The sequence below is a fragment of the Biomphalaria glabrata genome, chromosome 10, assembly GCF_947242115.1.
Source record: "Biomphalaria glabrata chromosome 10, xgBioGlab47.1, whole genome shotgun sequence".
Classification (NCBI taxonomy): Eukaryota; Metazoa; Mollusca; class Gastropoda; family Planorbidae; genus Biomphalaria; species Biomphalaria glabrata.
Genome location: NC_074720.1, coordinates 32,169,383 through 32,406,160, shown reverse-complemented (window position 1 = coordinate 32,406,160; position 236,778 = coordinate 32,169,383). Strand labels below are relative to the sequence as shown.

Here is a 236,778-nt window from a genome sequence, read left to right as displayed (position 1 = left end):
CTAGCCCTCTGAGTGCTGGGGGGGGGCGGTCCTATTTTTGTGGAGAATCATAGTTTGTGAATAAAATTAGTTGAATATCTATATAATATAAACTACGTATTGATATGTGACCCATTGTAAATATGTCGTACCACACTCTAATCTCAAATTGTATCATTAGAAATTTTAAATGAAAAAAGGGTTGTACCAGGTGGGAGGGGCGATACATGCTATCGCATTTCCCCCATCGGACAAATCAATACTTTTTCTTTTTTGTATTATAGTTAAGAAATTACAAAATTAAAAAAATTTGTCACTAATATAATTTATATATACTATAAATGAAATTCTTATATCGAGTCGCCCCATACCTATTCTTTAATGCCAAATGCAATCTTTAGCAGAAATTAGTAAAGGAGCGAGGATTAATCGTTTTCACTCTACCGCCATTCCCATTTCCAGACAGAGTTTTTGTAATTTCACATGAAGTTATCATAAGTATTTTAAGAAAGACTTTGCATTGGAAAAGTTAGAATTCAAACGAAATTTTTCAGTATAAGAGTCATGATTGAGATGAGTTCTAAACTCAAATAACGTTTTCATAGTCGCCTTTTCCCAACCTTTACTCAATCTGATATTTTTCTAGCTAAATAAATTTGGGACTATAACTCACAATTTATGCTAGAGTTTTCTTGAATACTATTTATCGAATAAGGTTTTTTTCGGCGGCGATCCTCAAAGCAAAAATCTAAATACGTGGGGTATCCTATCTTTTCAAGGAACAAATCGGTTTTATTTGCAATGTATTATGGGTCTATAAATTCAAATTAGAATATTTTTCAAGTACAACATTATTCGAAAAATCGTTTTTTTAAAGTATGACTAATGAGCTTCAGGTCAGGAGAATGCGTTTCTACAGTGAAGAATGCAAGAAAACGCTTTTGGCGTCGGGGCTTCGCCCCGAACTCAATTTATGAGTAATGAGTTGTAGATGTTAGGAGAATACGTTTCCTCAGAGAAGAATGCAAGAAAACGCTTTTGGCGTCGGGGCTTCGCACCGAACTTCATTTATGGGTAATGAGTTGTAGATGTCAGGAGAATGCGTTTCTGCAATGAAGAATGCAAGAAAAGCTTTTGGCGTCGGGGCTTCGCCCCGAACTCCATTGATGAATAATGAGCTGTACTTATCAGGAGAATGCGTTTCTGCAGTGAAAAAAGCAAGAAAACGCTTTTGGCGTCGGGGCTTCGCCCCGAACTACATTGTGAAGAATGAGCTGTACTTGTCAGGAGAATGCGTATCTGCAGTCAAAAAATCAAGAAAACGCTTATGGCGTCGGGGCTTCGCCCCGAACTCCATTGATGAATAATGAGCTGTACTTGTCAGGAGAATGCGTTTCTGCAGTGAAAAAAGCAAGAAAACGCTTATGGCGTCGGGGCTTCGCCCCGAACTACATTGTGAAGAATGAGCTGTACTTGTCAGGAGAATGCGTATCTGCAGTCAAAAAATCAAGAAAACGCTTATGGCGTCGGGGCTTCGCCCCGAACTCCATTGATGAATAATGAGCTGTACTTATCAGGAGAATGCGTTTCTGCAGTGAAAAAAGCAAGAAAACGCTTTTAGCGTCGGGGCTTCGCCCCGAACTACATTGTGAAGAATGAGCTGTACTTGTCAGGAGAATGCGTATCTGCAGTCAAAAAATCAAGAAAACGCTTATGGCGTCGGGGCTTCGCCCCGAACTCCATTGATGAATAATGAGCTGTACTTGTCAGGAGAATGCGTTTCTGCAGTGAAAAAAGCAAGAAAACGCTTATGGTGTCGGGGCTTCGCCCCGAACTTCACCAGAGAACCTTATAGCGCTGCCCCAGTTGTTTTGTTTTTCGCCGAAGGTTGAGAAATGCTGCTTTTTTTATTCTCATATTTATATATATACATATATATATACATATAATATGTGTGTGCGTGTGTGTGTGTGTTCGCGCGCGCGCGCTGTATGCACGTTTGTGCGTAGGGTTAGGGTTTACTGGGCGTTAGGGTTAGGGTTTGGAAAAAAAACGCCCCCCCCACTCCAAAGTTCTGGATCCGCTAGTGCTAGTCGCTGGGCTCCATTTATAAAGAGCAGGCAATAGCATGTAAGTAATATTCCAAAATTGTAAAAAGACTTAATGTCGCCAAACAAAGATGGCTCAGACGGATTTCCAAAGTCAGTTATAAATAACTGATAGAGCGTCGCATAAGTTTTGCCCAGCAAAGGAATTTAAGTGAATCTATTGTTTGAAGTGGACAGCATATGTTTACTTAAGGTCAGCTGACACGTTTTTATTTAGGCTGGACAAGAATGACCGCAGTAGGAGTGGCCGAGCCGATAGCGCTTTGACGCGCTGCAACTAATGAAGCTATTGTTCGGCTACTCTGGACACCGCGATAGTCTACGCCGTGTCTCTATCATGTTGATTTCTTTGTTGTTCAAGCGAATTATTTGTTTGTGTTTACAGAGTATCAAAGTAAACTAGGACTAAACAATTTGTGAGTGTGTGTGTTTGCGGGAATTTGGCTGGGAGTTTATATAAGACAGTTTATATCAGAGAAAATACTATATACATGTTAGTATTTTATACATGTTGGAATTTCTATGGCTGAGTAATAAAGCACCTGGTTTCTGCATTGGAGTTTTGGATTCGAATCCTGGGGAAGATTTTGATTTTTAATTCCGGATCATTAGTGCTCCTCTGAGAACTCTAAACTCCAGTAGATGCCTGGCATTAGTTGGGGGATAGTATAGGCTTTAATACAAAGCTTTACATAAATCAATTTCTCTGTCTGTCTGTCTATCTGTATGTTTGTCTGGTAAAACGTTTAATCATGTCATTTTCACACAAACGTTCTCAAATCAACGTTAACAATTATTCATTGTCGTAGACCAGTGTTTCCCAAACCTTTTCTCTAATGGAATACTTTGCACATTCGGAACATTGAGCTCAACACTTTGAATATTTTTAGATTAGATTAGTTCCTATTGTTAAAATTAACAAGAATAATAATCAAACCAGATTCTAAATGATATGTTGTTACTTAATTTATAGTGTATTGCGGAACTCTTAATACATACTTGACCAGAAATCATTTAATGGTTGATCTTTGCATGTTTGTTTCAAATTAGAGTTAAATCTAGAGCAGTCTAATTTACATATTAATGTCATTTTAGAATATTTCCTATTCCGAAAAAAGCTAATAAAATCATTTTTTAGCGCCCTCAAAATGGGAATAGATGCTATTAGTTTTGTGTAAAATGTCCGACCCTTTTAGATCTCGTAAACTAGAGTAGATATGAAAAATCCGGCATCTGTTTAACGTAAGGAAAAGAGAATAACCCTTTACAAGGCCGGCCCTAGCAGTTGCGGGGCCTTACGCGAAGCGGATTTCACGGGGCCTAGTCTAGGTATGGATAAGCATAATTTCAAACTTTCAAATTTCAAACCTCATGCGACGCTCTGTCACAACCTTACTAAGGGGTTGACTCCCTGTTCGGCATTTGCTTTCTTTGATTTAGACCCGATCTCTATGACTGACTCCTAAAATCTGTCTTAGCCATCTTTGTTGAGACACATTTAGTGTTTTTCAATTTCCGCAGAAGACTATTCACACTTTATTAATGGAGCCCATCCACTGGTAGAAATGTGTAACCTCTCTTGATTACGCTCTTTGAATTACATGCATGTGTTTCGCTTTAGATTTTATATCGAAAATGGAAGTTTTATCGTCAAAATCATCTGTTGAGGGGTTTTAAACTAAAAAATCTCTGGAGTTTTTTTTGTGTTTTTTAAATTCAAAACCCCATTTAGCTACGGTAATCATCATCATCATCATCAAACTCCATTATATTGAGGGCTTGAGAGGCTCGAATCCTCTCTTGCAAAATCCCTGGACAGAAACCCTGCTGTCTTGCGTAGTGCATGAATGTCGCCACACAGGTCGAGAATTTTGGGTTTCCCAGACCTGTCGAGACGGAGATCAGCAAGTCTGGGGCAGTCAAACAGGATATGAGGCACGGTTTCCTCTTCTTCCCCGCAGCGGGGGCACCGTGAATAAAAATTTGGCCACAGCCGCGAGAAATATGAGCCAACAGGACAGTGGGCTGTCCTGCACTGTACTATAATAGCTTGCTCAGGCCTGGACAGCCTCCACCACTGGTGAAGTGCGGTCAGGGCTCCCAGACTCCACGGGCTTTTTGGGACTTGTCCCAGCACTCAAAACACTTTTACATTTCTGTTTTTTTGTATTATAGCCAGGGCTTGATGAAAGCTTACAGCCTCATTAGTGGGTGGAATTTGCCCTCCCTGGTGGGCCAAAGAGTCTGCAATTGTGTTGCCATTCACACCTATGTGAATCGGTACCCACTACATAATTACAGGGGTGCCATAACGTTGTTTAATGTTATGTGAAGCCATGATGACAGTGTTGATATTGGGGGGCCATGGTCCGGGGCTTTGCAAAGCCTGTAGTACAGATTTTGAGTCAGTGACCACAACAATCTGTGTTGCCCTCAAATGTCCCTCGCCGAGTTGAGAGTCAATGACTTTTAAGGCTTTACAGACTGCCATGGTCTCCGCATCAAAACTGCAAACACTACCACATGGTCCAAAGATTTGGACTGTATAAGAGCCAAGAAAGTCGATGTAGGCTCCATAGCCTGCTCTTCCAGAATCTATTGATGCCGACCCATCAGTGTATGCAAAAATAGCACTGGGCTTGAAGGCATTAATGGTCTCCAGAGCTAGGATTTGAAGGTCGTTAGATGAACGGCTTTGCTTAGTGGCATTAGGATCTAATAATTTCAAGTCGTTGGGGTCGTTGGGCGACACCAAGGGGGAAGGGGGATGAAAGCGTTGAATGTTTTGTCGGTTGGTGGAGAAGCTACGGTAATAGAATATGGTGACTCTAGTTTGCTTTAAAAAAATATTGAAGAGAGAGGTTCTCAACTCAAAACTCTCTGTAGGGGAATTTTAAACTCAAAACCACCTGAAGGGGTTTTAAATTTTTGAAAAGCCATATGGAGGAGGGGATTTAAACTCAAAACCCATCATTCGCTTAGCTACGCTCAAAGAATTTTAGTGTAATTTACTTTTTTTTGTATTGAAGAGGTATTTTTTAGCATCAAAACCACCTGAAGGGGGAGTTAAACTCAAAACCCCCTTTGCCTACGCTCATAGCATTTTTCAGTGCGTAATTTGCTTTTTTTTTTAATATTGAAGAGGTATTTTTCAGCTTCAAATCCCACTGGCAGTGGGTTTTAAACTCAAAACTCCTTTGGCTGGCTACGCTCATAGATTTTATAGTGTTGGTAAGTGATGATTTAATATTAAAATCTCACCTATAATAAACAAAATGAAAGCAAAAAAAAAATCAGTCAATGAATTCCGTCCCACCCCCCCCCCTGTGGGGGGGATTTTTTTTCGGGGGGGGGGAGGAGTTGAACTCCAAAACACCCCCCTGGCTACGCCCATGCAGCCATATAGACCGCAAGGTCTAAAAAGGGAACTTAAATTTACCTAACAAAATATGAATCAATTTTAAACATGTAAACAGTTAGATGAATTATTATTTGTAATTCATTATTTTGTTTTCTATCGAAAAGGGAAATAACTTCGACATTCTTTGAAAATATAGGTGTAAGTATGGAGTTCTTCTCCTTAGATAACCCTATTATTTACTTTATCTTTCAACGTCGACTTATATAGTTTGTCACATAAATCTCTTGATGCTCTGGACAATACTATCATTTATTTGGCTAATGTCCAGCAAAAGAATCCAAGTTACAGTTCCAAGTGTACTGGTAGACATTCAAAGCACACAGTCGACATAGCTTATCTTATTTTTGTTTAGGCTGTGTAGGAATGTTGACTTAAGGATTGGCCACGTAATACATTTAATGAAGTTATTGTTCAATGGTACAGGACACCATGAATGTCAACGCCAGGTCTCTAACACGTAGATGTTTTTGTCGGTATAGTTCACTGTCTGTTTAAGTCACGGAGCGTCAAAAAGAACCTAAATAAAACAAGTGTGTGTGTATGAGTCTGTTTTTGTACGAGGGTGAGGGTTGAGAGTTATGACTGAGGAAGACTGCCCAGTTTCTAGAGTTATAACTTTTTAAAAAATACATATGATTTGAAATTAATACTTTATTCATTTAATGTTTTGGTACTTCCAATTTTTTTTACAAGATTTGAATCTTTTTTTTTTTTTCTGCTTTAATGTTAAATTTATAAATAAAAGATTAATGTACTAAGATTTGTGTGAGTGGGGAAGGGGATTAATGTGAACATATTCTACTACGCCAAAGTATTTTTGGAATTAAACGCTTACAAACTATGGATTAAAAAAAGTTAGACGACTGATTGAATAACCGTACCCAACTATTCCTCCAAAACTATAAAATTGATAATATAATATTATTTCTTTTATAATTGAGAATTATTATTATTGATATTAATCTGGGTAGATGATTGACAGATTATCTTTTTCTATGACATATAAAGCTATCTACGATGTCATGTAACCAGTACAACATCCAAGTATCTTTTCATTTCACCAACTAATGTCTGCTACCCAATAACAATACTAGAATGGAGAGTATAAATATATAACATGTAGTTTAAACTGGAGTACGAGTTTTACTTTTTAAATGTGTGAGCTGGGAGGGGGGGTGTTGACAGTCAAATCACTTTTCAATTTGTTCTAATTTTTCTTTAGATAATAATTGACATCAATTTTTATTTAATGAATTTTTAAAGTGATTAATTAATCAAAGTTCTACTAGCGATCAAACAAAGCTATGTTAAGCATAAACATTTTCTATTTACTTGCACCACGCGTACATTATACTACTGATACAACTCCACAATGAACAACAATCTATCAGAATTTCATTATTTTAAAAATCATTACACGTTACTAAAGCCTCATATTGAAAACTTTATTTTGTTTTTTCATTTGATCTTTACTGATTTAACCTTTAACTTAATGCAGTATTAATAATAACTTCAAAAGAAAATGTTATTATATATATGTGAAAGTATGTATCTTTACTATATGGATAAAATCAGGCTCACTTTTTAAACTTTGGGGAAGTTTATCGTGTTATTGATTCACTCTAAAGAAAGACAATGATTTGTAATTAAATGTGGTCATTAGATGTTTAGACAATAAGCTTTTATTTAGGAGCAAAATTTATTTTTGTTGCTTGCGTGTCTAGCAATGCATTCTCTATAAATCCTATGACTTAATACAGAGTGACGTACATTTGTGTTGTACTTAGAAGTATCATCAAATACTATTGTTAAATGTTTTTTCTAAAATTTTTTTTGTTATTAATAGATGTTTGCACAATTTTTTTCCATTGAACATTTAAACTAAACAAAATTATTTTAAAAAAACAATAACAACCATAAAAAAATGAAACAAAACAAAGATTTTTTTAAAGATTTAAAAGACAAAAACTTTATTAGAATAATTGATGATCTATGGCATGGAGATTACATTATATACAAATTTACAATTAAGTTTCAAGTCCTGGCTATGACGTCACATATGGCTTGAAGCAAAGAGAACAGTCTTTCGTTTGGGCAAAAGGAACTGACCTTGACATTTAAATAAAGCGTTGTTCTGCACAAGACAAAGAAAAATACTTTGCGTTTAAACTTAGAATGGAAATAAAATAAAAAAATCAATTTGTTGATATTACTAACAGGTGTCCAAAAAGAATTTCAAGGTTTGAAAAATAATTTGTTAGGTTGATAAAAGATTTAAAAGTTGCTTTATTTTGGTTTAAAAAATAAGTAAAAAGCCTAGAAAGACACTGGACAGACTAAAACATTGATGACAGACTAATAGAACATTTTTCCGTTACCTCTAAGACTGGCTATTCTCTCTGAAAAACGATATTCAGGCTGCTCCAGTACGCAGAGGAGATTGTAACAGGTTAACCTGTCGACAGGGCTCGGGTCCAAAAGATTGGTCAAAACCAGCCTGAAAAAAATAATAATTGTCAAATTTCTAGGAAAATCGTTACAGCCGTTTTTGAGAACCGTGTACATCCACTTTGTGCACACTCATTCAGAAAGTTTGACTTGAATAGAAGTATTGTAAAAAACTGTACAACATATTATTCAAGGCAAAACAAGATTGACAGTTTTTAACATTTGAATTTCAACTGACACATGAACAACTTTAAAGATGATTTTTATGTTTACTTATTAATAAAAGTCATAACCAAATATTGAACATGAATGTTTGACTTACCAGTCTATACTAGTATCACACAAAGTATTGACTGATTCCTTCATTTGCTCGCTGCTCTTTAAATCAAAGACATCCACTTTGAAAACCATACACCAGTAGACTACTCCTAGTGCGTACATGTCACACTGTAAAGAATACAATACTGAAAGTATGACATCATTGCCTTATCTTTTTGATGGTATATCAAAGCAACATATTTATAAGGTGAACTAGATTTTGATCAAGATATTATACAGGTCAAACAATTTGAAATCAAGATACAACATGTACAATTTGTTATTATATGCATTTTGTTTTTTAATAATAACCTTTTATGTATAGCCGAAATGTGATTCTTAATATTAACAAGCATAAACTAGCTTAGTTCAAAATAATTACAGTCCAAAAAGAAGACATACTTGATCAAATTAAATAAAAAATAAATATACTATATTAAACATTATTAATAACTAAAAGAATAAATAAAATTAATAAAAAAGTAATGATATATATATATATACATATATATATATAGATAGATAGATAGATAGATAGATAGATAGATAGATAGATAGATAGATAGATTGATAGATAGCAATATCTGAAGTTTTAAAGCTCTGATGAAAACCACCAATTTTACTTATTACAGCTCATAGATTTAAAGTAATTAACTTGTGTTTTAAGTATTTTCGTTTGAAACCGAATGTTTAATTGATTCAAGCACTTAAGTCTTAAGGAAGTTTAAGAAAATATAAAATTTCACTTACTTTAAAAGCGTTAAATTCTTTCTGGATAAACTGTTCTGGGGAAATGTACATATGGGTTCCTTTTATGGTGCTCACTGGCGTATCAATAGTGGTCAAGATTTCAGACAAACCGAAATCAGCAATGACCACCCTCTTTTCTTTTGCTGTGATCAAAACGTTGTCCGTTTTCACGTCTCTGTGAGCGATTTTATGTCTATGGAGAAATTTAAGTCCTGCACACAGCTGCACAAGGTATTCATCACTCTTTTCCTGATTCATGGTCGGCAGTGCCTCGGTCAGAGTTCCTGTTTCGTACAATGGCATAACGTATGCGAAGTAACCAGGAAAGATACCCATGGTATCCATTCCCATAACATAAGGATGGTGGATCTTGGTGAGTACTGAAATTTCTGCCATGAATTGCCTTGTGGTTATTTGGTCAACATCAGTATTGTCTTTGAAATAAGTTTTAATGACTTTCTTGACGTTGTGGTCTTGTTTGGATCTGACTTGAAAAACTTTGATCGGGTGATTGTCTTGAAGTAATTTTTCCACCTCGAAGCCATATACATGGCATGCATCGTCTTGGTAGCTTAGAAGTCCGTCTTTCTTTTTCTTTGAGTGATACATTGTAGAATAGATCAGAATTGAGCTATCAGACAATAAATGATGATGTAGATCCCAACAGTACAAAAATAAATCCAAGAAATAGAACACAAACAATGTAGAACCACAACACTTAAAGTTCGCAAAGAGAGATCACTATTTTTATTAAGAGAATGTACTGTAACTTGAACTGTGAAAGTTGATATAGTAAGCCGATGGCTTTAAGCCCCTCCTACATACCTGTGGGTGTTTTAGTAAAATGTTTTGTGATTGGTCGAATTTCTGAAAGCTACAGGTGAGCCACTCCTTCCTAATTGTCTATGAAGTTTTTGACCAGTGTATGACACTCGGAGACGCCATTGTTCGGAGGTACATACGTCAGCAGACGACCAAGGTTTGGACAGCTGAAAGAATTTGTTGCTACGCAAGGATGACCATAATGGCGATTGAAGTGCTGAGTGTCTCTGATAAGAATGTCAACAATCTTTTGTTTTCTCTGTACGCGTTAGTCAACCGCCGCCTTGGACAATGTCACTGTCAGCTGAAGAAAGAGCAGGGGATTGTGGGGAACAAAGCTGAACGGAGTAGATGTTTGTGTAGGCATTATGAGAGTGTGTCAATAGTGTATCACTTCCCTCCCCTCTCTATTTAAAATAACTATTTCAAAGAGTAGATAAATGGAAATAGATCGTTACAATGTAGATTTCACGTTTTATTCCTACATTTTAAAAGAATATATAATTTATAAAATTGGCTATTCGATATTGAACTAGGATTTGTCCCGATAAGCGTATTTTGTTAGTTTTTGATCACTTACAACTAGTTATATTATCCAAATGACAGACTCTGACAAGTTATTTAAATATTCACTTATAATAAATAAAAAGTGGGAACGGACATTCTAAAGATTAAAAGTTACATTAGTTGAACTAATATTCTAAAAATATATGTCTATACAATTCATGTGTAAATATATAACGATGCAGAAGTATTTGATGTATTTAAATAAATAGAAGTTTGATTAAAATTTTAAAATAATACTCTACATTTTTTAAACATATATACCTTAAAGTTTAATATAGCTATGATATATTGCTACCGCAGTCACCCCATTGCCCTTTAGACTTTTTTTTAACTATAAAATCTGGCAGCCGCCATTGTCAGCCGAAGTCTAGGAGTTAGTCAAAGTAAAGGAGGCATGGACTTGAGACATAATTTTTTTTAAGAAATATTCGAGACTTGTGAAACAAACAGTACTGGCTCCAACACTATTTGTCATCTTCTTTTCAGTCGTACTAACCAGCGCTTTTATATCCAGGGAAGATGGAATATATATCCACAGTAGATCCGTTTGAAGGCTTTATAACCTGTCACGTCTTGAAGCCAAAACGAAAAGACGTTGTATCTTGATTAGGGAGCTGCTGTTCGCCAATGACGCGGCCCTCATATCTCATTCACAAGAAATCTACTGAAGCTAGTGAATGCCTTGACAGCTGCTTGTCAAGAGTTTAGCCTTACAATAAGTCTCTCCAAGACCAAAATCCTGGCACAAGACGTCGTTTAAATACCTATTATACATATTGGGAACCACACCAGTACGGTGGTGCAGGAATTTACCTACTATGGATCAACACTTGCCAGTAACCTAGATTTAGTCATTGAGCTGAAAAAAAGAATAGGAAAAGCTACTACAGCATTAGCAAAACTCTCCAAATTGACCAAAGCAATCAAAATCCTAGTCTACAATGCATGTGTTGTGAGCACATAATGCGCATCTCTTGGAGGGATCATGTCACCAACTAGGAAGTTTTAAGATTGGCCAATATGAACAGCATGTATGCTCTCTTGACACAAAGAAGACTACGTTGGCTGGGACTTGTCACCCGCATGCCATATGGTAGAATCCCAAAAGATATCTTATATGCTGAGCTTGTGGAGGGAGTCAGACCCAAGGGCCGCCCAAGACTAACATATAGAGATGTCTGCAAGCGAGACATGAGAGCCACAGGCATCAAAGAAAGTTTGTAGCTAAAGACTGGAGTGCATGGAGATAGACTGTGCGTGCTAGGAGGATCCTCGCTGATAGCAAAAGAAACGAAGTGGTTTAAATTATAAGGAAAAAAAAGAAAGCTGCTCTGTCCAGTAGCCCTGAATCAGATGCATACACATACAATAATTGTGGCAAAGTCTGCCTCTCTAGAATTGGGTTGATTAGCCACACCCGATTCTGCCCTGTCTCAAGACGAAACCAAAACCAGTGTTTCATCTGGGCGCATCCATTGTCTTTCTAGACAAAAAGAGCCATATAGTAGGTACCCTGCCAACCGCTATTGTCAGTCGAAGTCTAGGAGTTAGTCAAAGTTAAGGAGGCATGGTTTGAGACTAAGATTTTTTGAAGAAATATTCGAGACTTGTAAAACAAACAATAGTAATTATCAAACGCAATCTGCATTGGTTGGTAATTATCATTTAGAAATGAAGAATTACGATTAAAGTGTTTATTAATAACAATTCATTAGAAATGACCAAGCTGATAGTGCACATAGATACAGCACACTAAAGAATATAGCTGTTGTTTAACTGCACTGGACACTGTAATTGTTACAACCGGGTTTCTATTACTTAGCACCATCTCTTTTATCAATCAAATTATATGTTAGGCTATTGGAGCATTAAAAGGAAACAGTTTTTGTGAATGTTGAGCAGGGGTGAGGCATTGAGTGTTAAGGGAAGTAATTCAAGAAATTAACTTTTTAGCAAATGGGATAAGTAGACAATCTGGTGTAATTAAAACCCTTTTTGTTTTTACATAGTTTTTTTTTATAGCTAGAAATGTGCTGCAGATTACTAATCGATTTTTTAAAACATCTTTTGTATTGTAATTACAAGATTTTCATAAAACCAAACATCTAAATTAGGGTGTAAATAATTTTGAAATATTTGTTTTCAAAATATAGTTGTTGTTTTTTTAAATTAGAATTAAATAAATATACACAAGAAAATAGTTTTGTATATTCAGAAATAATGGAGAGGACAACATTAAAAGCAAAGTTCACACGTTTGGATTCCGTAAGATTATAAGAGACATAACCGTGTTTATTTTTGTATTGTCACCATCAGTAAATTATTTCCCTTAAACTCAATCCTGACTTGATTCTAAGAGCTATCCATTTGAGATTCTTATCGATTATTGAGGATGACAAAGTGGCATGAAAATAAACTAACAACCTAAACTGTCTCAGACTAATGTACCCATAGAGTTGAATGGACTCATCGTAACGTTACTTTCGCTACTAGTAAAAGCAATCTACAAAAATGTTTTGATATGATGGGAAGCGGAATCACCGCATCACTGCACAGGAGCTGACACCAAGTTGAAAATATTGCTTAGTGCAAACAAAGTTTATATTCACTCACTTCGTCTGTCTATCTGTCTGTCACGATTATTAACAAAACTAAAAAAAAATAAAAATTACATAATTATTTCTTGTTAATAACAACATATAAATCAATAATAAAAAAAAACTAATTAGTTAAATTATTATTTGTAATTGAACTTTTCATATAGAAAATAGTAAACAAATCTTGAAGTATTGAGTGCAATAAAAGAGTTTTAGCAGTTAATTAATAGATAAGAATTCTTTAATCTATATTTAAAAAAAAATGTTTTTTTTTTAAAGTATTAACAGCATCAAAGTAGTTTCTGCGATACTATTGACATTTGAAAACGTTACGCGATCGTTTTATTAACTGCGAAATGTTTAAAAGTACATTCAGCTTCAGTAAGAAGTCCGACTGTTAACTATTGAAACAACGAATGGTCTTGATTACATTCTAGCTAAGTTAAAAAGCGCAATGTCTCAATAACGAACTGACACTTTTTTTTTTATTAATGCAGCGTACATAGCTTGCAGAACTAAGAGAGTCAAGTTTTAGAGTGAACGACATATCCTTCCTTCCATGCTTAGAAATTATGTCACATAACAGAAAACTCACAATAAAAACTGCACATTTTTACAAAAGGTGAAAATTGTTTAAAATAATTTTCATCATAATATTTTTTTTTCTATTTAATCGATTCACAAAAACAACAACGATAGTTCCCAAAGATCCCAAAAATAATATAACCCTGTCTGTTTCAGTTTATGAACCCTGATCCCACGATTCGAAATCTAGCGCTTTATCTCTTAGCCATCAATTACATTAAAAATAGTTATGAATAGAAACAGAGTCGAAGTAAATAGAAACATAGAATGAACTAGATCTGTTTTAATTAAACACAAGTTGTAAATATTGAGGGAAGAAATGATTTGAAAACAAGCTGATCACAGGATGAGATTTTCAGATGTAACACAAGTGTCTCAAGAAGCTGAGTATTTCAAGTAATGAATATATCCTTCTGATTTATTTGTCAATAAAGCTCATTCCTTTGAATAATTTGGCGCCTTTTCTTTGTCATGTGATTTGTGACAGAAAGTTGTCGATGCCGCGGAACATGTTATCGTCTCTTTAACGTTTTGCACTGTAAGGAATTTCAGTGAATCTCTTGTTTGAAGTGGACAGTATATGTTTACTTAAGGTCCGCTGACACGTTTTTATTTAGGTTGGACAAGAATGACCGCAATAGGAGTGGCCGAGCCGATAGCGCTTTGACGCGCTGTACCTAATTAAGCTATTGTTCGGCTCCTCTGAACACCGCGATAGTCTACGCCGGGTCTCTGTCATGTTGATTTCTTTGTTGTTCAAGCGAATTATTTGTTTGTGTTTACGGAGTATCAAAGGAAACTAGGAGTAAACAATTTGTGAGTGTGTGTGTTTGCGGGAAAGAGTAGAATTTGGCTGGGACGTGGAGGGGTGGTCTAAGTGACGTATCAATGAAATTCCATATTAGTCTAAAAAAAAAATTCTTTGTTGGACGGTGGTAGACATTGATCTCATAAACTGATAAAGGTTTCCTAGAAATTGGACAATTTATGTATATTTAAAAAAAAAAAATCGACCATACATAGAAAACACTAGTTATACTACTACAGTTTTTTTTTAATTGAATCATCTTGAAAGTAGAAATCTTACCAAAGTATTTTAATAAATACAACGGTATTTGTATTTGATAGAATTTCATTCTGATATTCTTTCTGAAAATATTGAAACTTTCCCTTTTACCTGCCTGGGTGGACCACTTCGGGGACCGATTCGATTCTGAGTTTGTGTTTCCAAACAAACTTTCTTGGTAACCTTGTTTGAAATTGTCTTACATTTAATTTTCAACGTTTTATTGCTTATAAAATATATTGGACTTTAAATATTGTATGTCATGAAGTTATCATGTCATCTTGATGAAAGAAAAAAAAAGTTTTTTTTTAACTATTAAAGAAATGTAACAAAGAAACACGTAACTTGAGCTGGGTCAAAATAAAACTGTTAACCCATTTTTATTAAGTGAAAGTTGTTTTAATATCACAATTCCATAGGTAAAGTACAATGATTGACAATTTTAGTCGTTATACACCGACAGAGAGAACTATTGTCAGATGAAGATTTTAGTTATAAATGTAAACCCATTGGCGAACAATATATCACAAACACACAGTAGATAGTTGTTGTTTTTTGTCCATAACATTTGCCAGTGAGGATAGCACCATGTGGAACTTTAAAAAGAGCTCTCAACGTACACACGAATGGGGCACACACCTTTACTTAATTAACAGTTGAACTATGATTGAAGGGAAACAATTACTGCAAAAGAGACCGTACATCATTCAATTCTTCTATTTATATTACAGTATTTATGATCTTATAGCTTTACTTCGAAATGACTATATTAATTTTGCATTTATTTTAGGCGAATTTGTATGTGATTTAAAAAAAAACAACATTTGGCTAGACAATAGAAATGATTTTTTAAAATAATATAAACAAAAAAATAATTTACTACTTCAATAGATAAAAATTGTAGGAAACTTGGTAGTTATAATACTTTAAATATACTATGGAACATTTGCATTTCTCTTTTTAAAACGAACATTGTAACATATTTTTTAAATTCTTTAACCTTGTCCTTCCATGCTCACTACGCATGAAATGTATTTGGGTAAGGAGCGGGTGACATATTCGATACGCTTTCTCAATGCTTACATAAACATCTGATACTGTCCTTTTGTTCCCCGCAATCCCCTGCTCTTTCTCCGACTTACCTAGACGGTGTCCACTGCAACTTGTCACTAAGTCGTCTCGAGAAAACAAAAGATTGTTGACAATGTCGGTCCTTCAATCACTAATGTGTTCATCCTTGCTAAGCAACAAATTATGACAGCAGCCAAAACCTTGGTCGTCTGCTGACGTATGTACCTCCGAACAATGGAGTCTCCAAGTGTCATCCACTGGTCAAAAACTTCAAAGACAACGAGGATAGTTTGGCGCACCTCCAGCTTTCAGCCAATCACATGACGTAAAATTAAACATTTATATCTCAAGGATTGTGGGAGGAGCTCACTTGGCTATAAAAATCAATTTAAAAAATTAACTCAATCATTTATCACTGAGCCTCCTCTTACATTAAGTTTGAGATCTCTCTGTGAGAAATACAAGTGTTGGACTTATTATATTTGTGTTTCATTTTTTGGACTTAGTGTTTTCGTATTGTAGGAATTTAATTCATCCTCTATTTTCGGATATAATTTTGCCATAAAAATATAATTGAATTAAAATTACAGTTTAGCAGTAATTAAAATTATATCTATTTGTTTCTTTACAGTGTGACATGTTCGCTCTTGGAGTAGTCTACTGGTGTATGGTTTTCAAAGTAAATGTTTTGAATCAAGATACCATGGAACCAATGATGGAAACAGTCAGAACTAAGTTGTCGCCTACTAGTATAGACAGGTAAGTCAAACAAATATAAAACCTACATACATAAATATATTTAGCAATTTTTCATCTAACCTCATAAAAATTATGCACTATTGCGACATTAATTCTGAAATTTAAAAGAAGCTATTTAATTAAATACATGCAAGTGCATTATTTAAAAATGTGAAATTATAGCTTTTATATAGCGCTACTTTCATGCTTATAGCATGCTCAGAGCGCTATGATCTAATCTTATTTGTGGACCATTGAGAGGAGGGGAGTATCTAGGAGAAGATTTGTTCATACTGCCTTTAGGCGCTCAGTAAACACAATTCTGCTCGAATCAGGTTTCGAACCTCGAGCCACCTTCATAGGTAGCCAAGCCAATTTCAAGCTAACTTAACCTCTCGACCACGCTTCCCAAATTCAAAACGTGTCCATTTTAATATCTGGTATTGTTTAATAAAATGTTTAGTATAGCCTTATAATGTCGTTTTTTGTTTTAACGTGTTTCAGACTCATTTTGACCAACCTCTTAGAATATCAACCTGAAGAAAGATTGTCTATCTTTGAACTCATCTTCTTGATGGAGGAATCTTGTTTCTCACACAGGATAGCCAAACTTAAAGGTAATGTACAAGTATTCTTTTAGTATGTCATCTTTCTTTTAGTTTCAGTTTTAAAATTGTCGGCCTTGTTCTCAGGCAATGTGCGAAGGGAAATAGATATATACATCAGGAACAATAACTCAGTAAAAAGAATACTTAAGTCATCCATGACGCTATCAGTCTATAATATCAAGCGATTAAATTTTTTTTTTTTGTATGTTTAAAAGTACTTTTGTCCAAACGTGATGTTTCAATTTCTTCTTTTTGTTTTGTCGTCTGCAGAGCAACGCTTTATTTAAATGTCAAAGGTCAAGTTCTTTGTTTCCATACAAGAGATTTCTTTGGTGAAAGTCCTGTGTGACATAACGTGACATAAAACTACATGTGCATTGTATATAATGAAATATCAAATAACTTGAGATACAATATCCCAATAAAGTATTTTTCTTTAAATTAATTTTTTTTTTATTTTTATTTTTTTTTTCTTCTCTAGATATTTATGTGTCACGTAAAATTAAAATGAAAAAAATTATAAAAAAATAAGTAGGGAAAAAAGTGACGTAATGCCATTTATTAAAAAAATGAATATAATTTTCAAGAGAACAGAATGTACTTTCTCATTGATATTTGATAATACACAATTTTTTTCTATTTTAAACCTAATAAAAAAAATAGTAACTAGTTATAATCATACTGCATAGCTTTTACAATTCACAAAGATGATAAATTTGTATCTTCATAGTGTTAATGGAAATGATGCATTTGGTTTCTATAATCAAAATACTTTAATAATAACAAAGACCATCAGAAATATATATAATTATTTTAAAATACTATCAAGTACACCAACACAGCTACTTATAATATTGAACAGAAAAAAAAAGTTTTCTTAGCATTTAATTCCTTTTGAACCTAAAATAAATAATAGGGCCTCATAAGAATATAAAGAATGAGTTAAGTAAAGATGTAACTTTCCTTTCAGACATTGTCGTCTATAATTAGGTCATATGTTTCTTTGGCCCACCGTTAACGACCAACCGCCTTTACTTTCATTAATTAAAGCCAAGTACTCATTAATGTTGGGTAGACTCAGCAGCAACCTAAAAATGCAGACATTCAAAATCCCAGACTTCACCAAGATTCGAACCCAGGTCCCTGGTTCGGGAAGGCAGGTACTCAGCCACAGCCCCTTCCTAACGAAGAGTATGCTTTTCCAAAATTTATGGATTTTCTTATCTTCTTTTTTTTTTTAAATATCATGAGTATAAGGTAAAGATATTTTTTATCGACATTCAGAGTCCTCGGTTCAGGTTACAGTACAAAGGAAAGATGGCTGCCTGGTCGTGCGGTTTGCGCGCTGGAATGTCGTTCAGATTTATCGATGGTCCAGGGTTCAAACCCTGCCCGCTCCCATCCCCCGTCGTCCTGCGGGAGGTTTGGACTAGGAAGTAATTATCTTCAACTCTGAAGGAACATCCGAAACATGTAAAACATTTTACAAGATCTAACAAGCAAGATTTAAAAAAAAGATAATACCAAAAGAAATCTTTATCGAGATTCGAACCTTTACTACTCAGACATCTCGCCTCACTAAATAAAAGTCAACTAATCAATTTATTAACAGACGTCAGCACGATGATAAGGAACTAGTATTTGAAAGGTCTGGGTATTAAACACCTACTTTTTAAGCCATCAAAGTTACTGTAAAAAAAAATAATATTTCTTTGTTTCAAAAACAAATTATTAGAGTAATAAGATGAATTAATAATAAATCTTCCATACTCGCAGTAACCACCTGAATGATTTGAACCTGATAAGATCCATATCTAGGCCATATTGAGCGTCCAAAATGAAGTAAGTATACCTCGTCTGGTTGTCTCGTCTAACTCTTCTCAAGTTCAGAGTGCACTGAGCAGGATCAAGTACATAACTTGGACCACACGATAACCTGCTAACTATTGTAAATGTACGCAAACTAAAACTTTATGGCCATATTACAAGGTCTTCGGTGCTCACAAAGACCTTCCTTGTATGTTTAATATTTTTTTTAGATCAATACATTTTTGTAATTTCTAATGTTTATTTTATACCCTTGAAGGTCTAAGAGAATCTTTATTACATCATACATTTTCCCGCTATGTACATAAATCAAAATTTTGCGGTATACCAAAAATCACGGGCTAACATAGGTCTCACCAGCCAAACGAGGAGGCACAAAACCCCAGTGCAAGGCCATCTGCCACCTTGAAGACAAGGTGGTCATCATCGAACCACGATGGACGAATTAAATATAATATAAAACTCTTCGAAGCATTTCGTATCTAATGCTTTGTTATACTAAATATTTAAATACAAATTATTGACCTATTAACTTGTGTTTTCTAAGAGTAACTAAATCCATTTTATTTTGCGTAGTATATGTGGTTGTTTGATTTTACATACTGCGCGTTGTATTTCTTTTGCAAGTCAACTTACTCGGAAAGTACCTATTTAATCCATAAATACAAAACTAGATCTAGAAATCTTGATATGAATTCTCACCACTTCTTTTCAATATTTTTCTTAAAAGGATAATGGAAGATGCTCACAACGGCTATGAAGGATTGGAGGAAGAAGAATTACTATATTGCGTTTCGCGGCTGACATGGCTGGCCTTGCAGGAAATGATAACGAACTAGCTGACTAGCTGAATTTGTAACATATGGTATGTCATAAAATGCTGACAAAATTCAATTGATAAACAATAGCAAACAGGTCTTTAAAATAAGCATTAGCATTGGAGTTGACAAGGTGACAAGTTTTAGATACCTCGGAGCTATCGTATCAGATGAGGAAACCAAACCCGAGCTATTGGCACGACTTGCATAGTCCACAGCAACACTTGCAAAACTACTTTTCTGTGAGCCAAACTACTTATCAGTGAGCCATAATTTCTCTTTAACGAAACTCGACCCTGGCTGCGTCTGAGAATGAATACTCGTTCTTTTCTAACATAATAATATTAATGATAATAATAATAATAATAATAATATGCAGAAACCGAGCAAAAATTACACACCTTAATCAAAACGGTAAAATGCTTTAGTGACGATATCTGTATGTCTTTTGGCCTGGATAAGTGTGGCATCATAAGCACTAAAAAGGGCAAGGCAACGAACACCAACATTGAATTTGAAGGCATCGAGGAATCGAACTCCGCCTCTATTTATAAATATCTTTGAATAAACCAGAATGCCAAGATAAACCATAAGAAATTAAAAGAGGACTTTCTTGGTAAATATAGGCAAAGAGTTAATAAAATCCTCAACACCAAACTGTCTGGCAGTAATCTCATCACTGCAATAAAAAGCTAGGCTGTCCCAGTGCTCTTTTACACGTTCGGTGTGATCAAATGGACTGACACCGACCTACATGACATTGACAGACTCACTAGAAAATTACTAACCAAGTTTCGCTGCCTACACCCCAAGTCCTCCACCATAAGGTTAGACATGCCCAGGAAGGATGGGGGTCGTGGATTGCAGAACATCTTCAAATTGTGTAACATGCAAGTTTAAAAAATACGATCAAAACTGCTCGCCTCCAGCAACAAATTAGTTTCCTTCCTACGGAAATACGACTTCGATGCAACCCCTCTGAACCTACACAATGCTTATGTCAATGTCGGTTTGGACGACGTAGGGCATGAGATTCGCCAATGGGAAGAAAAAACACTCCTCGAAAAATTTCTGGCTTCATTACATGGGAACAACATCGACAAGGCTGCTTCCTTAGCATGGCTCAAAGCAAGTCATCTCTACCCTGAAACAGAAGGCTTTGTTACAGCAATACAGGACAGAATAATCAGGACAAAAAATTACGAGAAGCATATCCTGAAACTCAATGCCGAAAATGTGGAAATGTGGGCGAGTCGATTGAACACATTATGGCAGGATGTCCAGCCCTATCAGAATCATCCTACCTAGGTCGCCATAACCAACTTGCAAAGTTAATACACCAACACCTGGCTTTGACGTACAAATTGATCGGTAAAGACATTCCCCCTTATTATAAATACTCTCCTCAAGAGGTTCTCGAGTCTATTGAACATCTGCTGTACTGGGATAGGCCTATTCTGACCGACAAAACGGTAGATTTCAATCGCCCGGATCTGCTGTCCATCGATAAAAAAGAAAAAACCGCTACCATTATCGATATCGCCGTACCTCTGTCTCATAATTTAAGAAAAACTGAAATAGAAAAACAAAGAAAATATGGGAACCTTGGCTTGGAAATTAAGCGTCTATGGAAATTGTCCAAAATAACAATATACCCCATTGTTATATCAACCGAGGGGATAATAACAACTGACCTCACAGACACCTTCAAGGCCCTTAACATCTTCGTTGCCTGTCAGAGGGCGGTTTTGCTGCAGACCTGCCACATCACCTCAGTGGAAACTGTTAAAGGGACTACGATGAATTTTGTTTCTCTTTAGCGAAACTCGACCCTGGCAGCCCCAGAGAATGACTACTCGTTCAATTCTAACATAATAATAATAATAATATTAACAATAATAATAATAATGATAATAATAATAATGATAATAATACTTGTCTTCGAGTCCGAAGATTAATGAGGAATGCAATATTTTCCGCGGCTATGCTCAGCGCAGGCATAACAATCGTCCGCCGGTAGTCAATTTAGAGTTTCTATTCGCAACTTACGTCTGTCCTCGGCAGCGGATTTTCTACTGAGCTCAAATGTGAGATGTTGTAAAACCATTGAGCAGTTGGTCGTGTTACTGGAAAGTTTTAAGTTATTTTGTTTTTGTTTTTTGTGAAATGTATCTCATTTTAATTATTATCAATGTCACTCTATTGTTTTTAATTGTTATTTACTTGTTGTTACATTTCTTTATTTAATTCTTTTCTTTTTCTTTTTATTTTGTTGTTTTGTGCGTCTATTAGCACTCAAACCTTTTCGTCTCTGCCTTTGAGATTGTTTGTGTAATTGTTTTGTAAGACACTAAATAAAATAATTTGTAAAATACTTTGTTTAACTAATTTTAATTGATTAATTATAAATGTACAATCGAATAGAAAGTACTTTATATAGGTCTTGTCAATGGTAGACAACTACTACATTGCTTTGAAAGGAATTAAGATCAGTAAAGAAATATAGAAATGTGTGCATATTTTCCAATGTGTTTGTCTGAGTGATGGCAGATATATTTAATTTCGCCTCTAATGTTTTTTTTTTCTTTTTCTATTGACAGTAACGAAGCAGGACGTTTTGGCGCCGCCGTTTTAAAGAAGATCGCCAGAAGCATAACGCCAACGACCAGTGCTCGGTGCTGGTCTTGTCTTCATTTGTTTAACTCTACCTGCGTCAATGCGAGATGTGTCACCCAAATCACCCCAACCCAATTTCTCAAAAAATATCTTTTCAAAGTATCTTAGTGTCGTGAATTTGTTTCTATCTATTGTCGCCCATAGTGTTTGTTTATATTTGTGGATTCACGTTAGAGTTTGTACTGACCACATTCCGTGTCTTGATCTTTACTATGTTAGAGTTATTGTCGTCATTCAGCGTAATAGAGCTTTAGATGTTAACATGGGTTTTGTTATATTAAAGTGTGACACTTAGCTAGTTCGTATATTACACTAATGTCAAATAAAAAAAAATCTTTTGGAAAGAAATCCAAAAATGTCATCCAGTGCGATTATCAGAACTCACATATAGCATGTAATTACCATTCAGGAATTTGACTTATTATAGGCCTATATTCATGAAGCAAAACCTTTATAATTAAAAAAAAAAAAAACAATTCGCTGAACGGTGTTAGAATTCATACTATACATACAATATTATGTTGTCGATGTGTCTATGTGTCTGTGTTTACATGACAGCATGTATGAGAGACTGTGTAGGTGTCTAATTGAGTATGGGTATTAAGTGTGTTTATGCCAAAATTTTGAATAAATGAGTGTTGTGAAATAAACATTGTTATAAAAGCTACGTGCTTATTAAATTATCGTCAAATGATATCTCGCGCCAAAACGTCCCGTCGCCAAAACGGCGGGGCCAAAACGGCGTCGCCAAACGGCGGCGCCAAAACGTCACGTACCGTGACAGTAATACCCATCATTACAACAGTAACACCAACAGTACATTGTAGCAGTACATAGACATGAATACACATTTTCTTATAAAAATAACAAACCTCAAACAGATTATAATTTCAAAAAAATAATTTTATTCATTTAATATCATTTCTGAAACAAAACCACATGTAGTAGATAATTCAATCACCAACACAAACATTAATAAAGTAAAATATTAACATAGCAGCTTTAATGCATGTAAAAGAGACAATATGACATTATGGTCTTTTTTTTTTCAATTAAAAAATTACAAAAACATAGAACGACGAAAGAGTGACACAATCAAAAGATAAAGATCATGTGATGAATTTAGACCCGAAATGAAAAAAAAATGTGTCTTTTTTCTTTAAATTAACTTGTGAAAGATGGCCCCAAAATGTAGAAGTCATTTAAAACAATATGCAGATTTTGCACATTTAAGAGTGTGTGTGTGTATGTGAAAGAAAAGTGTGTAGTCTACGTGTGTAAAACTAGAATTTAAATTGTATTGTTATAAACTTGGTGGTGGCACAGAGAGGGGTAGTGGTGTGTGTGTAGTCAGCCGACGCAAATCGCCCCAGGCCAGCGCTAGACGAGCGGTCAACCGTGACGAGTTACGACTGTCAGCCGAGACGAGTGTCAACACGGCGGTTCGAGAAGGATCGACGGCGGTCCGGGAAGGATCGACGTCGTGAACAGAGCTCAGGAGCGTCACGAGAGTTGTAGTCATCTGACCACCTAGAAAAGTCGAGCGGCGTTCTGTCCGGTTCGAGAAGGCCAGTAGGGACCCTATATAAGAGCGAAGGTGTCGCAGTCAAGACGGTTCAGAAAGCGGGTTTACGACAGGAGTTCAGAACACGGTCGACTACAGCACAGTTCAACGGTGTGGTCCTGTACGGAGCATTACGACGGTTCAGTGCGGAGTACTGTCAAGTACAGTTGAGACGAACGGCGTCTTGATCTTGGTCTGTGATCGAGTCCGACACAACGAGCCCAAGTGTGTGAAGTCAGTCCCGAACTGTGTCTCTAACACGTAGATGTTTTTGTCGGTATAGTTCACTGTCTGTTTAAGTCACGGAGCGTCAAAAAGAACCTAAATAAAACAAGTGTGTGTGTATGAGTCTGTTTTTATACGAGGGTGAGGGTTGAGAGTTATGACTGTAGAAAACTGCCCAGTTTCTAGAGTTATAACTTTTTTTTAAATACATATGATTTGAAATTAATACTTTATTCATTAAATGTTTTGGTACTTCCAATTTTTTTACAAGATTTGAATCTTTTTTTTTCTGCTTTAATGTTAAATTTAAAAATAAAAGATTAATGTACTAAGATTTGTGTGAGTGGGGGGGGGGGGCGTTAATGTGGGGGGGGGGATTAATGTGGACATATTCTACTACACCAAAGTATTTTTGTAATTAAATGCTTACAAACTATGCATTAAAAAAATAAGTTAGACGACTGATTAAATAACCGTACCCAACTATTTATCGGAAACTATAAAATCAATAATATAATATTATTTCTTTTACAATAGAGAATTATTATTATTGATATTAACCTGTTTAGATGATTGACAGATTATCTTTTTCTATGACATATAGCTAACTACGATGTCATGTAACCAGTACAACATCCAAGTATCTTTTCATTTCACCAACTAATGTCTGCTACCCAATAACAATACTAGAATGGAGAGTATAAATATATAACATGTAGTTTAAACTGGAGTACAAGCTTTACTTTTTTAAATATGTGAGCTGGGGGGGAGGGGTTGACAGTCAAATCACTTTTTAATTTGTTCTATTTTGTTTCTTTAAGTAATAATTGACATAAATTTTTATTTAATGATTTTTTTAAGGGATTATTTAATCAAAGTTCAACTAGCGATCAAACAAAGCTATGTTAAGCTTAAAATAAACATTTACTATTTCCTTGCACCACGCGTATATTTTACTACTGATACAACACCACAATGAACAACCATCTATCAGAATTTCATTATTTTAAAAATCATTACAAGTTATTAAAGTCTGATATTGACAATTTTATTTTGTTTTTTTTTTCATTTGATCTTTACTGATTTAACCCTTAACTTAATGCAGTATTAATAATAACTGCAAAAGAGAATGTTATTATATATATGTATAAGTATGTGTCTTTACTATATGGATAAAATCAGGCTCACTTTTTAAACTTTGGGTAAGTTTATCGTGTTATTGATTCACTCTAAAGAAAGACAATGATTTGTAATTAAATGTGTTCATTAGATGTTTAGACAATAAACTTTTATTTAGGAGCAAAGAATTATTTTTTGTAAGCGTTTCTAGCAACGCATTCTCAATAAATCCTCTGATTTAATACAGAGTGACGTACATTTGTGTTGTACTTAGAAGCATGATGAAATACTATTGTTAAATGTTTTTTCTAAAATTTATTTTGTTATTAATAGATGTTTCCAATGAACATTCAAACTAAAAAAAAAATTATTTAAAAAAACAATAACAACAATAACAAAATGAAACAAAACAAAGATTTTTTTTAAAGATTTAAAAGACAAAAACTTTATTAGAATAATTGATGATCTGTGGTACAGAGATTATATTATATACAAATTTACAATTAAGTTTCAAGTCCTGGCTATGACGTCACATATGGCTTGAAGCAAAGAGAACAGTCTTTCGTTTTGTCAAAAGGAATCCACCTTGACATTTATATAAAGCGTTGTTCTGCGGAAGACAAAGAAAAAAACTTTGCGTTTAAACTTAGAATGGAAATAAAATAAAAAGAAGCAATTTGTTGATATTATAAACAGGTGTCCAAAAAGAATTTAAAGGTTTGAAAAATAATTTGTTAGGTTGATAAAAGATTTAAAAACTTTAAAATAAGTAAACAGCCTAGACAGACACTGGACAGACTAAAACATTGATGACAGACTGATAGAACATTTTTCCATTACCTCTAAGACTGGCTTTTCTGTCTCTAAAACGATATTCAGGCTGCTCCAGTACGCAGAGGAGATTGTAACAGGTTAACCTATCGACAGGGCTCGGGTCCAAAAGATTAGTCAAAACCAGCCTGAAAAAAAAAATAATTGTCAAATTTTAAGGAAAATCGTTACAGCCGTTTTTGAGAACCGTGTCCATCCAGATTGAGCACACCCATTCAGAATGTTCGACTTGAATAGAAGTATTGTAAAAAGCTGTACAACATATTATTCAAAGCAAAACAAGATTGACAGTTTTTAACATTTGAATTTCAACTGACACATGAGATGATTTTTATTTTTACTTATTAATAAAAGTCATAACAATATATTGAATATGAATGCTTGACTTACCAGTCTATAGTAGTATCACACAAAGTATTGATTGATTCCTTCATTTGCTCGGTGCTCTTTAAATCAAAGACATCGACTTTGAAAACCATACACCAGTAGACTACTCCTAGTGCGTACATATCACACTGTAAAGAAAACAATACAGAGAGTATGAGATCATTGCCTTGTCGTTTTGATGGTATATCAAAGCAACATATGTATAAGGTGAATCAGATCTTGATCAAGATATTATACAGGTCAAGAAATTTCAAATCAAGATAAAACATGTACAATTTGTTATTATATGCATAGTTTTTTTTAATAATTACATTTTATGTACAGCCGATATGTGGTGCTTAATATTAACAAGCATAAACTAGCTTAGTTCAAAATAATTACAGTCCAAAAAGAAGACATACTTGATCAAATTAAATAAAAAATAAATATACTATATTAAACATTATTAATAGATAAAAGAATAAATAAAATTAATAAAAAAGTAATGATATATATATATATATATATATATAGATAGATAGATAGATAGATAGATAGATAGATATATAGATATATATATATATAGATAGATAGATAGATAGATAGATAGATAGATAGATAGATAGATAGATAGATAGATAGATAGATAGATAGATAGATAGATAGATAGATAGATAGATAGATAGATAGATAGATAGATAGATAGATAGATAGATAGATAGATAGATAGATAGATAGATAGATAGCAATTTCTGAAGTTCAAAAGCTCCGATGAAAACCAATTTTACTTATTACAGCTCATAGATTTAAAGTAATTAACTTGTGTTTTAAATAGTTTCGTTTGAAACCGAATGTTTAATTGATTCAAGCACTTAAGTCTTAAGGAACATTAAGAAAATATAACATTTCACTTACTTTAAAAGCGTTAAATTCTTTCTGGATAAACTGTTCTGGGGAAATGTACATATGGGTTCCTTTTATTGTGCTCACTGGCGTATCAATAGTGGTCAAGATTTCAGACAAACCGAAATCAGCAATGACCACTCTCTTTTCTTTTGCTGTGATCAAAACGTTGTCCGTTTTCACGTCTCTGTGAGCGATTTTATGTCTATGGAGAAATTTAAGTCCTGCACACAGCTGCACAAGGTATTCATCACTCTTTTCCTGATTCATGGTCGGCAGTGCCTCGGTCAGAGTTCCTGTTTCGTACAATGGCATCACGTATGCGAAGTAACCAGGAAAGATACCCATGGTATCCATGCCCATAACATAAGGATGGTGGATCTTGGTGAGTACTGAAATTTCTGCCATGAATTTCCTTGTGGTTATTTGGTAAACATCAGTATTGTCTTTGAAATAAGCTTTAATGACTTTCTTGACGTTGTGGTCTTGTTTGGATCTGACTTGAAAAACTTTGATCGGGTGATTGTCTTGAAGTAGTTTGTCCACCTCAAAGCCATACACATGGCAGGCATCGTCTTGGTAGCTTAGAAGTCCGTCTTTCTTTTTCTTCGAGTGATACATTGTAGAATAGATCAGAATTGAGCTATCAGACAATAAATGATGATGTAGATCCCAACAGTGCGAAACTAAATCCAAGAAATAGAACACAAACAATGTAGAACCACAACACTTAAAGTTCGCAAAGAGAGATCACTATTTTGATTAAGACAATGTACTGTAACTTGAACTGTAAAAGTTGATATAGTTAGCCGATGGCTGTAAGCCCCTCCTATATACCTGTGGGTGTTTTAGTAAAATGTTTTGTGATTGGTCGAATTTATGAAAGCTACAGGTTAGCCACTCCTTCCTAATTTTCTTTGAAGTTTTTGACCAGTGTATGACACTCGGAGACGCCATTGTTCGGGGGTACATACGTCAGCAGACGACCAAGGTTTGGGCAGCTGTAAGAATTTTTTGCTACGCAAGGATGACCATAATGGCGATTGAAGTGCTGAGTGTCTCTGATAAGAATGTCAACAATCTTTTGTTTTCTCTGTACGCGTTAGTCAACCGCCACCGCAGTGGACAACGTCACGGTCAGCTGAAGAAAGAGCAGGGGATTGTGGGGAACAAAGCTGAATGAAGTAGATGTTTGTGTAGGCATTATGAGAGTGTGTCAATAGTGTATCACTGCCCTTCCCTCTCTATTTAAAATAACTATTTCAAAGAATAGATAAATGGAAATAGATAGTTACAATGGAGATTTCACGTTTTATTCCAACATTTTAAAAGAATATATAACTTATAAAATTGGATATTTGCTATTGAGCTAGGATTTGTCCCGATATGCGAATTTTGTTAGTTTTTGATCACTTACAACTAGTTATATTTTCCAAATGACAGACTCTGACAAATTATTTAAATATTTACTAATAATAAATAAAAAGTGGGAACGGACATTCTAAAGATTAAATTAGTTGAACTAATATTCTAAAAAAATATGTCTATCTATACAATTCATGTGTAAATGTATAACGATGCAGAAGTATTTGATGTATTTAAATAAATAGAAGTTTGATTAAAATTTGTTCCTAATATAATTTTAAAATAATACTCTACATTTTTTAAACAGATATACTTTAAAGTTTAATATAGCTATGATATATTGCTACCACAGTCATCCACTTGTCCTTTAGACCTTTTTTAAACTATAAAATCTGGCAGCTGCCATTGTCAGCCGAAGTCTAGGAGTTAGTCAAAGTAAAGGAGGCATGGACTTGAGACATAATTTTTTTTAAAGAAATATTCGAGACTTGTGAAACAAACAGTACACGCTCCAACACTATTTGTCATCTTCTTTTCAGTCTTACTAACCAGTGCTTTTATATCTAGGGAAGATGGAATATATATCCACAGTAGATCCGATTGAAGGCTTTATAACCTGTCACGTCTTGAAGCCAAAACGAAAAGACGTCGTATCTTGATTAGGGAGCTGCTGTTCGCCAATGACGCGGCCCTCATATCTCATTCATAAGAAATCTACTGAAGCTAGTGAATGCTTTGACAGTTGCTTGTCAAGAGTTTAGCCTTACAATAAGTCTCTCCAAGACCAAAATCCTGGCACAAGACGTCGTTTAAATACCTGTTATACATATTGGTGGTGCAGGAATTTACCTACTATGGATCAACACTTGCCAGTAACCTAGATTTAGACATTGAGCTGACAAAAAGAATAGGAAAAGCTACTACAGCATTGGCAAAACTCTCCAAGCGCGTCTTGGAAAATGCCAAATTGACCACAGCAACCAAAATCCTTGTCTACAATGCCTGTGTTATGAGCACTCTTCTTTATGGAAGTGAAAGCAAGTCAAAATACATGTACCAAGATTGAATAGCATGAGACGTATAATGCGCATCTCTTGGAGGGATCATGTCACCAACCAGGATATTTTAAGATTGGCCAATATGAAGAGCATGTATGCTCTCTTGACACAAAGAAGACTACGTTGGCTGGAACTTGTCACCCGCATGCCAGATGGTAGAATCCCGAAAGATATTTTTTATGCTGATCTTGTGGAGGGAGTCAGACCCAAGGGCCGCCCAAGACTTACCTATAGAGATGTCTGCAAGCGAGACATGAGAGCCACAGGCATCAAAGAAAGTTTGTGGGAAGAAAAAGCTAAAGACCGGAGTGCATGGAGACTGTTTGTGCTAGAAAGATCCTCGCTGATAACGAAAAAAAGAAAGAGGCCTTAATCAAGAGGGAAAAAAAAAGCTGCCCTGTCGTATAGCCCTGAAACAGATGCATACACATGCAATAATTGTGGCAAAGTCTGCCTCTCTAGAATTGGCTTGATTAGCCACACCAGATTCTGCCCTGTCTCAACACGAAATCAAAACCAGTGTTTCATCTGGGCGCATCCATTGCCTTTCTAGACAAAAAGAGCCATAAATATTAGTATGAACCCTGCCAACCGCTATTGTCAGTCGAAGTCTAGGAGTTAGTCAGAGTTAAGGAGGCATGGACTTGAGACTAAGATGTTTTGAAGAAATATTCGAGACTTGTAAAACAAACAATAGTAATTATCAACCGCAATCTGCATTGGTTGGTAATTATCATTTAGAGATGAAGAATTACGATTAAAGTGTTTAATATTAACAATTCATTGGAAATGACCGAGTTGTTAGTGCACATAGATACAGCACACTAAAGAATATAGCTATTGTTTAACTGCACTGGACACTATAATTGTTACCACCGGGTTTCTATTACTTAGCACCATCGCTTTGATAAATCCAATTATCCATATAGGCTAGTGGAGCATCAAAGGGAAACAGTCTTTATGATTGTTGAGCAGAGGTGAGGATTGGAGTGTTAAGGGAAGCAATCCAAGTAATTAACCTTTTAGCAAATGGGAAAAGTAGATTAACTGATGTGATTAAAACCCTTTTTTTTTCTATATAGTTAGTTTAAGAGCTAGAAATGTGCAACAGATTACTCATTGATTTTTTAAAACATCTTTTGTATTGTCATTACAAGATTTTCATAAAACCAAACATCCAAATTAGGCTGTAAATAATTTTGAAATAATTAGTTTTTCAAAATATTTCAAGAAAATAGTTTTGTATATTCAGATATAATGTAGAGGACAACATTAAAAGCAAAGTTTACACGTTGGGATTGCAAAAGATTATAAGAGACATAACCGTGTTTATTTTTTTGTATTTTCTCCTTCAGTAAATTCTTTCCCTTAAACTCAATTCTTACTTGATTCTAAGATTGATTTGAGATTCTTATCGACTATCGAGGATGACAAAGTGGCATGCTAATAAACTAACAACCTAAACTCTGTTAGACTAATGTACCCATATAGTTTTATGGACTCATCGTAACGTTACTTTCGCTACTAGTAAAAGCAATCTGCAAAAATGTTTTGATATGATGGGAAGCGGAATCACTGCATCACTGAACAGAAGCTGACACCAAGTTGAAAATATTGCTTAGTGCAAACAAAGTTTATATTCACTCACTTCGTCTGTCTATCTGTCTGTCACGATTATTAACAAAACTAAAAAGAAATTGAATCTAATAATAAAAGTTACATAATTACTTCTTGTTAATAACAACACATAAAACAATAAAAAAATAAATAATTAATTAAATTATTATTTGTAATTGAACTGTTCATATAGAAAATAGTAAACAAATCTTAAAGTATTGAGAGCAATAGAAGAATTTTAGCAGTTAATTAATAGATAAGAACTCTTTTATCTATATTATTGTTTTTTTTTAAAGTATTAACAGCATCAAAGTAGTTTCTGTGATACTATTGACATTTGAAAACGTAACGCGATCGTTTTATTAACTGCGAAATGTTTAAAAGTACATTCAGCTTCAGTGAGAAGCCCGAATTTTAACTATTGAAACAACGAATGGTCTTGATTACATTCTAGCTAAGTTAAAAAGTCAATGTTTCAATAACGAACTCACTCTTTTTTTTAATGCAGCGTACATAGCTTGCAGAACTAAGAGAGTCAAGTTTTAGACTGAACGACATATCCTTCCTTCCATGCTTAGAAATTATGTCACATAACAGAAAACACACAATAAAAACTGCACATTTTTAATAAGGTGAAAAATTGTTTAAAATAATTTTCATATTATTTTTTTTTCTATTTAATCGATTCACAAAAACAACAACGATAGTGCCCAAAGATCCCAAAATTAAAATAACCCAGTCAGTTTCAGTCTATGAACCCTGATCCCCCGATTCGAAATCTAGAGCTTTACCTCATAGCCATCAATTACATTAAAAATAATTGTGAATAGAAGCACAGTTGAAGTATATAGAAATATACAATGAACTAGATATGTTTCAATTAAACACAAGTTGTAAATATTAAGAGAAGAAATGATTTAAACTCAAGCTGATCACAGGATGAGATTTTCAGATGTAACACAAGTGTCTCAGGAAGCTGAGTATTTCAAGTAATGAAATATATCCTTCTGATTTAATTGCAAATGAAGCTCATTCCTTTGAATAATTTGGCGCCTTTTCTTTGTCATGTGATTTGTGACAGAGCGTTGTGGATGCCGCGGAACACGTTATCATCTCGTAAACTTTTTGCGCAGTAAGGAACTTCAGTGAATCTCTTGTTTGAAGTGGACAGTATATGTTTACTTAAGGTCAGCTGACACGTTTTTATTTAGGCTGGACAAGAATGACCGCAATAGGAGTGGCCGAGCCGATAGCGCTTTGACGCGCTGTACCTAATTAAGCTTTTGTTCGGCTCCTCTGGACACCGCGATAGTCTACGCCGGGTCTCTATTATGTTGATTTCTTTGTTGTTTAAGCGAATGATTTGTTTGTTTACGGAGTATTGAAGTAAACTAAAAGTAAACAATTTGTGAGTTTGTGTGTCTGCGGGAAAGAGTAAAATTTGACTGGGAGGTGGAGGGGTGGTCTAAGTGACGTATCAAAGAAAACATTTTTTAAATATTTTTGGAATTCCATATATTAGTATAAAAAATGATTTTCTTTGTTGGAGGGTGGTAGACAATGATCTCATAAACTGCTAAAGGTTTCCTAGAAATTATTTTGAGGAAAAAAAAATCGACCATACATAGAAAACACTAGTTATACTACTACAATTTTTTAAAAAATTGAATCATCTTGTAAGTAGAAATCTTACAAAAGTATTGTTACAAATGAACAGTGATAGGTAGAGGTCAACGTATGACCCCGGCGAGATGACACAGCAGCGAGTGTTCTCTGGAATCTACATGTACAAACAAAGACAGGATGTGACGTGTCCTCACGTATTGTTCCAGGGGACGAACAGATCTAAGTAGGGGGACAGTTACTAATGAACAGTGACAGATAGAGGTCACTACGTGTGACCCCGACTTGATGACACTGCAGCAAGTGTTCTCTGGAATCTACATGTATAAACAAAGACAGTATGTGACTTTTCCTCGCGTGTTATTCCAGAAGATACAAGCAGTGTTTGTGCAACTTTGGAGAAGCGATTAGGGACTCTATATAAGCCAGAAAGTTAATGTGAAAGTCAGTCGTATAGAGTCGTGAGTGAGTCGTCGGTACTGTTGTCTACTGTGCGAGACAGTAGAAGATAGATGTGTACGACTCGATGCAAGTTAACTAGGGTAGAGTTAACTGGAGTGGACTACTGTCGTTAAAGTCTATACAGCGAACTACAGTGGACTTGAGCCGTTACAGTCGATACAGTCGATGTAAGACGTGTGCGGCTCTGATTCGGTAGACTTTAAGTACGACTTGGTTCAGCTTTGGGAGACCTGGAGCGACACTGGGAAGCGTGTCGTTGGTCTGTTCAGTGGAATACGACTCGATGCAAGTTGAGAAGAGATGAATTGCAACGAAGTGAAGAGATGAATTGCAACGAAGTATAGCTAACTGTAAACTGACAGATATTGTACAGTCTTCTATGCTACATGTTACAGTAACAAATTGTTAGAGTTAATAGTCAATAAAGTTATATGAAGCTGAGAGTTTAGTCGTCAAGTTCTTTGCAGTGTTTTTATTTGTGTGCCTACTAGTACATTTAGCCAGAAGATTCAGAAATACGTAACAGTATTTTAATAAATACAACGGTATTTCTATTTGATATAATTTCATTCTGGTGTTCTTTCTGAAAATATTGAAACTTTCCCTTTTACCTGCCTGGGTAGACCACTTCGGGGACCGATTCGATTCTGACTTTGTGTTTCCACACAAAATTTCTTTGTAACCTTGTTTGAAATTGTCTTACATTTAATTTTCAACGTTTTATTGCTTATAAAATATATTGGACTTTAAATATTGTATGTCATGAAGTTATGGTGCCATCTTGATGAAAGAAAAAAAGAAAGTGTTTTTTTTAACTATTAAAGAGATGTAACAAAGAAACACGTAACTTGAGCTTGGTCAAAATAAAACTGTTAACCCATTAAGTGAAAGTTTTTTTAAATATCACAATTCCATAGGTAAAGTACAATGATTGACAATTTTAGTCGTTATTCCCATTTATAGAGAGCTATTTTTAGATGAAGATTTTAGTTATAAATGTACACCCATTGGCAAACAATATATTAGAAAAAAGCAGTAAATAGTTGTTTTTTTGGTCCATAACATTTGCCGGTGAAGATAGCATCACGTGAAGCTTAATAAAGAGCTCTCAACGTACACACGACAGGGGCACACATCTTTACTTAATTAACAGTTGAACATTTTACTTCAAAATGACTATATTAATTTTGATTTATTTTAGGCGAATTTATATGTGATTTAAAAAAAATACATTTGGCAAGACAATAGAAATGATTTTTTTAAATAATATAAACAAAAAAATAATTTACTACTTCAATAGATACAAAAATGTTAGTACATTAGTAGTTATAATACTTTAAATATACTATGCAACATTGGCATTTCTTTTTTTAAAACGAACATTGTAACATATTTTTAAAATTCTTTAACCTTGTCATTCCATGCTTACCACACACGAAATGTATTTGGGTAAGGAGCGGGTGACATTTTCGATACGCTTTCTCAATGCTTACATAAACATCTGAAACTGTCCTTTTGTTCCCCGCAATCCCCTGCTCTTTCTCCGACTGACCGAGACGGTGTCCACTGCAACTGGTCACTAAGTCGTCTCGAGAAAACAAAAGATTGTTGACATTGTTGGTCCTTCAATCACTAATGTGTTCATCCTTGCAAAGCAACAAATTATGACAGCAGCCCAAACCTTGGTCGTCTGCTGACGTATGTACCTCTGAACAATGGAGTCTCCAAGTGTCATCCACTGGTCAAAAACTTCAAAGACAACGAGGATAGTTTGGCGCACCTTAAGCTTTCAGCCAATCACATGACGTAAAATTAAACATTTGTAGCTCAAGGATTGTGGGAGGAGCTCACTTGGCTATAAAAATCAATTTAAAAAATTAACTCTATCATTTATCACTGTACCTCCTCTTACATTAACTTTGAGCTCTCTTTGAGAAATACTAGTGTTGGACTTATTATATTTGTGTTCTTATTTCTTTGGGACTTAGTGTTTTCGTATTGTAGGAATTTAATTCATCCTCTATTTTCGGATAGCTGTGTTCTCCAATTCTATTTTAAAATGTATCATCTGGAAAGAAAAACACTGGAACTTCAAAACTACCAGAAAGAAATATGCCAAGTACATCACTTCGAGGTGGGCACACTGCTTCACTACAATTACCCAATCAAAGTTTTTCAAGTCACATCCAAACTAGACCACAACGTCAAGAAAGTCATCAAAGCTTATTACAAAGACAGCACTTATGATGATAAAAAAATCGTAAAGCATTTCTTATCTGAAGTTGCAGTACTCGCCACGATCCACCATCCTTTTATCATGAGCATGGATTTCATGGGATCCTTTCCTCGGTACTTCGCTTATGTGATGCCATTCTACGAAGATGGCACTCTGACCAAGGTACTGCCTTCCATTCATCAGGAGATGAGTGATGAATACTTTGTGCAGCTGTGTGCAGCAGTTAACTATCTCCATAACAAAAAAGTTGCTCACAGAGACTTGAAAACGGACAACATTTTGATCACAGAAAAGAAAATTCTCATTGCTGATTTCGGTTTATCGGATATCTTGCCCACTGAGGATACAATGGCGACCAAAAGAAAAGGAACTGTCGTGTACATGTCCCCAGAACAGTTTTTAAAGAGGCCATTTGACCCTTTTAAAGTAAGTCATTTTTTACCATATTTTTAAAGCTCCTTTAGATTTAATTATAATTGTCATATAAATATTCGCAAACTTTCTTAAACTAACGAACGATAACTTAGCTAAATAAATATTTTTTGTCATATTCTTACTTATATCTCTTTCCTTTTAAATGGATAGCTTAGAGTCTAATATTTAATTAGGTAGAATAGTATATATATATATATATATAGAGAGAGAGAGAGATAGAAGATTCTGATGTGTGCACGAAAACTTGTTTATATTACACATGTGAAGTAAAATAGAATCGCCAATTAATTTATTGTTAATATAGCATGTCCAGTCTGGTAACCCTTGGAGACTTGAACATGTCCGTGTTTGTTACATTTGGTAATAAATTAGTGAAGATCATTTTGTATACTGCCAGTTATCTTTAAATAAGATGACCATCATTATATATATATGTATAATATAATTTCAAACAGTAGTTTAAAACTCTTAAGCCCCATTATGAGTATCACGATAAAAAACTTTTGTCAATTAGTATAAGACACTTCAACAATAAATAGATAATTAACTCTCCCCCCCCCAACAACCCCCTAATCAAGGAAACACACCTAAAATCGAATTAAAAAATTTAATTGTAGCGATTGTAGATTTTTAAATTAGATTTTAGGTGTTTCCTTGATAAGGGAGCTGTTGGGGTGGGGGAGAGAGTTAATTAATTATTAACTATAAAATATATTACATGTATAATTTACTCATGTAAAAACCTAATCCCCATAGTTTATAACTTTATATTATGCTGAAATGTGTTTACAAACCTGGACACTGAGACGACAAATTATATAATTTTCCCTTAAAAATATAATTGAATTAAATTTACAGTTTAGCAATAATTAAAATTATATCTATTTGTTTCTTAACAGTGTGACATGTTCGCTCTTGGGGTAGTGTACTGGTGTATGGTTTTCAAAGTGAATGTTTTGAATCAAGACACCATGGAACCAATGATGGAAACAGTCAGAACTAAGTTGTCGCCTACTAGTATAGACAGGTAAGTCAAACAAATATAAGACCTACATACATAAATATATTTAGCATTTTTCATCTAACCTCATAAAAATTATGCATTATTGCGACATTAATTCTGAAATTTAAAAGAAGCTATTTAATTAAATACATGCAAGTGCATTATTTAAAAATGTGAAGTTATAGCTTTTATATAGCGCTACTTTCATGCTTATAGCATGCTCAGAGCGCTATGATCTAATCTTATTTGTGGACCAGTGGGAGGAGGGGAGTATCTAGGAGAAGGTTTTTCCATACTGCCTTTAGGCGCTCAGTAAACACAATTCTGCTTGAATCAGGTGTCGAACCTCGAGCCACCTTCATAGTTAGCCAAGCCAATTTCAAGCGTACTTAGCCTCTCGACCACGCTTCCCAAATTCACAACGTGTCCATTTTAATATCTGGTATTGTTTAATAAAATGTTTAGTATAGCCTTATAATGTCGTTTTTTGTTTTAACGTGTTTCAGACTCATTTTGACCAATCTTTTAGAATATCAACCTGAAGAAAGATTGTCCATCTTTGAACTCATCTTCTTGATGGAGGAATCTTGTTTCTCACACAGGATAGCCAAACTTAAAGGTAATATACAAGTATTCTATTCGTATGTCATCTTTCTTTTAGTTTCAGTTTTAAAATTGTCGGCCTTGTTCTCAGGCAATGTGCTAAGGGAAATAATTATATTCATTAGGAACAATAACTCAGTAAAAAGAATACTTAAGTCATCCATGACGCTATCAGTCTATAATATCTAGAGATTAAATATTTTTTTTTGTATGTTTAAAAATACTTTTTGTCCAAACGTGATGTTTCAATTTCTTCTTTTTGTTTTGTCGTCTGCAGAGCAACGCTTTATTTAAATGTCAAAGGTCAAGTTCTTTGTTTCCACACAAGAGATTTCTTTGGTGAAAGCCCTGTGTGATATAACATGACATAAAACTACATGTGCATTGTATATAATAAAATATCAAATAACTTGAGATACAATATTCCAATAAAGTATTTTTCTTTAAATTAATTTTTTTTTTATTTTTACTTTTTGTTTTTATTTTTTTTTTCTGTAGATATTTATGTGTCACGTAAAATTAAAATGAAAAAAATTATAAAACTATAAGTAGGGAAAAAAGTGACGTAATGCCATTTATTAAAAAAATGAATATAATTTTCAAGAGAACAGAAAGTACTTTCTCATTGATATTTGATAATACACCATTTTTTTCTATTTTAAACCTAATAAAAAAAATAGTAACTAGTTATAACCATACTGCATAGCTTTTAAAATTCACAAAGATGATACATTTTTATCTTCATAGTGTTAATGATGCATTTGGTTTCTATAATCAAAATAGTTTAATAATAACAAAGACCATCAGAAATATATATAATTATTTTAAAATACTATCAAGTACACCAACACACAGACGAACAAAGGGAGACATGATCCAGATACTTATAATATTGAACAGAAAAAAAAAAAAGTTTTCTTAGCATTTAATTCCTTTTGAACCTAAAACTAAATAATAGGGCCTCATAAGAATATAATATATAATAATAATAAGAATATAAGGAATGAGTAAAGTAAAGATGTAACTTTCTCTTTCAGACATTAGCGTCTATAATTAGGTCATCTGTTTCTTTGGCCCACGGTTAACGACCAACCGCCTTTACTTTCATTAATTAAAGCTAAGTACCCATTAGTGTTGGGTAGACTCAGGAGCATCCTAAAAATGCAGAAATTCAAAAACCCAGACTTCCCCAAGATTCGAACCCAGTTCCCTGGTTCTGGAAGGCAGGCACTCAGCCACAGCCCCTTCCCAATGAAGAATATGCATTTCCAAAATTTAGGGATTTTTCTTCTCTTCTTTTTTTTTTTTTCTTTGTTAACATCATAAGTATAAAGTAAAGTTAATGATTAACGACATTCAGAGTCCTCGGTACAAAGTAAAGATCTAACAAGCAAGATTTAAAAAAAAGATAATACCTTTGGCCCACGGTTAACGGCCTACCGCCTTTACTTTCATTAGTGTTGGGTAGACTCAGGAGCACCCTACAAATGCAGAAATTCAAAATCCCAGACTCCACCAAGATTCGAACCCAGGTCACTAATTAACCTTGAAGCAAAATTTACAGAATCGAGTATAACTAAAAGTTTTTCTTAACAATGCTAAAATTGTCCATTATTCGGGTTTGGCGTCTATAATTTCAGAATTAAACTTCACACTCGAGTTATTACCCCTTTATTCATCTTTCCTCAATCCAATGGAAACTCTCTCTTTTTATTTACATCTAATCCCTTTGCTTTCGCACAAAACATAAACAAAAAATAATGACGTAATATCATATAATATTAATACATCCTTCCTATTGAAGTTATTATCACACCCTTCCTTTTAAAGTTCTTAATAGTGATATCTACTAGCAGGGCCGGCCCTAGCATTTGCGGGGCCCAATGCGAAACGGATCTCGCGGGGCCTAGTCTGGGTAGGGATAAGCATAATGTCAAAATTATTTTTTGTTATTAGAAAATAGGCCTACTTTTGCCTTTGCAATAAATTTTTATCAAATGAAAGCTCGCAATGCCACTTTTTATTTATTGGCACCCCAAAATGTCAATTTCGTCTATTCTTCAGGAGATTTGAATAAATTCAAAAAAAGTTCAGGACTTTATCGTATATTTTGCCTTTTCATGAGATTTCCTGGAGGCCCTGGAAAATCAGGAGGTCGCGAAAACCCTGTTTTTTATATACGTTATAATTGTTTAATTTAATAATGTACACTTGGAATTAGCGCGGGGCCTATGAAAGCGCGGCGCCCACTGCGACCGGCATTGTCTACTAGGAACTATAACAATTCGTCCACTTCTGGTTGTCTTGACTGAACAAGTTCTCTAGACGTTGGTCTATAACTGTCTGTTTCGTTTGTTGCAACAGTTTGCAGTTCATTGTCTTCATCGGTATCATAGTACCCAGAGATGTCTTCATCGAAACTCTTATTTAAAAAGCGTTGATTTCTTCTGTATGTTTTTCCATTGTTTGTCTTTATGATGTAAGTGGGTGCTGAATTTTTTTATGACAACTGCTTTCTGCCATGTTTGACCTAGACGAACTCTCCGACAGAAAAATCTTTAGGTAGTCTTGCTTTTGCATCGTATTTCACTTAGCTTTTCATCTGTCGTTCGTTAAGTAATGTCTCTGCATTTTCAGCTACCAATGGTTTCAATAGTTTGTGATCAGCTGGAATGATTCCCTGAGTCTTCTACTCGTCAGCAGTTGTGATGGTGAATACGGCAGTCCACTTATCGGAGTAATTCTAAAATCGAGCATAACTTTTGTATACTCTGAATCCTTTTGCTTTCGCACAAAACATAAACAACCAACAATGACGTAATGCCATATAATATTAGCACAGAATCTTCTTCATGCAGTGGAAAATTAAGAATTTTTTTGCCTATCTGGAATTCTGGTCAAAGCTCCTGTACCCAATTAATATAGTTAGGAAGGAACTACAAAGGTCTGGTCGGGAATCTGCTAAAGAAATTAGTACCCTTTCATACTTTCTGCAAAATGATGACATAAATCTCTTGATGCTCTGGACAATACTATCATTTATTTGGCTAATGTCCAGCAAAAGAATCCAAGTTACAGTTCCAAGTGTACTGGTAGACATTCAAAGCACACAGTCGACATAGCTTATCTTATTTTTGCTTAGGCTGTGTAGGAATGTTGACCTAAGGATTGGCCACGTAATACATTTAATGAAGTTATTGTTCAATGGTACAGGACACCATGAATGTCAACGCCAGGTCTCTAACACGTAAATGTTTTTGTCGGTATAGTTCACTGTCTGTTTAAGTCACGGAGCGTCAAAAAGAACCTAAATAAAACAAGTGTGTGTGTATGAGTCTGTTTTTGTACGAGGGTGAGGGTTGAGAGTTATGACTGGAGAAAACTGCCCAGTTTCTAGAGTTATAACTTTTTTTTTTAAATACATATGATTTGAAATTAATACTTTATTCATTAAATGTTTTGGTACTTCCAATTTTTTTACAAGATTTGAATCTTTTTTTTTCTGCTTTAATGTTAAATTTAATAATAAAAGATTAATGTACTAAGATTTGTGTGAGTGGGGGGGGGCGTTAATGTGGGGGGGGGATTAATGTGGACATATTCTACTACACCAAAGTATTTTTGTAATTAAATGCTTACAAACTATGCATTAAAAAAAATAAGTTAGACGACTGATTAAATAACCGTACCCAACTATTTATCGGAAACTATAAAATCAATAATATAATATTATTTCTTTTACAATAGAGAATTATTATTATTGATATTAACCTGTTTAGATGATTGACAGATTATCTTTTTCTATGACATATAGCTAACTACGATGTCATGTAACCAGTACAACATCCAAGTATCTTTTCATTTCACCAACTAATGTCTGCTACCCAATAACAATACTAGAATGGAGAGTATAAATATATAACATGTAGTTTAAACTGGAGTACAAGCTTTACTTTTCTAAATATGTGAGCTGGGGGGGGAGGGGTTGACAGTCAAATCACTTTTTAATTTGTTCTATTTTGTTTCTTTAAGTAATAATTGACATAAATTTTTATTTAATGATTTTTTTAAGGGATTATTTAATCAAAGTTCAACTAGCGATCAAACAAAGCTATGTTAAGCTTAAAATAAACATTTACTATTTCCTTGCACTACGCGTATATTTTACTACTGATACAACACCACAATGAACAACCATCTATCAGAATTTCATTATTTTAAAAATCATTACAAGTTATTAAAGTCTGATATTGACAATTTTATTTTGTTTTTTTTTTCATTTGATCTTTACTGATTTAACCCTTAACTTAATGCAGTATTATTAATAACTGCAAAAGAGAATGGTATTATATATATGTATAAGTATGTGTCTTTACTATATTGATAAAATCAGGCTCACTTTTTAAACTTTGGGGAAGTTTATCGTGTTATTGATTCACTCTAAAGAAAGACAATGATTTGTAATTAAATGTGTTTATTAGATGTTTAGACAATAAACTTTTATTTAGGAGCAAAGAATTATTTTTTGTAAGCGTTTCTAGCAACGCATTCTCAATAAATCCTCTGATTTAATACAGAGTGACGTACATTTGTGTTGTACTTAGAAGTATGATGAAATACTATTGTTAAATGTTTTTTCTAAAATTTATTTTGTTATTAATAGATGTTTCCAATGAACATTCAAACTAAAAAAAAAATATTTAAAAAAACAATAACAACAATAACAAAATGAAACAAAACAAAGATATTTTAAAGATTTAAAAGACAAAAACTTTATTAGAATAATTGATGATCTGTGGTACAGAGATTATATTATATACAAATTTACAATTAAGTTTCAAGTCCTGGCTATGACGTCACATATGGCTTGAAGCAAAGAGAACAGTCTTTCGTTTGGTCAAAAGGAATCCACCTTGACATTTATATAAAGCGTTGTTCTGCGGAAGACAAAGAAAAAAACTTTGCGTTTAAACTTAGAATGGAAATAAAATAAAAAGAAGCAATTTGTTGATATTATAAACAGGTGTCCAAAAAGAATTTAAAGGTTTGAAAAATAATTTGTTAGAATGATAAAAGATTTAAAAACTTTAAAATAAGTAAACAGCCTAGACAGACACTGGACAGACTAAAACATTGATGACAGACTGATAGAACATTTTTCCATTACCTCTAAGACTGGCTATTCTGTCTCTAAAACGATATTCAGGCTGCTCCAGTACGCAGAGGAGATTGTAACAGGTTAACCTATCGACAGGGCTCGGGTCCAAAAGATTAGTCAAAACCAGCCTGAAAAAAAAATAATTGTCAAATTTTAAGGAAAATCGTTACAGCCGTTTTTGAGAACCGTGTCCATCCAGATTGAGCACACCCATTCAGAATGTTCGACTTGAATAGAAGTATTGTAAAAAGCTGTAAAACATATTATTCAAAGCAAAACAAGATTGACAGTTTTTAACATTTGAATTTCAACTGAGACATGAGATGATTTTTATTTTTACTTATTAATAAAAGTCATAACAATATATTGAATATGAATGCTTGACTTACCAGTCTATACTAGTATCACACAAAGTATTGATTGATTCCTTCATTTGCTCGGTGCTCTTTAAATCAAAGACATCGACTTTGAAAACCATACACCAGTAGACTACTCCTAGTGCGTACATATCACACTGTAAAGAAAACAATACAGAGAGTATGAGATCATTGCCTTGTCGTTTTGATGGTATATCAAAGCAACATATGTATAAGGTGAATCAGATCTTGATCAAGATATTATACAGGTCAAGAAATTTCAAATCAAGATAAAACATGTACAATTTGTTATTATATGCATAGTTTTTTTTAATAATTACATTTTATGTACAGCCGATATGTGGTGCTTAATATTAACAAGGTAAAACTAGCTTAGTTCAAAAACAATTACAGTCCAAAACGAGACATACTTGATCAAATTAAATAAAAAAATAAATATACTATATTAAACATTATTAATAGATAAAAGAATAAATAAAATTAATAAAAAAGTAATGATATATATATATATAGATAGATATATAGATATATAGATATATAGATATATAGATAGATAGATAGATAGATAGATAGATAGATAGATAGATAGATAGATAGATAGATAGATAGATAGATAGATAGATAGATAGATAGATAGCAATATCTGAAGTTCAAAAGCTCTGATGAAAACCAATTTTACTTATTACAGCTCATAGATTTAAAGTAATTAGCTTGTGTTTTAAATAGTTTCGTTTGAAACCGAATGTTTAATTGATTCAAGCACTTAAGTCTTAAGGAACATTAAGAAAATATAACATTTCACTTACTTTAAAAGCGTTAAATTCTTTCTGGATAAACTGTTCTGGGGAAATGTACATATGGGTTCCTTTTATTGTGCTCACTGGCGTATCAATAGTGGTCAAGATTTCAGACAAACCGAAATCAGCAATGACCACTCTCTTTTCTTTTGCTGTGATCAAAACGTTGTCCGTTTTAACGTCTCTGTGAGCGATTTTATGTCTATGGAGAAATTTAAGTCCTGCACACAGCTGCACAAGGTATTCATCACTCTTTTCCTGATTCATGGTCGGCAGTGCCTCTTTCAGAGTTCCTGTTTCGTACAATGGCATCACGTATGCGAAGTAACCAGGAAAGATACCCATGGTATCCATGCCCATAACATAAGGATGGTGGATCTTGGTGAGTACTGAAATTTCTGCCATGAATTTCCTTGTGGTTATTTGGTCAACATCAGTATTGTCTTTGAAATAAGCTTTAATGACTTTCTTGACGTTGTGGTCTTGTTTGGATCTGACTTGAAAAACTTTGATCGGGTGATTGTCTTGAAGTAGTTTGTCCACCTCGAAGCCATACACATGGCAGGCATCGTCTTGGTAGCTTAGAAGTCCGTCTTTCTTTTTCTTCGAGTGATACATTGTAGAATAGATCAGAATTGAGCTATCAGACAATAAATGATGATGTAGATCCCAACAGTACGAAACTAAATCCAAGAAATAGAACACAAACAATGTAGAACCACAACACTTAAAGTTCGCAAAGAGAGATCACTATTTTGATTAAGACAATGTACTGTAACTTGAACTGTAAAAGTTGATATAGTCAGCCGATGGCTGTAAGCCCCTCCTACATACCTGTGGGTGTTTTAGTAAAATGTTTTGTGATTGGTCGAATTTATGAAAGCTACAGGTTAGCCACTCCTTCCTAATTGTCTTTGAAGTTTTTGACCAGTGTATGAGAGACGCCATTGTTCGGGGGTACATACGTCAGCAGACGACCAAAGTTTGGGCAGCTGTAAGAATTTTTTGCTACGCAAGGATGACCATAATGGCGATTGAAGTGCTGAGTGTCTCTGATAAGAATGTCAACAATCTTTTGTTTTCTCTGTACGCGTTAGTCAACCGCCGCCGTAGTGGACAACGTCACGGTCAGCTGAAGAAAGAGCAGGGGATTGTGGGGAACAAAGCTGAATGAAGTAGATGTTTGTGTAGGCATTATGAGAGTGTGTCAATAGTGTATCACTGCCCTTCCCTCTCTATTTAAAATAACTATTTCAAAGAATAGATAAATGGAAATAGATAGTTACAAGGAGATTTCACGTTTTATTCCAACATTTTAAAAGAATATATAACTTATAAAATTGGATATTTGCTATTGAGCTAGGATTTGTCCCGATATGCGAATTTTGTTAGTTTTTGATCACTTACAACTAGTTATATTTTCCAAATGACAGACTCTGACAAATTATTTAAATATTTACTAATAATAAATAAAAAGTGGGAACGGACATTCTAAAGATTAAATTAGTTGAACTAATATTCTAAAAAAATATGTCTATACAATTCATGTGTAAATGTATAACGATGCAGAAGTATTTGATGTATTTAAATAAATAGAAGTTTGATTAAAATTTGTTCCTAATATAATTTTTAAATAATACTCTACATTTTTTAAACAGATATACTTTAAAGTTTAATATAGCTATGATATATTGCTACCACAGTCATCCACTTGTCCTTTAGACCTTTTTTAAACTATAAAATCTGGCAGCTGCCATTGTCAGCCGAAGTCTAGGAGTTAGTCAAAGTAAAGGAGGCATGGACTTGAGACATAATTTTTTTTAAAGAAATATTCGAGACTTGTGAAACAAACAGTACACGCTCCAACACTATTTGTCATCTTCTTTTCAGTCTTACTAACCAGTGCTTTTATATCTAGGGAAGATGGAATATATATCCACAGTAGATCCGATTGAAGGCTTTATAACCTGTCACGTCTTGAAGCCAAAACGAAAAGACGTCGTATCTTGATTAGGGAGCTGCTGTTCGCCAATGACGCGGCCCTCATATCTCATTCATAAGAAATATACTGAAGCTAGTGAATGATTTGACAGTTGCTTGTCAAGAGTTTAGCCTTACAATAAGTCTCTCCATGACCAAAATCCTGGCACAAGACGTCGTTTAAATACCTGTTATACATATTGGTGGTGCAGGAATTTACCTACTATGGATCAACACTTGCCAGTAACCTAGATTTAGACATTGAGCTGACAAAAAGAATAGGAAAAGCTACTACAGCATTGGCAAAACTCTCCAAGCGCGTCTTGGAAAATGCCAAATTGACCACAGCAACCAAAATCCTAGTCTACAATGCCTGTGTTATGAGCACTCTTCTTTATGGAAGTGAAAGCAAGTCAACATACATGTACCAAGATTGAATAGCATGAGACGTATAATGCGCATCTCTTGGAGGGATCATGTCACCAACCAGGATATTTTAAGATTGGCCAATATGAACAGCATGTATGCTCTCTTGACACAAATAAGACTACGTTGGCTGGAACTTGTCACCCGCATGCCAGATGGTAGAATCCCGAAAGATATTTTTTATGCTGATTTTGTGGAGGGAGTCAGACCCAAGGGCCGCCCAAGACTTACCTATAGAGATGTCTGCAAGCGAGACATGAGAGCCACAGGCATCAAAGAAAGTTTGTGGGAAGAAAAAGCTAAAGACCGGAGTGCATGGAGACTGTTTGTGCTAGAAGGATCCTCGCTGATAACGAAAAAAAGAAAGAGGCCTTAATCAAGAGGGAAAAAAAAAAGCTGCCCTGTCGTATAGCCCTGAAACAGATGCATACACATGCAATAATTGTGGCAAAGTCTGCCTCTCTAGAATTGGCTTGATTTGCCACACCAGATTCTGCCCTGTCTCAACACGAAATCAAAACCAGTGTTTCATCTGGGCGCATCCATTGCCTTTCTAGACAAAAAGAGCCATAAATATTAGTATGAACCCTGCCAACCGCTATTGTCAGTCGAAGTCTAGGAGTTAGTCAGAGTTAAGGAGGCATGGACTTGAGACTAAGATGTTTTGAAGAAATATTCGAGACTTGTAAAACAAACAATAGTAATTATCAACCGCAATCTGCATTGGTTGGTAATTATCATTTAGAGATGAAGAATTACGATTAAAGTGTTTAATATTAACAATTCATTGGAAATGACCGAGTTGTTAGTGCACATAGATACAGCACACTAAAGAATATAGCTATTGTTTAACTGCACTGGACACTATAATTGTTACCACCGGGTTTCTATTACTTAGCACCATCGCTTTGATAAATCCAATTATCCATATAGGCTAGTGGAGCATCAAAGGGAAACAGTCTTTATGATTGTTGAGCAGAGGTGAGGATTGGAGTGTTAAGGGAAGCAATCCAAGTAATTAACTTTTTAGCAAATGGGAAAAGTAGATTAACTGATGTGATTAAAACCCTTTTTTGTTTTTATATAGTTAGTTTAAGAGCTAGAAATGTGCAACAGATTACTCATTGATTTTTTAAAACATCTTTTGTATTGTCATTACAAGATTTTCATAAAACCAAACATCCAAATTAGGCTGTAAAAAATTTTGAAATAATTAATTTTTCAAAATATTTCAAGAAAATAGTTTTGTATATTTAGATATAATATAAAGGACAACATTAAAAGCAAAGTTTACACGTTGGGATTGGAAAAGATTATAAGAGACATAACCGTGTTTATTTTTTTGTATTTTCTCCTTCAGTAAATTCTTTCCCTTAAACTCAATTCTTACTTGATTCTAAGATTGATTTGAGATTCTTATCGACTATCGAGGATGACAAAGTGGCATGCAAATAAACTAACAACCTAAACTCTGCCAGACTAATGTACCCATAGAGTTGGATGAACTCATCGTAACCTTACTTTCGCTACTAGTAAAAGCAATCTGCAAAAATGTTTTAATAGGATGGGAAGCGGATTCACCGCATCACTGAACAGAAGCTGACACCAAGTTGAAAATATTGCTTAGTGCAAACAAAGTTTATATTCACTCACTTCGTCTGTCTATCTGTCTGTCACGATTATTAACAAAACTAAAAAGAAATTGAATCTAATAATAAAAGTTACATAATTATTTCTTGTTAATAACAACACATAAAACAATAAAAAAATAAATAATTAATTAAATTATTATTTGTAATTGAACTGTTCATATAGAAAATAGTAAACAAATCTTGAAGTATTGAGAGCAATAGAAGAATTTTAGCAGTTAATTAATAGATAAGAACTCTTTTATCTATATTAAAAAAATAGTTTTTTTTGTTTTTTTTTAAAGTATTAACAGCATCAAAGTCGTTTCTGTGATACTATTGACAGCTTGTATTCGAGTCCGAAGATTATTTAGGAATGCAATATTTTCCGCGGTTACGCTCAGCGCAGGCATAACAATTGTCCGCCGGTGGTCGATTTAGAGTTTCTTTTTGCCGCCTACGTCTGTTATCGGCAGCGGATTTTCTTTTGAACTCAAACGTGAGATGTTGTAAAACCATTGAGCAGTTGGTCGTGTTACTGGAAAGTTTTAAGTCATTTTGTTTTTGTCTTTTGCGAAATGTATCTCATTTTAATTGATATCAATGTCACTCATGTTTTGTAAGACACTAAATAATACAACTACTGTGTTTAATTAATTTTATTTGATTAATTTTAAATGTACAATCAAATAGAAAGTACTTTATATGGGTCTTGTCAATGGTAGACAACTACTACATTGCTTTAAATGGAATAAAGATCAATAAAAAATATAGAAATGTGTGCATATTGGTGCAATGTGTTTGTTTGAGTGACGGCAGATATATTTAATTTTACCTCTGATGTTGTTGTTTTTTTTTGTCTATTGACAGTAATACCTATTATTACAACAGTAACACCAACAGTACAGTGTAACAGTACATAGACATGCAATTATACTACAAAACATGAATACACATTTTCTTACAAAACAACAAACCTTACACAGATTATAATTTCAAAAAATATTTAATTTCTAAAACAAAACCACATGTAGTAGATAATTCAATCACCAACACAAACATTAATAAAGTAAAATATTAACATAGCAGCTTTAATGCATGTAAAAGGGTCAAAATGACATTAAGATCTCTTTAAAAAAAAATCACAAAAACAAAGAACGAAGAAAGAGTGACACAATCAAAAGATAAAGATCATGTGATGAATTTAGACCCGAAATTTAAAAATAAATTGTTTGTCTTTTCTCTTTAAATTAACTTGTGAAACATGGCCCCAAAATGTAGTAGCCTTTTAAAACAATATGCTGATGTTTTTACATTTGAGAAATTAATTTTTATTAATATGACAATGACTTAACACTATATGTGTAGGAGCCACAAAGAGTTAGAGTTGATGTGTTTATGTGTGTGTGTGTTTACATAACAGCATGTATGAGAGACTATATAGGTGTCTCTTAGTGCATGTGTATGTGTGTTTATGCCAGTTATAGAAAAATTTCAAATAAATGAGTTTTATGTCTAAAAATCTATCTTCTGTAATGACATTGGTTTCTATTTAGTTCAGATGGTTAAATATTTATAATATGCATGTTCCATGCTATAGGAACATTTATCATCACAAGACTTTTTCTTGAAACTCTGAGACTTTAACAAACAAAGACAAAGACATTTATCTCGACAATTACAGCAAATCAATGTCTGTAGAGAAAAGACACACTCAATTTGTACTTTCTGACAAAAACAAAGTTTAGAAAAGATGAAAGACAGAAAGACAGACAGAAAAAACGGAGACAAATAATGAGAGTTTGTTTGAAAAAAAAAACATGAAACAAATATACACTTTGAATGTTTTAGTGTCTAGAAAACAGACGAAGAAACAAATGTAGGCACACATACACAGACATACACAGACTCACACACACGCACAATGACTTATTACCTCTAAGTAGTTTGATTCTATGTCAAAACGTTTCGAGTAGCTCAGTAAATTGATCAGACTCAGGACTGAAAATCTTTTCGTAAGATCAGCTTCCAAAAGACATACAAAATGTCACTGAAAAAATGGTGATAAATTTACACTTTAGAGTTGTACACATGGTAAAAAATTCAAACATTTTTTTTTCTATTTGTAATTTTAATTATTTCCGAGTACTGATTTCTTTTACTATCCATCCTTTCTGGTTCAAATATAAAAATGTTTGTTATAGTGATATTTGTCAAAAAAAGAATTGTTCTCCACTAGGTTTCCAAAATTACTGTTTAAGTTTTGACTCACCAGTCGATATCTGGAACGTGGAATGTTTGTGAAACTATCGTGAGTAGTGGCTCCTTGGGCTTCAAGTCTATTACATCTACCCTGTATAGCATGCACCAGTAGACTACTCCGAGTGAGTACATATCACACTACAGTAACAACAAAGAAACATAAAAAAGATATTAATGTCGATATTTAATACTAATCAAAATGTTTATAAGTAAAGTTTTAACTTTGTTGAATAGATTTATCAATTGTTTCACACCTACACATACTAATAGACAGACTATATTTGTTTTGATTTACTTAAACAGCAAGTAAAAGCATAATAGTTTCATAGAATAGTTTTCATTTTCATATCTTTTTATTAACTGTTCCATTTATAAATTATCTTTTTTTTAAGGCCCGAAATCTGCTTTGAAGCTTTAAAATTAAATAAAAACATTTTTAAACAATATAGTAAAAAAATGTATAAAGATATCTGGATTTCGGCAATGTCATTTGGTACAGTTTCTCTGTGTCTGCTTTTTAAATAGTAACTATTGAACATCGCTATAGGCTTCTATTCTTAATCCTTCATATTGGACACTTAATAAGCTATAGGCTGGTGAAATCTTTATCATTCTTTACCTATTATAGTTTGCTGGTTTTATTCGTCTAGAATAAATGTATTCATTAATCATGATCGGTTAATATATTTCTTGACAAAATGCTATTATGTATAAAGCAGTATCAGAATTCTTTGGATTTATCAAGTTCTTTATTGATTTCATTATGTGTGTATAAATTAGGCATCATAGTTTAAGTAGCATGATGGCTAAATATGTCGGAGTTTAACCATAGAAAAATGAAATTAGTAGTAATCAGGTAGCTAGAGATTTAAACACCATACGTAAAGAAAGTACAGTAGGATTAGACTTGACTGCTGACTCTTTAATCATTTAAATTATCTTTAAAAAAATTTCAATTAGACTTACCATAAAACAGTTACATGGCTCTTCGCCCTGCTCAGGAGATATATGCACACTAGCGGATCCAGAACTTTGGAGTGGGGAAGGGGCGATTTTTTTCCAAACCCTAACCCTAACGCCCAGTAAACCCTAACCCTACGCATAAACGTGCATACAGACATAAGCGTTTTCTTGCTTTTTTGACTACAGATACGCATTCTCCTGACAAGTACAGCTCATTCTTCACAATGTAGTTCGGGGCGAAGCCCCGATGCCAAAAGCGTTTTCTTGCTTTTTTGACTGCAGAAACGCATTCTCCTGACAAGTACAGCTCATTATTCATAAATGGAGTTCGGGGCGAAGCCCCGACGCCAAAAGCGTTTTCTTGCATTCTTCATTGCAGAAACGCATTCTCCTGACATCTACAACTCATTACCCATAAATGAAGTTCGGGGCGAAGCCCCGACGCCAAAAGCGTTTTCTTGCATTCTTCTCTGCAGAAACGTATTCTCCTGACATCTACAACTCATTACTCATAAATGAAGTTCGGGGCGAAGCCCCGTCGCCAAAAGCGTTTTCTTGTATTCTTCACTGCAGAAACGCATTCTCCTGACCTGAAGCTCATTATTCATACTATTAAAAAACGACCTTTCGAATAATGTTGTACTTGAAAAATATTCTAATTTGAATTTTATAGACCCATAATACATTGCAAATAAAACCGATTTGTTCCTTGAAAAGATAGGATACCCCACGTATTTAGATTTTTGCTTTGAGGATCGCCGCCGAAAAAAAACTTATTCGATAAATAGTATTCAAGAAAACTCTAGCATAAATTGTGAGTTATAGTCCCAAATTTATTTAGCTAGAAAAAAAAATCAGATTGAGTAAAGGTTGGGAAAAGGCGACTATGAAAACGTTATTTGAGTCTAGAACTCATCTCAATCATGACTCTTATACTGAAACATTTCGTTTGAATTCTAACTTTTCAAATGCAAAGTCTTTCTTAAAATACTTATGATAACTTCATGTGAAATTACAAAAACTCTGTCTGGAAATGGGAATGGCGGTAGAGTGAAAACGATTAATCCTCGCTCTTTTACTAATTTCTGCTAAAGATTGCATTTGGCATTAAAGAATAGGTATGAGGTGACTCGATATAAGAATTTAATTTATAGTATATATAAATTATATTAGTGACAGATTTTTTAAATTTTGTTCTTAACTATAATACAAAAAGAAAAAGTATTGATTTGTCCGATGGGGGAAATGCGATTGCATGTATCGCCCCTCCCACCTGGTACAACCCTTTTTCATTTAAATTTTCTAATGATACAATTTGAGATTAGAGTGTGGTACGACATATTTACAATGGGTCACATATCAATACGTAGTTTATATTATATAGATATTTAACTAATTTTATTCACAAACTATGATTCTCCACAAAAATAGGACCGCCCCCCCCAGCACTCAGAGGGCTAGAGTGGGGAGGGCAGTACTTGCAATCGCCCCCCCCCCTTTACCCCACCGAATCGGCCAAAATATCAGAAATAGAGCGACATAATATAAAATTTATATATTAATTCAACTAATTTTGTTCACAAACTATGATTTCTCAATAAAAACGGACCGCCCCCCCCCCACTCAAAGGGTTTAGGTGGGAAGGGCAGAAGAGATATTCGTCCCCTCCCCCCACCAATCGGCAAACAGGGAACGACATAATATAAAGATCGGTTAAAATATCAATAACAAGTTACAAGGATATAGATATTTAATTGATTTTGTTAGCAGGCTGTGATTTCTACCAATAAATTGGACCGCCCCCCCCAAATCGAAAGTTAAGGGGGGGGGGCTGGATTGATACCATCGCCCCCTCCCGACCCCACCAAATCGGCCAACATACTAGAGGGGGGGGGCGAAATAATCTAAAAATAGGTTGAAATATAAATAATTAGTATATATTTTTAACATAAGTAATAAATTCGTATACAAATTGTGTGAATCCTATACTAAAGTTCGTCCTCGATCGCCCCTACCGCCCCCCCCCTGGATCCGCCAGTGTATATGCATGTATGTTCCTTTCTTCCCAGTAACTAAAGGCTCACGTCGCCAGACGTAATCAGCTAATCCAAAATCAGCAATGACCACATTCTTTTGCTTAGTGAGTAAAATGTTGTCAGATTTCAGGTCCCTGTGAGCGACTCCTCTGTCGTGAAGAAACTTGATTCCACAGCAAAGCTGCACCAGATATTCATCTCTCAACTCATGGGTCATCGTTGGCGGCGCCTTGGTCAGCGTGCCCTGCTCGTAGAATGGCATCACGAAGCAGAAGTAATTAGGAAATGATGCGACGTTGTCTAGGCCCATGATGAACGGATGTTTAAGTCCTCTGAGTATAATAACTTCAGTCAAGAAGTGACGTTCCGCCGAAATACCTTTCTGTGTATTGTCTTTGTAACACATTTTTACAGCCCACTTTCTGTTGGGATCGAGTGTTTTTTGGTAGGATAACGATCCTTTATGATATTCTCGATCTGAAAATTATACACTTCACAGACATCTTTTTGATACTCTTCCATTTTGAATACATTTTCTATGCTGGTCGACATAGTGAATAGAAGCAGAATCAAAATAAATAAAAACAATAGAATAAACTAGTGGTTTTAACCAAACACAAGTTGTAAATATCGAGACTACAAAGGATTTGAATACAAATTGATCGTTGAGATTTTCAGAATATTTCAAGTAATGTTTTTCAGTAGTAACACATGTGTCTCTAGAGGCTGAATACTTTAGGTAATAAATATTTCCTTCTGATTTATTTGCTAATGAAGCTCCTCCCCCTCAATAATTTTGCGCTTTTTATTTGTCATGTGATTTTTTACAGAAAGTTGTCGAAGCAGTGGAACAGGCTTTCATCTCTTAACTTTTTTTGCGCAGCAAAGGAGTGTGATTGAATCTATTGTTTGAAGTGGACAGTTTATGTTTACTTAAGGTCAGCTGACACGTTTTTACTTAAGCTGGACAAGAATGACCGCAATAGGAGTGGCCGAGCCGATAGCGTCGCCTTGACGCGCTGCAACTAATGAAGCTATTGTTCGGCTTCTCTGGACATTGCGATAGTCTACGCCGGGTCTCTATTATGTTGATTTCTTTGTTGTTTAAGCGAATGATTTGTTTGTTTAAGAAGTATCAAAGTAAAGTCAACGATCTGTGTGTGTGTGTATGTGGGAAAGAGAGTACAAGTTGACAGGGTGTCCGGGAGTCTCAGTCATGCATCAATAAAAAAATAAAATAGATTATCTTTACATTTCATTATAATTATATTAGCTTGCAAAGTCTGCTGGAGGGTGGTATAGACATTGATTTTTTAAACAACAATTTTTTCTAGAAATTAAATAGTTATGTATATAAAAAAAAAACGTATTGGCCATATTGAGAAAACTACTACTATAATGTTTCAAAAGTTAATCTTCTGAAATTAGAAATGACGTCACAAAGTCTTTAAATAAATTCTCGCATAACTTTAGCAGACCCTATTCTTAACATGTATATAGCCGCCTTTTTAAAGCGAGAATTGAACTCCTTAGCCAACTTCGAACGCATAGAAAATGAGAGATGTGCACAACTTCATAGACATCTTTTTGATACTCTTCCATTTTGAAGACATTCTCTACGCTTGTCGACATTGTGAATAGAAACAGAATCAACATAAAAAGTTATTGGATGACTGAAATTGTATGTCATAAAGTTATCAAGACGTTTTGATAAATGAACAAAAAAAGTTTTACGAATATTTTTTTTGCAATTGAAGAGATGTAACAAAAAACTGAAACTGGCTCAAAATAAAACTGAAAACCAATTCTTACCAAGTTAAAACTTTTTTAAATATTACAAACACTCCAAGCGTTAATTAGATAAACTACAATGATTGACAAAATTAGTCGTAATGATTTTAGTTATAAATGAAAAATGTTATAAAATAATTGTACTGTATCTTTAGTGTATCTATTATCTCTTTCTGCCTCAATGACCGCAATAGTAGTGGCAGAGCCGATAGCGCTTTGACGCATTGTAACTTATGAAGCTATTGTTCGCTTCTCTGGACACCGCGCCGGGTCTCTCTTATGTTGATGTCTTTGTTGTTCAAGCCAATGATTTGTTTGTTTACGGAGTATCAAAGTAAACTAAGAGTAAACAATTTGTGAGTTTGTGTGTTTGCAGGAAAGAGTAAAATTTGACTGGGAGGTGGAGGGGTGGTCTAAGTGACTTTTTAATGAAACTTTTTGTTAAATTAAATATTGGAATTCTACATATTAGTTTTATAACTTGTCTTTGCTGGAGGGTGGTAGACATTGATCTCCTAAATTTGATAATTTATGTATATTTATTGAGAAAAAAAATCTTATTGGCCATACAGAGAAAACATAAGTTTTACTTCTACAATTTATCAAAATTAAATTATCTTGAAAGTAGAAATGATCTTACAAAAGTGTTTTAACAAATATACGTGTTACTGTAGCAGACGATATTCATGTTATTAATGAGGGCGGCATTTTAAAGCGAGGGTTGAACTCTCTAGCCATAGTCAAGTTCATAGGAAATGAGAAATGTGCTCGTCTTCGTCTACGAAGGAGGATATATATATATCTATTATATCATTACTTTTATTGTAAGGGCGTAACCAGATTTTTAAAAAAATTTTCACTGGTTATTGAGGCTACAGTAATTGCTTTTTATAAAAAGTCATAAGCTACATAAAGAAGGAATCTTTTTTTTTTTAAATTGTCTTCTTTTTAATTTTCAATGTTTTATTGCTTATAAAATATATTGGACTTTAAAAAAAATGTATGTCAATAAGTTATGAGGGGTTTGAGTTTTTGGCACATCGGCACACTTTAGGCCATGTCGTGCCCGTAATCCTTCAAGGGTTACTCTCTCTTCATTCCATAAAGCTAAATTTTATATAGTTAAGTCATTAAAAGAAGGTCTATTCACAGTTAGTAATGGGTAATAAAAATGTAATAATTTAATAAAAATCTTTTGTAAAAATTATATGTTCGGTCATAATAAAACTGATAATCAATATATACTAAGTCAAAGTTTTTTTCAATATCACAAACACAATAATTGACAATTTTAGTCGCTATGACTGGTTAACAGAGACCTCTTTTTAGATGAACATTTTAGTTATAAATGTCAAACATTATAAACCAATTATCCAGGGAACCGGAACTATAAATCTGTAGCAGGTTGTTGTTTTTTTTTCATAACATTTGCCAGTGAGGATAAGTATCACGTAAAAACCTCATTAAACTGCTATTCTTACTGACCTAGATCCTCCCGCGTGGTACAGCGCATTGGGAGGAAAGCTTACTGGCAATCTCTTAAGCCTCCTTCCACCTGCTCTGAGGACCTCCATGAAAGTGCGGCGTCAAGTTGTACTAGGACGTCCCAGCTTGCGCTTTCCTCGTAATGGCCTCCATGTCAGCACAACTCTTATTATGCGTAATTCATTTTGTCGGAGAACATGTCCCGCAAACCTTATTCGACGCTCTATCACAACCTCACAAGTGGTCGACTTCCAGTTCCTTGTTTTAGACCTGATCTATATAACTGACTCCTGAAACCCCTCTTAGCCATCCTTGCTTGGCGACATTTAGTCTTTTTTTCAATTTTGGAATATTATTTACTTACATGCTATTCACTGCTCTTTATAAATGGAACCCAGCGACTAGTAGAAATTGTAACCTTCCTTTGCAACGTTCTTGGATTTTGGTAATTGTTGTTTGCTTTAATTTTTTTTCAAAAGGGGAAGTTTTATAGTCAAGACCATCTGTTGGGGGTTTTAAACTAATAAATCCCTGAAGTTTTTTTTTAGAAAAATATTGAAGATGGGGTTTTCAACCTCAGAACCATGTGTAGGGGTATTTTAAACTAAAACCATAGGTGGGGGGGGGGGGGTAAACTTAAAGCCCTCATAGAATTTTGATTGAGTAATTTGCTTTTTTTATATTGAAGATGAGTTTTTTAGCTTCAAACCCCACTGGAGGGGGGTATTAAACTCAAAACCATCTGGATGGAGTTTTAACTTAAAGCCCTCTAGAGGAGGCTTTTGAATACAAAACCCCTCTAGGCTACGCTCATAGAATCTGGTAACTGATGTATGTTTTATTCTTATATTAAATAGGGGGTTTTATCATACCAAAAAATTCAGAGGGGGTTTTAAAATCATATTCCCTTGCCTATCCTCTAGCGAATTTTTTTTTCTTTTATATAAGAGGTGGGTTTAATCGCAAAACCCCATGGAAATGGATTTTAAACTCAAAACCCCCTTGGCTGCGTGATGGTTTAATATTAAAGTCTCACCTAAAATAAATAAAAATCAAAACAAATAATTAGTCACAAAATTCCTTTCATTTCGTTGGAAGTTTGAACCCCAAAAACCCCTTCTGCCTACGCCCATGCTGCCCAATACTATCTTGGTTTTCTTTTAAATGACATAATTGTAAAATTCTTTAATCTTTCCATCCATGTTCATCAACCTAGAAATGTATTTGGATAAGGGGCGGTGGACATTTTTGATAAGCTTTCTCAGTTCTTACATAAACATCTGATTTTGTTTTGTTTTGTTCCCCGCAATACCCTGCTCTTTCTCCGACTGACTTAGACGGTGTCCACTGCAGCTGGTCACAAAGTCGTCTCGAGAAAACAAAAGATTGTTGACATTCTCGGTCCTTCATTCACTAATGTGGTCATCCTTGCATAGTAACAAATTATGACAGCAGTCCAAACCTTGGTCATCTGCTGACGTATGTACCTCCGAACAATGGCGTCACCGAGTGTCATTCACTGGTCAAAAACTTTAAAGACAACGAGGCTGGTCCGGCGCACTTCAGCTTTCGGCCAATCACAGGTCATTAAATTAAACAACCACAGCTTAAGGATTGTGGGAGGAGCTTACTAAGCTATAAAAATCAATGAAATAAATTAACTTTATCAACTTTTAACTCTACATTCTCTTACTTCAACTTTGAGATCTCTCTTTGTGAAATACAAGTGTTGGACATATTATATTTGTGTATTTTTTGGTGACTTTGTGTTTTCGTATTGCAAGGTTTAATTCATCATTATTTGTCATCTAGCTGTGTTCTCCAATTCTATCAATTCTATTTTAAAATGTATCCTATGAAAAGAAACACACTGGAACTTCGTAAATACCAAGAAGATGCATGCCATGTATATAACTTCGAGGTGGACAAATTGCTTCACAATCATTTCCCGGTCAAAGTTTTCCAAGTCAGATCCAAACAAGATCGCAACGTCAAGAAAGTCATCAAGGCTTTTTTCAAAGACAACACTGATGTTGAGAACAAAGTGGCAAAACATTTCTTATCGGAAGTTGCAGTACTCGCCACGGTCCGTCATCCCTATATCATGGGTATGGATAGCATGGGGTCCTTTCCTCGGTACTTCGCTTATGTGATGCCATTCTACGAAGATGGCACTCTGACCAAGGTACTGCCTTCCATGCATCAGGAGATGAGTGATGAATACTTTGTGCAGCTGTGTGCAGCAGTTAACTATCTCCATAACAAAAAAGTTGCTCACAGAGACTTGAAAACGGACAACATTTTGATCACAAAAAAGAAAGTTCTCATTGCTGATTTTGGCTTATCGGATATCTTGCCCACTGAGGATACAATGGCGACCCAAAGAAAAGGAACTGTCGTGTACAAGTCCCCAGAGCAGTTTTTAAAGAAACAATTTGACCCTTTTAAAGTAAGTAACAAAGTTATTATATTTTGACATGTATTCTCCTTAAATTTGTATTTATATTTGATCAAGTTGACCTTATCCTTTTTAAACTAACGATAACTTTGCTTCTTGGATATATATTACGACATTATGAATGAAATTAGTCTTTATTTGCAGACGCTTGTATCACTGTGTAGGTTAATGATAAATGTCATAAACTTGATTAGGTGGAAAAATCTTTAAATATAGAAACAATATTCAGTGTGTGAATAAAATCAGCAAAAAAAAACTTTGTATATTATATTCACAAAGCAACAAAAAAAATCATTAATTGATTTCATATTACGCTTTAACATTGCCAATTTGATTAGTGGGGAATCATACACAATTTCTACTGTGATAATAAATCCTTGTAGGCAAGTTTTCATGTTATAATTAAAACAAAGATTTCGCATGGGATTAAAGCTTTACACTCTTATCAACAAACATGTCCTCTATTAGGAAGGGATACAATTGCAGGTCTTGAGCCTGCTTAAATTTAATTTGGGGGGGGGGAGGAATAATTTAACGTATATTCCCTTGTCGGTATTTAGATAAAAAAATTGAGAATAGAACTTATGTTGCCTAATAGCTATAAATTAGAAGTGACATTTTTTCTCGATTTAGTATAATACGGCTTTATCATGAACTGTTTCTCCTCTCTAACAGATTTGTCTAAACATTTGTATACACACATTTCTTTTGATTCTTTAATTCATGGGTAATTATGGGTATAAACTTCCTCAATGTTTAAAAAACAACCTTCAATAAAGATTTTGACTGTGGTATTGCTCGTGTGTATTAGCATACTAAATCCCCAAACTCCATCTTGAACTGAGACACTTTTCTTGTTGCCTTTAAACATATTTATTTATTCAATAAATCAGTATTATAAAACACATACATATAATTCTTTACAGTGTGACATGTTCGCTCTAGGAGTAGTCTACTGGTGTATGGTTTTCAAAGTCAATGTTTTAAGTCATGAGATCGAGGAACCAATGATGGAAACAGTCAGGAATAGGTTGTCGCCTTCTAGTATAGACAGGTAAGAAAAACATTTATATATAAATAAAGAAGGGTTTCCCTATATGAAGTTTGCGATCTATGGGGAAGATGATGTTAAGGTCATCTGTTTCTTTGGCAAATGGATAACGAGCAGGATGTTATGTGGCAAGCACAACAACCAACCCCCTTTACTTTCCCCAAATAAATTCAGATATCCAATAGAGTTTGATGGACTCAGAACGCCCTAAATATCTAGAAATTTAATAACCCAATCTTCAACCATATTCGAACCAAGGACCTCAGGTTTGTAAAGCCGAGCACTTAACCAGTCAGCCGCCGTGCCCCTATATATATATATATATATATTATTTATTAGTATTACACCAAGAATGCATTAGACTGCTAATATATTAATGTAGGCATTTCCAACCCCCACCCCACTGAAATGATATTCATTATTTGTAGATGTAGTCAACATATACATCTACAACTCCTTCAATAAATACATCTTGTTGTGTCTTTCAAAATGATAACTGTAATAGTGAAAATATCATATTGTTTAATAGATACAATATTTCATAAACGACTTTACTTTTGTTTCAGACTCATTTTGACCAACCTCTTAGAATATCAACCTGAAGAAAGATTGTCTATCTTTGAACTCATCTTCTTGATGGAGGAATCTTGTTTCTCACACAGGATAGCCAAACTTAAAGGTAATATACAAGTATTCTATTCGTATGTCATCTTTCTTTTAGTTTTAGTTTTAAAATTGTCGGCCTTGTTCTCAGGCAATGTGCGAAGGGAAATAAATATAGATATCAGGAACAATAACTCTGTAAAAAAATGTAACTAAGTCATCCATGAGTATATCAGTCTATAATACCTAGAGATAAAAAAAATATATATTTTTTGTATGTTTAAAAAATATTTTTGTCCAAACACGATGTTTAAATTTCTTCTTTTTGTTTTGTCGTCTGCAGAGCAACGCATTATTTAAATGTCAAGGTCGTATTCTTTGTGTCCATACAAGAGATTTCTTTGGTGAAAGTTGTATGTGATATAACATGCTATAAAACTACATGTGCATTGTATATAATGAAATATGAAATTGAATTGAGATACAATATTCCAATAAAGTATTTTTTTTTGGATTATAAAAAATATTTTTTTTTGTTTTTATTTCTGTTTTTTTTTTATTCTCTAGATTATTAGGTGTCACAATTATAAAAAAAAAAAAAAATTAGCGTAGGAGGTGATTTATTAAAAAGAAATGTATATAATTATCAAGAGAACATTATGTGCTTTCTCTTCGATAATAAGCCATTTTTCTTTCTATTTTAAACTTAATCAAAAAAATATATTGCATGTCATGATCATACTGCACAGCTTCAAGTTCACAAAGATGATAAACTTAAAAATGATGCGTTTGGTTTATACAATCAAAATACATTAATGACAACAAAGACTATCAAAAATATACATAATTTATTGAAAAAAAAAATGATATCAAGGGAGACATGATCCAGCTACTTATAATGTTGAACGGAAAATAAAATTCTCTCAATGTTCTCTTAGCATTTAATTCCTTTTCAACCTAAAATAAATAACAGGGCCTAATCAGTATATAAAGAATGAGTAAAGAATAAAAGGAAAGTTCCCCTTTCAGACATTGCGATCTATTGATTTAGTTGATGTTAATGTCATCTGTTTCTTTGGCCACACAGTTAACCAGCACAACGACCAACCGCCTTTACTTTTATTAATAATAGTCAAGTATCCATTAGTGTTGGGTGGACTCAGGAGTACCATAAAAGTACAGGAAAAAAAAAATCCAAACCTCAGTCTTCACCGAGATTCGAACTCATGTCCCTGGTTCAGGAAGCCAAGCACTCAGCCATCGCAACTTCCCCATGAAGAATGAGCATCTCCATAATGTAGAGATTTTCTTTTTTTTTTCTTTGTTAACATCATGAATATAAGATAAAGTTAATGTTTAACGAAGTAAAGATTTGACAAGCAAGATAAAAAAAAAATACCAAAAGAAATTTTATGTAAGGGAAAGAACCACATAATAACTGTCGTATCTCTCAGTATAGCGATATTTACCTCCCCATTTTATATAAAACAAAATTAATTAAATTAATGAATAGGTTATGTTTTATTGATTTGTTTTCTTCCACAATGAATATAAGTTCCAAGTTTCAGCTTGATCCCCAGAAAGGAAAGTTGGGAAATAACGTGTACAAGATTTGTACCAGACAGAATGAGTTTATCTAATCTTTCTTACGAAATAAAAATAATTATATATTACCATGAAGGAAAAGAAAAGTAAGAAAAGTTCCCCTTTTCAGACCTTGTGATCTATAGGGCAGATGATGCAAAGGTTTTATATTTTTGTGTCGACAATTAACAAGTGTGTCATGTGGCCAGCACAACGATCAACCGCCTTTATTTTTCCCAAACTAATTTCAGGTACCCATTAGAGCTGGGTGGACTCAAATGTGTACTATAGATCCTAAAAGATACTAAAGATCCCAAAATTCAAAATCCCAGTTTTCACCAAGATTCGAACCCTTACTACCACGATATGGCCTCACTAAACAAAAGTCATCTAATCAATTTATCACCAGATGATATTTCATATTACTACATGTCAGCACGATGATAAGGAATTAGTACTTGAATGGTCATGGTATTGAGCAAAAAACTTTTATAGTCATCAAAGTCACTGTAAAAAAATATTTCTGTGTTTCAAAAACAAATTATTAGAGTAATAAAATGAATAAATAATAAATCTTTCGAGTCTCAGAGTAACCACCTGGATGATTTGAACCTGATAAGATCTATATCTAGGCCATATTGAGCGTCCAAAATGAAGTAAGTAGGCCCCTATACCTGGTCTGGTTGTCTCGTCTAACTCTTCTCAGACAAGTTCAGAGTGCACTGAGCAGGATCAAGTAGAATACAAACGCGATGTACAGACAGATATTAAATCGGCTTTTCTTTAAATTCAAAGTGATATTTCCAGTGCAGGTAGCCTGACAATGTCATTGTGGGGTCAACTATTTGTGAGAAAAAGAGATGTTCGATGTTCGAGCGGTGACCGGTCATTTCATCCCCAGTCACTTCATCCTCGGATGAAATGACGGGGGATGAAATGACCGGGGGATGAAATGACCGGGGGATGAAATGACCAGGGGGTGAAATGACCAGGGGATGACATGACCAGAGGATGAAATGACTGGGGATGAAGTGACCAGGGATGAAGTGACCGGGGATGAAATGACCAGGGGATGAAATGACCGGGGATGAATGACCAGGGGATGAAATGACAGGGAATGAAATGACCTCGGATGAAGTGACCAGGGATGAAATGACCAGGGGATGAAATGACCGGGGATGAAGTGACCGGGGATGAAATGACCAGGGGATGAAATGACAGGGAATGAAGTGACCGGGAATAAAATGACCGGGAATCGCTCGTGCGAGCTACTATTTTTTTTTTCTTTTTTTTTTTAAACTGGACGGTGGACACACTTGAAAGCTAGAAGTTAGAACAAGCAACACACACATTTAAAAAGAATGACTTTCTGCTAATAAAAATATTCAAATTTCATTAAGCCATGAAGAAAATGTAAAAATTTATTTTAAGGTGCCACTTCGAATAGGATAGTAAATAATCCACCACCAGACACTATATGGCGAATGTCAATCGGTCGATCTTCAGGCTAATCATTTGTATTCTCTTTACCTAGCGCTTAGTTGTGAACAATACAATGGTTGAGAAGTATGTCGTGATATTTTTTGTTTTTTTTCGTCAAAATAGTGATAAACAGTTTCTTGCACCTGTCATACTTTTTACTTCGTCTGTTGAAATCGATACAATTTTCGACTGCAATCATACATTATTTGGACTCCACTATGTCCTGCTAAATATTGTAAATGTACGCAAACTAAAAATCTATAGCCATATTACAAGGTCTTCAGGGCTCACAAAGACCTAACTTGTATGTTTTGTATGTTTTTTAGATCAATACATTTTTTGATATTTTTATACCCTTAAAGGTCGAAGAGAATCTTTATTACATCGAACATTTTTCCACGATGTATGTAAATCAAAATTTTGCGGTATACTAAGAATTACATAGGTCTCACCAGCCACACTAGGATGCACAAAACCCCACTGCAAGGCCCTCAGCCCCCGGGACGACAAAGTGGTTATCATCGAACCACAATGGACGAATTAAATATAAATTTTGTCGAAGCATTTGATATCTAATGTTTTGTTATACTAAATTTTAAATATCTGCGCTTGTCCTATTAAATTTTAGTTAATTAAGAGTAACTAAATCCATTTTTTTGCGTAGTATATGTGGTTGTATGATTTTATATACTGCGCGGTGTATTTCTTTTGCAAGTCTTTTTGCAAGATGGCTTGTGTTTGATCAATTAATACAAAACTAGATCTAGAATTCTTGATATGAATTCTCACCACTTCTTTTCAATATTTCCTTTAAAGGATAATGAAAGATGCTCACAACGGCTATGAAGGTACCGTAAGGATTGGAGGAATAAAAATTACTAAATTGCGCGTCGCGGCTGGCATGACTGGCCTTGCAGGGAAAGAATAGGAACTAGCTGAGTATGGTGCGCATAGACAAGACTTCTGCAGCATATAATATGACAATAAATGCTGAAAAAATTCTATTTATAAACGATAGCAAACAGGTCTTTAAAATAGGCATCAGCGATGGAGGTAAAAATATGACAAGTTTCAAATATCTCAGAGCTTTCGTATCAGAAGATGAAACTAAACCCCAGCTAGTGGCACGAATTGCACAGTCCACAGCAGCACTTGCAAAACTGAAAACAATATGGAAATATTTATCTGTGAGCCAAACTAATTATCTGTGAGCCAAACTACTTATCTGTGAGCCAAACTACTTATTTGTGAGCCAAACTACTTATCTGTGAGCCAAACTACTTATATGTGAGCCAAACTACTAATCTGTGAGCCAAACTACCTATCTGTGAGCCAAACTACTTATCTGTGAGCCAAACTACTTATCTCTGAGCCTAACTACTTATCTGTGAGCCAAACTACTTATCTGTGAGCCAAACTACTTATCTGTGAACCAAACTACTTATCTGTGAGCCAAACTACTTATCTGTGAGCCAAACTACTTATCTCTGAGCCAAACTTCTAATCTGTGAGCCAAACTACTTATCTGTGGGCCAAACTACTTATCTGTGAGCCAAACTACTTATCTGTGAGCCAAACTACTTATCTGTGAGCCAAACTACTTATCTGTGAGCCAAACTACTTATCTGTGAGCCAAACTACTTATCTGTGAGCCAAACTACTTAACATTTTCCTTTGCAGTTATCATTAATACTGCATTAAATTAAAGGTTAAATTAGTAAAGATCAAATGAAATTACAAAATAAAATTTTCAATATCAGGCTTTAATAGCGTGTAATGATTTTTAAAATAATGAAATTCTGATAGACGGTTGTTCACTGTTGAGTTCTATTAGCACGAATTATAATACTTGGTGCAAGGAAATATAAATATTTATTTTAAGCTAGACATAGCTTTGTTTGATCGCTAGTAGAACTTTGATTGATTAATCAGTTTAAAAATTCATTAAATAAAAATTTATGTCAATTATTACCTAAAGAAAAAATAGAACAAATTGAAAAGTTAATTGACTGTCAACCCCTCCCCCCCAGCTCACATATTTAAAAGAGTAAAACTTGTACTCCAGTTTAAACTACATGTTATATATTTATACTCTCCATTCTAGTATTGTTATTGGGTAGCAGACATTAGTTGGTGAAATGAAAAGATACTTGTATGTTGTACTGGTTTCATGACATCGTAGTTAACTATATGTCATAGAAAAAGATAAGCTGTCAATCATCTACCCAGGATAATATATATAATAATAATTAATATAATTATAGAAATGAACCAGAGTTTCTAAGAAATATTCTATTGTGAGTTCTCTATTGTAATATTTGTATTATCACAATTTATAGTTTGGGAGGAATAGTTAGGTACCGTTATTTAATCAGTCGTCTAATTGTTTTTCTTTTACTCCTAATTTATAAGTATTTAAATAAGAAAATACTTTGGTGTAGTAGAATATGTCCTCATTAACCCCCTCACACACACACAAATCTTAGTACATTAATCTTTTTTTTTTATTAACGTTAAAGCAGAAAAAAAAAAGATTGGAATCTAGTAGAAAATTTGAAGTACCGAAACATTTAAGGTATTAGTTTCAAATCAAATGTATTTTTAAAAATGTTATGACACTAGAAACTGGGCAGTCTTCCTCAGTCATAACTCTCAACCCTCACCCTTCGTACATTCGGAACATTGAATTTAGATTGAATAATAATTAAAACATATTCTAAGTGCTGTGGTGCCATTTGATTTATAGAGTATTATGGTACTCTTCATTCAAACTCGACCAGAAATCATTTAGGGGTTGATCTTTGCATTTTTGTTTCAAATGAGAGTCAAATCTAGAACAGTTCAAAGTTCATATTATTGTCTTTATAGAATTTTTTGTACTCCGAGGAAGGCTAATAAAATCAATTTTTAACGAAAATGGAATAAACGCTATTAGTTTTGTGTGGTCTGTCTGTTTGTCCATTCGTCCGTTGGTCCATCCAGTTTAGATCTCGTAAACTAGAGAACGGTATGGAAAGTTCGACATCATGAAATTCTAGACCATTCAAAGTTCTGATGAAACGGTTATTTTTTATTTTTTTTTTATTTTCTGAAAGCGAAAAAAAAAGTATATTTTTTAAACTATGCAAAAATACACCGTTTTTACAACTATTAACTATTAAGATTAACAAACACGGGAGAATATTAAGTAAGATGCATTGTTATCTAACGCATTGTAATCACATTTACGCAAACGGTTTTAGATTTTTTGTGAATTTTTTTTTTAATTATATTAATAAGTTACGTAATATCAGTACTAAAAACTACCTATATGTCAAAAATATTGTTCAAAATGTATCTTTACCGTCTTTACCTACGTTAGGGCCCTCACTTTTTTTTTCTAATGGATTACTACCAAGGCATTAAACTTTTGTGCCTTTAAGAAATAGGACTATAGAATCTACTAGGAAAAGCGAACACATCTTTACTTTTTGTAGAACATGATACCATTGCTAGCCAACACGTTTGTTTTTATAAAGATAGTCTGAGGCTGTTTTAAAAAAACAACAATAATTACAAAATATAAACAGAACTCACTCCATTTTTTAAAGTGTAAAGACAAAATTTAACTCTCCCAATAATTCAATGTAAGTACTAGATCCTCGGGGTTGAAATAAAATAGTTTCAGGTCAATTTCATTAAGTATTTGTATTTTTTTCATCATAGTGACCCGCGACACTAGTGTTGGAACTTAAAATGGCCCGCAGATTGAATTAAGTTGGGCATCACTGGTACAGAGGGACTTTTAATGGTTCGACAGTTACGCTAGGTAGGGCACGTGTCCCGTTTGGTTTCCTTATTAGAGAGATGTTAATATGTTTGTACTATTTGGGCTGCTTTTGTACTAAGGAGTTCGGATCTCTAAAAAATTAAATACAAATAAACTCGAAATAGGTGCAAGGGTACTTTTGGTGTTCTGAAAACATTATTTTGTAACTTACATCAAGTATTCTTTGAAAAAAGATATTTTAAACAGTTAACTTCCGGTCTTTAATTGTTTTCAGTGTGTTTTACAATTCAATTTTACAAATATCGTAATTATTCTCAAAAGTAGATGCTGAGACTACTTTTTGGTTTACTGAATATTTAATTTTTGTATGTAAAATGAAGTCGATATTTTACCCTTCAATCAAAATAAGACTGACCTAAAGAGGCCGCCCACAAGGTTTGTGTAACAGAAACTCCTTATGTCTTTTAGTTATATTATTTTATATTTGAGCTGAAACTAAATTCATTTTTGTCCCTTTTTAAAGTCGTTTTCAGAAGACTTTGTTAAAGTAGAGGCTCATCTGCAGCAGAACCATTCCGAGACTCGTAAAACTATCAATGTTATCAAAGACTTTTGTTATGATAACATGTCAATGTGTGTTAATAGCAGGGGCGTAACTAGGGATTTGGGGGCTCGGGGGGATTGACCTCTTTGGGGGCCCTTGCATTTTGACATTGGACATATGGGATAATGTACGCAAAAATATATAAGCCCCTAATCAAATTGGTTCAGTATATCAGTAAACTTAACAAAAAGTAATCAAGACTCTTTTAATGAATAATACCTTTGTTTATTAGTTAAATAATGCACAAGTGACAAATCTAAATTGATATCGCTTCACGTCGTGAATTCTGTGCAGCAAAGACACCTATAACATCAACTACATCGATCATGGGCGTAGCCAGGATTTTTTTTCGGGTGGGGGGGGGGTTGGGTGATTCCTCCCCGCCCCCCCCCCCACCCCCGGCAGAAAAAAAATATATATGTGTGTGTGTTTGTGTGTACATAATTAATCTTTATTACATTCTGACCCTTTCGGAAGACGTTTATTGTTTATTGTAGACTCCCCGCCCTTGCTAGCAAGGGGAACTGGGGGAGCTCGCAGCGCTCCCCCAGCGCGGGGCGAAGCCCCACCGCCGAGCACTATTTCTGGTATTGAAAGCCAACAAAATGCATATTCTGAGGTATCTACAGTGCATTATCTTGCTAATTTCTTTAGCAGCTTCCCGTATATGCAGTCCAGACTTTTGTAGTTTCTTCTGAACTATAGTAATTGGGCGCAAGAGCTTTGACCAGAATTCAAGATAGGCAAAAAAAATCTTAATTTTCCACTGCATGAAGAAGATTCTGTGCTAATATTATATGGTATTATGTCATTGTTGGTTGTTTATGTTTTCTACGCAAGCAAAAGGATTCAGAGCATACAAAAGTGGGAAAGATCCATATCTCGTTATGCTCGAGTATAGAAATACTCCGATAAGCGGACTGCCGTATTCACCATCACAACTGCTGACGAGTAGAAGACTCAGGGAATCATTCCAACTGATCACAAACTATTGAAACCATCGGTAGCTGAAAATGCAGAGACATTACTCAACGAACGACAGATGAAAAGCAAAGTGAAATACAATGCAAAAGCAAGACTACCTAAAGATTATTCTGTCGGAGAGTTCGTCTAGGTCAAACATGTCAGAAAGCAGTTGTCATAAAAAAACATTAAGCACCCAGATCTTACATCATAAAGACAAACGGAAAAACATACAGAAGAAATCAACGCTTTTTAAATAAGAGTTTCGATGAAGACATCTCTGGGTACTATTATACCGATAGAGACAATGAACTGCAAACTGTTGGAACAAACGAAACTGACAGTTATAGACCAACGTCTAGAGAACTTGTTGTGCCAGTCAAGACAACCAGAAGTGGACGAATTGTTAAAGTTCCTAGTAGACAGTGCCGGTCGTAGTGGGCGCCGCGCTTTCATAGGACACGCGCTAATTCTAAGTGTACATTATTACATTAAACCATTATAACGTATATAAAATAACAGGGTTTTCGCGACATCCTGATTTTTCAGGCCCTCCAAGAAATCTCACGAAAAGGCGAAATATACGATAAAGTCCTGAATTTTTTTTTTATTTATTCAAATCTCCTGAACAATAGACGAAATTGACATTTTGGGGTGCCTATAAATAAAAAGTGGCATTGCGAGATTTTATTTGATAAAAATTTATTGCAAAGACGAAAGTATGCCTATTTTCTAATTAAACAAAAATAATATTGACATCCGTTTCGCATAGGGCCCCGCAAATGCTAGGGCCGGCCTTGCTAGTAGATATCACTCTTAAGAACTTTAAATAGAAGGGTGTGATAATAACTTCAAAAGGAAGGATGTGCTAATATTATATGATATTACGTTATTGTTGGTAGTTTATGTTTTGTGCGAAAGCAAAAGGATTAGATGGAAATAAAAAGAGAGTTTCCATTGGATTGAAGTTAAATTCTGAAATTATAGACGCCAAACCCGAATAATGGACTATTCTAGCATTATTAAGAATAACTTTTGGATCTGTTATACTCGATTCTGTAAATTTTGCTTAAAGGTTGATTAGTGTAGCCATAAAATACTCGCCATTTAGATCTATTATTAGTAAAGGTAACAAGATACCTGGAATTCGCTGTATATCATGCAGTTTTATTCCTGGCAACAAAGTTAAAAATGTAAAACCAACTTTAAAAAAAACTTTGATTTCTGTGGGAAAAAATGTTTTTAAAATGTCAACAAAGTCAACGTACTAATAGACCTAAATCTAGGTTTAGTCCTTGTGATAAATTTAATCCATAAATGTTGAAAAAAAAAAGACACCCGTTGACACTATTTGTCAATCAAATATATTAAATTTATGTATTTACAAATAAATTTCGGACACCCATTTTGGGGCCCCCCCTAGGTGGGGGCCCGGGGGGATTTTAAAATTCCCCCCCTCCCCCCCCCTTAGTTACGCCACTGGTTAATAGCAACTCATTAAATTTAAAAACATGGCTACAGCAGTGCTAGTTTTTAACAAAAGCTTTAAATATTTAATTTTTAAAATTTGTATTGGAGAAATATAGCTGAAATACTATTGATAAAAAATTAAAAAAAGAATAAAGATAGAGTTAATAAGTTATGCTTTTTTTAAAAAAAAAAGGTATATATTAAAAGCACATATTTAATGCATTCACTTGATTTTCTTGATTTAGCCCTTTAGACTTTCTGATAGGGAGAGAACAAACTGTAATAATAAATGGTTCTAAATCAACACCGATAACAGTAAACTCAGGTGTACCTCAAGGAACAGTCTTGGGTCCACTACTATTTTTAATTTACATAAATGATTTACCAAATTGCATTACTTCAGGAACAAAAGTCAGATTATTTGCAGACGATTGCATAATATATAGAACAATAAAAACAACACAAGACACAGATATTTTACAAAGAGAATTAGATGAATTACAGAAATGGGAATCAAATTGGAGCATGTCTTTCCACCCAGAAAAATGTCAGTTGTTAAGAGTAACAAAAAAACTAAAACAAATTAATTCCACTTATCTTATTCATGGCAAACCAGTAACACAGACTAAAAACGCAAAATACCTAGGTGTTATAATAAATGAAAAACTGTCATGGAATCCACATATTGATGAAACTACAAAAAAATCAAACAAAGCATTAGGATTTATTAAAAGAAATTTTTATAAATCAAATAAGAAGATAAAACTAAAATGTTATTTAACCTTGGTTAGGCCAATAATAGAATATGCATCCTCTGTTTGGGACCCCTCAACTCAAGAAAACATTAAGAAACTAGAACAGACACAAAATAGAGCAGTGCGATTCATAACAAACGAATATTCACATTTGACTAGAGTAACACCTTTAGTAAAATCACTAAATTTAGAAAGCCTTCAGGACAGAAAAGTAAAGTAGCAATAATACATAAAACACTGAACCATAATCTTCAAATACAAAAACAAAATTTAATAAAATACTCTGAAAGACACAAAGATAAAGGCACATTCCTCGTCCCATATGCTAGGACAAATTTGTACAAATACTCCTTCTTCCCTAGTGCTATTAGAGCATGGAATGGGTTGCCTGAGCTAGCCAGGAAAACCAGTGACTTGGCAGAATTTAAGTCATTGGTTAATATGCATGACTAAATGCATGACGCGTAGGACGTAATCATCTTCTTTTTTGAAGTAACGTCTGTATTATATAAGATAAGATAAGAGTGCAAGTGAAGCATAGGGCGGAAGCAGTACTACGTCATCGTACACTGTTCACTGGCAATGTCTCTCGGGTCCTTGTCCACATTGTTTTCATTTCTTGTATTTATGTTGCTCTTTACCATGTTTACTTTGTTCTCACAGCCTTTATCTTCCTTCCTATGTGATTTCAAGTTCGGCATCCATTATACTTTGTAAGCATTTGTTACTGTTACGTGCGCATGTTAGTGTAAATGTGGAATGGTGCGATATGTGTTGAAAGGAGAAGAGAACTAAAAATGGAGAGATAGAAACCAAATAGTGTTCTAGTGTTCATGGACATTAAATGAGTTCTAAATGATGACGTTGTTGTTTTAGTGTTCATGTACTGTTCAAAGTGTCTCATTTTAGAAAGGATCGTAACAGTTATCTTTGTTACGCCTATCAACCTTTAACTTGCCAAAGTATTTACCTTTGCGTAAGGTCGTTCCTAATGCAGGGTATATGCTCTGACTTGTGGAACTGTGAACTCTAAGCATCTTCTTCTATAAGTCTATCTAAAAAAGGATTTTAACTTGGATGAAGCTAATCGTTGACAAGTGTACATAACTCCATTTCTCATTAACCAAAAATGTTACAATACATATGGAGAGGACAATAACTAGGAATAGCCTTTCAAATTATTTTACTTTTAAATATACCTTTGTATAGCTTTTATAGTTTGTTTTGTTACCAAATATGTTTTCCCTGTCCACGTGAACTAAAGGAATTTTTTTTACGAATTGTCGGACTACATTATTTTAGGTGTGTACACTGCTTTACAATAGAGCAACGTTTTATTTACTAACTTTATATTGTTTGAATAAATAGAATCACTTTTACAAATATGAATAAAAGTCAGGAATCTCAATTTCTTTATTATGTATAAGCTTTTTTTTGCAGACTAAATCTTATGTGTACATTTAACAGACATTGTGTAGACGTTTACTGTTTACTTTTTGATATTTCCTTCTAAACCAAACGTTTTCAATGTTTCAAGAAAATATAAATATCGCCTGATGTCTCTCTATACCTTCGTCTTCGTCACCCACATTTTCTAGAACATTATTTTGTATTTAATTCTAAACTAATGGCTCTAAATGTTTCCAAACATCATCTTTACGTTATGCGGAAATAATCTTTAAAAAAAATGTCTAATTTGTATCAGCCAGATTGTGTGTGTGTGTGTGTATGGTTGTTTAAAGTGTATGTAATATAGTAGTAAAATGTTGTTTATTAAATAAGATTGAATTATACTATTGCTTCTATAATAGGTTTAAAAGAATTTTATTTTTTTATAAACATTTTTAATACGTTCTATAATACTTTTTATTAGTTAATTATTTAAAGTAATTTAATCTTGTACCTACTTCAGTTCAGTGGTGTGCATACGACAAACATAATGTAATGATTAACATCTTTTATTTTACCAGGTGATCTGATAAATATAATGACTTAAACCTTGTGCGCTAATCAACCATTTGGATGAAACTATGGTTCTATCCTTTGTGACATTTTGGTTGTGCAATTAGTATTTGATTATCACCAATTTTTATTAACTTTCAAATAGCAAAAATGTTTCAACCAGTTTTTATGTGTCAAAAAGAGATTTTGTACCGGTCTCATGTTTTTAGTTTTTAATGTTCATTTTTTTTCTTTTAATGTATTTTATCCCTTCAGTCCTTTTCCATTCCCAGACTTTGAGTTAAAAAGTGCAACTCAATACAATACAGAACAATAACGAAACAGAAATAACAACATGTATTTCAAATTTTTTTAATAAAATATTCTTTATTGAAAAAATCTCTGTTCTTTGACATAGCGATTTCATTATCTACAATTTATATGTAAGTTTAAGTCCAGACAACTTGTTGCTTCCCTCAAAGAAATCAGCCTCTCGTCTCAATACAACGAACATGACTTTGATCTTTAAATAAAGCTTTGTTCTGTAGACGACAAAACCATTGAGGTGAAATTTAAACATCGCGTTTGAACAAAATATTATTGAAACATATTGGGAAATAAGAATTTTGGATATAATGAAAAAATATACTTAGAAATGATTATGTACAAAAAACATTTGTATGTTAGTGTTAGTGAGATAATGTTCCTTTTATATTGGTGTACATTGTGTACTTAGTTAACCTCATAGTCAGGGAAAAAGTCAGACAGTGGAAACTAAAAATCATAACAGACTTAGTACTTGACAATTACCTTTAAGTTTGGCTATTCTGTGTGAGAAACAGGATTCCTCCATCAAGAATATGAGTTCAAAGATGGTCAGTCTTTCTTCAGGTTGATATTCTAAGAGATTGGTCAAAATATGTCTGAAACACAAGTCACAAAAAAAAACATTTTTAATTTTCATTAAAGAATACAATATATTTTAATGTAAAAGTTTTGAATTTCAAATATTGCACTAAAATGTAGGCCATATTTGTTTAAATATCAAATTACTTCTTTTAAACTTCAGAAATAATGTCGCAATAACACACAATTTTCATGAGGGTAGAAGGGAAATTACTATGTAATATATTTGTTTAACTTACCTGTCTATACTAGTAGGCGACAACTTAGTTCTGACTGCTTCCATCATTGGTTCCATGGTGTCTTGATTCAAAACATTCATTTTGAAAACCATACACCAGTAGACTACTCCAAGAGCAAACATGTCACACTGTAAAGAATTAAAAACATAATTTTCATTACTGCTAAACGGGAATTATAACTCTATAATATTTTTCAAAGCAAGAATATATCTGTAGCTAGTGGCATTTGGGTCCAGATTTATATACAGGTCAAGAAATATAAAGTTTGTCCACTGGCAAAAGTAAAGGAGAAATATAATACTCTACGCAACATCCGGCATTCATAAAAATGCCTTAGCATTGTGTAGAATGACTGAAGATCTCAAACAAATTAGGAAATATTTTTTCAGTGCTTAACAGTGTCGAATTATATTAAAGTGGACAAAGAAAAACTTATCATTAACACCAATATAGGGACAATCCTGAAATTATTTCTTTGCAAACCACAGTGGAAAATACTATTAATTATTTCTGTCTCTCCCACAGAATCTTCTGCATGTTTAAAAACCCGCCAATTGATCACAACTTTATAATTGACATATCTTATTTATAGATAGTCGGCAGTAGACAAAATTTTCCATACAAATTAACGTAACCAACACGGCCATGTTCTAATCTCCAGTGGTGACAAGACTGGACATGCTATATATTAACAATAATCTGTCTTACTTTACATGTGTAATATAGACAAGTTTTCATGCTTATCAGAATCTGTTTTCTATATATAGTTATAGTTATATATATATTTGTTTAATATATATATTGTTTATATATATATATTATTCTGCCTAATTAAATCTAAGACTCAAAGCTATCAATTATCAATTTAACGTAAAGGGCTATAAATAAGAATATGGTCACAAATATTTATTTAGCTAAGTTATCGTTCGTTAGTTTAAGAAAGTTAGCGTATATTAAAAAAAAATTACAATTCTATCTTAAGGAGCATCAAAAATGTAGAAAAAAATGACTTACTTTAAAAGGGTCAAACGGCCTCTTTAAAAACTGTTCTGGGGACATGTACACCACAGTTCCTTTTCTTTTGGTCGCCATTGTATCCTCAGTGGGCAAGATATCCGATAAGCCGAAATCAGCAATGAGAACTTTCTTTTCTGTGATCAAAATGTTGTCCGTTTTGAAGTCTCTGTGAGCAACTTTTTTGTAATGAAGATAATTAACTGCTGCACACAGTTGCACAAAGTATTCATCACTCATCTCCTGATGCATGGAAGGCAGTACCTTGGTCAGAGTGCCATCTTCGTAGAATGGCATCACGTATGCGAAGTACCGAGGAAAGGATCCCATGAAATCCATGCTCATGATAAAAGGATGGTGGATCGTAGCGAGTACTGCAACTTCCGATAAGAAATGCTTTACGATTTTTTTCTCATCATAAGTGCTGTCTTTGTAATAAGCTTTGATGACTTTCTTGACGTTGTGGTCTAGTTTGGATCTGACTTGAAAAACTTTGATCGGGTAATTGTAGTGAAGCAGTGTGCCCACCTCGAAGTGATGTACTTGGCATATTTCTTCCTTGTAGTTTTGAAGTTCCAGTGTTTTTCTTTCCAGATGATACATTTTAAAATAGAATTGGAGAACACAGCTATCCGAAAATAGAGGATGAATTAAATTCCTACAATACGAAAACACAAAGTCCCAAAGAAATAAGAACACAAATATAATAAGTCCAACACTTGTATTTCTCAAAGAGAGATCTCAAAGTGGCTGTAAGAGGAGGCTCAGTGATAAATGATAGAGTTAATTTTTTACATTGATTTTTATTGCCAAGTAAGCTTCTCCCACAATCCTTGAGCTGTACATGTTTAATTTTAAGTCATGTGATTGGCCGAAAGCTGAAGGTGCGCCGAACTATCCTCGTTGTCTTTGAAGTTTTGACCAGTGGATGACACTCGGAGACTCCATTGTTCGGAGGTACATACGTCAGCAGACGACCAAGGTTTGGGCTGCGTTCAAAATTTGTAGCCTTGCAAGGATGAACACATTAGTCATTGAAGGACCGACAATGTCAACAATCTTTTGTTTTCTCGAGACGACTTAGTGACCAGTTGCAGTGGACACCGCCTTGGTCAGTCGGAGAAAGAGCAGGGGATTGCGGGGAACAAAAAGGACAAAATCAGATGTTTATGTAAGACCTAAGAAAGTTTATCACCCTCCCCCCTTTTTACCCAAATAAAAAAAAAACATATTCACTTTCCATTCTGGGTTAACAAAGACGGATAGACAACATTAAATAACTGTATAAAAAATTAAGTTGCTGACATGTACATTTAAAAACAAACTAGGATAGTGTAGTACAATATATAATATATCAATAATAACTACGAATATATACTAACATTTTATTCATACAAGGAAGTATTAGTTTTTATTTTGTTTACTTTTATATATATATATTATCTCGCCAATTGTATTTTTGAAACCACTCAAATACTCTCCAACAATAACTGCAAAATTTCTAGGGTCGTTTTCAAGTAAAACTATAAGATCAAAAATACCATCATAGAAATAAAAGAATTGATTTGTGTATGGTATATGTTGCAATTATTTCTTCTCCAACAATCATAGTTCAACTGTTAAAATCAAATCTGTGCCCGTGTCTGTGAGTACGTTGAGAACAGTTTATTAAATTCCACGGGATGCTCAAATCCTCATTTGCAAAAGATATAGAAAAAAAAATTTAGGTAGAAAGAGAGATTAGATACACTAAAGATACAGGACAATTATTTTATAACATTTTTCATTTATAACTAAAATCATTACGACTAATTTTGTCAATCATTATAGTTTATCTTATTAACGCTTGGAGTGTTTGTGATATTTAAAAAAGCTTTAACTTGGTAAGAATTGGTTTTCAGTTTTATTTTGACCCAGTTTCAGTTTTTTTGTTACATCTCTTCAATTGCAAAAAAAATATTCGTAAAACTTTTTTTGTTAATTTATCAAAACGTCTTGATAACTTTATGACACACAATTTCAGTTATCCAATAACTTTTATTTTGATTCTTCTTCTATTCACAATGTCGACAAGCGTAGAGAATGTCTTCAAAATGGAAGAGTATCAAAAAGATGTCTATGAAGTTTTGCACATCTCTCATTTTCTATGCATTCGAAGTTGGCTAAGGAGTTCAATCCTTGCTTTAAAAAAGCGGCTATTTACATGTTAAGAATAGGGTCTGCTAAAGTTATGCGAGAATTTATTTAAAGACTTTGTGACGTCATTTCTAATTTCAGAAGATTAACTTTTGAAACATTATAGTAGTAGTTTTCTCTGTATGGCCAATACGTTTTTTTTAATATTTAATTTCTAGAAAAAAATTGTAAGAGCCGTTTAAAAAATCAATGTCTATACCACTCTCCAGCAGACTTTGCAAGCTAATATAATTATAATGAAATGTAAAGATAATCTATTTTATTTTTTCATTGATGCATGACTGAGACTCCCCCTCCCCCTGTCAACTTGTACTATCTTTCCCACATATACACACACACAGATCGTTGACTTTACTTTGATACTTCTTAAACAAATCATTCGCTTAAACAACAAAGAAATCAACATAATAGAGACCCGGCGTAGACTATCGCGATGTCCAGAGTAGCCGAACAATAGCTTCATTAGTTGCAGCGCGTCAAAGCTCTATCGGCTCCGCCACTCCTATTGCGGTCATTCTTGTCCAGCATAAATAAAAACGTGTCAGCTGACCTTAAATAAACATAAACTGTCCACTTCAAACAATAAATTCCATTACATTCCTTTGCTGCTCAAAAAAGTTAAGAGATGAAAGCCTGTTCCACTTCTTCCACAACTTTCTGTAAAAAATCACTTGACAAATAAAAAGCGCAAAATTATGGAGGGGAGGAGCTTCATTAGCAAATAAATCAGAAGGAAATATTTATTACCTAAAGTATTCAGCCTCTAGAGACACTTGTGTTACTACTGAAAAACATTACTTGGAATATACTGAAAATCTCAACGATCAACTTGTATTCAAATCATTTGTAGTCTCGATATTTACAACTTGTGTTTGGTTAAAACAGTTCTAGTTTATTCTATTGTTTTTATTTATTTTGATTCTGCCTCTATTCACTATGTCGACCAGCATAGAAAATGTATTCAAAATGGAAGAGTATCAAAAAGATGTTTGTGAAGTGTATAATTTTAAGATAGAGAAAGTCATAAATGATCGTTATCCTGCCAAAGTTGTACAAGTTCACAAAACACTCGATCCCAACAGAAAGTGGGCTGTAAAAATGTGTTACAAAGATGATACACAGAAATGTATTTTGGCTGAACGTCAGTTCTTGATAGAAGTTATTATACTTAAACATCCCTTCATCATGGGCCTATACAACGTGGCATCATTTGCGAATTACTTCTGCTTCGTCATGCCATTCTACGAGCAGGGCACGCTGACCAAGGCGCTGCCAACGATGACGCATGAGTTGAGAGATGAATGCCTGGTGCAGCTTTGCTGTGGAATCAAGTTTCTTCCCACAGAGGAGTCGCTCACAGGGACCTAAAATCTGACAACATTTTACTCACTAAGCAAAAGAATGTTGTCATTTCTGATTTTGGATTAGCTGATTACGTCTGGCGACGTGAGCCTTTAGTTACTGGGAAGAAAGGAACATACATGGATATATCTCCTGAACAGGGCGAAGAGCCATGTAACTGTTTTAAGGTAAGTCAAATTGAATTTTTTTTAAAGATAATTTAAATGATTAAAGAGTCAGCAGTCAAGTCTAATCCTACTGTACTTTCTTTACGTATGGTGTTTAAATCTCTAGCTACCTGATTACTATTAATTTCATTTTTCTATGATTAAACTCCGACATATTTAGCCATCATGCTACTTAAAATTATGATGCCTAATTTATACACACATAATAAAATCAATAAAGAACTTAATAAATCCAAAGATTTCTGATACTGCTTTATACATAATAGCATTGTCAAGAAATATATTAACCGATCATGATTAATGAATACATTTATTCTAGACGAATAAAACCAGCAAACTATAATAGGTAAAGAATGATAAAGATTTCACCAGCCTATAGCTTATTAAGTGCCCAATATGAAGGATTAAGAATAGAAGCCTATAGCGACGTTCAATAGTTACTATTGTTATAAACCTGGTGGTGGCACAGAGAGGGGTAGTGGTGTGAGTGTAGTCAGCCGACGCAAATCGCCCCAGGCCAGCGCTAGACGAGCGGTCAACCGTGACGAGTTACGACGATCGGCCGAGACGAGTTAACAACATGAAGGTTCGAGTAGGATCGGCGTCGTGAACAGAGCTCATTAGCGTCACGAGGGTTGTAGTCATCTGACCACCTAGAAACGTCGAGCGGCGTTCTGTCCGGTTCTAGAAGGCCAGTAGGGACCCTATATAAAGAGCGGAGGTGTCGCAGTCAAGACGGTTCAGAAAGCGGGTTCACGACAGGAGTTCAGAACACGGTCGACTACAGCACAGTTCAACGGTGTGGTCCTGTACGGAGCATTACGACGGTTCAGTGCGGAGTACTATCAAGTACAGTTGAGACGGCTGGCGTCTTGATCTTGGTCTGCGATCGAGTCCGACACAACGAGCCTAGTGTGTGAAGTCAGTCCTGAACTGTTGAACCCAGTGCAAGCCCGGAACGAGACGGAGAGACCAGTGCAAGACTTGATACGGCGGAACGGTGTTATCGGAGAGATATTTGTTATCGCAGAGCTATTTGTACTGTTCTACGTGCTGCCAATTGTACAGTATTGGCTGTTATTTATGGACATTAAACCTTTACGTTATTTTGGAGCCCTGACTTGTCAAGTTCTTTAAGTTGGTGGTGTATGGTGCAGTTTGCAGAGAGCCTGGATAGTGAGATTCGTAACAACTGGTGTCAGAAGTGGGATCGGATCGGAATCGGATTGGATCGGATCTACTATGGCTCGTCTGAAACTGCTGTACGAACTTGAATTTAGAGAACTGAAAGAAGAACTCCGTGGACGAAGGCTGAAGACATATGGTAACAAGGAAACTTTACAAGCACGCCTCCGAGAAGACATGTTGGAAGAAGAAGAAGATCCGGACACGTATCTGTTTGAAGTCGAACCAGACTTGGGAGAGCTCTTGAACTCTGTACTAGACGAGATGAGTATGACATTGACGAAGTCCACCGAGGAGTTCTGTAGAGAGATTAAAAAGATGTGTACCTCAGTGAAAGAAGTGACGAGACCCGTGGTGAAAACGATGGACGTGGTGGAAGAAACCTTGTACGACCAAGGAGACTTGAAAGATGAAGGAGATTCACCATCGTTGGACATTGAACTATTACCCACCCAATGCTGTGAATCAATAAGCAGTAACAATGGCAATGCTGATGAACGTGGTGCTGCCTGTGAATCCGAAAACAAGGAGTACAGATCTGGGGAGCCGAAAGAGACAGACAAAGAGACAAGAGAAGCTGCCTATAGTCCAACAGAAGCTTGTGCTGCCGACGTACCTGATATGAGAAGCTCAAACAGCAAGACAGGTCAAGAGAATCCAAGGAAGCCTGACGTTAGTCCAGCTGCCAAGACTGGAGAGGAAAGCCCTGATGGTGGTCAAGAGAATCCAAGACAGCCTGACGTTGACTTTGATGGACATTTGCAAGATGAAAGTCATCGACCAGGTCTGAAACCAACAAGCGATTGGCCCGATACTGAGACGAGAGAGAGATGTCCTGATGACGGTGAAGAAAGCCGATTGGAGCCTGAGGCCGAAGACGAAGTGGAGTGTTACCAAGCTGCCCCACGAGCATGTCCTCCAGACACGGCTGAAAATGATGACTTGTCCCACTATTCCCTGTCCTATGGATTTGAAGCCCATCCCAGTCCTTCTTCGCAAAGCACTATGAAGCCACCTCTTTGGTCAACCATCTTGGTAATCCCTGCCCTTACATCCTATACCTCTCCATGTGTCAAGTGGCTGTCCTCAGTACCGACCGACAAGAGAGCAATGCAACCACAACGTCACTGCAACAAGAGGACGATCAACTGGCGGAGAAGAAGAAGAAGGCTACATTTGTTGAATGCAAGGTGGATGACGATGCAACCTCGATATCACTGCAACCACATGAAGACCAACTGGCGGAGAAGAAGAAGAAGGCGACTTTTGCTGAGTGCAATATGGATGACCATGCGATCACGAGGTCGATGCAACCAGATGAAGGCTAACTGGAGGAGAAGAAGAAAACGTTTTCTGAATTCAACGTGGATGGCGATGAAAGCACGACGGCAAAGCAACCAGGTTAAGGCCAACTGGAGGAAGAGAAGGAAGCGACCATTGCTGACTGCAACATGGATGGCTCCATCAAGCTCAAGAGGCAAGCCAACTGCCACTGATCGCCCCCCGCCTGCAGCGATGAAACTTTACAGCCAATGTCATGATGTTGATTCTGTCCGGGACGGACAGATCTAAGGAGGGGGCAGTGTTATAAACCTGGTGGTGGCACAGAGAGGGGTAGTGGTGTGAGTGTAGTCAGCCGACGCAAATCGCCCCAGGCCAGCGCTAGACGAGCGGTCAACCGTGACGAGTTACGACGATCGGCCGAGACGAGTTAACAACATGAAGGTTCGAGTAGGATCGGCGTCGTGAACAGAGCTCATTAGCGTCACGAGGGTTGTAGTCATCTGACCACCTAGAAACGTCGAGCGGCGTTCTGTCCGGTTCTAGAAGGCCAGTAGGGACCCTATATAAAGAGCGGAGGTGTCGCAGTCAAGACGGTTCAGAAAGCGGGTTCACGACAGGAGTTCAGAACACGGTCGACTACAGCACAGTTCAACGGTGTGGTCCTGTACGGAGCATTACGACGGTTCAGTGCGGAGTACTATCAAGTACAGTTGAGACGGCTGGCGTCTTGATCTTGGTCTGCGATCGAGTCCGACACAACGAGCCTAGTGTGTGAAGTCAGTCCTGAACTGTTGAACCCAGTGCAAGCCCGGAACGAGACGGAGAGACCAGTGCAAGACTTGATACGGCGGAACGGTGTTATCGGAGAGATATTTGTTATCGCAGAGCTATTTGTACTGTTCTACGTGCTGCCAATTGTACAGTATTGGCTGTTATTTATGGACATTAAACCTTTACGTTATTTTGGAGCCCTGACTTGTCAAGTTCTTTAAGTTGGTGGTGTATGGTGCAGTTTGCAGAGAGCCTGGATAGTGAGATTCGTAACACTATTTAAAAAGCAGACACTGAGATACTGTACCAAATGACATTGCCAAAATCCAGATATCTTTATAAATTTTTTTACTATATTGTTTAAAAGTGTTTTTATTTCATTTTAAAGCTTCAAAGCAGATTTCGGGTTTTAAAAAAAGAGCATTTATAAATAGAATACTATTCTATGAAACTATTATGCTTTTTTTTGCTGTTTAATTAAATCAAAACAAATGTAGTCTGTCTAGTAGTATGTGTATGTGTGAAACAATTGATAAATCTATTCGACAAAGTTAAAACTTTACTTATAAACATTTTGATTAGTATTAAATATCGACATTAATATCTTTTTTTGTTTCTTTATTGTTACTGTAGTGTGATATGTACACACTTGGAGTAGTCTACTGGTGTATGCTATACAGGGTAGATGTGATAGACCTGAAGCCCAAGGAGCCACTACTCACGATAGTTTCACAAACATACCACGTTCCAGATATCGACAGGTGAGTCAAAACTTAAACAATGATTTTGTAAACGTAGTGAAGAACCATTTTTTTATTGACCAATATCACTGTTACAAAGATTTTACATTTGAACAAGAAGTGATGGAGAGTAAAAGAAATCATGACAAAGAAATAATTACAATTACAATAGAAAAAGGAAAATCTTTTAATTATTTGCCATTTGTAGAACTCTAATAATAAGATATAACGGTAACTTTTTCATCTAATTTCAGGGACATTTTGTTATGTCTTTTGGAAGCTGATCCTACCAAAAGATTTTCAGTCCTGAGTCTGATCAATTTACTGAGCTTCTCGAAACGTTTTGATCATAGAATCAAACTACTTAGAGGTAATAAGTCATTGTGCGTGTGTGTATCTGTGTATGTCTGTGTATGTGTGCCTATATTTGTCTCTCCGCCTGTTTTCTAGATACTAAAACATCCAAAGTGTATATTTTGTTTCATGTTTTTTTTTCAAACAAACTCTCATTATTTGTCTCCGTTTTTTTCTGTCTGTCTTTCTGTCTTTCATCTTTTCTAAACTTTGTTTTTGTCAGAAAGTACAAATTGAGTGTCTTTTCTCTACAGACATTGGTTTGCTGTAATTGTCAAGATAAAAGTCATTGTCCTTGTTTGTTAAAGTCTCAGAGTTAAAAAAAAAAGGTCTTGTGATGATAGATGATCCTATAGCATGGAACATGCATATTATAAATATTTAACCATCTGAACCAAATAATTTTTTTTTATTTCAGATAATAGATTTTCGACATAAAACTCATTTATTCCAAATTTTTCTATTACTTGCATAAACACACATACACATGCAATACGAGACACCTATATAGTCTCTTATACATGCTGTTATGTAAACACACACGCATACACACATCGACTCTAATTCTTTGTGGCTCCTATACATATAGTGTTTCAGTCACTGTCATATTTATACAATTATATTTACATTTTTACACACTTTCACTTACACACACACACACACACACTCAAATGTACAACACCTGATTTTGTTTTAAAAAACTTGTACATTTTAGGGCCATGTTACACAAGTTAATTTAAAAAAAAAAGACAAACAATTTTTTTTAAATTTCGGGTCTAAATTCATCACATGATCTTTATCTTTTGATTGTGTCACTCTTTCTTCGTTCTATGTTTTTGTGTTGTTTTTTTTAAAGAGATCTTAATGTCATTTTGACCATTTTATATGCATTAAAGCTGCTATGTTAATATTTTACTTTATTACTGTTTGTGTTGGTGATTGAACTATCTACTACATGTGGTTTTGTTTCAGAAATAAAATATTTTTTGAAATTATAATCTGTGTAAGGTTTGTTATTTTTATAAGAAAATGTGTATTCATGTTTTGTAGTATAATTGCATGTCTATGTACTGCTACAATGTAGTGTTGGTGTTACTGTTGTAATGATGGGTATTACTGTCAATAGACAAAGAAAAAACATTAGAGGCAAAATTAAATATATCTGCCATCACTCAAACAAACACATTGCTAATAATCGCAAAAACAACAAAATAAAATGAAAATAATTAAGAAAAGAAATTTAAAAACAACAACTAAATAACAATTAAAAAATAAAAAGTAAAAAAAAAAAGCGACATTGATATCGATTAAAATCAAAAACATTTCGCAAAGGACAAAAATAAAATGACTTAAAACTTTTCTGTAGCACGACCAACAGTTCATTGTTTTTACAATACCTAACATTTTAGTTTAAAAATAAATAATATCAGCTTCAAACAACAGAAGTTGCGGCGAAAAGAAACTCTAAATCGACCACCGGTGGACAATTGTTATGCCTGCCTTGAGCGTAGCGACGGAAAATATTGCATTCCTCAATAATCTTCGGATTCAAAGACAAGACTTATTAATATTATTATTTTTCATTATAATTATCATGTTAGAAAAGAACGAGTATTCATTCTCAGGCACAGCGAGGGTCGAGTTTCGTTAAAGAAAAATTTTAGCTCACAGATTAGTAATTTGGCTCGCAGATAAGTATTTTGGTTCACAGATAAGTTGTTTGGTTCACAGATAAGTTGTTTGGATCTCAGATAACTAGTTTGGCTCACAGATAAGTAGTTTGGTTCACAAATAAGTAGTTTAGTTCACAAATAAGTAGATTGGTTCACAGATAAGTATTTTGGCTTACAGATAAGTAGTTTGGTTCACAGATAAATAGTTTGGCTCACAAATAAGTTGTTTAGCTCACAGATAAGTTGTTTGGCAAACAGATAAGTAGTTTGGCTCACAAATAAGTAGTTTGGTTTACAAATAAGTAGTTTGGTTCACAGATAAGTATTTTGGCTTACAGATAAGTAGTTTGGTTCACAGATAAGTAGTTTGGCTCACAGATAAGTAGTTTGGCTCACAGATAAGTAGTTTGGTTGAGTGATAAAAAGTTTGGCTCACAGATAAGTAGTTTGGCTCAAAGAAAAGTAGTTTGGCTCACAGATAAGTAGTTTGGCTCACAGATAATAAGTTTGGCTCACAGATAAGTAGTTTGGCTCACAGATAAGTAGTTTGGCTTACAGATAAGTAGTTTGAATCACAGATAAGTAGTTTGGCTCACAGATAAGTAGTTTGGCTCACAGATAAATAGTTTGGCTCTCAGATAAGTAGTTGGGCTCACTGGTACGTTGTTTGGCTCACAGATAAGTAGTTTGGCTTACACATAAGTAGTTTAGCTCACAGATAAGTAGTTTGGCTCTCAGATAAGTAGTTTGACACACAGATAAGTAGTTTGGCTCGCAGATAAGTAGTTTTGCTTGCAGATAAGTAGTTTGGCTCACAGATAAGTAGTTTGGCTCTCAGATAAGTAGTTTGACTCGCATATTAGTAGTTTAGCTCTTATATAAGTAGTTTGGCTCACAGATAAGTAGTTTGGCTCACAGATAAGTAGTTTGGCTTACACATAAGTAGTTTGGCTCACAGATAAGTAGTTTTGCTCGCAGATAAAGAATTTGGCTTGCAGATAAGTAGATTGATTCTCAGATAAGTAGTTTAGCTCTCAGATAAGTAGTTTGGCTCTCAGATAAGTAGTTTGCCTCACAGATAAATAGTTTGGCTTACACATAAGTAGTTTAGCTCACAGATAAGTAGTTTGGCTCACAGATAAGTAGTTTGGCTCACAGATAAGTAGTTGGGCTCACAGATAAGTAGTTTGGCTCACAGATAAAGAGTTTGGCCCACAGATAAGTAGTTTGGCTCACAGATAAGTAGTTTGGCTCACAGATAAGTAGTTTGGCTCACAGATAAGTAGTTTGGCTTACACATAAGTAGTTTGGCACACAGATAAGTAGTTTTGCTCACAGATAAAGAGTTTGGCTCGCAGACAAGTAGTTTAACTCGCAGATAAGAAGTTTAACTATCAGATAAGTAGTTTGGCTTTCAAAAAAGTAGTTTGGCTCACAGATAAGTAGTTTGGCTCAAAGATAAGTAGTTTGGCTCACAGATAAGTAGTTTGGCTCACAGATAAGTAGTTGGGCTAACAGATAAGTAGTTTGGCTCACAGATAAAGAGTTTGGCTCACAGATAAGTAGTTTGGCTCGCATATAAGTGGTTTGGCTATCAGATAAGTAGTTTGGCTCTTAAATAAGTAGTTTGGCTCACAGATAAGAAGTATGGCTCACAAATAAGTAGTTTGGCTCACAGATAAGTAGTTTGGCTCACAGATAAGTAGTTTGGCTCACAGATAAGTAGCTTGGCTCTCAGATAAGTAGTTGGGCACGCAGATAAGTTGTTTGGCTCACAGATACGTTGTTTGGCTCAAAGATAAGTAGTTTAGCTCACAGATAAGAAAATTGGCTCTAAGATAAGTAGTTGGGCTCGCAGATAAGTAGTTTGGTTCACAGAAAAGTACTTTGGCTCAGAGGAAAGTAGTTTGGATCACAGAAAAGTAGTTTGGCTCACAGATAAGTAGTTTGGCTCACAGATACGTTGTTTGGCTCACAGATAAGTAGTTTGACTCACAGATAAGTAGTTTGGCTCTCAGATAAGTAGTTTGTCTATCAGATAAGTAATTTGACACACAGATAATAAGTTAGGCTCACAGATAAGTAGTTTGGCTCACAGATAAGTAGTTTGGCTCTCAGATAAGTAGTTTGGCTCGCAGATAAGTAGTTTGGCTCTCAGATAAGTAGTTTGACACACAGATAAGTATTTTGGCTCACAGATAAGTAGTTTTGCTCGCAGATAAGTAGCTTGACTCACAGATAAGTAGTTTGGCTCACAGATAAGTAGTTAGGCTCTCAGATAAGTAGTTTGACTCGCAGATTAGTAGTTTAGCTCTTATATAAGTAGTTTGGCTCACAGATAAGTAGTTTAGCTCAAAGATAAAACGTTTGGCTTACACATAAGTAGTTTGGCTCACAGATAAGTAGTTTTGCTCGCAGATAAAGAATTTGGCTTGCAGATAAGTAGTTTGGCTCTCAGATAAGTAGTTTAGCTCTCAGATAAGTAGTTTGGCTCAATGATAAGTATTTTGGTTCACAAATAAGTAGTTTAGTTTACAAATAAGTAGATTGGTTCACAGATAAGTATCTTGGCTTACAGATAAGTAGTTTGGTTCACAGATAAGTAGTTTGGCTCAATGATAAGTATTTTGGTTCACAAATAAGTAGTTTAGTTCACAAATAAGTAGATTGGTTCACAGATAAGTATTTTGGCTTACAGATAAGTAGTTTGGTTCACAAATAAATAGTTTGGCTCACAAATAAGTTGTTTAGCTCACAGATAAGTTGTTTGGCTCACAGATAAGTAGTTTGGCTCACAAATAAGTAGTTTGGTTTACAAATAAGTAGTTTGGTTCACAGATAAGTATTTTGGCTTACAGATAAGTAGTTTGGTTCACAGATAAGTAGTTTGGCTCACAGATAAGTAGTTTGGCTCAGAGATAAGTAGTTTGGTTGAGTGATAAATAGTTTGGCTCACAGATAAGTAGTTTGGCTCAAAGAAAAGTAGTTTGGCTCACAGATAAGTAGTTTGGCTCACAGATAATAAGTTTGGCTCACAGATAAGTAGTTTGGCTCACAGATAAGTAGTTTGGCTTACAGATAAGTAGTTTGAATCACAGATAAGTAGTTTGGCTCACAGATAAGTAGTTTGGCTCTCAGATAAGTAGTTTGGCTCTCAGATAAGTAGTTGGGCTCACAGATAAGTAGTTTGGCTTACACATAAGTAGTTTAGCTCACAGATAAGTAGTTTGGCTCTCAGATAAGTAGTTTGGCTAGCAGATAAGTAGTTTGGCTCTCAGATAAGTAGTTTGACACACAGATAAGTAGTTTGGCTCGCAGATAAGTAGTTTTTCTTGCAGATAAGTAGTTTGGCTCACAGATAAGTAGTTTTGCTCTCAGATAAGTAGTTTGACTCGCATATTAGTAGTTTAGCTCTTATATAAGTAGTTTGGCTCACAGATAAGTAGTTTGGCTCACAGATAAGTAGTTTGGCTTACACATAAGTAGTTTGGCTCACAGATAAGTAGTTTTGCTCGCAGATAAAGAATTTGGCTTGCAGATAAGTAGATTGATTCTCAGATAAGCAGTTTAGCTCTCAGATAAGTAGTTTGGCTCTCAGATAAGTAGTTTGGCTCACAGATAAATAGTTTGGCTTACACATAAGTAGTTTAGCTCACAGATAAGTAGTTTGGCTCACAGATAAGTAGTTTGGCTCACAGATAAGTAGTTGGGCTCACAGATAAGTAGTTTGGCTCACAGATAAAGAGTTTGGCCCACAGATAAGTAGTTTGGCTCTAAGATAAGTAGTTTGGCTCACAGATAAGTAGTTTGGCTCACAGATAAGTAGTTTGGCTTACACATAAGTAGTTTGGCACACAGATAAGTAGTTTTGCTCACAGATAAAGAGTTTGGCTCGCAGACAAGTAGTTTAACTCGCAGATAAGAAGTTTAACTATCAGATAAGTAGTTTGGCTTTCAAAAAAGTAGTTTGGCTCACAGATAAGTAGTTTGGCTCAAAGATAAGTAGTTTGGCTCACAGATACGTAGTTTGGCTCACAGATAAGTAGTATGGCTCACAGATAAGTAGTATGGCTCACAGATAAGTAGTTTGGCTCACAGATAAAGAGTTTGGCTCACAGATAAGTAGTTTGGCTCCCATATAAGTGGTTTGGCTCACAGATAAGTAGTTTGGCTCACAGATAAGTAGTTTGGCTCACAGATAAGTAGCTTGGCTCTCAGATAAGTAGTTGGGCACGCAGATAAGTTGTTTGGCTCATAGATACGTTGTTTGGCTCAAAGATAAGTAGTTTAGCTCACAGATAAGTAAATTGGCTCTCAGATAAGTAGTTGGGCTCGCAGATAAGTAGTTTGGTTCACAGATAAGTACTTTGGCTCACGGAAAAGTAGTTTGGATCACAGAAAAGTAGTTTGGCTCACAGATAAGTAGTTTGGCTCACAGATACGTTGTTTGGCTCACAGATAAGTAGTTTGACTCACAGATAAGTAGTTTGGCTCTCAGATAAGTAGTTTGTCTATCAGATAAGTAATTTGACACACAGATAATAAGTTAGGCTCACAGATAAGTAGTTTGGCTCACAGATAAGTAGTTTGGCTCTCAGATAAGTAGTTTGGCTTGCAGATAAGTAGTTTGGCTCTCAGATAAGTAGTTTGACACACAGATAAGTATTTTGGCTCACAGATAAGTAGTTTTGCTCGCAGATAAGTAGTTTGGCTCACAGATACGTTGTTTGGCTCACAGATAAGTAGTTTGACTCACAGATAAGTAGTTTGGCTCTCAGATAAGTAGTTTGTCTATCAGATAAGTAATTTGACACACAGATAATAAGTTAGGCTCACAGATAAGTAGTTTGGCTCACAGATAAGTAGTTTGGCTCTCAGATAAGTAGTTTGGCTCGCAGATAAGTAGTTTGGCTCTCAGATAAGTAGTTTGACACACAGATAAGTATTTTGGCTCACAGATAAGTAGTTTTGCTCGCAGATAAGTAGCTTGACTCACAGATAAGTAGTTTGGCTCACAGATAAGTAGTTTGGCTCACAGATAAGTAGTTTGAATCACAGATAAGTAGTTTGGCTTACAGATAAGTAGTTTGAATCACAGATAAGTAGTTTGGCTCACAGATAAGTAGTTTGGCTCACAGATAAGTAGTTTGGCTCTCAGATAAGTAGTTGGGCTCACTGATACGTTGTTTGGCTCACAGATAAGTAGTTTGGCTTACACATAAGTAGTTTAGCTCACAGATAAGTAGTTTGGCTCTCAGATAAGTAGTTTGACACACAGATAAGTAGTTTGGCTCGCAGATAAGTAGTTTTGCTTGCAGATAAGTAGTTTGGCTCACAGATAAGTAGTTTGGCTCTCAGATAAGTAGTTTGACTCGCATATTAGTAGTTTAGCTCTTATATAAGTAGTTTGGCTCACAGATAAGTAGTTTGGCTCACAGATAAGTAGTTTGGCTTGCTTGTTAGATCTTTACTTTGTACTGTAACCTGAACCGAAGACTCTGACAGTCGTTAAACATTAATCTCTAAATTATGAAGTTGATCATTCTTCATGGGGAAGTTGCCATGGCTGAGTGCTTGGCTTCCCGAACCAGATACCTGGGTTCTAATCTCGGTGAAGATTGTGATTAAAATTGTTTTTTTCTGTTTTTGTATGGTACTCCTGAGTCCACCCAACACTAATGGTTACTTGACTTTTATAAATAAAAGTAAAGGCGGTTGGGTGTTGTGCTGGTTAACTGTGGGCCACTGAAACAGATGACCTTAACATCAACTGTCCAATACATCTCAATGTCTGGAAGGGGAACTTTCCTTTTATTCTTTACTCATTCTTTATAAACTGATTAGGCCCTGTTATTTATTTTAGGTTGAAAAGGAATTAAATGCTAAGATTTTCCGTTCAACATTATAAGTAGTTGGATCATGACTCCTTGTCTCCGTCTGTGTATTGGTGTACTTGATATTATTTTTTTCCAATAAATTATCTATATTTTTGATGGTCTTTGTTGTCATTAATGTATTTTGATTCTATAAACCAAATGCATCATTTCAATAACCACTTTAAAGATGAAAGTTTATCATCTTTGTGAACTTTAAGCTGTGTAGTATAATTACGACATGCAATATATTTTTTTAGTAAGTTTAAAATAGAAAGAAAAATGGCTTATTATCGAAGAGAAAGCATATATTGTTCTCTTGATAATTATATACATTTCTTTTTAATAAATCACCTCACTTTTTTTCTTTTCCTAATTTTTTTTTTATTAATTGTTACACCTAATAATCTAGAGAAGAAAAACATAACAGAAATAAAAACAATTTTTTTTTAAATAATTTAAAGAACAATACTTTATTGGTATGTTTTATCTCAAGTCAATTTGATATTTCCTTATATACAATTCACATGTGTTTTTAAGTCATGTTATGTCACACAGAACTTTCACCAAAGAAATCTCCAGTATGGACACTTTAAACTTGACCTTGACATTTAAATAAAGCGTTGCTCTGCAGACGACAAAACAAAAGAAGAAATTTAAACATCGTGTTTGGACAAAAGTATTTTTAAACATACAAAAAAAATAATTTAAATCTCTAGGTATTATAGACTGATATCCTCATGGATGATTTAGTTACATTTTTTTACTAAGTAATTGTTCCTGATATCTATATTTATTTCCCTTAGCACATTGCCTGAGAACAAGGCCGACAATTTTAAAACTGAAACTAAAAGAAAGATGACATACTAAAAGATTACTTGTACATTACCTTTAAGTTTGGCTATCCTGTGTGAGAAACAAGATTCCTCCATCAAGAAGAGAAGTTCAAAGATAGATAATCTCTCTGCAGGGTTATATTCTAAAAGATTGGTCAAAATGAGTCTGAAACAAAAGTAAAGTCGTTTGAGAACTATTTTCAAAATGTATATATTTAACAATATGAGATTTTCAGTAGCACAGTATGCACTTCGAAAGACACAACATAATGTATTTATTGAAGGAGTTGTAGATGTATATGTTGGTTTTATTTACAAATAATGCATATCATCTCAGTAGGGTGGGGGTTGGAAATGCCTGCATTACATTAAACCAATGTATTAGCAGTCTAATGCATTCTTGGTGTAATACTAAGAAATAATATACATATATATACATACATATAAATGGGGGCGCGGCAGCTGAGTGGTTAAGTTCTCGCCCTTACAAACCTGAGGTCCTGAAGATTGTGATTTCGGGATTTTTAGGGCGCTCTGACTCTATCCAACTCTATTGGGTATCTAAATTTAGTTGGGGAAAGTAAAGGCGGTTGGTTGTTGTGCTGATAGCATGACACCCTGCTCGTTATCCGTTGGTCAAAGAAACAGAACATCATCTTCCCCATAGATTGCAAGTTTCAGAAACGGAAATTCTTTCTTTCTTTATATATAAATGTTTGTCTTACCTGTCAATACTAGAAGGCGACAACCTATTACTGACTGTTTCCATCATTGGCTCCTCGATCTCATGACTTAAAACATTGACTTTGAAAACCATACACCAGTAGACTACCCCTAGAGCGAACATGTCACACTGTAAAGAATTATATGTACGTGTTTTATAATACTGATAAGTCTTAATTATTTTTAAATAAATAAATATGTTTAAATGCATAAAGAAAAGAGTATCTCAGTTTAAGATGGAGTTTGGGATTTAGTATGCTAATACACTCCAGCAATATCAGAGTCAAAATGTTTGTAAAGATTGGTTGGTGTTCCAAATTAACATTTAATTTAGAACATCATTAATTTCGTTAATGTTATGCTATGTTAATAATTTACTGATTGCAGATCTATTTAAAGTTTCAATTAAATCAAAAGAATTCCATAATATACAGTTTTATTCACAAAGGCTGTTTTCTTTGCAGCGTATAGACAGAGATTCTTTGTGTGTATGTGTGTGTGTTAAACTCTTTATTGAAGATTGTTTATACCCATATTAAACTAAAACATAATTATATGTAAATTACAGTCCTGGTGAATTAAAGAATCAAAAGAAATGTGTGTATACAACTGTTTAAACTATTCTATTCTTGATAAACCGTATTATACGAAATCGAAAAAAAATGTCACTTTAAATTTATAGCTAGTAGGCAACATAAGTTCAATTCTCACATTATTTATCTAAATTTCGACAAAGTATATACTTTTAATATTTAGTTATTTCATGTTTGTTGATAAGATTGTAAAGCTTGAACCCCATGCGAAATGTTTGTTTTAATTATAACATGGAAACTAGCCTACAAGGATTTATTATCACAGTAGAAATTGTGTATGATACCCCACTGATCGAATTGGCAATGTTAAAGCGAAATATGAAATCAATTAATGATTGTTTTTTGCTTCGCGAATATAATATACAAAGGTTTTTTTGCTGATTTTATTCGCACATTAAATATTGTTTCTAGATTTAAAGATTTTTCCACCTAATCAAGTTTATGACATTTACCATTAACCTACACAGTGATATGTAGTGCTATGTAGAATACTTTTATTCATATGTCGTAATGTGTATCTGCTAAGCAATATTATTGTTAGATTTAAAAGGATATGGTAAACTTCATCAAATATAAATACAAATTTAAGGAGAATGCATGTCAAAATATAATAATTTTGTTTCTTACTTTAAAAGGGTTAAATTGTTTCTTTAAAAATTGCTCTGGGGACTTGTACACCACAGTTCCTTTTCTTTTGGTCGCCATTGTATCCTCAGTGGGCAAGATATCCGATAAGCCAAAATCAGCAATGAGAACTTTCTTTTCTGTGATCAAAATGTTGTCCGTTTTCAAGTCTCTGTGAGCAACTTTTTTGTTATGGAGATAGTTAACTGCTGCACATAACTGCACAAAGTATTCATCACTCATCTCCTGGTGCATGGAAGGCAGTACCTTGGTCAGAGTGCCTTCTTCATAAAATGGCATTACATAAGCGAAGTACCGAGGAAAGGACCCCATACTATCCATACCCATGATATAGGGATGACGGACCGTGGCGAGTACTGCAACTTCCGATAAGAAATGTTTTGCAACTTTGTTCTCAACATCAGTGTTGTCTTTGAAAAAAGCCTTGATGACTTTCTTGACGTTGCGGTCTTGTTTGGATCTGACTTGGAAAACTTTGACCGGGAAATGATTGTGAAGCAATTTGTCCACCTCGAAGTTATATACATGGCATGCATCTTCTTGGTATTTACGAAGTTCCAGCGTGTTTCTTTTCATAGGATACATTTTAAAATAGAATTGGAGAACACAGCTAGATGACAATTAATGATGAATTAAACCTTGCAATACGAAAACACAAAGTCCCTCAAAAAATAAAACACAAATATAATAAGTCCAACACTTGTATTTCACAAAGAGAGATCTCAAAGTTGAAGTAACAGAATATAGCGTTAAATCTGATAGAGTTAATTTATTTCATTGATTTTTATAGCTGAGTAAGCTCCTCCCACAATTCTTAAGCTGTGATTGTATAATTTAATGACCAGTGATTGGCCGAAAGCTAAAGGTGCGCCGGACCATCCTCGTTGTCTTTGAAGTTTTTGACCAGTGAATGACACTCGGTGACGCCATTGTTCGGAGGTACATACGTCAGAAGACGACCAAGGTATGGAATGCTGTCATAATTTGTTGCTATGCAAGGACGACCACATTAATGAATGAAGGGCCGAGAATGTCAACAATCTTTTGTTTTCTCTAGACGACTAAGTGACCAGCTGCAGTGGACACCGTCTAGATCAGTCGGAGAAAAGAGCAGGGGATTGCGGGGAACAAAACAGGACAAAATCAGATGTTTATGTAAGAATTGAGAAAGCTTATCAAAAATGTCCACCTCCCCTTATCCAAATACATTTCTAGGTTGATGAACATGGATGGACAAGATTAAAGAATTTTACAAATATGTCATTTAAAAGAACACCAAGATAGTATTGGGCAGCATGGGCGTAGCCAGTTGGGGGTTCTTGGGGTTCAAACTTCCATCGAAATGAAAGGAATTTTGTGATTAATTATTTGCTTTGATTTTTATTTGTTTTAGGTGAGACTTTAATATTAAACCATTACTTGCCCCAACGCAGCCAAGAGGATTTTGAGTTATGGTACCGTGGTGAATTGGTTTATAATGTTTGACATTTATAACTAAAATCACCATCTGAAAATAGGTCTCTGTAAAGTAGTCATAACGACTAAAATTGTCAATCATTGTACTTTTTTTTTTTACTAACGTATGGAATTGTGTGATATTGAAAAAAAACTTTGACTTAGTAATTATTGGTTATCAGTTTTATTTTAACCGAACATAAAATATTTACAAAAGATTTTTATTAAAATATTACTTTTTAATTACCCATTACTAACTGGGAATAGACCTTCTTTTAATGACTTAACTAAATAAACTTTAGCTTTGTGGAATGAAGGGAAAGTATTACTAGAAGAATTACTGGCACGACATGGCCTAAAGTGTGCTGATGTGCAAAAAACTCCAAATATCAAACCCCTCATAACTTATTGACATACATTTTTTTTTAAAGTCTAATATATTTTATAAGTAATAAAACATTGTATAAAACATTATATATGTATATATATATAGATATATATATATATATCCTCCTTCGTAGACGAAGACGAGCACATTTCTCATTTCCTATGAACTTGACTATGGCTAGAGAGTTCAACCTTCGCTTTAAAATGCCGCCCTCATTAATAACATGAATATCCTCTGCTACGGTAATACGTATATTTGTTAAAACACTTTTGTAAGCTCATTTCTACTTTCGAGATAATTTAATTTTGATAAATTGTAGAAGTAAAACTAATGTTTTCTCTGTAAGGTCGATAAGTTTGTATTTTTTTTCTAAAAAAATATACATAAATTGTCAAATTTCTAGGAAAATCTTAGCAGTTTAGGAGATCAATGTCTACCACCCTCCAAAAAAAAAAGACAAGTTTTAAAACTAATATATGGAATTCCAATATTTAATAAAACAAAACTTTCATTCATACGTTACTTAGACCACCCCTCCACCTCCCAGTCAAATTTTACTCTTTCCCGCAGACACACAAACTCACAAATTGTTTACTTTTAGTTTACTTCAATACTCCGTAAACAAACAAATCATTCGCTTGAACAACAAAGACATTAATATAATAGAGTCCCGGCATAGACTATCACAGTGTCCAGAGGAGCCGAACAATAGCTTCATTAGTTGTAGGGCGTCAAAGCGCTATCGGCTCGGCCACTCCTATTGCGGCCATTCTTGTCCAGCCTAAATAAAAACGTGTCAGCTGTCCTTAAGTAAACATATACTGTCCACTACAAACAATAGATTCACTTCAATTCCTGCGCAAAAAAGTTCAGAGATGAAAGCATGTTCCACCGCATCGGCAACTTTCTGACACAAATCACATGACAAAAAAAAGGCGCAAAATTATTGAGGGGGGGGGGAGCTTCATTAGCTAATAAATCAGAAGGAAATATTTATTACTTGAAATATTCAGCTTCTTGAGACACTTGTGTTACATCTGAAAATCTCATCCTGTGATCAGCTTGTGTTCAAATCATTTCTTCCCTCAATATTTACAACTTGTGTTTAATTAAAACAGATCTAGTTCATTCTATATTTCTATTTACTTCGACTCTGTTTCTATTCACAATGTTGACCAGTAAAGGAAAATTCTTAAAAATTGAATAGTATCTGTGAAGTCTATGATATGCAGATTGAGAAAGTCATAAAGGATCGTTATCCTACCAAAGTTGTACAAGTTCACAAAAGACTCGATCTCAACAGAATGTGGGCTGTAAAAATGTGTTACAAACTTGATACACAGAAAGGAATTTCTTTACAGAAGTTGGACTACTGGCAGGGTACATTTAATCAACCCTTAAGCCAAAATCTTAAATAGTTTGAATGATTAAACCAACTAGCATTCTATACCATTCTTAAACATGAAAAGACAATCTCACTTTAATAAGCTAATGTTTAGGTACTGAAACCAAAGAGAGCATTGTCCAATCTAAATGTCTATATAAAATATCTTCACTATATTGTTTCAAAGCGTTGTTTATGACACAATCAATTCATAAGATCTGAACATCTCATATGCCGTAAAGCACATACACATACTCATAGCGATATAGAGAGGGGGGAAGTTGAACATTTAAATAAAAAGGATATTAAAATACAAAAATATGGAACTAAGTTTATTTTCTAGCTGTTTAAATATATAAAAACACAAACTTAGATTGACTAATAGTGTATATAGTTGCAAAATAATCATCGAAATATTTAATAAAATTAAAACCTTTTAGTTAGTATTACATAAATACAATAATGTTTTTTTTTTGTTGTTGTTATTGTAGTGTGACATGTACTCACTTGGAGTAGTCTACTGGTGCATGCTATACAGGGTAGATGTTATAGACCTGAAGCCCAAGGAGCCACTACTTACGATAGTTTCACAAACATTCCAAGTTCCAGATATCGACAGGTGAGTAAAAACATCGAAAGTGATTTTGTTTAAGTAGCGAATAACAATTTTCTTTGACAAATCTGTAACAAAGATTTTAAATTTTAACAAGAAGAGATTTATAGTAAAAGAAAAAATGACTACAGATATTTGTTTGCTAAAGTCCCTCAGTTAAAAAAAATTTTGTGATGATAGCTATTTCTACACATTGTATACTATAAATATGTAATTTTCTGTACCAAAAGAAACTATTTATTGTTACTAGATAGAAATTTAGAAATATGTCACACTTTCTTTCTCACACTGGCAAAAAGACATACATAAACATTGCCATATATACATTGTCAAACATACACAGAAACTCTCAGTGGTTTATACAATAAATGGCTCAGACATTCTGTTATACTTACAATCTTATTTAAATCTTTGCACGCTTACACATTTTTACACAAACACACTTTGCATACATATATAAACACAAATAAACACACATTTCTTTTCATCTATTTTAAAACAAAAAACACAAAATCAAATATCACCAAACCCATTTCTGGAAAACTGCTTGAGTATTGTACAACCATTTAAAAATCAAACTAAATAATTCTCTACCCTAAAATCCATGAGTGTCATAAATGTCAATTCTAAGTAATTATAATCAAACACCTTATTATTATGTAAAGCTCTAAGCCGGCTAATCTAAACAAGTTTCCGAAGTTCGGAAACATAAAATTAAATTGAAATTATTAACCATTTTATTTTTCAGTTTTGACAACTTGTTTAAAACAATAGACAAGTTTAGATTCATATAGTTGCCCCAGTTAGCTTCTAACAAGTCTCTTACAGTATTTCTAACTTTAAGGAATAATGGACATTCCAAATACATATGCTTCTCGTTATCAGCATTTTCAAGATGACATAATTTACATTCCTGGACATTTGCCCATTTTTTAACTATAGTGGTCATCCCAAAGATGAGTCTATAAGTTATTTCTCTAGCTTTTGGTGTGATATATTTGCTGAATGTGTCACCCGAAGAACCTATTCACTAGGCTTCCTTGTAAGAGCTTTTTAAGTGTTGTCTATGATTTTTTGATTTTGTTGTGCATTAACTGTTCATTACCATGTCTAATTCTTTAGAAAAAAAATACAAAAAAATAAATATTAGGAAAATTTTTTTTTAACAATTTTCAGCTTATCAAAATTTGCATTTTTTAAAACTTGACTCTTATTTTTTTTCGGCACTGAGGATGAAAATCTCTATGTATGCTGCATTAATAACAAAAGTGTTTCGTTATTGAGACATTGCGCTTTTTAAAAAAGCAAGAATGCAATTAAAACCATGCGTTGTTTAGAATATGATCAGTCTGCTATTGTGTTGAAGCTGAAAGTATGGTTTAATATTTCGCAGGTAATAAAACGATCGTGTAACGTTTGCAAATTTTAACAGTAGCACAGAAACGACTTTGTAACTGTCAATATGTTAAAAAAGAATATTTTTAAAAATATACGTAAATAAAATGAGTATTTAAGGGAAAGAGTCGTTGAAATACTGCTGTTGCTCTCAATACTGAAAGATTTATTCCCCTTTTCTATGTAAAACGATTCATTGCCTCTAATTAATTAACTAATTAATTTATTTTCTGATTGATTTATATGTTGTCATTAACAATGAATAATTGTGCAAAGTTGTAAAAACATGTTATTTATTTTTGTTACGAATCTTGATAGAGTGACAGACAAACATAAGTATTTAGGTTTTCTAAGCTTTGTAAAAAAACAATTTTGCAGAATGCAATATTTATAACTTGGTGTCAGCTCTGGTTCAGTTATGCACAGAGTATTTCGCTTCAAATCATATACAAATAACACTTTTGTAGATTGTTGTTAGCAAAAGTAACTTTCCGGATTCAAAATGGAAATGAAAACATAGCAATACAATTTATAAATATTAGTAGAAATCATTGAAAAAAAAATCAATTTGCACATCTATTTGTTTTATGTAAAAAAAAAAAAAGATATCATGTTTTTTTATGTTTTTTGTTGTTGTTTTTTGGTAATATTGTTCTATTAAACAACAGAACTGTTTAAAACCTGCGTTGTCTTACAAGTTATCAGCCTCGCTTGTACTTCGGTTAGCATTAGCTCAGATACGAACTCATGCCTTGTAGGTTATTTACATTTATTGTAAAACTTGTAAATAAATATTTGCGAAACCAATTTTTTTTTTTGTATTTTACAGATTTTTACAGTATGTGAAATTAAATGTTTTGACCCAATGCAACAAAGGACTACATTGTCCTCCAGTTATACATAGACGAGAGTGTCTACTACTCTTCTGTCGTTATATTTCTGTCCACTTGACATTAGATCTAGTTGAGAAAAATAAAAGGTTTTGATTGCTGATTGCTGTGCTGTCCACCTTACACCATAGTTAAAAATTAGCCATAGAAACAGATAAGTCTACATCATCTAACCAAGAAACCGAAAGAACAGTAGGGTTGCTTTTGTTACTTTGTACACGATATGGACTGTCGTGTCGATGGTCCCGGGTTTGAAACCTTCCCGCCGCCGAGATGCTACAGGTTTGGACTAGGATGTATTAATCTTAATATCAGTGGCATTTGTGGTTAAGTGAGAAAGCGCTTGGCTTTCGGAACGTGTGGACTTGGGTTCATATCTCGGTGAAGACAAGGACATTGTATCTCGTTTACAACACCTTTCAGTCCATCCAGCTCTATGGGTACATTAGTTGTGTACATTAGTCGGGTACATTAGTCGGGTACATTAGTCGGGTACATTATTAGTCGGGTACATTAGTCGGGTACATTAGTCGGGTACAGTATAGGTTGTTGGTACTTTTGCAGGCCACAGATCTCCGTAGTTAGTCATTTGAAATCTCAAATGTATAGATTGAAGGATCAAGACGGAATTGAGTTTAAGGGAAACAATTTACTGATGGAGACAATATAAAAATAAACAGTTATATCCCTTAGAATTTTAAGGATCTCATAATTTTAGGATTTCCCTTTCAATGTTGTCTGTAGTATTTGTGAATATTCAAACTTTTTTTCGATCTAGTCTATATCTATTTTTTTTTAAATATTTTTAAAAATAAATTTTTAAAATATTGAAGCCGGTTTCCTTGACCTCAAAAAATACACAACTTGAATGGTTGCTTTTATCAAAATCTCATAATTACAAAGCAAATATAAAGAACAGTTAGTAGAACATTTTGACCCCTAAAAAGACTACAAATTTTTTTTTGATCAAATCTTATTCTCTATTTATTTCATATGCTGAATAGTCAATTACCTGAATTCTCTTAACACTCAACTCTCATTCCTGCTGAACAGTAAGAGAACTGTTTGGGTGTCCTTTTAATTCTCTACGAACATATATAAAAGAAATTCCTCTTATCAAAGAGATGGTGCTTGTTAATAGAAATCCGGTGTTAACAATCAGTGTCCAGTGCAACTGAACAATAGCTTCGGTTTTTGGTTATTGTAGCTCTGTGCGCTATCAACTAAGCCACTTCTATTAAGTTGTTGTAATTAAACACTTTTAATTGTAATTCTTCATGTCTTAAGGATAATTACCAGCCAATGCAGCTTACCTCTGATTATCAATTTTGTTTGTTTAACAAGTCTCGAGCATTTCTTTTCAAAAAAATCTCAAATCCATGCCTCCTTGACTTTGACTAACTTAGACTTTGGCTGACAATGGCAGCTGGCAGGGTTTTTACTTTCAATAAAGTTTTGAAGGGCAAATGGGTGACTGCGTGTAAAGAGTTGGTTGTGTGACCGATGTAAATATTGCACTTGTATCTTGCACTTACATCAGAATGTAAAGAGTGATGTTGTGGTCAATGTGTGTAATGTTGAAGAATACTGGGTTCGTGTGTCCACTTAACACGTAACAGACACGAAAAGTATACAAGAACTTGAGTCTATCTTCAGCAGACAAATATGAAGCTTATTCAATAATAAAATATACTGGTCTTCTAGTCGTTTCGCCAAAATATCCAATTGCAATATAACTACATCGTATAACAGCGGTATCAAATATACAAAACTTTATAACAAATCTTCACTACTAGAATACGTCCGCATCACAGCGGGTAACAATAATCTTAAATAATATGCCTCCAACTTAAAGTACAGAAGAAAAATTATTAGAAATACATGTTCTGTCTCTATTCCCAGAGACGACTCTATTCCACTCAAAGTTACTACTGTTCTCCGGTGACCAAAAGATAATACTGACTAAAAGTCAATTTAGTCATTCCTACTTCCTCTTTCTATAACATAATAACTACACAAACATCTACTTCATTCAGCTTTGTTCCCCGCAATCCCCTGCTCTTTCCTCAGCTGACCGTGAAGTTGTCCACTGCGGCTGTTCACTAATTCGAATAGAAAAAAACAAAAAGATTGTTGAAATTCTTATCAGAGAAACTCAACACTTAAATCGCTAATGTAGTCCGACTTGTGTAGCAACAGATTCTTAATTGAATGAATGTCAAATAATACTTAAGGAGAAACTAAAATATATAACAAATTAAAACGTGGTTAGAATGTCATACACCCCTCCCGGACACATATTTCAAAAAGTAAAGCTTGTACTCTAGTTTTATATACATGTAATATATTTATACCTTCGCTTTCTTGATTATTATTGGGTAGCGGACAATTGTAATTGTAGTTTTACTGGTTATACGACAACATAGTTAGCTATCTGTCATGCAAAAAGATAAGCTGTTAATCATATATCCAGGATAATATTTACAATAACAATTGTTATAATTATATTCATGGACCAGAGGTTCTGAAAAAAAATACTATTCTGAGTTCTGAATTGTAATATAAATAATATTGTGTATTATGTATTATATACTTTAGGAGAAATAGTTTGCTACAGCTATTTAATCAGTTGTCTAACTAGCTGTTTTTTTTATGCTTAGTTTGTAAGAATTTAAAGAAAAATTTACTTCGGTGTAGTAGAATATGTCCACACTAAATAACCTTATGACATTATTATCCTTTTTTTTTTATTTAGCATTAAACAGGATACAAAGAGACTGAAAGCTTGTAGAAAATTGGAAGCACCAAAACATTTAATTTAAAAAAAAAACATTTTTAAATCATATGTATTTTTTTTTTAAGTTAAAACACTAAGAACGTGGCAGTCTTTCCTAGTCATAAATCTAAAACCCTCACACAAAAACGCAAACTCAAACACACATATTTTCTTTAGGTTCTTTTTTTGACGTGCCATAATTTAAACAGACAAACATCTACACCGACAAAAACATCTATTTGTTAGAGACCCGCGTTGACATTCATGGTATCCAGTGCAATTAATCAATAGCTTCATTAAATGCATTACGTCCACATTCTTGACAAGCCTAAACAAAAATATGTCGGCTCAGCGCTTTCAATGTTTATCAATAGTGTCCACTTCAAACTGTAACTTAGAATTGTCCAGTGCATCAAGAGATTGATTTGACAAATACTATGTGACAATGTTTAAAAATAAATTAAAATAAGCAAAATAAGAAAATAAAAAAAGGGTTATCTAAGGGAAGGAACTCCGCACTTACAACTATATTTTCCAAGAATGTAAACGTTATTTCGCTTTTTCGATGTAAGTCAAAATAATTAATTACAAAATAAAAAAAAAAAATGTTATATAATTTGATTTTTTTTGTTTTCTTTTTTTAAAGAGTAAATCTATTATTTACAGTCGTAAAAATAAAAGTTTATTTTATTTTGCGGCTCCCGTAAGGTAATAAACCGCTATTAGGTTCATGCAAAATGTCAGTATGTCCGTCTGTCACACTTAGATCTCGAAAACTACAATAAAAATGAAAAATATTATTTCACCATGCGATGCGGCTTGAAATGTTTTGGGGCAACGGCTACTTTTGATTTTCTAATAGCAAACCGTTTAATTTATTTGCTAATGAAGCTTCCCTCCTCTCAATAATTTGGGGCCTTTTCTTTGTCATGTGATTTTTTGACAGAAAGTTGTCGATGCGGTTGAACATGCTTTCAATTCTTAACTTTTTTGAGCAGTAAGGAATTTAAGTGAATCTATTGTTTGAAGTGGACAGTTAATGTTTACTTAATGTCAGCTGACACGTTTTTATTTAGGCTGGACAAGAATGACCGCAATAGGAGTGGCCGAGTCGATAGCGCTTTGACGCGCTGCAACTAATGAAGCTATTGTTCGGCTCCTCTTGACACCGCGATAGTCTACGCCGTGTCTCTATCATGTTGATTTCTTTGTTGTTCAAGCGAATGATTTGTTTGTTTACGGAGTATCAAAGTAAACTAGGAATGTGTGTGTATGTGTGTTTGTGTTTACGGAGTATCAAAGTAAACTAGGAATGTGTGTGTATGTGTGTTTGTGTTTACGGAGTATCAAAGTAAACTAGGAATGTGTGTGTATGTGTGTTTGTGTTTACGGAGTATCAAAGTAAACTAGGAGTGTCTGTATGTGTGTTTGTCTTTACGGAGTATCAAAGTAAACTAGGAGTGTGTGTATGTGTGTTTATGTGTTAGTGAAATTGACAATGGGGTGGAGAGGGTAGGTTTAAGTCATGTATCAATGAAATATAAAATATTTTTTATTTAGAATTTCTTATATTAGCTTTGAAATATTTTTGGGTTCAGTGTGGTAGACATTGATTTGCTGTAACGATTTTTCTAGAAATTTGACAGTTTATGTATATCTTTCAGAAAAAAAAAACTAGCTTGGTGGCCACACAGAGAAAACTCTGGTTTCCCCCCCCCCCCTTTTTTTTTCCCAGTATAAAAGTTTCTTAATAATGCTTTAGTTTTTAGTCTCTGTCCTAAAGTGTCTCTCAATGGATTCATTTTGTATAAGAGTTTATATCAGAGAAAATACTATATACATGTTAGTATTTTATACATGTAGGAATTTCTATGGCTGAGTAATAAAGCACCTGGTTTCTGCATTGGAGTTTTGGATTCGAATCCTGGGGAAGATTGTGATTTTTAATTCCGGATCATTAGTGCTCCTCTAAACTCCAGTAGATGCCTGGCATTAGTTGGGGGAAAGTATAGGCTTTATTACAAAGCTTTACATAAATCACTTTCTCTGTCTGTCTGTCTATCTGTATGTTTGTCTGGTAAAACGTTTAATCATGTCATTTTCACACAATCATTCTCAAATCAACGTTAAAAATTATTCATTGTCGTAGACCAGTGTTTCCCAAACCTTTTCTCTAATGGAATACTTTGCACATTCGGAACATTGAGCTCAACACTTTGATTATTTTTAGATTGGATTAGTTCCTATTGTTTAAATTAACAAGAATAATAATCAAACCAGATTCTAAATGATTTGTTGTTACTTCATTTATAATGTATTGCGGAACTCTTAATACATACTTGACCAGAAATCATTTAATGGTTGATCTTTGCATGTTTGTTTCAAATTAGAGTTCAATCTAGAGCAGTCCAATTTTTATATTAATGTCATTTTAGAATATTAAGATAATAAAATCATTTTTTCAGCGCCCTCAAAATGGGAATAGACGCTATTAGTTTTGTGTGGAATGTCTGTCTGTCTGTCTGACCAGTTTAGATCTCGTAAAGTGGAAAAGATATGAAAAATCCGGCACCTGTTTAACGTATGGAAAAAGAGAATAACCCTTTACAAGGCCGGCCCTAGCAATTGCGGGGCTCTACGCGAAACGGATTTCGCGGGGCCTAGTCTAGGTAGGGATAAGCATAATTTCAAACTTAAGATTTTTCCTTACAAAATACTTTCATCTTTGCGATTTATTTTTATTAAATAAAAGCTCGCAATGCCATTTTGATGCATTGTCATCCCAAAATGACAGTATATTTTCAAGAGATTTTAATAATTTCAGAAGATTTTCAATTTTTCGAATATCTAGCCTTTTAAATTTCCTAGTGGCCTTGGTAAATCAGGAGGTCTGGAAACAATGTTTGTACATGTTATTATATAATAAGTTATAAAATGGTTTAAAATAATAATTTACACTTAGAATTAGCGCGGGACCTATGATAGTCGGGACACACTGCGACCGGATAGGTTGCAGGGGCATATGGCCGGCCCTGACCCTTTACAAAACACTTAGATCAATTAGATAATCATTCAATAACATCTGTTAGGCCAGATTCACATTTAACTTTGATACAATTTCATTCACTGACAGGCATGTTTATTCTTTGATGTTGTCTTTCCATTGCTTTTTCTAAATTTCTCTTCATCTTCTTTCTGGTACTGTTCCCTGAAGGAAGGTCTTTGCAAGCCATGAGGACCATGAGATTTGGTCATATAGTTTAAGCTTATGGTTTTGACAGTTGTTAGCAAGTCATCGTCGCATTAATGGCTGTATTAATCATGTTTCTAATCTCTTCATTCGTGATACAGTCTTTGTATGTGACACCAATGATTTTCTGTATCCTCCTAACCACCAGTTCATTAAATACAATGGATATATTAACAATGCACCAATAATAGCATTAAAAATCTCCGTATCCTGTGATATCAAGTCGTTAGTAGAACACTAACTGTATCGCTAACACTTTCGACACGAGCAAGTCTCTATGTATCTTTTTTAAATTTTCGATAGTTTTTAGTTCATAGTTTCTGACATTCTTTCTAAAAATATTGAAACCTGCCTTTTTAACTGCATGAGCTGAACTTTACGTTAGGCCAGTTTTAAGTTTGTGTTTCCATTCTGTCTTTGTAACCTTGTTCGTGTTTTTAAACTATTTATCTTTGCAACCTTGTTTTGTTCTGCATTCACTCGTAGGTATACTAATTAACTACTGCAATATGTCGTGGAACTCCTAGTCAGGCCTTGCGGAGCACTAGTGTTGGTCGAAACAGTTTGGGAAACACTGTCGTTGACAATACATAAATCAATTTAAAAAAAAAATCAGTTGGTCAATTAATTACTTGTCGTTTACTATGTTATCTGACACCAACAAGGAAAATTATTTATTCAGTATTCACAGATGTAGTTAAATATATTGGGTTTCGGCCCCTTAAATAATTGTACACGTTATTTCACCCTCAGCCATTATCGGATCATGTTGAAACTCTAAACATTTATTTATTGTACCTAACATGATGCGCGTTAAACCAGGGGTTCTAGGTTCGAATCCTAGTGAAGAATCGGATTTTTAATATTTCGGTGCCTCTGAGTCCACTCAGCTCTAATGGGTACCTGACATTATTTGGGGAAAGTGAAGGCGGTTGGTCGTTTTTTTTGCTACTTAACACCATCATTAACCGTAGGCCAGAGAAACAAATGACCTTTACATCATTCTGCTCTATAGACCACAAGGTCTAAAAGGGGAACTTAAATTTACCTAACCAATTTACCTAATCAATTTACCTAATCAATTTTTAAACATTTAAACAGTTAGATGAATTATTATTTGTAATTCATTATCTCGTCTTCTATCGAAAAGGTTAATAACTTCGACATTCTTGTGAAATACAGCTGTAAGTTCTTTTCCTTAGATAATCTTTTTTTTTTACTTTATCTTTCAACGTCGACTTATATAGTTTGTCACATCAATCTCTTGATGCTCTGGACAATACTATCATTTATTTGGCTAATGTCCAGCAAAAGAATCCAAGTTACAGTTCCAAGTGGACACTAGTAATAAACATTCAAAGCACACAGCCGACATAGCTTATCTTATTTTTGTTTAGGCTGCGTAGGCATGTTGACCTAAGAATTGGCCGAGCCACATAAAGCATTTAATGAAGTTATTGTTCAATGGTACAGGACACCATGAATGTCAACACCAGGTCTCTAACACGTGGATGTTTTTGTTGGTGTAGTTCATTGTCTGTTGTCTGTTGCAGTCACGGAGCGTCATAAAGAACCTAAAGAAAACAAGTGTGTGTGTGTGTGTGTGTGTGCTTTTGTATAAGGGTGAGGGTTGAGAGTTAAGACTAGGAAAGACTGAACAGTTTCTAGTGTCATAACATTTTTAAAAATACATTTAATTTTAAACTAATACCTTACTAATTAAATGTTTTTGTACTTCCAATTTTTTTTACAAGATTTAAATCTTTTTTTTTTCTGCTTTAATGTTAAATTAAAAAAAAAGGATTAATGTATTAAGATTTGTGTGAGTGGGGGAGGGGGATTAATGTGAACATATTCTACTACACCAAAGTATTTTTGTATTTAAATACTTACAAACTATGGATTTAAAAAAATTAGTTAGACGACTGATTGAATAACCGTACCCAAATATTCCTCCAAAACTATAAAATTGATAATATAATATTATTTCTTTTACAATTGAGAATTATTATTATTGATATTAACCTGGGTAGATGATTGACAGATTATCTTTTTCTATAACATATAACATATAGCTAACTACAATGTCAAGTAACCAGTACAACATACAAGTATCTTTTCATTTCACCAACTAATGTCTGCTACCCAATAACAATACTAGAATGGAGAGTAGAAATATATAACATGTAGTTTAAACTAGAGTACAAGTTTTACCTTTTTAAATATGTGAGCTGGGGAGGGGTTGACAGTCAAATCACTTTTCAATTAGTTATATTTTTTCTTTAGATAATAATTGACATAAATTTTTATTTAATGAATTTTTTAAGTGATTAATTAATCAAAGTTTTACTAGCGATCAAACAAAGCAGTGTTAAGCTTAAAATAAACATTTTCTATTTCCTTGCACCACGCGTACATTGTACTACTGATACAACTCCACAGTGAACAACCATCTATCAGAATTTCAGTATTTTAAAAATCATTACAAGTTATTAAAGTCTGATATTGACAATTTTATTTTGTTTTTTTCATTTGATCTTTACTGATTTAACGTTTAACTTAATGCAGTATTAATAATAACTTCAAAAGAGAATGTTAATATATATATATGAAAGTATGTGTCTTTACTATATGGATAAAATCAGGCTCACTTTTTAAACTTTGGGGAAGTTTATCGTGTTATTAATTCATTCTAAAGAAAGACAATGATTTGTAATAAAATGTGTTCATTAGATGTTTAGACAATAAGTTTTTATTTAGGAGCAAAAAATTATTTTTGTTGCTTGCGTGTCTAGCAATGCATTCTCAATAAATCCTATGACTTAATACAGAGTGACGTACATTTGTGTTGTACTTAGAAGTATCATCAAATATTATTGTTAAATGTTTTTTCTAAAATGTATTTTGTTATTAATAGATGTTTGCCTAATTTTTTCCATTGAACATTTAAACTAAAAAAAAAATTATTTAAAAAAAACACAATAACAACAATAACAAAATGAAACAAAACAAAGATATTTTTTTTAAAGATTTAAAAGACAAAAAATTTATTAGAATAATTGATGATCTGTGGCACAGAGATTACATTATATACAAATTTACAATTAAGTTTCAAGTCCTGGCTATGACGTCACATTTGGCTTGAAGCAAAGAAAACGGTCTTTCGTTTGGGAAAAATAATTTGACCTTGACATTTAAATAAAGCGTTGTTCTGCAGACGACAAAGAAAAATACTTTGCGTTTAAACTAAGAATGGAAATAAAATAAAAAGAAGCAATTTGTTGATATTATAAATAGGTGTCCAAAAAGAATTTAAAGGTTTAAAAAGTAATTTGTTAGGTTGATAAAAGATTTAAAAGTTGCTTTATTTTGGTTAAAAAAATAAGTAAACAGCCTTGACAGACACTGGACAGACTAAAACATTGATGACAGACTGATTTTTCCATTACCTCTAAGACTGGCTATTCTGTCTGTAAAACGATATTCAGGCTGCTCCAGTACGCAGAGAAGATTGTAACAGGTTAACCTGTCGACAGGGCTCGGGTCCAAAAGATTGGTCAAAACCAGCCTGAAAAAAGAAAGCAAGAAATTAAAAAATTGAAAAACTGACACATGAACATCTCTAAAGAGGAGTTTTAAGTTTACTTATTAATGAAAGTCATAACCAAATATTAAATATAAATGTTTGACTTACCAGTCTATACTAGTATCACACAAAGTATTGACTGATTCCTTCATTTGTTCGGTGCTCTTTAAATCAAAGACATCCACTTTGAAAACCATACACCAGTAGACTACTCCTAGTGCGTACATATCACACTGTAAAGAAAACAATACAGAGAGTATAAGATCATTGCCATGTCTTTTTAATGGTATATCAAAGCAAAATATTTATAAGGTGAATCAGATCTTGATCAAGATATTATACAGGTCAAGAAATTTTAAATCAAGATACAACGTAAAATTTGTTATTATATGCATAGTGTTTTTTTTAATAATTAAATTTTATGTATAGCCGAAATGTGGTGCTTAATATTAACAAGGTAGAACTAGCTTAGTTTTAAACAATTACAGTCCAAAACGAGACATACTTGATCAAATTAAATAGAAAATAAATATACTATATTAAACATTATTAATAAATAAAAGAATAAATAAAATTAATAAAATTGTAATTATATATAAATCTTATAAATTGTAATATCTATCTATAAAGATAGATAGATAGATAGATAGATAGATAGATAGATAGATAGATAGATAGATAGATAGATAGATAGATAGATAGATAGATAGATAGGTAGATAGATAACAATATCTGAAGTTTAAAAGCTCTGATGAAAACCAATTTTACTTATTACAGCTCATAGATTTAAAGTAATTAACTTGTGTTTTAAATAGTTTCGTTTGAAACCGAATGTTTAATTGATTCAAGCAGTTAACTCTTAAGGAACTTTAAGAAAATATAAAATTTCACTTACTTTAAAAGCGTTAAATTCTTTCTGGATAAACTGCTCTGGGGAAATGTACATATGGGTTCCTTTTATGGTGCTCACTGGCGTATCAATAGTGGGCAAGATTTCAGACAAACCGAAATCAGCAATGACCACCCTATTTTCCTTTGCTGTGATCAAAACGTTGTCCGTTTTCACGTCTCTGTGAGCGATTTTATGTCTATGGAGAAATTTAAGTCCTGCACACAGCTGCACAAGGTATTCATCACTCTTTTCCTGATTCAGGGTCGGCAGTGCCTCGGTTAGAGTTCCTGTTTCGTACAATGGCATCACGTATGCGAAGTAACCAGGAAAGATACCCATGGTATCCATTCCCATAACATAAGGATGGTGGATCTTGGTGAGTACTGAAATTTCTGCCATGAATTGCCTTGTGGTTATTTGGTCAACATCAGTATTGTCTTTGAAATAAGTTTTAATGACTTTCTTGACGTTGTGGTCTTGTTTGGATCTGACTTGAAAAACTTTGATTGGGTGATTGTCTTGAAGTCCACCTCGAAGCCATACACGTGGCATGCATCTTCTTGGTAGCTTAGAAGTCCGTCTTTCTTTTTCTTTGAGTGATACATTGTAGACTAGATCAGAATTGAGCTATCAGACAATAAATGCTGGTGTAGATCCCAACAGTACGAAAATAAATCCAAGAAATAGAACACAAACAATGTAGAACCACAACACTTCAAGTTCGCAAAGAGAGATCACTATTTTGATTAAGAGAATGTACTGTAACTTAAACTGTGAAAGTTGATATAGTCAGCCGATGGCTGCAAGCCCCTCCTACATTCCTGTGGGTGTTTTATTAAAAAGTTTTGTGATTGGTCGAATTTCTGAAAGCTACAGGTGAGCCACTCCTTCCTAATTGTCTTTGAAGTTTTTGACCAGTGTATGACACTCAGAGACGCCATTGTTCGGGGGTACATACGTCAGCAGACGACCAAGATTTGGGCAGCTGTAAGAATTTTTTGCTACGCAGGGATGACCATAATGGCGATTGAAGTGCTGAGTGTCTCTGATAAGAATGTCAACAATCTTTTGTTTTCTCTGTACGCGTTAGTCAACCACCGCTGCAGTGGACTACGTCACGGTCAGCTGAAGAAAGAGCAGGGAATTGTGGGGAACAAAGCTGAACGAAGTAGATGTTTGTGTAGGCATTATGAGAGTGTGTCAATAGTGTATCACTGCCCTTCCCTCTCTATTTAAAATAACTATTTCAAAGAATAGTAAATAGAAATAGATAGTTACAATGGAGATTTCACGCTTTATTCCAACATTTTAAAAGAATATATAACTTATAAAATTGGCTATTCGCGATTTGTCCTGATAAGCGTATTTTTTTTTTTGTTTGTGTGTACATACTAGTATTTATAATTTCCTATTACGGACACTGATAAATTATTGAAATATTCAATAATAATAAAAATACATAAATAGAAATAGATAGTTACAATGGAGATTTCACGCTTTATCCCAACATGTTAATAGATATATATTTTATAAAATTTGCTATTTGCTATTGAAGTAGCATTTGCGTATTTTGTTAGTTTGTATTCACTCACAACTTGTTATATTATGTCAGTCTGTCTGTCACTCTGTCAAGATTCTTAACAAAAATAAATGACATGTTTTTATAACTTGTACACAATTTTCAATTGTTAATGACAACACATAAATCAATCAGAAAATTAACTAATTAGCTAATTAATTAGTGGCAATGAATCGTTTAATATAGAAAAGGGGAATAAGTCTTTCAATACGCTTTCTATGTATATTTTAAAAATAGTTTTGTTTTTTTAAACATATTGACAGTTACAAAAGTAGTTTCTGTGCTACTGTTAAAATTTGAAAACGTTACACGATCGTTTTATTACCTGCGAAATATTAAACCGTACTTTCAGCTTCAGTGCAATAGCAGACTGATCATATTTGAAACAACGCTTGGTTTTAATTGCATTCTTGCTTTTTTTACAATGCGCAATGTCTGAATAACGAACTCACACTTTTGTTATGACTGCAGAGTACATAGAGCCACTCACTCTCAGTGCCGTACAGAACTAACAGAGTCACGTTTTAAACTGAACTACAACATTACGAGATATTATTATTCGACAAAACAAAAAAACACATTTTAAATAATGCAAATTTTTATAAGCTGAAAATTGTTCAAAAACAAATTTCCTAATATAAATATGTTTAACTTTTTTAAATAACCACATGCAAATTGTAAAGTAATCACCTTTTGTTTAAAACAAAGGTAAAATAATCAAAGTTTCTAAAAGGTGCCTAATGATCCTAACCCAAACCCAGTCTGCACCAGGATATGACGCGAGACCCCCGGTTCAGAATCCAGCGCTTTACCACTCAGTTATCGCGCAACCACAATAACAATGATAATAATAATAATAATAATATTTCAATAAAAAATGACAAACAGCAAATTCTAGTTTCCAAACCGAACAAGAAAGTTGTGAGCATGTTTAACGTAGACAAGTTTGATTGTATTTCTGGTAACAGTACTGTGAATATTGTATTGAGTTTTCTTAAATGTATAAGGATAATTATACTAATTATTTTGTGTTTCCTTTTTGTGTGTCAGTTGATTTAATTATGTTATTATTGAAAGGAATATTGTAATCAATCTACTAATTCCATTTTCCGTTTGAATTAATTTTATATGTATAATTGCAAATTGTTATAATAATAATATTTCATAATAATTGCTTTTGCCTTACTAGTTAATAGTTAGGGAATCATTGTTAAGAGTTAATAGTTAAAATTTCGAAGCACTTAGGAAGACGAGCTATTTTACTAAGGTACTTATATGTTTATGACGCATGTCAGTGAAAGCCAGAGGCATCTGGAAGTCAACAGTTTAAAGATTATCATCTCTAACGCTGGAGATTGGATAGGTCACACCCTTCGCAAAGCCTGCATCCAACATAACAAGACAAGCCCTAACCTGGAGCCCCTAAGGAAAGTGGGAGAAATGACGGCCTAGAATACATGGCGCCGCGATTTGGAAGCAGATGCCAAGCAGATGGGCAAGACGTGTTAACAAAATTAGTTGAATTACAATACAATGTTTACATTATGTCGCTACACTGTCTGGTATCTTAGCCGATTCGTTGAGGTGGAAGGGGGCAATTTGCTTCTGCTGCCCTCCCTACTCTAGCCCTCTAAATGGGAGGGAGGGTCCAATTTTTATGGAGAAATCATAGTTTTTTAACTAAATTAGTTGGGTATCTATATAATATAAGCTACATATTGATGTTTTAACCCATTTGTATATTATGTTGCACACACACCCTGATCTCAAATTTTATTATTAGTAAATATAAAATGACAAAATGGTTGTACCAGGTAGGAGGGGCGATACATGCAATCACCTAAAATCTTTTAGCCAGTCGCCCCACCCCTTATTCTTTAATGCCAAATGCGATTATTAGCAGAAATTATAAAAAGGAGCGAGGATTAATCGTTTTTACGGTACCGCCCTCTCCCCTTTCCAAATGAAAAGATGACGTTTTAAAACAAAAAATTCAAATGTGGCGACAGAGTTTATGTAATTGCATACGAATTTATCTTAGTTATTTTAAGAAAAACTTTGTTTTGGAAAATTTAGAATTCATACGAAATCTTTAATTATAAGAGTAACAATGATGATTTCTGAACCCAAATATTATTTCCTAGTCATCTTTTTCCAACCTTTACTCATACTGATAATTTTCTGTTGTATAAAAAAAAATTGGCACAATAACTCACAATTGATACTTAAATCCTAAAAATGCAAAAAAATTAGAGTAGAATCGAATTGGTCCACTTCATTTCTACACCAAATTTCGAAATTTTTTGTTTAGAACTTTGAATTTTAGTTCTGTTACAAAACAAAGTTACAAACAGGCCTATTGAACAAAATGTATCATTTACAAATGAACATTTTTTTTTAAATATTATTTTTCGAATTTATTTTTATTTTTTTGCGGCGGTCCACAAAGTCTTAATCTAAATATGTTGGGTATCTTATCTTTTCAAGAACAAATCGGTTGTATTTGCAATGTGGTAAGGGCCTGTAAATTCATATTAAAATATTTTTCAAGTAAAACTTTTTTAATAGGATGAATAATGAGCTGTAGATGTTATGAGAAAGCATTTCTACAGTGAAGATTGCAAGAAAACGATACAATGCTCCCCCAGACCCCCTAGCTTTTAAGAGAAAGGCCTCAAAATGTATGGGTTTTTTTTTTCGCCGAAGGTTGAGAAACAATTCTTTTTTAACATTTTAATGTATATATATTGTTCAAAATTCTTGACTCTTAAAATTTATTTTTGAAATTTTACAATCAAAGAATTTAAATAAGTCGTGTATATTTCAGTAAAGGAAAATGATGAAACCAGTTTTCACTGGCTTGCCTAAAGAAAAAAATATAGAGTTGAAACTAGGTGCTGAAACAAATGTGATACATACATATATTAAACATAAATGAACAGCAGCACCAGGGACCAAGATTTTAAGAGAGAAAGTAGTAAATGCTACGAAAATAAGGGGCTGCGCCGACAGAGGCTCGAACCAGTGACCCAGGAAACGGCTACACCAACTAGCGATAACGCACTAAGCGACCTTAACCTCTAGACCATCCGAATGTCCAAATTTTATTCTTCTGGTTTAGAGTCACTTCGCCCGTATGCAAATTACCACCCTCAGTGGTCAAAGGTCACATGCCCAAGCTAGCCCCTCCCCCCACCTCCCAGCCTCCGTTCACCCACAAGCTGTGGAAAACAAATAGTCTATCTTCCACTCTTCATTAGAAATATTAATAACAAGGTCACAGTCAGTATCAATCAAGGAACATAAAAATGTCTTCATTAAAATCCCATATTAATCTCGACACCTTGCCCCCTGCTAAGGCAGCGGAATACTGCTGTGGTACCAAAGAAAGGAATTTTTTGTTTTTCAATCTTTAAGTAGGCCTACTTCTCGGAACCCGCCAGTCACATCCTGGACGAGTAATCACGGAATTTCAAATTGCTTCCATTTTCGCCAAAGCCTACCTTCGTGCTGCCAGCCTTGCCACAGCGGTTAATGGCTTCGAAAGACAGGCATCTGGCCTGTCAATAGAGACATTTTTCAAGACTGGGAATTCAAGGCAGAAGAGACGACAGATATAAAGGTAGCATCAAATGAAATTCAGGAGCAACAAATGAACTCTGCGATGGATTTACCATCGACATCCAGCTGTTCCAATTTGGAACTTGGTAACCAGGAACCTCTTAACAAATCCTGGGGACCAGCTGACATTAGTCCTTTTCCGGTGGCACATTGTGAGCGAAAGGGCGGCGCAAAGGATGTACCGCTGTTTTGACGAGCTCACCATATAAACAGACACTATGTGAGCCGTCCACTTCTAAATGTGTCCCAAATAAACACAAAGGAAATAAATCAAAAGGCAAATCATCCAACCTAGGTGATGATGACACTCTTTGTATATATTGCAATGGCCTGTTCTCGGAAGATACAGATGGAGAACAATGGGTTCAGTGTGTAGCTTGTAGTAAATGGGCCCACACTGAATGTGCTGGGGAAGATTCCAGTATTTTTGAGTGTGACTTGTGTGTGGAGGTTGATTAAATATATTTTTTTTTATTAAAATTATTTCCATTCTTTAATAAAAATGTTTTATTTTATTTTGTCTTTTAAAAAATCATTTTTGTGTTGTTTATTTCTTAAAGTTTTAATGGCAGAGCTCAAGTATCCCATGTTACCCCCACAGGGTGGATACCAACTTACAAATTTAAAATTAAAATATCTTCATAAGTTTCTAATTAAAAGGCCTGATGTTTGGTAGAAATATTCTTTAATGTGTAGTTGATCATTTTTAATATTGGTAGCTAGTTGGAATATATAACTTTTTTTTTTAAATTTTACAAGTTAAGTATCTCATATTACCCCACTTTCCCCTACTTCTCGGAACCCGCCAGTGTTTAAGGCACTAAGCTACCATTAGTTTGATCACTGTGATAATTGAGTCAATGATATTTTTAATATTAAAAGCAGCTTTGCGCAAATTTTACATGCAAATGTAAGAGTTTATGATTGGGATATTGCTATTTCATTTTATTAACAACTTAATGTTATTCTCAGTCAAAACACGGTTTCATCAGTTGTTAAGCTTGCCATCTTGTTGCATACCAACCCAGGACTTTCAACACAGATCTTCATAGCATTGAATAAATGCTGGCCCGAGTTTGCGCCTTTGACTAAATGTCATGACATATTGCCTATTACAATAAACTTTGTGTACTTAATTTATCTTAGAATGGCTGTATAGACAACGTTTTTAATCTCCTCATCATAAGAATGAGAAGTTTTAATAATTTATATAGATATTTTAAATTACCTCTTTTTACTATATATGAATTTTAATATGTATACTCTGTGGGCACTCATAAATTCTGTAGCTATTCTCGGGCCGCAGAAAACGCTACAGTGGGCCTCATTTGGCCTGCTGTTCATATGTTGCCCACCTCTGCTTTAGTGTAATCTTAAGAGCCTAATTGTGATATATTTGAATTTAAAGACATTTACAAGTTAAATAATAAATATTGTAACTTATATTAACTTCAAAGACACCGATGTGTACAATCAAAGGAGAACAGATATGCATTGATATTGTCTTTGAGTGGAAATGAGAGAAAATTAAATCGTAGACCATATATTTTTCAGATTGTTTGTTAAAAAACATTTTGAATGTAGAGTTTAATCATTCATTTTTGTTTCACAATTTTTGTGTCCTAAATACATCACATCTATTAGAACAACAACTAATCAATAACAACATGAAAACTTTTTAAGGCACAATGAAATGAAGAAAAGATTTAAGTTTCATTTATATTTAATTCATTCATTTAACATGTAGAAGCTATCTCAGTCACAGACACATTTATAATGTAAAGATATAATATAACAGTTTTAACACATGTAAAAAATTTAACATGAAATTATTGCATCCATTTTACAACTACAGAATCACACAGAGAGAAAACAAAAGAGATGACACATGTAAAACAAACAGACAAAAAGATTTTGTGATGTATTTTGTTCCCCAAAATATAAGACACTGTTGTTGTTTTTTTTTATAAATATATTACATTTATCTATGAAATAAGAGAAAGATAATTGTATAGCCTAACATCTTCCCCCCAAAAATAGACACATTGCTTAGAATAGAAATTAGTCGCAAAATACGAGTTAAATAAAGATTAAACTTAAAAATGTAAACTCTGTTCAGTTAGAGGATTCAAGTTTTTATGACTTTGACACATCAAAGACAAATGACTCAAAAGTTAATAATTAGTTTCATTATTTCCCGTGATTCTTATTAATTTTAACCATAAGTTTAACTTGTCTTTAAGTAAAAAAAAAAGCTTCATTAAGAATTTAAAATACAATTTTAAAAAGACATAATAAACTAATGTTGATGTTCCTCATTTAAAACAATTTAAGGTCTTATATATTCGTAAGGGTGAGTGTGTGTGTGTAAAAATTGTGTATGCATGCAATGATTTAAATATTGTTGCATGTCTACAAGTCTATCTGAGCCACGAAGGGTATCAATCACTGAGATTTGCTGCACATGTGGAAGACTATGTGTGACAATGTATATATGCCAATGTATGTGTCGTAAAGTATATGTGTCTATGTTTTTGCCTGTGTGAAAGCGTGACGTATTTATGAATTTCTATCTAAGTATAAATGGTTTCTTTTGGTACAGAACATTAGATATTTATTGTGTACAAGATTTAGGAACAACTATCATGATAAAATCCTTTTTTGAACTCATAGACTTTAGCAAGAAAAACACAGAACTTGACAATTACAGCAAACCAATGTCTGTAGAGAAAAAATACAATCAAGTAGTACTTTGAGAAAAATAGAAAAGTTTATACAAGATAACAGACAGACATATAGACAGACAAACAGAGAGAAAAAATTTGGAAGAGACAAACAGAAAGATTGTTAATTTTTTTATTTTTTTTTTTACTTTTGAAATTAGTTTTACATTATATTAAAACAAATGTCCAATATATTTTGACAATAAACAAATAGACAGATTGATTACCTCTAAGCATTTCAATTCTATGTTTAAAACGTATTGAGCGGTTCAGTAAATTGATCAGACTCAGGACTGAAAATCGCTTGGTAGGATCAGCTTCCAAAAGACATGACAAAATGTCCCTGAAAATAAGATCATAAAGTTACATTTTATTATTAGAGTTCTACACATGCCAAATATTCAAATATTTTTTTTAATTTCTAATTTTCATTATTTCTTAGTCATGTTTTCTTTTACTATCCATATTTTCTTGTTTAAATGAAAAATCTTTGTTACAGTGACATTGGACATAGAAAATTGCTATTCACTAAGTATACAAAATCAATGTCGATGTTTTGACTCACCTGTCGATATCTGGTAGGAAGAATGTTCGTAAAACTATCGTAAGTAGTGGCTCCTTGGGCTTCAGGTCTATCACATCTACCATGCACAACATACACCAGTAGACTACTCCAAGTGAGTACATGTCACACTACAATAACAAAACAAAAACATTACTGCATTTATTTAATGCTGACTAAATAATTTTAATTTTAAAAATATTTCGACGATTATTTTGCACCTATATACACCATTAGTTATTCTAAGATTGTGTGTTGATAGGTTTAAACAGCTAGAAAATAAACTTGGTTCCATATTTTTTGTATTTCTATATCCGTTTTTCTTTCAAAATGTTCAATTCCCCCCCCCCTCTCTATCTACCTCTATGTGTGTGTGTATGTGTTTGTGTATGTTTTAAGGGCTATGCAAAAAAAAATGTGTTCAGATCTTATGGATTAATTGTGTCATAAACAACGCTTTGAAACAATATAGTGAAGATATTTTATATAAACTTCCAGATTGGACAATGCTCTCTTTGGTTTCAGTACCTAAACATTAGCTTATCAAAATGAGATTATCTATACATGTATAAGAAAGGTAAAGAATGCTAGTAGGTTTAATCATTCAAACTTTTTCATTTATCTACTTAGGTTTGGTTAAATGTACTTGAACTTTTTTTACATTGTAATTGCATTTCAGTAGAACTTGTTTCAGTTTTATTTCCCTTGTGTATTGAGTACAAAAATTATAATAAAATAAAATAGTTTATTAAAAAAAAAAAAACTTTTGCAGAAAGCAGGATCAGATTTCATCGAATGTCTCTAGCGTTTTTTTCGTGTTTAAATAACGTGTATAAATTTCAGGTTGGATATTTATGCCAGAGTTTAACCCTTTACAACTAGGAAAAAATGATAGAAGTAAACTATTCAGTAGGTAAGAGATTCAAGCGCCATACGTAAAAAAAAAGTTTACGAACTGTAATGGTTAAAATTTACTACTAACTCAGTACTCCTAATGACATACTTTTAAAAACTTCAAGTAGACTTACCTTAAAGCAGTCAAAGGTCTTGTTGTCCTGCTCAGGAGATATGTGCATTATTGTTCCTTTTCTCCCGGCAACTAAAGGCTCAGATGGCCAGACGTGGTCGGCTAAACCAAAATCAGCAATGACTACATTCTTTTGGTTGGTAATTAAAATGTTGTCAGATTTCAGGTCTCTGTGAGCGACTCCTCTGTCATGAAGAAACTTGATTCCACAGCAAAGCTGCACCAGACATTCATCTCTCAACTCATGCGTCATCGTTGGCAGCGCCTTGGTCAGTGTGCCCTGCTCGTAGAATGGCATGACGAAGCAGAAGTAATTCGGAAATGACGCGACGCTGTCCAGGCACATGATGAAGGGATGTTTAAGCCCTGCCAGTAGTCCAACTTCTGTCAAGAACTGACGTTCCGCCGAAATACCTTTCTGTGTCTTGTCTTTGTAACACATTTTTACTGCCCACTTTCTGTTGGGATCGAGTCTTTTGTGAACTTGTACAACTTTGGTAGGGTAACGATCCTTTATGACTTTCTCTATCTGAAAATCATAGACTTCACAGACATCTTTTTGATACTCTTCCATTTTGAAGACTTTTCCTTTACTGGTCAACATCGTGAATAGAAGCAGAGTCGAAATAAATAGAAATATATAACGAACAAGATCCGTTTTAATTAAACACAAGTTGTAAATATTGAGAGAAGAAATGATTTGAACACAAGCTGATCGTATGATGAGATTTTTAGAAGTAAAACAAGTGTCTTAAGAAGATTTTAAAAAATGAATATATCCTTTTAATTTATTTGCCAATGAAGCTCCTCCCCCTCAATAATTTGGGGCCTTTTCTTTGTCATGTGATTTGTGACAGAAAGTTGTTGGAACTGGCTTTCATTTCTTTAACCTTTTGCGCAGTAAGGAATTTCAGTGAATCTATTGTTTGAAGTGGACAGTATATGTTTACTTAAGGACATCTGACACGTTTTTATTTAGGCTGGACAAGAATGAAAGCAATAGGAGTGGCCGAACCGATAGCGCTTTGACGCTCTGTAGCTAATGAAGCAATTGTTCGGCTCCTCTTGACACCGCGATAGTCTACGCCGGTTCTCTGTCATGTTGATTTCTTTATTGTTCAAGCGAATGATTTGTTTGTGTTTACGGAGTATCAAAGTAAACTAGAAGTTTATGTATGTGTGTTTGTGAGTTAGTAAAGGGTTGGAGAGGGTAGTCTCAGAAATGTATCAATAAAATATACATAATATTTTTTTTATTAGCTTGGATTGGAAAATTTTCTGTAGTGGAGTGTGGTAGACATTGATTTCAAAAACGGCTCTAACGATTTTCCTAGAAATTTGACAGTTTATATATATTTTTAAGAAAAAAAAGCTGATTAATATTTTAATACACCCCTTTCGGCTACTCCCATGTAAACAATAATACATTTTATTTTGTATAATTTTTTATTAACACTGCTTAAATTTTTAGTCTTATGTCCTGAGTGTCTCTAAGTTGAGTGATTTTATATATGGTGTTATAAATATAAGAGTTAATATTACAGAAAGTAGGCTACTATATACATGATAGTACTATATACATGTTAGTACTATATACATTATAGTACTAAATACATGTTAGTACTATATCCATGTTAGTACTACATACATGATGGAATTTTGGTAACGGATATGTAAAGCACCTGGTTTCTGAACCAGAGTTTTGGATTCGAATCCTGGTGAAGACTGTGAATTGTAAGTTCTGGATCCTTAGTGCGCCTCTGAGTACTCCAAACTCCTGTGGGTACCTGCCATTAGTTGGGGGACACATCAACCTATGTGTCCGCAGTGGACCCCGTACTTTCATAGGACCAGCACTAATTCTAAGTGTAAAAAGTATTAAATTAAACCCTTTTAAAACATATAACAGATTTCCCGCGGTCTCCTGATTTACCAGGAGCTCCTGGAAATCTCCTGAAATTGCAAAGTATACGAAAAAATGTCCTGAAAATCTCCGGAAAGTATTTTAAATCTATTGAAAACTCTTACAAATCTCATGAAATATATTGACAAAATTGTCATTTTGGAGTGTCATTCAATATGGAAAACGCCAATCCTACACGCGATAAGTAAAAACGGCATTATGAATTACCCGTATTTGTGTAATCTGGTGAAAGAAGCTTCTTGCGCCTCAAACTAATGAAAAATTACTTGAGGTCAACAATTCTCGTAGATAGATTGAAACATTTGATAATTCTTGTTACTGAGCGTGATCTATGTAGGAAACAGAATTATTATGATATACTGTATGACTTCGCTACACGCAAGGCTCGTAATGTAATTCTTTAGGTAGTAAAGAATGAATAAAATGCAAAGACAAATTTATTTTCTAATACGAAATCTTAAATTTCACTTCTTATCCGCTTCCTTACCCAAAATTGACCCCGCGAAATCCGTTTCGCATAGTACTCCACAATGGTTAAGTCCGGGCCTGCTTGTTCTCTTTCCATGACTTCTTGATCACATTGGTCAAGTCCGGCCCTGCTATTAAATGACGGGTCAATACTACTTGTTCCACCTCCCCTATTTTTATTCGCCTCTTAAATTACGTAGAGTAACTCTAGTCCGTCCGACTTGCAAAAATAAAAGACTTATCATTCCTTTACGTTGTGTACAAACTCTTGCGCCATATATATATTTTTCTAGGGTTAATATATTAGGAAGAACTACAATAATAATTCAACTAGTAAGCTACCACGTGATTTAACCTCTGTAATCAGCAAAGTGTCCCGCTAAATACTCAGAATGTGCAAAGTGTCCCTATAAGGCAAAAGTTTGGGAAACACTGATCTAAGCCTATACGGTTATACATTGTAGCAAAAAGTGTTTTCAATTAATTTTAAATCTTATTTCACAACCTTCCCCCCTCATTTTTTTGTGTGTAAAATTACGTCTAATAGCTCTTCAATTCACTTTTTAAAACTAGAACAAACATAGAGCTGACTAATTTAAAACGATATAGTTGCAGGGGAAGGGGGAGTACACGTACATACCACGTTAGTACTTGAAAGATATCAAGCGTAGATTGACAATGACTTTAGAAAAAAAAACAACATGGTGTCGTTAGAGTGACCCATTACAAGCAAGACATCTTTTTATCTCAGCCACTCTTTGTTCTTATCTTTTTTGTGGAGTTGTGGTGGACGTCAGCCAGTGTTACATCCAAGTTTTGACAGACCCTGCATCCCACCCCAGCCCACCACTTCTATGACCACAGCAAACCGACGCGTTGAAACTGAGCAGTGGCCAACTATGTCTCCAGTCCATCCCTTCCCATTCCCCCCTCTCAATCCTAGACATTAGAATGTATATTTTTTTCTTGTCAAGTCAAATCTTCTGTTCATGTTTGACATTCTATGTATGTTTACATAAGGACTGCTGACATGTTTTCAGTTATTCTGGAATAATGCAGGAATTACTTATTAGTAGTGGCCGAACCGATAGTGCTCTGACGTAGTGCACTTAAACAATGGAATTTATTTTTTTAGTCTAATCTTATCTCTGTGTACCACCTAGAAAAAAATTATAGATTTATGATGCCCAAATTACGACCCGCGGGCAATATCCGATCCATAAAATCTACTACTAAAAACATCACAAAACCACTTCGTCCATGAAGAAGCCACATCATGGGATCGATCCCGACAGTGTCTGAACATGTATATGATCCCAAGTCACAGGAGTGTGAGTACCACAGATCACAGAGAAGTTATTTGTTATGCAATCAAGTACTCTTTCAATGCGGCCTAACGTCCATTGTGGAAGTTTCTTTGTTATAAAGGATTTAACAACTTCTGCACAATATAAAAATATCTTTAATGTACACAATTTTCTACTGCTTGGACGAAATGAAAATCTTCAGGACTAGAACAAAACAAAAAAAGGTTAAAACATGAGGCCTACTGTTATCCAATTTCTTTTATTTCTATTACTTTTTTTTTAATCTACGATATAATTAACATTATTTAGAACTATACTGTTTACTAGATAAGTAAGACTTTGCAATTTATAAGTCTGATGATGTAAAGGTCATCTGTTATTATGTCCGAGGGTGTCAAGCGGCCTGCACAACGACCAATTTCCTTTACTTACCCCAAGTAATGTTAGGTACCGATCAGATGTGGGTGGACTTAGAACTTCATATCGTAAAACAGCATCGTAAATGCATCTATTCCTATTGTGCGTTAAATATTTTTAGCGGCCCCCGAATGGGGAAAAGACGCTATTAGTTTTGTGTGAAATGTCTGTCCGTCTGTCCATCCCGTTTAGATCTCGTGAACTAGAAAAGATAGTGAAAATCCGACATCATAATATTTTAGTCCATTCAAAGTTCTGATGCAATGGCTCCTTTTTTTCTTTTCTAAAAGCCAAAAATGTAATTTTTTAAATCACTTATGCAAGCAGTTTTTTTTCATAAAAATACACCACTTTTACAACCATTCACTGTTAATAGTACCAAAAAAAGGGAGACTCTCTAGTAGGTGCAAAGACTATATACCCTATATTTTACACATTTATGCAAATGGTTTTACATTTTTAGCCAAAATTTTGTATTTTAGCATTTGTATTGCTAAGTTAAGTAAGTTCTGTCATACTAACTACTACATTTACACACAAAAAGGTTATTTAGTATGCATATAAGTTGAACATAATTTAAAACAACAATTAATAAGTAGTTTTTCATATTATCGCGTGAACTGCAGTGCAGTGTTCCATCATAACTCTAGAACACTTAAGTAAAGGATGTTTTTTTTTACGTATTTATATTCTTGAGGTTCAGAATAAGAGGTTGGCCTCTTTACAAAACAATTATATCAATTAGATATTCATTATATGACATCAGTTAGGCCAGGTTCACATTTAACTTCACATTCACTATCTTCTACCCTTTGGTCTGCTGGACCGCACCACATCTGTCAACCTTCTTTCTCCATTCTTCTCTGTCATTTGTCTTTTATTATGGAAGTTTTTGAAATCTACATATTTTTACCTGCCTGGTTGGACCACTTCGGGGCCCGATGTTGAGTTCGTTAAGGTTCTACATTATTTTTATTATTATTATTATTATAGCTTTTATATAGCGCTAATTTCATGCTTATGGCATGCTCAGAACGCTTTTGGACCAATCTCATATGTGGACCAGTGGGGGGGGGGGTGGTATATAGGAGTTGGTTTTCCTTGCTGCCTTTAGGCGTTCAGTAAACGCAACTCTGCCCGAGTCGGGTGTCGAACATCGAGCCCCTTTCTAGGTAGCCAAGCCAAGCCATGTTCAAGCGACCACGCTTCCTACATTATTGCAGAAGCTTTTTGGGGGCATTATATAAGCCAGAGAGAAGACGTGCAAGTTCAGTTTGTAGAGCTGAGTACAGTTTTGGGGAGCTCAGTATGGAAAGCTACAGTCCATTGCCATGAAATGCAGAAAAGTACATCGAATTACATAAAAAGTACTGTGAATTACAGAGAGGTAGAGAGAATTACAGAGAAGTACTGTGAATTAGAGAGAAATGCAGTGAATTACAGAGAAGTACATTGAATTACTGAGAATTACAGTAAATTAGAGAAGTACAGTGAATTACAGAAAAGTACAGAAAATTACAAAGAAGTACAGTAAATTACAAAGAAGTAAGTACTGTAAATCACAAAGAAGTATAGTGAATTACAGAGAAGTACAGTGAATTACGTTAACTGTTGATTTTTAAAAATCTCCGTATCCTGTGATATCAAGTTGTTAGTCGAACAATACAACTGTATCGCTAATACTTTCGACACAAGAACGTCTCTTCTTTTTCTAATTGTCGATAGTTTGTAGTTCATAGTTTCTGATATTCTTTCTAAAAATATTGAAACCTGCCTTTTGAACTGCATGACCAAGCCTATTCGTGGACAATTTTGAGTTTGTGTTTCCACACTAACTGTCTTTGTAACATTGTTCTGTATTGCATTTACTATGGAGTTAAATCAAGCGTAGGTATAGTAATTGACTACTGCAAGAGTTCGTGGAAAACCTAGTCAGGCCTCGCGGAACACAGTTTTGGTAACACTTTCCTAGACAATATATAAATCAATGATACGGCGCCTTCACGGAGGTCACGCTTGATACCAACAAGTGAGATTATTTATTCAGTATTCACAGATGTAGTTAAATATATTGAGTTTCGTCTCCTTAAATAATTGTACGCTTTATTTCACTCACAGCCATTATCGGATCAGATTGAAACACTATACAATTATTTATTGTAACTAACAAAACATGAATCAATTGGAAAAAAATAGTTGATTTTTTAATTTTTTTAAAATAATTATTTTGTCTTATATCTAAAAATCGAAATAACGTCTACATTCTTAGGAAACAGTTGCAATTGTGGAGTTCTTCCCCTTAGATAAGCCTCTTCTATGGAAATTTTTTATTTCGCTTGTTCTTTGTTTTACTTTATCTTTAAACATTGACTCATATAAGTTGTCATAGAAATCTCTAGATGTTCTGGACAATACTATCATTTATTTGGCTAATGTCCAGCAAAAGAATCAAAGCTACAGTTTGAAGTGGACACTATTGATAGACATTGAAAGCCCACACAGCCGACATATTTTTATTTTAACTGTTGTAGATATTTGAAATAAAGAGTCTCCGAGCCACGTAATGCATTGAATGAAGTTCTTGTTCAATGGTAGAGAACACCATTTAATGTCAACGCCGGGTCTCTAACACATGGATTATTATGTTGGTGTAGGTGTAGAACACCGTAGATGATTGTCTGTTTAAATTTTAGCGCGTCAATAAAGAACCAAAAGAAAACAAGTGTGTGTGTATGTATCTGTGTATATTTCTTTGTGTGAGGGTGAGGGATGAGAGTTATGACTGGGGAAGACTGCTCAGTTCATAACTTCAAAAAAAAAAATGATTTGAAATTAAACTTTATTATCTAAAACTTTTTATGCTTGCAATTTTCTACAGGCTTTTATTCATTTTGTTTCATTTTTAATGCTAAATTAAAAAAAAAGATTAATGTACTAAGTTTTGTGTGTGTGTGTTTGTGTGAAGTACTGTAAATCACAAAGAAGTATAGTGTGGGGGGTAATGTGGACATATTCTACTACACTGAAGTAACTTCTTATTTAAATACTTAAAAACTATGCATTAAAAAAAAACTACTTAGACAACTGATTAAATATCTGTACCAAACTATTCCTCCCAAACTATGAAATAAATAACACAATATTATTACTACTACAATTGAGAACTCATAATTGAATTTTTGTAATATTTCAGAACCTCTGGTCCATTACTATAATTGTAATAATTATTATTATGTATAATATCTTGGGTAGACGATTGAGAGCTTGTTTCTATGACAGAAAGCTAACTAGGGTGTCATGTAACCAGTACACCATCCAACTACCTATTCACCTCACCAACTTATGGCTGCTACATAATAGCAATAAAGAAAGGGAGAGTATAACCATATTGGAAACTGGAGTACAAGATTTACATTTTTAAATATGTTAGCGGGGGGTGGGGGGGGATGGGGGGGGTAGACAGTCATATCACTTTATAATTAGCTATATATTTTGTTTCTCTTTAAGAATTATTTTACATAATTTTTCATTTAATACTTTTTTAAAATGATTAATTAATGTCATATAAATGCTAATATATAAAGCTATGTCAAGCTTAAAATAAATATTTATGTTTCCTTGCACTATACATACACACACGTGTTGGTGTGCGCCAACAATAGTATACTTTACTGATATTGACGTCTTTATTACTTTTATATTTTATCTTTACTGTATCAACCTTTAGTTAATGCAGTATTAATATTAACTGAAAAAAAAGGCATTATGTATGCAAAAGTATGTGTTTTTAGTATTAGCATAAAATTAGGTTCAATTTCCGAGCTTTGTGAAAAGTTATTTTATTTTTAAAATATTCATAAATGAATTAAATGTGTTCTTTAGTTGTTTAGAATATAAGCTTTTATTTTGGTGCAAAGAATAATTTTCTTTGTAATCTGTCTAGCAATAATTTGTCAATGAATCATATGTTTTAATACAGTGTTACGTACATTTGTGTTATACTTACAAATATGATTAAATACTATTGTTAAAAGTTTTTTCTAAACTTTATTGTTATGTTATTAATAGATGTTTATCCAATTTAAAAAAAAAAAACTTTCAAAGTAAAAAAAAGTATTTTAAAGAACAATAACAACAATAACAAAACGAAAGAAAACAAAGAAATTATAAAAATTTTAAGACGAAAACTTTATTAGAATAATTGATCATCTGTAGCACAGGAATTTTATTATATACAAATTACAATTAAGTTTCAAGTCCTGGCTATGACGTCACAGATTACTTCAAGCAAAGAGAACAGTCTTTCGTTTGGACAACAGGAACTGACCTTGACATTTAAATAAAGCGTTGTTCTGCAGAAGACAAAGAAAAAAATTTGCGTTTAAACTTAGAATGGAAAAAAAAATTAAAAAGAAGCAAGTTATTGACATTTTAAACAGGTATCCAAAGAGAATTTTAAGGTTTGAAAAATAATTTGTTAGGTTAATAAAATTTTTAAAAGCTGCTGACAGACACTGGACAGACTAAACATTGATGACAGACTGATAGAATATTTTTCCATTACCTCTAAGACTGGCTATTCTGTCTGTAAAACGATATTCAGGCTGCTCCAGTACGCATAGGAGATTGTAACAGGTTAACCTGTCGACAGGGCTAGGGTCCAAAAGATTGGTCAAAACCAGCCTGAAAAAAGAAAGCAAGAAATTAAAAAATTGAAAAAAGAGGATATAATAAATATCACAAATAAATAATAAATATCAGTTTTAAAAAAAAATGAAACATATTTTATCCCATCTTTTTTGTTCCCACCTCTTTCAACGGTGAAAAACTAATTAAAAAGTTTATAATATTCAAATAATAGACCTGTGGATCTAGACTTAGAAGACGATGCGGAAATAAGTTCTTGAAAATAAATTGAAAGAATAGGGTCTATATGCGGGACCACTCGAAAGCGTAAACTATTTTTAAGAAAAGTTTATTTTCTTGTCCTCTTGCCAAATTTAAATTTATTTATTTACTTTAAACATTCATAACATTCAAATGTATCCCAGATTTTCCAAATAGCAAGTATTTTTTTACCAACGACATATATCCATCGTCAAATTTCTAGGAAAATCATTACAACCGTTTTTTTTTAACCGTGTCCACCCAGATTGTTCCCACTCATTCAGAATATTTGGCTTCAATGGAAGTATTGTAAAAAGCTAAACATTCAAAGTAAAACAAAATTGACAATTTTTAACTTTTGAATCTCAACTGACACATGAACATCTCTAAAGATGATTTTTATGTTTACTTATTAATAAAAGTCATAACCAAATATTAAATATGAATGTTTGACTTACCAGTCTATACTAGTATCACACAAAGTATTGATTGATTCCTTCATTTGTTCGGTACTCTTTAAATCAAAGACATCCACTTTGAAAACCATACACCAGTAGACTACTCCTAGTGCGTACATATCACACTGTAAAGAAAACAATACAGAGAGTATGAAATCATTGCCTTGTCTTTTTGATGGTATATCAAAGCAACATATGTATAAAGTGAACCAGATCTTGATCAAGATATTATACAGGTTAAGAAATTTCAAATCAAGATAAAACATGTAAAATTTATTATATGCATAGTGTTTTTTTTAATAATTACATTTTTATGCATAACCGAAAAGGCGTAGCTTAGTTCAAAAAAAATTACAGTCCAAAACAAGACATACTTGATCAAATTAAATAAATAAATAATCTACTATATTAAATATTTATAACTGAAATAATAAATAAAATTAATAGAATTAGAAAGATAGATATATAGATATATAGATATATAGATAGATAGATAGATAGATAGATAGATAGATAGATAGATAGATAGATAGATAGATAGATAGATAGATAGATAGATAGATAGATAGATAGATAGATAGATAGATAGATAGATAGATAGATAGATAGATAGATAGATAGATAGATAGATAGATAGATAGATAGATAGATAGATAGCAATATCTGAAGTTCAAAAGCTCTGATGAAAACCAATTTTACTTATTACAGCTCATAGATTTAAAGTAATTAACTTGTGTTTTAAATAGTTTCGTTTGAAACCGAATGTTTAATTGATTCAAGTACTTAAGTCTTAAGGAACATTAAGAAAATATAACATTTCACTTACTTTAAAAGCGTTAAATTCTTTCTGGATAAACTGTTCTGGGGAAATGTACATATGGGTTCCTTTTATTGTGCTCACTGGCGTATCAATAGTGGTCAAGATTTCAGACAAACCGAAATCAGCAATGACCACTCTCTTTTCTTTTGCTGTGATCAAAACGTTGTCCGTTTTCACGTCTCTGTGAGCGATTTTATGTCTATGGAGAAATTTAAGTCCTGCACACAGCTGCACAAGGTATTCATCACTCTTTTCCTGATTCATGGTCGGCAGTGCCTCGGTCAGAGTTCCTGTTTCGTACAATGGCATCACGTATGCGAAGTAACCAGGAAAGATACCCATGGTATCCATGCCCATAACATAAGGATGGTGGACCTATGTGAGTACTGAAATTTCTGCCATGAATTGCCTTGTGGTTATTTGGTCAACATCAGTATTGTCTTTGAAATAAGCTTTAATGACTTTCTTGACGTTGTGGTCTTGTTTGGATCTGACTTGAAAAACTTTGATCAGGTGATTGTCTTGAAGTAGTTTGTCCACCTCGAAGCCATACACATGGCAGGCATCGTCTTGGTAGCTTAGAAGTCCGTCTTTCTTTTTCTTCGAGTGATACATTGTAGAATAGATCAGAATTGAGTTATCAGACAATAAATGATGATGTAGATCCCAACAGTACGAAACTAAATCCAAGAAATAGAACACAAACAATGTAGAACCACAACACTTAAAGTTCGCAAAGAGAGATCACTATTTTGATTAAGACAATGTACTGTAACTTGAACTGTAAAAGTTGATATAGTCAGCCGATGGCTGTAAGCCCCTCCTACATACCTGTGGGTGTTTTAGTAAAATGTTTTGTGATTGGTCGAATTTATGAAAGCTACAGGTTAGCCACTCCTTCCTAATTGTCTTTGAAGTTTTTGACCAGTGTATGACACTCGGAGACGCCATTGTTCGGGGGTACATACGTCAGCAGACGACCAAGGTTTGGACAGCTGTAAGAATTTTTTGCTACGCAAGGATGACCATAATGGCGATTGAAGTGCTGAGTGTCTCTGATAAGAATGTCAACAATCTTTTGTTTTCTCTATCCGCGTTAGTCAACCGCCGTCGCAGTGGACAACGTCACGGTCAGCTGAAGAAAGAGCAGGGGATTGTGGGGAACAAAGCTGAATGAAGTAGATGTTTGTGTAGGCATTATGAGAGTGTGTCAATAGTGTATCACTGCCCTTCCCTCTCTATTTAAAATAACTATTTCAAAGAATAGATAAATGGAAATAGATAGTTACAATGGAGATTTCACGTTTTATTCCAACATTTTAAAAGAATATATAACTTATAAAATTGGATATTTGCTATTGAGCTAGGATTTGTCCCGATATGCGAATTTTGTTAGTTTTTGATCACTTACAACTAGTTATATTTTCCAAATGACAGACTCTGACAAATTATTTAAATATTTACTAATAATAAATAAAAAGTGGGAACGGACATTCTAAAGATTAAATTAGTTGAACTAATATTCTAAAAAAATATGTCTATACAATTCATGTGTAAATGTATAACGATGCAGAAGTATTTGATGTATTTAAATAAATAGAAGTTTGATTAAAATTTGTTCCTAATATAATTTTAAAATAATACTCTACATTTTTTAAACAGATATACTTTAAAGTTTAATATAGCTATGATATATTGCTACCACAGTCATCCACTTGTCCTTTAGACCTTTTTTAAACTATAAAATCTGGCAGCTGCCATTGTCAGCCGAAGTCTAGGAGTTAGTCAAAGTAAAGGAGGCATGGACTTGAGACATAATTTTTTTAAAGAAATATTTGAGACTTGTGAAACAAACAGTACACGCTCCAACACTATTTGTCATCTTCTTTTCAGTCTTACTAACCAGTGCTTTTATATCTAGGGAAGATGGAATATATATCCACAGTAGATCCGATTGAAGGCTTTATAACCTGTCACGTCTTGAAGCCAAAACGAAAAGACGTCGTATCTTGATTAGGGAGCTGCTGTTCGCCAATGACGCGGCCATCATATCTCATTCATAAGAAATCTACTGAAGCTAGTGAATGCTTTGACAGTTGCTTGTCAAGAGTTTAGCCTTACAATAAGTCTCTCCAAGACCAAAATCCTGGCACAAGACGTCGTTTAAATACCTGTTATACATATTGGTGGTGCAGGAATTTACCTACTATGGATCAACACTTGCCAGTAACCTAGATTTAGACATTGAGCTGACAAAAAGAATAGGAAATGCTACTACAGCATTGGCAAAACTCTCCAAGCGCGTCTTGGAAAATGCCAAATTGACCACAGCAACCAAAATCCTAGTCTACAATGCCTGTGTTATGAGCACTCTTCTTTATGGAAGTGAAAGCAAGTCAACATACATGTACCAAGATTGAATAGCATGAGACGTATAATGCGCATCTCTTGGAGGGATCATGTCACCAACCAGGATATTTTAAGATTGGCCAATATGAACAGCATGTATGCTCTCTTGACACAAAGAAGACTACGTTGGCTGGAACTTGTCACCCGCATGCCAGATGGTAGAATCCCGAAAGATATTTTTTATGCTGATCTTGTGGAGGGAGTCAGACCCAAGGGCCGCCCAAGACTTACCTATAGAGATGTCTGCAAGCGAGACATGAGAGCCACAGGCATCAAAGAAAGTTTGTGGGAAGAAAAAGCTAAAGACCGGAGTGCATGGAGACTGTTTGTGCTAGAAGGATCCTCGCTGATAACGAAAAAAAGAAAGAGGCCTTAATCAAGAGGGAAAAAAAAAGCTGCCCTGTCGTATAGCCCTGAAACAGATGCATACACATGCAATAATTGTGGCAAAGTCTGCCTCTCTAGAATTGGCTTGATTAGCCACACCAGATTCTGCCCTGTCTCAACACGAAATCAAAACCAGTGTTTCATCTGGGCGCATCCATTGCCTTTCTAGACAAAAAGAGCCATAAATATTAGTATGAACCCTGCCAACCGCTATTGTCAGTCGAAGTCTAGGAGTTAGTCAGAGTTAAGGAGGCATGGACTTGAGACTAAGATGTTTTGAAGAAATATTCGAGACTTGTAAAACAAACAATAGTAATTATCAACCGCAATCTGCATTGGTTGGTAATTATCATTTAGAGATGAAGAATTACGATTAAAGTGTTTAATATTAACAATTCATTGGAAATGACCGAGTTGTTAGTGCACATAGATACAGCACACTAAAGAATATAGCTATTGTTTAACTGCACTGGACACTATAATTGTTACCACCGGGTTTCTATTACTTAGCACCATCGCTTTGATAAATCCAATTATCCATATAGGCTAGTGGAGCATCAAAGGGAAACAGTCATTGTAAATGTTGAGCAGGGGTGAGGATTGGAGTGTTAAGGGAAGCAATCCAAGTAATTAACTTTTTAGCAAATGGGATAAGTAGATTAACTGATGTGATTAAAACCCTTTTTGTTTTTATATAGTTAGTTCTAGAGCTAAAAATGTGCAAGATATTACTAATTGATTTTTTAAAACATCTTTTGTATTGTCATTACAAGATTTTCATAAAACCAAACATCCAAATTAGGCTGTAAATAATTTTGAAATAATTAATTTTTCAAAATATTTCAAGAAAATAGATTTGTATATTCAGATATGATGTAGAGGACAACATTAAAAGCAAAGTTTACACGTTGGGATTGCAAAAGATTATAAGAGACATAACCGTGTTTATTTTTTTGTATTTTCTCCTTCAGAAAATTCTTTCCCTTAAACTCAATTCTTACTTGATTCTAAGATTGATTTGAGATTCTTTTCGACTATCGAGGATGACAAAGTGGCATGCAAATAAACTAACAACCTAAACTCTGCCAGACTAATGTACCCATAGAGTTGGATGGACTCATCGTAACGTTACTTTCACTACTAGTAAAAGCAATCTGCAAAAAATGTTTTGATATGATTAGAAGCGAAATCACCGCATCACTGAACAGAAGCTGACACCAAGTTGAAAATATTGCTTAGTGCAAACAAAGTTTATATTCACTCACTTCGTCTGTCTATCTGTCTGTCACGATTATTAACAAAACTAAAAAGAAATTGAATCTAATAATAAAAGTTACATAATTATTTCTTGTTAATAACAACACATAAAACAATAAAAAAATAAATAATTAATTAAATTATTATTTGTAATTGAACTGTTCATATAGAAAATAGTAAACAAATCTTGAAGTATTGAGAGCAATAGAAGAATTTTAGCAGTTAATTAATAGATAAGAACTCTTTTATCTATATTAAAAAAATAGTTTTTTTTTTTTTTTTTTTTAAGTATTAACAGCATCAAATTCGTTTCTGTGATACTATTGACATTTGAAAACGTAACGCGATCGTTTTATTAACTGCGAAATGTTTAAAAGTACATTCAGCTTCAGTGAAAAGTCCGAATTTTAACTATTGAAACAACGAATGGTCTTGATTACATTCTAGCTAAGTTAAAAAGCGCAATGTTTCAATAACGAACTTACTCTTTTTTTTAATGCAGCGTACATAGCTTGCAGAACTAAGAGAGTCAAGTTTTAGACTGAACGACATATCCTTCCTTCCATGCTTAGAAATTATGTCACATAACAGAAAACACACAATAAAAACTGCACATTTTTAAAAAGGTGAAAAATTGTTTTAAATAATTTTCATATTATTTTTTTTTCTATTTAATCGATTCACAAAAACAACAACGATAGTGCCCAAAGATCCCAAAATTAAAATAACCCAGTCAGTTTCAGTTTAGAACCCTGATCCCCCGATTCGAAATCTAGAGCTTTACCTCTTAGCCATCAATTACATTAAAAATAATTGTAAATAGAAGCACAGTCGAAGTATATAGAAATATACAATGAACTAGATCTGTTTCAATTAAACACAAGTTGTAAATATTAAGAGAAGAAATTATTTAAACTCAAGCTGATCACAGGATGAGATTTTCAGATGTAACACAAGTGTCTCAAGAAGCTGAGTATTTCAAGTAATGAAATATATCCTTCTGATTTAATTGCAAATGAAGCTCATTCCTTTGAATAATTTGGCGCCTTTTCTTTGTCATGTGATTTTTGACAGAGCGTTGTGGATGCCGCGGAACACGTTATCATCTCGTAAACTTTTTGCGCAGTAAGGAACTTCAGTGAATCTCTTGTTTGAAGTGGACAGTATATGTTTACTTAAGGTCAGCTGACACGTTTTTATTTAGGCTGGACAAGAATGACCGCAATAGGAGTGGCCGAGCCGATAGCGCTTTGACGCGCTGTACCTAATTAAGCTATTGTTCGGCTCCTCTGGACACCGCGATAGTCTACGCCGGGTCTCTATTATGTTGATTTCTTTGTTGTTTAAGCAAATGATTTGTTTGTTTACGGAGTATTGAAGTAAACTAAAAGTAAACAATTTGTGAGTTTGTGTGTCTGCGGGAAAGAGTAAAATTTGACTGGGAGGTGGAGGGGTGGTCTAAGTGACGTATCAAAGAAAACATTTTTTAAATATTTTTGGAATTCCATATATTAGTATAAAAAATGATTTTCTTTGTTGGAGGGTGGTAGACAATGATCTCATAAACTGCTAAAGGTTTCCTAGAAATTATTTTGAGGAAAAAAAATCGACCATACATAGAAAACATTAATTATACTACTACAATTTTTTAAAAAATTGAATCATCTTGTAAGTAGAAATCTTACAAAAGTATTGTTACAAATGAACAGTGATAGGTAGAGGTCAACGTATGACCCCGGCGAGATGACACAGCAGCGAGGATTCTCTGGAATCTACATGTACAAACAAAGACAGGATGTGACGTGTCCTCACGTATTGTTCCAGGGGACAAACAGATCTAAGTAGGGGAAAGTTACTTATGAACAGTGACAGATAGAGGTCACTACGTGTGACCCCGACTTGATGACACTGCAGCAAGTGTTCTCTGGAATCTACATGTATAAACAAAGACAGTATGTGACTTTTCCTCGCGTGTTATTCCAGAAGATACAAGCAGTGTTTGTGCAACTTTGGAGAAGCGATTAGGGACTCTATATAAGCCAGAAAGTTAATGTGAAAGTCAGTCGTATAGAGTCGTGAGTGAGTCGTCGGTACTGTTGTCTACTGTGCGAGACAGTAGAAGAGAGATGTGTACGACTCGATGCAAGTTAACTAGGGTAGAGTTAACTGGAGTGGACTACTGTCGTTAAAGTCTATACAGCGAACTACAGTGGACTTGAGCCGTTACAGTCGATACAGTCGATGTAAGACGTGTGCGGCTCTGATTCGGTAGACTTTGAGTACGACTTGGTTCAGCTTTGGGAGACCTGGAGCGACACTGGGAAGTGTGTCGTTGGTCTGTTCAGTGGAATACGACTCGATGCAAGTTGAGAAGAGATGAATTGCAACGAAGTGAAGAGATGAATTGCAACGAAGTATAGCTAACTGTAAACTGACAGATATTGTACAGTCTTCTATGCTACATGTTACAGTAACAAATTGTTAGAGTTAATAGTCAATAAAGTTATATGAAGCTGAGAGTTTAGTCGTCAAGTTCTTTGCAGTGTTTTTATTTGTGTGCCTACTAGTACATTTAGCCAGAAGATTCAGAAATACGTAACAGTATTTTAATAAATACAACGGTATTTCTATTTGATATAATTTCATTCTGGTGTTCTTTCTGAAAATATTGAAACTTTCCCTTTTACCTGCCTGGGTGGACCACTTCGGGGACCGATTCGATTCTGACTTTGTGTTTCCACACAAACTTTCTTTGTAACCTTGTTTGAAATTGTCTTACATTTAATTTTCAACGTTTTATTGCTTATAAAATATATTGGACTTTAAATATTGTATGTCATGAAGTTATAGTGCCATCTTGATGAAAGAAAAAAAGAAAGTGTTTTTTTTAACTATTAAAGAGATGTAACAAAGAAACACGTAACTTGAGCTGGGTCAAAATAAAACTGTTAACCCATTAAGTGAAAGTTTTTTTAAATATCACAATTCCATAGGTAAAGTACAATGATTGACAATTTTAGTCGTTATTCCCATTTATAGAGAGCTATTTTTAGATGAAGATTTTAGTTATAAATGTACACCCATTGGCAAACAATATATTAGAAAAAAGCCGTAAATAGTTGTTTTTTTTGGTCCATAACATTTGCCAGTGAAGATAGCATCACGTGAAGCTTAATAAAGAGCTCTCAACGTACACACGACAGGGGCACACATCTTTACTTAATTAACAGTTGAACATTTTACTTCGAAATGACTATATTAATTTTGATTTATTTTAGGCGAATTTATATGTGATTTAAAAAAAATACATTTGGCAAGACAATAGAAATGATTTTTTTAAATAATATAAACAAAAAAATAATTTACTACTTCAATAGATACAAAAATGTTAGTACATTAGTAGTTATAATACTTTAAATATACTATGCAACATTGGCATTTCTTTTTTTAAAACGAACATTGTAACATATTTTTAAAATTCTTTAACCTTGTCCTTCCATGCTTACCGCACACGAAATGTATTTGGGTAAGGAGCGGGTGACATTTTCGATACGCTTTCTCAATGCTTACATAAACATCTGATACTGTCCTTTTGTTCCCCGCAATCCCCTGCTCTTTCTCCGACTGACCGAGACGGTGTCCACTGCAACTGGTCACTAAGTCGTCTCGAGAAAACAAAAGATTGTTGACATTGTCGGTCCTTCAATCACTAATGTGTTCATCCTTGCAAAGCAACAAATTATGACAGCAGCCCAAACCTTGGTCGTCTGCTGACGTATGTACCTCTGAACAATGGAGTCTCCAAGTGTCATCCACTGGTCAAAAACTTCAAAGACAACGAGGATAGTTTGGCGCACCTTCAGCTTTCAGCCAATCACATGACGTAAAATTAAACATTTGTAGCTCAAGGATTGTGGGAGGAGCTCACTTGGCTATAAAAATCAATTTAAAAAATTAACTCTATCATTTATCACTGTACCTCCTCTTACATTAGCTTTGAGCTCTCTTTGAGAAATACAAGTGTTGGACTTATTATATTTGTGTTCTTATTTCTTTGGGACTTAGTGTTTTCGTATTGTAGGAATTTAATTCATCCTCTATTTTCGGATATCTGTGTTCTCCAATTCTATTTTAAAATGTATCATCTGGAAAGAAAAACACTGGAACTTCAAAACTACCAGAAAGAAATATGCCAAGTACATCACTTCGAGGTGGGCACACTGCTTCACTACAATTACCCGATCAAAGTTTTTCAAGTCACATCCAAACTAGACCACAACGTCAAGAAAGTCATCAAAGCTTATTACAAAGACAGCACTTATGATGATAAAAAAATCGTAAAGCATTTCTTATCTGAAGTTGCAGTACTCGCCACGATCCACCATCCTTTTATCATGAGCATGGATTTCATGGGATCCTTTCCTCGGTACTTCGCTTATGTGATGCCATTCTACGAAGATGGCACTCTGACCAAGGTACTGCCTTCCATTCATCAGGAGATGAGTGATGAATACTTTGTGCAGCTGTGTGCAGCAGTTAACTATCTCCATAACAAAAAAGTTGCTCACAGAGACTTGAAAACGGACAACATTTTGATCACAGAAAAGAAAATTCTCATTGCTGATTTCGGTTTATCGGATATCTTGCCCACTGAGGATACAATGGCGACCAAAAGAAAAGGAACTGTCGTGTACATGTCCCCAGAACAGTTTTTAAAGAGGCCATTTGACCCTTTTAAAGTAAGTCATTTTTTACCATATTTTTAAAGCTCCTTTAGATTTAATTATAATTGTCATATAAATATTCGCAAACTTTCTTAAACTAACGAACGATAACTTAGCTAAATAAATATTTTTTGTCATATTCTTACTTATATCCCTTTCCTTTTAAATGGATAGCTTAGAGTTTAATATTTAATTAGGTAGAATAGTATATATATAGAGAGAGAAAGAGAAAGAAGATTCTGATGTGTGCACGAAAACTTGTTTATATTACACATGTGAAGTAAAACAGAATCGCCCATTAATTTATTGTTAATATAGCATGTCCAGTCTGGTAACCCTTGGAGACTTGGACATGTCCGTGTTTGTTACATTTGGTAATAAATTAGTGAAGATCATTTTGTATACTGCCAGTTATCTTTAAATAAGATAACCATCATTTTATATATATAATATAATTTCCACAGTAGTTTAAAACTCTTAAGCCCCATTATGAGTATCACGATAAAAAACTTTTGTCAATTAGTATAAGACACTTCAACAATAAATAGATAATTAACTCTCCCCCCCCCCCAACAACCCCCTAATCAAGGAAACACACCTAAAATCGAATAAAAAAATCTAATTGTAGCGATTGTAGATTTTTAAATTAGATTTTAGGTGTTTCCTTGATAAGGGAGTTGTTGGGGTGGGGGAGAGTTAATTAATTATTAACTATAAAATATATTACATGTATAATTTACTCATGTAAAAACCTAATCCCCATAGTTTATAACTTTTTATTATGCTGAAATGTGTTTACAAACCTGGACCCTGAGACGACAAATTATATAATTTTCCCTTAAAAATATAATTGAATTAAATTTACAGTTTAGCAGTAATTAAAATTATATCTATTTGTTTCTTTACAGTGTGACATGTTCGCTCTTGGGGTAGTGTACTGGTGTATGGTTTTCAAAGTGAATGTTTTGAATCAAGACACCATGGAACCAATGATGGAAACAGTCAGAACTAAGTTGTCGCCTACTAGTATAGACAGGTAAGTCAAACAAATATAAGACCTACATACATAAATATATTTAGCATTTTTCCATCGAACCTCATAAAAATTATGCATTATTGCGACATTAATTCTGAAATTTAAAAGAAGCTATTTAATTAAATACATGCAAGTGCATTATTTAAAAATGTGAAGTTATAGCTTTTATATAGCGCTACTTTCATGCTTATAGCATGCTCAGAGCGCTATGATCTAATCTTATTTGTGGACCAGTGGGAGGAGGGGAGTATCTAGGAGAAGGTTTTTCCATACTGCCTTTAGGCGCTCAGTAAACACAATTCTGCTTGAATCAGGTGTCGAACCTCGAGCCACCTTCATAGTTAGCCAAGCCAATTTCAAGCGTACTTAGCCTCTCGACCACGCTTCCCAAATTCACAACGTGTCCATTTTAATATCTGGTATTGTTTAATAAAATGTTTAGTATAGCCTTATAATGTCGTTTTTTGTTTTAACGTGTTTCAGACTCATTTTGACCAATCTTTTAGAATATCAACCTGAAGAAAGATTGTCCATCTTTGAACTCATCTTCTTGATGGAGGAATCTTGTTTCTCACACAGGATAGCCAAACTTAAAGGTAATATACAAGTATTCTATTCGTATGTCATCTTTCTTTTAGTTTCAGTTTTAAAATTGTCGGCCTTGTTCTCAGGCAATGTGCTAAGGGAAATAATTATATTCATTAGGAACAATAACTCAGTAAAAAGAATACTTAAGTCATCCATGACGCTATCAGTCTATAATATCTAGAGATTAAATATTTTTTTTTGTATGTTTAAAAATACTTTTTGTCCAAACGTGATGTTTCAATTTCTTCTTTTTGTTTTGTCGTCTGCAGAACAACGCTTTATTTAAATGTCAAAGGTCAAGTTCTTTGTTTCCACACAAGAGATTTCTTTGGTGAAAGCCCTGTGTGACATAACATGACATAAAACTACATGTGCATTGTATATAATGAAATATCAAATAACTTGAGATACAATATTCCAATAAAGTATTTTTCTTTAAATTAATTTTTTTTTTATTTTTATTTTTTGTTTTTATTTTTTTTTCTGTAGATATTTATGTGTCACGTAAAATTAAAATGAAAAAAATTATAAAAATATAAGTAGGGAAAAAAGTGACGTAATGCCATTTATTAAAAAAATGAATATAATTTTCAAGAGAACAGAAAGTACTTTCTCATTGATATTTGATAATACATCATTTTTTTCTATTTTAAACCTAATTAAAAAAATAGTAACTAGTTATAACCATACAGCATAGCTTTTAAAATTCACAAAGATGATACATTTTTATCTTCATAGTGTTAATGATGCATTTGGTTTCTATAATCAAAATACTTTAATAATAACAAAGACCATCAGAAATATATATAATTATTTTAAAATACTATCAAGTACACCAACACACAGACGAACACAGGGAGACATGATCCAGCTACTTATAATATTGAACAGAAAAAAAAGTTTTCTTAGCATTTAATTCCTTTTGAACCTAAAATAAATAATAGGGCCTCATAAGAATATAATATATAATAATAATAAGAATATAAGGAATGAGTAAAGTAAAGATGTAACTTTCCATTTCAGACATTAGCGTCTATAATTAGGTCATCTGTTTCTTTGGCCCACGGTTAACGACCAACCGCCTTTACTTTCATTAATTAAAGCTAAGTACCCATTAGTGTTGGGTAGACTCAGGAGCATCCTAAAAATGCAGAAATTCAAAAACCCAGACTTCCCCAAGATTCGAACCCAGTTCCCTGGTTCTGGAAGGCAGGCACTCAGCCACAGCCCCTTCCCAATGAAGAATATGCATTTCCAAAATTTAGGGATTTTCCTTCTCTTCTTTTTTTTTTCTTTGTTAACATCATAAGTATAAAGTAAAGTTAATGATTAACGACATTCAGAGTCCTCGGTACAAAGTAAAGATCTAACAAGCAAGATTTAAAAAAAAGATAATACCTTTGGCCCACGGTTAACGGCCTACCGCCTTTACTTTCATTAGTGTTGGGTAGACTCAGGAGCACCCTAAAAATGCAGAAATTCAAAATCCCAGACTCCACCAAGATTCGAACCCAGGTCACTAATTAACCTTGAAGCAAAATTTACAGAATCGAGTATAACTAAAAGTTTTTCTTAACAATGCTAAAATTGTCCATTATTCGGGTTTGGCGTCTATAATTTCAGAATTAAACTTCACACTCGAGTTATTACCCCTTTATTCATCTTTCCTCAATCCAATGGAAACTCTCTTTTTATTTACATCTAATCCCTTTGCTTTCGCACTAAACATAAACAAAAAATAATGACGTAATATCATATAATATTAATACATCCTTCCTATTGAAGTTATTATCACACCCTTCCTTTTAAAGTTCTTAATAGTGATATCTACTAGCAGGGCCGGCCCTAGCATTTGCGGGGCCCAATGCGAAACGGATCTCGCGGGGCCTAGTCTGGGTAGGGATAAGCATAATGTCAAAATTATTTATTGTTATTAGAAAATAGGCCTACTTTTGCTTTTGCAATAAATTTTTATCAAATGAAAGCTCGCAATGCCACTTTTTATTTATTGGCACCCCAAAATGTCAATTTCGTCTATTCTTCAGGAGATTTGAATAAATTCAAAAAAAGTTCAGGACTTTATCGTATATTTTGCCTTTTCATGAGATTTCCTGGAGGCCCTGGAAAATCAGGAGGTTGCGAAAACCCTGTTTTTTATATACGTTATAATTGTTTAATTTAATAATGTACACTTGGAATTAGCGCGGGGCCTATGAAAGCGCGGCGCCCACTGCGACCGGCACTGTCTACTAGGAACTTTAACAATTCGTCCACTTCTGGTTGTCTTGACTGAACAAGTTCTCTAGACGTTGGTCTATAACTGTCTGTTTCGTTTGTTGCAACAGTTTGCAGTTCATTGTCTTCATCGGTATCATAGTACCCAGAGATGTCTTCATCGAAACTCTTATTTAAAAAGCGTTGATTTCTTCTGTATGTTTTTCCATTGTTTGTCTTTATGATGTAAGTGGGTGCTGAATTTTTTTTTATGACAACTGCTTTCTGCCACGTTTGACCTAGACGAACTCTCCGACAGAAAAATCTTTAGGTAGTCTTGCTTTTGCATCGTATTTCACTTAGCTTTTCATCTGTCGTTCGTTAAGTAATGTCTCTGCATTTTCAGCTACCAATGGTTTCAATAGTTTGTGATCAGCTGGAATAATTCCCTGAGTCTTCTACTCGTCAGCAGTTGTAATGGTGAATACGGCAGTCCACTTATCGGAGTAATTCTAAAATCGAGCATAACTTTTGTATACTCTGAATCCTTTTGCTTTCGCACAAAACATAAACAACCAACAATGACGTAATGCCATATAATATTAGCACAGAATCTTCTTCATGCAGTGGAAAATTAAGAATTTTTTTGCCTATCTGGAATTCTGGTCAAAGCTCCTGTACCCAATTAATATAGTTAAGAAGGAACTACAAAGGTCTGGACTGCATATACGGGAATCTGCTAAAGAAATTAGTACCCTTTCATGCTTTCTGCAAAATGATGACATAAATCTCTTGATGCTCTGGACAATACTATCATTTATTTGGCTAATGTCCAGCAAAAGAATCCAAGTTACAGTTCCAAGTGTACTGGTAGACATTCAAAGCACACAGTCGACATAGCTTATCTTATTTTTGTTTAGGCTGTGTAGGAATGTTGACTTAAGAATTGGCCACGTAATACATTTAATGAAGTTATTGTTCAATGGTACAGGACACCATGAATGTCAACGCCAGGTCTCTAACACGTAGATGTTTTTGTCGGTATAGTTCACTGTCTGTTTAAGTCACGGAGCGTCAAAAAGAACCTAAATAAAACAAGTGTGTGTGTATGAGTCTGTTTTTGTACGAGGGTGAGGGTTGAGAGTTATGACTGGAGAAAACTGCCCAGTTTCTAAAGTTATAACTTTTTTTTTTAAATACATATGATTTGAAATTAATACTTTATTCATTAAATGTTTTGGTACTTCCAATTTTTTTACAAGATTTGAATCTTTTTTTTTCTGCTTTAATGTTAAATTTAAAAATAAAAGATTAATGTACTAAGATTTGTGTAAGTGGGGGGGGGGGCGTTAATGTGTGTGTGGGGGGGTTAATGTGGACATATTCTACTACACCAAAGTATTTTTGTAATAAAATGCTTACAAACTATGCATTAAAAAAATAAGTTAGACGACTGATTAAATAACCGTACCCAACTATTTATCGGAAACTATAAAATCAATAATATAATATTATTTCTTTTACAATAGAGAATTATTATTATTGATATTAACCTGTTTAGATGATTGACAGATTATCTTTTTCTATGACATATAGCTAACTACGATGTCATGTAACCAGTACAACATCCAAGTATCTTTTCATTTCACCAACTACTGTCTGCTACACAATAACAATACTAGAATGGAGAGTATAAATATATAACATGTAGTTTAAACTGGAGTACAAGTTTTACTTTTTTAAATATGTGAGCTGGGGGGGAGGGGTTGACAGTCAAATCACTTTTTAATTTGTTCTATTTTGTTTCTTTAAGTAATAATTGACATAAATTTTTATTTAATGATTTTTTTAAGGGATTAATTAATCAAAGTTCAACTAGCGATCAAACAAAGCTATGTTAAGCTTAAAATAAACATTTACTATTTCCTTGCACCACGCGTATATTTTACTACTGATACAACACCACAATGAACAACCATCTATCAGAATTTCATTATTTTAAAAATCATTACAAGTTATTAAAGTCTGATATTGACAATTTTATTTTGTTTTTTTTTTCATTTGATCTTTACTGATTTAACCCTTAACTTAATGCAGTATTAATAATAACTGCAAAAGAGAATGTTATTATATATATGTATAAGTATGTGTCTTTACTATATGGATAAAATCAGGCTCACTTTTTAAACTTTGGGGAAGTTTATCGTGTTATTGATTCACTCTAAAGAAAGACAATGATTTGTAATTAAATGTGTTCATTAGATGTTTAGACAATAAACTTTTATTTAGGAGCAAAGAATTATTTTTTGTAAGCGTTTCTAGCAACGCATTCTCAATAAATCCTCTGATTTAATACAGAGTGACGTACATTTGTGTTGTACTTAGAAGTATGATGAAATACTATTGTTAAATGTTTTTTCTAAAATTTATTTTGTTATTAATAGATGTTTCCAATGAACATTCAAACTAAAAAAAAAATTATTTAAAAAAAACAATAACAACAATAACAAAATGAAACAAAACAAAGATTTTTTTTAAAGATTTAAAAGACAAAAACTTTATTAGAATAATTGATGATCTGTGGTACAGAGATTATATTATATACAAATTTACAATTAAGTTTCAAGTCCTGGCTATGACGTCACATATGGCTTGAAGCAAAGAGAACAGTCTTTCGTTTGGTCAAAAGGAATCCACCTTGACATTTATATAAAGCGTTGTTCTGCGGAAGACAAAGAAAAAAACTTTGCGTTTAAACTTAGAATGGAAATAAAATAAAAAGAAGCAATTTGTTGATATTATAAACAGGTGTCCAAAAAGAATTTAAAGGTTTGAAAAATAATTTGTTAGGTTGATAAAAGATTTAAAAACTTTAAAATAAGTAAACAGCCTAGACAGACACTGGACAGACTAAAACATTGATGACAGACTGATAGAACATTTTTCCATTACCTCTAAGACTGGCTATTCTGTCTCTAAAACGATATTCAGGCTGCTCCAGTACGCAGAGGAGATTGTAACAGGTTAACCTATCGACAGGGCTCGGGTCCAAAAGATTAGTCAAAACCAGCCTGAAAAAAAAAATAATTGTCAAATTTTAAGGAAAATCGTTACAGCCGTTTTTGAGAACCGTGTCCATCCAGATTGTGCACACCCGTTCAGAATGTTCGACTTGAATAGAAGTATTGTAAAAAGCTGTACAACATATTATTCAAAGCAAAACAAGATTGACAGTTTTTAACATTTGAATTTCAACTGAGACATAAGATGATTTTTATGTTTACTTATTAATAAAAGTCATAACAAAATATTGAATATAAATGCTTGACTTACCAGTCTATACTAGTATCACACAAAGTATTGATTGATTCCTTCATTTGCTCGGTGCTCTTTAAATCAAAGACATCGACTTTGAAAACCATACACCAGTAGACTACTCCTAGTGCGTACATATCACACTGTAAAGAAAACAATACAGAGAGTATGAGATCATTGCCTTGTCGTTTTGATGGTATATCAAAGCAACATATGTATAAGGTGAATCAGATCTTGATCAAGATATTATACAGGTCAAGAAATTTCAAATCAAGATAAAACATGTACAATTTGTTATTATATGCATAGTTTTTTTTAATAATTACATTTTATGTACAGCCGATATGTGGTGCTTAATATTAACAAGGTAAAACTAGCTTAGTTCAAAAACAATTACAGTCCAAAACGAGACATACTTGATCAAATTAAATAAAAAATAAATACACTATATTAAACATTATTAATAGATAAAAGAATAAATAAAATTAAAAAAAAAAGTAATGATATATATATATATATCATATAGAGATAAGATAGATAGATAGATAGAAAAAGTAATGATATATATATATCATATAGAGATAAGATAGATAGATAGATAGATAGATAGATAGATAGATAGATAGATAGATAGATAGATAGATAGATAGATAGATAGATAGATAGATAGATAGATAGATAGATAGATAGATAGATAGATAGATAGATAGATAGATAGATAGATAGCAATATCTGAAGTTCAAAAGCTCTGATGAAAACCAATTTTACTTATTACAGCTCATAGATTTAAAGTAATTAACTTGTGTTTTAAATAGTTTCGTTTGAAACCGAATGTTTAATTGATTCAAGCACTTAACTCTTAAGGAACATTAAGAAAATATAACATTTCACTTACTTTAAAAGCGTTAAATTCTTTCTGGATAAACTGTTCTGGGGAAATGTACATATGGGTTCCTTTTATTGTGCTCACTGGCGTATCAATAGTGGTCAAGATTTCAGACAAACCGAAATCAGCAATGACCACCCTCTTTTCTTTTGCTGTGATCAAAACGTTGTCCGTTTTCACGTCTCTGTGAGCGATTTTATGTCTATGGAGAAATTTAAGTCCTGCACACAGCTGCACAAGGTATTCATCACTCTTTTCCTGATTCATGGTCGGCAGTGCCTCGGTCAGAGTTCCTGTTTCGTACAATGGCATCACGTATGCGAAGTAACCAGGAAAGATACCCATGGTATCCATGCCCATAACATAAGGATGGTGGATCTTGGTGAGTACTGAAATTTCTGCCATGAATTGCCTTGTGGTTATTTGGTCAACATCAGTATTGTCTTTGAAATAAGCTTTAATGACTTTCTTGACGTTGTGGTCTTGTTTGGATCTGACTTGAAAAACTTTGATCGGGTGATTGTCTTGAAGTAGTTTGTCCACCTCGAAGCCATACACATGGCAGGCATCGTCTTGGTAGCTTAGAAGTCCGTCTTTCTTTTTCTTCGAGTGATACATTGTAGAATAGATCAGAATTGAGCTATCAGACAATAAATGCTGATGTAGATCCCAACAGTACGAAAATAAATCCAAGAAATAGAACACAAACAATGTAGAACCACAACACTTAAAGTTCGCAAAGAGAGATCACTATTTTGATTAAGAGAATGTACTGTAACTTGAACTGTGAAAGTTGATATAGTCAGCCGATGGCTGTAAGCCCCTCCTACATACCTGTGGGTGTTTTAGTAAAATGTTTTGTGATTGGTCGAATTTATGAAAGCTACAGGTGAGACACTCCTTCCTAATTGTCTTTGAAGTTTTTGACCAGTGTATGACAATCGGAGACGCCATTGTTCGGGGGTACATACGTCAGCAGACGACCAAGGTTTGGACAGCTGTAAGAATTTTTTACTACGCAAGGATGACCATAATGGCGATTGAAGTGCTGAGTGTCTCTGATAAGAATGTCAACAATCTTTTGTTTTCTCTGTACGCGTTAGTCAACCGCCGCCGCAGTGGACAACGTCACGGTCAGCTGAAGAAAGAGCAGGGGATTGTGGGGAACAAAGCTGAATGAAGTAGATGTTTGTGTAGGCATTATGAGAGTGTGTCAATAGTGTATCACTGCCCTTCCCTCTCTATTTAAAATAACTATTTTAAAGAATAGATAAATGGAAATAGATAGTTACAATGGAGATTTACGTTTTATTCCAACATTTTAAAAGAATATATAACTTATAAAATTGGCTATTCGCTATTGAGCTAGGATTTGTCCCGATATGCAAATTTTGTTAGTTTTTGATCACTTACAACTAGTTATAGTTTCCAAATGACAGACTCTGACAAATTATTTAAATATTTACTAATAATAAATAAAAAGTGGGAACGGACATTCTAAAGATTAAATTAGTTGAACTAATATTCTAAAAAAATATGTCTATACAATTCATGTGTAAATGTATAACGATGCAGAAGTATTTGATGTATTTAAATATATAGAAGTTTGATTAAAATTTGTTCCTAATATAATTTTAAAATAATACTCTACATTTTTTAAACAGATATACTTTAAAGTTTAATATAGCTATGATATATTGCTACCGCAGTCACCCACTTGTCCTTTAGACCTTTTTTAAACTATAAAATCTGGCAGCTGCCATTGTCAGCCAAAGTCTAGGAGTTAGTCAAAGTAAAGGAGGCATGGACTTGAGACATAATTTTTTTTTAAAGAAATATTCGAGACTTGTGAAACAAACAGTACACGCTCCAACACTATTTGTCATCTTCTTTTCAGTCTTACTAACCAGTGCTTTTATATCTAGGGAAGATGGAATATATATCCACAGTAGATCCGATTGAAGGCTTTATAACCTGCCACGTCTTGAAGCCAAAACGAAAAGACGTCGTATCTTGATTAGGGAGCTGCTGTTCGCCAATGACGCGGCCCTCATATCTCATTCATAAGAAATCTACTGAAGCTAGTGAATGCTTTGACAGTTGCTTGTCAAGAGTTTAGCCTTACAATAAGTCTCTCCAAGACCAAAATTCTGGCACAAGACGTCGTTTAAATACCTGTTATACATATTGGTGGTGCAGGAATTTACCTACTATGGATCAACACTTGCCAGTAACCTAGATTTAGACATTGAGCTGACAAAAAGAATAGGAAAAGCTACTACAGCATTGGCAAAACTCTCCAAGCGCGTCTTGGAAAATGCCAAATTGACCACAGCAACCAAAATCCTAGTCTACAATGCCTGTGTTATGAGCACTCTTCTCTATGGAAGTGAAAGCAAGTCAACATATATGTACCAAGATTGAATAGCATGAGACGTATAATGCGCATCTCTTGGAGGGATCATGTCACCAACCAGGAAGTTTTAAGATTGGCCAATATGAACAGCATGTATGCTCTCTTGACACAAAGAAGACTACGTTGGCTGGAACTTGTCACCCGCATGCCAGATGGTAGAATCCCGAAAGATATTTTTTATGCTGATCTTGTGGAGGGAGTCAGACCCAAGGGCCGCCCAAGACTTACCTATAGAGATGTCTGCAAGCGAGACATGAGAGCCACAGGCATCAAAGAAAGTTTGTGGGAAGAAAAAGCTAAAGACCGGAGTGCATGGAGACTGTTTGTGCTAGAAGGATCCTCGCTGATAACGAAAACAAGAAAGAGGCCTTAATCAAGAGGGAAAAAAAAAAGCTGCCCTGTCGTATAGCCCTGAAACAGATGCATACACATGCAATAATTGTGGCAAAGTCTGCCTCTCTAGAATTGGCTTGATTAGCCACACCAGATTCTGCCCTGTCTCAACACGAAATCAAAACCAGTGTTTCATCTGGGCGCATCCATTGCCTTTCTAGACAAAAAGAACCATAAATATTAGTATGAACCCTGCCAACCGCTATTGTCAGTCGAAGTCTAGGAGTTAGTCAAAGTTAAGGACGCATGGACTTGAGACTAAGATTTTTTGAAGAAATATTCTTGACTTGTAAAATAAACAATAGTAATTATCAACCGCAATCTGCATTGGTTGGTAATTATCATTTAGAGATGAAGAATTACGATTAAAGTGTTTACTAATAACAATTCATTAGAAATGACCGAGTTGTTAGTGCACATAGATACAGCACACTAAAGAATATAGCTATTGTTTAACTGCACTGGACACTGTAATTGTTACTACCGGGTTTCTATTACTTAGCACCTTTACTTTGATAAATCCAATTATCCATATAAGCTAGTGGAGCATCAAAGGGAAACAGTCTTTATGATTGTTGAGCAGAGGTGAGGATTGGGGTGTTAAGGGAAGCAATCCAAGTAATTAACTTTTTAGCAAATGGGATAAGTAGATTAACTGATGTGATTAAAACCCTTTTTGTTTTTATATAGTTAGTTTAAGAGCTAGAAATGTGCAACAGATTACTAATTGATTTTTTAAAACATCTTTTGTTTTGTCATTACAAGATTTTCATAAAACCAAACATCTAAATTAGGGTGTAAATAATTTTGAAATAATTAATTTTTCAAAAATATACACAAGAAAATAGTTTTGTATATTCAGATATAATGTAGAGGACAACATTAAAAGCAAAGTTTACACGTTGGGATTGCAAAAGATTATAAGAGACATAACCGTGTTTATTTTTTTGTATTTTCTCCTTCAGTAAATTCTTTCCCTTAAACTCAATTCTTACTTGATTCTAAGATTGATTTGAGATTCTTATCGACTATCGAGGATGACAAAGTGGCATGCAAATAAACTAACAACCTAAACTCTGCCAGACTAATGTACCCATAGAGTTGGATGGACTCATCGTAACGTTACTTTCGCTACTAGTAAAAGCAATCTGCAAAAATGTTTTGATATGATGGGAAGCGGAATCACCGCATCACTGAACAGAAGCTGACACCAAGTTGAAAATATTGCTTAGTGCAAACAAAGTTTATATTCACTCACTGTCTATCTGTCTGTCACGATTATTAACAAAACTAAAAAGAAATTGAATCTAATAATAAAAGATACATAATTATTTCTTGTTAATAACAACACATAAAACAATAAAAAAATAAATAATTAATTAAATTATTATTTGTAATTGAACTGTTCATATAGAAAATAGTAAACAAATCTTGAAGTATTGAGAGCAATAGAAGAATTTTAGCAGTTAATTAATAGATAAGAACTCTTTTATCTATATTAAAAAAATAGTTTTTTTTGTTTTTTTTTTAAGTATTAACAGCATCAAAGTCGTTTCTGTGATACTATTGACATTTGAAAACGTAACGCGATCGTTTTATTAACTGCGAAATGTTTAAAAGTACATTCAGCTTCAGTGAAAAGTCCGAATTTTAACTATTGAAACAACGAATAGTCTTGATTACATTCTAGCTAAGTTAAAAAGCGCAATGTTTCAATAACGAACTAACTCTTTTTTTTAATGCAGCGTACATAGCTTGCAGAACTAAGAGAGTCAAGTTTTAGACTGAACGACATATCCTTCCTTCCATGCTTAGAAATTATGTCACATAACAGAAAACACACAATAAAAACTGCACATTTTTAAAAAGGTGAAAAATTGTTTTAAATAATTTTCATATTATTTTTTTTTCTATTTAATCGATTCACAAAAACAACAACGATAGTGCCCAAAGATCCCAAAATTAAAATAACCCAGTCAGTTTCAGTCTATGAACCCTGATCCTCCGATTCGAAATCTAGAGCTTTACCTCTTAGCCATCAATTACATTAAAAATAATTGTGAATAGAAGCACAGTCGAAGTATATAGAAATATACAATGAACTAGATCTGTTTCAATTAAACACAAGTTGTAAATATTAAGAGAAGAAATGATTTAAACTCAAGCTGATCACAGGATGAGATTTTCAGATGTAACACAAGTGTCTCAAGAAGCTGAGTATTTCAAGTAATGAAATATATCCTTCTGATTTAATTGCAAATGAAGCTCATTCCTTTGAATAATTTGGCGCCTTTTCTTTGTCATGTGATTTGTGACAGAGCGTTGTGGATGCCGCGGAACACGTTATCATCTCGTAAACTTTTTGCGCAGTAAGGAACTTCAGTGAATCTCTTGTTTGAAGTGGACAGTATATGTTTACTTAAGGTCAGCTGACACGTTTTTATTTAGGCTGGACAAGAATGACCGCAATAGGAGTGGCCGAGCCGATAGCGCTTTGACGCGCTGTACCTAATTAAGCTATTGTTCGGCTCCTCTGGACACCGCGATAGTCTACGCCGGGTCTCTATTATGTTGATTTCTTTGTTGTTTAAGCGAATGATTTGTTTGTTTACGGAGTATTGAAGTAAACTAAAAGTAAACAATTTGTGAGTTTGTGTGTCTGCGGGAAAGAGTAAAATTTGACTGGGAGGTGGAGGGGTGGTCTAAGTGACGTATCAAAGAAAACATTTTTAAAATATTTTTGGAATTCCATATATTAGTATAAAAAATGATTTTCTTTGTTGGAGGGTGGTAGACAATGATCTCATAAACTGCTAAAGGTTTCCTAGAAATTATTTTGATGAAAAAAAAATCGACCATACATAGAAAACATTTAATTATACTACTACAATTTTTTTAAAAATTGAATCATCTTGTAAGTAGAAATCTTACAAAAGTATTGTTACAAATGAACAGTGATAGGTAGAGGTCAACGTATGACCCCGGCGAGATGACACAGCAGCGAGTGTTCTCTGGAATCTACATGTACAAACAAAGACAGGATGTGACGTGTCCTCACGTTTTGTTCCAGGGGACAAACAGATCTAAGTATGGGGACAGTTACTAATGAACAGTGACAGATAGAGGTCACTACGTGTGACCCCGACTTGATGACACTGCAGCAAGTGTTCTCTGGAATCTACATGTATAAACAAAGAAAGTATTAGACTTTTCCTCGAGTGTTATTCCAGAAGATACAAGCAGTGTTTGTGCAACTTTGGAGAAGCGATTAGGGACTCTATATAAGCCAGAAAGTTAATGTGAAAGTCAGTCGTATAGAGTCGTGAGTGAGTCGTCGGTACTGTTGTCTACTGTGCGAGACAGTAGAAGAGAGATGTGTACGACTCGATGCAAGTTAACTAGGGTAGAGTTAACTGGAGTGGACTACTGTCGTTAAAGTCTATACAGCGAACTACAGTGGACTTGAGCCGTTACAGTCGATACAGTCGATGTAAGACGTGTGCGGCTCTGATTCGGTAGACTTTGAGTACGACTTGGTTCAGCTTTGGGAGACCTGGAGCGACACTGGGAAGTGTGTCGTTGGTCTGTTCAGTAGAATACGACTCGATGCAAGTTGAGAAGAGATGAATTGCAACGAAGTGAAGAGATGAATTGCAACGAAGTATAGCTAACTGTAAACTGACAGATATTGTACAGTCTTCTATGCTACATGTTACAGTTAGAGTTAATAGTTAATAAAGTTATATGAAGCTGAGAGTTTAGTCGTCAAGTTCTTTGCAGTGTTTTTATTTGTGTGCCTACTAGTACATTTAGCCAGAAGATTCAGAAATACGTAACAGTATTTTAATAAATACAACGGTATTTCTATTTGATATAATTTCATTCTGGTGTTCTTTCTGAAAATATTGAAACTTTCCCTTTTACCTGCCTGGGTGGACCACTTCGGGGACCGATTCGATTCTGACTTTGTGTTTCCACACAAACTTTCTTTGTAACCTTGTTTGAAATTGTCTTACATTTAATTTTCAACGTTTTATTGCTTATAAAATATATTGGACTTTAAATATTGTATGTCATGAAGTTATAGTGCCATCTTGATGAAAGAAAAAAAGAAAGTTTTTTTTTTAACTATTAAAGAGATGTAACAAAGAAACACGTAACTTGAGCTGGGTCAAAATAAAACTGTTAACCCATTAAGTGAAAGTTTTTTTTAAATATCACAATTCCATAGGTAAAGTACAATGATTGACAATTTTAGTCGTTATTCCCATTTATAGAGAGCTATTTTTAGATGAATATTTTAGTTATAAATGTACACCCATTGGCAAACAATATATTAGAAAAAAGCAGTAAATAGTTGTTTTTTTGGTCCATAACATTTGCCAGTGAAGATAGCATCACGTGAAGCTTAATAACACACGACAGGGGCACACATCTTTACTTAATTAACAGTTGAACATTTTACTTCGAAATGACTATATTAATTTTGATTTATTTTAGGCGAATTTATATGTGATTTAAAAAAAATACATTTAGCAAGACAATAGAAATGATTTTTTTAAATAATATAAACAAAAAAATAATTTACTACTTCAATAGATACAAAAATGTTAGTACATTAGTAGTTATAATACTTTAAATATACTATGCAACATTGGCATTTCTTTTTTTAAAACGAACATTGTAACATATTTTTAAAATTCTTTAACATTGTCCTTTAATGCTCACCACACACGAAATGTATTTGGGTAAGGAGCGGGTGACATTTTCGATACGCTTTCTCAATGCTTACATAAACATCTGATACTGTCCTTTTGTTCCCCGCAATCCCCTGCTCTTTCTCCGACTGACCGAGACGGTGTCCACTGCAACTGGTCACTAAGTCGTCTCGAGAAAACAAAAGATTGTTGACATTGTCGGTCCTTCAATCACTAATGTGTTCATCCTTGCAAAGCAACAAATTATGACAGCAGCCCAAACCTTGGTCGTCTGCTGACGTATGTACCTCTGAACAATGGAGTCTCCAAGTGTCATCCACTGGTCAAAAACTTCAAAGACAACGAGGATAGTTTGGCGCACCTTCAGCTTTCAGCCAATCACATGACGTAAAATTAAACATTTGTAGCTCAAGGATTGTGGGAGGAGCTCACTTGGCTATAAAAATCAATTTAAAAAATTAACTCTATCATTTATCACTGTACCTCCTCTTACATTAGCTTTGAGCTCTCTTTGAGAAATACAAGTGTTGGACTTATTATATTTGTGTTCTTATTTCTTTGGGACTTAGTGTTTTCGTATTGTAGTAAATTAATTCATCCTCTATTTTCGGATAGCTGTGTTCTCCAATTCTATTTTAAAATGTATCATCTGGAAAGAAAAACACTGGAACTTCAAAACTACCAGAAAGAAATATGCCAAGTACATCACTTCGAGGTGGGCACACTGCTTCACTACAATTACCCGATCAAAGTTTTTCAAGTCACATCCAAACTAGACCACAACTTCAAGAAAGTCATCAAAGCTTATTACAAAGACAGCACTTATGATGATAAAAAATCGTAAAGCATTTCTTATCTGAAGTTGCAGTACTCGCCACGATCCACCATCCTTTTATCATGAGCATGGATTTCATGGGATCCTTTCCTCGGTACTTCGCTTATGTGATGCCATTCTACGAAGATGGCACTCTGACCAAGGTACTGCCTTCCATTCATCAGGAGATGAGTGATGAATACTTTGTGCAGCTGTGTGCAGCAGTTAACTATCTCCATAACAAAAAAGTTGCTCACAGAGACTTGAAAACGGACAACATTTTGATCACAGAAAAGAAAATTCTCATTGCTGATTTCGGTTTATCGGATATCTTGCCCACTGAGGATACAATGGCGACCAAAAGAAAAGGAACTGTCGTGTACATGTCCCCAGAACAGTTTTTAAAGAGGCCATTTGACCCTTTTAAAGTAAGTCATTTTTTACCATATTTTTAAAGCTCCTTTACATTTAATTATAATTGTCATATAAATATTCGCAAACTTTCTTAAACTAACGAACGATAACTTAGCTAAATAAATATTTTTTGTCATATTGTTACTTATATCCCTTTCCTTTTAAATGGATAGCTTAGAGTCTAATATTTAATTAGGTAGAATAGTATATATATATATAGAGAGAGAGATAGAAGATTCTGATGTGTGCACGAAAACTTGTTTATATTACACATGTGAAGTAAAACAGAATCGCCCATTAATTAGTGAAGATCATTTTGTATACTGCCAGTTATCTTTAAATAAGATGACCATCATTTTATATATATAATATAATTTCCACAGTAGTTTAAAACTCTTAAGCCCCATTATGAGTATCACGATAAAAAACTTTTGTCATTTAGTATAAGACACTTCAACAATAAATAGATAATTAACTCTCCCCCCCAACAACCCCCTAATCAAGGAAACACACCTAAAATCGAATTAAAAAATCTAATTGTAGCGATTGTAGATTTTTAAATTAGATTTTAGGTGTTTCCTTGATAAGGGACTTGTTGGGGTTGGGGGAGAGTTAATTAATTATTAACTATAAAATATATTACATGTATAATTTACTCATGTAAAAACCTAATCCCCATAGTTTATAACTTTATATTATGCTGAAATGTGTTTACAAACCTGGACCCTGAGACGACAAATTATATAATTTTCCCTTAAAAATATAATTGAATTAAATTTACAGTTTAGCAGTAATTAAAATTATATCTATTTGTTTCTTTACAGTGTGACATGTTCGCTCTTGGGGTAGTGTACTGGTGTATGAAATATCAAATAACTTGAGATACAATATTCCAATAAAGTATTTTTCTTTAAATTAATTTTTTTTTAATTTTTATTTTTTGTTTTTATTTTTTTTTTCTGTAGATATTTATGTGTCACGTAAAATTAAAATGAAAAAAATTATAAAAATATAAGTAGGGAAAAAAGTGACGTAATGCCATTTATTAAAAAAATGAATATAATTTTCAAGAGAACAGAAAGTACTTTCTCATTGATATTTGATAATACATCATTTTTTTCTATTTTAAACCTAATTAAAAAAATAGTAACTAGTTATAACCATACTGCATAGCTTTTAAAATTCACAAAGATGATACATTTTTATCTTCATAGTGTTAATGATGCATTTGGTTTCTATAATCAAAATACTTTAATAATAACAAAGACCATCAGAAATATATATAATTATTTTAAAATACTATCAAGTACACCAACACACAGACGAACAAAGGGAGACATGATCCAGCTACTTATAATATTGAACAGAAAAAAAAGTTTTCTTAGCATTTAATTCCTTTTGAACCTAAAATAAATAATAGGGCCTCATAAGAATATAATATATAATAATAATAAGAATATAAGGAATGAGTAAAGTAAAGATGTAACTTTCCCTTTCAGACATTAGCGTCTATAATTAGGTCATCTGTTTCTTTAGCCCACGGTTAACGACCAACCGCCTTTACTTTCATTAATTAAAGCTAAGTACCCATTAGTGTTGGGTAGACTCAGGAGCATCCTAAAAATGCAGAAATTCAAAAACCCAGACTTCCCCAAGATTCGAACCCAGTTCCCTGGTTCTGGAAGGCATGCACTCAGCCACAGCCCCTTCCCAATGAAGAATATGCATTTCCAAAATTTAGGGATTTTCCTTCTCTTCTTTTTTTTTTCTTTGTTAACATCATAAGTATAAAGTAAAGTTAATGATTAACGACATTCAGAGTCCTCGGTACAAAGTAAAGATCTAACAAGCAAGATTTAAAAAAAAGATAATACCTTTGGCCCACGGTTAACGGCCTACCGCCTTTACTTTCATTTGTGTTGGGTAGACTCAGGAGCACCCTAAAAATGCAGAAATTCAAAATCCCAGACTCCACCAAGATTCGAACCCAGGTCACTAATTAACCTTGAAGCAAAATTTACAGAATCGAGTATAACTAAAAGTTTTTCTTAACAATGCTAAAATTGTCCATTATTCGGGTTTGGCGTCTATAATTTCAGAATTAAACTTCACACTCGAGTTATTACCCCTTTATTCATCTTTCCTCAATCCAATGGAAACTCTCTCTTTTTATTTACATCTAATCCCTTTGCTTTCGCACAAAACATAAACAAAAAATAATGACGTAATATCATATAATATTAATACATCCTTCCTATTGAAGTTATTATCACACCCTTCCTTTTAAAGTTCTTAATAGTGATATCTACTAGCAGGGCCGGCCCTAGCATTTGCGGGGCCCAATGCGAAACGGATCTCGCGGGGCCTAGTCTGGGTAGGGATAAGCATAATGTCAAAATTATTTTTTGTTATTAGAAAATAGGCCTACTTTTGCCTTTGCAATAAATTTTTATCAAATGAAAGCTCGCAATGCCACTTTTTATTTATTGGCACCCCAAAATGTCAATTTCGTCTATTCTTCAGGAGATTTGAATAAATTCAAAAAAAGTTCAGGACTTTATCGTATATTTTGCCTTTTCATGAGATTTCCTGGAGGCCCTGGAAAATCAGGAGGTCGCGAAAACCCTGTTTTTTATATACGTTATAATTGTTTAATTTAATAATGTACACTTGGAATTAGCGCGGGGCCTATGAAAGCGCGGCGCCCACTGCGACCGGCACTGTCTACTAGGAACTTTAACAATTCGTCCACTTCTGGTTGTCTTGACTGAACAAGTTCTCTAGACGTTGGTCTATAACTGTCTGTTTCGTTTGTTGCAACAGTTTGCAGTTCATTGTCTTCATCGGTATCATAGTACCCAGAGATGTCTTCATCGAAACTCTTATTTAAAAAGCGTTGATTTCTTCTGTATGTTTTTCCATTGTTTGTCTTTATGATGTAAGTGGGTGCTGAATTTTTTTTATAACAACTGCTTTCTGCCATGTTTGACCTAGACGAACTCTCCGACAGAAAAATCTTTAGGTAGTCTTGCTTTTGCATCGTATTTCACTTAGCTTTTCATCTGTCGTTCGTTAAGTAATGTCTCTGCATTTTCAGCTACCAATGGTTTCAATAGTTTGTGATCAGCTGGAATGATTCCCTGAGTCTTCTACTCGTCAGCAGTTGTGATGGTGAATACGGCAGTCCACTTATCGGAGTAATTCTAAAATCGAGCATAACTTTTGTATACTCTGAATCCTTTTGCTTTCGCACAAAACATAAACAACCAACAATGACGTAATGCCATATAATATTAGCACAGAATCTTCTTCATGCAGTGGAAAATTAAGAATTTTTTTGCCTATCTGGAATTCTGGTCAAAGCTCCTGTACCCAATTAATATAGTTAAGAAGGAACTACAAAGGTCTGGACTGCATATACGGGAATCTGCTAAAGAAATTAGTACCCTTTCATGCTTTCTGCAAAATGATGACATAAATCTCTTGATGCTCTGGACAATACTATCATTTATTTGGCTAATGTCCAGCAAAAGAATCCAAGTTACAGTTCCAAGTGTACTGGTAGACATTCAAAGCACACAGTCGACATAGCTTATCTTATTTTTGTTTAGGCTGTGTAGGAATGTTGACCTAAGGATTGGCCACGTAATACATTTAATGAAGTTATTGTTCAATGGTACAGGACACCATGAATGTCAACGCCAGGTCTCTAACACGTAGATGTTTTTGTCGGTATAGTTCACTGTCTGTTTAAGTCACGGAGCGTCAAAAAGAACCTAAAGAAAACAAGTGTGTGTGTATGAGTCTGTTTTTGTACGAGGGTGAGGGTTGAGAGTTATGACTGGAGAAAACTGCCCAGTTTCTAGAGTTATAACTTTTTTTTTTAAATACATATGATTTGAAATTAATACTTTATTTATTAAATGTTTTGGTACTTCCAATTTTTTTACAAGATTTGAATCTTTTTTTTTCTGCTTTAATGTTAAATTTAAAAATAAAAGATTAATGTACTAAGATTTGTGTGAGTGGGGGGGAGGGCGTTAATGTGGGGGGGGGGTTAATGTGGACATATTCTACTACACCAAAGTATTTTTGTAATTAAATGCTTACAAACTATGCATTAAAAAAAATAAGTTAGACGACTGATTAAATAACCGTACCCAACTATTTATCGGAAACTATAAAATCAATAATATAATATTATTTCTTTTACAATAGAGAATTATTATTATTGATATTAACCTGTTTAGATGATTGACAGATTATCTTTTTCTATGACATATAGCTAACTACGATGTCATGTAACCAGTACAACATCCAAGTATCTTTTCATTTCACCAACTAATGTCTGCTACCCAATAACAATACTAGAATGGAGAGTATAAATATATAACATGTAGTTTAAACTGGAGTACAAGTTTTACTTTTTTAAATATGTGAGCTTGGGGGGAGGGGTTGACAGTCAAATCACTTTTTAATTTGTTCTATTTTGTTTCTTTAAGTAATAATTGACATAAATTTTTATTTAATGATTTTTTTAAGGGATTATTTAATCAAAGTTCAACTAGCGATCAAACAAAGCTATGTTAAGCTTAAAATAAACATTTACTATTTCCTTGCACCACGCGTATATTTTACTACTGATACAAAACCACAATGAACAACCATCTATCAGAATTTCATTATTTTAAAAATCATTACAAGTTATTAAAGTCTGATATTGACAATTTTTTTTTTTTTTTTTTCATTTGATCTTTACTGATTTAACCCTTAACTTAATGCAGTATTAATAATAACTGCAAAAGAGAATGTTATTATATATATATATGTATAAGTATGTGTCTTTACTATATGGATAAAATCAGGCTCACTTTTTAAACATTGGGGAAGTTTATCGTGTTATTGATTCCCTCTAAAGAAAGACAATGATTTGTAATTAAATGTGTTCATTAGATGTTTAGACAATAAACTTTTATTTAGGAGCAAAGAATTATTTTTTGTAAGCGTTTCTAGCAACGCATTCTCAATAAATCCTCTGATTTAATACAGAGTGACGTACATTTGTGTTGTACTTAGAAGTATGATGAAATACTATTGTTAAATGTTTTTTCTAAAATTTATTTTGTTATTAATAGATGTTTCCAATGAACATTCAAACTAAAAAAAAAATTATTTAAAAAAAACAATAACAACAATAACAAAATGAAACAAAACAAAGATTTTTTTTAAAGATTTAAAAGACAAAAACTTTATTAGAATAATTGATGATCTGTGGTACAGAGATTATATTATATACAAATTTACAATTAAGTTTCAAGTCCTGGCTATGACGTCACATATGGCTAGAAGCCAAGGGAACAGTCTTTCGTTTGGTCAAAAGGAATCCACCTTGACATTTATATAAAGCGTTGTTCTGCGGAAGACAAAGAAAAAAACTTTGCGTTTAAACTTAGAATGGAAATAAAATAAAAAGAAGCAATTTGTTGATATTATAAACAGGTGTCCAAAAAGAATTTAAAGGTTTGAAAAATAATTTGTTAGGTTGATAAAAGATTTAAAAACTTTAAAATAATTAAACAGCCTAGACAGACACTGGACAGACTAAAACATTGATGACAGACTGATAGAACATTTTTCCATTACCTCTAAGACTGGCTATTCTGTCTCTAAAACGATATTCAGGCTGCTCCAGTACGCAGAGGAGATTGTAACAGGTTAACCTATCGACAGGGCTCGGGTCCAAAAGATTAGTCAAAACCAGCCTGAAAAAAAAAATAATTGTCAAATTTTAAGGAAAATCGTTACAGCCGTTTTTGAGAACCGTGTCCATCCAGATTGTGCACACCCATTCAGAATGTTCGACTTGAATAGAAGTATTGTAAAAAGTTGTACAACATATTATTCAAAGCAAAACAAGATTGACAGTTTTTAACATTTGAATTTCAACTGAGACATGAGATGATTTTTATTTTTACTTATTAATAAAAGTCATAACAAAATATTGAATATAAATGCTTGACTTACCAGTCTATACTAGTATCACACAAAGTATTGATTGATTCCTTCATTTGTTCGTTGCTCTTTAAATCAAAGACATCGACTTTGAAAACCATACACCAGTAGACTACTCCTAGTGCGTACATATCACACTGTAAAGAAAACAATACAGAGAGTATGAGATCATTGCCTTGTCGTTTTGATGGTATATCAAAGCAACATATGTATAAGGTGAATCAGATCTTGATCAAGATATTATACAGGTCAAGAAATTTCAAATCAAGATAAAACATGTACAATTTGTTATTATATGCATAGTTTTTTTTAATAATTACATTTTATGTACAGCCGATATGTGGTGCTTAATATTAACAAGGTAAAACTAGCTTAGTTCAAAAACAATTACAGTCCAAAACGAGACATACTTGATCAAATTAAATAAAAAATAAATACACTATATTAAACATTATTAATAGAGAAAAGAATAAATAAAATTTAAAAAAAAAAGTAATGATATATATATATATATATATATATATTTAGATAGATAGATAGATAGATAGATAGATAGATAGATAGATAGATAGATAGATAGATAGATAGATAGATAGATAGATAGATAGATAGATAGATAGATAGATAGATAGCAATATCTGAAGTTCAAAAGCTCTGATGAAAACCAATTTTACTTATTACAGCTCATAGATTTAAAGTAATTAACTTGTGTTTTAAATAGTTTCGTTTGAAACCGAATGTTTAATTGATTCAAGCACTTAAGTCTTAAGGAACATTAAGAAAATATAACATTTCACTTACTTTAAAAGCGTTAAATTCTTTCTGGATAAACTGTTCTGGGGAAATGTACATATGGGTTCCTTTTATTGTGCTCACTGGCGTATCAATAGTGGTCAAGATTTCAGACAAACCGAAATCAGCAATGACCACCCTCTTTTCTTTTGCTGTGATCAAAACGTTGTCCGTTTTCAAGTCTCTGTGAGCGATTTTATGTCTATGGAGAAATTTAAGTCCTGCACACAGCTGCACAAGGTATTCATCACTCTTTTCCTGATTCATGGTCGGCAGTGCCTCGGTCAGAGTTCCTGTTTCGTACAATGGCATCACGTATGCGAAGTAACCAGGAAAGATACCCATGGTATCCATGCCCATAACATAAGGATGGTGGATCTTGGTGAGTACTGAAATTTCTGCCATGAATTGCCTTGTGGTTATTTGGTCAACATCAGTATTGTCTTTGAAATAAGCTTTAATGACTTTCTTGACGTTGTGGTCTTGTTTGGATCTGACTTGAAAAACTTTGATCGGGTGATTGTCTTGAAGTAGTTTGTCCACCTCGAAGCCATACACATGGCAGGCATCGTCTTGGTAGCTTAGAAGTCCGTCTTTCTTTTTCTTCGAGTGATACATTGTAGAATAGATCAGAATTGAGCTATCAGACAATAAATGCTGATGTAGATCCCAACAGTACGAAAATAAATCCAAGAAATAGAACACAAACAATGTAGAACCACAACACTTAAAGTTCGCAAAGAGAGATCACTATTTTGATTAAGAGAATGTACTGTAACTTGAACTGTGAAAGTTGATATAGTCAGCCGATGGCTGTAAGCCCCTCCTACATACCTGTGGGTGTTTTAGTAAAATGTTTTGTGATTGGTCGAATTTATGAAAGCTACAGGTGAGACACTCCTTCCTAATTGTCTTTGAAGTTTTTGACCAGTGTATGACAATCGGAGACGCCATTGTTCGGGGGTACATACGTCAGCAGACGACCAAGGTTTGGACAGCTGTAAGAATTTTTTGCTACGCAAGGATGACCATAATGGCGATTGAAGTGCTGAGTGTCTCTGATAAGAATGTCAACAATCTTTTGTTTTCTCTGTACGCGTTAGTCAACCGCCGCCGCAGTGGACAACGTCACGGTCAGCTGAAGAAAGAGCAGGGGATTGTGGGGAACAAAGCTGAATGAAGTAGATGTTTGTGTAGGCATTATGAGAGTGTGTCAATAGTGTATCACTGCCCTTCCCTCTCTATTTAAAATAACTATTTCAAAGAATAGATAAATGGAAATAGATAGTTACAATGGAGATTTCACGTTTTATTCCAACATTTTAAAAGAATATATAACTTATAAAATTGGATATTTGCTATTGAGCTAGGATTTGTCCCGATATGCGAATTTTGTTAGTTTTTGATCACTTAAAACTAGTTATATTTTCCAAATGACAGACTCTGACAAATTATTTAAATATTTACTAATAATAAATAAAAAGTGGGAACGGACATTCTAAAGATTAAATTAGTTGAACTAATATTCTAAAAAAAATATGTCTATACAATTCATGTGTAAATGTATAACGATGCAGAAGTATTTGATGTATTTAAATAAATAGAAGTTTGATTAAAATTTGTTCCTAATATAATTTTAAAATAATACTCTACATTTTTTAAACAGATATACTTTAAAGTTTAATACAGCTATGATATATTGCTACCACAGTCATCCACTTGTCCTTTAGACCTTTTTTAAACTATAAAATCTGGCAGCTGCCATTGTCAGCCGAAGTCTAGGAGTTAGTCAAAGTAAAGGAGGCATGGACTTGAGACATAATTTTTTTTAAAGAAATATTCGAGACTTGTGAAACAAACAGTACACATTCCAACACTATTTGTCATCTTCTTTTCAGTCTTACTAACCAGTGCTTTTATATCTAGGGAAGATGGAATATATATCCACAGTAGATCCGATTGAAGGCTTTATAACCTGTCACGTCTTGAAGCCAAAACGAAAAGACGTCGTATCTTGATTAGGGAGCTGCTGTTCGCCAATGACGCGGCCCTCATATCTCATTCATAAGAAATCTACTGAAGCTAGTGAATGCTTTGACAGTTGCTTGTCAAGAGTTTAGCCTTACAATAAGTCTCTCCAAGACCGAAATCCTGGCACAAGACGTCGTTTAAATACCTGTTATACATATTGGTGGTGCAGGAATTTACCTACTATGGATCAACACTTGCCAGTAACCTAGATTTAGACATTGAGCTGACAAAAAGAATAGGAAAAGCTACTACAGCATTGGCAAAACTCTCCAAGCGCGTCTTGGAAAATGCCAAATTGACCACAGCAACCAAAATCCTAGTCTACAATGCCTGTGTTATGAGCACTCTTCTTTATGGAAGTGAAAGCAAGTCAACATACATGTACCAAGATTGAATAGCATGAGACGTATAATGCGCATCTCTTGGAGGGATCATGTCACCAACCAGGATATTTTAAGATTGGCCAATATGAACAGCATGTATGCTCTCTTGACACAAAGAAGACTACGTTGGCTGGAACTTGTCACCCGCATGCCAGATGGTAGAATTCCGAAAGATATTTTTTATGCTGATCTTGTGGAGGGAGTCAGACCCAAAGGGCCGCCAAAGACTTACCTATAGAGATGTCTGTAAGCGAGACATGAGAGCCACAGGCATCAAAGAAAGTTTGTGGGAAGAAAAAGCTAAAGACCGAAGTGCATGGAGACTGTTTGTGCTAGAAAGATCCTCGCTGATAACGAAAAAAAGAAAGAGGCCTTAATCAAGAGGGAAAAAAAAGCTGCCCTGTCGTATAGCCCTGAAACAGATGCATACACATGCAATAATTGTGGCAAAGTCTGCCTCTCTAGAATTGGCTTGATTAGCCACACCAGATTCTGCCCTGTCTCAACACGAAATCAAAACCAGTGTTTCATCTGGGCGCATCCATTGCCTTTCTAGACAAAAAGAGCCATAAATATTAGTATGAACCCTGCCAACCGGTATTGTCAGTCGAAGTCTAGGAGTTAGTCAGAGTTAAGGAGGCATGGACTTGAGACTAAGATGTTTTGAAGAAATATTCGAGACTTGTAAAATAAACAATAGTAATTATCAACCGCAATCTGCATTGGTTGGTAATTATCATTTAGAGATTAAGAATTACGATTAAATTGTTTAATATTAACAATTCATTTGAAATGACCGAGTTGTTAGTGCACATAGATACAGCACACTAAAGAATATAGCTATTGTTTAACTGTACTGGACACTATAATTGTTACCACCGGGTTTCTAATACTTAGCACCATCGCTTTGATAAATCCAATTATCCATATAGGCTAGTGGAGCATCAAAGGGAAACAGTCTTTATGATTGTTGAGCAGAGTTGAGGATTGGAGTGTTAAGGGAAGCAATCCAAGTAATTAACCTTTTAGCAAATGGGATAAGTAGATTAACTGATGTGATTAAAACCCTTTTTGTTTTTATATAGTTAGTTTAATAGCTAGAAATGTGCAACAGATTACTCATTGATTTTTTAAAACATCTTTTGTATTGTCATTACAAGATTTTCATAAAACCAAACATCCAAATTAGGCTGTAAATAATTTTGAAATAATTAATTTTTCAAAATATTTCAAGACAATAGTTTTGTATATTCAGATATAATGTAGAGGACAACATTAAAAGCAAAGTTTACACGTTGGGATTGCAAAAGATTATAAGAGACATAACCGTGTTTATTTTTTTTGTATTTTCTCCTTCAGTAAATTCTTTCCCTTAAACTCAATTCTTACTTGATTCTAAGATTGATTTGAGATTCTTATCGACTATCGAGGATGACAAAGTGGCATGCAAATAAACTAACAACCTAAACTCTGCCAGACTAATGTACCCATAGAGTTGGATGGACTCATCGTAACGTTACTTTCGCTACTAGTAAAAGCAATCTGCAAAAATGTTTTGATATGATGGGAAGCGGAATCACCGCATCACTGAACAGAAGCTGACACCAAGTTGAAAATATTGCTTAGTGCAAACAAAGTTTATATTCACTCACTTCGTCTGTCTATCTGTCTGTCACGATTATTAACAAAACTAAAAGAAATTGAATCTAATAATAAAAGTTACATAATTATTTCTTGTTAATAACAACACATAAAACAATAAAAAAATAAATAATTAATTAAATTATTATTTGTAATTGAACTGTTCATATAGAAAATAGTAAACAAATCTTGAAGTATTGAGAGCAATAGAAGAATTTTAGCAGTTAATTAATAGATAAGAACTCTTTTATCTATATTAAAAAAATAGTTTTTTTTTTTTTTTTTAAAGTATTAACAGCATCAAAGTCGTTTCTGTGATACTATTGACATTTGAAAACGTAACGCAATCGTTTTATTAACTGCGAAATGTTTAAAAGTACATTCAGCTTCAGTGAAAAGTCCGAATTTTAACTATTGAAACAACGAATAGTCTTGATTACATTCTAGCTAAGTTAAAAAGCGCAATGTTTCAATAACGAACTCACTCTTTTTTTTAATGCAGCGTACATAGCTTGCAGAACTAAGAGAGTCAAGTTTTAGACTGAACGACATATCCTTCCTTCCATGCTTAGAAATTATGTCACATAACAGAAAACACACAATAAAAACTGCACATTTTTAAAAAGGTGAAAAATTGTTTAAAATAATTTTCATATTATTTTTTTTTCTATTTAATCGATTCACAAAAACAACAACGATAGTGCCCAAAGATCCCAAAATTAAAATAACCCAGTCAGTTTCAGTTTATGAACCCTGATCCCCCGATTCGAAATCTAGAGCTTTACCTCTTAGCCATCAATTACATTAAAAATAATTGTGAATAGAAGCACAGTCGAAGTATATAGAAATATACAATGAACTAGATCTGTTTCAATTAAACACAAGTTGTAAATATTAAGAGAAGAAATGATTTAAACTCAAGCTGATCACAGGATGAGATTTTCAGATGTAACACAAGTGTCTCAAGAAGCTGAGTATTTCAAGTAATGAAATATGTCCTTCTGATTTAATTGCAAATAAAGCTCATTCCTTTGAATAATTTAGCGCCTTTTCTTTGTCATGTTTGTTTGTTTGTTGTAAAATGTTTTACATGTTTCGGATGTTCCTTCAGAGTTGAAGATAGTATACTTCCTAGTCCAAACCTCCCGCAGGACGACGGGGGATGGGAGCGGGCAGGGTTTGAACCCTCGACCGTCGATAAATCTGAACGACAGTCCAGCGCACAAACCGCACGACCAGGCAGCCATCCATGTGATTTGTGACAGAGCGTTGTGGATGCCGCGGAACACGTTATCATCTCGTAAACTTTAAACTTTGACCCTTTTAAAGTAAGTCATTTTTTTACCATATTTTTAAAGCTCCTTTAGATTTAATTATAATTGTCATATAAATATTCGCAAACTTTCTTAAACTAACGAACGATAACTTAGCTAAATAAATATTTTTTGTCATATTCTTACTTATATCCCTTTCCTTTTAAATGGATAGCTTAGAGTCTAATATTTAATTAGGTAGAATAGTATATATATAGAGAGAGAAAGAGAAAGAAGATTCTGATGTGTGCACGAAAACTTGTTTATATTACACATGTGAAGTAAAACAGAATCGCCCATTAATTTATTGTTAATATAGCATGTCCAGTCTGGTAACCCTTGGAGACTTGAACATGTCCGTGTTTGTTACATTTGGTAATAAATTAGTGAAGATCCTTTTGTATACTGCCAGTTATCTTTAAATAAGATGACCATCATTTTATATATATAATATAATTTCCACAGTAGTTTAAAACTCTTAAGCCCCATTATGAGTATCACGATAAAAAAACTTTTGTCAATTAGTATAAGACACTTCAACAATAAATAGATAATTAACTCTCCCCCCCCCCCCACAACCCCCTAATCAAGGAAACACACCTAAAATCGAATAAAAAAATCTAATTGTAGCGATTGTAGATTTTTAAATTAGATTTTAGGTGTTTCCTTGATAAGGGAGTTGTTGGGGTGGGGGAGAGTTAATTAATTATTAACTATAAAATATATTACATGTATAATTTACTCATGTAAAAACCTAATCCCCATAGTTTATAACTTTATATTATGCTGAAATGTGTTTACAAACCTGGACCCTGAGACGACAAATTATATAATTTTCCCTTAAAAATATAATTGAATTAAATTTACAGTTTAGCAGTAATTAAAATTATATCTATTTGTTTCTTTACAGTGTGACATGTTCGCTCTTGGGGTAGTGTACTGGTGTATGGTTTTCAAAGTGAATGTTTTGAATCAAGACACCATGGAACCAATGATGGAAACAGTCAGAACTAAGTTGTCGCCTACTAGTATAGACAGGTAAGTCAAACAAATATAAGACCTACATACATAAATATATTTAGCATTTTTCCATCGAACCTCATAAAAATTATGCATTATTGCGACATTAATTCTGAAATTTAAAAGAAGCTATTTAATTAAATACATGCAAGTGCATTATTTAAAAATGTGAAGTTATAGCTTTTATATAGCGCTACTTTCATGCTTATAGCATGCTCAGAGCGCTATGATCTAATCTTATTTGTGGACCAGTGGGAGGAGGGGAGTATCTAGGAGAAGGTTTTTCCATACTGCCTTTAGGCGCTCAGTAAACACAATTCTGCTTGAATCAGGTGTCGAACCTCGAGCCACCTTCATAGTTAGCCAAGCCAATTTCAAGCGTACTTAGCCTCTCGACCACGCTTCCCAAATGCACAACGTGTCCATTTTAATATCTGGTATTGTTTAATAAAATGTTTAGTATAGCCTTATAATGTCGTTTTTTGTTTTAACGTGTTTCAGACTCATTTTGACCAATCTTTTAGAATATCAACCTGAAGAAAGATTGTCCATCTTTAAACTCATCTTCTTGATGGAGGAATCTTGTTTCTCACACAGGATAGCCAAACTTAAAGGTAATATACAAGTATTCTATTCGTATGTCATCTTTCTTTTAGTTTCAGTTTTAAAATTGTCGGCCTTGTTCTCAGGCAATGTGCTAAGGGAAATAATTATATTCATTAGGAACAATAACTCAGTAAAAAGAATACTTAAGTCATCCATGACGCTATCAGTCTATAATATCTAGAGATTAAATATTTTTTTTTGTATGTTTAAAAATACTTTTTGTCTAAACGTGATGTTTCAATTTCTTTTTTTTGTTTTGTCGTCTGCAGAGCAACGTTTTATTTAAATGTCAAAGGTCAAGTTCTTTGTTTCCACACAAGAGATTTCTTTGGTGAAAGCCCTGTGTGACATAACATGACATAAAACTACATGTGCATTGTATATAATGAAATATCAAATAACTTGAGATACAATATTTCAATAAAGTATTTTTCTTTAAATTAATTTTTTTTTAATTTTTATTTTTTGTTTTTATTTTTTTTTCTGTAGATATTTATGTGTCACGTAAAATTAAAATGAAAAAAATTATAAAAATATAAGTAGGGAAAAAGTGACGTAATGCCATTTATTAAAAAAATGAATATAATTTTCAAGAAAACAGAAAGTACTTTCTCATTGATATTTGATAATACACCATTTTTTTCTATTTTAAACCTAATTAAAAAAATAGTAACTAGTTATAACCATACTGCATAGCTTTTAAAATTCACAAAGATGATACATTTTTATCTTCATAGTGTTAATGATGCATTTGGTTTCTATAATCAAAATACTTTAATAATAACAAAGACCATCAGAAATATATATAATTATTTTAAAATACTATCAAGTACACCAACACACAGACGAACACAGGGAGACATGATCCAGCTACTTATAATATTGAACAGAAAAAAAAGTTTTCTTAGCATTTAATTCCTTTTGAACCTAAAATAAATAATAGGGCCTCATAAGAATATAATATATAATAATAATAAGAATATAAGGAATGAGTAAAGTAAAGATGTAACTTTCCATTTCAGACATTAGCGTCTATAATTAGGTCATCTGTTTCTTTGGCCCACGGTTAACGACCAACCGCCTTTACTTTCATTAATTAAAGCTAAGTACCCATTAGTGTTGGGTAGACTCAGGAGCATCCTAAAAATGCAGAAATTCAAAAACCCAGACTTCCCCAAGATTCGAACCCAGTTCCCTGGTTCTGGAAGGCAGGCACTCAGCCACAGCCCCTTCCCAATGAAGAATATGCATTTCCAAAATTTAGGGATTTTCCTTCTCTTCTTTTTTTTTTCTTTGTTAACATCATAAGTATAAAGTAAAGTTAATGATTAACGACATTCAGAGTCCTCGGTACAAAGTAAAGATCTAACAAGCAAGATTTAAAAAAAAAGATAATACCTTTGGCCCACGGTTAACGGCCTACCGCCTTTACTTTCATTAGTGTTGGGTAGACTCAGGAGCACCCTAAAAATGCAGAAATTCAAAATCCCAGACTCCACCAAGATTCGAACCCAGGTCACTAATTAACCTTGAAGCAAAATTTACAGAATCGAGTATAACTAAAAGTTTTTCTTAACAATGCTAAAATTGTCCATTATTCGGGTTTGGCGTCTATAATTTCAGAATTAAACTTCACACTCGAGTTATTACCCCTTTATTCATCTTTCCTCAATCCAATGGAAACTCTCTCTTTTTATTTACATCTAATCCCTTTGCTTTCGCACAAAACATAAACAAAAAATAATGACGTAATATCATATAATATTAATACATCCTTCCTATTGAAGTTATTATCACACCCTTCCTTTTAAAGTTCTTAATAGTGATATCTACTAGCAGGGCCGGCCCTAGCATTTGCGGGGCCCAATGCGAAACGGATCTCGCGGGGCCTAGTCTGGGTAGGGATAAGCATAATATCAAAATTATTTTTTGTTATTAGAAAATAGGCCTACTTTTGCCTTTGCAATAAATTTTTATCAAATGAAAGCTCGCAATGCCACTTTTTATTTATTGGCACCCCAAAATGTCAATTTCGTCTATTCTTCAGGAGATTTGAATAAATTCAAAAAAAGTTCAGGACTTTATCGTATATTTTGCCTTTTCATGAGATTTCCTGGAGGCCCTGGAAAATCAGGAGGTCGCGAAAACCCTGTTTTTTATATACGTTATAATTGTTTAATTTAATAATGTACACTTGGAATTAGCGCGAGGGCCTATGAAAGCGCGGCGCCCACTGCGACCGGCACTGTCTACTAGGAACTTTAACAATTCGTCCACTTCTGGTTGTCTTGACTGAACAAGTTCTCTAGACGTTGGTCTATAACTGTCTGTTTCGTTTGTTGCAACAGTTTGCAGTTCATTGTCTTCATCGGTATCATAGTACCCAGAGATGTCTTCATCGAAACTCTTATTTAAAAAGCGTTGATTTCTTCTGTATGTTTTTCCATTGTTTGTCTTTATGATGTAAGTGGGTGCTGAATTTTTTTTTTATGACAACTGCTTTCTGCCATGTTTGACCTAGATGAACTCTCCGACAGAAAAATCTTTAGGTAGTCTTGCTTTTGCATCGTATTTCACTTAGCTTTGCATCTGTCGTTCGTTAAGTAATGTCTCTGCATTTTCAGCTACCAATGGTTTCAATAGTTTGTGATCAGCTGGAATAATTCCCTGAGTCTTCTACTCGTCAGCAGTTGTGATGGTGAATACGGCAGTCCACTTATCGGAGTAATTCTAAAATCGAGCATAACTTTTGTATACTCTGAATCCTTTTGCTTTCGCACAAAACATAAACAACCAACAATGACGTAATGCCATATAATATTAGCACAGAATCTTCTTCATGCAGTGGAAAATTAAGAATTTTTTTGCCTATCTGGAATTCTGGTCAAAGCTCCTGTACCCAATTAATATAGTTAGGAAGGAACTACAAAGGTCTGGACTGCATATACGGGAATCTGCTAAAGAAATTAGTACCCTTTCATGCTTTCTGCAAAATGATGACATAAATCTCTTGATGCTCTGGACAATACTATCATTTATTTGGCTAATGTCCAGCAAAAGAATCCAAGTTACAGTTCCAAGTGTACTGGTAGACATTCAAAGCACACAGTCGACATAGCTTATCTTATTTTTGTTTAGGCTGTGTAGGAATGTTGACTTAAGGATTGGCCACGTAATACATTTAATGAAGTTATTGTTCAATGGTACAGGACACCATGAATGTCAACGCCAGGTCTCTAACACGTAGATGTTTTTGTCGGTATAGTTCACTGTCTGTTTAAGTCACGGAGCGTCAAAAAGAACCTAAAGAAAACAAGTGTGTGTGTATGAGTCTGTTTTTGTACGAGGGTGAGGGTTGAGAGTTATGACTGGAGAAAACTGCCCAGTTTCTAGAGTTATAACTTTTTTTTTTAAATACATATGATTTGAAATTAATACTTTATTCATTAAATGTTTTGGTACTTTCAATTTTTTTTACAAGATTTGAATCTTTTTTTTTCTGCTTTAATGTTAAATTTAAAAATAAAAGATTAATGTACTAAGATTTGTGTGAGTGGGGGGGGGGCGTTAATGTGGGGGGGGGGGGTTAATGTGGACATATTCTACTACACCAAAGTATTTTTGTATTTAAATGCTTACAAACTATGCATTAAAAAAAAATAAGTTAGACGACTGATTAAATAACCGTACCCAACTATTTATCGGAAACTATAAAATCAATAATATAATATTATTTCTTTTACAATAGAGAATTATTATTATTGATATTAACCTGTTTAGATGATTGACAGATTATCTTTTTCTATGACATATAGCTAACTACGATGTCATGTAACCAGTACAACATCCAAGTATCTTTTCATTTCACCAACTAATGTCTGCTACACAATAACAATACTAGAATGGAGAGTATAAATATATAACATGTAGTTTAAACTGGAGTACAAGTTTTACTTTTTTAAATATGTGAGCTGGGGGGGAGGGGTTGACAGTCAAATCACTTTTTAATTTGTTCTATTTTGTTTCTTTAAGTAATAATTGACATAAATTTTTATTTAATGATTTTTTTAAGGGATTATTTAATCAAAGTTCAACTAGCGATCAAACAAAGCTATGTGTTACGTTTTCATATTGGATGAGACTCTTTAGACATGTAAACGACAAAATCACAGTTTATAAATACTTTAATCTTTATTAACACTGAAAACACTTTCTTGTTCATAGTCCTCCATTTCGGTTCTTCTTTCCTTTCAACACGCAATCGCACCATTTCACATTCACACTAAGATGCGCACGTAACACCCCCCCTGTTTAACAAGTTCGATGCACATCGAACGTCCAAAATACAAATCACTGAATATATTATCAGACTATTCCAAGTTAAAACAAATCGGTAACATATAAAACCATAATGTAATAACTACACAAAATCAAACACAATGTCATGTTAATACCAATACAATTCCAACATGGAATAACAATTATATTCATCACAATAATAACTGTTATTATGAGCAATTGAAACCACTTCTGTTAACATATATCTATAAGTAATCATATTTCTATTAATACAACTCCCCACTCATAATCGTATGCCTGTACAAAACACCATCATTCCAGTCGCAATCAAATAGTTAACAAACAAAGTCTATCTTGCTCCATGCATATTGTAACAACAATATTCAATTCATTACACATATATTTATTCATTGTAGAATAGAACAATAATTAATGTCCATCATTCCCACCTTTTCTAATCCTATCTATATAATTCTAACATTATTGACATGCCATCCTTTCCGCTTCCCTCCTTTGCAATGATGTCCCATTGTGATCCTACTACCTAATGATCTAGCTGTACTGTTTTCTAGGCTGCTAATATCCCTCTCTTTTCTCGTATACGCCTCTTCACTATTGTACCTTGAATCCTTAATTCTAATTAATTGTTGACACTGTCTTCTAATATGCCCCCTTCTCCCACAATTAAAGCATAAGATGTATGAACTTGTACGTCTATATGTGGGTTTAAATCGCTTTCCCTGTACCACTGATTGCCTTACTTTACTTTGATTTGGACCCATTCCTATTGCATTGCTTTCTACCTTATCTGTTAATTCTTTTTCCATCGCTAATCTCTCCTTTTCTTTTTCTCTTTCCATCTCTAATCTCTCCCTCTCCATCAACCTTTCTTGTACGTATTTTCTTAGTTCTGCCCCTTCAAGCTCCAACAACCTTCCCTCTTCCTTCAACGCTGCTACCTCAGCCCTGTCCGCCATAGTCTATTTCTAATAATATCGAATCGAATGTTCTCCTGTCTCTAGATCTAGATTTTACTATCTCTACTGTCTGCTGACAGGAGATCCCCTGTGAATACAGGGATACGTGGGTTACCTTTGCGTTGGGCGCCACTTGTTACGTTTTCATATTGGATGAGACTCTTTAGACATGTAAACGACAAAATCACAGTTTATAAATACTTTAATCTTTATTAACACTGAAAACACTTTCTTGTTCATAGTCCTCCATTTCGGTTCTTCTTTCCTTTCAACACGCAATCGCACCATTTCACATTCACACTAAGATGCGCACGTAACACTATGTTAAGCTTAAAATAAACATTTACTATTTCCTTGCACCACGCGTATATTTTACTACTGATACAACACCACAATGAACAACCATCTATCAGAATTTCATTATTTTAAAAATCATTACAAGTTATTAAAGTCTGATATTGACAATTTTATTTTGTTTTTTTTTTCATTTGATCTTTACTGATTTAACCCTTAACTTAATGCAGTATTAATAATAACTGCAAAAGAGAATGTTATTATATATATGTATAAGTATGTGTCTTTACTATATGGATAAAATCAGGCTCACTTTTTAAACTTTGGGGAAGTTTATCGTGTTATTGATTTCCTCTAAAGAAAGACAATGATTTGTAATTAAATGTGTTCATTAGATGTTTAGACAATAAACTTTTATTTAGGAGCAAAGAATTATTTTTTGTAAGCGTTTCTAGCAACGCAATCTCAATAAATCCTCTGATTTAATACAGAGTGACGTACATTTGTGTTGTACTTAGAAGTATGATGAAATACTATTGTTAAATGTTTTTTCTAAAATTTATTTTGTTATTAATAGATGTTTCCAATGAACATTCAAACTAAAAAAAAATTATTTAAAAAAAACAATAACAACAATAACAAAATGAAACAAAACAAAGATTTTTTTTAAAGATTTAAAAGACAAAAACTTTATTAGAATAATTGATGATCTGTGGTACAGAGATTATATTATATACAAATTTACAATTAAGTTTCAAGTCCTGGCTATGACGTCACATATGGCTTGAAGCAAAGAGAACAGTCTTTCGTTTGGTCAAAAGGAATCCACCTTGACATTTATATAAAGCGTTGTTCTGCGGAAGACAAAGAAAAAAACTTTGCGTTTAAACTTAGAATGGAAATAAAATAAAAAGAAGCAATTTGTTGATATTATAAACAGGTGTCCAAAAAGAATTTAAAGGTTTGAAAAATAATTTGTTAGGTTGATAAAAGATTTAAAAACTTTAAAATAAGTAAACAGCCTAGACAGACACTGGACAGACTAAAACATTGATGACAGACTGATAGAACATTTTTCCATTACCTCTAAGACTGGCTATTCTGTCTCTAAAACGATATTCAGGCTGCTCCAGTACGCAGAGGAGATTGTAACAGGTTAACCTATCGACAGGGCTCGGGTCCAAAAGATTAGTCAAAACCAGCCTGAAAAAAAAATAATTGTCAAATTTTAAGGAAAATCGTTACAGCCGTTTTTGAGAATCGTGTCCATCCAGATTGTGCACACCCATTCAGAATGTTTGACTTGAAGTATTGTAAAAAGCTGTACAACATATTATTCAAAGCAAAACAAGATTGACAGTTTTTAACATTTGAATTTCAACTGAGACATGAGATGATTTTTATTTTTACTTATTAATAAAAGTCATAACAAAATATTGAATATAAATGCTTGACTTACCAGTCTATACTAGTATCACACAAAGTATTGATTGATTCCTTCATTTGCTCGGTGCTCTTTAAATCAAAGACATCGACTTTGAAAACCATACACCAGTAGACTACTCCTAGTGCGTACATATCACACTGTAAAGAAAACAATACAGAGAGTATGAGATCATTGCCTTGTCGTTTTGTTGGTATATCAAAGCAACATATGTATAAGGTGAATCAGATCTTGATCAAGATATTATACAGGTCAAGAAATTTCAAATCAAGATAAAACATGTACAATTTGTTATTATATGCATAGTTTTTTTTAATAATTACATTTTATGTACAGCCGATATGTGGTGCTTAATATTAACAAGGTAAAACTAGCTTTGTTTAAAAACAATTACAGTCCAAAACGAGACATACTTGATCAAATTAAATAAAAAATAAATACACTATATTAAACATTATTAATAGATAAAAGAATAAATAAAATTAAAAAAAAAAGTAATGATATATATATATATATATATATATATATATATATATATATATATATATATATATTAAGATAGATAGATAGATAGATAGATAGATAGATAGATAGATAGATAGATAGATAGATAGATAGATAGATAGATAGATAGATAGATAGATAGATAGATAGATAGATAGATAGATAGATAGATAGATAGATAGATAGATAGGTAGATAGCAATATCTGAAGTTCAAAAGCTCTGATGAAAACCAATTTTACTTATTACAGCTCATAGATTTAAAGTAATTAACTTGTGTTTTAAATAGTTTCGTTTGAAACCGAATGTTTAATTGATTCAAGCACTTAAGTCTTAAGGAACATTAAGAAAATATAACATTTCACTTACTTTAAAAGCGTTAAATTCTTTCTGGATAAACTGTTCTGGGGAAATGTACATATGGGTTCCTTTTATTGTGCTCACTGGCGTATCAATAGTGGACAAGATTTCAGACAAACCGAAATCAGCAATGACCACCCTCTTTTCTTTTGCTGTGATCAAAACGTTGTCCGTTTTCACGTCTCTGTGAGCGATTTTATGTCTATGGAGAAATTTAAGTCCTGCACACAGCTGCACAAGGTATTCATCACTCTTTTCCTGATTCATGGTCGGCAGTGCCTCGGTCAGAGTTCCTGTTTCGTACAATGGCATCACGTATGCGAAGTAACCAGGAAAGATACCCATGGTATCCATGCCCATAACATAAGGATGGTGGATCTTGGTGAGTACTGAAATTTCTGCCATGAATTGCCTTGTGGTTATTTGGTCAACATCAGTATTGTCTTTGAAATAAGCTTTAATGACTTTCTTGACGTTGTGGTCTTGTTTGGATCTGACTTGAAAAACTTTGATCGGGTGATTGTCTTGAAGTAGTTTGTCCACCTCGAAGCCATACACATGGCAGGCATCGTCTTGGTAGCTTAGAAGTCCGTCTTTCTTTTTCTTCGAGTGATACATTGTAGAATAGATCAGAATTGAGCTATCAGACAATAAATGCTGATGTAGATCCCAACAGTACGAAAATAAATCCAAGAAATAGAACACAAACAATGTAGAACCACAACACTTAAAGTTCGCAAAGAGAGATCACTATTTTGATTAAGAGAATGTACTGTAACTTGAACTGTGAAAGTTGATATAGTCAGCCGATGGCTGTAAGCCCCTCCTACATACCTGTGGGTGTTTTAGTAAAATGTTTTGTGATTGGTCGAATTTATGAAAGCTACAGGTGAGACACTCCTTCCTAATTGTCTTTGAAGTTTTTGACCAGTGTATGACAATCGGAGACGCCATTGTTCGGGGGTACATACGTCAGCAGACGACCAAGGTTTGGACAGCTGTAAGAATTTTTTGCTACGCAAGGATGACCATAATGGCGATTGAAGTGCTGAGTGTCTCTGATAAGAATGTCAACAATCTTTTGTTTTCTCTGTACGCGTTAGTCAACCGCTGCCGCAGTGGACAACGTCACGGTCAGCTGAAGAAAGAGCAGGGGATTGTGGGGAACAAAGCTGAATGAAGTAGATGTTTGTGTAGGCATTATGAGAGTGTGTCAATAGTGTATCACTGCCCTTCCCTCTCTATTTAAAATAACTATTTCAAAGAATAGATAAATGGAAATAGATAGTTACAATGGAGATTTACGTTTTATTCCAACATTTTAAAAGAATATATAACTTATAAAATTGGCTATTCGCTATTGAGCTAGGATTTGTCCCGATATGCAAATTTTGTTAGTTTTTGATCACTTACAACTAGTTATATTTTCCAAATGACAGACTCTGACAAATTATTTAAATATTTACTAATAATAAATAAAAAGTGGGAACGGACATTCTAAAGATTAAATTAGTTGAACTAATATTCTAAAAAAATATGTCTATACAATTCATGTGTAAATGTATAACGATGCAGAAGTATTTGATGTATTTAAATATATAGAAGTTTGATTAAAATTTGTTCCTAATATAATTTTAAAATAATACTCTACATTTTTTAAACAGATATACTTTAAAGTTTAATATAGCTATGATATATTGCTACCGCAGTCACCCACTTGTCCTTTAGACCTTTTTTAAACTATAAAATCTGGCAGCTGCCATTGTCAGCCAAAGTCTAGGAGTTAGTCAAAGTAAAGGAGGCATGGACTTGAGACATAATTTTTTTTTTAAAGAAATATTCGAGACTTGTGAAACAAACAGTACACGCTCCAACACTATTTGTCATCTTCTTTTCAGACTTACTAACCAGTGCTTTTATATCTAGGGAAGATGGAATATATATCCACAGTAGATCCGATTGAAGGCTTTATAACCTGTCACGTCTTGAAGCCAAAACGAAAAGACGTCGTATCTTGATTAGGGAGCTGCTGTTCGCCAATGACGCGGCCCTCATATCTCATTCATAAGAAATCTACTGAAGCTAGTGAATGCTTTGACAGTTGCTTGTCAAGAGTTTAGCCTTACAATAAGTCTCTCCAAGACCAAAATCCTGGCACAAGACGTCGTTTAAATACCTGTTATACATATTGGTGGTGCAGGAATTTACCTACTATGGATCAACACTTGCCAGTAACCTAGATTTAGACATTGAGCTGACAAAAAGAATAGGAAAAGCTACTACAGCATTGGCAAAACTCTCCAAGCGCGTCTTGGAAAATGCCAAATTGACCACAGCAACCAAAAGCCTAGTCTACAATGCCTGTGTTATGAGCACTCTTCTCTATGGAAGTGAAAGCAAGTCAACATATTAATTTTTCAAAAATATACACAAGAAAATAGTTTTGTATATTCAGATATAATGTAGAGGACAACATTAAAAGCAAAGTTTACACGTTGGGATTGCAAAAGATTATAAGAGACATAACCGTGTTTATTTTTTTGTATTTTCTCCTTCAGTAAATTCTTTCCCTTAAACTCAATTCTTACTTGATTCTAAGATTGATTTGAGATTCTTATCGACTATCGAGGATGACAAAGTGGCATGCAAATAAACTAACAACCTAAACTCTGCCAGACTAATGTACCCATAGAGTTGGATGGACTCATCGTAACGTTACTTTCGCTACTAGTAAAAGCAATCTGCAAAAATGTTTTGATATGATTAGAAGCGGAATCACCGCATCACTGAACAGAAGCTGACACCAAGTTGAAAATATTGCTTAGTGCAAACAAAGTTTATATTCACTCACTGTCTATCTGTCTGTCACGATTATTAACAAAACTAAAAAGAAATTGAATCTAATAATAAAAGTTACATAATTATTTCTTGTTAATAACAACACATAAAACAATAAAAAAATAAATAATTAATTAAATTATTATTTGTAATTGAACTGTTCATATAGAAAATAGTAAACAAATCTTGAAGTATTGAGAGCAATAGAAGAATTTTAGCAGTTAATTAATAGATAAGAACTCTTTTATCTATATTAAAAAAATAGTTTTTTTTTTTTTTTTTTTTAAGTATTAACAGCATCAAAGTCGTTTCTGTGATACTATTGACATTTGAAAACGTAACGCAATCGTTTTATTAACTGCGAAATGTTTAAAAGTACATTCAGCTTCAGTGAAAAGTCCGAATTTTAGCTATTGAAACAACGAATAGTCTTGATTACATTCTAGCTAAGTTAAAAAGCGCAATGTTTCAATAACGAACTCACTCTTTTTTTTAATGCAGCGTACATAGCTTGCAGAACTAAGAGAGTCAAGTTTTAGACTGAACGACATATCCTTCCTTCCATGCTTAGAAATTATGTCACATAACAGAAAACACACAATAAAAACTGCACATTTTTAAAAAGGTGAAAAATTGTTTAAAATAATTTTCATATTATTTTTTTTTTCTATTTAATCGATTCACAAAAACAACAACGATAGTGCCCAAAGATCCCAAAATTAAAATAACCCAGTCAGTTTCAGTTTATGAACCCTGATCCCCCGATTCGAAATCTAGAGCTTTACCTCTTAGCCATCAATTACATTAAAAATAATTGTGAATAGAAGCACAGTCGAAGTATATAGAAATATACAATGAACTAGATCTGTTTCAATTAAACACAAGTTGTAAATATTAAGAGAAGAAATGATTTAAACTCAAGCTGATCACAGGATGAGATTTTCAGATGTAACACAAGTGTCTCAAGAAGCTGAGTATTTCAAGTAATGAAATATATCCTTCTGATTTAATTGCAAATGAAGCTCATTCCTTTGAATAATTTGGCGCCTTTTCTTTGTCATGTGATTTGTGACAGAGCGTTGTGGATGCCGCGGAACACGTTATCATCTCGTAAACTTTTTGCGCAGTAAGGAACTTCAGTGAATCTCTTGTTTGAAGTGGACAGTATATGTTTACTTAAGGTCAGCTGACACGTTTTTATTTAGGCTGGACAAGAATGACCGCAATAGGAGTGGCCGAGCCGATAGCGCTTTGACGCGCTGTACCTAATTAAGCTATTGTTCGGCTCCTCTGGACACCGCGATAGTCTACGCCGGGTCTCTATTATGTTGATTTCTTTGTTGTTTAAGCGAATGATTTGTTTGTTTACGGAGTATTGAAGTAAACTAAAAGTAAACAATTTGTGAGTTTGTGTGTCTGCGGGAAAGAGTAAAATTTGACTGGGAGGTGGAGGGGTGGTCTAAGTGACGTATCAAAGAAAACATTTTTTAAATATTTTTGGAATTCCATATATTAGTATAAAAAATGATTTTCTTTGTTGGAGGGTGGTAGACAATGATCTCATAAACTGCTAAAGGTTTCCTAGAAATTATTTTGAGGAAAAAAAAATCGACCATACATAGAAAACATTAATTATACTACTACAATTTTTTTAAAAATTGAATCATCTTGTAAGTAGAAATCTTACAAAAGTATTGTTACAAATGAACAGTGATAGGTAGAGGTCAACGTATGACCCCGGCGAGATGACACAGCAGCGAGTGTTCTCTGGAATCTACATGTACAAACAAAGACAGGATGTGACGTGTCCTCACGTATTGTTCCAGGGGACAAACAGATCTAAGTAGGGGGACAGTTACTAATGAACAGTGACAGATAGAGGTCACTACGTGTGACCCCGACTTGATGACACTGCAGCAAGTGTTCTCTGGAATCTACATGTATAAACAAAGACAGTATGTGACTTTTCCTCGCGTGTTATTCCAGAAGATACAAGCAGTGTTTGTGCAACTTTGGAGAAGCGATTAGGGACTCTATATAAGCCAGAAAGTTAATGTGAAAGTCAGTCGTATAGAGTCGTGAGTGAGTCGTCGGTACTGTTGTCTACTGTGCGAGACAGTAGAAGAGAGATGTGTACGACTCGATGCAAGTTAACTAGGGTAGAGTTAACTGGAGTGGACTACTGTCGTTAAAGTCTATACAGCGAACTACAGTGGACTTGAGCCGTTACAGTCGATACAGTCGATGTAAGACGTGTGCGGCTCTGATTCGGTAGACTTTGAGTACGACTTGGTTCAGCTTTGGGAGACCTGGAGCGACACTGGGAAGTGTGTCGTTGGTCTGTTCAGTGGAATACGACTCGATGCAAGTTGAGAAGAGATGAATTGCAACGAAGTGAAGAGATGAATTGCAACGAAGTATAGCTAACTGTAAACTGACAGATATTGTACAGTCTTCTATGCTACATGTTACAGTAACAAATTGTTAGAGTTAATAGTCAATAAAGTTATATGAAGCTGAGAGTTTAGTCGTCAAGTTCTTTGCAGTGTTTTTATTTGTGTGCCTACTAGTACATTTAGCCAGAAGATTCAGAAATACGTAACAGTATTTTAATAAATACAACGGTATTTCTATTTGATATAATTTCATTCTGGTGTTCTTTCTGAAAATATTGAAACTTTCCCTTTTACCTGCCTGGGTGGACCACTTCGGGGACCGATTCGATTCTGACTTTGTGTTTCCACACAAACTTTCTTTGTAACCTTGTTTGAAATTGTCTTACATTTAATTTTCAACGTTTTATTGCTTATAAAATATATTGGACTTTAAATATTGTATGTCATGAAGTTATAGTGCCATCTTGATGAAAGAAAAAAAGAAAGTGTTTTTTTTAACTATTAAAGAGATGTAACAAAGAAACACGTAACTTGAGCTGGGTCAAAATAAAACTGTTAACCCATTAAGTGAAAGTTTTTTTAAATATCACAATTCCATAGGTAAAGTACAATGATTGACAATTTTAGTCGTTATTCCCATTTATAGAGAGCTATTTTTAGATGAAGATTTTAGTTATAAATGTACACCCATTGGCAAACAATATATTAGAGAAAAGCAGTAAATAGTTGTTTTTTTGGTCCATAACATTTGCCATCACGTGAAGCTTAATAAAGAGCTCTCAACGTACACACGACAGGGGCACACATCTTTACTTAATTAACAGTTGAACATTTTACTTCGAAATGACTATATTAATTTTGATTTATTTTAGGCGAATTTATATGTGATTTAAAAAAAATACATTTGGCAAGATAATAGAAATGATTTTTTTAAATAATATAAACAAAAAAATAATTTACTACTTCAATAGATACAAAAATGTTAGTACATTAGTAGTTATAATACTTTAAATATACTATGCAACATTGGCATTTCTTTTTTTAAAACGAACATTGTAACATATTTTTAAAATTCTTTAACCTTGTCCTTCCATGCTTACCACACACGAAATGTATTTGGGTAAGGAGCGGGTGACATTTTCGATACGCTTTCTCAATGCTTACATAAACATCTGATACTGTCCTTTTGTTCCCCGCAATCCCCTGCTCTTTCTCCGAATGACCGAGACGGTGTCCACTGCAACTGGTCACTAAGTCGTCTCGAGAAAACAAAAGATTGTTGACATTGTCGGTCCTTCAATCACTAATGTGTTCATCCTTGCAAAGCAACAAATTATGACAGCAGCCCAAACCTTGGTCGTCTGCTGACGTATGTACCTCTGAACAATGGAGTCTCCAAGTGTCATCCACTGGTCAAAAACTTCAAAGACAACGAGGATAGTTTGGCGCACCTCCAGCTTTCAGCCAATCACATGACGTAAAATTAAACATTTGTAGCTCAAGGATTGTGGGAGGAGCTCACTTGGCTATAAAAATCAATTTAAAAAATTAACTCTATCATTTATCACTGTACCTCCTCTTACATTAGCTTTGAGCTCTCTTTGAGAAATACAAGTGTTGGACTTATTATATTTGTGTTCTTATTTCTTTGGGACTTAGTGTTTTCGTATTGTAGGAATTTAATTCATCCTCTATTTTCGGATATCTGTGTTCTCCAATTCTATTTTAAAATGTATCATCTGGAAAGAAAAACACTGGAACTTCAAAACTACCAGAAAGAAATATGCCAAGTACATCACTTCGAGGTGGGCACACTGCTTCACTACAATTACCCGATTAAAGTTTTTCAAGTCACATCCAAACTAGACCACAACGTCAAGAAAGTCATCAAAGCTTATTACAAAGACAGCACTTATGATGATAAAAAAATCGTAAAGCATTTCTTATCTGAAGTTGCAGTACTCGCCACGATCCACCATCCTTTTATCATGAGCATGGATTTCATGGGATCCTTTCCTCGGTACTTCGCTTATGTGATGCCATTCTACGAAGATGGCACTCTGACCAAGGTACTGCCTTCCATTCATCAGGAGATGAGTGATGAATACTTTGTGCAGCTGTGTGCAGCAGTTAACTATCTCCATAACAAAAAAGTTGCTCACAGAGACTTGAAAACGGACAACATTTTGATCACAGAAAAGAAAATTCTCATTGCTGATTTCGGTTTATCGGATATCTTGCCCACTGAGGATACAATGGCGACCAAAAGAAAAGGAACTGTCGTGTACATGTCCCCAGAACAGTTTTTAAAGAGGCCATTTGACCCTTTTAAAGTAAGTCATTTTTTACCATATTTTTAAAGCTCCTTTAGATTTAATTATAATTGTCATATAAATATTCGCAAACTTTCTTAAATTAACGAACGATAACTTAGCTAAATAAATATTTTTTGTCATATTCTTACTTATATCCCTTTCCTTTTAAATGGATAGCTTAGAGTCTAATATTTAATTAGGTAGAATAGTATATATATATATAAAGAGAAAGAGATAGAAGATTCTGATGTGTGCACGAAAACTTGTTTATATTACACATGTGAAGTAAAACAGAATCGCCCATTAATTTATTGTTAATATAGCATGTCCAGTCTGGTAACCCTTGGAGACTTGAACATGTCCGTGTTTGTTACATTTGGTAATAAATTAGTGAAGATCATTTTGTATACTGCCAGTTATCTTTAAATAAGATAACCATCATTTTATATATATAATATAATTTCCACAGTAGTTTAAAACTCTTAAGCCCCATTATGAGTATCACGATAAAAAACTTTTGTCAATTAGTATAAGACACTTCAACAATAAATAGATAATTAACTCTCCCCCCCCAACAACCCCCTAATCAAGGAAACACACCTAAAATCGAATAAAAAAATCTAATTGTAGCGATTGTAGATTTTTAAATTAGATTTTAGGTGTTTCCTTGATAAGGGAGTTGTTGGGGTGGGGGAGAGTTAATTAATTATTAACTATAAAATATATTACATGTATAATTTACTCATGTAAAAACCTAATCCCCATAGTTTATAACTTTATATTATGCTGAAATGTGTTTACAAACCTGGACCCTGAGACGACAAATTATATAATTTTCCCTTAAAAATATAATTGAATTAAATTTACAGTTTAGCAGTAATTAAAATTATATCTATTTGTTTCTTTACAGTGTGACATGTTCGCTCTTGGGGTAGTGTACTGGTGTATGGTTTTCAAAGTGAATGTTTTGAATCAAGACACCATGGAACCAATGATGGAAACAGTCAGAACTAAGTTGTCGCCTACTAGTATAGACAGGTAAGTCAAACAAATATAAGACCTACATACATAAATATATTTAGCATTTTTCCATCGAACCTCATAAAAATTATGCATTATTGCGACATTAATTCTGAAATTTAAAAGAAGCTATTTAATTAAATACATGCAAGTGCATTATTTAAAAATGTGAAGTTATAGCTTTTATATAGCGCTACTTTCATGCTTATAGCATGCTCAGAGCGCTATGATCTAATCTTATTTGTGGACCAGTGGGAGGAGGGGAGTATCTAGGAGAAGGTTTTTCCATACTGCCTTTAGGCGCTCAGTAAACACAATTCTGCTTGAATCAGGTGTCGAACCTCGAGCCACCTTCATAGTTAGCCAAGCCAATTTCAAGCGTACTTAGCCTCTCGACCACGCTTCCCAAATGCACAACGTGTCCATTTTAATATCTGGTATTGTTTAATAAAATGTTTAGTATAGCCTTATAATGTCGTTTTTTGTTTTAACGTGTTTCAGACTCATTTTGACCAATCTTTTAGAATATCAACCTGAAGAAAGATTGTCCATCTTTAAACTCATCTTCTTGATGGAGGAATCTTGTTTCTCACACAGGATAGCCAAACTTAAAGGTAATATACAAGTATTCTATTCGTATGTCATCTTTCTTTTAGTTTCAGTTTTAAAATTGTCGGCCTTGTTCTCAGGCAATGTGCTAAGGGAAATAATTATATTCATTAGGAACAATAACTCAGTAAAAAGAATACTTAAGTCATCCATGACGCTATCAGTCTATAATATCTAGAGATTAAATATTTTTTTTTGTATGTTTAAAAATACTTTTTGTCTAAACGTGATGTTTCAATTTCTTTTTTTTGTTTTGTCGTCTGCAGAGCAACGTTTTATTTAAATGTCAAAGGTCAAGTTCTTTGTTTCCACACAAGAGATTTCTTTGGTGAAAGCCCTGTGTGACATAACATGACATAAAACTACATGTGCATTGTATATAATGAAATATCAAATAACTTGAGATACAATATTTCAATAAAGTATTTTTCTTTAAATTAATTTTTTTTTAATTTTTATTTTTTGTTTTTATTTTTTTTTCTGTAGATATTTATGTGTCACGTAAAATTAAAATGAAAAAAATTATAAAAATATAAGTAGGGAAAAAGTGACGTAATGCCATTTATTAAAAAAATGAATATAATTTTCAAGAAAACAGAAAGTACTTTCTCATTGATATTTGATAATACACCATTTTTTTCTATTTTAAACCTAATTAAAAAAATAGTAACTAGTTATAACCATACTGCATAGCTTTTAAAATTCACAAAGATGATACATTTTTATCTTCATAGTGTTAATGATGCATTTGGTTTCTATAATCAAAATACTTTAATAATAACAAAGACCATCAGAAATATATATAATTATTTTAAAATACTATCAAGTACACCAACACACAGACGAACACAGGGAGACATGATCCAGCTACTTATAATATTGAACAGAAAAAAAAGTTTTCTTAGCATTTAATTCCTTTTGAACCTAAAATAAATAATAGGGCCTCATAAGAATATAATATATAATAATAATAAGAATATAAGGAATGAGTAAAGTAAAGATGTAACTTTCCATTTCAGACATTAGCGTCTATAATTAGGTCATCTGTTTCTTTGGCCCACGGTTAACGACCAACCGCCTTTACTTTCATTAATTAAAGCTAAGTACCCATTAGTGTTGGGTAGACTCAGGAGCATCCTAAAAATGCAGAAATTCAAAAACCCAGACTTCCCCAAGATTCGAACCCAGTTCCCTGGTTCTGGAAGGCAGGCACTCAGCCACAGCCCCTTCCCAATGAAGAATATGCATTTCCAAAATTTAGGGATTTTCCTTCTCTTCTTTTTTTTTTCTTTGTTAACATCATAAGTATAAAGTAAAGTTAATGATTAACGACATTCAGAGTCCTCGGTACAAAGTAAAGATCTAACAAGCAAGATTTAAAAAAAAGATAATACCTTTGGCCCACGGTTAACGGCCTACCGCCTTTACTTTCATTAGTGTTGGGTAGACTCAGGAGCACCCTAAAAATGCAGAAATTCAAAATCCCAGACTCCACCAAGATTCGAACCCAGGTCACTAATTAACCTTGAAGCAAAATTTACAGAATCGAGTATAACTAAAAGTTTTTCTTAACAATGCTAAAATTGTCCATTATTCGGGTTTGGCGTCTATAATTTCAGAATTAAACTTCACACTCGAGTTATTACCCCTTTATTCATCTTTCCTCAATCCAATGGAAACTCTCTCTTTTTATTTACATCTAATCCCTTTGCTTTCGCACAAAACATAAACAAAAAATAATGACGTAATATCATATAATATTAATACATCCTTCCTATTGAAGTTATTATCACACGCTTCCTTTTAAAGTTCTTAATAGTGATATCTACTAGCAGGGCCGGCCCTAGCATTTGCGGGGCCCAATGCGAAACGGATCTCGCGGGGCCTAGTCTGGGTAGGGATAAGCATAATGTCAAAATTATTTTTTGTTATTAGAAAATAGGCCTACTTTTGCCTTTGCAATAAATTTTTATCAAATGAAAGCTCGCAATGCCACTTTTTATTTATTGGCACCCCAAAATGTCAATTTCGTCTATTCTTCAGGAGATTTGAATAAATTCAAAAAAAGTTCAGGACTTTATCGTATATTTTGCCTTTTCATGAGATTTCCTGGAGGCCCTGGAAAATCAGGAGGTCGCGAAAACCCTGTTTTTTATATACGTTATAATTGTTTAATTTAATAATGTACACTTGGAATTAGCGCGAGGGCCTATGAAAGCGCGGCGCCCACTGCGACCGGCACTGTCTACTAGGAACTTTAACAATTCGTCCACTTCTGATTGTCTTGACTGAACAAGTTCTCTAGACGTTGGTCTATAACTGTCTGTTTCGTTTGTTGCAACAGTTTGCAGTTCATTGTCTTCATCGGTATCATAGTACCCAGAGATGTCTTCATCGAAACTCTTATTTAAAAAGCGTTGATTTCTTCTGTATGTTTTTCCATTGTTTGTCTTTATGATGTAAGTGGGTGCTGAATTTTTTTTTTATGACAACTGCTTTCTGCCATGTTTGACCTAGATGAACTCTCCGACAGAAAAATCTTTAGGTAGTCTTGCTTTTGCATCGTATTTCACTTAGCTTTGCATCTGTCGTTCGTTAAGTAATGTCTCTGCATTTTCAGCTACCAATGGTTTCAATAGTTTGTGATCAGCTGGAATAATTCCCTGAGTCTTCTACTCGTCAGCAGTTGTGATGGTGAATACGGCAGTCCACTTATCGGAGTAATTCTAAAATCGAGCATAACTTTTGTATACTCTGAATCCTTTTGCTTTCGCACAAAACATAAACAACCAACAATGACGTAATGCCATATAATATTAGCACAGAATCTTCTTCATGCAGTGGAAAATTAAGAATTTTTTTGCCTATCTGGAATTCTGGTCAAAGCTCCTGTACCCAATTAATATAGTTAGGAAGGAACTACAAAGGTCTGGACTGCATATACGGGAATCTGCTAAAGAAATTAGTACCCTTTCATGCTTTCTGCAAAATGATGACATAAATCTCTTGATGCTCTGGACAATACTATCATTTATTTGGCTAATGTCCAGCAAAAGAATCCAAGTTACAGTTCCAAGTGTACTGGTAGACATTCAAAGCACACAGTCGACATAGCTTATCTTATTTTTGTTTAGGCTGTGTAGGAATGTTGACTTAAGGATTGGCCACGTAATACATTTAATGAAGTTATTGTTCAATGGTACAGGACACCATGAATGTCAACGCCAGGTCTCTAACACGTAAATGTTTTTGTCGGTATAGTTCACTGTCTGTTTAAGTCACGGAGCGTCAAAAAGAACCTAAATAAAACAAGTGTGTGTGTATGAGTCTGTTTTTGTACGAGGGTGAGGGTTGAGAGTTATGACTGGAGAAAACTGCCCAGTTTCTAGAGTTATAACTTTTTTTTTTAAATACATATGATTTGAAATTAATACTTTATTCATTAAATGTTTTGGTACTTTCAATTTTTTTTACAAGATTTGAATCTTTTTTTTTCTGCTTTAATGTTAAATTTAAAAATAAAAGATTAATGTACTAAGATTTGTGTGAGTGGGGGGGGGGCGTTAATGTGGGGGGGGGGGTTAATGTGGACATATTCTACTACACCAAAGTATTTTTGTATTTAAATGCTTACAAACTATGCATTAAAAAAAAATAAGTTAGACGACTGATTAAATAACCGTACCCAACTATTTATCGGAAACTATAAAATCAATAATATAATATTATTTCTTTTACAATAGAGAATTATTATTATTGATATTAACCTGTTTAGATGATTGACAGATTATCTTTTTCTATGACATATAGCTAACTACGATGTCATGTAACCAGTACAACATCCAAGTATCTTTTCATTTCACCAACTAATGTCTGCTACACAATAACAATACTAGAATGGAGAGTATAAATATATAACATGTAGTTTAAACTGGAGTACAAGTTTTACTTTTTTAAATATGTGAGCTGGGGGGGAGGGGTTGACAGTCAAATCACTTTTTAATTTGTTCTATTTTGTTTCTTTAAGTAATAATTGACATAAATTTGTATTTAATGATTTTTTTAAGGGATTATTTAATCAAAGTTCAACTAGCGATCAAACAAAGCTATGTGTTACGTTTTCATATTGGATGAGACTCTTTAGACATGTAAACGACAAAATCACAGTTTATAAATACTTTAATCTTTATTAACACTGAAAACACTTTCTTGTTCATAGTCCTCCATTTCGGTTCTTCTTTCCTTTCAACACGCAATCGCACCATTTCACATTCACACTAAGATGCGCACGTAACACCCCCCCTGTTTAACAAGTTCGATGCACATCGAACGTCCAAAATACAAATCACTGAATATATTATCAGACTATTCCAAGTTAAAACAAATCGGTAACATATAAAACCATAATGTAATAACTACACAAAATCAAACACAATGTCATGTTAATACCAATACAATTCCAACATGGAATAACAATTATATTCATCACAATAATAACTGTTATTATGAGCAATTGAAACCACTTCTGTTAACATATATCTATAAGTAATCATATTTCTATTAATACAACTCCCCACTCATAATCGTATGCCTGTACAAAACACCATCATTCCAGTCGCAATCAAATAGTTAACAAACAAAGTCTATCTTGCTCCATGCATATTGTAACAACAATATTCAATTCATTACACATATATTTATTCATTGTAGAATAGAACAATAATTAATGTCCATCATTCCCACCTTTTCTAATCCTATCTATATAATTCTAACATTATTGACATGCCATCCTTTCCGCTTCCCTCCTTTGCAATGATGTCCCATTGTGATCCTACTACCTAATGATCTAGCTGTACTGTTTTCTAGGCTGCTAATATCCCTCTCTTTTCTCGTATACGCCTCTTCACTATTGTACCTTGAATCCTTAATTCTAATTAATTGTTGACACTGTCTTCTAATATGCCCCCTTCTCCCACAATTAAAGCATAAGATGTATGAACTTGTACGTCTATATGTGGGTTTAAATCGCTTTCCCTGTACCACTGATTGCCTTACTTTACTTTGATTTGGACCCATTCCTATTGCATTGCTTTCTACCTTATCTGTTAATTCTTTTTCCATCGCTAATCTCTCCTTTTCTTTTTCTCTTTCCATCTCTAATCTCTCCCTCTCCATCAACCTTTCTTGTACGTATTTTCTTAGTTCTGCCCCTTCAAGCTCCAACAACCTTCCCTCTTCCTTCAACGCTGCTACCTCAGCCCTGTCCGCCATAGTCTATTTCTAATAATATCGAATCGAATGTTCTCCTGTCTCTAGATCTAGATTTTACTATCTCTACTGTCTGCTGACAGGAGATCCCCTGTGAATACAGGGATACGTGGGTTACCTTTGCGTTGGGCGCCACTTGTTACGTTTTCATATTGGATGAGACTCTTTAGACATGTAAACGACAAAATCACAGTTTATAAATACTTTAATCTTTATTAACACTGAAAACACTTTCTTGTTCATAGTCCTCCATTTCGGTTCTTCTTTCCTTTCAACACGCAATCGCACCATTTCACATTCACACTAAGATGCGCACGTAACACTATGTTAAGCTTAAAATAAACATTTACTATTTCCTTGCACCACGCGTATATTTTACTACTGATACAACACCACAATGAACAACCATCTATCAGAATTTCATTATTTTAAAAATCATTACAAGTTATTAAAGTCTGATATTGACAATTTTATTTTGTTTTTTTTTTCATTTGATCTTTACTGATTTAACCCTTAACTTAATGCAGTATTAATAATAACTGCAAAAGAGAATGTTATTATATATATGTATAAGTATGTGTCTTTACTATATGGATAAAATCAGGCTCACTTTTTAAACTTTGGGGAAGTTTATCGTGTTATTGATTTCCTCTAAAGAAAGACAATGATTTGTAATTAAATGTGTTCATTAGATGTTTAGACAATAAACTTTTATTTAGGAGCAAAGAATTATTTTTTGTAAGCGTTTCTAGCAACGCAATCTCAATAAATCCTCTGATTTAATACAGAGTGACGTACATTTGTGTTGTACTTAGAAGTATGATGAAATACTATTGTTAAATGTTTTTTCTAAAATTTATTTTGTTATTAATAGATGTTTCCAATGAACATTCAAACTAAAAAAAAATTATTTAAAAAAAACAATAACAACAATAACAAAATGAAACAAAACAAAGATTTTTTTTAAAGATTTAAAAGACAAAAACTTTATTAGAATAATTGATGATCTGTGGTACAGAGATTATATTATATACAAATTTACAATTAAGTTTCAAGTCCTGGCTATGACGTCACATATGGCTTGAAGCAAAGAGAACAGTCTTTCGTTTGGTCAAAAGGAATCCACCTTGACATTTATATAAAGCGTTGTTCTGCGGAAGACAAAGAAAAAAACTTTGCGTTTAAACTTAGAATGGAAATAAAATAAAAAGAAGCAATTTGTTGATATTATAAACAGGTGTCCAAAAAGAATTTAAAGGTTTGAAAAATAATTTGTTAGGTTGATAAAAGATTTAAAAACTTTAAAATAAGTAAACAGCCTAGACAGACACTGGACAGACTAAAACATTGATGACAGACTGATAGAACATTTTTCCATTACCTCTAAGACTGGCTATTCTGTCTCTAAAACGATATTCAGGCTGCTCCAGTACGCAGAGGAGATTGTAACAGGTTAACCTATCGACAGGGCTCGGGTCCAAAAGATTAGTCAAAACCAGCCTGAAAAAAAAATAATTGTCAAATTTTAAGGAAAATCGTTACAGCCGTTTTTGAGAATCGTGTCCATCCAGATTGTGCACACCCATTCAGAATGTTTGACTTGAAGTATTGTAAAAAGCTGTACAACATATTATTCAAAGCAAAACAAGATTGACAGTTTTTAACATTTGAATTTCAACTGAGACATGAGATGATTTTTATTTTTACTTATTAATAAAAGTCATAACAAAATATTGAATATAAATGCTTGACTTACCAGTCTATACTAGTATCACACAAAGTATTGATTGATTCCTTCATTTGCTCGGTGCTCTTTAAATCAAAGACATCGACTTTGAAAACCATACACCAGTAGACTACTCCTAGTGCGTACATATCACACTGTAAAGAAAACAATACAGAGAGTATGAGATCATTGCCTTGTCGTTTTGTTGGTATATCAAAGCAACATATGTATAAGGTGAATCAGATCTTGATCAAGATATTATACAGGTCAAGAAATTTCAAATCAAGATAAAACATGTACAATTTGTTATTATATGCATAGTTTTTTTTAATAATTACATTTTATGTACAGCCGATATGTGGTGCTTAATATTAACAAGGTAAAACTAGCTTAGTTCAAAAACAATTACAGTCCAAAACGAGACATACTTGATCAAATTAAATAAAAAATAAATACACTATATTAAACATTATTAATAGATAAAAGAATAAATAAAATTTAAAAAAAAAGTAATGATATATATATATTTAGATAGATAGATAGATAGATAGATAGATAGATAGATAGATAGATAGATAGATAGATAGATAGATAGATAGATAGATAGATAGATAGATAGATAGATAGATAGATAGATAGATAGATAGATAGCAATATCTGAAGTTCAAAAGCTCTGATGAAAACCAATTTTACTTATTACAGCTCATAGATTTAAAGTAATTAACTTGTGTTTTAAATAGTTTCGTTTGAAACCGAATGTTTAATTGATTCAAGCACTTAAGTCTTAAGGAACATTAAGAAAATATAACATTTCACTTACTTTAAAAGCGTTAAATTCTTTCTGGATAAACTGTTCTGGGGAAATGTACATATGGGTTCCTTTTATTGTGCTCACTGGCGTATCAATAGTGGTCAAGATTTCAGACAAACCGAAATCAGCAATGACCACCCTCTTTTCTTTTGCTGTGATCAAAACGTTGTCCGTTTTCACGTCTCTGTGAGCGATTTTATGTCTATGGAGAAATTTAAGTCCTGCACACAGCTGCACAAGGTATTCATCACTCTTTTCCTGATTCATGGTCGGCAGTGCCTCGGTCAGAGTTCCTGTTTCGTACAATGGCATCACGTATGCGAAGTAACCAGGAAAGATACCCATGGTATCCATGCCCATAACATAAGGATGGTGGATCTTGGTGAGTACTGAAATTTCTGCCATGAATTGCCTTGTGGTTATTTGGTCAACATCAGTATTGTCTTTGAAATAAGCTTTAATGACTTTCTTGACGTTGTGGTCTTGTTTGGATCTGACTTGAAAAACTTTGATCGGGTGATTGTCTTGAAGTAGTTTGTCCACCTCGAAGCCATACACATGGCAGGCATCGTCTTGGTAGCTTAGAAGTCCGTCTTTCTTTTTCTTCGAGTGATACATTGTAGAATAGATCAGAATTGAGCTATCAGACAATAAATGCTGATGTAGATCCCAACAGTACGAAAATAAATCCAAGAAATAGAACACAAACAATGTAGAACCACAACACTTAAAGTTCGCAAAGAGAGATCACTATTTTGATTAAGAGAATGTACTGTAACTTGAACTGTGAAAGTTGATATAGTCAGCCGATGGCTGTAAGCCCCTCCTACATACCTGTGGGTGTTTTAGTAAAATGTTTTGTGATTGGTCGAATTTATGAAAGCTACAGGTGAGACACTCCTTCCTAATTGTCTTTGAAGTTTTTGACCAGTGTATGACAATCGGAGACGCCATTGTTCGGGGGTACATACGTCAGCAGACGACCAAGGTTTGGACAGCTGTAAGAATTTTTTGCTACGCAAGGATGACCATATTGGCGATTGAAGTGCTGAGTGTCTCTGATAAGAATGTCAACAATCTTTTGTTTTCTCTGTACGCGTTAGTCAACCGCCGCCGCAGTGGACAACGTCACGGTCAGCCGAAGAAAGAGCAGGGGATTGTGGGGAACAAAGCTGAATGAAGTAGATGTTTGTGTAGGCATTATGAGAGTGTGTCAATAGTGTATCACTGCCCTTCCCTCTCTATTTAAAATAACTATTTCAAAGAATAGATAAATGGAAATAGATAGTTACAATGGAGATTTACGTTTTATTCCAACATTTTAAAAGAATATATAACTTATAAAATTGGCTATTCGCTATTGAGCTAGGATTTGTCCCGATATGCAAATTTTGTTAGTTTTTGATCACTTACAACTAGTTATATTTTCCAAATGACAGACTCTGACAAATTATTTAAATATTTACTAATAATAAATAAAAAGTGGGAACGGACATTCTAAAGATTAAATTAGTTGAACTAATATTCTAAAAAAATATGTCTATACAATTCATGTGTAAATGTATAACGATGCAGAAGTATTTGATGTATTTAAATATATAGAAGTTTGATTAAAATTTGTTCCTAATATAATTTTAAAATAATACTCTACATTTTTTAAACAGATATACTTTAAAGTTTAATATAGCTATGATATATTGCTACCGCAGTCACCCACTTGTCCTTTAGACCTTTTTTAAACTATAAAATCTGGCAGCTGCCATTGTCAGCCAAAGTCTAGGAGTTAGTCAAAGTAAAGGAGGCATGGACTTGAGACATAATTTTTTTTTTAAAGAAATATTCGAGACTTGTGAAACAAACAGTACACGCTCCAACACTATTTGTCATCTTCTTTTCAGTCTTACTAACCAGTGCTTTTATATCTAGGGAAGATGGAATATATATCCACAGTAGATCCGATTGAAGGCTTTATAACCTGTCACGTCTTGAAGCCAAAACGAAAAGACGTCGTATCTTGATTAGGGAGCTGCTGTTCGCCAATGACGCGGCCCTCATATCTCATTCATAAGAAATCTACTGAAGCTAGTGAATGCTTTGACAGTTGCTTGTCAAGAGTTTAGCCTTACAATAAGTCTCTCCAAGACCAAAATTCTGGCACAAGACGTCGTTTAAATACCTGTTATACATATTGGTGGTGCAGGAATTTACCTACTATGGATCAACACTTGCCAGTAACCTAGATTTAGACATTGAGCTGACAAAAAGAATAGGAAAAGCTACTACAGCATTGGCAAAACTCTCCAAGCGCGTCTTGGAAAATGCCAAATTGACCACAGCAACCAAAATCCTAGTCTACAATGCCTGTGTTATGAGCACTCTAATCTATGGAAGTGAAAGCAAGTCAACATATATGTACCAAGATTGAATAGCATGAGACGTATAATGCGCATCTCTTGGAGGGATCAAGTCACCAACCAGGAAGTTTTAAGATTGGCCAATATGAACAGCATGTATGCTCTCTTGACACAAAGAAGACTACGTTGGCTGGAACTTGTCACCCGCATGCCAGATGGTAGAATCCCGAAAGATATTTTTTATGCTGATCTTGTGGAGGGAGTCAGACCCAAGGGCCGCCCAAGACTTACCTATAGAGATGTCTGCAAGCGAGACATGAGAGCCACAGGCATCAAAGAAAGTTTGTGGGAAGAAAAAGCTAAAGACCGGAGTGCATGGAGACTGTTTGTGCTAGAAGGATCCTCGCTGATAACGAAAAAAAGAAAGAGGCCTTAATCAAGAGGGAAAAAAAAAGCTGCCCTGTCGTATAGCCCTGAAACAGATGCATACACATGCAATAATTGTGGCAAAGTCTGCCTCTCTAGAATTGGCTTGATTAGCCACACCAGATTCTGCCCTGTCTCAACACGAAATCAAAACCAGTGTTTCATCTGGGCGCATCCATTGCCTTTCTAGACAAAAAGAACCATAAATATTAGTATGAACCCTGCCAACCGCTATTGTCAGTCGAAGTCTAGGAGTTAGTCAAAGTTAAGGACGCATGGACTTGAGACTAAGATTTTTTGAAGAAATATTCGTGACTTGTAAAATAAACAATAGTAATTATCAACCGCAATCTGCATTGGTTGGTAATTATCATTTAGAGATGAAGAATTACGATTAAAGTGTTTACTAATAACAATTCATTAGAAATGACCGAGTTGTTAGTGCACATAGATACAGCACACTAAAGAATATAGCTATTGTTTAACTGCACTGGACACTGTAATTGTTACTACCGGGTTTCTATTACTTAGCACCTTCACTTTGATAAATCCAATTATCCATATAGGCTAGTGGAGCATCAAAGGGAAACAGTCTTTATGATTGTTGAGCAGAGGTGAGGATTGGAGTGTTAATGGGAAGCAATCCAAGTAATTAACTTTTTAGCAAATGGGATAAGTAGATTAACTGATGTGATTAAAACCCTTTTTGTTTTTATATAGTTAGTTTAAGAGCTAGAAATGTGCAACAGATTACTAATTGATTTTTTAAAACATCTTTTGTATTGTCATTACAAGATTTTCATAAAACCAAACATCTAAATTAGGGTGTAAATAATTTTGAAATAATTAATTTTTCAAAAATATACACAAGAAAATAGTTTTGTATATTCAGATATAATGTAGAGGACAACATTAAAAGCAAAGTTTACACGTTGGGATTGCAAAAGATTATAAGAGACATAACCGTGTTTATTTTTTTGTATTTTCTCCTTCAGTAAATTCTTTCCCTTAAACTCAATTCTTACTTGATTCTAAGATTGATTTGAGATTCTTATCGACTATCGAGGATGACAAAGTGGCATGCAAATAAACTAACAACCTAAACTCTGCCAGACTAATGTACCCATAGAGTTGGATGGACTCATCGTAACGTTACTTTCGCTACTAGTAAAAGCAATCTGCAAAAATGTTTTGATATGATGGGAAGCGGAATCACCGCATCACTGAACAGAAGCTGACACCAAGTTGAAAATATTGCTTAGTGCAAACAAAGTTTATATTCACTCACTGTCTATCTGTCTGTCACGATTATTAACAAAACTAAAAAGAAATTGAATCTAATAATAAAAGTTACATAATTATTTCTTGTTAATAACAACACATAAAACAATAAAAAAATAAATAATTAATTAAATTATTATTTGTAATTGAACTGTTCATTTAGAAAATAGTAAACAAATCTTGAAGTATTGAGAGCAATAGAAGAATTTTAGCAGTTAATTAATAGATAAGAACTCTTTTATCTATATTAAAAAAATAGTTTTTTTTTTTTTTTTTTTTAAGTATTAACAGCATCAAAGTCGTTTCTGTGATACTATTGACATTTGAAAACGTAACGCGATCGTTTTATTAACTGCGAAATGTTTAAAAGTACATTCAGCTTCAGTGAAAAGTCCGAATTTTAACTATTGAAACAACGAATAGTCTTGATTACATTCTAGCTAAGTTAAAAAGCGCAATGTTTCAATAACGAACTCACTCTTTTTTTTAATGCAGCGTACATAGCTTGCAGAACTAAGAGAGTCAAGTTTTAGACTTAACGACATATCCTTCCTTCCATGCTTAGAAATCATGTCACATAACAGAAAACACACAATAAAAACTGCACATTTTTAAAAAGGTGAAAAATTGTTTAAAATAATTTTCATATTATTTTTTTTTCTATTTAATCGATTCACAAAAACAACAACGATAGTGCCCAAAGATCCCAAAATTAAAATAACCCAGTCAGTTTCAGTCTATGAACCCTGATCCCCCGATTCGAAATCTAGAGCTTTACCTCTTAGCCATCAATTACATTAAAAATAATTGTGAATAGAAGCACAGTCGAAGTATATAGAAATATACAATGAACTAGATCTGTTTCAATTAAACACAAGTTGTAAATATTAAGAGAAGAAATGATTTAAACTCAAGCTGATCACAGGATGAGATTTTCAGATGTAACACAAGTGTCTCAAGAAGCTGAGTATTTCAAGTAATGAAATATATCCTTCTGATTTAATTGCAAATGAAGCTCATTTTTTTTTGAATAATTTGGCGCCTTTTCTTTGTCATGTGATTTGTGACAGAGCGTTGTGGATGCCGCGGAACACGTTATCATCTCGTAAACTTTTTGCGCAGTAAGGAACTTCAGTGAATCTCTTGTTTGAAGTGGACAGTATATGTTTACTTAAGGTCAGCTGACACGTTTTTATTTAGGCTGGACAAGAATGGCCGCAATAGGAGTGGCCGAGCCGATAGCGCTTTGACGCGCTGTACCTAATTAAGCTATTGTTCGGCTCCTCTGGACACCGCGATAGTCTACGCCGGGTCTCTATTATGTTGATTTCTTTGTTGTTTAAGCGAATGATTTGTTTGTTTACGGAGTATTGAAGTAAACTAAAAGTAAACAATTTGTGAGTTTGTGTGTCTGCGGGAAAGAGTAAAATTTGACTGGGAGGTGGAGGGGTGGTCTAAGTGACGTATCAAAGAAAACATTTTTTAAATATTTTTGGAATTCCATATATTAGTATAAAAAATGATTTTCTTTGTTGGAGGGTGGTAGACAATGATCTCATAAACTGCTAAAGGTTTCCTAGAAATTATTTTGAGGAAAAAAAATCGACCATACATAGAAAACATTAATTATACTACTACAATTTTTTTAAAAATTGAATCATCTTGTAAGTAGAAATCTTACAAAAGTATTGTTACAAATGAACAGTGATAGGTAGAGGTCAACGTATGACCCCGGCGAGATGACACAGCAGCGAGTGTTCTCTGGAATCTACATGTACAAACAAAGACAGGATGTGACGTGTCCTCACGTATTGTTCCAGGGGACAAACAGATCTAAGTAGGGGGACAGTTACTAATGAACAGTGACAGATAGAGGTCACTACGTGTGACCCCGACTTGATGACACTGCAGCAAGTGTTCTCTGGAATCTACATGTATAAACAAAGACAGTATGTGACTTTTCCTCGCGTGTTATTCCAGAAGATACAAGCAGTGTTTGTGCAACTTTGGAGAAGCGATTAGGGACTCTATATAAGCCAGAAAGTTAATGTGAAAGTCAGTCGTATAGAGTCGTGAGTGAGTCGTCGGTACTGTTGTCTACTGTGCGAGACAGTAGAAGAGAGATGTGTACGACTCGATGCAAGTTAACTAGGGTAGAGTTAACTGGAGTGGACTACTGTCGTTAAAGTCTATACAGCGAACTACAGTGGACTTGAGCCGTTACAGTCGATACAGTCGATGTAAGACGTGTGCGGCTCTGATTCGGTAGACTTTGAGTACGACTTGGTTCAGCTTTGGGAGACCTGGAGCGACACTGGGAAGTGTGTCGTTGGTCTGTTCAGTGGAATACGACTCGATGCAAGTTGAGAAGAGATGAATTGCAACGAAGTGAAGAGATGAATTGCAACGAAGTATAGCTAACTGTAAACTGACAGATATTGTACAGTCTTCTATGCTACATGTTACAGTAACAAATTGTTAGAGTTAATAGTCAATAAAGTTATATGAAGCTGAGAGTTTAGTCGTCAAGTTCTTTGCAGTGTTTTTATTTGTGTGCCTACTAGTACATTTAGCCAGAAGATTCAGAAATACGTAACAGTATTTTAATAAATACAACGGTATTTCTATTTGATATAATTTCATTCTGGTGTTCTTTCTGAAAATATTGAAACTTTCCCTTTTACCTGCCTGGGTGGACCACTTCGGGGACCGATTCGATTCTGACTTTGTGTTTCCACACAAACTTTCTTTGTAACCTTGTTTGAAATTGTCTTACATTTAATTTTCAACGTTTTATTGCTTATAAAATATATTGGACTTTAAATATTGTATGTCATGAAGTTATAGTGCCATCTTGATGAAAGAAAAAAAGAAAGTGTTTTTTTTAACTATTAAAGAGATGTAACAAAGAAACACGTAACTTGAGCTGGGTCAAAATAAAACTGTTAACCCATTAAGTGAAAGTTTTTTTAAATATCACAATTCCATAGGTAAAGTACAATGATTGACAATTTTAGTCGTTATTCCCATTTATAGAGAGCTATTTTTAGATGAAAATTTTAGTTATAAATGTACACCCATTGGCAAACAATATATTAGAGAAAAGCAGTAAATAGTTGTTTTTTTGGTCCATAACATTTGCCATCACGTGAAGCTTAATAAAGAGCTCTCAACGTACACACGACAGGGGCACACATCTTTACTTAATTAACAGTTGAACATTTTACTTCGAAATGACTATATTAATTTTGATTTATTTTAGGCGAATTTATATGTGATTTAAAAAAAATACATTTGGCAAGACAATAGAAATGATTTTTTTAAATAATATAAACAAAAAAATAATTTACTACTTCAATAGATACAAAAATGTTAGTACATTAGTAGTTATAATACTTTAAATATACTATGCAACATTGGCATTTCTTTTTTTAAAACGAACATTGTAACATATTTTTAAAATTCTTTAACCTTGTCCTTCCATGCTTACCACACACGAAATGTATTTGGGTAAGGAGCGGGTGACATTTTCGATACGCTTTCTCAATGCTTACATAAACATCTGATACTGTCCTTTTGTTCCCCGCAATCCCCTGCTCTTTCTCCGAATGACCGAGACGGTGTCCACTGCAACTGGTCACTAAGTCGTCTCGAGAAAACAAAAGATTGTTGACATTGTCGGTCCTTCAATCACTAATGTGTTCATCCTTGCAAAGCAACAAATTATGACAGCAGCCCAAACCTTGGTCGTCTGCTGACGTATGTACCTCTGAACAATGGAGTCTCCAAGTGTCATCCACTGGTCAAAAACTTCAAAGACAACGAGGATAGTTTGGCGCACCTCCAGCTTTCAGCCAATCACATGACGTAAAATTAAACATTTGTAGCTCAAGGATTGTGGGAGGAGCTCACTTGGCTATAAAAATCAATTTAAAAAATTAACTCTATCATTTATCACTGTACCTCCTCTTACATTAGCTTTGAGCTCTCTTTGAGAAATACAAGTGTTGGACTTATTATATTTGTGTTCTTATTTCTTTGGGACTTAGTGTTTTCGTATTGTAGGAATTTAATTCATCCTCTATTTTCGGATATCTGTGTTCTCCAATTCTATTTTAAAATGTATCATCTGGAAAGAAAAACACTGGAACTTCAAAACTACCAGAAAGAAATATGCCAAGTACATCACTTCGAGGTGGGCACACTGCTTCACTACAATTACCCGATCAAAGTTTTTCAAGTCACATCCAAACTAGACCACAACGTCAAGAAAGTCATCAAAGCTTATTACAAAGACAGCACTTATGATGATAAAAAAATCGTAAAGCATTTCTTATCTGAAGTTGCAGTACTCGCCACGATCCACCATCCTTTTATCATGAGCATGGATTTCATGGGATCCTTTCCTCGGTACTTCGCTTATGTGATGCCATTCTACGAAGATGGCACTCTGACCAAGGTACTGCCTTCCATTCATCAGGAGATGAGTGATGAATACTTTGTGCAGCTGTGTGCAGCAGTTAACTATCTCCATAACAAAAAAGTTGCTCACAGAGACTTGAAAACGGACAACATTTTGATCACAGAAAAGAAAATTCTCATTGCTGATTTCGGCTTATCGGATATCTTGCCCACTGAGGATACAATGGCGACCAAAAGAAAAGGAACTGTCGTGTACATGTCCCCAGAACAGTTTTTAAAGAGACCATTTGACCCTTTTAAAGTAAGTCATTTTTTACCATATTTTTAAAGCTCCTTTAGATTTAATTATAATTGTCATATAAATATTCGCAAACTTTCTTAAACTAACGAACGATAACTTAGCTAAATAAATATTTTTTGTCATATTCTTACTTATATCCCTTTCCTTTTAAATGGATAGCTTAGAGTCTAATATTTAATTAGGTAGAATAGTATATATATAGAGAGAGAAAGAGATAGAAGATTCTGATGTGTGCACGAAAACTTGTTTATATTACACATGTGAAGTAAAACAGAATCGCCCATTAATTTATTGTTAATATAGCATGTCCAGTCTGGTAACCATTGGAAACTTGAACATGTCCGTGTTTGTTACATTTGGTAATAAATTAGTGAAGATCATTTTGTATACTGCCAGTTATCTTTAAATAAGATAACCATCATTTTATATATATAATATAATTTCCACAGTAGTTTAAAACTCTTAAGCCCCATTATGAGTATCACGATAAAAAACTTTTGTCAATTAGTATAAGACACTTCAACAATAAATAGATAATTAACTCTCCCCCCAACAACCCCCTAATCAAGGAAACACACCTAAAATCGAATAAAAAAATCTAATTGTAGCGATTGTAGATTTTTAAATTAGATTTTAGGTGTTTCCTTGATAAGGGAGTTGTTGGGGTGGGGGAGAGTTAATTAATTATTAACTATAAAATATATTACATGTATAATTTACTCATGTAAAAACCTAATCCCCATAGTTTATAACTTTATATTATGCTGAAATGTGTTTACAAACCTGGACCCTGAGACGACAAATTATATAATTTTCCCTTAAAAATATAATTGAATTAAATTTACAGTTTAGCAGTAATTAAAATTATATCTATTTGTTTCTTTACAGTGTGACATGTTCGCTCTTGGGGTAGTGTACTGGTGTATGGTTTTCAAAGTGAATGTTTTGAATCAAGACACCATGGAACCAATGATGGAAACAGTCAGAACTAAGTTGTCGCCTACTAGTATAGACAGGTAAGTCAAACAAATATAAGACCTACATACATAAATATATTTAGCATTTTTCCATCGAACCTCATAAAAATTATGCATTATTGCGACATTAATTCTGAAATTTAAAAGAAGCTATTTAATTAAATACATGCAAGTGCATTATTTAAAAATGTGAAGTTATAGCTTTTATATAGCGCTACTTTCATGCTTATAGCATGCTCAGAGCGCTATGATCTAATCTTATTTGTGGACCAGTGGGAGGAGGGGAGTATCTAGGAGAAGGTTTTTCCATACTGCCTTTAGGCGCTCAGTAAACACAATTCTGCTTGAATCAGGTGTCGAACCTCGAGCCACCTTCATAGTTAGCCAAGCCAATTTCAAGCGTACTTAGCCTCTCGACCACGCTTCCCAAATTCACAACGTGTCCATTTTAATATCTGGTATTGTTTAATAAAATGTTTAGTATAGCCTTATAATGTCGTTTTTTGTTTTAACGTGTTTCAGACTCATTTTGACCAATCTTTTAGAATATCAACCTGAAGAAAGATTGTCCATCTTTGAACTCATCTTCTTGATGGAGGAATCTTGTTTCTCACACAGGATAGCCAAACTTAAAGGTAATATACATGTATTCTATTCGTATGTCATCTTTCTTTTAGTTTCAGTTTTAAAATTGTCGGCCTTGTTCTCAGGCAATGTGCTAAGGGAAATAATTACATTTCATTAGGAACAATAACTCAGTAAAAAGAATACTTAAGTCATCCATGACGCTATCAGTCTATAATATCTAGAGATTAAATATTTTTTTTTGTATGTTTAAAAATACTTTTTGTCCAAACGTGATGTTTCAATTTCTTCTTTTTGTTTTGTCGTCTGCAGAGCAACGCTTTATTTAAATGTCAAAGGTCAAGTTCTTTGTTTCCACACAAGAGATTTCTTTGGTGAAAGCCCTGTGTGACATAACATGACATAAAACTACATGTGCATTGTATATAATGAAATATCAAATAACTTGAGATACAATATTCCAATAAAGTATTTTTCTTTAAATTAATTTTTTTTTTAATTTTTTTTTTTTTTTTTTTTTTTTTTTTTTTTTCTGTAGATATTTATGTGTCACGTAAAATTAAAATGAAAAAAATTATAAAAATATAAGTAGGGAAAAAAGTGACGTAATGCCATTTATTAAAAAAATGAATATAATTTTCAAGAGAACAGAAAGTACTTTCTCATTGATATTTGATAATACATCATTTTTTTCTATTTTAAACCTAATTAAAATAATAGTAACTAGTTATAACCATACTGCATAGCTTTTAAAATTCACAAAGATGATACATTTTTATCTTCATAGTGTTAATGATGCATTTGGTTTCTATAATCAAAATACTTTAATAATAACAAAGACCATCAGAAATATATATAATTATTTTAAAATACTATCAAGTACACCAACACACAGACGAACAAAGGGAGACATGATCCAGCTACTTATAATATTGAACAGAAAAAAAAGTTTTCTTAGCATTTAATTCCTTTTGAACCTAAAATAGATAATAGGGCCTCATAAGAATATAATATATAATAATAATAAGAATATAAGGAATGAGTAAAGTAAAGATGTAACTTTCCTTTCAGACATTAGCGTCTATAATTAGGTCATCTGTTTCTTTAGCCCACGGTTAACGACCAACCGCCTTTACTTTCATTAATTAAAGCTAAGTACCCATTAGTGTTGGGTAGACTCAGGAGCATCCTAAAAATGCAGAAATTCAAAAACCCAGACTTCCCCAAGATTCGAACCCAGTTCCCTGGTTCTGGAAGGCAGGCACTCAGCCACAGCCCCTTCCCAATGAAGAATATGCATTTCCAAAATTTATTGATTTTCCTTCTCTTCTTTTTTTTTTCTTTGTTAACATCATAAGTATAAATTAAAGTTAATGATTAACGACATTCAGAGTCCTCGGTACAAAGTAAAGATCTAACAAGCAAGATTTAAAAAAAAGATAATACCTTTGGCCCACGGTTAACGGCCTACCGCCTTTACTTTCATTAGTGTTGGGTAGACTCAGGAGCACCCTAAAAATGCAGAAATTCAAAATCCCAGACTCCACCAAGATTCGAACCCAGGTCACTAATTAACCTTGAAGCAAAATTTACAGAATCGAGTATAACTAAAAGTTTTTCTTAACAATGCTAAAATTGTCCATTATTCGGGTTTGGCGTCTATAATTTCAGAATTAAACTTCACACTCGAGTTATTACCCCTTTATTCATCTTTCCTCAATCCAATGGAAACTCTCTCTTTTTATTTACATCTAATCCCTTTGCTTTCGCACAAAACATAAACAAAAAATAATGACGTAATATCATATAATATTAATACATCCTTCCTATTGAAGTTATTATCACACCCTTCCTTTTAAAGTTCTTAATAGTGATATCTACTAGCAGGGCCGGCCCTAGCATTTGCGGGGCCCAATGCGAAACGGATCTCGCGGGGCCTAGTCTGGATAGGGATAAGCATAATGTCAAAATTATTTTTTGTTATTAGAAAATAGGCCTACTTTTGCCTTTGCAATAAATTTTTATCAAATGAAAGCTCGCAATGCCACTTTTTATTTATTGGCACCCCAAAATGTCAATTTCGTCTATTCTTCAGGAGATTTGAATAAATTCAAAAAAAGTTCAGGACTTTATCGTATATTTTGCCTTTTCATGAGATTTCCTGGAGGCCCTGGAAAATCAGGAGGTCGCGAAAACCCTGTTTTTTATATACGTTATAATTGTTTAATTTAATAATGTACACTTGGAATTAGCGCGGGGCCTATGAAAGCGCGGCGCCCACTGCGACCGGCACTGTCTACTAGGAACTTTAACAATTCGTCCACTTCTGGTTGTCTTGACTGAACAAGTTCTCTAGACGTTGGTCTATAACTGTCTGTTTCGTTTGTTGCAACAGTTTGCAGTTCATTGTCTTCATCGGTATCATAGTACCCAGAGATGTCTTCATCGAAACTCTTATTTAAAAAGCGTTGATTTCTTCTGTATGTTTTTCCATTGTTTGTCTTTATGATGTAAGTGGGTGCTGAATTTTTTTTTATGAATACTGCTTTCTGCCTAGTTTGACCTAGACGAACTCTCCGACAGAAAAATCTTTAGGTAGTCTTGCTTTTGCATCGTATTTCACTTAGCTTTTCATCTGTCGTTCGTTAAGTAATGTCTCTGCATTTTCAGCTACCAATGGTTTCAATAGTTTGTGATCAGCTGGAATAATTCCCTGAGTCTTCTACTCGTCAGCAGTTGTGATGGTGAATACGGCAGTCCACTTATCGGAGTAATTCTAAAATCGAGCATAACTTTTGTATACTCTGAATCCTTTTGCTTTCGCACAAAACATAAACAACCAACAATGACGTAATGCCGTATAATATTAGCACAGAATCTTCTTCATGCAGTGGAAAATTAAGAATTTTTTTGCCTATCTGGAATTCTGGTCAAAGCTCCTGTACCCAATTAATATAGTTAGGAAGGAACTACAAAGGTCTGGACTGCATATACGGGAATCTGCTAAAGAAATTAGTACCCTTTCATGCTTTCTGCAAAATGATGACATAAATCTCTTGATGCTCTGGACAATACTATCATTTATTTGGCTAATGTCCAGCAAAAGAATCCAAGTTACAGTTCCAAGTGTACTGGTAGACATTCAAAGCACACAGTCGACATAGCTTATCTTATTTTTGTTTAGGCTGTGTAGGAATGTTGACTTAAGGATTGGCCACGTAATACATTTAATGAAGTTATTGTTCAATGGTACAGGACACCATGAATGTCAACGCCAGGTCTCTAACACGTAAATGTTTTTGTCGGTATAGTTCACTGTCTGTTTAAGTCACGGAGCGTCAAAAAGAACCTAAAGAAAACAAGTGTGTGTGTATGAGTCTGTTTTTGTACGAGGGTGAGGGTTGAGAGTTATGACTGGAGAAAACTGCCCAGTTTCTAGAGTTATAACTTTTTTTTTTAAATACATATGATTTGAAATTAATACTTTATTCATTAAATGTTTTGGTACTTCCAATTTTTTTACAAGATTTCAATCTTTTTTTTTCTGCTTTAATGTTAAATTTAAAAATAAAAGATTAATGTACTAAGATTTGTGTGAGTGGGGGGGGGCGTTAATGTGGGGGGGGGGGTTAATGTGGACATATTCTACTACACCAAAGTATTTTTGTAATTAAATGCTTACAAACTATGCATTAAAAAAATAAGTTAGACGACTGATTAAATAACCGTACCCAACTATTTATCGGAAACTATAAAATCAATAATATAATATTATTTCTTTTACAATAGAGAATTATTATTATTGATATTAACCTGTTTAGATGATTGACAGATTATCTTTTTCTATGACATATAGCTAACTACGATGTCATGTAACCAGTACAACATCCAAGTATCTTTTCATTTCACCAACTAATGTCTGCTACACAATAACAATACTAGAATGGAGAGTATAAATATATAACATGTAGTTTAAACTGGAGTACAAGTTTTACTTTTTTAAATATGTGAGCTGGGGGGGAGGGGTTGACAGTCAAATCACTTTTTAATTTGTTCTATTTTGTTTCTTTAAGTAATAATTGACATAAATTTTTATTTAATGATTTTTTTAAGGGATTATTTAATCAAAGTTCAACTAGCGATCAAACAAAGCTATGTTAAGCTTAAAATAAACATTTACTATTTCCTTGCACCACGCGTATATTTTACTACTGATACAACACCACAATGAACAACCATCTATCAGAATTTCATTATTTTAAAAATCATTACAAGTTATTAAAGTCTGATATTGACAATTTTATTTTGTTTTTTTTTTCATTTGATCTTTACTGATTTAACCCTTAACTTAATGCAGTATTAATAATAACTGCAAAAGAGAATGTTATTATATATATGTATAAGTATGTGTCTTTACTATATGGATAAAATCAGGCTCACTTTTTAAACTTTGGGGAAGTTTATCGTGTTATTGATTCACTCTAAAGAAAGACAATGATTTGTACTTAAATGTGTTCATTAGATGTTTAGACAATAAACTTTTATTTAGGAGCAAAGAATTATTTTTTGTAAGCGTTTCTAGCAACGCATTCTCAATAAATCCTCTGATTTAATACAGAGTGACGTACATTTGTGTTGTACTTAGAAGTATGATGAAATACTATTGTTAAATGTTTTTTCTAAAATTTATTTTGTTATTAATAGATGTTTCAAATGAACATTCAAACTAAAAAAAAAATTATTTAAAAAAAACAATAACAACAATAACAAAATGAAACAAAACAAAGATTTTTTTTAAAGATTTAAAAGACAAAAACTTTATTAGAATAATTGATGATCTGTGGTACAGAGATTATATTATATACAAATTTACAATTAAGTTTCAAGTCCTGGCTATGACGTCACATATGGCTTGAAGCAAAGAGAACAGTCTTTCGTTTGGTCAAAAGGAATCCACCTTGACATTTATATAAAGCGTTGTTCTGCGGAAGACAAAGAAAAAAACTTTGCGTTTAAACTTAGAATGGAAATAAAATAAAAAGAAGCAATTTGTTGATATTATAAACAGGTGTCCAAAAAGAATTTAAAGGTTTGAAAAATAATTTGTTAGGTTGATAAAAGATTTAAAAACTTTAAAATAATTAAACAGCCTAGACAGACACTGGACAGACTAAAACATTGATGACAGACTGATAGAACATTTTTCCATTACCTCTAAGACTGGCTATTCTGTCTCTAAAACGATATTCAGGCTGCTCCAGTACGCAGAGGAGATTGTAACAGGTTAACCTATCGACAGGGCTCGGGTCCAAAAGATTAGTCAAAACCAGCCTGAAAAAAAAAATAATTGTCAAATTTTAAGGAAAATCGTTACAGCCGTTTTTGAGAACCGTGTCCATCCAGATTGTGCACACCCATTCAGAATGTTCGACTTGAATAGAAGTATTGTAAAAAGTTGTACAACATATTATTCAAAGCAAAACAAGATTGACAGTTTTTAACATTTGAATTTCAACTGAGACATGAGATGATTTTTATTTTTACTTATTAATAAAAGTCATAACAAAATATTGAATATAAATGCTTGACTTACCAGTCTATACTAGTATCACACAAAGTATTGATTGATTCCTTCATTTGTTCGTTGCTCTTTAAATCAAAGACATCGACTTTGAAAACCATACACCAGTAGACTACTCCTAGTGCGTACATATCACACTGTAAAGAAAACAATACAGAGAGTATGAGATCATTGCCTTGTCGTTTTGATGGTATATCAAAGCAACATATGTATAAGGTGAATCAGATCTTGATCAAGATATTATACAGGTCAAGAAATTTCAAATCAAGATAAAACATGTACAATTTGTTATTATATGCATAGTTTTTTTTAATAATTACATTTTATGTACAGCCGATATGTGGTGCTTAATATTAACAAGGTAAAACTAGCTTAGTTCAAAAACAATTACAGTCCAAAACGAGACATACTTGATCAAATTAAATAAAAAATAAATACACTATATTAAACATTATTAATAGATAAAAGAATAAATAAAATTTAAAAAAAAAGTAATGATATATATATATTTAGATAGATAGATAGATAGATAGATAGATAGATAGATAGATAGATAGATAGATAGATAGATAGATAGATAGATAGATAGATAGATAGATAGATAGATAGATAGATAGATAGATAGCAATATCTGAAGTTCAAAAGCTCTGATGAAAACCAATTTTACTTATTACAGCTCATAGATTGAAAGTAATTAACTTGTGTTTTAAATAGTTTCGTTTGAAACCGAATGTTTAATTGATTCAAGCACTTAAGTCTTAAGGAACATTAAGAAAATATAACATTTCACTTACTTTAAAAGCGTTAAATTCTTTCTGGATAAACTGTTCTGGGGAAATGTACATATGGGTTCCTTTTATTGTGCTCACTGGCGTATCAATAGTGGTCAAGATTTCAGACAAACCGAAATCAGCAATGACCACCCTCTTTTCTTTTGCTGTGATCAAAACGTTGTCCGTTTTCACGTCTCTGTGAGCGATTTTATGTCTATGGAGAAATTTAAGTCCTGCACACAGCTGCACAAGGTATTCATCACTCTTTTCCTGATTCATGGTCGGCAGTGCCTCGGTCAGAGTTCCTGTTTCGTACAATGGCATCACGTATGCGAAGTAACCAGGAAAGATACCCATGGTATCCATGCCCATAACATAAGGATGGTGGATCTTGGTGAGTACTGAAATTTCTGCCATGAATTGCCTTGTGGTTATTTGGTCAACATCAGTATTGTCTTTGAAATAAGCTTTAATGACTTTCTTGACGTTGTGGTCTTGTTTGGATCTGACTTGAAAAACTTTGATCGGGTGATTGTCTTGAAGTAGTTTGTCCACCTCGAAGCCATACACATGGCAGGCATCGTCTTGGTAGCTTAGAAGTCCGTCTTTCTTTTTCTTCGAGTGATACATTGTAGAATAGATCAGAATTGAGCTATCAGACAATAAATGCTGATGTAGATCCCAACAGTACGAAAATAAATCCAAGAAATAGAACACAAACAATGTAGAACCACAACACTTAAAGTTCGCAAAGAGAGATCACTATTTTGATTAAGAGAATGTACTGTAACTTGAACTGTGAAAGTTGATATAGTCAGCCGATGGCTGTAAGCCCCTCCTACATACCTGTTGGTGTTTTAGTAAAATGTTTTGTGATTGGTCGAATTTATGAAAGCTACAGGTGAGACACTCCTTCCTAATTGTCTTTGAAGTTTTTGACCAGTGTATGACAATCGGAGACGCCATTGTTCGGGGGTACATACGTCAGCAGACGACCAAGGTTTGGACAGCTGTAAGAATTTTTTGCTACGCAAGGATGACCATAATGGCGATTGAAGTGCTGAGTGTCTCTGATAAGAATGTCAACAATCTTTTGTTTTCTCTGTACGCGTTAGTCAACCGCCGCCGCAGTGGACAACGTCACGGTCAGCCGAAGAAAGAGCAGGGGATTGTGGGGAACAAAGCTGAATGAAGTAGATGTTTGTGTAGGCATTATGAGAGTGTGTCAATAGTGTATCACTGCCCTTCCCTCTCTATTTAAAATAACTATTTCAAAGAATAGATAAATGGAAATAGATAGTTACAATGGAGATTTACGTTTTATTCCAACATTTTAAAAGAATATATAACTTATAAAATTGGCTATTCGCTATTGAGCTAGGATTTGTCCCGATATGCAAATTTTGTTAGTTTTTGATCACTTACAACTAGTTATATTTTCCAAATGACAGACTCTGACAAATTATTTAAATATTTACTAATAATAAATAAAAAGTGGGAACGGACATTCTAAAGATTAAATTAGTTGAACTAATATTCTAAAAAAATATGTCTATACAATTCATGTGTAAATGTATAACGATGCAGAAGTATTTGATGTATTTAAATATATAGAAGTTTGATTAAAATTTGTTCCTAATATAATTTTAAAATAATACTCTACATTTTTTAAACAGATATACTTTAAAGTTTAATATAGCTATGATATATTGCTACCGCAGTCACCCACTTGTCCTTTAGACCTTTTTTAAACTATAAAATCTGGCAGCTGCCATTGTCAGCCAAAGTCTAGGAGTTAGTCAAAGTAAAGGAGGCATGGACTTGAGACATAATTTTTTTTTTAAAGAAATATTCGAGACTTGTGAAACAAACAGTACACGCTCCAACACTATTTGTCATCTTCTTTTCAGTCTTACTAACCAGTGCTTTTATATCTAGGGAAGATGGAATATATATCCACAGTAGATCCGATTGAAGGCTTTATAACCTGTCACGTCTTGAAGCCAAAACGAAAAGACGTCGTATCTTGATTAGGGAGCTGCTGTTCGCCAATGACGCGGCCCTCATATCTCATTCATAAGAAATCTACTGAAGCTAGTGAATGCTTTGACAGTTGCTTGTCAAGAGTTTAGCCTTACAATAAGTCTCTCCAAGACCAAAATTCTGGCACAAGACGTCGTTTAAATACCTGTTATACATATTGGTGGTGCAGGAATTTACCTACTATGGATCAACACTTGCCAGTAACCTAGATTTAGACATTGAGCTGACAAAAAGAATAGGAAAAGCTACTACAGCATTGGCAAAACTCTCCAAGCGCGTCTTGGAAAATGCCAAATTGACCACAGCAACCAAAATCCTAGTCTACAATGCCTGTGTTATGAGCACTCTAATCTATGGAAGTGAAAGCAAGTCAACATATATGTACCAAGATTGAATAGCATGAGACGTATAATGCGCATCTCTTGGAGGGATCAAGTCACCAACCAGGAAGTTTTAAGATTGGCCAATATGAACAGCATGTATGCTCTCTTGACACAAAGAAGACTACGTTGGCTGGAACTTGTCACCCGCATGCCAGATGGTAGAATCCCGAAAGATATTTTTTATGCTGATCTTGTGGAGGGAGTCAGACCCAAGGGCCGCCCAAGACTTACCTATAGAGATGTCTGCAAGCGAGACATGAGAGCCACAGGCATCAAAGAAAGTTTGTGGGAAGAAAAAGCTAAAGACCGGAGTGCATGGAGACTGTTTGTGCTAGAAGGATCCTCGCTGATAACGAAAAAAAGAAAGAGGCCTTAATCAAGAGGGAAAAAAAAAGCTGCCCTGTCGTATAGCCCTGAAACAGATGCATACACATGCAATAATTGTGGCAAAGTCTGCCTCTCTAGAATTGGCTTGATTAGCCACACCAGATTCTGCCCTGTCTCAACACGAAATCAAAACCAGTGTTTCATCTGGGCGCATCCATTGCCTTTCTAGACAAAAAGAGCCATAAATATTAGTATGAACCCTGCCAACCGCTATTGTCAGTCGAAGTCTAGGAGTTAGTCAGAGTTAAGGAGGCATGGACTTGAGACTAAGATGTTTTGAAGAAATATTCGAGACTTGTAAAACAAACAATAGTAATTATCAACCGCAATCTGCATTGGTTGGTAATTATCATTTAGAGATGAAGAATTACGATTAAAGTGTTTAATATTAATAATTCATTGGAAATGACCGAGTTGTTAGTGCACATAGATACAGCACACTAAAGAATATAGCTATTGTTTAACTGCACTGGACACTATAATTGTTACCACCGGGTTTCTATTACTTAGCACCATCGCTTTGATAAATCCAATTATCCATATAGGCTAGTGGAGCATCAAAGGGAAACAGTCATTGTAAATGTTGAGCAGGGGTGAGGATTGGAGTGTTAAGGGAAGCAATCCAAGTAATTAACTTTTTAGCAAATGGGATAAGTAGATTAACTGATGTGATTAAAACCCTTTTTGTTTTTATATAGTTAGTTTAAGAGCTAGAAATGTGCAACAGATTACTCATTGATTTTTTAAAACATCTTTTGTATTGTCATTACAAGATTTTCATAAAACCAAACATCCAAATTAGGCTGTAAATAATTTTGAAATAATTAATTTTTCAAAATATTTCAAGAAAATAGTTTTGTATATTCAGATATGATGTAGAGGACAACATTAAAAGCAAAGTTTACACGTTGGGATTGCAAAAGATTATAAGAGACATAACCGTGTTTATTTTTTTGTATTTTCTCCTTCAGAAAATTCTTTCCCTTAAACTCAATTCTTACTTGATTCTAAGATTGATTTGAGATTCTTTTCGACTATCGAGGATGACAAAGTGGCATGCAAATAAACTAACAACCTAAACTCTGCCAGACTAATGTACCCATAGAGTTGGATGGACTCATCGTAACGTTACTTTCACTACTAGTAAAAGCAATCTGCAAAAAATGTTTTGATATGATTAGAAGCGGAATCACCGCATCACTGAACAGAAGCTGACACCAAGTTGAAAATATTGCTTAGTGCAAACAAAGTTTATATTCACTCACTTCGTCTGTCTATCTGTCTGTCACGATTATTAACAAAACTAAAAAGAAATTGAATCTAATAATAAAAGTTACATAATTATTTCTTGTTAATAACAACACATAAAACAATAAAAAAATAAATAATTAATTAAATTATTATTTGTAATTGAACTGTTCATATAGAAAATAGTAAACAAATCTTGAAGTATTGAGAGCAATAGAAGAATTTTAGCAGTTAATTAATAGATAAGAACTCTTTTATCTATATTAAAAAAATAGTTTTTTTTTGTTTTTTTTTTAAAGTATTAACAGCATCAAAGTCGTTTCTGTGATACTATTGACATTTGAAAACGTAACGCGATCGTTTTTTTAACTGCGAAATGTTTAATTAACTATTGAAACAACGAATGGTCTTGATTACATTCTAGCTAAGTTAAAAAGCGCAATGTTTCAATAACGAACTCACTCTTTTTTTTAATGCAGCGTACATAGCTTGCAGAACTAAGAGAGTCAAGTTTTAGACTGAACGACATATCCTTCCTTCCATGTTTAGAAATTATGTCACATAACAGAAAACACACAATAAAAACTGCACATTTTTAAAAAGGTGAAAAATTGTTTAAAATAATTTTCATATTATTTTTTTTCTATTTAATCGATTCACAAAAACAACAACGATAGTGCCCAAAGATCCCAAAATTAAAATAACCCAGTCAGTTTCAGTTTATGAACCCTGATCCCCCGATTCGAAATCTAGAGCTTTACCTCTTAGCCATCAATTACATTAAAAATAATTGTGAATTGTATATAGAAATATACAATGAACTAGATCTGTTTCAATTAAACACAAGTTGTAAATATTAAGAGAAGAAATGATTTAAACTCAAGCTGATCACAGGATGAGATTTTCAGATGTAACACAAGTGTCTCAAGAAGCTGAGTATTTCAAGTAATGAAATATATCCTTCTGATTTAATTGCAAATGAAGCTCATTCCTTTGAATAATTTGGCGCCTTTTCTTTGTCATGTGATTTGTGACAGAGCGTTGTGGATGCCGCGGAACACGTTATCATCTCGTAAACTTTTTGCGCAGTAAGGAACTTCAGTGAATCTCTTGTTTGAAGTGGACAGTATATGTTTACTTAAGGTCAGCTGACACGTTTTTATTTAGGCTGGACAAGAATGACCGCAATAGGAGTGGCCGAGCCGATAGCGCTTTGACGCGCTGTACCTAATTAAGCTATTGTTCGGCTCCTCTGGACACCGCGATAGTCTACGCCGGGTCTCTATTATGTTGATTTCTTTGTTGTTTAAGCGAATGATTTGTTTGTTTACGGAGTATTGAAGTAAACTAAAAGTAAACAATTTGTGAGTTTGTGTGTCTGCGGGAAAGAGTAAAATTTGACTGGGAGGTGGAGGGGTGGTCTAAGTGACGTATCAAAGAAAACATTTTTTAAATATTTTTGGAATTCCATATATTAGTATAGAAAATGATTTTCTTTGTTGGAGGGTGGTAGACAATGATCTCATAAACTGCTAAAGGTTTCCTAGAAATTATTTTGAGGAAAAAAAAAATCGACCATACATAGAAAACACTAGTTATACTACTACAATTTTTTTAAAAATTGAATCATCTTGTAAGTAGAAATCTTACAAAAGTATTGTTACAAATGAACAGTGATAGGTAGAGGTCAACGTATGACCCCGGCGAGATGACACAGCAGCGAGTGTTCTCTGGAATCTACATGTACAAACAAAGACAGGATGTGACGTGTCCTCACTTATTGTTCCAGTGGACGAACAGATCTAAGTAGGGGGACAGTTACTAATGAACAGTGACAGATAGAGGTCACTACGTGTGACCCCGACTTGATGACACTGCAGCAAGTGTTCTCTGGAATCTACATGTATAAACAAAGACAGTATGTGACTTTTCCTCGCGTGTTATTCCAGAAGATACAAGCAGTGTTTGTGCAACTTTGGAGAAGCGATTAGGGACTCTAAATAAGCCAGAAAGTTAATGTGAAAGTCAGTCGTATAGAGTCGTGAGTGAGTCGTCGGTACTGTTGTCTACTGTGCGAGACAGTAGAAGAGAGATGTGTACGACTCGATGCAAGTTAACTAGGGTAGAGTTAACTGGAGTGGACTACTGTCGTTAAAGTCTATACAGCGAACTACAGTGGACTTGAGCCGTTACAGTCGATACAGTCGATGTAAGACGTGTGCGGCTCTGATTCGGTAGACTTTGAGTACGACTTGGTTCAGCTTTGGGAGACCTGGAGCGACACTGGGAAGTGTGTCGTTGGTCTGTTCAGTGGAATACGACTCGATGCAAGTTGAGAAGAGATGAATTGCAACGAAGTGAAGAGATGAATTGCAACGAAGTATAGCTAACTGTAAACTGACAGATATTGTACAGTCTTCTATGCTACATGTTACAGTAACAAATTGTTAGAGTTAATAGTCAATAAAGTTATATGAAGCTGAGAGTTTAGTCGTTAAGTTCTTTGCAGTGTTTTTATTTGTGTGCCTACTAGTACATTTAGCCAGAAGATCCAGAAATACGTAACAGTATTTTAATAAATACAACGGTATTTCTATTTGATATAATTTCATTCTGGTGTTCTTTCTGAAAATATTGAAACTTTCCCTTTTACCTGCCTGGGTGGACCACTTCGGGGACCGATTCGATTCTGACTTTGTGTTTCCACACAAACTTTCTTTGTAACCTTGTTTGAAATTGTCTTACATTTAATTTTCAACGTTTTATTGCTTATAAAATATATTGGACTTTAAATATTGTATGTCATGAAGTTATAGTGCCATCTTGATGAAAGAAAAAAAGAAAGTGTTTTTTTTAACTATTAAAGAGATGTAACAAAGAAACACGTAACTTGAGCTGGGTCAAAATAAAACTGTTAACCCATTAAGTGAAAGTTTTTTTAAATATCACAATTCCATAGGTAAAGTACAATGATTGACAATTTTAGTCGTTATTCCCATTTATAGAGAGCTATTTTTAGATGAAGATTTTAGTTATAAATGTACACCCATTGGCAAACAATATATTAGAAAAAAGCAGTAAATAGTTGTTTTTTTGGTCCATAACATTTGCCAGTGAAGATAGCATCACGTGAAGCTTAATAAAGAGCTCTCAACGTACACACGACAGGGGCACACATCTTTACTTAATTAACAGTTCAACATTTTACTTCGAAATGACTATATTAATTTTGATTTATTTTAGGCGAATTTATATGTGATTTAAAAAAAATACATTTGGCAAGACAATAGAAATGATTTTTTTAAATAATATAAACAAAAAAATAATTTACTACTTCAATAGATACAAAAATGTTAGTACATTAGTAGTAATAATACTTTAAATATACTATGCAACATTGGCATTTCTTTTTTTAAAACGAACATTGTAACATATTTTTAAAATTCTTTAACCTTGTCCTTCCATGCTTACCACACACGAAATGTATTTGGGTAAGGAGCGGGTGACATTTTCGATACGCTTTCTCAATGCTTACATAAACATCTGATACTGTCCTTTTGTTCCCCGCAATCCCCTGCTCTTTCTCCGACTGACCGAGACGGTGTCCACTGCAACTGGTCACTAAGTCGTCTCGAGAAAACAAAAGATTGTTGACATTGTCGGTCCTTCAATCACTAATGTGTTCATCCTTGCAAAGCAACAAATTATGACAGCAGCCCAAACCTTGGTCGTCTGCTGACGTATGTACCTCTGAACAATGGAGTCTCCAAGTGTCATCCACTGGTCAAAAACTTCAAAGACAACGAGGATAGTTCGGCGCAACTTCAGCTTTCGGCCAATCACATGACGTAAAATTAAACATTTATAGCTCAAGGATTGTGGGAGGAGCTTACTTGGCTATAAAAATCAATGTAAAAAATTAACTCTATCATTTATCACTGTACCTCCTCTTACATTAACTTTGAGCTCTCTTTGAGAAATACAAGTGTTGGACTTATTATATTTGTGTTCTTATTTCTTTGGGACTTAGTGTTTTCGTATTGTAGGAATTTAATTCATCCTCTATTTTCGGATAGCTGTGTTCTCCAATTCTATTTTAAAATGTATCATCTGGAAAGAAAAACACTGGAACTTCAAAACTACCAGAAAGAAATATGCCAAGTACATCACTTCGAGGTGGGCACACTGCTTCACTACAATTACCCGATCAAAGTTTTTCAAGTCACATCCAAACTAGACCACAACGTCAAGAAAGTCATCAAAGCTTATTACAAAGACAGCACTTATGATGATAAAAAAATCGTAAAGCATTTCTTATCTGAAGTTGCAGTACTCGCCACGATCCACCATCCTTTTATCATGAGCATGGATTTCATGGGATCCTTTCCTCGGTACTTCGCTTATGTGATGCCATTCTACGAAGATGGCACTCTGACCAAGGTACTGCCTTCCATTCATCAGGAGATGAGTGATGAATACTTTGTGCAGCTGTGTGCAGCAGTTAACTATCTCCATAACAAAAAAGTTGCTCACAGAGACTTGAAAACGGACAACATTTTGATCACAGAAAAGAAAATTCTCATTGCTGATTTCGGTTTATCGGATATCTTGCCCACTGAGGATACAATGGCGACCAAAAGAAAAGGAACTGTGGTGTACATGTCCCCAGAACAGTTTTTAAAGAGGCCATTTGACCCTTTTAAAGTAAGTCATTTTTTACCATATTTTTAAAGCTCCTTTAGATTTAATTATAATTGTCATATAAATATTCGCAAACTTTCTGAAACTAACGAACGATAACTTAGCTAAATAAATATTTTTTGTCATATTCTTACTTATATCCCTTTCCTTTTAAATGGATAGCTTAGAGTCTAATATTTAATTAGGTAGAATAGTATATATATAGAGAGAGAAAGAGATAGAAGATTCTGATGTGTGCACGAAAACTTGTTTATATTACACATGTGAAGTAAAACAGAATCGCCCATTAATTTATTGTTAATATAGCATGTCCAGTCTGGTAACCCTTGGAGACTTGAACATGTCCGTGTTTGTTACATTTGGTAATAAATTAGTGAAGATCATTTTGTATACTGCCAGTTATCTTTAAATAAGATGACCATCATTTTATATATATAATATAATTTCCACAGTAGTTTAAAACTCTTAAGCCCCATTATGAGTATCACGATAAAAAACTTTTGTCAATTAGTATAAGACACTTCAACAATAAATAGATAATTAACTCTCCCCCCCAACAACCCCCTAATCAAGGAAACACACCTAAAATCGAATTAAAAAATCTAATTGTAGCGATTGTAGATTTTTAAATTAGATTTTAGGTGTTTCCTTGATAAGGGAGTTGTTGGGGTGGGGGAGAGTTAATTAATTATTAACTATAAAATATATTACATGTATAATTTACTCATGTAAAAACCTAATCCCCATAGTTTATAACTTTATATTATGCTGAAATGTGTTTACAAACCTGGACCCTGAGACGACAAATTATATAATTTTCCCTTAAAAATATAATTGAATTAAATTTACAGTTTAGCAGTAATTAAAATTATATCTATTTGTTTCTTTACAGTGTGACATGTTCGCTCTTGGGGTAGTGTACTGGTGTATGGTTTTCAAAGTGAATGTTTTGAATCAAGACACCATGGAACCAATGATGGAAACAGTCAGAACTAAGTTGTCGCCTACTAGTATAGACAGGTAAGTCAAACAAATATAAGATCAACATACATAAATATATTTAGCATTTTTCCATCGAACCTCATAAAAATTATGCATTATTGCGACATTAATTCTGAAATTTAAAAGAAGCTATTTAATTAAATACATGCAAGTGCATTATTTAAAAATGTGAAGTTATAGCTTTTATATAGCGCTACTTTCATGCTTATAGCATGCTCAGAGCGCTATGATCTAATCTTATTTGTGGACCAGTGGGAGGAGGGGAGTATCTAGGAGAAGGTTTTTCCATACTGCCTTTAGGCGCTCAGTAAACACAATTCTGCTTGAATCAGGTGTCGAACCTCGAGCCACCTTCATAGTTAGCCAAGCCAATTTCAAGCGTACTTAGCCTCTCGACCACGCTTCCCAAATTCACAACGTGTCCATTTTAATATCTGGTATTGTTTAATAAAATGTTTAGTATAGCCTTATAATGTCGTTTTTTGTTTTAACGTGTTTCAGACTCATTTTGACCAATCTTTTAGAATATCAACCTGAAGAAAGATTGTCCATCTTTGAACTCATCTTCTTGATGGAGGAATCTTGTTTCTCACACAGGATAGCCAAACTTAAAGGTAATATACAAGTATTCTATTCGTATGTCATCTTTCTTTTAGTTTCAGTTTCAAAATTGTCGGCCTTTTTCTCAGGCAATGTGCTAAGGGAAATAATTATATTCATTAGGAACAATAACTCAGTAAAAAGAATACTTAAGTCATCCATGACGCTATCAGTCTATAATATCTAGAGATTAAATATTTTTTTTTGTATGTTTAAAAATACTTTTTGTCCAAACGTGAAGTTTCAATTTCTTCTTTTTGTTTTGTCGTCTGCAGAGCAACGCTTTATTTAAATGTCAAAGGTCAAGTTCTTTGTTTCCACACAAGAGATTTCTTTGGTGAAAGCCCTGTGTGACATAACATGACATAAAACTACATGTGCATTGTATATAATGAAATATCAAATAACTTGAGATACAATATTCGAATAAAGTATTTTTCTTTAAATTAATTTTTTTTTTATTTTTATTTTTTGTTTTTATTTTTTTTTCTGTAGATATTTATGTGTCACGTAAAATTAAAATGAAAAAAATTATAAAAATATAAGTAGGGAAAAAAGTGACGTAATGCCATTTATTAAAAAAATGAATATAATTTTCAAGAGAACAGAAAGTACTTTCTCATTGATATTTGATAATACATCATTTTTTTCTATTTTAAACCTAATAAAAAAAATAGTAACTAGTTATAACCATACTGCATAGCTTTTAAAATTCACAAAGATGATACATTTTTATCTTCATAGTGTTAATGATGCATTTGGTTTCTATAATCAAAATACTTTAATAATAACAAAGACCATCAGAAATATATATAATTATTTTAAAATACTATCAAGTACACCAACACACAGACGAACAAAGGGAGACATGATCCAGCTACTTATAATATTGAACAGAAAAAAAAAGTTTTCTTAGCATTTAATTCCTTTTGAACCTAAAATAAATAATAGGGCCTCATAAGAATATAATATATAATAATAATAAGAATATAAGGAATGAGTAAAGTAAAGATGTAACTTTCCCTTTCAGACATTAGCGTCTATAATTAGGTCATCTGTTTCTTTGGCCCACGGTTAACGACCAACCGCCTTTACTTTCATTAATTAAAGCTAAGTACCCATTAGTGTTGGGTAGACTCAGGAGCATCCTAAAAATGCAGAAATTCAAAAACCCAGACTTCCCCAAGATTCGAACCCAGTTCCCTGGTTCTGGAAGGCAGGCACTCAGCCACAGCCCCTTCCCAATGAAGAATATGCATTTCCAAAATTTAGGGATTTTCCTTCTCTTCTTTTTTTTTCTTTGTTAACATCATAAGTATAAAGTAAAGTTAATGATTAACGACATTCAGAGTCCTCGGTACAAAGTAAAGATCTAACAAGCAAGATTTAAAAAAAAGAAAATAGCTTTGGCCCACGGTTAACGGCCTACCGCCTTTACTTTCATTAGTGTTGGGTAGACTCAGGAGCACCCTAAAAATGCAGAAATTTAAAATCCCAGACTCCACCAAGATTCGAACCCAGGTCACTAATTAACCTTGAAGCAAAATTTACAGAATCGAGTATAACTAAAAGTTTTTCTTAACAATGCTAAAATTGTCCATTATTCGGGTTTGGCGTCTATAATTTCAGAATTAAACTTCACACTCGAGTTATTACCCCTTTATTCATCTTTCCTCAATCCAATGGAAACTCTCTCTTTTTATTTACATCTAATCCCTTTGCTTTCGCACAAAACATAAACAAAAAATAATGACGTAATATCATATAATATTAATACATCCTTCCTATTGAAGTTATTATCACACCCTTCCTTTTAAAGTTCTTAATAGTGATATCTACTAGCAGGGCCGGCCCTAGCATTTGCGGGGCCCAATGCGAAACGGATCTCGCGGGGCCTAGTCTGGGTAGGGATAAGCATAATGTCAAAATTATTTTTTTTTATTAGAAAATAGATCTACTTTTGCCTTTGCAATAAATTTTTATCAAATGAAAGCTCGCAATGCCACTTTTTATTTATTGGCACCCCAAAATGTCAATTTCGTCTATTCTTCAGGAGATTTGAATAAATTCAAAAAAAGTTCAGGACTTTATCGTATATTTAGGAAGGAACTACAAAGGTCTGGACTGCATATACGGGAATCTGCTAAAGAAATTAGTACCCTTTCATGCTTTCTGCAAAATGATGACATAAATCTCTTGATGCTCTGGACAATACTATCATTTATTTGGCTAATGTCCAGCAAAAGAATCCAAGTTACAGTTCCAAGTGTACTGGTAGACATTCAAAGCACACAGTCGACATAGCTTATCTTATTTTTGTTTAGGCTGTGTAGGAATGTTGACCTAAGGATTGGCCACGTAATACATTTAATGAAGTTATTGTTCAATGGTACAGGACACCATGAATGTCAACGCCAGGTCTCTAACACGTAAATGTTTTTGTCGGTATAGTTCACTGTCTGTTTAAGTCACGGAGCGTCAAAAAGAACCTAAATAAAACAAGTGTGTGTGTATGAGTCTGTTTTTGTACGAGGGTGAGGGTTGAGAGTTATGACTGGAGAAAACTGCCCAGTTTCTAGAGTTATAACTTTTTTTTTTAAATACATATGATTTGAAATTAATACTTTATTCATTAAATGTTTTGGTACTTCTAATTTTTTTACAAGATTTGAATCTTTTTTTTTCAGCTTTAATGTTAAATTTAAAAATAAAAGATTAATGTACTAAGATTTGTGTGAGTGGGGGGGGGGCGTTAATGTGGGGGGGGGGATTAATGTGGACATATTCTACTACACCAAAGTATTTTTGTAATTAAATGCTTACAAACTATGCATTAAAAAAAATAAGTTAGACAACTGATTAAATAACCGTACCCAACTATTTATCGGAAACTATAAAATCAATAATATAATATTATTTCTTTTACAATAGAGAATTATTATTATTGATATTAACCTGTTTAGATGATTGACAGATTATCTTTTTCTATGACATATAGCTAACTACGATGTCATGTAACCAGTACAACATCCAAGTATCTTTTCATTTCACCAACTAATGTCTGCTACCCAATAACAATACTAGAATGGAGAGTATAAATATATAACATGTAGTTTAAACTGGAGTACAAGTTTTACTTTTTTAAATATGTGAGCTGGGGGGGAGGGGTTGACAGTCAAATCACTTTTTAATTTGTTCTATTTTGTTTCTTTAAGTAATAATTGACATACATTTTTATTTAATGATTTTTTTAAGGGATTATTTAATCAAAGTTCAACTAGCGATCAAACAAAGCTATGTTAAGCTTAAAATAAACTTTTACTATTTCCTTGCACCACGCGTATATTTTACTACTGATACAACACCACAATGAACAACCATCTATCAGAATTTCATTATTTTAAAAATCATTACAAGTTATTAAAGTCTGATATTGACAATTTTATTTTATTTTTTTTTTATTTGATCTTTACTGATTTAACCCTTAACTAAATGCAGTATTAATAATAACTGCAAAAGAGAATGTTATTATATATATGTATAAGTTTGTGTCTTTACTATATGGATAAAATCAGGCTCACTTTTTAAACTTTGGGGAAGTTTATCGTGTTATTGATTTACTCTAAAGAAAGACAATGATTTGTAATTAAATGTGTTCATTAGATGTTTAGACAATAAACTTTAATTTAGGAGCAAAGAATTATTTTTTGTAAGCGTTTCTAGCAACGCATTCTCAATAAATCCTCTGATTTAATACAGAGTGACGTACATTTGTGTTGTACTTAGAAGTATGATGAAATGCTATTGTTAAATGTTTTTTCTAAAATTTATTTTGTTATTAATAGATGTTTCCAATGAACATTCAAACTAAAAAAAAATTATTTAAAAAAACAATAACAACAATAACAAAATGAAACAAAACAAAGATTTTTTTTAAAGATTTAAAAGACAAAAACTTTATTAGAATAATTGATGATCTGTGGTACAGAGATTATATTATATACAAATTTACAATTAAGTTTCAAGTCCTGGCTATGACGTCACATATGGCTTGAAGCAAAGAGGACAGTCTTTCGTTTGGTCAAAAGGAATCCACCTTGACATTTATATAAAGCGTTGTTCTACGGAAGACAAAGAAAAAAACTTTGCGTTTAAACTTAGAATGGAAATAAAATAAAAAGAAGCAATTTGTTGATATTATAAACAGGTGTCCAAAAAGAATTTAAAGGTTTGAAAAATAATTTGTTAGGTTGATAAAAGATTTAAAAACTTTAAAATAAGTAAACAGCCTAGACAGACACTGGACAGACTAAAACATTGATGACAGACTGATAGAACATTTTTCCATTACCTCTAAGACTGGCTATTCTGTCTCTAAAACGATATTCAGGCTGCTCCAGTACGCAGAGGAGATTGTAACAGGTTAACCTATCGACAGGGCTCGGGTCCAAAAGATTAGTCAAAACCAGCCTGAAAAAAAAATAATTGTCAAATTTTAAGGAAAATCGTTACAGCCGTTTTTGAGAACCGTGTCCATCCAGATTGAGCACACCCATTCAGAATGTTCGACTTGAAGTATTGTAAAAAGCTGTACAACATATTATTCAAAGCAAAACAAGATTGACAGTTTTTAACATTTGAATTTCAACTGACACATGAGATGATTTTTATTTTTACTTATTAATAAAAGTCATAACAATATATTGAATATGAATGCTTGACTTACCAGTCTATACTAGTATCACACAAAGTATTGATTGATTCCTTCATTTGCTCGGTGCTCTTTAAATCAAAGACATCGACTTTGAAAACCATACACCAGTAGACTACTCCTAGTGCGTACATATCACACTGTAAAGAAAACAATACAGAGAGTATGAGATCATTGCCTTGTCGTTTTGATGGTATATCAAAGCAACATATGTATAAGGTGAATCAGATCTTGATCAAGATATTATACAGGTCAAGAAATTTCAAATCAAGATAAAACATGTACAATTTGTTATTATATGCATAGTTTTTTTTTAATAATTACATTTTATGTACAGCCGATATGTGGTGCTTAATATTAACAAGGTAAAACTAGCTTAGTTCAAAAACAATTACAGTCCAAAACGAGACATACTTGATCAAATTAAATAAAAAATAAATATACTATATTAAACATTATTAATAGATAAAAGAATAAATAAAATTAATAAAAAAGTAATGATATATATATATATATATAGATAGATATAAAGATATATAGATATATAGATATATAGATATATAGATATATAGATATATAGATAGATAGATAGATAGATAGATAGATAGATAGATAGATAGATAGATAGATAGATAGATAGATAGATAGATAGATAGATAGATAGATAGATAGATAGATAGATAGATAGATAGATAGATAGATAGATAGATAGATAGATAGATAGATAGCAATATCTGAAGTTCAAAAGCTCTGATGAAAACCAATTTTACTTATTACAGCTCATAGATTTAAAGTAATTAACTTGTGTTTTAAATAGTTTCGTTTGAAACCGAATGTTTAATTGATTCAAGCACTTAAGTCTTAAGGAACATTAAGAAAATATAACATTTCACTTACTTTAAAAGCGTTAAATTCTTTCTGGATAAACTGTTCTGGGGAAATGTACATATGGGTTCCTTTTATTGTGCTCACTGGCGTATCAATAGTGGTCAAGATTTCAGACAAACCGAAATCAGCAATGACCACTCTCTTTTCTTTTGCTGTGATCAAAACGTTGTCCGTTTTCACGTCTCTGTGAGCGATTTTATGTCTATGGAGAAATTTAAGTCCTGCACACAGCTGCACAAGATATTCATCACTCTTTTCCTGATTCATGGTCGGCAGTGCCTCGGTCAGAGTTCCTGTTTCGTACAATGGCATCACGTATGCGAAGTAACCAGGAAAGATACCCATGGTATCCATGCCCATAACATAAGGATGGTGGATCTTGGTGAGTACTGAAATTTCTGCCATGAATTGCCTTGTGGTTATTTGGTCAACATCAGTATTGTCTTTGAAATAAGCTTTAATGACTTTCTTGACGTTGTGGTCTTGTTTGGATCTGACTTGAAAAACTTTGATCGGGTGATTGTCTTGAAGTAGTTTGTCCACCTCGAAGCCATACACATGGCAGGCATCGTCTTGGTAGCTTAGAAGTCCGTCTTTCTTTTTCTTCGAGTGATACATTGTAGAATAGATCAGAATTGAGCTATCAGACAATAAATGCTGATGTAGATCCCAACAGTACGAAAATAAATCCAAGAAATAGAACACAAACAATGTAGAACCACAACACTTAAAGTTCGCAAAGAGAGATCACTATTTTGATTAAGAGAATGTACTGTAACTTGAACTGTGAAAGTTGATATAGTCAGCCGATGGCTGTAAGCCCCTCCTACATACCTGTGGGTGTTTTAGTAAAATGTATTGTGATTGGTCGAATTTATGAAAGCTACAGGTGAGCCACTCCTTCCTAATTGTCTTTGAAGTGTTTGACCAGTGTATGACACACGGAGACGCCATTGTTCGGGGGTACATACGTCAGCAGACGACCAAGGTTTGGACAGCTGTAAGAATTTTTTGCTACGCAAGGATGACCATAATGGCGATTGAAGTGCTGAGTGTCTCTGATAAGAATGTCAACAATCTTTTGTTTTCTCTGTACGCGTTAGTCAACCGCCGCCGCAGTGGACAACGTCACGGTCAGCTGAAGAAAGAGCAGGGGATTGTGGGGAACAAAGCTGAATGAAGTAGATGTTTGTGTAGGCATTATGAGAGTGTGTCAATAGTGTATCACTGCCCTTCCCTCTCTATTTAAAATAACTATTTCAAAGAATAGATAAATGGAAATAGATAGTTACAATGGAGATTTACGTTTTATTCCAACATTTTAAAAGAATATATAACTTATAAAATTGGCTATTCGCTATTGAGCTAGGATTTGTCCCAATATGCAAATTTTGTTAGTTTTTGATCACTTACAACTAGTTATATTTTCCAAATGACAGACTCTGACAAATTATTTAAATATTCACTAATAATAAATAAAAAGTGGAAACGGACATTCTAAAGATTAAATTAGTTGAACTAATATTCTAAAAAAATATGTCTATACATTTCATGTGTAAATGTATAACGATGCAGAAGTATTTGATGTATTTAAATAAATAGAAGTTTGATTAAAATTTGTTCCTAATATAATTTTAAAATAATACTCTACATTTTTTAAACAGATATACTTTAAAGTTTAATATAGTTATGATATATTGCTACCGCAGTCACCCACTTGTCCTTTAGACCTTTTTTAAACTATAAAATCTGGCAGCTGCCATTGTCAGCCGAAGTCTAGGAGTTAGTCAAAGTAAAGGAGGCATGGACTTGAGACATAATTTTTTTTTTAAAGAAATATTCGAGACTTGTGAAACAAACAGTACACGCTCCAACACTATTTGTCATCTTCTTTTCAGTCTTACTAACCAGTGCTTTTATATCTAGGGAAGATGGAATATATATCCACAGTAGATCCGATTGAAGGCTTTATAACCTGTCACGTCTTGAAGCCAAAACGAAAAGACGTCGTATCTTGATTAGGGAGCTGCTGTTCGCCAATGACGCGGCCCTCATATCTCATTCATAAGAAATCTACTAAAGCTAGTGAATGCTTTGACAGTTGCTTGTCAAGAGTTTAGCCTTACAATAAGTCTCTCCAAGACCAAAATCCTGGCACAAGACGTCGTTTAAATACCTGTTATACATATTGGTGGTGCAGGAATTTACCTACTATGGATCAACACTTGCCAGTAACCTAGATTTAGACATTGAGCTGACAAAAAGAATAGGAAAAGCTACTACAGCATTGGCAAAACTCTCCAAGCGCGTCTTGGAAAATGCCAAATTGACCACAGCAACCAAAATCCTAGTCTACAATGCCTGTGTTATGAGCACTCTTCTTTATGGAAGTGAAAGCAAGTCAACATACATGTACCAAGATTGAATAGCATGAGACGTATAATGCGCATCTCTTGGAGGGATCATGTCACCAACCAGGAAGTTTTAAGATTGGCCAATATGAACAGCATGTATGCTCTCTTGACACAAAGAAGACTACGTTGGCTGGAACTTGTCACCCGCATGCCAGATGGTAGAATCCCGAAAGATATTTTTTATGCTGATCTTGTGGAGGGAGTCAGACCCAAGGGCCGCCCAAGACTTACCTATAGAGATGTCTGCAAGCGAGACATAAGAGCCGCAGGCATCAAAGAAAGTTTGTGGGAAGAAAAAGCTAAAGACCGGAGTGCATGGAGACTGTTTGTGCTAGAAGGATCCTCGCTGATAACGAAAAAAAGAAAGAGGCCTTAATCAAGAGGAAAAAAAAGCTGCCCTGTCAAACGGCCTGAAACAGATGCAAACACGTGCAATAATTGTGGCAAAGTCTGCCTCTCTAGAATTGGCTTGATTAGCCACACCAGATTCTGCCCTGTCTCAACACGAAATCAAAACCAGTGTTTCATCTGGGCGCATCCATTGCCTTTCTAGACAAAAAGAACCATAAATATTAGTATGAACCCTGCCAACCGCTATTGTCAGTCGAAGTCTAGGAGTTAGTCAAAGTTAAGGACGCATGGACTTGAGACTAAGAATTTTGGAAGAAATATTCGTGACTTGTAAAACAAACAATAGTAATTATCAAACGCAATCTGTATTGGTTGGTAATTATCATTTAGAGATAAAGAATTACTATTAAAGTGTTTAATATTAACAATTCATTAGAAATGACCGAGTTGTTAGTGCACATAGATACAGCTCACTAAAGAATATAGCTGTTGTTTAACTGCACTGGACACTTTAATTGTTACCACCGGGTTTCTATTACTTAGCACCATCGCTTTGATAAATCCAATTATCCATATAGGCTAGTGGAGCATCAAAGGGAAACAATCTTTGTAAATGTTGAGCAGGGGTGAGGATTGGAGTGTTAAGGGAAGCAATCCAAGTAATTAACTTTTTAGCAAACGGGAAGAGTAGATTAACTGATGTGATTAAAACCCTTTTTGTTTTTATATAGTTAGTTCTAGAGCTAGAAATGTGCAACAGATTACTAATTGATTTTTTAAAACATCTTTTGTATTGTCATTACAAGATTTTCATAAACAAAACATGCAAATTAGGGTGTAAATAATTTTGAAATAATTAATTTTTCAAAATATTTCAAGAAAATAGTTTTGTATATTCAGATATAATGGAGAGGACAACATTAAAAGCCAAGTTCACACGTTGGGATCGCAAAAGATTATAAGAGACATAGCCGTGTTTATTTTTGTATTTTCTCCTTCAGTAAATTCTTTCCATTTAACTCAATTCTTACTTGATTCTAAGAGCTGAATATTTCAAGTAATGAATATATCCTGATTTATTTGTCAATGAAGCTAATTTCTTTGAATAATTTGGCACCTTTTCTTTGTCATGTGATTTGTGACAGGAAGTTGTCGATGCCGCGGAACATGTTATCGTCTCTTTAAATTTTTGCACTGTAAGGAATTTCAGTGAATCTCTTGTTTGAAGTGGACAGTATATGTTTACTTAAGGTCAGCTGACACGTTTTTATTTAGGTTGGACAGGAATGACCGCAAAAGGAGTGGCCTAGCCGATAGCGCTTTGACGCGTTTTCAACTAATGAAGCTTTTGTTCGGCTCCTCTGAACACCGCGATAGTCTACGCCGGGTCTCTATCATGTTGATTTCTTTGTTGTTCAAGCGAATGATTTGTTTGTGTTTACAGAGTATCAAAGTAAACTAGGAGTAAACAATTTGTGAGTGTGAGTGTTTGCGGGAAAGAGTAGAATTTGGCTGGGAGGTGGAGGGGTGGTCTAAGTGACGTATCAATGAAATTCCATATATTAGTATTAAAAAAAATATTTTCTTTGTTGGAGGGTGGTAGACATTGATATCATAAACTGATAAAGGTTTTCTAGAAATTTGACAATTTATGTATATTTTTTAGAAAAAAAAATCGACCATACGTAGAAAACACTAGTTATACTACTACAGTTTTTTTTTAATAAAATCATCTTGAAAGTAGAAATCTTACCAAAGTATTTTAATAAATACAACGGTATTTGTATTTGATAGAATTTCATTCTGATATTCTTTCTAAAAATATTGAAACTTTCCCTTTTACCTGCCTGGGTGGACCACTTCGGGGACCGATTCTGAGTTTGTGTTTCCAAATAAACTTTCTTGGTAACCTTGTTTTAAATTGTCTTGCATTTAATTTTCAACGTTTTATTGCTTATAAAATATATTGGACTTTAAACAGTGTATGTCATGAAGTTATCATGCCATCTTGATGAAAGAAAAAAAAAGTGTTTTTTTAAACTATTAAAGAGATGTAACAAGGAAACACGTAGCTTGAGCTGGGTAAAAATAAAACTGTTAACCCATTAAGTGAAAGTTGTTTTAATATCACAATTCCATAGGTAAAGTACAATGATTGACAATTTTAGTCGTTATAGTTATAAGCAGAGAGCTATTGTCAGATGAAGATTTTAGTTATAAATGTAAACCCATTGGCGAACAATATATCACAAACGCACAGTAGATAGTTGTTTTTTTGTCCATAACATTTGCCAGTGAGGATAGCATCATGTGGAACTCTCAACGTACACACGACAGGGGTACACACCTTTACTTAATTAACAGTTGAACTATGATTGAAGGGAAACAATTACTGCAAGAGAGACAGTACACCATTCAATTCTTCTATTTCCATTATAGTATTTATGATCTTATAGCTTTACTTCGAAATGACTATATTAATTTTGCATTTATTTTAGGCGAATTTGTATGTGATTTAAAAAAAAATACATTTGGCAAGACAATAGAAATGATTTTTTTTTAAATAATATAAACAAAAAAATAATTTACTACTTCAATAGATACAAAAATGTTAGTACATTAGTAGTTATAATACTTTAAATATACTTTGCAACATTGGCATTTCTCTTTTTAAAACGAACATTGTAACATATTTTTTAAATTCCTTAACCTTGTCCTTCCATGCTCACTACACATGAAATGTATTTGGGTAAAGAGCGGTTGACATTTTCGATGCGCTTTCTCAATGCTTACATAAACATCTGATACTGTCCTTTTGTTCCCCGCAATCTCCTGCTCTTTCTCCGACTGACCGAGACGGTGTCCACTGCAACTGGTCACTAAGTCGTCTCGAGAAAACAAAAGATTGTTGACATTGTCGGTCCTTCAATCACTAATGTGTTCATCCTTGCAAAGCAACAAATTATGACAGCAGCCCAAACCTTGGTCGTCTGCTGACGTATGTACCTCCGAACAATGGAGTCTCCAAGTGTCATCCACTGGTCAAAAACTTCAAAGTCAACGAGGATAGTTAGGCGCACCTTCAGCTTTCAGCCAATCACATGACGTAAAATTAAACATTTATAGCTCAAGGATTGTGGGAGGAGCTCACTTGGCTATAAAAATCAATGTAAAAAATTAACTCTATCATTTATCACTGAACCTCCTCTTACATCAACTTTGAACTCTCTGTGAGAAATACAAGTGTTGGACTTAGTATATTTGTGTTTCATTTTTTGGACTATCTCCATAACAAAAAAGTTGCTCACAGAGACTTGAAAACGGACAACATTTTGATCACAGAAAAAAAAGTTCTCATTGCTGATTTTGGCTTCTCTGATATCTTGCCCAATGAGGATACAATGGCGACCCAAAGAAAAGGAACTGTGGTGTACATGTCCCCAGAACAGTTTTTAAAGAGGCCATTTGACCCTTTTAAAGTAAGTCATTTTTTGCTATATCTTTAAAGCTCCTTTAGATTGAATTATAATTTCCATATAAATATTCGCAAACTTTCTTAAACTAACGAATCATAACTTAGCTAAATAAATATTCTTTGTCATATTCTTAGTTATAGCCCTTTTCTTTTAAATGGATAGCTAAGAGTCTATGATTTAATTAGGTAGAATAATATATATATATAGAGAGAGAATATATAGATAGAAGATTCTGATGTGCTCATGAAAACTTGTTTATATTACACATGTGAAGTAAAACAGAATCGCCCATTAATTTATTGTTAATATAGTATGTCCAGTATAGTAACCCTTGGAGACTTGAACATGTCCGTGTTTGTTACATTTGGTAATAAATTTGTGTAGATCATTTTGTATACTGCCAGTTACCTTTAAATAAGATGACCATCATTTTATATATATAATATAATTTCCACAGTAGTTTAAAACTTTTAAGCCCCATTATGAGTATAACGATAAAAAACTTTGTCAATTAGTATAAGACACTTCAACAATAAATAGATAATTAACTCTCTCTCCCCCCCCCCAAAAAAAAAAACTAATCAAGGAAACACACCTAAAATCCAATTAAAAAATCTAATTGTAGTGATTGTAGATTTTTAAATTAGATTTTAGGTTTGTTTCCTTGATAAGGGAGTTGTTGGGGTGGGGGGAGAGTTAATTAATTATTAACTATAAAATATATTACATGTATAATTTACTCATGTAAAAACCTAATCCCCATAGTTTATAACTTTATATAATGCTGCAATGTGTTTACAAACCTGGACCCTGAGACAACAAATTATGTAATTTTGCCTTAAAAATATAATTGAATTAAATTTACAGTTTAGCAGTAATTAAAATTATATCTATTTGTTTCTTTACAGTGTGACATGTTCGCTCTTGGAGTAGTGCACTGGTGTATGGTTTTCAAAGTGAATGTTTTGAATCAAGATACCATGGAACCAATGATGGAAACAGTCAGAACTAAGTTGTCGCCTACTAGTATAGACAGGTAAGTCAAACAAATATAGGACCTACATACATAAATATATTTAGCATTTTTCCATCTAACCTCATAAAAATTATGCGACATTAATTCTGAAATTTAAAAGAAGCTATTTAATTAAATACATGCAAGTGCATTATTTAAAAATGTGAAGTTATAGCTTTTACATAGCGCTAATTTCATGCTTATAGCATGCTCAGAGCGCTATGATCTAATCTTAATTATGGACCAGTGGGAGGAGGGGAGTATCTAGGAGAAGGTTTTTCCATACTGCCTTTAGGCGCTCAGTAAACACAATTCTGCTCGAATCAGGTGTCAAACCTCGAGCCACCTTCATAGGTAGCCAAGCCAATTTCAAGCGTACTTAGCCTCTCGACCACGCTTCCCAAATTCAAAACGTGTCCATTTTAATATCTGGTATTGTTTAATAAAATGTTGAGTATAGCCTTATAATGTCGTTTTTTGTTTTAACGTGTTTCAGACTCATTTTGACCAATCTCTTAGAATATCAACCTGAAGAAAGACTGTCCATCTTTGAACTCATCTTCTTGATGGAGGAATCTTGTTTCTCACACAGGATAGCCAAACTTAAAGGTAATATACAAGTATTCTATTCGTATGTCATCTTTCTTTTAGTTTCAGTTCCAAAATTGTCGGCCTTGTTCTGAGGCAATGTGCTAAGGGAAATAAATATAAACATCAGGAACAATAACTCATTAAAAAAAAATACTTAAGTCATCCATGACGCTATCAGTCTATAATATCTAGAGATTAAATTTTTTTTTTGTATGTTTAAAAATACTTTTGTCCAAACGTGATGTTTCAATTTCTTCTTTTTGTTTTGTCGTCTGCAGAGCAACGCTTTATTTAAATGTCAAAGGTCAAGTTCTTTGTTTCCATACAAGAGATTTCTTTGGTGAAAGTCCTGTGTGACATAACATGACATAAAACTACATGTGAATTGTATATAATGAAATATCAAATAACTTGAGATACAATATCGCAATAAAGTATTTATCTTTAAATTAAATTTTTTGTTTATTTTTTTTTTTTTTTTGTTTTTATTTTTCTTTTGTAGATATTTATGTGTCACGTAAAATTAAAATGAAAAAAAATAAAAAAAAATAAGTAGGGAAAAAAGTGACGTAATGCCATTTATTAAAAAAAAATGAATATAATTTTCAAGAGAACAGAATGTACTTTCTCATTGATATTTGATAATACACCATTTTTTTTTTCTATTTTAAACCTAATAAAAAAATAGTAACTAGTTATAACCATACTGCATAGCTTTTAAAATTCACAAAGATGATACATTTTTACCTTCATAATGTTAATGATGCATTTGGTTTCTATAATCAAAATAGTTTAATAATAACAAAGACCATCAGAAATATATATAATTATTTTAAAATACTATCAAGTACACCAACACACAGACGAACAAAGGGAGACATGATCCAGCTACTTATAATATTGAACAGAAAAAAAAAGTTTTCTTAGCATTTAATTCCTTTTGAACCTAAAATAAATAATAGGGCCTCATAAGAATATAATATATAATAATAATAAGAATATAAGGAATGAGTAAAGTAAAGATGTAACTTTCCCTTTCAGACATTAGCGTCTATAATTAGGTCCTCTGTTTCTTTGGCCCACGGTTAACGACCAACCGCCTTTACTTTCATTAATTAAAGCCAAGTACCCATTAATGTTGGGTAGACTCAGGAGCAACCTAAAAATGCAGACATTCAAAGTCCCAGACTTCACCAAGATGCGAACCCAGGTCCCTGGTTCGGGAAGGCAGGTACTCAGCCACAGCCCCTTCCCAATGAAGAATATGCATTTCCAAAATTTAGGGATTTTCTTATCTTCTTTTTTTTTTTAATATCATGAGTATAAGGTAAAGATAATGTTTATCGACATTCAGAGTCCTCGGTTCAGGTTACAGGACAAAGGAAAGATGGCTGCCTGGTCGTGCGGTTTGCGCGCTGGACTGTCGTTCAGATTTATTGATGGTCCAGGGTTCAAACCCTGCCCGCTCCCATCCCCCGTCGTCCTGCAGGAGGTTTGGACTACGAAGTAATTATCTTCAACTCTGAAGGAATATCCGAAACATGTAAAACATTTTACAAGATCTAACAAGCAAGATTTAAAAAAAAAAGATAATACCAAAAGAAATTGTATTTAAGGGAAAGAACTGCATAATAATTGTTGAATTACTGAGTATTGCGATATTTA

General features: G+C 33.7%; 22 protein-coding genes across 22 annotated transcripts; 8 read left to right on the top strand and 14 right to left on the bottom strand.

Annotated features, from left to right (window-relative positions):
- Positions 1 to 7,863: 7,863 nt before the first annotated feature.
- On the bottom strand, positions 7,864 to 9,633 carry LOC129928551 (uncharacterized). The gene is made up of 3 exons (XM_056043188.1): positions 9,025 to 9,633; positions 8,279 to 8,403; positions 7,864 to 8,005 (listed from the first exon to the last, which is right to left on the bottom strand). Exons 1-3 carry the CDS (start codon positions 9,631 to 9,633, stop codon positions 7,864 to 7,866), a joined length of 876 nt encoding a protein of 291 aa, XP_055899163.1.
- Positions 9,634 to 26,085: 16,452 nt separating this feature from the next.
- LOC129928550 (calcium-dependent protein kinase 1-like) lies at positions 26,086 to 28,028 on the bottom strand. Its single transcript, XM_056043187.1, has 3 exons — positions 27,420 to 28,028; positions 26,529 to 26,653; positions 26,086 to 26,266 (listed from the first exon to the last, which is right to left on the bottom strand). Exons 1-3 carry the CDS (start codon positions 28,026 to 28,028, stop codon positions 26,086 to 26,088), a joined length of 915 nt encoding a protein of 304 aa, XP_055899162.1.
- A 7,563-nt stretch (positions 28,029 to 35,591) lies between these two features.
- LOC129928549 (uncharacterized) lies at positions 35,592 to 42,879 on the top strand. The gene is made up of 4 exons (XM_056043186.1): positions 35,592 to 36,194; positions 37,103 to 37,230; positions 37,713 to 37,825; positions 42,833 to 42,879. The coding sequence occupies exons 1-4, from the start codon at positions 35,592 to 35,594 to the stop codon at positions 42,877 to 42,879; spliced, it is 891 nt and encodes a 296-aa protein (XP_055899161.1).
- Positions 42,880 to 42,914: 35 nt separating this feature from the next.
- LOC129928548 (uncharacterized) lies at positions 42,915 to 44,759 on the bottom strand. The gene is made up of 3 exons (XM_056043185.1): positions 44,151 to 44,759; positions 43,357 to 43,481; positions 42,915 to 43,095 (listed from the first exon to the last, which is right to left on the bottom strand). The coding sequence occupies exons 1-3, from the start codon at positions 44,757 to 44,759 to the stop codon at positions 42,915 to 42,917; spliced, it is 915 nt and encodes a 304-aa protein (XP_055899160.1).
- Positions 44,760 to 58,558: 13,799 nt separating this feature from the next.
- On the top strand, positions 58,559 to 61,399 carry LOC106070370 (uncharacterized). The gene is made up of 4 exons (XM_056043184.1): positions 58,559 to 59,161; positions 60,097 to 60,224; positions 60,788 to 60,900; positions 61,392 to 61,399. Exons 1-4 carry the CDS (start codon positions 58,559 to 58,561, stop codon positions 61,397 to 61,399), a joined length of 852 nt encoding a protein of 283 aa, XP_055899159.1.
- A 12,774-nt stretch (positions 61,400 to 74,173) lies between these two features.
- LOC106070375 (uncharacterized) lies at positions 74,174 to 76,154 on the bottom strand. Its single transcript, XM_056043183.1, has 3 exons — positions 75,552 to 76,154; positions 74,538 to 74,665; positions 74,174 to 74,315 (listed from the first exon to the last, which is right to left on the bottom strand). The coding sequence occupies exons 1-3, from the start codon at positions 76,152 to 76,154 to the stop codon at positions 74,174 to 74,176; spliced, it is 873 nt and encodes a 290-aa protein (XP_055899158.1).
- Positions 76,155 to 91,556: 15,402 nt separating this feature from the next.
- Positions 91,557 to 94,538, bottom strand: LOC106051212 (uncharacterized). The gene is made up of 4 exons (XM_056043182.1): positions 93,987 to 94,538; positions 92,718 to 92,845; positions 92,046 to 92,158; positions 91,557 to 91,564 (listed from the first exon to the last, which is right to left on the bottom strand). The coding sequence occupies exons 1-4, from the start codon at positions 94,536 to 94,538 to the stop codon at positions 91,557 to 91,559; spliced, it is 801 nt and encodes a 266-aa protein (XP_055899157.1).
- A 13,586-nt stretch (positions 94,539 to 108,124) lies between these two features.
- On the bottom strand, positions 108,125 to 111,134 carry LOC129928547 (uncharacterized). The gene is made up of 4 exons (XM_056043181.1): positions 110,586 to 111,134; positions 109,799 to 109,923; positions 109,554 to 109,672; positions 108,125 to 108,159 (listed from the first exon to the last, which is right to left on the bottom strand). The coding sequence occupies exons 1-4, from the start codon at positions 111,132 to 111,134 to the stop codon at positions 108,125 to 108,127; spliced, it is 828 nt and encodes a 275-aa protein (XP_055899156.1).
- Positions 111,135 to 118,486: 7,352 nt separating this feature from the next.
- On the bottom strand, positions 118,487 to 120,698 carry LOC106062469 (calcium-dependent protein kinase 1-like). The gene is made up of 4 exons (XM_056043180.1): positions 120,096 to 120,698; positions 119,071 to 119,198; positions 118,733 to 118,848; positions 118,487 to 118,503 (listed from the first exon to the last, which is right to left on the bottom strand). The coding sequence occupies exons 1-4, from the start codon at positions 120,696 to 120,698 to the stop codon at positions 118,487 to 118,489; spliced, it is 864 nt and encodes a 287-aa protein (XP_055899155.1).
- An 8,035-nt stretch (positions 120,699 to 128,733) lies between these two features.
- LOC129928545 (serine/threonine-protein kinase PDIK1L-like) lies at positions 128,734 to 130,684 on the bottom strand. Its single transcript, XM_056043179.1, has 3 exons — positions 130,382 to 130,684; positions 129,556 to 129,680; positions 128,734 to 128,893 (listed from the first exon to the last, which is right to left on the bottom strand). The coding sequence occupies exons 1-3, from the start codon at positions 130,682 to 130,684 to the stop codon at positions 128,734 to 128,736; spliced, it is 588 nt and encodes a 195-aa protein (XP_055899154.1).
- A 7,880-nt stretch (positions 130,685 to 138,564) lies between these two features.
- On the top strand, positions 138,565 to 145,845 carry LOC129928544 (uncharacterized). The gene is made up of 4 exons (XM_056043178.1): positions 138,565 to 139,167; positions 140,061 to 140,188; positions 140,672 to 140,784; positions 145,799 to 145,845. Exons 1-4 carry the CDS (start codon positions 138,565 to 138,567, stop codon positions 145,843 to 145,845), a joined length of 891 nt encoding a protein of 296 aa, XP_055899153.1.
- Positions 145,846 to 145,880: 35 nt separating this feature from the next.
- LOC129928543 (uncharacterized) lies at positions 145,881 to 147,809 on the bottom strand. The gene is made up of 3 exons (XM_056043177.1): positions 147,201 to 147,809; positions 146,324 to 146,448; positions 145,881 to 146,061 (listed from the first exon to the last, which is right to left on the bottom strand). The coding sequence occupies exons 1-3, from the start codon at positions 147,807 to 147,809 to the stop codon at positions 145,881 to 145,883; spliced, it is 915 nt and encodes a 304-aa protein (XP_055899152.1).
- Positions 147,810 to 155,621: 7,812 nt separating this feature from the next.
- Positions 155,622 to 156,827, top strand: LOC129928542 (testis-specific serine/threonine-protein kinase 6-like). The gene is made up of 2 exons (XM_056043176.1): positions 155,622 to 155,960; positions 156,771 to 156,827. Exons 1-2 carry the CDS (start codon positions 155,622 to 155,624, stop codon positions 156,825 to 156,827), a joined length of 396 nt encoding a protein of 131 aa, XP_055899151.1.
- A 4,700-nt stretch (positions 156,828 to 161,527) lies between these two features.
- Positions 161,528 to 163,368, bottom strand: LOC129928541 (uncharacterized). The gene is made up of 3 exons (XM_056043175.1): positions 162,760 to 163,368; positions 161,971 to 162,095; positions 161,528 to 161,708 (listed from the first exon to the last, which is right to left on the bottom strand). The coding sequence occupies exons 1-3, from the start codon at positions 163,366 to 163,368 to the stop codon at positions 161,528 to 161,530; spliced, it is 915 nt and encodes a 304-aa protein (XP_055899150.1).
- A 14,225-nt stretch (positions 163,369 to 177,593) lies between these two features.
- LOC129928540 (uncharacterized) lies at positions 177,594 to 178,238 on the bottom strand. Its single transcript, XM_056043174.1, has one exon. The coding sequence runs from the start codon at positions 178,236 to 178,238 to the stop codon at positions 177,594 to 177,596; it is 645 nt and encodes a 214-aa protein (XP_055899149.1).
- A 6,346-nt stretch (positions 178,239 to 184,584) lies between these two features.
- LOC129928539 (uncharacterized) lies at positions 184,585 to 187,081 on the top strand. Its single transcript, XM_056043172.1, has 4 exons — positions 184,585 to 185,187; positions 186,080 to 186,207; positions 186,691 to 186,803; positions 187,065 to 187,081. The coding sequence occupies exons 1-4, from the start codon at positions 184,585 to 184,587 to the stop codon at positions 187,079 to 187,081; spliced, it is 861 nt and encodes a 286-aa protein (XP_055899147.1).
- A 6,304-nt stretch (positions 187,082 to 193,385) lies between these two features.
- LOC129928538 (uncharacterized) lies at positions 193,386 to 195,221 on the bottom strand. Its single transcript, XM_056043171.1, has 3 exons — positions 194,613 to 195,221; positions 193,823 to 193,947; positions 193,386 to 193,566 (listed from the first exon to the last, which is right to left on the bottom strand). Exons 1-3 carry the CDS (start codon positions 195,219 to 195,221, stop codon positions 193,386 to 193,388), a joined length of 915 nt encoding a protein of 304 aa, XP_055899146.1.
- A 7,563-nt stretch (positions 195,222 to 202,784) lies between these two features.
- On the top strand, positions 202,785 to 204,407 carry LOC129928537 (uncharacterized). The gene is made up of 2 exons (XM_056043170.1): positions 202,785 to 203,387; positions 204,276 to 204,407. Exons 1-2 carry the CDS (start codon positions 202,785 to 202,787, stop codon positions 204,405 to 204,407), a joined length of 735 nt encoding a protein of 244 aa, XP_055899145.1.
- Positions 204,408 to 210,099: 5,692 nt separating this feature from the next.
- Positions 210,100 to 211,933, bottom strand: LOC129928536 (uncharacterized). Its single transcript, XM_056043169.1, has 3 exons — positions 211,325 to 211,933; positions 210,543 to 210,667; positions 210,100 to 210,280 (listed from the first exon to the last, which is right to left on the bottom strand). Exons 1-3 carry the CDS (start codon positions 211,931 to 211,933, stop codon positions 210,100 to 210,102), a joined length of 915 nt encoding a protein of 304 aa, XP_055899144.1.
- Positions 211,934 to 219,319: 7,386 nt separating this feature from the next.
- On the top strand, positions 219,320 to 221,089 carry LOC129928535 (uncharacterized). Its single transcript, XM_056043168.1, has 2 exons — positions 219,320 to 220,068; positions 220,958 to 221,089. The coding sequence occupies exons 1-2, from the start codon at positions 219,466 to 219,468 to the stop codon at positions 221,087 to 221,089; spliced, it is 735 nt and encodes a 244-aa protein (XP_055899143.1). The 5' UTR covers positions 219,320 to 219,465.
- A 4,867-nt stretch (positions 221,090 to 225,956) lies between these two features.
- Positions 225,957 to 227,884, bottom strand: LOC129928534 (uncharacterized). The gene is made up of 3 exons (XM_056043167.1): positions 227,276 to 227,884; positions 226,394 to 226,518; positions 225,957 to 226,137 (listed from the first exon to the last, which is right to left on the bottom strand). The coding sequence occupies exons 1-3, from the start codon at positions 227,882 to 227,884 to the stop codon at positions 225,957 to 225,959; spliced, it is 915 nt and encodes a 304-aa protein (XP_055899142.1).
- A 415-nt stretch (positions 227,885 to 228,299) lies between these two features.
- Positions 228,300 to 235,868, top strand: LOC106070372 (serine/threonine-protein kinase Nek4-like). The gene is made up of 5 exons (XM_056043166.1): positions 228,300 to 228,399; positions 233,332 to 233,510; positions 234,416 to 234,543; positions 235,019 to 235,131; positions 235,828 to 235,868. Exons 1-5 carry the CDS (start codon positions 228,300 to 228,302, stop codon positions 235,866 to 235,868), a joined length of 561 nt encoding a protein of 186 aa, XP_055899141.1.
- Positions 235,869 to 236,778: the final 910 nt, after the last annotated feature.

Coding starts and splice junctions, on each gene's coding strand:
- LOC129928550 (XM_056043187.1), bottom strand. CDS start 28,028: ATGTATCACTCGAAGAAAAAGAAAGACGGACTTCTAAGCTACCAAGAC. Junction 26,654..27,419: donor AAGAATTTAACGCTTTTAAA/GTAAGTGAAATG, acceptor TTTTCTTTACAG/TGTGATATGTACGCACTAGG. Junction 26,267..26,528: donor TGTGATACTACTATAGACTG/GTAAGTCAAGCA, acceptor TTTTTTTTTCAG/GCTGGTTTTGACTAATCTTT.
- LOC129928548 (XM_056043185.1), bottom strand. CDS start 44,759: ATGTATCACTCGAAGAAAAAGAAAGACGGACTTCTAAGCTACCAAGAC. Junction 43,482..44,150: donor AAGAATTTAACGCTTTTAAA/GTAAGTGAAATG, acceptor TTTTCTTTACAG/TGTGATATGTACGCACTAGG. Junction 43,096..43,356: donor TGTGATACTAGTATAGACTG/GTAAGTCAAGCA, acceptor TTTTTTTTTCAG/GCTGGTTTTGACTAATCTTT.
- LOC129928549 (XM_056043186.1), top strand. CDS start 35,592: ATGTATCATCTGGAAAGAAAAACACTGGAACTTCAAAACTACCAGAAA. Junction 36,195..37,102: donor GGCCATTTGACCCTTTTAAA/GTAAGTCATTTT, acceptor GTTTCTTAACAG/TGTGACATGTTCGCTCTTGG. Junction 37,231..37,712: donor TCGCCTACTAGTATAGACAG/GTAAGTCAAACA, acceptor AACGTGTTTCAG/ACTCATTTTGACCAATCTTT.
- LOC129928536 (XM_056043169.1), bottom strand. CDS start 211,933: ATGTATCACTCGAAGAAAAAGAAAGACGGACTTCTAAGCTACCAAGAC. Junction 210,668..211,324: donor AAGAATTTAACGCTTTTAAA/GTAAGTGAAATG, acceptor TTTTCTTTACAG/TGTGATATGTACGCACTAGG. Junction 210,281..210,542: donor TGTGATACTAGTATAGACTG/GTAAGTCAAGCA, acceptor TTTTTTTTTCAG/GCTGGTTTTGACTAATCTTT.
- LOC129928543 (XM_056043177.1), bottom strand. CDS start 147,809: ATGTATCACTCGAAGAAAAAGAAAGACGGACTTCTAAGCTACCAAGAC. Junction 146,449..147,200: donor AAGAATTTAACGCTTTTAAA/GTAAGTGAAATG, acceptor TTTTCTTTACAG/TGTGATATGTACGCACTAGG. Junction 146,062..146,323: donor TGTGATACTAGTATAGACTG/GTAAGTCAAGCA, acceptor TTTTTTTTTCAG/GCTGGTTTTGACTAATCTTT.
- LOC129928547 (XM_056043181.1), bottom strand. CDS start 111,134: ATGCCACGTGTATGGCTTCGAGGTGGACTTCAAGACAATCACCCAATC. Junction 109,924..110,585: donor AAGAATTTAACGCTTTTAAA/GTAAGTGAAATT, acceptor TTTTCTTTACAG/TGTGATATGTACGCACTAGG. Junction 108,160..109,553: donor CAGAATAGCCAGTCTTAGAG/GTAATGGAAAAA, acceptor TATATGTTATAG/AAAAAGATAATCTGTCAATC.
- LOC129928541 (XM_056043175.1), bottom strand. CDS start 163,368: ATGTATCACTCGAAGAAAAAGAAAGACGGACTTCTAAGCTACCAAGAC. Junction 162,096..162,759: donor AAGAATTTAACGCTTTTAAA/GTAAGTGAAATG, acceptor TTTTCTTTACAG/TGTGATATGTACGCACTAGG. Junction 161,709..161,970: donor TGTGATACTAGTATAGACTG/GTAAGTCAAGCA, acceptor TTTTTTTTTCAG/GCTGGTTTTGACTAATCTTT.
- LOC129928539 (XM_056043172.1), top strand. CDS start 184,585: ATGTATCATCTGGAAAGAAAAACACTGGAACTTCAAAACTACCAGAAA. Junction 185,188..186,079: donor GGCCATTTGACCCTTTTAAA/GTAAGTCATTTT, acceptor GTTTCTTTACAG/TGTGACATGTTCGCTCTTGG. Junction 186,208..186,690: donor TCGCCTACTAGTATAGACAG/GTAAGTCAAACA, acceptor AACGTGTTTCAG/ACTCATTTTGACCAATCTTT.
- LOC129928534 (XM_056043167.1), bottom strand. CDS start 227,884: ATGTATCACTCGAAGAAAAAGAAAGACGGACTTCTAAGCTACCAAGAC. Junction 226,519..227,275: donor AAGAATTTAACGCTTTTAAA/GTAAGTGAAATG, acceptor TTTTCTTTACAG/TGTGATATGTACGCACTAGG. Junction 226,138..226,393: donor TGTGATACTAGTATAGACTG/GTAAGTCAAGCA, acceptor TTTTTTTTTCAG/GCTGGTTTTGACTAATCTTT.
- LOC129928540 (XM_056043174.1), bottom strand. CDS start 178,238: ATGTATCACTCGAAGAAAAAGAAAGACGGACTTCTAAGCTACCAAGAC.
- LOC129928545 (XM_056043179.1), bottom strand. CDS start 130,684: ATGCCATTGTACGAAACAGGAACTCTGACCGAGGCACTGCCGACCATG. Junction 129,681..130,381: donor AAGAATTTAACGCTTTTAAA/GTAAGTGAAATG, acceptor TTTTCTTTACAG/TGTGATATGTACGCACTAGG. Junction 128,894..129,555: donor TGTGATACTAGTATAGACTG/GTAAGTCAAACA, acceptor TTCTTTTTTCAG/GCTGGTTTTGACCAATCTTT.
- LOC129928542 (XM_056043176.1), top strand. CDS start 155,622: ATGGATTTCATGGGATCCTTTCCTCGGTACTTCGCTTATGTGATGCCA. Junction 155,961..156,770: donor GGCCATTTGACCCTTTTAAA/GTAAGTCATTTT, acceptor GTTTCTTTACAG/TGTGACATGTTCGCTCTTGG.
- LOC106070375 (XM_056043183.1), bottom strand. CDS start 76,154: ATGTATCATCTGGAAAGAAAAACACTGGAACTTCAAAACTACAAGGAA. Junction 74,666..75,551: donor GGCCGTTTGACCCTTTTAAA/GTAAGTCATTTT, acceptor AATTCTTTACAG/TGTGACATGTTTGCTCTTGG. Junction 74,316..74,537: donor TCGCCTACTAGTATAGACAG/GTAAGTTAAACA, acceptor CTTGTGTTTCAG/ACATATTTTGACCAATCTCT.
- LOC106070372 (XM_056043166.1), top strand. CDS start 228,300: ATGGCGATTGAAGTGCTGAGTGTCTCTGATAAGAATGTCAACAATCTT. Junction 233,511..234,415: donor GGCCATTTGACCCTTTTAAA/GTAAGTCATTTT, acceptor GTTTCTTTACAG/TGTGACATGTTCGCTCTTGG. Junction 234,544..235,018: donor TCGCCTACTAGTATAGACAG/GTAAGTCAAACA, acceptor AACGTGTTTCAG/ACTCATTTTGACCAATCTCT.
- LOC129928535 (XM_056043168.1), top strand. CDS start 219,466: ATGTATCATCTGGAAAGAAAAACACTGGAACTTCAAAACTACCAGAAA. Junction 220,069..220,957: donor GGCCATTTGACCCTTTTAAA/GTAAGTCATTTT, acceptor GTTTCTTTACAG/TGTGACATGTTCGCTCTTGG.
- LOC106051212 (XM_056043182.1), bottom strand. CDS start 94,538: ATGTATCCTATGAAAAGAAACACGCTGGAACTTCGTAAATACCAAGAA. Junction 92,846..93,986: donor CCAAAAGAAAAGGAACTGTG/GTGTACAAGTCC, acceptor AATTCTTTACAG/TGTGACATGTTCGCTCTAGG. Junction 92,159..92,717: donor TCGCCTTCTAGTATTGACAG/GTAAGACAAACA, acceptor CTTTTGTTTCAG/ACTCATTTTGACCAATCTTT.
- LOC106062469 (XM_056043180.1), bottom strand. CDS start 120,698: ATGTTGACCAGTAAAGGAAAAGTCTTCAAAATGGAAGAGTATCAAAAA. Junction 119,199..120,095: donor AGACCTTTGACTGCTTTAAG/GTAAGTCTACTT, acceptor TTGTTATTGTAG/TGTGACATGTACTCACTTGG. Junction 118,849..119,070: donor TTCCTACCAGATATCGACAG/GTGAGTCAAAAC, acceptor TCTTATTTTCAG/GGACATTTTGTCATGTCTTT.
- LOC106070370 (XM_056043184.1), top strand. CDS start 58,559: ATGTATCCTATGAAAAGAAACACACTGGAACTTCGTAAATACCAAGAA. Junction 59,162..60,096: donor AACAATTTGACCCTTTTAAA/GTAAGTAACAAA, acceptor AATTCTTTACAG/TGTGACATGTTCGCTCTAGG. Junction 60,225..60,787: donor TCGCCTTCTAGTATAGACAG/GTAAGAAAAACA, acceptor CTTTTGTTTCAG/ACTCATTTTGACCAACCTCT.
- LOC129928544 (XM_056043178.1), top strand. CDS start 138,565: ATGTATCATCTGGAAAGAAAAACACTGGAACTTCAAAACTACCAGAAA. Junction 139,168..140,060: donor GGCCATTTGACCCTTTTAAA/GTAAGTCATTTT, acceptor GTTTCTTTACAG/TGTGACATGTTCGCTCTTGG. Junction 140,785..145,798: donor CAGGATAGCCAAACTTAAAG/GTAATATACAAG, acceptor TATTATAAACAG/GTGTCCAAAAAGAATTTAAA.
- LOC129928537 (XM_056043170.1), top strand. CDS start 202,785: ATGTATCATCTGGAAAGAAAAACACTGGAACTTCAAAACTACCAGAAA. Junction 203,388..204,275: donor GACCATTTGACCCTTTTAAA/GTAAGTCATTTT, acceptor GTTTCTTTACAG/TGTGACATGTTCGCTCTTGG.
- LOC129928551 (XM_056043188.1), bottom strand. CDS start 9,633: ATGTATCACTCAAAGAAAAAGAAAGACGGACTTCTAAGCTACCAAGAC. Junction 8,404..9,024: donor AAGAATTTAACGCTTTTAAA/GTAAGTGAAATT, acceptor TATTCTTTACAG/TGTGACATGTACGCACTAGG. Junction 8,006..8,278: donor TGTGATACTAGTATAGACTG/GTAAGTCAAACA, acceptor TATTTTTTTCAG/GCTGGTTTTGACCAATCTTT.
- LOC129928538 (XM_056043171.1), bottom strand. CDS start 195,221: ATGTATCACTCGAAGAAAAAGAAAGACGGACTTCTAAGCTACCAAGAC. Junction 193,948..194,612: donor AAGAATTTAACGCTTTTAAA/GTAAGTGAAATG, acceptor TTTTCTTTACAG/TGTGATATGTACGCACTAGG. Junction 193,567..193,822: donor TGTGATACTAGTATAGACTG/GTAAGTCAAGCA, acceptor TTTTTTTTTCAG/GCTGGTTTTGACTAATCTTT.